This window comes from Trachypithecus francoisi, unplaced genomic scaffold, assembly GCF_009764315.1.
Source record: "Trachypithecus francoisi isolate TF-2019V2 unplaced genomic scaffold, Tfra_2.0 Lachesis_group0, whole genome shotgun sequence".
NCBI classification, from domain to species: domain Eukaryota; kingdom Metazoa; phylum Chordata; class Mammalia; order Primates; family Cercopithecidae; genus Trachypithecus; species Trachypithecus francoisi.
The window spans coordinates 142,301,094-142,511,469 of record NW_022681453.1 but is presented as its reverse complement, the minus strand read 5'-3'; the positions used below and the strand labels follow the sequence as shown (position 1 = coordinate 142,511,469).

At 46.5% G+C, this 210,376-nt stretch overlaps 4 protein-coding genes, 1 non-coding gene and 1 pseudogene across 16 annotated transcripts; 2 read left to right on the top strand and 4 right to left on the bottom strand.

Moving 5' to 3' along the window:
- Positions 1 to 30,687: 30,687 nt before the first annotated feature.
- CLEC3B (C-type lectin domain family 3 member B) lies at positions 30,688 to 40,847 on the bottom strand. Of its 2 annotated transcripts, none has more exons than XM_033212315.1 (3): positions 36,402 to 36,499; positions 35,713 to 35,811; positions 30,688 to 31,224 (listed from the first exon to the last, which is right to left on the bottom strand). In XM_033212315.1, exons 2-3 carry the CDS (start codon positions 35,792 to 35,794, stop codon positions 30,824 to 30,826), a joined length of 483 nt encoding a protein of 160 aa, XP_033068206.1. In that variant the 5' UTR covers positions 35,795 to 35,811; positions 36,402 to 36,499; the 3' UTR covers positions 30,688 to 30,823. The 2 variants fall into 2 exon arrangements, with proteins under 2 accessions (XP_033068206.1, XP_033068205.1); XM_033212314.1 differs by lacking the exon at positions 36,402 to 36,499 and adding an exon at positions 40,564 to 40,847 and having other exon boundaries at positions 30,691 to 31,224.
- LOC117084557 lies at positions 32,164 to 32,277 on the top strand. The gene has a single exon (XR_004437491.1). It is a non-coding gene; the product is annotated as a U5 spliceosomal RNA (small nuclear RNA).
- Positions 40,848 to 55,295: 14,448 nt separating the features above from the next.
- EXOSC7 (exosome component 7) lies at positions 55,296 to 91,791 on the bottom strand. 3 transcript variants are annotated; one of them, XM_033212312.1, is made up of 9 exons: positions 91,663 to 91,791; positions 79,014 to 79,115; positions 78,613 to 78,707; positions 71,030 to 71,195; positions 66,725 to 66,795; positions 62,234 to 62,357; positions 60,392 to 60,547; positions 56,992 to 57,059; positions 56,496 to 56,738 (listed from the first exon to the last, which is right to left on the bottom strand). In XM_033212312.1, exons 1-8 carry the CDS (start codon positions 91,717 to 91,719, stop codon positions 57,036 to 57,038), a joined length of 795 nt encoding a protein of 264 aa, XP_033068203.1. In that variant the 5' UTR covers positions 91,720 to 91,791; the 3' UTR covers positions 56,496 to 56,738; positions 56,992 to 57,035. The 3 variants fall into 3 exon arrangements, with proteins under 3 accessions (XP_033068204.1, XP_033068203.1, XP_033068202.1); XM_033212313.1 differs by lacking the exons at positions 56,496 to 56,738; positions 56,992 to 57,059 and adding an exon at positions 55,296 to 55,467; XM_033212311.1 differs by lacking the exon at positions 56,992 to 57,059.
- Positions 91,792 to 91,810: 19 nt separating this feature from the next.
- ZDHHC3 (zinc finger DHHC-type palmitoyltransferase 3) lies at positions 91,811 to 153,491 on the top strand. Of its 7 annotated transcripts, none has more exons than XM_033212305.1 (8): positions 91,811 to 92,054; positions 107,720 to 108,049; positions 122,205 to 122,329; positions 134,307 to 134,403; positions 135,098 to 135,179; positions 135,306 to 135,389; positions 138,795 to 138,925; positions 150,652 to 153,491. In XM_033212305.1, the coding sequence occupies exons 2-8, from the start codon at positions 107,744 to 107,746 to the stop codon at positions 150,898 to 150,900; spliced, it is 1,074 nt and encodes a 357-aa protein (XP_033068196.1). In that variant the 5' UTR covers positions 91,811 to 92,054; positions 107,720 to 107,743; the 3' UTR covers positions 150,901 to 153,491. The 7 variants fall into 7 exon arrangements, with proteins under 7 accessions (XP_033068196.1, XP_033068199.1, XP_033068197.1 ...); XM_033212308.1 differs by lacking the exon at positions 150,652 to 153,491 and adding an exon at positions 141,336 to 142,999; XM_033212306.1 differs by lacking the exons at positions 135,306 to 135,389; positions 150,652 to 153,491 and adding exons at positions 108,495 to 108,592; positions 141,336 to 142,999 and having other exon boundaries at positions 107,720 to 108,053.
- A 992-nt stretch (positions 153,492 to 154,483) lies between these two features.
- Positions 154,484 to 195,826, bottom strand: TGM4 (transglutaminase 4). Of its 2 annotated transcripts, none has more exons than XM_033212300.1 (14): positions 195,743 to 195,826; positions 184,937 to 185,110; positions 182,450 to 182,556; positions 179,499 to 179,628; positions 176,253 to 176,371; positions 173,207 to 173,314; positions 168,366 to 168,540; positions 168,133 to 168,271; positions 166,086 to 166,189; positions 162,882 to 163,133; positions 159,743 to 160,021; positions 158,984 to 159,153; positions 158,705 to 158,841; positions 154,484 to 155,501 (listed from the first exon to the last, which is right to left on the bottom strand). In XM_033212300.1, exons 1-14 carry the CDS (start codon positions 195,759 to 195,761, stop codon positions 155,360 to 155,362), a joined length of 2,055 nt encoding a protein of 684 aa, XP_033068191.1. In that variant the 5' UTR covers positions 195,762 to 195,826; the 3' UTR covers positions 154,484 to 155,359. The 2 variants fall into 2 exon arrangements, with proteins under 2 accessions (XP_033068191.1, XP_033068190.1); XM_033212299.1 differs by lacking the exon at positions 195,743 to 195,826 and adding an exon at positions 186,833 to 186,923.
- A 530-nt stretch (positions 195,827 to 196,356) lies between these two features.
- LOC117084006 lies at positions 196,357 to 197,797 on the bottom strand (annotated as a pseudogene). The gene has a single exon (XR_004437281.1). The product of XR_004437281.1 is annotated as a peptidyl-prolyl cis-trans isomerase A-like (transcript).
- Between the last annotated feature and the right edge of the window lie 12,579 nt (positions 197,798 to 210,376).

The window sequence follows — 210,376 nt, the reverse complement described above, 5'->3', positions numbered from 1 at the left end:
AAACAAACATAATTGCCTTCAATTTCCTGTCTGAAATCTCACTAACCAGTGAAGATTAATCACCAAAGAAGAAGCTAAAGGTCACCACCACACTTAACTGGACAGATTTCTTTTGGCTGTTCTGAGAGATGCTACCTGAGAGATTTTACAGTTGGCTTTCCATAGCCACAGGTTCCACATTCACAGATTCAACAACCATAGATCGAAAACCACAGATACAACAGGTCAGCTGTACATATTTTCCATCCATAGTTGGTTGAATCCGAGATGCAGAATCCACAGATACAGAGGGCCAACTGTACTACGCCATTTTATATCTGGGACTTGAGCATCCAGTGACTGTGGTATCTGCAGGGGGTCCTGGAGCCAATCCTCTGCAGATATGGAGGGCTGACTATATCTGCATAACAAGCCAACCTTTGCTCATGGTGCAGTTGCACCCTTTACCTTCTCATGACTTGTCACCACCTCCCCCAGAGCCCAGAGGAACTTTGTTCCAGTTCATTGTCTATCTTTCACGCCTATTAATCTCCCCTAAAAATCATTTACTCTTTGTCTAAAAGTGCCTACACCTTCCACTTCCCTCTTCTCTGTGAAGAGGGTATTTAAGATTCAACCCTCTGGCCCTCCTTTGGGTTTTATACTTTGTATGGTTCCTGTGCACTTGTATGTTAATAAATTTGTTTACTTTTCTCCTGTCAATCTATTGTCAGTTTGTTTTACAGACTCAAATTCTTTAACTTTCAATGGGTAGGAGGACAGTTCCTCTTGCCCCACCAGTATATGAAGGTCAGCCTGCCCTCATTTTTAGGAAACATAGGTCCCCAGACTAGAGAAGATGTCAGAATTGCTGAGGCGCAGCTGTAGTACTAGCTGTGTGATCACACAAGCAATCTAACTTTGCTGGGCCAAAAGTTCCTCAACTATGGAATGTGAATGCTAGCACCTACCTGAGAAGATCATTTCAAGGATGAGGAGAGGTGATTTTATACGTGACAATGTCTGCATTTAGTAGCTACTATTTATTAGTTAAGTCTGCACTGAGCAGGAAAAAACATCACCAACAGTCTGCTTTTGGGGGCTTGGTCTCTTCATCTTCAGCAAGTTGACTGTCTTTTCCTGTGAGGTGACAGTTCTCTAGATAGTTGTGTCAAACTCAAAGATGCTGTCCTCCTCATCATCTCTAAACTCACTTAGCTGTCCACTCCAGCAAGCTGGCATATAATCCTATGGCATTTGTGCAGCCCTAGATGCTCCTGGGAGAAGCAGTATCACAGTGTGAGCCGTGGGAATAGGAAAGTGCAGAGTAGCCCTGGGCATTTGTGCCTGCCTGGCCAGGGCAGCCAGACCAGAGATCACTTGGATCTGAGTATAGTGAAGGGGTGTAGTGTTCCCAGTATGGTGGCTGGAAGTAACCATAACAACTGTGCTTTTTGTCAGAGGCGTTTGAATCAGAGTGACTCCATCTTGAATAGGGACTGGGTAAAATAAGGCTGAGACCTACTGGGCTGCATTCCCAAAAGGTTAGACATTCTTAGTCACAGGATGAGATAGGAAGTTAGCACAAGAAACAGGTCACAAAGACCTTGTGATAAAACAGGATGTGGTAAAGAAGCCAGCCAAAACCAAGATGACAATGAAAGTGACTGCTGGTCATCCTCACTGCTCATTATACTCTAATTATAATGCATTAGCTGCTAAAAGACATTCTCACTGGCACCATGACAGTTTACAAACGCCATGGCAACATGAGGAAGTTACCCTATATGATCTAAAAAGGGGAGGAACTCTCAGTTCTGGGAATTGCCTGCCTCTTCCTGGAAAAGTCATGAATAATCCACGCCTTGTTTAGCATACGATGAAGAAATAACTATAAGTATACTCCGTCGAACAGCCCACGCTGCTGCTCTGCCTATGGAGTAACCATTCTTTATTCTTTTGATTTCTTAATAAACGTGCTTTCACTTTATTTCATGGACTCACCTCGAATTCTTTCTTGCACAAGGTCCAAGAACCCTCTCTTGGGGTTTGCGTTGGGACCCCTTCCCAGTAACATTTTCTCCCTGCTCCACCCCCACCTCCCCCAAGGACACCTTCCTCAGTGACCCCAGGCTGGACGAACAGCACCACTCCTTTAAAGGAACTCATCACTTCCTCTCCACTGTAGAGTTAAGTTGGAGCAAAGTCAGTATCTCCAAATAGCTTCTAAGAATTTGGGAAGGCTTTTATTTTTATTTTTATTTTTTAAGTTTGAAAAAAATCTTGTTAAATAGAAACTATGAATAGTGTGTGACTTCAAGGAAGAAGTCTGTGTGGCTGAAAAACTTTTCACAGTATACCCTTTTGCAACTTTTGAATTTGAACCTTGAGAATGTATCTCCAATTTTAAAATAAAATGAAAATTAAAACCTCATTTAAAAACATGTTAAAACTCAGCTGGGCACAGTGGCTCACGCCTGTAATCCCAGCACTTTGGGAGGCTGAGGTGGGTGGATCACGAGGTCAGAAATTCAAGACCAGCCTGGCCAAGATGGTGAAACCCCATCTCTACTAAAAATACAAAAAAAATTAGCCAGGCATAGTGGTGGGCCCCTATAATCCCACCTACTCGTGAGGCTGAGGCAGATAATTTCTTGAACCAGGAAACGGAGGTTGCAGTGAGCCAAGATCACACCACTGCACTCCAGCATGGGCGACAGAGCTAGACTCTGTCTGAAAAAAAAAAAAAAAAAAAAAAAAAACTTGTTAAAACTCAGCTGAGCATGGTGGCTCATACCTGTAACCCCAGCATTTGAGGAGGCCAAGGTAGGTGGATCGCTTGAGGCCAGGAGTTTGAGACCAGCCTAGGTAACATGGTAAAACCCTGTCTCTACTAAACATACAAAAAATTAGCCAGGCGTGGTGGTATGCACCTGCAGTCCCAGCTACTTGGGAGGCTGAGGTGTGAGGATCACCTGAGCTTGGGAAGTCAAGGCTGCAGCAAGCTGAGATTGCGCCACTGCACTCCAACCTGGGCAACAGAGTGAGAACCTGTCTCAAGAAAACAAAAAAACAAAACAAAAAAACCTTATTAAGACTCAAGATTCTGTGGTTAATAAATGTCCCCACAAAGTATTTCAGTCTTGCCAGCGTCTACCGAGTCCATTGTTTTCCGAGCCTCTCTAACAGGCTCATGGATAGAACAGATTGGAAGATGTGCTGTAGAAAGGGTAAACCAAGTGGCCCGCAGTGGCTCACGCCCGTAATCCCAGCACTTTGGGAGGCTGAGGTGGGCGGATCACCTGAGGTAAGGAGGTCAAGACCAGCCTGACCAACATGGAGAAACCCCGTCTCTACTAAAACTACAAAATTAGCCGGGCGTGGTGGTGCACACCTGTAATCCCAGTTACTCGGGAGGCTGAGTCAGGAGAATCACTTGAACCTGGGAGGCAGAGGTCACAGTGAGCCGAGATGGCACCACTGCACTCCAGCCTGGGCAAGAAGAGTGAAACTCCATCTCAAAAATAAATAAATAAATAAATAAAATAATTAATTAATTAAAAAAGAAAAGAAATTATAAACCAAAAAGTATCTGAGACAGGTCTGAATCAATATAGAAGTTTATTTTGCCGAGGTTAAGGATGGGTGCTCGGGAGGCAGGTCTCTGCCTTTCTCCGAAGATGACTTTGAGGGCTTTGATATTTAAAGGAAGAAAGCAGGCTGGAGGAGAAAAAGGGAGGATATGATCACATTACTGAATCCACATGTTGTGAGAGAAAGGGAGCAGGTAGGGGAATAGCCAATTATATATTCATCTTTTGCTCCGTAAATCTGCACATTACATAAGATAAGGTGAACTTAGAATACCTACCTGTGAAAAATTTTTAACATTTTATCTGTAGCTGTCTGCTTAGAAATGAAAGGCAGCTTCTTCCATGACTCAGCTTTCAGCTTAATTTTTTTTCCTTTGCCATAGTTGTTACCAGAAAGGGGTCCCAATCCAGACCCCAAGAGAGGGTTCTTGGATCTTGCTCAAGAAAGAATTCGGGGCAAGTTCATAAAGTGAAGGCAAGTTTATTAAGAAAGTAAAGGAGTAGGCCATGCACGATGGCTCACACCTGTAATCCCAGCACTTTGGGAACCCAAGGCAGGTGGATTACCTGAGGTCAGGAGTTCCAGACCAGCCTGGCCAACATGGTGAAACCCCATCTCTACTAAAAATACAAAAATTAGCAGGGTGTGGTGGCACACGCCTGTAGTCCCAGCTACTTGGGAGGCTGAGGCAGCAGAATCGCTTGGGAGTCAGAGGTTGCAGTGAGTCGAGATTGTGCACTCCAGCCTGGGCAATAGAGTGAGACTCTGTCTCAAAAAAAAAAAAGAGTAAGTAAGTAAAGCAATAAAGAATGGCTACTCCATAGGCAGAGCAGTGGTGTGGGCTGCTCAGCTGCTTATGCTTACTTATTTCTTGATCATATGCTAAACAAGGGATAGATTATTCATGACTTTCTGGGAAAGGGACCGGCAATTCCCAGAACTGAGGGTTCCTCCCGCTTTTATACTGTACAGGGTAACTTCCTGATATTGCCATGACATTTGTAAACTGTCATGGTTTTACAGGAAAGAGGTCCCATCCAGACCCCAAGAGAGGATTCTTGGATCTCACACAAGAAAGAATTTAGGGCAAGTTCATAGAGTAAAGTGAAAGCAAGTTTATTAAGAAAGTAAAGGAATATGGCCGGGCGCGGTGGCTCAAGCCTGTAATCCCAGCACTCTGGGAGGCTGAGGCAGGCAGATCATGAGGTCAGGAGATCGAGACCATCCTGGCTAACACGGTGAAACTCCGTCTCTACTAAAAAAAATACAGAAAATTAGCCGGGCATAGTGGTGGGTGCCTGTAGTCCCAGCTACTTGGGAGGCTGAGGCAGGCGTGAACCCGGGAGGCAGAGCTTGCAGTGAGCTGAGATCGTGCCACTGCACTCCAGCACTCCAGCCTGGGCAACAGAGCAAGACTCCATCTCAAAAAAAAAAAACAAAGAAAGTAAAGGAATAAAAGAATAGCTACTCCAGTCAGTCGTGGTGGCTCACACCTGTAATCCCAACACTTTGGGAGGCTGAGGAGGGTGGATCACTTGAGATCAGGAGTTTGAGACCAGCCTGGCCAACATGATGAAACCCCGTCTCTACTAAAAATACAAAAATTAGCCAGGCGTGGTGGCCCGTGCCTGTAATCCCAGCTACTCTGGAGACTGTGGCAGGAGAATTGCTTGAACCCAGGAAGCAGAGGTTGCAGTGAACCAAGATCGCACCACTACACTCCAGTCTAGGCAACAGAGCAAGACTCCATAGACAGAGTAGCCCCTAGGGCTGCTGATTGCCTGTTTTTTTGTGGTTATTTCTTGATGAAATTATAAGCAAGGGTTGGATTATATATGCCTCCCCGTTTTAGATTATATATGGTAACTCCCTGACATTGCCATGGTATTTGTAAAATGTCATGGCACTAGTGGGAACATAGCAGTGAGGATGACCAGAGGTCCCTCTTGTCACCATCTTGGTTTTGGTGGGTTTTAGCTGTCTCCTTTACTGCAACCGTTTTGTCAGCAAGATCTTTATGACCTGTATCATGTGCCAACCTCCTATGTCATTCTGTGACTTAGAATGCCTTAGCCATCTGGAAATGTAGCCCAGTAGGTCTCAGCCTCATTTTACCTAGACCCTATTCAAGCTGGAGTTGCTCTGGTTCAAATGCCTCTGATATAGTGAATTGGGGTACCAAGTTTTTATTTTCCTTTCACAAAATACTGCAAGCTCTGCTGGAAGCCTCTTCCACACCACCTCCGGGTGATTCTGGAGCTCCCACCCTCTACCCAACACTCAGAACTTGGTACCCCCAGGCCTTGACACCCCCATCCTCAGGGGCTAACAACCAGCCCTGGGAGAAGAAGTGCTGGGCTCCCTCTGTCTGGAAAGAGGAGTCCTGGCACCAGCTGGTGAAATGATTTCAGGCCCTTTCCCAGCCTCTTCACATTGCCCAGGAGTTTCCTATCTGACTCCTCCAGGATCCAGGCTGGAGATGCAAGAAACTACTCTGACTAGGGACTGGGGTCTAGAGACTGGGGTTGTGAGGGGTCCAGGTGCTCCTTGGCGTTCAGGGAAAGAAGCCCAGCATGTGAGAGGGACTACTCAGAAAATTCTTTTGTGGTTGCTATGTAAATTTCTCTGCAGGAGAAAGTAGAGAAGCACTCTGCCACAGACAAGGATTCAGTCTGCACTGTGGACCCCGGGCTGGCTCACTGGCTCTCAGAACACCAGCAGGGGCCAATTTGATTCTTGATTCCTTTCTTTTCACAAAACACTAATTAGTTGGCTGCCTGCCACCCACAGCGTTGCCTGAGCTTGTTTGCAGTCCTAGCAGTGGCAAGATTATTTTGTATTCCTGGGTTGAGTCTTTTCCCCCACCTTCCACCTGAGGGACTGTCCCCCTACCCTTCTATTAAGACTTCCACCCCCCTACCCCACCCCATGCCCACCCCTGGTCACTGCAGCCACCATGAGGCCAGCCTGCAGGCTTAGTTTCATGGGTCTTTGATCTCCATGGTATCAATAGTGTGATCGATTATACCTTCTCTTTTGATTCGCAAAGCACTTTCACAAGCACTCTTTTAGCCTGCTCGTCACTGTGCTGGGCACACTACAACTCAATAAATTCTGAATTGAATCAGTCCTTATTTATGGAGTGAGGCAAGTGCGGTAGAACTAATTATGTTCCTCCTCCTCTCTCTCTCTCACTTCCTCTCTCTCTCTCTTTCTCTTTTTCTTTCTTTCTTTTTTGATCCATTATAAGGAAATCCAAAGAACATGTGATTCTGACACTAAGGCCACACAGCAAGAAAATGGCAAACTGATAGGAGAGGTCCAGCCTCCTGCTGCCCAGTGTGAGGGAAGGGGGCCCTTCTGCTACACCCATGTGACTCCGAGGTGTATTCATGAAACTTCTGTGGCTGCTGATCTGTGTGTGTGTGTGTGTGTGTGTGTGTGTGTGTGTGTGAGAGAGAGAGAGAGAGAGAGAGACAGAGTCTCCCTCTGTCACTCAGGCTGGAGTGCAGTGGTGCGATCTCGGCTCACTGCAACCTTCACCTCCTGGGTTCAAGTTATTCTCCTACCTCAGCCTCCCAAGTAGCTGGGGTTACAGGCACCCACTGCCACGCCTGGCTAATTTTTGTATTTTTAATAGAGACAGGGTTTCGCCATGTTGACCAGGCTGGTCTCGAGCTCCTGAACTCAAGGGATCCACCCACTTGGCCTCCCAAAGTACTGGGATTACAGGTGTGAGCCACCACACCCGGCCTGATCTCTTGATCAGTATTTCAGTGCTCCTGGTGGCATAGGCCCTTCAGAGCTAGCACAGGTGCTCTCCCAGGCCTTTGGTGTAGGGATTGATGTGATCTACAATCCCATCTGTTTCCTTTCTTTTGCTCGGATGTCTTTCTGTAAGTAAAGTCGCTCATGGGTCAAAAAGCACAAATTAAAATTGCCAGAGGAAAACAAATCAGTCTTTTCACTCTGAGATCCCCTCTGGGAAAGCCAAGCATTCCTAATAAATGATTATTTCTATTCCAGAAAGACACCAAAAAGGGAACTGCAAAAACAACTCATTCTTCAAAATACTAGTTTGGCAGATAGTTCTGCGATATCACCAACACTCCCTCTCCAGGTTACTGAGAAATTTGGGGACAAAGAGAACTTACATAGCAGTGACGCCATCAGCTGCAACAGTTCAACTAGCCATGAAGGAGCCACTTGTCCCTTTGGTCTAAGCAGGTTTGGCTATTATTTTGCAGGAGTATGGTTAATCATATTAAGAAAAATTATCCAGAACTTCAAAGTTAGACAAAATGATGACTAAAAGTTCTCTCTGAGTCTCCTTGAGCACTGTCCTAACAATCATCTGAGCGCCAGTTAATGACCTGGGGAAATGAAACTTTTGGTTGACTTATAATTGATTGGGACTTAGACTCTAAGAGCATAGGTTCATTTGTAGACGATTTGATAAGTTGCTGTGATGATTAATTTTATGTGTTAACCTGACTAAGCCATAGGGTGCTCAGATATTTGACCAGACATTATTTCTCGCTGTGAGGGTGTTTCTAGGAGATTAATATTTGAATCCATAGACCGAGTATAAAGCAGATGGCCCTCCCAGTGTGGGTGGGCCTCATCCAATCCATTAAATGTCTGAGTAGATTAAAAGGCTAAGTAAGAAAGAATTCTGTCTCTGTCTGCCTGTCTTTGAGCTGGAACATTGGTGTTCTGCCTTCAGACTCAGATTCAGACTGGAAGTTATGCCATCAGCTCTTCTGGGTCTGGACTTCTCAGCCTTCATAATCAGGGGAGTCAATCTCTCTTTTTTTTTTTTTGTTTTGAGACAGAGTCTCGCTCTGTCACCCAGGCTGGAGTGCAGTGGCATGATATTGGCTCACTGCAACCTCTGCCTCCCGGGTTCAAGCGATTCTCCTGCCTCAGCCTCCCAAGTAGCTGGGACTACAGGCACGTGCCACCACGCCCAGCTAATCTTTGTATTTTTAGTAGAGATGGGGTTTTACCATGTTGGTCAGATGGTCTTGAACTCCTGACCTCGTGATCCACCTGCCTTGGCCTCCCAAAGTGCTGGGATTACAGGCATGAGCCATCATGCCTGGCCGAGTCAATCTCTTTTAATCAATCAATCTCTCTCTGTGTGTGTGTGTGTGTGTGTGTGTGTATACACATCCCGTTGCTGTTTCTCTGTTGAACCCTAATAAAATTGCAAATAAATTTTGTCACAGATGCCCATGACATCTGTCCAATAGAAGAAATTATGGTTTTATTGTCCTCTAGGACATGTGAAAGGAAAATGTCTTGGGCGCCTTCAAGCTGGGAACTGCTCAGGGCAAACCTGCCTCCCATTCTATTCAAAGTCATCCCTCTGCTCTCTGAGATAGATGCATATTCTGATTGCCTCCTTTGGACAGGCTTATCAGAAACTCAAAAAAATGCAACCATTTGTGTCTCACTTACCTGTGACCTGGAAACCCCCTTCCTGCTTCCAGTTGTCCCCGCCTTTCTGGACAGAACCAATGTACTTCTTACATATATTGATTGATGACTCATGTCTCCCTAAAATGTATAAAACCAAGCTGTGTCCCGACCACCTTGGGCACATGTCGTCAGGACTTCCTGAGGCTGTGTCATAGGTACGCATCATTGACTTTGGCAAATAAACTTCCTAAAATGATTGAGACTTGGCTCATCATTTTTCTCAATTGACAAACATCAACCAGTTTTGCATCTAATTTTGCCATCTTATTCTACCATTATTTTTCCCACTAAGTAAACATTTATTATGGCTCTCCGGAAAAATAAGTAAATAATTCTCTTTGATTTTGTTGTTGTTGTTGTTGTTGTTGTTTTGAGACAGGGTCTCTCTCTGTCACTCAGGCTAGAGTGCAGTGGTGGATCTCAGCTCACTGCAGCCTCAACCTCCCAAGCTCAAACAATCCTCCCACCTCAGCCTCCCAAGTAGCTGGGACCATCATGCTGGGCTAATTTTTGTATTTTTAGTAGAGACAGTTTTGCCATGTTGCTGAGGCTGGTCTTGAACTCCCGAGCTCAAACAATCCGCCTGTCTTGGCTTCTCAAAGTGCTGGGAATACAGACATGAGCCACTGTGCCAGGACATAAATAATTCTTGTGCACTGGATGTTCTTTCTAAAACAAACTACTGCTGTCTAGAGAAGGAGAACAAAGGAATCTGAAGCACTCAGCAACTCTATTCCTCACTGTCACTCACTTGGAGCTCCAGGGCTGGCACCCCACGCTGTAGCAGAAAAAAAACTGGAACAGAGGAAGACTCCCTTAACGCTGAACTACAGCCAGGCACAGCAGGAACTTCCTCACTGGCGGGAGAGTGATCTATTCTAAGGGAAGGATTAGAGACACAGGCTGTGGAGGCCTTAAAGAGACCCACGGGAAGGGATAAGGAGTTTGAGGGAAGTAGGAAGTCCCCATGTGGGATATCCTCTAAAGGTCCAAACAGAGTCTCGTTATCCAGTAGCGAAGATGAGTTAGCTAAAGTGGAACTTGAAGGAGCTAAAGGATTGCTTACACCCCCAGCACTAGCATGGAAGCCCATGACCACAGGGACCCTGGTCACCTCTGTATCTTTAGGAGAGGCAGTAAATGAGTAGCTAAAGGAAGGTGAATCTATACTGTAGAGCCAACCTGATGAGATGAACTACAAAAGGACATGAGGGAACTTTCTGGGTTGATAGAAATGCTCTGTACTTTGATGAGGGCTCTGGGGTGATGGAAATGTTCTGTATCTTGATGAAGGTAAACATTTGTCAAAACTCATCAACTGGGCCACGCGCAGTGGCTCATGCCTGTAATCTCAGCACTTTGGGAAGCCAAGGCAGGCAGATTGCTTGAGCCCAGGAGCTCCAGGCCAGCCTGGGCAATATGGTGAAACCCCATCTCTACAAAAAAATACAAAAGTGGCACATGCCTCTGGTCCCAGCTGCTCTGGAGGTTGAGACAGGAGGATCACCTGAGCCCAGGGAGGTTGAGGCTGCAGTGAGCTGTGTTCATGCCACTGCACTCCAGCCTGGGCAACAGAGTGAGACCCTGTCTCAAAACAACAACAACAAAAATCTGATCAGCTGTATACTTAAAATGGATACATTTTATTGTATGAAAATTATAATTCAATAAAACTGATTTAAGAAGAAAAAAACTACTTGATAAATTAGTTCCTAATTTCCTACATTTTTAAGATGGTGTGTGACTCATTCTGAGCAATTCCTGGCTTACAGAGGCCTGACTTCACTCTTACCACATTCAGAGGTAACATTTTCATTTCAAATGCAAAAGTTGACATAAGTGCAAATACTTTGGGAGACCCAGTGGAGGCAGAGTCTTTCCTTATGTGGGAGACCACAATTTGTCACCCCAAAATATGCCTCTTTGGCATAAGGATTGTTGAGCTGAAGATAAGACGAAGCAGATGCAGGAAAGCTCTTTGCCCTTCCTCTATTTGCCTAAAAGCTACACAAATTTACAAAGACAAATGGGATCCCACCCCCACCCACTTCTCCCAGGGAGCACAAAGGTCTCCCACTGATGACAACGTTAGACCCTCAATGACCTGAAGATGGCACCAGAGGAATCTACATGAACAAGCTTTACTCACCAGCCTTCATCTCACTTGCCTTTCCACAAGTTGCTGCCCCTAGAGATTCAAAATCCTCTTCCTGTGTCTTGTCACGTCTCTAAAAATCTACTGTTCTTTGTTGAAGATGCTATATAAGCTGGAATTCAAAGCCACCACTATGAGACTTACTCATGCCCTGGGTAGAGCCCGTGTGAATATGAAAGACACCTGTCAATAAACTTTGGTTTTTCTCATTAATCTGACTTTTGTTACAAGGGTCTCTTCCAACTAAGAATTCGTGAGGATTGAGGGAAAAGTTATGTTTCCTCTTCAACACTTATATAAAATAACCTTTAAAATTAAATAAAACTGAGATAAATGTACAATTTGACATTAGCTGACCAAGTGCTCTTCACTTCAGCTGGCAAAAAGCAAAGAACTGTGAAAAATTAGAATTAGAGGGAACGCTGGAGATCATCTAGCGGCCAACTCACTCACTGATGACTCATACAGGTGAGGTCACTGAGGCCCGGTTGAAGAAAGAATAACTGGGAAATACCTTCCTTTTCCTTCAGAATCACGTCTCTTAGAAATCTTCCTCACTTCCTCTTAAAAAGCAACACAGTGACATTTCTGCAAATAAGAGTCTGAGAAACACCTGCAACACAGGTCCGTCTGATAATGAAGATACAAATGCCTTATACTTTAAAAAAAAGTCTAGTGTCAAATCACTCCAATATATCCAGTATGAAGTTATATTTTTAACTATGTTTTCCTCAAGTAACATGGATAATAAGTCCTTTTGAGATAATAAAGCCTTTGTCTTCGGTGTTAAAAAAAAAATCCAATTTATTTTCTCCAAGTCGGGGACATTGATTTTTAAGATGAAAATCTGCAGTTTTGCTACAGCTGCTGCCGGCATAGACTTCTTGCACGAATACATCAAGATGTTTCTATTTGTCTTCAGATCCTTGCCAAGAGTTGAGCAATGGCTGAACACGGCATCACATCTGCTTTGGCCTGCATGAAGAATTTTCGTGTTGGTAGCAGTAACATGTGTGGTATTTACTTCACTGGACATCCATTTCAATTCACTCTGATTGAATACCTGCTATGTGCAAGACACTGTGCTACGTGCTGATGGAGAAGTTACCATGTAAAGTGCTAGGAGGGAGAGTTAGACACATAGTGGGAGGAGATAGAAACCTCAGGTAGTAGCATTCACTCATTCATTCAATGAACACGGCACCAAGCCAGGGCCCGATATCTCCATTCCAATAGTTGCTTTCTTGAGCTATTAAGACACCTCTAAACTGAAACCACCTTTGCAAAATTATGACTGAGACAGTGAAAGAGATCTAACCTAACTAACTCCATCTTGCTTCTAGACTCCAAGCTGTCCTTCTTCATTCCTGGGCGTAAGCTGAACTAACTTTGGAAGAAACTTATAGTTTATAGTTTAAATAAAGACAGCAACAGATCTTTCCCAAAGCAGACCTCCTTCTTGCCTGGGGACTAGATTGCCTTTGCGGGACTAACATTAGCCACAAGATTAGAAATTATGGTTTAGGAGTCATGCAGCTGGAGGTTACAAGATTCTGACCATCCCTAAACTGCTCCTAAGATCAGTGCTTGAGATATTTTGCAGACCCTGCACTTGATGGATTAGCTGGCACAACCCAGATCAATAAACTGGCTCATCAGATCTTGTGGCCCACACCCAGAAACTGACTCAGCACAAGAAGACAGCTCTGACTCTCTCTGATTTCATCTCTGACCAATCAGCACTCCTGGCTCACTGGCTTCCCCAACCCACCAAGTTATCCTTAAAAACTTTGCTCTGCAAATGCTGGGGGAGACTGCTTTGAGTAATAATAAAACTCCAGTCTCCCACACAGCCGGCTCTGCGTGAATTACTCTTTCTCTACTGCAATTCCCCTGTCCTGATGAATCAGTTCTGTCTAGGCAATGGGCAAGGTGAACCCCTTGGGTGGTTACAAAACTAGAAGAGAAATGAATATGGGGCTGTGGCTATCAGGGCAGTAATAAAAATATGATGCGAATCCTTTGCCAATCTTTATTCAGTTTACCTAACTGTGAGCTTTCGTTTCTGGCTCTGCTCCCAAGGCAACAGACCATATTACAAGTTACTTACATTAGCAAACAAACTACATTAATCTATAAACTAATTAAAATATACTGTAATGATTTCCCAGTGATATTTTTTAATAACGTTCATTTTGGATACTGAAAATGAAAATCATGCACTCCACCCAGCCCTTCGGGAACGCTGAAGGCCAGAGCAGCTCACAGGTTATAGATTTTGAATCTGTAGGAGACAGGCACACCTCAACATTCACCTTCAGCCCAAACCTCTGCATAGAGAACTCGCAGCCCTTTAGCAACAGCAGCCTAATATATTCTCACCTGAAAGAGAGAGAAAACCCATATTCAGGGCATCGGGGAACAAAGAGAACCAAATGGGTTCCGCTGGGGTTGGTGGCACTTTGGGGCTTTCTTGATCCATCCCATCATAGCCATGGTTTAGGATGGGGAGGAACAGGCTCGCATGTGCTGTTTTAGTCCCACTTTAAGTATCCAAAGTGACATTTTCCAGGTCTTCCCTCCCAAGTTATTTGAGGACCCCATGAGTCAAGAAGAGGGTTTTGAAGGTAACCGTTGTGCAAGGGATGGGCGTCTGCACAACAAACACTGTCTACTGCGCTTGAACCCCTCTGGAGAGCCACCCTGAGTTGGTAAGGATGTGATGAGGTGAGAAAGGGGTAGAGGAAGCAATGAGCAAGGGTTTGAGTTGGTCAAATCCTTCCAGCAAGTTCCCATGCAAGGGTTCTTGACACAGAGGCCCGTTACAGGCCTGCTGGTGCTCAGGGGACATTGCCTCCCAGACATCTCCAAGGGATACCCCAAACACCCTTAGCCAAAGATCCTGGCTCACCTCAGCCCCCAGTCTCTCTCAGATCTGGTTTCTAGTTTATAAGGTAAGGCTCTCATCCTGGGCTGTCAGGTAGGGCCCCCAAGAGAAGACTCACCTGGGCCCTTCCCTCCCCCTCATTTCCCAGGGAAGGATGGGGTATGGGGTATGTCTTGAAGCATATGTTGCTTCTGTTTCTGTTTTTTTTCTTGTTTTTTTGTTTTGAGACGTTGACTCACTCTGTCGCCAGGCTAGAGTGCAGTGTTGCAACCTCGGTTCACTGCAATCTCTGCCTCCTTGGTTCAAGAGATTCCCCTGACTCAGCCTCCCAAGTAGCTGGGACTACAGGAGTGCACCACCACACCAGGTTAATTTTTTGAATTTTTAGTAGAAACGGGGTTTCACCATGTTGGCCAGGATGGTCTCAATCTCCTGACGTCTTAATCCACCCACCTCAGCCTCCCAAAGTGCTGGGATTACAGGCGTGAGCCACCACGCCCAGCCTGAGGCATATTTTTTAATCAACTGTCACCTCTCTTCATCCTGCCTTCCACTTCCATGCCATGATTTTAAACTATAGACAACCGGGGGGAAAGATACCCAGGCCGAAGTGCGTACAAAATCCTCCAATAGTAAGTGACAAAGACCCTTGAGAAAGAAGAGCCTGGAGAAGGAGGAGGCCACAGAGGGTGATGCCTGGGATAGGGGTGAGGAAGAGAAGGGAGGGGAAGGGGAGAAGAGATGGGAAGGAGTCCCCAGGGACCGGGTGTGGTCATTGGACAGTGGGGATGGGGGTCCCGAGGTGTGGTTGGGTCCATGGTTAGTCTCAGGATGGCAGTTCAAGCTCAGCCCTGCAGGCACCAGCCCAGCCCCACACAGAGCCCAAGGGTGGGGCAGCTGGGCTGTAGGAGGCCGTGAGCTGAGGCCTTGCCTCCTCCCCCGGGGCCTTCTGCAGAGTCCTGGGGAGAGGCAAGGCACTCATCAGTGGGGAACTTGTGGTTCTAATTAGGGCCCAGAAACCCCTTATAACCAGGTTCAAGACCATCAGCCTGTGAGTGAGGAAGGGGCTAGAACCCCAACTGAGGACAAAGGGGAGTGGCCAATGAGCCCCGTTTACCCATGAGACTGTACTAAGGGCTTTGCCAAGTGAGTTGCTAAGTGAGACATTTTCACTAACGAGAGCAAAAATAGTTTGTGCCGACAGACACCCCTACATCCTAGTTTTGACCAGCTTTTTCTTTTGCAGCATACATTTCCCCACCTGGGACCCGACAGTCCTCCCACAGGTAAAGTACACAGCTAAAAATGTGAGCAGTGTGACGGGGTAGCATGGCTTAAAGGCCTAGAGCTAGGCTCGTTCTTCACTAAGTTGGCCCAGAAGTACCAAAAACCTTCCAAGAACCTTTCTGTTTTCTCCTCTTTGAGTTCACAGTTCCATTAGGTCTAGTCTTTCCTGGAAGCACTGGTTTTCCTAACTGGTACTCTCTATTTCCACCTGCTAGTTAGAAGTGGAGATGTTGACTTTGGTCTCCTGCATTTCTGGAAGGTGACCCTCGAGATTGTTCTACTCTCCTGAAAGACCTGTGTGTTTCTGACTTTGTGACTGTTCAGGAGACCCAAGGTTGAGTCTTGGGAAGAGCATCATGAAGGCCACTGGGAGGCTGGGACCTGGCCCCTGCTGTGGAGTCCTTACCTGGACAAAGGAAGGTAAGGGGAGCACTGTCCAGCTGTGGCTCCCTCTGAGCCTGCTCTCCAGGCTTGTGGACTTGTGGACCTCATTCCCAGGAATAGATGTCCCTCTCCTGTCTTTCTTGGCCTCTCTCTCAACACTCATCTGTCCAATGTTGCTCCTTATCCGCTACCACTATTTCTCTGCTGCAGTTCCCAGTGGCTCCCCAGATCTCTTTTCCCCTAGCAAGACGGTCGTAAGCTGAGGTACCCTTCAAGGGCAAGGAATTCCCAGTTAGGATAAAGCTGGTCACCACTTTCCTCTGTCTCTGTGTTAGTCCATTTGCAGTGCTATAAAGGAACACCTGAGGCTGGGTAGTTTATAAAGAAAAGAGGTTTATTTGGCTCATGGTTCTGCAAGCTGTACACAAAGCATGGTGCCAGCATCTGCGTCTAGTGAGGGCATCAGGAAGCTTCCTGTCACGGCAGAAGGTGAAGGGGAGGTAGCGTGCCACATGGCAAGAGAGGGAGCAAGAGAGAGCAGGAGGTGCCAGGCTCCTTTTAAACGACAAGTTCTTGGGTGAATTCATAAAGTGAGAACTCACTCATCACCAAGAGAATTAGGTGACAGTGCTAAGCCATTCATGAGGGGTCCACCCCCCATGATCCAACCACCTCCCACCAGGCCCCACCTCCAACACTGGAGATCACATTTCAACATGAGATTTGGAGGGAATGACCAAAACCATATCAGTGTCCGAAATTCCTATTTCCAGCTTTGTTTCCCCTTGATGTTCTTAGCTCTTCTCTCTTCCAAAATGACCAGATTTTCACTCTCTCTCTGTTCATCTCCTCCTCAGTTCTTAGGACCATCGGTCTTCTCCTCAACTCACCAGTGTCTCCCACCTGTGCAGCATGGGTTTTCCGTAGGCTGACCACTGTACACAGCTTGGTGTTGGTCTTGGTTGGTTTGGAGCTTATTTTACAGCCCTGTGAAGGCTAAGTATATTTCCACTTTACCAGTGAGGAAGAATTGGTATGAATTGTTCAAGGTCGCAGGGCAACTAAAGTTGGAGTGAGAACTCTGGTCAGAAGATTCATCCCCACCTGAGCTGTCTGTCCTGAAATCCTTTTCCTCCGCATTGTCTTGTACTCTTTAATTTCTTATCCTTTTCTTTCATAGGCAGAATCTAGCACCTTGGGAGCAGGAGTCATAGAACTGGCCAGGACCTAACCAACTACTGCCTGTGCCCTGTAGCCAGAGCTCCCCAGGAACAAAATTGACTTTTTTAAATTTGTTGCAATGGGGGAGTCTGTCTGTGATAAGGAACCATGGAGTGTCTCGGTAAGACGGTGTTAGAAGGGACTTCTAATATATATGGGCTCGTGTTAAGTGATTTGAGAAATGTCTTAAGGAAGCAGGGATTTGCTCTGGATTGAATGCTATCAGGAGCAATACTAGGAAAGGGCATGTTAATTTTTATGTTGAAGGTGGAATGCGTGCAGCAGGGCTAAAGCTATGATTGGTTAAAAAAAACAGCAAGCAGTCAGTTGTGTTAACTGGAGTGGGAGATGTTTGGTGATTCTTGTGATTCACACAGTGACCTTGTTTTTGTCTCTACTCAGACATGATTACAGAATGGTCTTGTTTTTGCCAGCCCCTGTCTGATGCTGGCAATCTGTGAGGTAGGCTGTGGTTCAGCAGGAAAACATTACAGCCCAGCCGTGAGCACCTGGCCTGTAAGGGCCAGCTGTCAGGGACTACTTTTCTCTCTCTGGCTACAAAGGCAAAGCCTCAGTCCTTAAGTTTCAGCCTGCTCTATATCCCAGACTCATATCTTCATGTTGGATAATGATCATCACATGTGAAGAGGAAGAGGAGGAGGGATGGACAAGAACAAGGAAGCAGGTTTTTTTGCGGGTGAGGGTGAAATGACATCTTAGCTTAGAGGATTCGTGTCTCTGTGAACTGAATGGATCCAGGGTTCCATTCCTCTATCTGGGTAGAAGGGAATCCAAAGCCATGTCAGGAAAAAAGGATTACGATACCATTGGTGTGCAGGCGTCTTCTATATTATTAGAGAAAGTTCCAGGTGGAGGGGTGGGGAAGGCAACTATGGAGTGACTGTTCCTTAGCACAGATAATTCTCTTAGGAATGCAATCCTTTCCTAAGAGAACATGTCTAAGGGAAGCAAAGCTAAGGTAATTGTACATGCTGATTTTCTGGTACATCTCTGATTTTAATAGTATAATTATTCCATTACCTTGTTATAGATTGTATAATTTTATTATACATATTATATTTTGCATAATTTTGTTTTAGTGAAGGGAATTCATTACTTGTCTGTCCTCTGAGAAGCAGACAGGATAGAAGTATAAGAGATGTTTTGGGAGCAACACCTGTGAAGGATCCAGGGTTCAAGGGAGCAGGAGTAGGCAGGGAGAGCCCTCCACAACACAGGTCCCACACCTGTGTAAAAGAGAGAGCAGGAAAGGCTGGGTAGGGAGAACCTCAGACTGCAGTACAGTTATGAGAACATCTTGGCCAGATTGCTGGGGGTTCCCAAGCTAAAATTCTCCATGAGAGGAGTCACCCTTGTTGGGCGGGAATGGATCAGCACAAATGCTCCTATGTATTCAGTCACTGCCCAGAGGCAGCCAGGGTAAGTCTAATCTAGTGTCCTTAGGGGTGGCAGCCAAGGCTGTCAGTCAACTCTGCTCCTTGTGGCAGGTTCTATTAAAGCGATCTGAGTGGTGCCCTCCACAGCCATATTGGCTTCAGCTGCCACTACCACTTTTTTTGAGTCTTTGGATCCATTTAAGTTCTCCTAGTAGCAGAGGCCAAGAAGGAAGTAAACATACAAGAGATTGATTAAGGAAAATACCTGTGAAGGATAAAGGGGGAAGAGAGCAGGAAAAAAAATCCCTATATAAATGTGACTTAAATTGTATAGTGGTGGTGAGTAAATACATTTGTACAAGAGTTTTTGTTTTTGTTTTTTTAAAAAAGCTTTTGTTGTGCATTCTGAATTTTGCTTTGGGAAATATGGTTTCCTTATGTGATGTTAAGCAACAGAATTGCAATTAGAAGCATCAAACAAAAAATAAATTCTACTTCAACTACTACATTTTGCATGGCATCTTTCTGTGAGGAACTTTGTAGCTACCGTCTACCTCCGTGGTTCTCAGCTTCTCAAATGGGGGTAATTTTGCCCCCCAGGGGACATTTGGACTTGTCTGCGGACATTTTTGGTTATCACAGCTGAAGCAGGGTATTGCTGGCGTCTAGCAGGCAGGGGTCAGGGATGCTGGAAAACATCCTACAGTGCACAGGACAGCCCCCACAACAAAGAATTATCCAGCCCCAAATGCCAATAGTGGCAAGGTTTTGAAACGCTGCCTGGCTGATCCTCTTAGTCCTCTTGCAAGGAAACCAGCAGCACAGGTGACTTAAGTGGGCACTGAGGGGCATTCTAGATAGGCTTAGTGGGGAGATTTCTGAGCCTGGGAGCTCCCATATGGAAAGGATTATCCCTGAACCAGCCCTAGAGCAATATGGCAACATACAGCCATCTCCTAATGGTAGACCATTCATGGAAATCAAGTGTTCTGCAGAATAGCACCCTCTTTCCGATTTAAATGATAAACTCTGGCTAAATGAGTGCCCCAAATCCCCAAGAGATTTCCAAATATGTAACTAAAACACACACACACACACACAAATCCCTTATATAAGTTACAGAAACTATCATGTCAGAAAGTAAAATACCATAAACCTCAATTCCAAGCACTACACTTCCTATACAGCAACATCTGAGAGAGGTGTACCCACACCTGCCCTGCCATTCTAACCATTGTCTTTGGGATATAATCTGAACCTTTCCCAGCCTATCTTGATTAAAATCTACTGAGTTTTGTGGACTGTCAATAGAAATTTTTCTTAAAACACTGGATGAAAAACACTGAGAGACACATTTTGTAGGGTCTGAGTATTAAAAATCCAGAAGCAACACAGCTTGCCAGGAATAAAAGAAAACAAATTCAGAGTTATATTTGACATGGAAAGTGTTCATTGGAAACATCTGAAGCATATGTTTGTATTTTAGAGCCCCAAAACACTTCTGGGGGGCCAGGAAGAAAGATTTTGTTGACTTTTTTCCCTCCCCATTCACCTCTAACTCTGTGTGTGTTGTCCTAGTCAAGCTGACAAGCAGCTCCAAGGGGATGCTGGAGCACCGGGGATGTTAGGAGCCCCACACTGAGAGCATGGAAACCTGGATTCCACCTCTGCTTACTTTGTCTTTATCAGTGGTACTCAGAGATGCAGATGGCTTTGTCCTCAACTGCAGGACATGGACATAAACATGAAGGTGTGGCCAGGCGCGGTGGCTCACTCCTGTAACCCCAGCCCTTTGGGAGGCAGGCGGATCACCTGAGGTCAGCAGTTCAAAACCAGCCTGGACAACATGGTGAAATGCTATCTCTACTAAAACTACAAAAATTAGCCAGGTGTGGTGGCTCACGCCTGTAATCTCAGCTACTTGGGAGGCTGAGGCAGAAGAACTGCTTGAACCCGGGAGGTGGAGGTTGCAGTGAGCCAAGATTGCGCCATTGCACTCCAGCCTGGGTGACAGAGTGAGATTGTCTAAAAAAAAAAAAAGTACAATGTTAAGTGTATGTAAGCCCGCAACTGGGCTCCATCCATCTCCACTCAGCTCTGTTCCCTGGGAGTCTGACCAGACTGCATTGCCTGGACCCACGGCTAGCTGGCTTCCAGCTGGGTTCCCCCAGTGGAAAGCACCTGCAAGAGTTAAGAGGTTGTACAGAGGCAGGTGCTGGACTGTTTCCTCCCAGCCTCCTCTGTGTGCTTTGCTGCATTTTCTGTTTATGGCTATGTCCTCCACTGAGAGATCTCTTATTGTGTGGACCGGCTATGGCTCCAGCAGCATTATTTGCTCCTGTGGCCTTCTTCCTGACAGGATACTTCCCGCTGTTGCTAGCTTCTGAATGCCTCAATATCCCTTGTCGTTTCACTGAATAGCACCCAGAGCTGTGTAAGTATGGGAAACCCTCACTTTGCACAGTGGTGTGGGACTGTAAAATGGCCATGCAAGCTGAAACCATGCAAAACAATCTTAATAATCAATGTGGAAGATGATGATTGTCCTCTGACCTTTCAAAAATGTTTGCCAAAACGTTGAACTTTCTTACTGTCAGTAAGAGAAAAAGTCACAAAAATTGACATTAAATACACTAATTGAAAACATGAGAACTATTGGAAATTAAAGTGTTTTCTTTGTAAAAATCTTACCGAGAACAGTTTGGACAGTGCTTGCCACTTCCTTCCCATCATATATAGATTTTGATTCAGTGAGTATCTTTTCTGTTCCCGGAAAATGGTCATCGTCCTTTCTCAAGCTTGGATTCGTTCTTACATTTTATCTTTTTTGCTTTCAATTCACAAAATATCTCTAAGAACTCCTTTAGATGGTTTTTTGTTGGCATCATTTCCTCCAGGACATCTTCATCCTTTTTACCACAGGCATTTTTCTCGTTTATGTAGATTAGCTCACAGTCACTACATTCCTCTGGTTGCATATCCAGAACTTCAAACAGCAGCAGCATCCACCTTCCCACAGTCAGCTTTTTCTTTTCTAACTCCGTTTATATTCTACACAAACCTCACTTCCATCATTCTCATTTTGCATTTCTTTGCTGCATTTTTATATTTATTAGTCAGTTCCCTCTTTCAATTATCCATTTTTGTAAACTGTCACATGAATTTCTCACCAGAAGGCAAAGTGCAACACAACTACACACTTTGGTGTCAATGGATGAACTGAATAACAGGTACATGGTGCCCAGTCACCAATACACTTTGAAAGAAGTGATGTGGTGGGTCACTGATCATGCAGCACATCTGTTAGTGATGTGTGGCCTGAAGAGTTAGCATTGAAATTATACTTTAGCAAGGGGCCAGGTGCAGTGGCTCACACCTGTAATCTCAGCACTTTGGGAGGCCAAGGGGGGTACATTACTGGAGGTTAGGAGATCGAGACCAGCCTGGCCAACATGGTGAAACCCCATCTCTACTAAAAATACAAAAATTAGCTAGATGTGGTGGCATGTGCCTGTAGTCCCAGCTATTCAGGAGGCTGGGGCTAGAGAATCTATTGAACCCAGGAGGCAGAGCTTGCAGTGAGCCAAGATCATGCCACTGCACTCCAGCCTGGGTGACACAGCAAGACTCCATCTCAATAAAAAATGAAATAAAATAAAATTATACTTTACCAGTATAACAACGTAGCTGAAATTTGAACTATCTGGTTGGGGCTTTGTTAAACTGTGGTCATTGATATTTAAGCATGTCAGAACTGTATAAATTGAGGACTGCCTGTAATCCCTTCAGTCTTTTTTTTTTTTTTTTTTTTTGAGACAGAGTCACACTCTGTCACCCACGCTGGAGTGCAGTGGTGTGATCTCGGCTCACTGCAACCTCTGTCTCCTGAGTCCAAGTGATTCTCCTGCCTCAGCCTCCTAAGTAGCTGGGATTACAGATACATGCCACCATGCCCAGCTAATTTTTGTATTTTTAGTAAAGACGGGGTTTCAGCATGTTGGCCAGGCTTGTCTCGAACTCCTGACCTCAGGTGATCTGCCCACTTTGGCCTCCCAAAGTGCTGGGATTACAGGCTTGAGCCACCATGCCTGGCCTCATTACAGTCTTATGAACTGAGTTGGATTCTGTCTCCTACTGGGACATGACTGGTAAAGGGTGCAACTAGCTCTCCAAGGGAGTGGGAGAATCAAAAGGCTGTGCAAAGTTTAGTCAAGCTCTGCCACAGAGTCACAGAGCCAGCCATCAATGATCCTACCATGCAGGAACAGGCAGGTAGGAAGGTACCTGGGGACATAGCACTCTCCTAGGTTCATGCTCTTCAAGAAGAGGCCTCTTGAAAGGGCTGATTCCAAAGCAAAGGCTGAGACAGCCATGCTTAGGAACTAGGAATTTGTGGAAAAGGAACTAGGATTTAACCCAGCCGCACAATTGAAAACATTCTTCCTCTACTGAAAGACTCATAGGAGCAAGCTTTTGGGAACCAGATGGATGAGTCATCATTTCGTCTTTAAGATCTTTTAATTCTCCTGTGCCCTGGTTTCCAGTTCCCTCCAACATTCAGGCTTTGGGTCTGCAATGGCTCCATGACACTAACTTCTAGTTGCTTCCCATTTGCCCTTTCCTTAAAAAGTTTAATTTAATTTGGGTGTCAAGGTAACTACCTAAAAGATTGCACTTCTCAGACTTCTCAGCCTTTCTTACAGCTACACACTGGAAAAAGTTCTGGCCTATGAGATAAATACAAGGAAAAGAGAAAGCTCCTTAAAGGAAGCTGACTGGAGGCCATGCATGGTGGCTCACGCCTGTAACCCCAGCACTTTGGGAGGCCGAACCAGGCAGATCACCTGAGGTTGGGGGTTCGAGACTAGCCTGACCAACATGGAGAAACCTCGTCTTTACTAAAAATACAAAATTAGCTGGGTATGGTGGCGCATGCCTGTAATCCCAGCTACTCAGGAGGCTGAGGCAGGAGAATCGCTTGAACCTGGGAGGCAGAGGTTGTGGTGAGCTGAGATCACGCCATTGCACTCCAGCCTGGGCAGCAAGAATGAAACTCCATCTCAAGAAAAAAAAAAAAGGAAGCTGACTAGACCTTTCTTACCCATTCTTCCTTTCTGAAGTGGGAATAATAATGGCTGGAGCTCCAGCAGCCATCATGGACCCTGAGGTGACCTCAAAGATGGAAGCTCCGTGCTAGGATGGTAGAGTGGAAAAACAGAAGGAACTTTGATCTCCAATGACCACGAAGAGGCCAGATCAGCACTGGACTACCTGGCTCAAGTTTTCTATCTTATTTAAGTCTCTGTTTTTATTTTTTAAAATATATTTTATTTTATTATTATTCTTTTTAAAGATGAGGGTCTTGCTATATTGCTTAGGCTGATCTCAAACTGCTGGGCTCAAGCAATCATCCTGCTTCAGCCGCCTGAGTAGCTGGGATTACAGGAGAGGGCCATCATACCTGGCCAAGTCCCTATTATTCTGGATTTTCAACCAAATCTAATCCTAGCTGATAAGCATGCCTACTTCCTACTGAAACTAACTGATTACACTAAGTTCTTCAACTCCAACCTCTGCTTCTTGTCAAAATCAATTTAAAACAACCAATCTGATTGTCACCAAACCTGGTTAGTGTGCATGGTACCATTGCTCAATAGCTAGAGTGGTGGGAATTTCTTGAGGAAGACCATGGGAAGAGATATTCTAGGGCTGATGAGTTCTTTCCAAAAGCCTAAATTAGGAGGCAGCTGGCTTCACGTAAGTCAGTGGTTTCCAACCACTATATCTTGGAATCACCTGGGGAGCTTTAAACACTACCAGTGCCTGATTCTGCTCCCCAGAGATTCTGATTTAACCAGTCTAGCGTGCAGCCTGGGTATTCGGTTTTCTAGAAACTACTTCAGGTGATTTTACTGTCTGGCATGGCCTGAGAACCACTGACTTAACTTTCAATTTGGCCAGATCCTTATTAGTTCAGAGCTAACTGCATTGCCTGACTATTTTCCCTAGAGAATTGTCTTTCTTGTATAATAAGGAACTAGGACACAGCTGAGCTCACTGTGGTTTTTTCCTACCCAGGTAAAGGTCATGCTTTTTGTTATATCTTATGTAGGGGAGTTTCATTTCTAAAGCTTTTCATCGGTACTATTGTTCCACGATCTTCATAATTGTGTGCCAAGCAGCAGGGCAGAGCCTTTACACAGGTGTAGTCCACAACAGAAGTGTGAGGGAGGGAATAAGCCCACTTGCCAGATGGGATAACCGCCTCAGAGAGAGTGATCCTAAGCCTGGGTCACTGTGCTTCCCAGTGGATGATCTGTTCTTCACCTCCCCGTGCACATCTCTCATCACAAAAAGCTGGCCTGGCTCGTGGAAGCAGGGTATGTGGTAGCTAAACAGATGTGGATTCCAGGTGCTTCTCTGCTGCCTTCACCAATGACCTTGGAGAGAATCATTCATAGGTAATATGAAGTGATACAGTAACCACAGATAAACCAGCCATGGCTGACTTGAGAGGCTAAGAAACTGGTCTTCAGCTTTTGTGTCTGTGAACTTGGCTCTGCTGCTCTTCCCATTTCAAATCATGCAGATGAAGAACCAACAGTTCAAACAGTGTGACTTCTCCAAGGCCACAAGACTAGAAGGTGGCAGAGCTGGAATCTAAATCTAGAGTTTCTTTCTGACCTAGTGTCACTGCCACTGACAACCTGGTTTAAGAAAACCCTAGAGGTTAGAGAAAGCCCTAGTTTCCTAACTTGCCTTGGCCCAGCTGTTTGGCTTGCCTGTCCTCATCCAAAAAACATTTTCCTATCATATTGTCCAATTTTCTCAACAGTGCAAACCAGGAGAGCTACTCTCAAAAGCAGCTCCATCCATTTGTTTTTGAGCTCTTTAAAATGCTGAGTGTCCTGTCAGGTGGTAAACAACTCAAGAGCAGGCTCCAGGCAGAGTGCTTGCTGCATAGTAGGCACTCAATACTTACCAGATGTTGATTTGGAGAAATGGTTTGCAAAAAGCCACTTAATACTAAAAAAGTGAGACTCCTGGGCTCATTCTCTAGCAAGGCATGTGACCATAGCTGGTCATTTAGCCTCCCTGTGCCTCAGTTTCTTCTTCTAAAGATTGCACTGGGCCAGACACGGTGGTTCATGCCTGTAATCCCAGCACTTTAGGAGGGCAAGGTGGGCGGATCACCTGAGGTCAGGAGTTCAAGAGCAGCCTGCCAACATGGTGAAACCCTGTCTCTACTGAAAATACAAAAATTAGCCAGGCATGGTGGAGCACACCTGTAATTCTCGCTACTATGAAGGCTGAAGCAGGAGAATCCCTTGAAGCCAGGAGGCGGAGGTTGCAGTGAGCTGAGATCGCATCACTGTACTCCAACCTGGGCGACAGAATGAGACTCCATCTCAAAAAACTAAATAAATAAAAATAAAAAAATAAAGATTGCGTTGATGTTTCTCCTCTGGCTGTGTTCTCACATTGCATGAAACAACAGTGCCTCCTAGTGGAGAAAAAGGTTAGTTGTTTTGTGGGTTGTGCCATGATTTTCAGCCTGAAAGAAAGATTCGTAAACCATGCTCACAAATGAGTCACCCATGAAAAACAGGTGAGGTAGAGCCTACCATTAGGCCTCAGAATAACCCTAGAAAATCTGAGTGGAAAATGTGTTTTTACAGGATGCTGTACCACCAATCGCAAATACACATCAATATACACCACTATCAACTCTTCTTTACAAATCTTTCACAATCGCATCAAGAAAATCTGAAAACTTTCTTCAAGATCCAGGAAGGACTTGATTTATATAGCAGATGGCATGTGGGCTTTGGAACCCAACAGACCTGTGCTGAAATTCCAGGCCCGTCACTAAATGTTCTCACAAAAGTTATCTTTATACTTCATTTTCCTCAATTATGAAATAAGTTTAGTAATACCTCCCACCTAGGTTTATGAATATTAAATATTGCCCAGCTCATGGCGAGGGGCTTTGGGGTCAGTGCAAACATTGTTAGCTTTGTTTTTATTAATATCTCCTTTTTATCTGTGCAAAGCCAAAATCAAAGGAAAAAGTGTCACCTGGGGGTCTAAGGCATTAGGGCCACACCAGCAGAGCAGTGTTTTCAGATGAGGCAAAGAAGTGCATGTTTGTGCATAGAAGAGAAGATCGTTTTCCATGGGCCAGCTCCAACCAAGGCCTGAAGCAGCCTTTCTCTCCCATACGACTAGTTGTTATGCAGCAAAGGTCATGGGTGGGAGAGACATGGGGGAGTTATGGAAACAGTAAGAATGTTATTTGCAATGGTTCAAGCAGGAGACTTGAGCCCCACAGCAATGGAATTGGAGGAGCGTGAACAGATCAGAGAGTTCCTTGGGAAGCAAAAATCACAGAGTCCTGGTAATTACTTGGATCTCAAGTGTCTCAAGACAGACAATGAGTCACCTATGATGTCCCACAGGTTTGGGGCTTGGGTGACTGGGTAGGTGAGGATCTTCACTGAGATGGTAAACTAAGGAACAGGGGCAGACTTGAGTGGAAGGACTCTGAGTTCCCTTTTGGACATGTTGACATAGGTGCCTAAGGGCTTCTAGGTAGTGATGTCTACCAGATGTCTGAATGTGTACACATTTGGGATTCAAGAGACAGCAATGGCCAATAGTCACTGCAGAAAATGAGATGGCCAGTGCAGGGGACGAGCCTTGCCTGGGCAGAGGAAACAGCCACCATTTCCATTCTACAAAATTGCTTTCTTATCTGGAAAGGATTCTACAAAACATTCCTGAGAACAGAGCATACAATCTTGAACTCAGGGGTCTTACAGATTATCTAATCCAAACCTCATTTTGTGGATGAAGAAACTGGGGGTCAAGATGTCCCACAGGCCTTCTCCAGGGTCCCACAGCCAGTACTGCCAGGACCAGCCCCAGGTCACCCATGCACCCCTTTCTCCACATGGAGGGTATTCATCTGTACTTCCTCCTTTCAGCTCTCCCTCCCCTTGGCTGGGATGGGCTAGGGTGAGGAAGGGTGAAGGAATGACCAGAAGGGAAAGGAGGAACAGGAACAGGCACGGCAGAGGTGGAGGGGCGAGGAGAAGAAAGCAAGACAGCCAGGTCTGTGCACACGGCTCCCACGCACTAGTGAAGACCAAGAGCTCATGGAAGGATCCTTCCCAGAAACCTCCTCCTGCTTGGCTGTCTTCACAGATGCCGAGGGTAGCACTGTTCTCCAAGAAAGGGCTTAGGCCCGTGCCCCTCCCACTTAGTTTTCTAGCATTCCCCTCACACAATTACCGTTAGCACAATTGATCAAAGTATCACAGGTCTAGGACAGATTTTTATAAACATAATTAAACAATACTCTTAATCGGATGAATAGAGTTCTTAAAAATTGGATCACATATCCAGCAGAATACAACAGGATTCAGCATCAATAAGATTCCTATTTTTCACTTTTAGAGTTGTTAATGTTGCAAAACTTTGTTCAAATAAGTAAGTTGGTAAGACTGAAAGGAGTTTTGTTATAGCGGTGTCACTTAGCACTTGAGCTTCCAAGGTAAAAGTCAAAAGTGTTCTGTCGGGAGGGAGAACATTAGGCCAAATACCTAATGCATGTGGGGCTTAAAACCTAGATGACGGGTTTATAGGTGCAGCAAACCACTGCGGCACATGTATACCTATGTAACAGACCTACACATTCTGCACATGTAACCCGGAACTTAAAGTAAAAATAAATAAATTGTTAAAAAGAAAAAAGTGTTCTGTCATTGGAAACTACTTTATATGGTCTATCAGCTGAGAACTTGATTAAGCTCATCTCAGAGGTTAAAGGCAAAGGATTGGAAACCACTAAGTTTGTAAAAGGATTTTTCACACGGCCTTTTACTTAACACCTAAACCAATATTTCAAGTTGTCTTTTGCTTGGCATCCCCAAGATTTTTTACACACCAGGGCACACCCCATGGTAAGAGCAGGAAGGGTGAAGAGCTGGCCTTTCTTTTGTAAAAGGGAAAAAGGCAATTGCAAAAAAGGAGGTGGGAAAGAAAGCCTGCTCCCTAGGCCTGCGCCAAGGTAGCTCAATTCTAGTAAGGAGTAATTGAAAGGAAAAGAATAATAGAAACTGAGTCACGTACAACGATCATTTTTTGTATAACCCCTGGGAAATGCCCCAAACTGTGTACCTCTGAGGCAGGGCAGGGACTAGTGAGATGAGTGAGGCATTCACCTGGGGCACAAAATTTAGGGGGGTACCAACACTCAGTAAGCAAGAGAAATAATATTTGAATGCAAGTTTTTTTAATCAAAATTAATGTCCAAAAATGGTGAACAACACATCAAGTTTTTAAATAAAGACAAGATTGGAGGACAGGTATACTCGATTTGAAGTACACAGGTCTCAGCAGCCCAGATGTAAGCACATGGGCGGGAGAAGAAAGATGGGTGATGATACTCTTGCCCATACTGCCACCTGCTGCTGGAAGTGGAAAATGCCGACTGTCCTCCCAAAGAGCATCACAGCAGTCCGCCAGGTTCCACACTCACATGCAGAGGCATGGGTGCCCTCTTGTGGGCAGCCATCCAGTTCCAGAACTTTAAAAAAAACCCTATTCAGCCGTGCCCGGTGATGGCTCACACCCGTAATCCCAGCACTTTGGGAGGCCGAGGCGGGCAGATCACAAGGTCAGGAGATCAAGTCCATCCTGGCTAACACGCTGAAACCCCGTCTCTACTAAAAAGACAAAAAATTAGCTGGGTGTGGTGGTGGGCACCTGTAGTCCCAGCTGCTTGGCAGGCTGAGCCAGGAGAATGGCGTGAACCCAGGAGGCAGAGCTTGCAGTGAGCCGAGATCGCGCCACTGCACTCCAGTCTGGGCAAGAGAGGGAGACTCCGTCTCAAAAAACAAAAAAACGAAAAAGAACAACAACAACAAAAACCCTGTTCACCTATATCCCACTAGAAAGCTGAGTGGGGGTTGAAAAGAATCCGAGACTCAGAGTTACAAGATGTAGATTTTAGTATAAGCGTTGCCTCTCACTTGCTGAGGGGTCTGGAGCACATACCACATCATTCTTCTGGACTTATGCCAATGGATCTCATCACCTCCTCCAACAACTGTTGAATTTCAAGAGGTGCTTTCTGTGACAATGAGGAAGAGGCTGCCTGGCATGAAGTATGTACATAGTTCTCTGTAAGCTGCCTCCCCCAACCACCCCATCCCAATCCATCAAATCAAACTATCATCCACTTATTATTACTGAAGACAAGACACACTAGGAGACAACCAGAGAGAAAAAGGTACTGCAGAAGCCCAGACAGTGGAGCACTGGCCATGGCTGAAGGATAAGGAAGACTCCCCCAGGGGGGGTCACTAGAGCTGGGCCCATGATGGGTGGGTGGGCTAGGTCAGGCCAAGAGCTGGCCAACAGCCTCTGAGGACCACTGGGCCACTTCTCTGATGTTTTATTTCAGGTATGTTCCGGCCACATGAAGCATGCATTGCAGGGGTCGTGGGAAGGCCAAGGTCTGGAAACAGCCCTGGGTTAAATCCTGGCCCTGCTACTTACTAGCTTCAGGACCAGTGAAAGTCACCAAACCTCCCGGAGGACTCACTTTGCTTATTTTAAATGGTGATAACAACACAGCTTGTCCTGAGTGGATCAGGTGAAATAAAACAACGTATTTAAAGTGCTTGCACCTGGACACCTGAGCCGCTTTCCGTGAAGAGTGGGAAGGAAAAGGTCGCATGGGTGGGACAGTGCTGGCCGTGGTATTTGGCTCCCCGGATGTGCTGAGGAAGAAGGGGAACGCCCATCTTCCCTGTGGGCAGGCCCTGCTCCCCACTCCCCGCGGACCCCATAGCAAGACTCAGCATGTCAGTGCCTCCCAGAAATAGATCTACAGCAGGAGGGGTCAGCGGTGGGGGCGTCCCCCTAGAAATGGGGCAGGGGGTGGGGGCGATGCTGGATTCCAGCAGAGGGAAATGATTCTACAAAAAGAAGCCTGCAGCTTTGAATAGGGCCGTAACGTAAATAAAATATCGTGTCAGTGTTCGTTTCCTGGCTTTGGTAACCGTGCTGTGCTTAGCAGCAGACCGGGGCGTTTTCATCTCCCTATTCTTTCCCGCCTTCCTCCCCTCAGTCCTCCGCTCATTCCCACCCTCCTGTGGCATGAAGTGCGTGTGGCTCCGCTCGCCCTCCTTCACCGCCTCCCTTCTCGCCTCCTTCACCACGGAGGGAATTTTCGGGCCGGCTCCTGGGGCCTCCTCCCCGCTCCACAGACCCAGCACAGACTGCAGCGCTTCTCCTCTCCGCGAAGCTGCACCAACTTTATTTGCAAAAAGAGGCTCCAAGCGAACGGAGGGGATGGGGGCTTCAAGGTCTCCACCCTCCTCCCGGCCTCCCGCGGCCCCCGCCCTCCTCCAGACCCTCCAAGGGTTACACGATCCCGAACTGGCAAATGTAGGGCAGTGGATCGCGGCAGCGCTTGTCGAACCACTTGCCGTTGGCCGCGCCTGACAGGACCGCGCAGTTCTCGGTCTTGCCACCGTCAGGCTGCGCGGTGATCTCGGTCTCCCAGTTCTTGTAGGCGATGCGGGCGCCTGTCATGTCCACCCAGATGCCCTCGGTCGCCATGTCGTTGAGGCCCAGCCAGATCTCGGCCTCGTTGCCCACGCTCTGGCGCAGGTACTCGTACAGGGCGTCATTCTCCGAGCCAGTCTGCGGAGTGCCCAGGGTGCCCCCGCGCGAGATGCAGTCCTCGCTGGCCTCGTGGAAGGTCTTCGCCTGGGTGAAGGCCAGAAAGCATTTCATGTGCACCTTGGTCCCCTTCAGGCAGACTGGGAGGGGGGAGAAACGGCTGTCACCAAAGGTCCCCCTGTTCCCCAGGCAAAGAGCCAACCGTCCAGACCAGGCCCACTATCCTCCATCCCATCCCGTTTATCCCATCAGTCCTGACAGCCCCTAGGCCCAGACAAAAGGGGTCCTGATGGTGCCTGCACTTTGAGGACCTGGCTGTGGTGGCCACTGAGGTATAGATCCAGATCCCTACTCAGGAGGTCTTGGTGCTCCCCAGGCGGCTGGGAGCAAAGGCAGCCCTTGTGCTACAGAAACACCCAGCCCTAGCTCATACCCCTTCCCAGGCCTCCACCTCAGTCATCTCTGGCCTTTACCCACCCCATCTCCTGGGGTCACAGAGGCTGGCCTTGTGCCTGCACTGCTGCTCAGCTCTCCCTCTGCCCACTTCCTCTTCCCCCCACCCCCCCACATGTGTGGCTCCCAGGGCTTGCCCTAACAAATTCACTCTGTCTCAGAGTCAGCTTCCCAAGGAGCCCAGCCACAGCCACCTGCTCTGGTTCTCCTTTCTCCATGCCCCTCCCTAAGATCAAGCAGCATGCAGGGCCAGGGCACCTGCCCACCTATAGCCCAGACCACACTTCAGGTACCCAGGGCCCCCAATCCCTATCCAAACAGCCCAAGCAAGCTTCCAGGGCTTGCCAAGTGCCTTTTGCAGGGTCAGTTCTCCTGAGGGCTGGTAGGGTGGGGCTGGGAGGATAGAGCTGAGACTGCAAGAGACAAGACAGGGAGGGCTGGACACAGGCTGTGGTCAGGGGCCAGAGATCAGGCAAGGGACTCTGAGGTGTCCACAAATTCTCAGTCTGAGCCTGGCCCCAAAGGTTGTGAGGAAAGCACCTATTTGGTCAAGTTAGGAGGATAGAATCTGTTTTTGTTTTGCAGTTTGCATTGTCAGCTTGATTTCTAGCTGAAATATCTAGACATACTGTGACTTCTCTTGAGGTTGTATAAATCGTTCACCTTTTACCAAAGATTTCTGTGGAGAGGAATACCTTGACAGACAAGTGTATGTCTGCATTTGTCCTCTTCTTGGTGACCCCACCACTTTTGGGGAGGTCTGCACTCCCCTCTACCCATTCCCATTCACTCAGTTACTTCCATTTCACTCAACAAATATTGATGGAACAGCATCCCAGTGTCCCCATGGGCATCTGACACCACACCTGACTTTAAACATGGCGCCTGAAGCATTACAGAGGTGTCTACCCACAGACTCTGCCCCAAGTCAGCTGCCCTACCTCGTGCTGTCCTGCAGCTTAGCCAAGTGGCCTTCATTGCCTTTCCTTCCTGCTAGGGACACAGATACGCTACCTAGACCTTTGTTGGGGATGAAGGACTCACTGCCCTGGCTGCCGGGAGTGCTGCAGGAAGACTCTGCAGCTCTCAGCCTCCTCCAGGGACTGCCTCAGCAGAAGACAGCCACCTCTTCCAAAGCCGTGCCCCTCCCTAGAGCAGCCGACACCCAAAACTGACCCATAAGCCCCCTTGCCCCAACTCAGGACAATGCTAAAGGGTCATCTTGTCATCAGGGCTCCCTGTAGTCAGCTGGGGCTTTCATGGCACCACAGTGCAGCTTGACTTCTCCCTCTGCCCACTCCTACTTCCTTCCATCCCTTCCCTAGCAGGGACTGATCCTGAGGGTGTCCCCTGATAAGCCTCCTGTGGGTTAAACTCCATCTCAGAGTTGCTTCCCAGGACCCTCGCCTGAGCCTCCCTCCAACACATAGGTAGTCCTCAGTCAATACTACTTCTCGTGATATTGTCATTGCTGCTAACATTTTGTTGTTCTGGTTTGGCTATTCATGATCCTGTTGATTTATGCTAGTCCTCCACACCTCTGCTCCTGCCCTGCCATCCTCTTGGAATCAACCCTCTTTATCTTCTCTAATTTCTATACATCTTTCAATGGCTCAAGTGATTCCATGAATATATTGAGGTTCCCAGGGAGCAGGGCCCTGGCTGGTTCACCTCTGCCTCCTTGTGCCTGGCAGAGATGTTCCTGGTGGGAACCTCCCATGTGTGTGCTGGTTGGAGGAGGGAAAGTTTGTCCCCTGATTCCTTGAACTCTTTGGTTAGGTCAACAGAGCTCTGGAATGCTTTGGGTGGGTTTATTGACAAGGTGATCTTTGAGTTGTGAGGACAATGAACAGGAGAAGGTCCCAAGGAGGCCAGGAGCTTCCTAGAAATCAGCAGACATGGGGGAGGTGCTTTGGGCCTCCATAGGTCATGAACTTTTTGCAGGGAGGTCCCCACTTCATCATCTCACCCAAGGTGGCAATTGATGCCTGAGTTACATTGACTTTGCACAGCACAGAGCTTAGACATGAGAGAGACCTTAGAGTTTACCCTGCCTACCTTACAGATGAGGAGACTGAGGCTCACAGTGGCACTGGGCTCATTCTAAACCTTCCCTCTATGCCAGGCACTGTTGCCTCCAAATCCCTTCTCTCTTGTCCACCTCCACTATAGAGGCTGGAAAAAGCTACATTCTTGCATTCTCAGATGCTCTTAAAGCTGCAGGTGGCCATACGATAGAGTTCTGGTCAATGAGATGGAAGTGGAAGACTTCTACTTTCCCAATAAATGAGACAGATGTGGTTGGGTTACTCTTCCTCCTTCTTGCCTTGAATGCACTCATGATGCCTGGAGTTGGGGCAGCCATCTTGAGACCATGAGGTGAAACTTCTGAACAAAAACTTGTAACTACCTACTTGCAAACTTACTTTTTATTTAAGCCACTGATAGGTTTTTTATTACATGAAATCAAAAACATCTCTAGAGATGCTCCCTTTCTCAAGCACTCTCCTCCTACCTGCCATGCCAAGCAAGCTGTCCAAAGTCCCGTGTTTGTCCTTCCTTCAACAGAGATTGACTGGGTGTTTCTATGTGGCAGGCACTGTGCTGGGCAGGGTAGTGGGAGAGACAAGGGCAATGAAAAGCAAACATGGCCCCTGTGTTCTCAGGGCTTAATATAGTCTAGTGGAGGGAGCAGACACAAATCAGCAAATAAGTATATCATTACAGACTGCAGTCAATGTAATAAAAGAAAGGACACTGTTCTGGGAGAGCTTATAACTGAGGAGCCTGACTGAGATGAGGGCTTAGTGACTCCTGAGAACATAATGCTGGAGGCATTTATTAGGTGGATCTTGGGGGAGCAATTCAGGTTGCCCAAACAGCACGTGCAAAGGCCCTGTGGTGGGAGTGCAGAAGGATGCAGTGTGAATGCTGAAGGAAAGCATGTGAGTGGGAGGGAGTGTGTAAAACTGCCCAGTGAGAAGGCTTTTGGGGGCTTCTGAGGAGGAAGGAGGGGAAGTGAGGGCCTTGCAGATGTATGGGCCTTGGTCACAAAAGCAACAGGTGAGAGAGTGGCTGTGGACACAGGGTGGTTTATAGATTTGCTGAGGAGTCAAGGTGATTCCCAACTGATAACTTGAGCGGCCGCGTAGCAGAGCTAAGTGAGGCTCTGCTCCTTTCGGCTGTCACAAGGTCCTCACTTCTCGGTGGAAAATGAGGGTGGGGAGGTAGTAACAGGAACACTGCATGGGTTTGCTGTGAATGAGTTAACGTGCATCAAGTACTCAAACAGTGCCAGAATGTAGTGGGCTCACATGTACATAGTCATCAGTATTGTGAGTCTGTGTTCTCCATGGAATGGAAGGTGAGGTCACATAAAGGTAGGTAAATCTGAAGTATGTGGAAAATGCAGACGATATGACAGGAACATGGGGAGTGAGAAACAATAGGCTGCCAGGTAGGCTGGCCAGAAGGCATGACCTTACCAGGCACCTGGGCCATGTTCTTGGTGATTCTGTGCATCCTCCCTCAGCTGGCTGGTGCAGAGCCAGGAACACCAAGGCCCAGCTTAGCACTGGGCAGGCTGCCACCACTCAAGTCTTGCTCTGCCACAAGTCAACTAACCAGCCAGGTGAGTATGAGCCAGGTTCAGGACCTGTCTATGCCTCAGTTGCTCCACCTTTAAAATGCAGCTGACAAATCCCACCTCAGCATAGTTAGGATTAAGAGAGACGGTGTTAGCAAAGCTGCTGACACACAGGAGTGTGGCGCTCCCTGGGGCTGCGGAGACCAGCTGAGTGAGGGGCTCCTGGGAGCTTTGTTAGGGTGGACCACTACCTCTGCCCCATCGAGCACTCCAGGGTCACTTCTGGTGGGCAGTAGTGGATTCTTGTTGGAGAACTTTTTGTCCTCTTGGGACATTCCCACTTCCACACCACCCAGCTGTGGCCAGAGATTTGGCCATGCACATCCGGGTGGGTTTTGCAGACACGTGTCAGGGGATTTCCCTGAGAGAAAGAGGTGGGGCTCCCTGAACCTGCTGCCCTCACCCATAGGCCTGGACTAATGGAGCCAGGACCCTGATCCTGACCAGAGGTGAGAAGCGCATTGCTGGCTGTTGGCCTGAGCCCTTCTCTCAGGCACTCCTGCCCCGAGAGGCCACTGCCTGCACTCACCCGTCTGCAAGGCCTGCTGCTCCTTCAGCAGGGCCACCTCCTGGGCCAGGGTGTCCAGACGGCTCTTGAGCTCCTCAAACATCTTTGTGCTCACAACATCTAGGATGAAGCAGGAGGAAATATGTGAGGGTGGGGCAGGGACTGAGCAGGAAGGATCCTACCTTAGCTGCAGAGGGATGAGAGGAAAAGACTCCCCTCAACCTTGATATCTTGGGAAACTTTCTCTCTCTCTCTATCCCTGCTGGTAGTAGTCTAACCACTTGTGACCTCTGCCAGGGGGGCCCATCCTTCACTTGCTCCTGTGCTGCATTTGTCTGGGATTGTTGCTGGGGATCCAATGGGACTGGGGTTAGCAGAGGCTGGGGTGAGGGTGTAGGCACAGGCTTCAGTGATCCCCCAGGACCCAGCTATCTTCTCAGCTCCAGGGAAGAACACAGCACAGGAAGCAGAGCAGGAGCCCTCGAGAGGCCCCCAGGTTCATTTCCCCAGGCTGGAGGAATGCGACACAGACCAGCAGGCAGGCACTCCAGCCCGGGGCACACATATGCAGGGCTTGGAGGCCCCACAGACACGGGTGGCCTGGGCAAGCTGCTCTCTGGATTTGGTTTCCTCGTGTGCGAAGTGGATGACAGCCCCACCTCCTAGGACTCTGGAGAAGACCAAGAGAAATGAGGCGCAGAGCTGCCCACCTCAGTGCTTGGCTGAGTATGTGCCCACCACAGCTACTAATAAGGTGAGGACAGAAGGAGCCCAGGATTTCCACTCTTACAGAGGCCAGGTTCCAGGCTAAGCTGTTCTACACGTCACCCCAGTGATGCTCACAATCAACCCTATGACACAGGTAACATGTCATTCTATACCACCACCATTTCACCACGAGGAAACTCAGGCTGCCCTGAACCAACTGGCCAAGGATGGCAGAGCCAACAGCTGGCAGGGCTGGCCTGGAACCCAGGTGCACATGGCTCCAAAGCCATGCTCTTCCCCACCTTCCCCATGGTACACAAACGGATTCCTAACAGGAGCTGTCCTGCTGGCAGCCAGTCATGTAAGAGTCAGCAGGGGCAGGCGGGGAAGCATATTTCTATGTGTGTGTAAGTTGAGGGTGCGGGGAAGCATATTTCTATGTGTGTGTAAGTTGAGGGTGCGGGGAAGCATATTTCTATGTGTGTGTAAGTTGAGGGTGCGGGGAAGCATATTTCTATGTGTGTGTAAGTGTAGAGCTCCTGGGGCGGACCCCGGCCTTTCTGAAACACCAGGGCTTCAGGACAGGCTGCACTCAGCTTGGGGAAGTGGGTGGGGAAACACTTTAATGGTCCGTTTGGCTGGGATTGTTGCATACATTCCACACTCATGAAGACTGAGATGAGAGCCTTCATCCACCCGTAAGATGCCTTTGCAGAAGAATCACAGGCAAGACACATGCTTGTGTATACAGAAATTAGGGATGTAACTTGCCAAACAGGAGGGAAAACGCCCTGTTGAGCAAGGCAGAAAAGGGAGAGTTTGGGGCTGGCCAACTAGCCTGAGGTCATGTGTGCCTCACACAGGGACTGCCTCAGCCAGTTACAGCAGCACTGCACCCCATCATGTGATATACCAGCACAGGGTGCCATGTGAGGCTGTGCAAGTGGGCACTGAAGAAGGGCATTTCACTGAGGGACACATGAAGGCCCATTTGTCTCCTAAGCCTTGCCCTGGCTAGACCGGGTCAGATCAGAAAAAGGGATGCCGGCCGGGCGCAGTGGCTCAAGCCTGTAATCCCAGCACTTCGGGAGGCCGAGACGGGCGGATCACGAGGTCAGGAGATCGAGACCATCCTGGCTAACACGGTGAAACCCCGTCTCTACTAAAAATACAAAAAAAACTAGCCGGACGACGTGGCGGCGCCTGTAGTCCCAGCTACCCGGGAGGCTGAGGCAGGAGAATGGCATGAACCCGGGAGGCGGAGCTTGCAGTGAGCTGAGATCCGGCCACAGCACTCCAGCCTGGGTGACAGAGCGAGACTCCGTCTCAAAAAAAAAAAAAAGAAAAAGAAAAAGGGATGCCTTTCTATAACTTGTCAGTTTAGAGGAGGTACCTTTTGTAATTTGCACCAAGGTACTCATATGTGCAAAGTTTCCTCCAGGGACTGTCCAAGGAACAGGAAGCTACTCTCATTAGGCTCCACCTGAGGAAGCTGTGGGAGTAGGTGTCTCTACAGCCCCTGGCAGAGTCAGGAGGCCTTTGTGCTGGCCCACTCTCTGAGCCTAAGGTTCCCTCTGCGTGGTGTTGGAATGGATGCCCTCCAGGTTCCCCCATTCCCTGTTCTAAAGGCCTGTGACTCCTAGGAGGCCATCCTTCCCTCCCGAGCTTCCCTGTCAGGTGTGACTATGTGGCCCCGCGAACAGATGAGCTCCCAGAAGTACTCTAGGCTCCCCCCTTCTCACCCACCCTGAGGGCCAGGACAAGGACTTAGCATATGCTGGAATTCCCTTCCTTTGCCAGTCCTGCCACTTGCTCTCTCCCTCTTGGCCCTGGCACCAACTGGTCTCCTCTGGCATGACCGTCCCTTCTTTGGACTTTCTCCCCTACTTTTGGGCACCAGTGCTGCAACTAGATTGCTCCTGGGGTTCTCATTCCTGGCTGCTCCTAGGAATCCCTGAAGACCTGTGGAAAAGGCAGATGCTAAATTCACCAAGACCCCTAAACCAGTATTTCCAGGGGTGGGGCCCAAGCACCTGAATTCTTAATTTTTATTTTATTTATTGATTTATTTTTGAGATGGAGCCTCACTTACTCTGTCACCTAGGCTGGAGTGCAGTGGTGCAATCTCGGCCCATTGCAACCTCGGCTTCCCAGGTTCAAGCAATTCTCCTGCCTCAGCCTCCCGAGTAGCTGGGACTACACGTGCGCGCCACTGCACTCAGCTAATTTTTGTATTTTTAGTAGAGATAGGGTTTCACCATGTTGGCCAGACTCGTCTTGAACTCCTGGCCTCGAGTGATCCTCCTGCCTTGGCCTCCTAAAGTGCTGGGATAACAGGCTTGAGCCACTGCGCCTGGCCAAGGCACCTGGATTCTAATGTATCTCCCAGATGATGTTGATGCCTGAGTGAGAACCACCATGGTTCATGTCTTAAGAGCAGGGACCATGTTTCTCTGCTGTGTGCCCAGCATATAGACTGGTCCCTACGTGGAGAAAGAGCTCCGTAAGTGCCTGCCATGTAGGTGGGTGGGAGACTGCCATGGGTTTCAGCGAGAGGCAGGGCCCGGGTGGCCTGGGTTCTGTTGGCCTGTAGCCTGGAACTCCAGGGGCCCCTTCTATGGAGACTGCATAGGGCCAGGGTTCAAGTGTGACAGCTGGAGAGAACCAAGGCATCACGTGCTCTGACCCTCTTTTTTTTTTTTTTTTAAACATGAGTAAATACAAGATTTACATAATTATGTTAATACTGAATCTTTAGTAAACTTGAGAAACTGGCAGTGGTTTTCCACATTCAAAAATTCTATGAGCTGCCTTTGGAATTGCTTCTTTTACAAAGGCTGTCCCTTTGTGGCGATTTTGGCTGATGCTCATAGACATAACCAAGCAGGATATTGTCTTCTCTTTTTTTTGTGGAAGGTAATACACACACATAATTTTTTAAAATCCAAACAGTTCAAAAAGCTGGTTTCTTTCCCAATTGAGACTACCCCCAGCCCCTGGTTTTTCTTCCCAGAGGTAATGACTGTTACTCACTCTTGTGGATCCTTCCAGAACGAACTTATGCATATACAAGTAAAAAATGTATTCTCATATAAATCCCTTTTTCAAAGCAAATGTCAGCATCACATCCATTCTCTTTTGAACGTTTCTTTGTTCACTTTGTAAACTGAATCTCAAAGATGATTTTTTATCAGCAGCCAGATTTGCCCCATTCTTTGTCACAGTGTTGTGGGGCCCCATGGCCCCGATGTCCCTTTGTGCACTGCACTAGTTCCTGGCCAGTGGGCAACTATCCATTTATGAAGAGCCCCGGGAGGGCCTGAGGGAGGCTCCCATAGCCCCTTCTTTCCTTTTCTGTGCCCTTGGTCCCAGCTGCTTGTTTCTCTGCCTCAGTCCCCACCCTCATCCCCCTTGGACTCTCTTCTAGCCTCTGCTCCCCATGGGGGTGACAGCTCGGTTCATTGCCATGGCATTCCGCCGATGTTGTCTCAACACAGCCTGGGGTGACCTCACTGCAGGCGGGGCTGCAAGGGCAGGTCTTGCTGTAGCCAAAGCAACCGAGGGACACCCCAATCCCCAGAGGCTACAGGGGAGAGCAAAGCTGCTTCTGGTGGACTAGTCTGAGTTACATTTTTATTTCCTGAAGGCTGTGATACGCTACTAAAATGATAATTCATTTCTTCCTTTTCTTTTCCCTGTGTATCAAGCAACAAGTGAGGTGCCTTTATGTATTTTGTATCATCAAATCTTCATGAGAAGTCTTTGAACAAATACCACTGTCCCCATTTTACAGTTGAGAAAACAGTTTGGAAGACTCCAAAGCCCAACCTGTGCAGCTCTCCCTGGTGAGGGCTGAGCACCACCAGACTCCCAGGCCAAAGGTTTGGTTTCTTTAAAATATTGGGGATGAGGGGAGAAGAGCAGAGCAAAGATCAGTTTGGATGATCTGGAAGGTTCTTCCCAACTCTAAGGGTCAGAGATTCTTATGATTCTGACAACCAGCTCTGTTATGAGAGAACTCCCCCAAGCCCCAAAGCCCACTTTACTCAAGTTCCCTAGATGACTCACAAAGGAGGAAAATGAAGGAAAGGAGCACGAGGACACACTAAGGAGAGGGGGACCTGCTCCCTGGAAGATGGCATAGGGCCCTGTCCCCCTCCTTACCTTTCTTGGCATTTACAACCTTCTTGGGCTTCTGGGTTGGTGGCTCGGTGGTGACCTGGGTCAGGAGGGAGAAGAGGCAGAGGAGGAGGTAGGCCCCCCAGAGCTCCATGCTGCTGTGCCGGCGGGGGCTGCTGCTGCCTGCAGTGGGTCTGGGTCCGAACGCAGTGACAGCCACGGCCCAGGCTGCACGTCTTAAGGCAGCAGCCAAAGGACCTCTGTCCAGGAAACCCTCCCCAACTTGGCTGCAGGCGTGCCAAAAAAATAAAACAAACACAAAAGCCTGCAGAAGGACGAAGGCCTGAGAGCCACAGAGCCTCACTGCCCAGGGAACACCCACGCAGCATCCTGGCCCTGCCTTCTAGAAAGGGGCCCTTATTTCCTAGGATTCTGAGAAACACATGGTGGTTGTCATCACATCTGTGGAGCAGCTCCCTTGGGTAGGGGCTGAGGCTGGCTGTTCACTGACATTAACTCACAGAAGCTTCACACCCAAACCATAAGGGAAGCACTGTCCTTTCCCCATTTTACCATTTAGGAAATTGAGGCTCAGTGATGTTAGGGAATTTGCCCAGGCTACCCAGCTCTCAAGGGGCAGCAGTGCCCCCTTATGGAGCGATCAGGGGCTGGCTGTCTGATTGGTTTAGAATATTTGTTATGATTATTTTGTGACTCTGTCTCCATGTACTTGATGCATTTTTTGATTAAAAAATCCAAGGGATTCCTTCCCTTCTTGTCTTCCCTTTCTCCTGAGTCCTGTCCTAAAGCCACAAAGTGGGGCATAGCAAAGGTGGGGGAAGGAGAAGCCATGGTGCCCCAGAGGTACCAGAGAGGATATGGGCAGAATGTGCCCTCATGGGGTGAACTGGTGTGGGCTGTGGGAGCCCAGCAGGGTTGGGGGAGCATCCCGGGAAAAGCAAATGCCCTGCCTGGAGTGCCGGAGTCCAAGTGAGGCAAGGAGGGGATCCATGTGGAAGAGAGACTGGTGGCAGAGAGGGGAGATTGGTTACACACAGGGATACTGATCAAATAAATCTACTGAAGACAGTGGGAGTTAGGTTTCCTATTGTCAGAGAAGGGAGTCATGTATATGGAGAGAAAACTAGAATGAATCCTGTGGTGTAGGATTAAAATCGGAATGATCAGTGTACCCTTGTGGCCTTGAATACAGAAAGATAAATCAATAAATATAAATGGAAATGTGTGTGTGTCTAGTCCCCATGGTCATTGGGGGGCCTGGAGCACTCCCAGCACCTGAATGCTGGCTTCTGAATACAACTTTCCACTAAAGGAACCAGAGCACCTTGGAGAAACGGTTGATTCTAGCACTGGGAAGTAGGAATGGGGTGCAGAAAATGAGCCCGGAACTTGTTGCTTTGCCAGAAAACAAGGAAGTGCTTAATGAATAATGGTAACACATCATTAGGACGCAGAGCCAGCTTGAAGGAGGCTTCAGTGGTCAGAATCAGGGACAATTTGAACACCAACATAGTGACAGCAACAGATGGGAAACCACCAGTGCACACAGACATAAGTAAGTAAGAGAATGCATTGAAAGTCTGATGTTCTTCAATGGGATGTTTACATAGTCTCAAAGTATCTGACCGCAAAATACTTATCCATTCCAGAGAGAAAAAGAGCAACTTCATGGTGGAGAAGGCTGGCAGACATCACCTCATCCGCGACCAAAGTAAACATCAACAACGGAGCCAATAAAAAGTTTGCAGCACCTGAGGGGCTGCAGTTGAGCATGTGGCATCGCTCCATAGGACTCCGGTCAGAGAGACATCAGACAACTCCAAACAGAGGCGTGTTCTGCAAAATGACTGCCAGTAATTTCCAAAGCTCCTGGCTGAGGAAGTGTTTCAGGTTGAAGGAGACTGAAGGCACAGAACAACTAAATGCAATATATGTGATTCTGGACTGGACCCTCCATTCTCAAGGATGCAACTGGGACAACCAGAGAAATCTGATGGCATCTGAGGAGCACACGGCAGTGATGTGTTGTCATATGCTGCATCATGACAGTTCAGTCGACAACAGGCCACATACACGATATGGTTCCATAAGATTATAATGGGGCAGAAAAATTCCTAACACCTAGTAATGTTGTAAGGGGTTGTAAAGTCCTAGTGCAACTCATTACTCCCAAGTTTGTGGTGATGCTGGCATAAACAAACTTACTGCGCTGCCAGTCGTATCAAAGTAGAGCATATACACAGTCAAACAATATCATTCTGCCCCACATGATTGTGCTTTGAAATGTGAGGACATGAGATTTGGGAGGGGCCAGGGGCGGAATGATATGGCTTGACTGTGTCCCCACCCAAAATCTCACCTTGAATTGTAATCCTCATAATCCCTATGTGTCAAGGGAGAGACCAGGTGGAGGTCATTGAACCATGGGGGCAAGTTTCCCCCATCCTGTTCTCGTGATAGTGAGTCTCACAAGATGATCTGATGGTTTTATAAGCATCTGGCGTTTCCCCTGCTTGTACTCACTCTGTCCTGCTGCCACGTGAAGAAGGTGTCTGCTTCTCCTTTGCCTTCCACCATGATTATAAGTTTCCCGAGACCTTCCCAGCCATGCAGAACTGTGAGTCAATTACACCTCTTTCCTTTCTAAATTACCCCTTCTTGGGCAGTTCTTTATAGCAGTGTGAGAACAAACTAATACAATGATAATAAATCACCATGTCACTGGTTTATGTATTTATTGTGTTATACTTTTAATCATTATTTTAGAGTGTACTCCTTCTACTTATTAAAAAAGAAAAAAAAAAAGTTAACTGTGAAACAGCTTCAGGTGGGTCCCTCAGGAGGTTTTTCCAGAAGAAGGCACTGTTATCGTAGGTTATGATAGTTCCATGTTTGTGACTGCTCCTGAAGACCTCCCACTGAGACAAAAGGTGGAGGTGGAAGACAGTGACACTGATAATCCTGACCCCATGTAGACATGGACTAATGTGCGTTTGTGTCTTAGTTTTTAACAAAAAGTTTAAAAAGTAAAAAATAATAACTAGAAAAAGCCTATAGAATAAGGATATAGAGAAAATATTTTTGTACAACTGTACAATGTATTTGTGTTTTAAGCTAAATGTTATAAAAGTCAAAAAGTTAAATGAGTTCAAAAGTTTACAAAGTAAAAAAAGTTATGATAAGCTCAAGTTAATTTATTATTAAAAAAGAAAACCTTTTTTAAAAAATGCAGCTTATGTGTACAGTGTTTTATAGAGTCTATAGCAGTGTACAGTAATGTCCACGTTCACTCTCCACTCACTGACTCACTCAGAGCAACTTCCAGTCCTGCAAGCTCCATTCATGGTAAGTGCCCTATACCAGTGTACCATTTTTTTAATCTTTTATACTAGGGATCCCCAACCTCCAGGCTATGGACTAGTACTGGTCTGCAGTACTGGTCTGTGGCCTGTTAGCAACTAGGCCCATCAGCAGGAGGTGAGTGGCAGGTGGGTGAACATTACCACCTGAACTCCGTCTCCTGTCAGGTCAGCAGCAGTATTACATTCTCATGGGAGCACAAGCCCTGTTGTGAACTGAGCATGAGAAGGTCTAGGTTGCACACTCCTTATGAGAATCTAATGCCCAATGATCTGAGGTAGAACAGTTTCATCATGAAACCATCACCCCAGCCCTGCATCCGTTGGAAAATTGTCTTCCATGAAACCAGTCCCTGGTGCCAAAAAGGTTGGGGACTATTATTTTATATCATATTTTTACTCCACTTTTTCTATGATGAGATAGACAAATACTTACCATTATGTTACAACGACCTACAGTATTCAGTGCAGTCACATGCTATACACATTTGTAACCTCAGAGCAACACACCATATCCTAATGCCATCTAGGTTTGTGTAAGTACTCTCTGTCATGGTAGCACAATGATGAAGTCGCCTGACGATGCATTTCTCAGAATGTATTCTCATTGTTTTTTTTTTTTTTTTTTTTTTTGAGACGGAGTCTCGCTCTGTCACCCAGGCTGGAGTGCTGTGGCCAGATCTCAGCTCACTGCAAGCTCCGCCTCCCGGGTTCACGCCATTCTCCTGCCTCAGCCTCCTGGGTAGCTGGGACTACTGGCGCCGCCACCTCGCCCGGCTAGTTTTTTGTAGTTTTAGTAGAGACGGGGTTTCACCGTGTTAGCCAGGATGGTCTCGATCTCCTGACCTCGTGATCCGCCCGTCTCGGCCTCCCAAAGTGCTGGGATTACAGGCTTGAGCCACCGCGCCCGGCTGTATTCTCATTGTTAAGCAACGCATGACGGTATCCCTGTTACAGTCCCTACTTGATGGTGTGCTGTGATTACATAGGGGAGTGTCCTTGTCTGTAGGAAACACACATACTGAAGTATTAGTGATATGGTACTGTGTTGACAACTTACATAGTTCAGGGGGAGAATGTTCTGTGTAGTGTCGTTGCAAATTTTCTGTGAGTTTGAGATTCTTCCAAAAGAAAATACAATACTATGTACTTTAGGCTTTTCCCTGACTTCCAGGGACCCCACCTTCCCCTATCTGACTTAGGGAGGGATCTGTTATGTATGCCAGGGAAGCAGGAGGCCAGCTGGGCTGGCCCAGTGCACAGTGGTCCTGCCAAGGGTGGGGGCCCTGGGCAGGGAGCAGAGCATTTGCAGGCCCCTCAGTGACACTGGGCTCCACCTCTCACATTCTCAGAGTGGGAAGAGTTTTATATTCACAGCTGGGCCCTCGGGAGACAATTTGGAGCCTGATGATTACATAACCTAAAAGGGGCCCTGTTCCAGGAACTCTGGGTGGGTAGCAGATGGTAAAGGAAAATTATTATTTTTGGTAACTGCTTTGCTTTCTTGGTTTTCTCACCTTGGCCCAACTCTATCTTGGTCCTTCAGTGGTAGGAAAATGAACGAAGTACGCTTTCTAAACATGAGGCAACCAGAGGCCCCATGTTTTCCAGGGCGGGTTGATGGTTGAAGACATGGGGACTGTGGTGGTGTCTCAAAGGGCACCGAACGCAGGTAGGGCAGGGAAGGAAGGCGGCCCCCAGGCTGAGGAAGGGACACAGAGGGTGTGGCCAGGTGAGGGGAGGAAGGAATGTGCACAGGGCTCCAGGTGGAAAATGCATGAGCAGATTCTTGGAGCCAAGCAAAAGCACCTTGCATTCTAGATCCCGAGCCAATGAGGACAGGGTGGGGAAGACATAAAGCTGGATATGTAGCTTAGTGGAGCCATCAAGCCATCTTAGAAGACTCTGGACATGAGCCTGGAGACCACAGGGGACCAATGGAGAACCATGCTGGGGAGGGCTGGGATCAGAGCACACTTTGGAGAGAGCACTTTGGCTGCTGAGTGTGGAATGCATTGGGGTGCCCAGTGAGATATTAAGCATGTGTTCAACATTAGCCCCCAAGCAAGTGGGGATATACCTTCACTGGGAGGAGTGTGACTCTCCTACTGGCCCAGCAAGTGAACTATTCACACTTCAGGAAAGAGACATGCTTAGGAGTTGCCATTAGGCAGTAAGCAATGTCTTTGATCGTTTCACCTGCAGGTTTTCGAGATGTGTGTGCATGCATGTGTGTAAGTGCGCATGCTACACAGAGCTCCTCTACAAGCACCTGGGAGTCTGCCTGTGCTGTTAAAATGACTTATGTAGAATCAGGACAGGGAGGAAGTCGCTTTTGCCTTGGAGCCTCTTCAGGTCTAGGTTTGGCTTGTCTCTTGAGAAGGATCTATACAGCCGAGAGACACACCGACAGTTCTGAGAGAAGGCAAGTTCATCTCACAACTTTAAACATACCCATATGTTCTCATCATTTAGCTCCCACTTATAAGTGAGAACACACACACAAAGGGGAACAACACACACTGGGGCCTTACGGCGGGTGGAGGGTGGAAGAAGGGAAAAGATCAGGAAAAATAATTCATGGGTTCTAGACTTACCTGGGTGGGAAAATAATCTGCACAACAAACCCCTATGACACAAGTTTACCTATGTAACAAACCTGCACATGTACCCCAGAACCTAAAATAAAATTAAAAAAGAAATACACACCAAAAAAACCAAAATCATGGAGACAGAAAGTAAGATGGTGGTTTCCAGGGGCTGGGAGTGAGGGGATGGGGAGTTAGTGTTTCTGGATACACAGCTGTAGATGGGAGAGATGAAAAAGTTCTGGAGATAGACAGTAGTGACGGCTGCAGAACAATTTGAATGTACTTAATGACACTGAGTTGTGTACACTTAGAAATGGTTAAAATACTAAATTTTTTTTTTTTTTTTGAGATGGAGTCTCGCTCTGTCTCCCAGGCTAGAGTGTAGTGGTGCAATCTCGGCTCACTGCAACCTCCGCCTCCCGGGTTCAAGCAATTCTCCTGCCTCAGCCTCCTGAGTAGCTGGGAGGGACTACAGGCACCCACCGCCATGCCCAAAATAGTAAATTTTATGTTGTGTATTACCACAAGAAAAAGTTGTAATAGTGCAAAAATAGAATCCCCCACGGCAATGAGTAAAATAAATAAATAGTAAATCCTGTCTTGTGAATAGAATATTGTCCTGTGTCATATCTGTGGGTGTGAAAAGTGCAATTTCATTAAATGTAAACATTTAAAGTATATCACTATTTTTTGTAACCTGGTTTGGGCATTTCATTTTTTTATTGCTTCAGTGGTCCTCAAAAAATGCAAATTGGCCAGAAGCAGTGGCTCATGCTTATAATCAAAATCCCAGCACTTTGAGAGGCTGAGGTGGGAGGATCAATTGAGGCTGGGCATTCGAGACCAGTCTGGGGAACATAGGGAGATCCCATCTCTACAAAAAAATTGAAAAAAAAAAAACAGATGTGGTGGCATGCACCTGTAGTCCCAGGTACTCTGGAGGCTGAGGTGGAAGGATCACTTGAGCCCAGCAGGTTGAGGCTGCCGTGAGCCATGATCACACCACTGCACTCCAGCCTGGATGACAGAGGGAGACCCTACTATTTAAAAAAAAAACAAAAACAAAAACAAAAACAAAACACAGGCAGTGGTCCAATATCTCTTGATCTCTGAGTTAAAAGCAGTTTAGAAGAGGCCATCTAGTCTAACCACCCCTCGGTGTGGGACGTCCCTTCCATTGACCCTGTCAGATGTCTCCATATGTCGCTTAAACACTTCCAGGCACGGGAAGCTTATTACCTGAACAGCAACTAGTTTCATCATTAGACACTTGGCTTGTCCTCAGGATCCCCCTGTGGTGGGGCAGGTTGGCCTCCGGGAAACCACCCCGTGGTTCCTAGTGCTGGCCTGTGGAGCAGTCACATGAGAGGCCAGCCACTGGTCAGCATGTCCTTATTCGACTGTCCCTTCTTCATGTTCCTTTTTTCCCCTCAACGGGTCCTCTACAATATGGTTCCTGGATGCTACCGATTTCAATATACTTCAATCTTCCAGAGAATCCTCATTGCATAAAATTGTGCTTGTTACGGTCTTCAGTGTGGTGCAGATCCCAGAACAAAACTTGCTTTCAAGGGCCTTTCTCTGGGCCAGGGCCTGTGCCTCCTGTGGGCAGACTAGACCCTCTGTTCAGGAAGCCACAGATTCATGGGCTCTTTGTAGCACCTAGGCCTCATTTGTTGCCACTGTTGAGTTTATGGCCATTAAATATCCAGGTCCTCTTGTCCACCCCCAACTCTCCCTGGCCAGGTGTGGACTGCCATTGCAGCCACCTCAATGGATTCACTGACAGCCCTGGTGGAGCCAATTTTACCTTCTACATATGGAGGATGATATCAGTTTCATCCTCCTTGCATTAAAGATCTGCCGACACTGTCCACGAGACCTCAACTGACCCACAGTGCGGCAAGTCGGGGTGGCTTCAGCCAAGAGAGTGATGCTGCATTAATGTTCACAAGCGACCCCCAACCCTCAAGGAAGTGTCTGTTCACTAACACACCATTCTCACAGCCCAGTCTTTTCATACCAATTTCCCTGTACAACGAATGATCTGAATAACAAAACAGAGAGGAAAAAAATCAGAGGAAGAGAGCTCTAAAAGCATATTTCAGCTTTCAAGGGTTTTTTTGGTCTGTGTGTGTGTGTTGTCATTTCTCTTCTTTTCTCAAAGCTGCTGGAAGTCTCAGTTATACAAAACAAGCTTTGGTCACTCCACCCATATTAGCCCAAATAACATGCAAGCTTCTGGCCCACCATGGAGCCATTCCAGCCACACACCCAGCCCCCACCACTGCCCGCGTCCCACAACCCTCACCCGGCACAGATGTTTCCTTTTAGTTCCACTGGCCCCATGTCAACAGAAATGTGGCCCAGCTATAACAGAGGCAGAGAACTTTCCACATGCCCTTCAAAGGTAAGAGCATATAGACAGCCTGGTGCAGTGGCTCACACCTGTAATCCCAACTCTTTGGCAGACGGAGCTGGGAGGACTGTTTGAGCCCAGGATTTGGAGGCTGCAGTGAACTATGATCATACTACTACACTCCAGCCTGGATAACAGAGCAAGACCCTGTCTCTAAAAAAAAAAAAAAAAACCTTTGTTGGCCTAGTACTCTGTCATTCACTGAAGTATTGGCTCTGCCCCTGTGTACCGGGCCCTGAGTTAGGTAGGTCCTGGCAGACAGCAATAAGCCACTCAGCCAAGTCTTAGCTCTCAAGGGGCTCACAGCCCTTGTTTTATCCTTAAAACTCTGTAGTGTGGCAGTGGAAAGAGAAGGGAATCTCGAGTTCCAAATCTGGCCGAGATACCTGGCACTTGTGTCTTTTTGGACCAATTATTTAAGACCAAACTCCTCTTCTGTAAAGTGGGGTAATAACCTCTACCCTGCTTGCACATGGGATTCTTTCAAGGAGCAAACTGAGGTCTTGCATGGGAGACGCTGAGCAACCTGCAAGGTTGTGGGAAGGAGGAGGGGTGGTCTGAGCCACCACGCTGTCCCAGTGTGTCAAAGAGCTCAATAGCCTCTTTCCACACCTCGATTCCTACCACTCCAAGGGACAGTAAGTTAATCCCCTGATTTGTAACTTTGGGAATAATAAACTGGGCATGTACTTACCTGATGCCCTCAGCTATAATAGCTCACACAAGAGGAGAAAAACAGATTAGCCCTATAGGGTGCTAGGGGAGATTTCAATCTTCTTTAATGAAACTCCCTGACTTTCCATCATGTCTGAGAATTTGGCGAATATAAACCCAGCTGTGTGTTTAGGGATCCGTGAGTTTCTAAATCATCACACTATCCCTACACAACTTTGCCGGAGGTTTTGCAGGTTTCCCTTTTCCCCCTATAGTTCCTCTATGTTCCCAAGCCTGATTCTTATTCCACGTCCAGAATCTGCAAATGTCCCCAGGGAAGGAAATGCCGGTGACAGGCTGCCCACTTCAGAAAGTCTGGAATTCCCCCTTCTCTGGAATTTTAGGCCATGCAATCCTCTTTGCTTCCAGAGCTTTCCAAAATCTTTAACGATGACACTTGAAATGCATTCAGCAATTTTTAGCTGCAGCAGCATGAATGGTGGTCTGCCATGACCTACATATCCCACCCAGAACTTAAGTCAAAACCTTGTTGAACACCTCCCTTGGAAAATGTCCTCTGATGGGCATTAACGATTCCCGACTAGCTGCACTTTTTTGGCCCATTCCCACAGGTCCATACAAATCCCTTTTCTCTGATTATCCCATCTTACTCCTTTCAGGCCCTTGTCCAACTAGCCCAGTTACTCCCTACTACCCAGGAATCCATGTGTATCCTTATCCCTTTGTCCAAACTGAACAACCAAGTGCATTGCTGCACTCAGTTCTCTCGCTGCTGTCCTGCAGGGCTGTAATGCAGCAACAGTCCCTTTGGGGCACACATCAATATAGAGAACTAACTAATCCACAAGCCAGACCTGGGGTTTTCCTCTTCCAGTATCTGGCTGCAGGAGTCCCCTCCCCCATGAGGCCATAAGTGTGGATGAGAGGCACCGGCGAACAGGGGTGACAGACGAATCTGGACTACCTGGTATATTCCTTGGTTGTGCCCACTGAACTGCTCAGGCCTAATCCTGAATGTACATTTTCATGTTGCATGGATTGTTGCTGCACCCACCCAACCTTATGACCTGGTGCGTCTGACAATAACCAGCATGATGGGTGGCTCAGGTCACCTGAGGTCCCAGGGTTGGGTATTCAGTCTCCAATCGGGCCCAGAGGCAAGCCAGAAACTTCTTTTCAAACTCACTCATTTGGAGGTGAATAGTTTTCCACCACATGGCCTTGCTCCAGAATCCTAGGGCCTGTGCTACAACTTCCTATTGGGCCTGTCAGAAACTACACAGCACCCTTATCTGCCCCAGATAGCACTAGCTCTGTTGGAATTTCTGGGTCACATGGAGCAGGAGGGATGCTTGTAATGCAGCTTAGACAGGCTTCAGAGTCCTGTCTTATTCTGGACTCCCATTCACAACTGGTAGGTTTGTGAATTACTCAGGAAATGCATTGAGACAGCATTCCCAAGCACGGCATTCTTGTCTCCAAAATCCAGAGGCCCAACAAGTGCTGTACTTCTCGGTGAGGGTAGTGGGGAGATGAGGGTGGGTGTAAGGTTCAAAATCTACCACCTTAGAGGGAGTCTCTCAGAATGCCCCACACCATTGGATACCTAAAAATATTATCAATGTCATGGTCTCCTTAATCTTCATGGGGTTTATTTCCCACCTTCTTTTGCATGTGTCTTTTACTAGGACTTTCAACGGCTTGCCACATCCTATGTACTAGATCTAATAAACATGATTATATCAATATAAATAGATCAGCACAATGGCCCTGAAGACATCACTGTGACAAAAAGATGATTAACATAGACCAGTGACAAGACACTGAACACATTTTGCAGTTCTTCCACATAAGAGATCTGCTTTTGACCCTTCTTGTTAATGGGGATTAAGGAAGAATTTGCCTAACTTATAGCTACATACAAAACACTGGAGGCTGTGTTGATTAATCTTCGTGAAGACACTTCATCCAACAAAGCAGCGGAAATTGGAGCTCTCTCATGTGTTTGGTCATCTACCATGATTCACCTGGCTTTCACAGGCACCACAGAGATAAGATAAATGGCAATGAGGTGGGGACAACCACCCTTGCGTCCTTAAAGTCTTTGATGTTCGTCCTAATCTCAGCAATTTCTCCCAAGATCCAATATTGTCTCTGATTTATGATCTTGGCCAGGGAAGGGAGGCAGTTTTCAACCTTGACCCTTACCATTGTGGTTTTCATTCCATCCCATTTATGACATCTCAACTGTACCATATCCATCCCACCCACACATTTGTGGACAGAAATGATCCCAGGACCTACTGACCATTGTGAGCCAGACTTACTTGTACCATCCATTTATTACCTAGCCTCCGTCCCTCATCCCCCTTGACTGGAGAGCCTTGGCGGCATTTCAGGTCTCCCAATACAGGCATCAAGTCAAAACCCAGATTCAAAAGCCTTCAAATCACCTTTCCTCAATGCTGTTATTCCAGATTGGGGAAGTATTATTTTAAGTACTGATGGTGATATCACAGGATTCTTAAAGACACCAACCTCCCTCCTGTCAATGGACTTTCATCTGTGAAACTGGCTTACAGAAACTGGGTGAAGGACTGGAATTTCCCATTATAGTGGTTGACATAAGCTTTTTATGCTCCAATTATTATTTTATTATTTTTAATTTTGACAAGTTGATTAAAATCCTGATTGGCTGCCCATCTGTCTTAACCCTCAGAACACATAATCTATTAGCTACAGCCAGACTGCCACCTGGGCTTTGCTGCACATCATGGAAATTATACTCATCTGGCCTCTGATGGCTACGTGCTGTCACCTGTCCCCTGCTCGTCTCAAATCTTAACTCAGTAACAGTAGAAATCCCAGATCTATGGTAGCATCTCCTGATGCCAACCCAACTTTCCGGACAAGTATTACTGACCTTCTCAAGGATGCCAGGACTCCTTCCCTAGCAACTTCTTTTTGCTTTAGTGAAGACAGTGCCCTCTAAGTTATCCTGGGGATCATAGATGGGTGGCATGTTCTCCAGGCTCACACGATAAATCCATTCTAAGACACTCACTTCTATAAACCCTCCAACCCTTTCCTCAATACACTACTCCAAGGCAATTCTGGCATCTCCTCCTCATTTACTTCTGGTGATCGCTGGGTCCACTTCAAAGGGGCTATCCCAGCAGTGAATTAGGAACTTCAGATCTCCTTACCAGGATAATTAAATATTAAGCCCTATTTCTAGCCATAGCCCTAGTCCAACACCCTCTAGACACTCCCACCTCAATTTCACATATTCCAAGATGAGTCTTGTAATTATTTTGATGAGTAATCTATTTCTTCCCACAGCAGGAACCGTATTTCCCTGTTCAGGCTGGGCTGTAATCTGACCCTAGTCATTGGTCTGGAAATAATCAGAAGTGGGACACAGGTTGACCTGTACCATTTCTGAGACATTTGCCTCAAGTATGGCCTTTGGTGGTCTCCAGGAAAGGGATAGCTGTGCTCCTTTAGCTGAGGAGTGGAGGCTTCTTCTGCCTGCCCTAAGGGTTCAGGAGAATGTGGGGGTACCCAAGGTCCTATCTTTAACTCAGGTTTGAGTCCCTTTCTTTCCTGATGAAAGTCTTGATTTCTGCAAAAGTAACCTCCTGAGGATGTACCTTGTCTCCTTTGCAACTCTGCCACTCTTGCACAAGGAAATCTTGGGTTTGAAATTCAGCACATTCTACTCAAGTTGTAAATTAGTCTCTTTAAACTGTGCTATGAAGGTCTTCTGGATTTGAGACAGGGTCTCACTTTGTTGCCCAGGCTGGAGTGCAGTGACATAATCTTGGCTCACTGCAGCCTTGACCTCCTGGACTCAAGCGATCCTCCCACCTCCGCCTCCTGAGTAGCTGGGACTACAGGTATGCACCACCATGCTGAGCTAATTCTTAAATTTTATGTAGAGATGGTGTGTCACTATGTAGCCTAGGCTGGTCTTGAACTCCTGGGGTTAAGCGATCCTCCTGCCTCAGTCTCCCAAAGTGCTGGGATTACAGGGATGAGCCATCGTCCCCAGCCACCTTCTGGTTTTTATATTAATAGCATGCCAAAAATTGATGGTTGGCTGACAAGCCTGCCATTTGTTGTTTTTTGTTTGTTTTTGAGACAGGGTTCTTGCTCTGTCGCCCGGACTGGAGAGCAGTGGTGCAATCATAGCTCACTGCAGCCTCCAACTCCCGGAGTTCAAGCAAACCTTCTGCCCCAGCCTCCTGAGTAGCTGGGGCTACAGGTACACACTACCACATCTGGCTAATTTTTTAAGTTTTTGTAGAGATGGGGGCCTCACTATGTTGACCACCCTGGTCTTGAAGTCCTGGTCTCCAAATGATTCTCTTACCTTGACTTCCCAAAGTTGGGATTACAAGTGTGAGCCACTGCACCCCACCAAGCCTACCATTTTTAAAAAGGCTCTCCATGGCTATTAATATACATCAGCTGGGTGGGGGGTGGTGGCTCAGGCCTGTTGTGCCAGCACTTTGGGAGGCCAAGGCAGGTGCATCACTTGAGCTCAGTAGTTCGAGACCAGCTTGAGAAACTTCGCAAAACCCTATCTCTACAAAAAATACAAATATTAGCCAGGCACAGTGGTACGTGCCTGTAGTCCCAGCTACTCGGGAGGCTGACGTGGGAGGATCACTTGAGCCCAGGAAGTCAAGGCTGCAAGGAGCCGAGATCCCACCACTGTACTCCAGCCTGGGTGACAGAGTGAGACCATACATCAAAAAACAAAAAATAATAATAATAAAAAGAAGTCAGCCCACTCAATGACTCTCATCAAAAAAAAAAATCTAAACTCATGTCACAGTGCAGTGGCTAATGCCTATAATTCCAGCACTTTGGGGGGCCAAGGCAGGAGGATTGCTTGAGGCCCAGAGTTTAAGACCAGCCTGGGCAACATAGTGAGACCCTCGTTTAAAAAAAAACAATTTGCTGGGCATAGTGGCACGCCTGCAGTCCCAGAAAGGTGGGAAGATCACTTGAGCCCAGGAGTTTGAGGCTGCAGTGAGCTATGATTGCACCACTGCATTCCAGCCTCGGTGACACAGTGAGACCTTATCTCTAAAAAAAAAAAAAAGAAAGAAAGAAAAAGAAAAAAAATTAACTCGTGATTTGGAAGACTAAGGAATCAGAGACAATTAAAAACCCAGTTATCACTTAACATTGCATTTCTTATACCTCGCCCTTACTTTGACCATCTTCAATGTTCTTCTACCTAATGTTTATTTAAAGACCACTAAAGACAGCTGTGGCTCTGCTGGATGAAACAGGTCTGTCCCAGGATAATATTTTTCCAAGTCTTTGCCAGTCTCTGTCTTCAGTTTTCTCTTCTCTCATTCTGAGAGCTGCAACAATCAGATCTTTCCAATAAACACCTCTCCTTGAGAGCCCCTGCTCATACGGCATTTTGTTTCATTTGCAATATATGTATGTTACATGTAGGGATGGCCTTCAGGGAAAGGTATGGGGTGGCTAGAGACAGATGCCACCATCTTTTTCTCTTTCTTCTTCATTTTTACTGGAAGCATTTAGCCAGCCATCCAAGTTGGGTAGCTGTTTGTCGTACCACTGGCATGCCAAAGCCTCATCTGTCTGAAGGGAAGTGAAGCAGAGTTGAGTTTGACATATATGACAATATCCATTCTAATTTATGTATCTCAAAATGATCCACTGGAATCAACCATCAAAAGCAAAAGCTTCTAAACTTTATTCACACTTGAGTTGCATCTCTGCACCACCACTGCCAATGTTTTGTCATGTCATGGGCAGTCAACGAGGAGCAGGGGAGGAGAGACCAGGCTGATTTCTGCCTTGTTGGGAACATCGTCATGGTGTCTGTAGATAGTCACTGGAGAAACATAAAAGATAAAAACCCAGGCTGTGCTCTCAACAAGGTAGAAGCTTCCCCACTAAGCCCAAGTCTAGGCAGCTGCTTCCCTCCACAGGGATGGACCTGGCCTTGCTGGGAGGAACGCCCACACCAGGACCTCTGGAAGCAGTCCCAAGGGCTTCAGCTCACATTATGTTCTTTCCATTTGGTGATAAATTCCTAACGCCTTACCCCATTTGTCTAACTGAATGCAGAGAGCAAATGCCACGGTTGAAATGCTCTCCTTCATGAATCAGCTCCTTCCCCAGGGCATTTTAAGATTTAGGAGTTTCAGTTCCCCTAGGAAAAAAAAAAAAAAAAAAGCTGCTCTACACATGAAGAGACTTAATTCTAACACACTGCACAGTGAAACTACAGGCTTATAGGAAGAGCCTTCTGGACCAGCAAGTATAGTCTTCCTTTCTATGCCAACAGCATGAAGGCAGCTGAATTATCAAATGACAACATCTTGAAAGCATCCTCCTTAAATGCTGACAAAACAAAATCTTAGGAAACACCAGGGAGTGGTTATAAAGCACAAAGCAATTTCAAAACAAGAGTGATAAGAAAGGATGGCTAAGAGCCAAAGCTACCACTAAGACCCTGAACTTAGGGAATTCCATTCAGATCTCTCGGAAGGCAGGAAGTCACAGCTGGACTTCCCCAGGATTTGGGACGACTCCCCAGCCAGGCAGACGCCCTGGGTCTGTACCTAGGGCAGAGTGCCTCCTCCTTTTTCCTCTCCCAGAACCACCCAAATACACAAGGTGAATGAACTTTTCTTTGTGATTCTTATTTTTAAAGTTCTTCAAGGGGAAAAAAAATTCACAAAATACGTATCATAAGCATTTCCTTTAAATCATTTTCTGCCAGGTCTTTACTCCAGCTTGTGGGGTCTCCCTTGGTGGCAGAGCTCTGGGTTTGTCTGCCACTCACTAGGTAAGGGCCAGACTCGGAGGGGTCACTGAATGGTGCCTTGACTTCAACTGAAGAACTCCAGACATACCAAACCAGACCAGAAAATAGCCTTTAATTTTACACGTACAAATGGTGATGTAAATTTGTAACAGCGAAGAAAACTATATACAAACCAGTTTAAAAGGAAAAGTAAAAAACAATCCACAGTTGAGCAGTTGATGTGCAAATCATCCCAGGAATCCAACTTTCTGTCTCTTGGGTCCCAGGCTTTCTTCCTTGTGCAAAACACTCTGCAAAGAGGCATGCAGCACTTTGCCTACACGCTTGCCAGTCTGTGGAGAAGGGACAGGAGAGAGCACACGCCCCGTTGTAAGGCACACACACTCTGACCAGAAAAGCTTCCCTTTCTGCCAGTTCGTCTTTCTGACATTGTACACATTCCATCTGCCTTAGAGGACTTTTATTTAATTAAAGCAAATTAAAACAAAAACAAACCCCAAACCCCAACAACATAATACATTTTGGAAAAATCGTATCAAAAGTAAATAAATAAATAAATAAGTGAATAAAGACACCAGCCCCCACCAGGCAGCAAACAGGGAGCAGCAAAGCCTGCCCTGGCCATTAGTTCATGCTTCACAATCCTGCTGCCACTGCAACAAGAAACAAAGGTGTCAACCAAATCTGAGCTTGGGTACAGCCAGGTTGACACTGTACTACAGTGAGAAGGAATAGGGAGACCACAGGAAACCCAGAGTGTGTCTGGAGAAGAAACAGATGATGCCAAGGACATTTGAGTAAGCAGCTCCTCATTCACCTCCTACACAGCCTCTAAGCAGGACTGCTCAGGTATGACCAAAGTCAGTACCTGGATGGGATCTTTGGTGTTACTGCCATGCTGAGATGCTAAAGGCAGTGAAATGTTGGAATCAAAACACATCAGGAGGGACAACCCACCAAATAATCAGTCCCTACACAGCAGACACGAGAGGTCCTAAAAAAAAAAAGCAAAACTCAGTATGACTGGGAGTGGTGACTCATGCTTGTAATCCCAGAACTTCTGGAGGCCAAGGCAAGAGGATTTTGCTTGAGGCCAGGAGATCAAGACCAGCCTGGGCAACAGAGTGAAACCTCATCTCTACAAAAAACTAAAAAATTAGCTGGGCATGGTGGCATGCGCCTGTAGTCCCAGTTACTCAGGGGGCTGAGATGGGAGGACTGCTTGAGCCCGGGAGGTCAGGGCTGCAGTGAGCTGTGACTGTGCCACTGTACTTCAGCCTAGATAACAGAGCAAGACCCTGTCTCAACAACAACAATCCCAATATAAAACAAAATTTTTTTCTTTATGAAACTGTTATTTTATCTGTCTCTGGGTCCAAGAATCATTCTAAGAATACGAAGAACCAACCACAAATCTCTACCTTATCAAGTCTTTCACATTCTCATAGCAGTTTGGATTCAACTCTGCCACTGGTTCCATTCTCAACAATGTTGAGATAAAGACATCCATGCCTAAATCCCTGCCTCAATCTTTTCAGTTACAGGTGTATTCTCCCCAGAGTAATGACCTGTGTGTCTTCTCCCCCAGCCCCAACTGTAACATGGGATGAGATCCCAAGTATGACTAAAACGCTTATGAAAAGATGATTTCAATCTAAAAGGCTGGGAAGTGATCACCTCTATGAAATGCAAAGTCAGGGTTAAAGGTCAAAACGGCCTTTGGGGGCCAGACACGGTGGCTCAAGCCTGTAATCCCAACACTTTGGGAGACTGAGGCAGGCAGATCACGAGGTCAGGAATTCAAGACCAGCTTGGCAAACATAGTGAAACCCCGTCTCTACTAAAAATACAAAAAAAATTAACTGGGAGTGGTGGCGGGCACCTGTAATCCCAGCTACTCGGGAGGCTGAGGCAGAATCACTTGAACCAGGGAGGCAGAAGCTGCAGTGAGCTGAGATCGCACCCCTGCACTCCAGCCTGGACGATAGATAGTGTGAGACTTCGTCTCAAAGAAAAAAGGGGGGGGCGGGCTTTGGAAAGATTTTCCCATAACATTAGAAAAAGAAAAAAAAGTCTGAGTCTGTCAAATAGGGGTACTGATTATTCATATACATGAGGGTGGAGAGGGAAGACAAGAGGAGATGAGATGGACAGGATGCCAGGACTTGAGAGGGACTTGATGCCTCTGAATCCAGATACAAGAAAGCAACTGCAGAGGTTGGGGGTGGCAGCCTGCACAACCACTCGCAAGGCTCTCAGCTCCACCACTGAGTCATTTCCAGATTGCTGCATCCCTGTGTGAGATAAACAGTAAGACAGGGTCACAGAGCTACAGTCCCCTGTCTAGAGTTAGTAGAACTCATCCCCCAAACCTGGGGGGAGGACAAAGCTCAGCTCACTGAACAGAGCTCCAGTTCTGCCATCCAGGACAGCCAGGGCAGATCTGGTTTATAAGGCTGACATTGCACAGGGGCTGGGAGCAGTGGCTCTGGATGCACAGTCTGGGTTTAAATCCTAGCTCCAGTATTTATGAGCAGGGAGGCCTATAGGCAAGCTGCTTATCCTCTGTGTGCCTCAGTTTCCTCATCTGTAGAAATAAGGACAATAGTTACCTCACAAGTTGTTGAGAACTAAATGATGTATTTAAAGCAGTGAAAACAGTATCTGGCACATAGTACGCACACAATAAACTTTAGCTATTTGTTTACTGTGCTTGTTGTTATTTAGAGAAATTCTCATAAACCCTCCTGGGAGGGGGAAGAGTACCTTCTAAAACAAGGTTTGACAGTCCCTTGTCTAGAGGCCTTTGGTAGACTTTATGCAGCATTAAGTCTGGAGAAATCTGAACTCAGGGTGCTTCACGGAGCAGAGAATAAAAGCCGCTGTTAGCTGAGAACTGATGATGTCATCAGACACTGTGACACGTGCTTCACCTCTACACCTCACATCACCCTAATAACCACCTCAGCAGGGTCTGAGGCAGATATTACTATTATCAGTCCCACTTTGCAGATGAGGGGGACTATGGCCCAGAACCAGGTTTGCAGCCAGGGCAGTACACCCTCATAGTCCATGGTTGGGAACTCCATGCTATATACAGTGCTCATTTTGGTCTTTTAAATTTTAAAGATGATGAAGAAAATAGATGTCATGTTCTTGGATTCTTCGGTAAGAAGTCATTGTTTCTAAACACAAAGGAAGAGTGCTTGCTATTAAGCAATGATCTCTGGGCATGTGTGGTGATATAGAGGTTACAAGAAAGTATGAATAATCAGATCCGGCTAACTCTGTTCCTGGAAGTTCAGTCAGTCAATCAGTCAGAAAGGTGAGGTGGATGTAGGGGAAGGAAGGTCTGGGAAACAGGTGAGCAGGACCCTGTCCCTTCCTGCGGGGCTTCCAGGCCAGTGAGGTGACAGACATGTGGGGCAAACAGTACAGAAAACTGTGGAAGTGCCCTGATGGCTCTGCCAGTGATGGGGGCAACCCACCCCCACTCCAGCGGGTCGGATTTCTCACCATCCCTGCTTGTCTCCATTTACACACTTCTAGAGCAGTAATGAATTTGGCAGACAGCCACACTTCAGCCCCTGCTTCCATCTTTACTCGCCCACTTCAAGGGACAGGAAGCAGTGAGCCAAGAATTCTATTCCCTCATCAAGTCACAAAGGCCTGCGATTTTGGAGTTACGAGTCACTCTTTACATTATCAAACAGTCTTATTTAGACACATAGAAATGAGATGGGGGGACTTACTGAGGATAAGAAATGGTTACTGGTAGGCTCCTTACCTCCCAGTCCAGAGTATCCACCCCCGCAACCCCCTTGATTAGGTCAGCAGACCCCTGGCTCAAACCAGCTGTTCTCCAACCTCCAGGTTTGGGGTCAAGGCTGTGAATGGGGAGAATCCCCATGGTGTGACCAAGGGAGCAGGAAGCAGCAGGCACCCAAGCCAGGTCCCCGCACCTTCCTCAGAACCAGGGCCTCACCTCCATCATCTCGAAGATGCTCTCTGGGTCCAGGCTGCCCTTCCCCACTTTCCTCATGCACGTCACAACTCCCTTGCTGGTCACCGACACCAGCAAGCTGGCCAGCGAGCAGGCCTCCTCCTGAAGAGTAGCATCCACCACATGCCGATAGCCAATCTGCAAAGGCAGGGCGCACAGCACACAGTGGGTCACGCAGGCCTCAGAGCCCCACCCTTCATGGCCTCGTGGTGGGAATCTCTACACCAGGGAAAGTACCCGCACTGGTCGTTTCAGGTCTTATTTTAGATTGTGCTCATGAGGAAAATAGTTCAAGGAATGTTCAACAATTCTCACAGGCCACTGTGTGGGTGGTACAATAAAAACATGACACGGAAAAACAGGGCAAGGGGGTGTAAAACTAGAATTCAGACACCATCCAAGGCAAAGGCCACCAGGGCTTTCCAACAGAGGGGCACAAGGGAGAAATTAATACACAAAGCCACATGGACGTTTCACTGATGGCAAGGGAACTCAAGAGGATCCATGCTAAGGGACACACTCAAGAACAAGCCAAAGGCTGGACGCAGTGGCTCATGCCTCCCAGCACTTTGGGAAGCTGAGGAAGATGGATTGCTTGAGCTCAGAAGTTTGAGACCAGCGTGGGTAACATGGGCAAGACCCCATCTCCACCGAAAATACAAAAAAATAGCCAGATGTGGTGGTGTGAGCCTGTGCTGCCAGCTACTTGGGAGGCTGAGGTGGGAGGGTTGCTTGAGCTTGAGCCTGGGCGGGTGGGGGAGTTGCAGCAGAGGTTGCAGTGAGCCTAGATTGTGCTACTGCACTCCAGCCTGGGCGACAGAGCAAGATCCTGTTTCAAAACAAATAAACAAGAAAGAACAAGCCAGCTAGGTGCGGTGGCTCATGCCTGTAATCCCGGCACTTTGGGAGGCTGAGGTGGGTGGATCACCCAAGGTCAGGAGTTTGACACTAGCCTGGTCAACATGGTGAAACACCGTCTCTACTAAAAATACAAAAATCAGCTGGGCATGATGGTGCGTGCCTGTAATGCTGGCACTTGGGAGACTGAGGCAGGAGAATTGCTTGAACCTGAGAGGCGGAGGTTGCAGTGAACCGAGATCACACCATTGCACTCCAGCCTGGGTGTTGCAGCAAAACTGTCTCAAAAAAAGAAACAAGCCAAGACCCAACATCCTGCTGTCTGAACACTTCACCACATTCTGTTTATGAAGTGATTTTGGTGGAATTAAACCTGACCTGTTTAGCTTTATTTTGAGATAATGAATCCTGAGTGGAATTAGTTACAATCCCAGCCAATAGCCAATACAGGCCTCTTTGCACAGCCTGGAGCAGCATTAGTTATATGTCACATCAGCCTGATGTTCAGCTCCACTGCCCTCTGTTCAGCTCCACAGCCCTCTATGTGAAAACCACTCCTGATACCCAAGACCTGCTCCAACCTCCCATTTCACAGGGGGGACAGTGTTCACCACCCTGCCACTACTCAACCACCCTAGACCCCATAGAGTTGAGGGAATTAAAGGACATAGTGCTTTAGTGAAGTGCATGGTATGCGGAAGGAGCTTAACAAACTCTGGCTACTATTACTACAAACACACTCATGGCTCCCAGGATCATGTTGTATCTTCCAATTAAAAAGAAAAGAAAGAGCTACTCATGGTAGTGGTTTCTAGTATAACCAAATTATTGGATTTGGGTAAAAGCTACTTCTATATGGTATGTGATATTACAACTTCTTAACCTATTAAGTAACCTCAGCAGGTTGGGACTGGAAGAGACCCATACCCACAGGGAAGACAAAAAACATAAAACACAAGCTTATACCTTGCACAGAGTGACAATGCAGGGGACATTCTCCACACTTAGTCGTATGCAGTCATAAGGGTCGTCAGACAATTCAATGTCCTTCGACCCCTCTTCATCCTCCAGAACTTGAACCCTTGGTATGCTGGAAGCAGAAGCACAATTAAAATTCCCACTTACTGGGAGGAGGAAAAGTAACTTCTTTTTTTTTTTTTTTTTTTTTTTTTTTTTGAGACGGAGTCTCGCTCTGCCGCCCAGGCTGGAGTGCAGTGGCCGGGTCTCAGCTCACTGCAAGCTCCGCCTCCTGGGTTTATGCCATTCTCCTGCCTCAGCCTCCCAAGCAGCTGGGACTACAGGCGCCCGCCATGTCGCCCGGCTAGTTTTTTGTATTTTTTAGTAGAGACGTGGTTTCACCATGTTAGCCAGGATGGTTTCGATCTCCTGACCTCGTGATCCGCCCATCTCGGCCTCCCAAAGTGCTGGGATTACAGGCTTGAGCCACCGCGCCCGGCCGTAACTTCTTTTTAAGATTGAGAATAGGAGTTGGAATCCCTGTGTCTCACAAGAGAAAGATACACTATGCCTATTCTTTATCATCCTCATCCCTGTCATCCCTGTCAAAAGCACACAGGAGGCACCACAGTGCAATGAGGAAAGGCATCTTTTAGAAAATGATGCTGGGTCAATCAGATATCCCAATGGAAAAAAAAGAATCTCAATCCCTACCTCACACCACACACACAAAGCCATATGAAATAGACTATAGATATAAAAATGAAAGACAATAAAACTTTTAGAAAAAAACATCTACATGACCTTGGAGTAGACAACTATTTCTTGAACAGCATTGAGAAAGGGAAAAAAGTTATATATTCAATTATATATGTGTATATATATTACATATATTTATATAATATATATCATTCATATTATATATCATGAACTTCTTTATATCAGAAGACATCATTTAAAAACTAAAAATATAATCTGGATGGAGAAAATACTATCTGACAGATTACATAAAGAATTCCTATTAAAAAAGACAGCCCAATAGAAAAATGGGCAAAAGACTCAAATGTAGAATATATTTGGATGTCTTCACAAAAGAGGCTGTCCAAGTAGCCAATAAACCAAGAAAAGGTGCTCAATTTAAATATCTATTAAAAATGCAAATTAAAACTACACTGTGATACCAAGGCACACTCACCAAAATAACTATTAAAAAAAAAAAAAAAAAAAAAAGGCTGGGCACAGTGGCTCATGCCTGTGCCCTTTGAGAGGCCAAGTCGGGAGTACTTTGAGAGGCCAAGTCGGGAGAATCACCTGAGGTCAGGAGTTCAAGACCAGCCTGGCCAAGATGGTGAAATCCCATCTCTACTAAAAATACAAAAATTAGCTGGGTATGGAGGCACACACCTGTAATCCCAGCTACTTGGGAGGCTGAGGTAAGAGAATCGCTTGAACCTGGGAGGGGGAGATTGCAGTGAGCTGAGATCATGCCACTGCAGTCCAGCCTGGGAGACAGAGTGAGACACCATCTCAAAAAAAAAAAAAAAGTAAGGGTTGACAAAGATGTGAAACAACCCAGAACTCTTATATACACTGCTGGTAGAAGTGTTAACTGGTAAAACACTTTGTGAAACTGGCAGCATCTACAGTAACTAAAGATAGCCATACCCTATAACCCAGAACACTCCTCCTTAACAGAAATAGAGAAATATGTGCACCAAAGACATGCACAAAAATGTTCATGATGCCCATCCCTATTTGTAATAGCCTCAAACTGGAAACGAACCAGATGGCCATCAACAGTAGACTGATAAACAACAGTAGACTGGACAGTAGACTGGATAAACAGCAGACTGGACAAAGTCACACAGTGGAACACCATACAGCAAAAAGCAAGCTATGACTAAGGCAGTGACACAGATCTCTCAAAGCACAATGCTCAGTGAATGAGGCAGACACAAAACAGAACATAGTATATGATACCATTTATATCAAGTACAAAAGTAATCTATTCTTTTAAGATGCTGGTTATCATCAGTGAGTGTAATTGCACAGGGGTACAGAAGGTGTAGGATGCTTCTGGGGTGCTGGCAACATTCTGTTTCTTTAGCTGGGTACTGAAAAACACATTTAACCTATAAAGTCAATTCACTCCAGGCTAGGGTGGAGGAGCCAGGAAGGAAGAGGTGGTCCATCCAGCTCCTGCAATGGAAACAGCATTGGTACTTTTCCCAGTTCCTCTAACAAAAGCCCCCCATGATTGAGCCAGGCTGGCCATCCATACACAAGGCAGCATCTATATCATATCAGGGGGGCTTCAGCCAGAGAATGTCCACAAGGGCCAAGGAGTTCTGTAAGGGTCTTCCCCAGTTGGAGCCTTCCCATCAGGGGAAGTTCTTAAATACTAAGTAATATCCTATTTGAACAAGTCGGTCAACCATTTACACACACACACACACACCACACACACACACACACACACACACACACACAGTATCTCCCAATTTCCCAACCCTTTGGCTACAACATGACTAGGCAGAAGGGCTAAAGAATACCCTCAGGTGGCCTTTACCCTTCTAAAGGACCCTGAATATGCCAACAGTCTCTCCACATACCAGGGGGACTCGATGCCTTAGAGTCCCCATTCCTTGCTGCCTGCAGGGCTGTTCTTGGTCTGAGGATGAGACTATGGCTGTGCCCATGACAGGTGTCCTCCCCCAGCTGAGCAGCTGGGTTAACCTTTCTGGTATACAGTTTGCCCAGTACCTCCCTCACAGCTAAACAGCCTTGTGTGATTCCCAATCTCTCTTTTTGCCTGGGTGCCTATAGTAACCAGCTGGCAGATGGGGAATCATTTCTGAGGCTCGAGATACATCAGATGACAACTTCCTTTCCTTTCCCCAACAGGGCCTGAGCACCAGCCACTGTTGTGGGATCTGGCATGCAAACTCCCACAGTGGCCAAGAGTGCCAGGCTCACATTTCAAATAGTCTCAACAAGGAGCCTAGTGGCACAACTGGGGTGGGGGACTCTACAGCTTTCATTTTCAACAAATACTCCAGCCTGCAATTTTTGTCTACTCTAAACTACACAGGGAGTCTAAACTCATCATAGAAAAGCTCTAAAAAACAGACAAATGTTAAGTTGGCCAAAAAATGAGCACTGAAAAATAATTACAATGACCACTTGGGGGAACATATTTATTTCCAGACATATTAAATATAAGAACTACCAAAGTAAAATAGAACAAACAAACAAAAACCAGGATGAGGGGATGGCATTTAGTGAGTGATTTTCCGTATTAATATGCCTTTAAATAGGCTGCTGTGTGGACTTCAATCCCCTACATTGTGAAACTCAGGTTGTTTCCAGTTTCTTACCATTATAAAGCAGCTGTGGCCGGGCGCGGTGGCTCAAGCCTGTAATCCCAGCACTTTGGGAGGCCGAGACGGGCAGATCACGAGGTCAGGAGATCGAGACCATCCTGGCTAACACGGTGAAACCCCGTCTCTACTAAAAATACAAAAACTAGCCGGGCGAGGTGGCGGGCGCCTGTAGTCCCAGCTACTTGGGAGGCTGAGGCAGGAGAATGGCGTAAACCTGGGAGGCAGAGCTTGCAGTGAGCTGAGATCTGGCCACTGCACTCCAGTCCAGGCGACAGAGCGAGACTCCGCCTCAAAAAAAAAAATAAAAATAAAAATAAAGCAGCTGTGATGAACATCCTAGAATAAACATCTTTGCTCATTTATTCAATTATATCCTTAGGTTATATCCCTAGAAGTTTCTAATCCTCATTTTTTAATAGGATCCTGTTACCTTAACGTAGGCTCTCTCATAGGATGAACGCCCTATCCCACGTATTTACTCATAAATGCTGCAAATTTTCCTCAAAGTACTTGGAGCATAGAAGGGGGAACAGTTAATAATCAGTCAGGATAAATGTCAACTCCAAAAAAGCGTAGCAACTTGTCCCTTCTACACAACCTGTTTGGAAAGATGAACCACGTGGAATAGCCATTTCCTCTTCTTAAGCCAAAGAGAAGGCTGTTACCCTGCTTTTAGAACATATATGTGTACAATCAAGCAATATGCAAGCACTCACTATGTTTCAGGCACTGTTCATTGTGCTAGGAATATAGGCAAGTACAAAACAGGAAAATCCTTGCCCCCATAGAGTTCACCCAGTAATAGTATTTGGATAGTGGGCCTGTAGGTGGCGTCTACTCTTTTTGGCTTCTCTGTAGTTTTCTAATATTTTTCTAAATGGTAGGTGTCTATAAAAATAACAATACAAAAAATAAATACAGAATATACGTATATAGGTAGTTTTCAGTTACGAAATCTATCTTTTCTGGAGTTTAACGTTAGATGTCACCATTTTCAATGTTAAAACCTGCTGTTATCTTCACATATGAGCTACAATAGAAATTTCCTCAGTGTTCCATTACAAGTGTCTGCCCTGGTTCTCCACAGGTTTGCAGAACTATTTCCAGGAAGACTTACCTTGTATTGAAGAGAGCAGCCTTTACAGCAATGGAAATGGCATCAAACAAATTCCCACCACATTCCAGCAGCTAAGGGAGACGGGAATTGAAAAAGGAAAAAAAACGAGCATCATTTATTACTTTAAGTATTGCCCCAGTTAAAGGACACTGCTTTTTTTTTTTCCGAGACAGAGTCTCACTCTGTCACCCAGGCTGGAGTACAGTGGTGCAATCTTGGCTAACTGCAACCTCTGCCTCCCAGGTTCAAGCAATTCTCCTGCCTCAGCCTCCCGAATAGCTGGGATTACAGGTGTGTGCCACCACTCCCAGTTAATTTTTGTATTTTTAGGGTTTCACCATGTTGGCCAGGCTGGTCTTGAACTCCTGACCTCAAGTGATCTGCCTGCCTCAGCCTCCCAAAGTGCTGGGGTGTAGGTATGAGCCACCACACCCGGCCAGGACACTGATTTTTTTTTCTTTCCCAAATCTATTCTGTGGTCAAGGACACTGATTTCTAAGAAATGCTGACTGTGTGTTTATAAAATAAAGATAACATGTGGCTGCTCTCCTGGCTAGCCATGCAATGACTGCAACTCACTGACACAGTCCTTCACCCTAATTACAAGCACTGCCTTGTAATGGCTGTGCTTATGTGGCCCATGCACACAAGGTCATAGTTGACCAGGGCTGTGGTACCAACACTCAGAGGCCATGGCTTGTGGTGGGCTCCTCTCATAGGCATTTCAGGCAGTTGGGGTTGCCCTGAAGGTGGGACTGATCACCTTTATTTTGCTCCAGATAGCTCCCAATTGTATTCCAAGTGTCACTCCAATATTTGCTAACGCATGCCTGGCCTCCAAACAAGGAGAAAACAGTGACTACTGATGTTGCAGCTGCTACTAGGTTCACATTCACTACTGTAATTACCTCTCGTACGTAATGATCAATGTATACCTGATGCTCAGACATGAAATACTATGTTTCACATTACTTATAATGAAGACTAAGGTCTCTCAGACAAGCTTCCACCCATGAGCGAAAGTGTTGAGTGCACTTACGTGTGCTCATCTAGCAGGGAAAATTAGAGCACATTTAACTGGAAGGTGGCATATCCTTCTGTCCTTATTTTAGAGAGGCCTTGGCCTGAGGTTATGGAATAAAGCCGACTGAGCTGCCCCAAATAAGAAAGGTGAGAAGTCACACATAGAAAGAAAGTCATGTATTTCTGTTTTTGTTTAGAGTCTATCTCCTCTTCAGTTGAACTGTGAACTCCTAAAGGCTGGGACTCTGTAGTTTTGTTCATCCTTTTATCCCCAGAGCCCAACAGAAGGGCTGTTATGAAGAATGTTGGTGATTATTTGTGAGAGAATCCATCAAAAGACAGCCTCGTGACCAATCACCCCACCAAAGGTCAGCTGTGTGTTGTTAGTGCAACAAAGTTCTAACAGTTACCACTCTTGGAGTAAAAACTGATGTCATCAGAGAACTACAAAGAGCAAAGCAAAGTGAAATTTCCGTGAAGTTAAATTTTCACTCTCATAAAATAACCAAACTCAGGAAAAAAACAATACTGGAAACAGGTGGGTTATCTGACTGTAACAGGTTTGAAGTTAAGTAAGTATAAAAACATGGCAGGGTGCCCAGCAAGTATCTGTTTGAACATGGGCTCTGTCTGAGGACTACCCAGACCAGTTGGCAAAAAGAAAATAGGAGATTTATTTTCCACTATCTTGCTTCAAGGATTGCTTCACAGATTTCCACCACCTCGCTTCAAACATGGACTCAATCTACTCAGTGTATCACCCGTCCACTGATGAAATTATGTGAATGCCAAAAATGGATCGGCCTCATTAACAATATCATTTTCAAAAATGCTTTTCTAATTCATTAAAAACTTTTCTGAAGATGACAACTTTTTTTTTTTAAAGATGGAGTCTCACTCTGTTGCCCAGGATGGAGCACAGTGGCACCATCTTGGCTCACTGCAACTTCCGCCTCCCAGGTTCAAGCAATTCTCTTGCCTCAGTCTCCCCAGTAGCTGGGATCACAGGTGTGCGCCACCACGCCCAGCTAATTTTTGTATTTTTAGTAGAGACAGGGTTTCACCCTGTTGTCCAGGCTGGTCTCGAACTCCTGACCTCAGGTGATCCATCTGCCTTGGCATCCCAAAGTGCTGGGAATACATGCGTAAGCCACTGCACCTGGTCAGAAAATGACAACATTTTCAAAGTTCATGTCTTCTTCCAAAACAAGCAAAACCCTTGAAAAAATATTTCAGAAGAAATCCAAATGCCAGAAGTCTTAAAAATAAAGGTCTACAGATGACAGGGACACAGTGCACATTCCCCTGGATACTCCTGTGCACCATGTATCCCCTGCTCACTGAAGAGGGCTCCTTCTGAGCTGAGATAATGTCCCAATATTCATCAGTTTTGTAAAAGCCTTCCCTAATAGAACAGGCTTTTGTTGCTTTGACTTTAACTGACTGAATCAAAAGCACATCAGTCGCCATCACTGGACCATCCTACAAAACTACAAGTGTGCATGAATACTGAGGATGAACACAGAAGGATTACAAAAGGACAAATGCAGTGCACCACAACACTTGTGTCTTAACTTTCTCTAGTGGAGAAGGGGAGGGGACATAATGTTCTTCAGACACAGGACGGAACCTGAGAGTTCATGCCATGGAGCTGCATCTCCCTGGGCAACTATGAAGCCTGCCTCTACCATCCTCAGTAAGGACTACAGGCTGCCAGTTCCCACCTCCTCAAAACCAAGACCTGAAAAATTGCCTGCTTAGTAGGAATCACACTACAAGGTGAATCACACTTATGAGAGACAGAAAAAGCAAATAGATTTGTAATTTCATTATTTTCACCTATTAGTGGTAGCACTGCAACAGTAACCTGCTAGATAATGGTTACCACTGCTACCTTTTGACTATGCTCCATCCAATATCAAATTAATTAAAAAATATCTAGAAAGCTCCACCCTGTTTCAGTACAGCCAACATGCAGAGCCAGGCTGTTTCTTTTCATGAAGTTCACTGTCAGTTCACAGATCTCTTTTATCTGCACATTCATTAAGGAATCTATTTGGCCAATAGCTTAGCTTTGTGTCCTTAATCTGAAGTGGAAGATGTAGTTGCTAATCTCAAGGTTCACGAAATTTAACAATAAGGAATAAAACAGACCCAACAAGATCCTGTATATAAAAAAGCAACCAACTGCTACAGGATTACACAAAAGCAAAATTAAGGCCAGGCACGGTGGCTCGCACCTGTAATCCCAGCACTTTGGGAGGCCGAGGCAGGTGGATCACTTGAGATCAGGAGTTCCAGGCAAGCCTGGCCAACAGGATGAAACCCCATCTCTACTAATAATACAAAAATGAGCCAGGCGTGGTGACATGTGCCTGTAGTCCCAGCTACTCAGGAGGCTGAGACATTAGAATCGATGGAACCTGGGAAGCAGAGGTTGCAGTGAGCTGAGATCACGCCACTGCACTCCAGCCTGGGTGACAGAGCGAGACTCCATCTCAAAAAAACCCAAAATTAATTAGAGCTACACAGAGAAGTTACTGTCGAGTGCCAAAACATGGGTAGAGGAGTATTTGGGAGGCAAAGTACAAGGGAGGAAATGGAGGGCTGGACTCAAAAGACTCCCAGGGGAGTAGACTCTGTGTGGGAGGAGGCAGGGCCTCTGGGGCCTGACCCAGGAAACTAGGGGCAGGCAGGCTCTGAGGTGTTTAAAAGAAACGATGGCACAGTAAAGTCACACCAGGTGTTCACATCATACAGACCTGGCTTTAAGACTCAACAGCATTACTCACAAGCTGAGACCTCTTGGACTAGTTACTTAACCTCTCTCTGTCTTAGTTTCCTCACTTATAAATGGGAAATATAACAGTGTCCATTTGCAACAGGTTTATAAGGTTTAAATGAAAATGCATGTAAAGAGCTTATCATCCTTTCACACAGAATGTACCATCTATTTAAATTCTGCCCATTAACTCTGTCTGGCACCATCCAGAGACCATCTCTTGTTTTATTCTTCCCAGACAACTTTTATGGGCAATTTTAGGTGCTACCATGATATGACTATAATTTTATTATAGAATGGCATTATATATATGCCGCTTACATCTATGTTGTATTTAATTTTTTAAAAAATTATTATGGGAGACCATCTTTTCCCAACAAATCTCACCCTGTAAGTTGAAAGCATCCACCTGAAGAGGAAAAAGGCACTGGAAGGAAACTAGGCCAACCAGTCTTTTCAAAAAAGGTAGAATGTGGCCAGTACAGCAGGGTGATACTCACTAGCACATCCACATAGAGAACCCAGCAGTGCTCCCGAGGACTAATGCAGAGGGTCTTCAAGTCGACACTGCTTTTATTGTTAAATATCCGATAGAGGGTGTTAGCGATCTCGGTGCCAAGGTCATCACCTCCTCTACCTTCAAATTCAGGGGTAGCATTGGCTGAACTATACAAAACAGAAACAAAAAAACTGGGTGAGTCTTTCCAAGTGCAAAAAGCAAGGAGACAAGGCTTTATTCCAGTTTCCCTGCAGAATGCTGGAAGAGCCAGCTGCTCAACAGAAAGTCACTGGGATGAGGAAAGGATGGCATCTGCTACTTTTCCTGACTCCAGACACATGTAATGAACCAGACCAGCACTGTGACCTGGATTTGTCAGCGTGTGTTATGGGATTTCCCAATAGCTTCTAACAGAAGCCATCTTTAGTCAAAGAGAAACAGGAGAGAGATGGTAATGTGAACCTCAGCCGATAATAATTAACTCTCTTATCTTCAGAGTATAATAAATACTCTTGTCTGGCAGGCCCAGGAAGCTGAGAGGCCTAGGGAATGAAGCAGTCGGGGTTACAGAGGGGTTTCGTCATATACACCACCTCTAGTTTCACAGCTTTAGAATACACTATGATACTCTCAATATAAAAACTACAATGTAAGTACAATAACCTTTCTGGAATGACTTAAAAGACATGCATGATAGTCAGAAACTTTAGGTATCACTGTACTGAAGAGAAGGAAAATGAAAGAAAGCAAGGGAAAGACTGTTGGCTCGTAAGTAGTAGGTTACCTCCTTCATTTGATATTTTTCAAGAGGAAAACTTGTTTTTCCCTTTTTGGCTTCTTGATATTTACGCCCAGTAACCTCAACAAAACTAACAGGATTCAACATTAGCCACTGTAAAAACACTGAAGTGTTTAACAGGACATTTCCGAGGGTTTTGGCTTAATACAAACAAACCCTTAATATGTATGTGAGGTAAGTAAACATTATAGTAATCATTTTACTGTAACAATAAAGGACTAGAAAGGTAAGAAGCCGGTGGTTTCAGCACAGACTCTGTAAAATCACGTATTAAAGCCTTCTGACCCCTCGCCCATCTGGAAGGTACCCAGCCCTGCACCAGCTACCAGAGACCTAGAGACCAAGTGAGGTGGACGCAGGCCCAAAGCCAGCGGTTCCAGTGAGGGAGGGCAGTTTCACGATAGGGAGCAAACAGTGAGGTGGAAGGGGGAGGGAGGCGCAAGAGTGTCAGTTAGCGTTCAGGTTTAAAGGAGACCTCAAACGTGGGATGAGCAGAGCTGGTCAGGCCAGAGAGGCAGGAAGATTACAGGCAAAGCAAAACCTGTGTGAAGGCCCATGACAGTGCCCACCCAATTTGTACAACACTAAAAGAAATCTCACTTAGTAATATAGGTGGAAGAATTAATCTTAAAATAATCAGACTACGTCGTTACATAAAATTTTGCCTCTCTAATTATATATTCTTCCTTTGCCACTGTGAGCCAGCAGAATCCCCTTTAAGTCCCCAAGAGAGACTTCATTACTGCCATAGCAACCTCGTTGTTCCCCGCCTTTGCTGGACTCTGGCATCGAGCCAAGAAAAGCAGCTTGTTTATGGTGAAATAATCAAGTCACTAGGGACCAAGTTTTTACTTTGCACAGCCAGCAAAATATAACCTGTTTCTAATTTAAACACTAAGCAATCAATATTAAGTCCCAGTTTTAAGTGCTTAAAAATAATCTACAGAGATTTCTGTGTACACAAATCCAGTCAGAGATGCTTACGCTCAAAATGTTTCTCTTTCCCTGAATGTAGTGGGCACATTCTCCTGGGTATGACTAATTTCTTTGGGATTAATGCACTAACTCTTCTACAGCCTTAGGGGACAATTTATAGAGCTTCCCAGGTCCAACTGTCTAAATTAATCTACCTATAAAACCATGCCCCTGGCCGGGCACGGTGGCTCACGCCTGTAATCCCAGCACTTTGGGAGGCCAAGGCGGGCAGATCACCTGAGGTCAGGGGTTTGAGACCAGCCAGACCAACATGGAGAAACCCTGTCTCTACTAATAATAGAAAAATTATCTGGGCGTGGTGGCACATGCCTGTAACCCCAGCTACTCGAGAGGCTAAGGCACAAGAATCACTTGAACCTGAGGCAGAGGTTGCGGTAAGCTGAGATGGTGCCATTGTGCTCCAGCCTGGTCAACAAGATAAAACTCTGTCTCAAAAAACAACAACAACAAACCCATGCCCCATTGGTTTTTTTGGACACTGGGTTAAAGTGGAAATTTTTACCTATTTTTAAATGGCTTAAAACACACACACACAGACACACCCATTCTTTCAGCGTAGCCAGCAGTCAGACAGAGAGGAAGGTTCAGAGACTCATGAGCCCATGGAACTCTCCTATGTCTGGATGGTGCCATAGCTGTGCAGTGACTCTGGGGAGGAGGCTGGGAAAACGGAAGGCAATTGTTCAAGGTGGGGGATGGGGTACAATGCTTTAGGAGACCCCATATTCTGCTGATGGGTGAAGACAAAGGCTGGAGTAGAGAAATGAGGATTCCACTTCATTACTGGGCACTCACAGCCCAAGGACTCTTTCTGACAGAAATGTAGACCTGGAACAGGCCTTAGAGACCATCTCCAGAGGATAAAAACCCAAATGCCTATAGGAGTCAGCAAGGTTACTACATATATCTGAACAAAGGGCCACTCTCTATAACTAATAAGAAAACCATTCTCTATAACTAATAGAGAACGACGGAGGCTGTGGCAAACTTTCCAGCCCTGACTTAAGGTCCACCTTAAAAAAAAAAATCCCTATGTGAAACAAAAATCTCACAGGTGGGATCTGACCTGTGGGATCACACTGTGAGATCCCAGATGGTCTAACTCTCTCATTTTACAAGAAGAGAAACCTTACCCTTTTTTTGAATGTTTAGTATGAGCTAGACATCACTCTTAGTACTTTAGGTGTATAAACTCATTTAGTGTTCACAACAACCCTAGGAGGTATTGACTCCATTCTAGAAATAAGAAAACCGAGTCACAGAGAGGTTATGTAATTTGTCCAAGGCCACAAGATGACTGTGCCTGGTAAGCTAAAATTCTAACCCAGGCAGCCTGGCCCTTATCTGCTATGCTTCCCTGAACTCTCCTTGAACCTGTAATTTGGCAAGCTTGGTTTATAGTCTAACATTAGTCAGATTCACTTTCCTTGGTTTTACCTTTTGCCTCAAGGAAATGAATGTGTGCTCTGGTCTTGGGACTTATCACTAGACCACAGATGTTGGAGTCAAGGAATGTTGACCAAGGAAGCCCCAAATAAAAAGCTGTTCTGCTCTGTTAGAGAGAGAGAGAGAAAGAAAACACAGGCTGGTAATTGTAGCCACCTGCTCATATGCCTCACAATCTACTCCTTCAGTGGGGGGTGTACACACTTGGTCTTTTGGGCATAAAACCAAATGCTTTCTGCATTTACCAAAACCAATTCTGACCCTTCATAAAGCATGACCAGCCCCTCTTCCAGAGTTGTGGGAAATTGTTTACTGAGCTGGATAAACTAATTAAGATCCCAGGAATGCTACCCCTCCCAGCCCTCCACCCCTTCTGACTCATCACCTCTACCCTCCTTCTTGGAACATCTCTGGTTTAACTGGGGTAGGTTGAGATCAAGGCCATGCCTACCTGGAAAGGGACTATAGACACTGGGCCCATTGTTGTTTGCCTGGCAATCAATCTGGCCTGCAAATCTATGAAGTCTTACAGCCAGGTCAGGCCAGGCCCATAGCAGAAAAAGTGATCTAGTGGGTATCTAGGCAGGGCTAACTCGGGCCTTACCCCTCCAGTAGTCATCTAGCCCCAGCACAGGCCCTAAGGCTGATTCCTCTGTGTGTACATGTGCTCACTTCTGAGCCTGCAGAAGCGTTCCTGTGAATGGGTACCAGACCAATAGTAAGTACATTCTGAGCTTTTTCATCACAAGCCTTTGTTTGAAGTTTCTGCGAGAGTTATCTCATCAGCTTGGGAGACTTTGATCACAATTAGCCTCAAAAGGCTTCTGCAGGTTGCCTCTCTGCTTTGTACCCACCCCCAGCCCTTCAGCCAGGAACAGTGTCCCCTTTAGCAGCACTAAGCAGGCAAGGAACCCAGATATAGTGGTTCTACCCACCAATGCAGGCTTGAAGATTCTGGTTCAATTTTAGTGAAAAATACAACTGATCACATTGAAAAATATTTAAGATCCCAAAGGGAAGTGACTAGTGCAGAATATCCTGAAACATTTATGAATGAAAAATGTTCTCCTAAACTCCCCTAGTTAAAAACCCAAGTCTCTCTGGGAGGCTAAACCGCAGTCCTAAACCCATCAACACAACGGTCGGAGAACTGAGAAGCAACTTGACGGCTCACCGCCTAGTGGCAGCACAGGGCGACACACCAGCTCATTAAAATCTCACCTTCCTCTTGGGCTTCAGAGAGAAACTACTTTTTCCTAAAGGTTCCAAGTTCTCATTTAAAATAGCCTACTCTCAGCTACAATCAGCAAACCAAAGACATGAGAAGGTCAGATTTTGCTCCCAGTTTAGTGACAGTGCTGCCAGGCATCTCTGGAGCTGGGCTCAGGGTCAGTGAAGCAGTCTTTCCAAAGGGCTGTGAGGGCTATAGCAAAGATTTTTCATCATTCCCAAGAAACAGGGTAAATTACGGAGGTGGCGACAATGTCTTTCTTGGCTCCATGTATTATCATTCCAAGTAGACAAAACCAAGTGAAATGAGTTAGCAGAAATTCAATTAGTTTTCTGAGACCTCTCTACCCCTGGGAATTTAATTAAAACTGGAAGTTGCTGACAAGAAGTTAAATCAAACTAGACTCAGAGCAGCAGAAGAAACCCTCATCATCATCACCGCCACTGCCGCCACCACCACCATCACCACCAATTTCTTTCCTTCCACTGGGTAGCAACTACGTTTCAGCCTGTGGATAGGCAAATGCCTTGAGCTCTCCAGCAGAGGCCCTATGCCTGGAGTCCAGGTGGGAGTGGGCGTGTGGCACCCTTATTGCTGGGCACATCCACGGGTGTCCAGAAGCCATTCCTATTCACTGATTCAGAATAAAAGGACATGCCTGTTTATGCAATTAAAATAATTATGCTCCTTGGAGACTCAAGTGAGGTTCTGATACAGGTGGCAGCCATCAGTGCTTGGTAACCTCTCCCATCTCTGTAGGAAATGGGGTTTTGTGACTCTCTCATGGTGATTCTACTTGCTGGGCTGATTACATTAGCTGAGCCACTTAAAGAAGCTAAAGTGTGCCACTTTGAGACTGTCCATCTTGGGAAATCAATTCAGGAGAACTACCTAGAAAATGGAGCTCTTGGGACTGTGGATTGAGACCCATGGAGGAGGAAAAGCGACCAGGAGGCAGCCACTCTAAGGCAGGAAAGACAGGCTACTTCTAGAAGCCAGATCTTGGGAAGAGGCAACTCAAAGGATCCTCTCACACTAGAGTCACTCTTCCTATACAGCTGGGACAAGAAAGGGATAAGAGCAGCAGGCTAACTTGGAGTCATATTTAGACAAAGAGTCACAATGAAATGTATCCCCTATACCAAGCATCTGAGGGCAACACCCTCTCTTTGGTGTGGCTGGGCTGAATGTCTTTGGTCTGCTTAAAATGAATGAGGTAGAAGGTAATGAAGGAGATGAACAAGAAAGCAAATTACAGTTCCTCACACATTGTCTGCTTGTCAGTGACTGCTTACTGCATTGAATTAGGCAGATCAAGGCTACCAGAGGCATTTTGCTTCCTCCAAGAACAAAGAAAAAGATAAACTGGGGGCTTGAACAAGGTCACCATCATCCACAGTAACTTAGAGGATGTCCCAATTCCATGGGACAACTCAAGCTGGTGAGAGAAGATGAGCAGAACCAGGAGAGATGACTTGGGGGACCAGAGCAGAGGACAGGAGTGGGCTGGAAAAAAACTGACCAGAAAAATGAACATGGATAGTTCTTGGACTCCCCAAGAGCAGCCCTCCAAAGCTGACTTCTATAGGCTGCATGAAGTAAAACGAGCAAAGATTCACAGGTTGGACAGACCTGAGCTGGCATTTTTAGCTTTGTAACCCTGGGAAAGTCACTTACCCTCTCTGAACTCATTTGTCATTTCTCTTATAGGAGTACTGTGAGAATCAGCTTCCGTGTACGGAAGTTCAGACTGGAAGGCTGTAACTACCCTACAGAAGTGGGTTAACATTTGTGCAGAAAAGGGCTGCCGTTGCGGTCCAAGGCTGCTATTTTCAGAAGGGTCTGTTTGCAGGGTTGGCCCTTGGCTGCCATCTGGGAATCTGGCTCTCAGACTATTCCCAGTCAATAGTAAACTGACGGGGGTAGTCCATTGTGCCTATATTGTGCAAATAATATCATTTATGCTGAACATTTGCTTTCCTTTAGAAAACTTCATTATGTATTAAGCAGCGAGTGTCTATGTGACCAGCCCCCAGTAAAAATACTGGGTGCTGAGTCTCTAATGGGCTTTCCTGGGCAGAAATGTCACAAATAAGTTACTGTATTTTCACTGCTATAATAAACCTTAGCTGTGAGTATCACTATATGGTAAGTCCAGCAAATCTCTGAATGTGGAGGAGGTGGTCTTGGGGATCTTGATACAGGGTCAACATTATACACCTACACCCAGCATGAGCCCACACAGAGATCCTTACCCACTTCAAGAAGGCCTGGCTTCCAGAAGCAAGGTAATTGATATAAGATGGGACCTGGCCAGCAACCCAATAAAAAGCCCCAACCCCTAGAACGTGGAGCTAATGATACTTATTGAACTTACTGACAAAATAAGGAAAAATAATACTTATTGAAAGCCCACTGGGAGTCTCAGTCACTGTGATAAGTACTCACTCTATTCATTTCCTCTTCATCACCACGGCATTATTTATTATCCTCATTTTTTAGATGAAGAAATTTGGCCACAGTGAGACTGAGTAACCAGCCTGAGATCACAAAGCTGGCCAGAAAAGGAAGTGACATTCTGGCCCAAGGCTGGCTGCAGACACTACAGAGCCCTCTCTCTTCTCAGCACCCATACTGCCTGCCTAGCTGCCACTTCCTCAGCCTGTCAGGCTGCTTGGCTGACCCTAGGCTTCATCTGTCAAACAAATCATGAACAGTTTTCTGCAGAACTAGAGTAGGAAGAGAAACAGTACATTTTAGACCAAATGATCCTTACTGTGTATGATGTTTTTCAAAGCACCATAACACAATCATTTCATTTGACCCTCATCACAATCATGCGCTAGGCTGCCTGGCAGATGTCCTCCTTTATTGGACAGGGAAAACAAGGCCAGCAATAGCCAGGTGGTTAAGACTAGGGCAGGACTCAAGCCAAGAGTCCTGACTATGCACCTGGCACATAGGAGGAGGTCAGCAAATGCCTGCTGGATGGCTGAATGATAAGTATAAAAGTGGGTTCAACAGGAAACTAGAGGTTCATTTTCTGAACCGTCATCTTTAAAATCATTTTTCGTTAGAATTTTTTCTTTAGAAATATCTGCATAATACTGACCAGTCAACAAAGAACTCCAAGTAGCCTTCATTTGGTTTCTCCAGCTTCGGCGTCCCCATTTCTGCTTTCACGCCCACCAAGATGTCTGTGTGACCCTGCAGACACATGCAAGAAGGGTCCTCACTCAGAGCAGGCAGCCAGGCGCTCCACCACCTCCCTCCTCTTCTGGACATACACCCCTGGGGGACTCTTTTAGGAGCAGTGCTAAGACTTGGAAAGTGGTCTTTGGAGGAGGTGAGCAGTCTTTCAGATATGGAGACACCCCCCTCCCTGAGTTTGGCTTGGATCTTTGATTTCCCCAAGAGCAATCTGCATTCCAAAAGCCAGATGGCGTCAGCAGCTCATTCCTTAGGGTCTACTCATTTCTCCACCTGGGCTTGAACCATGGTCACAGTACTCACCAGCTTGACCCTGGCGGACCCACTGGTGTTGGACACCACATCGGTTTCCACTTCAACACATCGGTAGTCCTCACAGCCACGGCCATCCACGCGGAGGTCTTCCTAGGTGTTAACAATCACAATCCTATGTCACCCCAGACCAATAATAGACTCCCAAACTAACTCACTCATTTTCCCCCTAGAGAAGATATATGCAGAATATCTTTTCCTCTTAGTGGATCATCTAAAATTCTGTCCTTGTAGCTAACAACAACATTACTATTTTACATATGAGGAAATGGAGACTCAGAGAAGTTGAGTGACTTGTCCAAGGTCCTACAGCTAGTGAAGACAAAGCTAGTTTTCCATGCCAGTTGTGTCTGACTGCAAAATCTACACTACATACCACTATACAGAATATGCACACAAAAACAAGATCTGAACAAGAGACAAAATAAGTCACCTCTCTCCAAATCTGCAATTCTTAAATTGCACCAAGAAGTATATGTGTCAGAGCTACAGGGTACAATCATCTCAACTGAAGCCCTCCTACCCCTAAAATTCAAAAAGATCTACTGTGTAAACAGGGAAAGACACCTAATCTTCTAACGAGGCAGTCTAGAACAGGGTCAACAAACTAAGGAACCTTGTTTTTGTAGTTTTACTGGAACACAGCCACGTTCACTTGTTTAGGTATTGTCTATGATTGCTTCTGCCCTACAAAAGCAGAGCTGAGTGGTTGGGCCAGAGATAGGATCCATAACGCCCCAAATCTTTACTATCCAATCCTTTACAGGAAGTTTGCTGACTCTTTTGGCAGAAGATGGTTTTCAGGGAGGTCTATGCGCTGCCTGTTCCTTCTGCCCATTTATTTACTCCTTCAATTACTTATATCAGTACAACTCATTGGTATCTTTTATGCTATGGTTATAATCCACTACTATCATTAGTTATCTTGCTGCTCAAAGTGTTCCAAATTTGGCCACTGGGGGCTTCTTTGGGTTAGTTTTTGTGCTCTTTCAACATGCCACCAACTTTTTGTGAGTAATTATATACTTTCTGCAACACAAGATTTCTATCCTCTTGTGTTTTCTCTGTCCAGCCCTAGGGATCAAGCCTTTCTCCAAGGAGCCCTGGTTGCTTTTATTGGGGAATAGTACCGAAAACCAGGATCTAGGCTCTAAGTTCATTGCTGTTGGAATATTATTTCTTTCAGAACTTCTTAGCAGACAGAGCTAGAAAATACAGGTATGTATACTAACCCCCCCACCCTCTCAAATCTATGTGTAATTCTGTATCTATCTACGTATCTATTAAAAAGCCATGAGTTCATACTGATAGCTAATTCCAATCTAACATCACATGGTTCATTCTAGCCTTCCATCCTTTTCTTATTTGTAACTTCTTTCTCAAAGAAGGAGAAACCTGGTTCTTATTATCTACCATGCATTTCTATATTTGTTCAATCTTAGCATACACATAGTTTCCAAACTTCTAATCCATACCCCTGTGAGAAACAAATTTACTAACGGTGCACAGCATTTGTATAAAGTTCTGTCTTTAGCCTCATGGTATTCAGTCAAAATACTGTTTTCCAGTTACTTGAGTTCTTTTCTTCCACGTGCCCTTCAGTGTGGTTACATTATTCACTTGTAACACAGACTCATTTGTAACTTGTAACTTTTTTTTCAGACTACGGCTCTGTCGCCCAGGCTGGAGTGCAGTATGGCAGGGTTCACTGCAACCTCCGCCACCTGCGTTCAAACGCTTCTCCTGCCTCAGCCTCTGAAGTACCTGGGATTACAGGCGCACCACCATGCCTGGCTATTTTTCATTTGCAAATTTTTGTATTCCATTTTGGGTTCCCCTACATTCTGGTTACTTTTACTTACTTACTTTCTGGGTTTGTGAGCTATCACTATAGTTCGAAGAGACAAAACTCAGAAAAGTATGCTCAGAGAAATGTCACTCTCCTCTTCTCTGTATTATGCTATTTTCATGCCTCTTTCTTTCCATTCACCCCAGGTTTCTCTTTAGTTTCTGGTTTATCTTTCTTGTATTTTCTCTGCACAAATAAGCAAATACATGAATTTTAAAATATCCCCTTGTTTCTTATATGAAAGGTGGAACACTATAGATACTCTTACTTATTTTTTAACACTTAACTATATATATACATGCAGGAAATCTTTCCACGTTGGCTCATGGAGCTCCTTCTCATTCTTTGTAAACATTTTTCAAAAGCAGTTTTTTTCAGAAAAAGAATCATTAGTTTAATCAGATTCTCCAAGGAGTTGATGCTTCCCAGAAACATAAAAAATAAAACAAAACACTGCTCTAAAGTATGTGGCTGACAGTTTATCTTTAAACAGTTTATCTTTAAACTGCCTGGCTAACTGCATATGTTACTGACTTTTTTGAGAAATTAAACAGAGAAAAGCAAAACACTACAGCACCACACGTACCAATGATCACCCTCTGCCATACTTGCTTCAGGTCTTTCACCCGTTTAACTTTTCAATGACAGAAAATAAACATCACAAATCAGGTGGAAAGTCCTGCGCAGCCCATCCTTTCCCAGCACCTTTCCTCCCTAGAAGAAATCACTATCTTGAGTCTGGAGATGGATTCAAAAAGCAACAGAATTTCAAGTCTAAGAGAGTGAGCCTTTGGAGTAGAACTCCAGAAGGTGATCCCTCTTCACCGGAGGACCCATAACTATGTAACTGTGTCTCTTCCCAACCTCACCCATAGAAACTGAAGCCTTTCTAGCTCAATCTCTCACACTCCACCCCTCTCCACCCCCATGTGCCCCACTCCCCAGCTAGGAAAGTGAAAACCCAGCCCAGAAACGTTATTGACAAGGAGCTCTTCGTGGGGTGTAGATACAGTATAACAGTGAACAATCATTAGGAACATGACTCATGGTTCCAGGCCAGCTCCTGGCACTAACTAGCCACTTGACTTAGGACGAGCCCCTTCCCCCTCTGGATTAGTTTCCTCATTTGTAAAAGATGGAGATTAAATTAGTCTCAAAGTGATTCTCTAATTCTACAGATCTATAAATTAAAATGGGCCGGGCGCGGTGGCTCAAGCCTGTAATCCCAGCACTTTGGGAGGCCGAGACGGGTGGATCACGAGGTCAGGAGATCGAGACCATCCTGGCTAACACGGTGAAACCCCGTCTCTACTAAAAAATACAAAAAAACTAGCCGGGAGAGGTGGCGGGCGCCTGTAGTCCCAGCTACTCGGGAGGCTGAGGCAGGAGAATGGCGTGAACCCAGGAGGCGGAGCTTGCAGTGAGCTGAGACCCGGCCACTGCACTCCAGCCTGGGCGACAGAGCGAAACTCCGTCTCAAATAAATAAATAAATAAATAAAAAATAAAAAATAAAATGGCTGCAAATATTTGCAATAAATAATAGCAGCTGCTATTTACTGTGCATTTACTATATACCAGATAATGTGCAAGGAATACTGCATAGTTAATGCATTTAATCTTTTCAAAAATCCTATAAGTGTTATTCATTCCATTTTACAAATGAGAAAACTGAGGTTAAAAGATGTCAAATGAATGGCCCAAGTTCACACAGCCAGTAAGTAGCATTTAAGCCTCAAGTCAGAGCTCTTAACCTCTGCTACACAGTAACCTATGCTACACAGTCCATTGCATTCTAAAGGATCTCTTCACTTTATAAAAGGACTCAGCACAGACCTCCTTCATAGGATGAACTGGCTGGCCACAAGGTCACGGGATTTACTACTGCTGCTTCTTCCCTTTTTTTTTGAGACAGGATCTCACTCTATCACCCGGGCTGTAGTGCAGTGGCGATCACTGCAGCCTCAAACTTCTAGGCTCAAGCAATCCTTCTACCTCAGCCCTCTGAGTAGCTAGGACTACAGGCACATGTTACCATGCCCAGCTAATTTTTAATTTTTTTAATTTTTTTTTTTTTTTTTGTAGAGATGGGGTCTTGCTATGTTGCCCAAGTTGGTCTCAAACTCCTGGCCTCAAGTGACCCACCTGCCTTAGCCTCCCAAAGTGCTGGGATTACAGGCATGCGCCACCACATCTGGTCCAACTACTGCTTCTAACATATCACTTGCTCTGCAGGATTAGTCTCACCTCTTTGTAGTGAAAATGTACTTGGTCCAGGACGGGGCTGGTGGGCTGTCAGAAAACTGAGCCTCATCAGACATTGCCTTTCCAGCCTTTAATTCACTCTCTGCCTCCTGGAGGAAGGCTCAGGTGATAAGTAAAAGATAAATGAAAAGCTACACATTTTCCTTTCCAAGTATGCATATTTTTTTTCCATAGAAAAAAAGAATAGAAGGAAAACAAACCAAAAACCAAACCAGTCCATGAATCACTGTACCCAGGACAACTTTTTTTTTAATCCAGTTTTCTTTATAAGAGGCTTAGGAAATTGTCCAAACCTGCCTGGCCTACCTCAGAGCCTGGTGCCCTACCACAGTTTTTATTTATCTGCAGCAGTAAGGAGCAAAGGAATTAATCCATGTGTGAACATTTAAATAGGAGTTACCCTGAGGTAAAAGCTCCATTTTAAAACTCAAGAGATGTCAACAGCATGGAGTGGTGTCCCCTCCTTCTCAGCAGAGGAGACTGATGTGCCTCTAGATCAAGGGCTTCTAGATGCCAGGAAAGCTCTTGGTGACTTTCATAGCTGTTACCCATGTGATCACAACAACCCTACCAGTAGGGTGTGGTGTGGTGGAAATAGTCACCTTCCAAATTATACTTAAATCTCTGCTGTCACATGCCAGTTTTGCGACCTTGACCTCAATAGCTCTAAGCCTGTTTCTTCACTAGAAAGTAGGGATAACCCCGACCTTACAGAGTTACAAGAGAACAGAAACGTCATAAAGCATTTAAGGGAGCCCTTCAGTATAACATACAGGAGTCTCCCCAAAGCAGTTCCCTTCCCCTGCTTCTGGGGGCATGCATTAACTCACTGCATCCTCAAAAACAACCCTGAGAGAGGTTACAGATAAGAATGGAGGCACCTAAGTTTCAATCTCCTGTTTGTGACAGAGTGGAAGGACATTTAAGCCCAGACCTGCTTTCCCTCACACCCAGGAAGCCCAGTCCTATTACTTCTTAATAGAAACTGACAAGTTGGCACTACCAATCTGACACACCTGGAAGGATTTTAGACTCAAAGTGGTCCTCTGAGGTTATGTTAACCCCTCATTACTTTGCTTTGACTTGTCTAATACTCCAGATTCCTAGAGGAAAAGTGAGACTAAATTCCTTCCCCTACTAGAAGGTGACCCCCCGCTTAGGAAAGGGACCACATTTGGTCTAGCTTTGCAGGCTTGGGCCCACGACACAGCAGGCAAAACTAGGTGTTGATCCTTGTTTGACTTTCCAACCCTGTTGAGTAGCCAGGCATTCCTCTGAAAGGATATGGCTCCATAAGGCTGTACCCTGCAGTGTCTGGGCATAAACCTTTCTGTGCCATGGGTCTGTAAACAGAAAGGGCAGAGAGCTAAAAATCAAGAGTCCTGGGGGCCGGCTCCAATTCTGTCATGCCCAGATTCAGCAACTGAATACTGACTGCTCTATCTCATAGTTGAAAACCAGGCTGAGGCCCTGATCTCCCTCTTCCATGCTATAACCCTAAACAATGCTTACAATGAAAGCAAGATCCACAGAAAAGAAATGGAAGCCATCAGCTGGGCTACAACTCCCTTCAACAGCCAAGAACATACAATAAAATGGCTTTCACAGGGTTCCAAGAGCCCTGTGGTAGGGTTAGTCAATTGCCATGGCCAGGTCCAAACCTATGAGGGCCAGTTTAATGTCCAGGTCATGGCCATAGCACTCAGTAGGCTGAATGTGGGAAAGCTTTATTGTGCCTACAGTCCTGTAAAGGCCACGTAACAGTCACCATCCATCCCCAACAGCCAGGACCAGGGTATGTGCCTGAACCAAAGGCATATAATCCAAACGGTGACCAGCTCTGTTTGGCATGAAATACTTGCAGACCAAACTGATTCTCTCATTGGAATCTGATCTCTGATCTGAGAAACACTTGAGAGAAGAAAGGAGTTAAAGAAGAGCTGACAGGTCATGATATGGAGGAGCCCAGATAGGCCACATAAAAGTAAAGGTATTGGGCAGAGGCAGATTCTACAAAGAAGGGAAGCTGGACAGCAAGTGCCTGCAGAGAAGGGATAAATCTTGGCAAAGAAAAGCAGAGGTGTCACTAGAGATAAAGACAGTCATACAGCCACACAGGTCATGAGATAATCCACGGAGCCCATGAGAGGTGGTACCTCAGAGCTGTCTGGGGACTTTCCAGCTCTTGCCACAGATCCCCCTTCTCTTTTTTCTTTCTCTCTCTTTTTTTTTAAGAGACAGAGTCTCCCTCTGTCACCCAGGCTGGAGTGACAGCTCCAACTCCTGGGCTCAAGCGATCCTCTGGCCTCAGCCTCCCAAGCAGCTAGGCCTACAGGCACACACCACTGCACACCTAATTTTTTTTTTTTTTTTTTTGAGATAGGGTGTTGCTATGCTGCCCAGACTGGCCGCCAACTCCTGGCCTCAGGTGATCCTCCCACCTCAGCTTCCCAAAGGGCTGGGATTACAGGTGTGAGTCACTGCACCCGGCCTATCCCTTTTCCTGCGATAATTGAAAAATCCCGATTCCTTCGAATCAAAAGAGGTTAATTCTCAAGAGCCACAGGCTGAATCTTTAATGAGGTCACTATGAAGGTTGGGAATCTAGTATGGATGGTTTAGGACAAAGTCACACTTTTGATGGAAAAACAAACTTGAAGGGGAGCCAACATTTTTTTTCTGTGTTGACCACAGCCCAAGTGCTTGACATCTCTTATCTCAACATTCCTCACAACCCCATTCTACCTCCAGGTGCCTAAGTCCCCATTTTACACAAGGGGAAGCAGGCTCAGTTATGCAGGTAAAATCACTTATTGTAAATGGTGAAGGTGCCTGCTCAGTCTGACTCCAAAGCCTCATTCAGAAAGAGGCAGGAAACCATACGACTTCAGCAGGAGAGAGCAGAGATTCCTACATCTCTGGTCAGTGGCTTGCCCATGGGCCAATGTCTGGTGGCTGCCCCGAAATTTCTGAACACTTTATGATAATGTCCATTCTCAGGCCCCAGCCCCAGAGAGTCTGATTCAGAATGTTGGGGTAAAGCCTCAGACTCTGTATTTTGTAGGTGAGTAAAATACACTTCAAGGCTTCAGAATTTCTGGGCTAAGAGGGAGGTTAGCAATGGCTTCTCATGGATGAAGAAAACACATATCTAGCCAGTTAAGCCAGAAAAGAGGATAAATCCTAGATTCTAAAAATTCTGAAGTCTGCTCCAAGTTCTGCATAGTATGGGCAGAGAAAATAATTTACAATACTAGTGAGACAAAAGCTATACAAAGAAATGCAATATAGGCTTCTAAAGGAACTTATAATCAATGTGGGAAAAATGCAACAAAAACAACAATACAGCAGTATATGCCATATACTATTTAAACTCTAGAAAAATTAAGGAGTGGGAGGTGTCAATTAGAACTTTCTCTTTCCCACATCACACACCAGGACCTATTGTGGGGAGGGGGGAGGGATAGCATTAGGAGATATACCTAATGTAAATGACGAGATAATGGGTGCAGCACACCAACATGGCACATGTATACATATGTAACAAACCTCCACATTGTGCACATGTACCCTAGAACTTAAAAAAAAAAAAAAAAAGAACTCTCTCTTTCCCTTCCTGTTTCCCCACAAACTTTCAGAGAAAAGGAGAAAGAAAAGGAGGTAGAGGAAGCAAAGATTCTCTCCCGCCTTGATGTCTGGATCCCTACTGAGGAAATGGAAGACAATGACTTTCACTGCAGCAGGAAGGTGGCCTCAGAGTCAAGTATGTGCTTTGCAATCAGACAGATCTGGATTTAAATCCCAGTGCCACCACTCAATTACTGTGTCACCTTGGACAAGTGACTCAACCCGCCCAAGCTCAGTTCCTCGTCTATAGAGATACTTTACCTTCAGAACTGTTGTAAATATTCAATGAAATAAAAATTATAGTATGTACCTAATAAGAATGGGATATAGCCTTCAAAGGCTGAAAGAGAACCTAACAGAAACCAATCAAATTATTTATCAAAACACTGATTTAATCAACCTTTTTGATTCTCTGCTCTCCCCTGGGAGTGCGGATCTGTTCACCTCAAATTGTATCACCTAGACTCCCTTTGCTGCCTTCTGGGTGGGTTTGTCCAATGGAAGATACCAGATCAGCGGGTGCCCCTCACCCCCAATCTAGGGGCCACATTTCTGATACTGCCTGCATCTATCCAAGACTATGACTTATGTTGGGCAGCCCTTCCTCCACAGTTTCAGCTATCACTGAAATGTGGTAATACTGTTTCCTCCCCTGGCCCCTTCAGACTAGGGGCAGTAGCCACTCCCAGCAGTTGTTTGTCTTGGGGCTCCTCAACATCTCTTATTGGTTCCCTGAAACCCATCCATACTGCTCTAGAATCCCATCATAAAAGTCTCCTGAACTATCTGAAGTGGGTCCCATTTTCTGCCAAAAACTAAAATGATCCACCCTCCTCACAAACTGACTTCTCCCAAGTATGACACATCCTCTAGTAGCCATGTTTGAGCCTAATTATTCTGTCCATCCTTTCCCTCAACCCCCAAAAAGAACTAGAGTTTCTTTCTCTTAGAAACATGAGTTCAGAACTGAACGAGAAGGAATGGTCTCTTTTACAGAGGAGCTGGGAAGGAACCACATTTTTTCTACCACTGGCCCAAGAAATAGAAAACTAATCTGCAGGGAGACAAAAACAAAGCAAAGAGGGGGGAAAAAAAAAAAAGCAGCAGAGATTAGCAAGGGAGAGCCTTGCTCATCCAAGTGCCCTTGAATTCCTGGAGAAACACTTGCAGCCTTGTAATCCATACTATTTTTCTTGAGCCAGTGTGTTGGTTACCATTACTAGCAACTGAATCCTCAACACAACATCATGAGGTTAATTTCAACTGCTTCTAACTATCACCAAAACAAGATGAAACATTCCCTAAAATAGCAAAAGAACCAAAGGCTGAAGGGAAAGTGACATCCAAAGGTGAAAAGTAAAACACAAAATGACTAGGACTATACAAGCAACAGGAGTCCAGGCAGGCACTGCTTAAGGTGCACTGCTGGCACTCTATAACCAAGGCAAGAAAAGTGTAGGAGATTTCAGAACTGAATCAGTGGAGATTCATGGTAGGCTCATTCACCTGCATCCTGCCTTTATTTGAATGGTGTAAATTGTGTTTTGCTCCTCTATAAATACGGCATATTTTTAGCCAACATTAATAAGCCCTTATGAAGACGTTGATTTGAAGCCCATTACTCTGCATGGCTCTGTGATACACAGAGTTGAGCATTTACCAACAACTGTGGCCAAATATGTCCATGGTACTGGTGAGAGGGAGGCTTGATTTAAAAAACAAAAACACCATCCAACTAATTCCTCCTTTAAAGCTTACCTTACTCATTCAATGCTACTAAGAACCTACCAAGTGCCAGACATTGGCTATGCCTTAAGGGTCCCCCATACAGAGAAGTCAACAGGCTATTCCTTCCAAGATCCATGATGAGGGAATGACTGAGCCTCTAAGACCTCTAGGATTGCGCTCCTGGCCACCTGTGCAAGCTGATCTTCCACCATTTCCCCCAGCCCACCCACTGGGCTCCACATGAGGATTTACATCTGAGGATTTACAGACTCACCATCCCTTCCTTCTGGAACACTCACGCCTACTTAATTCTCAGTCATGCTGAGAGCTCAGTTCAAATGCTATTTCCTTAGGGAAGCCTCCTCTGACCTCCCAGTCCTAGATCGTGTCCCTGTTTTTTCCTTCATAGCACTAGTGCAATTTTATATATAAACACTGAAGTACATTTATAATTTCTTTTTTTTTTTTTTGGAGACAGAGTCTCCCTCTGTTGCCCAGGCTGGAGTGCAGTGGCTGGATCTCAGCTCACTGCAAGCTCCGCCTCCGGGTTCACGCCATTCTCCTGCCTCAGCCTCCCCAGTAGCTGGGACTACAGGCGCCCGCCACCTCACCTGGCTAGTTTTTTTTTTTTTGTATTTTTTAGTAGAGACGGGGTTTCACCGTGTTAGCCAGGATGGTCTCGATCTCTTGACCTCGTGATCCGCCCGTCTCGGCCTCCCAAAGTGCTGGGATTACAGGCTTGAGCCACTGCACCCAGCCACATTTATAATTTCTGCATCTTCCTTCTCGTATGAGAGCTATATAACAATAGGTTCCTTCTTAGCCCGAGTCTAGCTCAGTTCTGTGTTGAATGAATGAACACTGAGTCCTGAAGATACAGAGGAGGAATCCCTGACATGGATTTAGGGGAACAATTCCACCTACTTAGGGAAGCCTTCAGAGCATTACAAGTCCCTGGAATTCTTTTTATTTATTAAAAAATATATTTTTCTTTAGAGATGGGCTCTCACTGTGTTGCCCAAGCTAGTCTCAAACTCCTAGGCTCAAGCGATCCTCCCATCCCAGCCTTCCAAAGTGCTGGGATTAGAGGCCTGAGCCACCATGCCGGGCCCCTGGTTTACTTTAACTTCTTCAACCTCCACTAACTATACCACTTCCTTGGCATAGATCTTATTACCTTTGTCTTTATTTTATTCACTTTTACTCTCTGTTTGTCTCCCTCCTATCTTTCATTTATTTCACAACCATGTTTTAGCATCCCTACTGCTTCCCACATAACATGCCAGGGGCTAGATATATGTTGGTAAATAAAATTAACTAACTTTGCCCAAATTAGATCCTAGGCATCTCAAGGATCAGAACTGAGGCTTATAGTCTTTTCTTCCCCCACAGCACCCAGCAAATAACAGGTGTGTTATAAATATAAATTATTTTATTACTCATTATAAAGTAATAAAGGATTTATGACTATGGTGGGACTCTGCTGCCGGATAGCTAATGAACTGCCATGGGAATTAAGGATGCTGGGGAGAAATCTCTAACCTTGAAGTTACAGATATGTCCATGCCTCAGTGCCACTTTCAGAGATGAAATGTGAGAGAAAATATGACACATGACAGAGTCAGTACATCACGCTAAGCTGCGGTAACAAAGAAAGAAAACCAAAGGTTTTTAAATTTAGAGGAAAATGGTTATCTTTAATGTGTGCCTAAAAATCATACTTTGAGGATAAAAATCACCCGAACAAAGTGTATACAAAAACATAGCAGGGAAAGACATATCTAATTGCTTTTGGGCATTTTTATGCCCCCTCACACACAAATAACACGTTACCGAGTAATACACACATATGTCCCACTATTGCTAATCCTGAATTATAACTAAAATATTCAACTGTGAGTTCTGACTTCATTATCCAGGCTTAATAAGCTAAATACTGGCATTTCTTCATATATAAAGGGCCCGGAAGATAACAGTAGGTCACGATTTTTAAATGGAAATGTCCTTAACTCACGTTGTGGAACTTTAATGATAGCTGGCTGCTTCAATCTGATGGCTACGTCACGGGACCACTGACTTTGCAGTTGGTACTGACAGAAGAAAGGCATGAAGAAAAGAGGTAGGGGCTGTCACCAGAACTCTGCCAAGGATGGGATGAAGAACTGATAGGAGGACCACACCGTGGGTTAACAAGTGGAGACAGAGCCAGAGGAGGATATGGGATAGCTCGTTTCCAGGTCCAACATGTTTCAACCCTCATTCTGGAGGGGTCAAAACCAGGGGTTTACTATAGAACACAGAGGACATTAAGTTACAGCTGCCTAGAGATCTTAGTTCTCCATTGGCAAAATGGAAACAGCACTTATGCTATCGGCTGCCTAGCCGCTTTTTAAAATTTATTTATTATTATTATTTTTTGAGACGGAGTCTTACTCTGTCGCCCAGGCTGGAGTGCAGTGGCGCGATCTCACTGCAACCTCCGCCTCCCGGGTTCAAGCGATTCTCCTGCCTCAGCCTCCGAAGTAGCTGGGACTACAGGAGCGCGCCACCACGCCCAGCTAATTTTTTTTTTTTTTTTTTTTTTTGTATTTTTAGCAGAGACGGGGTTTCACCATGTTGGCCAGGACGGTCTCTTGACCTCGTGATCCGCCCGCCTCGGCCTCCCAAAGTGCTGGGATTACAGGCGTCCTAGCCGCTTTTTAAAAACTCTTCCCCCTTTATTTGTACCGCAATTTGTATTTTCAAAGTGCGTTCACCTAGCATGCGCCTCCTAACCACGAGGTGAGGAAAAGCAGGCCAGAAGCCCACCTCCAAACTCCCATTTCCTCGAAGATAAAACTGAGGCTCGGACCAGTTATGTGAGCGAATGCCGAATGGATGGCCCTGGGGGCGATGCTCTCTCACTAAGAAAAGGCCTCCGGGACTGCCCAACGCTTCCTGCCTGGGTTCGGAATCTTATAGACCAGCAAAACTGCAAATGCGCTAACAGTCCTAAAAACGTCCGCGTTGCCAGCTCTGAACTGCAAATGCCGGCAGCAGAGCCGTTTAATCACAAGGTAAACGGAGAGTCGCCGCAGCTCGGCTGCCTCCTCCCTGGCAAACCCAGGGCAGGCCGCGACCCGCAGGGCCAGGCTGAACCCGGCGGCCGACCCAACGCCGCTGCTGTCGCTACCTGGACGCCGTGCACGATGTACACCTTCTCCGCCTCGCTCAGCGCCACGGACGCCATGCTGCCGAACAGCCCCGCGAGCCGCACGTCATCTGCGCGCGTCGCCTCCTCTGGACCGCGCCCCCACGTCCCACCCACCGCGTCAGCGCGTCATCAACCTGTGCGGCGGCCGCTCCTGCAGCCGCGGCCGCCGCCACTGCCGGGAGCTCGATGGGCTTCTCCTGCGCGCCGCCCGGTGTCTGGCCGAGTCCAGAGAGCCGCGGCGCCTCGTTCCAAGGAGCCATCGCCGCAGCCCGAGGCCGGGTCTCGGGTTGGGGACTGCAGGGGAAGGCAGCGGCGGCCGCGGCGGGAGCCCCACCGGGGTCTGGGACTGGGGAACTGCCTCCGGCTTCACGGTCAGTTGGGAAGGGAAACCGGGGTTGGGGTGAAGAAGCTGGGGTGAGGCGAGCCACACTGGACGGGGGACTCCCAGTGGGAGAGGCGTGCGGCGTAGTTACTCAGAGCTGGAGTTGACTTAGGAGCTCGTGTGTGTGTGTGTGTGTGTGTGTGTGAAAGAGAGAGAGAGAGAGAGAGAGAGACCCCGACTAAGGAGGGGCGGACGTCGTGATTGGCCCGGGGGTGCTGTTTCCCCGCTCTTCTCTCCTCCATTTCTCTAGTCCCTAGGATGACTGAAGAGGAGAGGAGAGGCGATGCAGCCCTCTGTAGGTAGTTCTCGGTGGGAAGGGTCCAGGAGTGGGGGACACTAGTCCTAAGGCATCCCCACCCCTCCACCCAGGAATATCTCTCGCTGACTCGCTCACTCTCTATGACCAAACGCTGTCCCAGTACCTTGCTGGGACGGTCCTCTTGCCTGGGGTGCTTACCAGAGCGTTGTCCCACAGACAGGGGGGAGGAGGCGCTTGGTAACCGGCGCTGCCGAGGTGCGCAGTGCCCGGACGTCCCCGACGCTTCCTAGCGGGAACTGGAAACCCCAGCTTGATGGCAGTGATCACTGGGAGAGCAAGTTGCCGGAAAAAAAGCCAACCCCAACCCCTTGCAATGGCCGAGTGGGAGTATAGGTATTGGATACCTGGAGAGGATATCTGCAAGGTGAAGCTGGGGTCACCAAAGGAACTCATTAAGGCGGGGCGGACAAGTATGGTGCAAGTTTTAAAGGCGCCGTGTGGATAAATGGGAGAAAGTTAACCCAAATTAGTTGAAGCAAGGAGGGCAGGTTAAAGCAAGTCTGATGACTTTCCTGATGTTCCATTTTTGAGGACTCACCCTGTTCTCAAAAGTGAAAGTAACCCTAATCAGCTTGATGAACCAAAAAAAAAAAAAAAGGTTGGTATTATCAGATAATGGCTTCAAATACAGTTTCAGATAACTATTGGGAGCCTACTATAGACAGGCTTTGTGCTACCTCTAGAACACAAGACAAGTAAAACACACTATGCCGGGAGAAGTTCCCTGGGCAGATGAAGGCTCCAGGGCCAACATAACCACAGATCATGGTGATTAGAGCTATGGTGGTGGCATCAGTGAGCACAGTGGGATTGGGAGGTCGTCTGATAAGGTTATAGAGAGGAAGTGCTTGCTCACATTCTTAAGCATTAAACTGCTGAGCTCCAAAATTGATGATCAGTTCTTCATAGACTGGACATTAGATGTTTCTTATGTCTGTACATAATTCTCTACAGGGGCACCTAAAAGGAAGACAGCTTGCAGGATTGGACTTTGCCTTCCAGGGAAACTGAAAGAGGTGAAGCCAGAAGGATTTCCTCCCTAATGGAGGCACAGGTGCCCCACCTGTTGTGGCACATAAGTGTGTTTGTGTGTGGTTGGACAGCTGGGTTCTATGTGAGGAGCTGTGTGTGATAACATGAGATCGCTAATGTTATAAATGATATTTTCTAGATGTGCTAGAGATTGCTCAGAAAGGAGAGATGCTGGAAGTGGGATTTTAGAAACTAGGATATCTGAGGAGACTAAGGATTTAAGAGGTGACAGCAAATGGACAGATCAGAAAGACACAGGAAGAAAAGCCTGAGTTCAGATACCATGGAGTCATCTTTATATAAAGATTTTCACATAGAACATGTATTTGAACTGTCATCCCTTCACAATTGTCGGGAATTCCATACTGAACAAGGGTCTGCAGTATTTGCTAAATAATGTTATGAATGATGTCATATATGAGTCTAAGTAGGTAAGGGAGATGTAAACAGTAGAATGTTCCTTTTTAAATTGTCTACTAAAACAATGACAGTCTTCACTAATCATCTGCTTAAATGCTACCACAACATTTTTATCACCTTTGCTGTAACAGTGCATTGGACATCTTTAAAATCAATAAATTCAGAGTTATTTTTTAGTGTATTGAAGTAATTCAAAGAACATACGATAACCAAAAAAAATCAAGAAGTCAAGGATGGCACAAAAACCATCTTGTTTTTCCATCACTATTAGATTCATTTATTGAATGAATAAATGAATTGGGGCATACTATTCTGTAGGTTTTGTGTATCCTAAAACCTTATACCCTAATTTTCAACACTAATTTACATAGTACTTATTGTAGGCCAAGCATTGTTCTAAGCACTTTATAAAGATTAACCAGGCTATGCGCAGGTGGCTCACACCTGTAATCCCAGCATTTTGGGAGGCCGAGGTGGGTAGATCACCTGAGGTTGGAAGTTTGAGACCAGCTTGACCAACATGGAGAAACCTCATCTCTACTAAAAATACAAAATTAGCTGGGCATGGTGGTGCCTGCCTGTAATCCCAGCTACTCGGGAGCCTGAGGCAGAATCGCTTGAACGCAGGAGGCAGAAGTTTTCATGAGCTGAGATCACGCTATTGCACTCCAGTCTGGGCAACAAGAGCAAAACCCCGTCTCAAAAAAAAATTATTCAGTCCTTGCAACATCCTTATGATACAAGTATTTTTATCCCTATTTTACAGATTGGGAAATGAGGCACAGAGAGGTTAAATGCCTTAACTAGGGTCACAGGTTACATCATTGGTAAATGGCAGAACCAGGACTTGAGACCAGGCAGTCTAGCTCTCCTGCCCACACTCCTAACCATCACCTTACACAACCTCCCCCCAAGTTTTATTACATTCACCAGAGTATTTGGTGAAGGAAGTCCCAATTTTGTTATGGCATTGGTAACTGTCCCATGAACTATATAGTTAATCTTAATTCCAAAAGCAAGAAGTCTGTTCAAGCATAAACTCATATCTCTTGAATCATTTTTCTAGAGGAACATGGAATGTGGTGCTGATGGGACTTTGCTGTGTTTGTTGCAGCCCAATATTTTAAACAAGGCAAAAGGTTATATATGAGCCGAATAGAGCTTAACTCCAGATAGCTAAGGAGAGAGCCCTCAATGGCAAAGAAGGCTGATAGATCTGATGCTAGGGTTGAGTAGCATGCATGGAGACCCAGATTCCAACTGTATGCCATACTCAGGATATCTAGAAACTCTTCAGTCAGTCAGTGTTTGCATGCCTGTGAGTCCCTAGTGTTCTTATGGGCATAAAGAGATAAGAAACTCAAAACATAGCACCTGCCTAAAAATAATTTAGAATTTATTACAGTGGGGGAGCCCAGGACCTTGAACTACTGCATGAACAAGACAATAAAATAAAGTGCTCAATTGAGACATGTGGCAATTAGAAGAGAGACCAGCCTATAATAAGGTACTAATTGTGCAGGCCAGGTATCAGATACAAAAGGTAAGAGCTGCTGCTAGCCACAAGCCGGCAGCAATAACATTACAGAGGTAGAGTAAATCTGTCCCACCCAGCCTTGGTTAATTAAACCAATAAAAGCCAGTTACAAAAGAGCTTCAGGGCAGTGCTGAGTCTGTGGTGCTGACATTGCAGAGAGCTTTTTTGGAGACAGAGTCTTGCTCTGTTGTCTAGGCTGGAGTGCGGTGGCACGATCTCTACTCACTGCAACCTCCGCCTCCTGGTTTTAAGCGATTCTTGGGCCTCAGCCTCCGAAGTAGCTGGGATTACAAGTGACTGCCACCACTCCCAGCTAATTTTTGTATTTTTGGTAGAGACTGGGTTTGGCCATGTTGGTCAGGCTGGTCTCAAACTCCTGGCCTTAAAAGATCTGCCTGCCTCGGCCTCCCAAAGTGCTGGGATTACAGGCATGAGCCACCGTGCTCAGCTGCAGAGAGCTCTTAAAAGCCCAGTAGGGGCCGGGCACGGTGGCTCAAGCCTGTAATCCCAGCACTTTGGGAGGCCGAGATGGGCGGATCACGAGGTCAGGAGATCGAGACCATCCTGGCTAACACGGTGAAACCCCGTCTCTACTAAAAATACAAAAACTAGCCGGGCGAGGTGGCGGGCGCCTGTAGTCCCAGCTACTCGGGAGGCGGAGGCAGGAGAATGGCGTAAACCCGGGAGGCGGAGCTTGCAGTGAGCTGAGATCTGGCCACTGCACTCCAGTCCGGGGGACAGAGCGAGACTCCGCCTCAAAAAAAAAAAAAAAAAAAAAAAGCCCAGTAGGAAACCTTCTATCCCCAGTCCTAAGCCGACATGGCCACATTTTAGGCCTTTTGCTTTGCATTTTCACCATTAGCCCAGCACCCTCGAAATGTACAAAGTGAGTTACTGTTTTCCCTGTAGATCTGTTTCCTTTAAACACTTTACTTTTGTCCTGCCTGTACCTTGTCTTAAAAGAATGAGGTGGGAGGATCCCTTGAGCCCCAGAGTTTGAGTCCAGCCTGGGCAACATAGACCCCATCGCTAAAAAATAATAAAATAATAATAAGTAATAAAATAATGATAGAAATGAAGAATATCTGTAAAGAATACTATCATAGTCTGGCCAGCAGGTTTTCATCTGTCTTCTAGACATTATAACTTGGGATTACAGTGATAGGAAAATTGCTAGTAATACATGGGTAAAGCTTACTCTTAATTAGAGGAAAGGTTATACAGTCTTCATGTGTGTTTCATTTTGGGAGAGTGACAGCGTGTTTCCTATGTCTCATTAGGGCATATTTGAGAAAAGGGGGTCACAGATCCTAATTCCCAAATGTGGAATTATTTAAACACACACGCCCTAATAGCCATGGAAAGTAACAAAGTCTCAAGTAGAAGTGGAGGGGTGATGTCTCCATATTGACCTGCTAGGGGAAAAAATGAGGCTCATGCCATGCTGCCTTTAGTTCCTTCCTGTTTTGCATTTTAAAAAATCATTTGCTTTCCTCCTCGGAAGCAGATTTCCAGAGACAAATGGCCAGTTCATTCATGGCTATCAACTGTGAAGGTGAGAAGGCTCCAGGTGCATGTCCCACTTAATTCAGTCATACATCCTAATACATTTGGAATGCATGGGAAATGTCATCATTTCATAGTCTCCTCCAAACCATAGCCTTCCTAGTATATATTGACTTGATGCTTGAACTGTTGGCAAGACATGAATGTGTATTTCCTATTCAAGGTCAGTGGAGATGGAATGCCTTTGGGTGAGATCACTTTCTTACCTTAGCAAGGTGAGCCTAATGGGACAAGTATAGTTCTGGCCACAGTCCTGTTGCAGTAAAGTCTTCAATATGTGAAGACTTTAAGAAATAGACCAAGAAATAGTAGCAGAGAATCTAGAAAGACAGGTTGGTTAGGAAGATAACAATCTATGGTGGAAAGACTTCCCGGCATCTTATTTCAAAGATTTGGGCTTTGCTATTAACTTGCTTTATGACTTTGAACAAGTCAGTTTACCTAAGTCTTATTTTGCCCTCAAGTGAGAATCTTGCCAGGTTTTAAAACTCAGAATGGATCCTGGATAGGCACATATTTGAATATTGAAAAATGGCCATGTTTAACTTGGAGTTTTTAAGACTTCTTTCATTTACCACTTTGTTATACTTGATATATTTTGCTAGTGCTTTTTTCACTCTGGAAAAGAATTAAATGAACAAAAGGAAGTCGTAATTGTATGCTGTACTTGATTGAAAAAACTAAACATGCTCAGGAAATTGCTAAGAGAGATAGTTACTAGTGGGCTTCTTTTTGAATATTAGCAAATCAGGAAAAGAGGTTAAGGAAAGCTTTTGGTAAAAAAAAAAAAAAAAAAAAAAAAAAAAAGTAAAATCCAAGATATTAACAAAGAAAATGTTGAATTTGCTCCTGAGAACGGAGGACTCATAGAATCTCAGCCCTGCAAGGGGCCTTAGCAATCAGCGTGATCTTCTCCTTTGTTTTATCAAATGAAGAAACTGAGGCCCAGAATGGTAACTGTCTTGCCTGAGATCGAGATGGTGAGGTTAGCAAGTGGCAGGATTGGGAGTAAACTCTGGCCTCTTGATTCCAAGCCCCGTCTTCATTCCCTTTAGCACTAGCCTCCTATCTATTTCCAAAGCCCTCTGGTGAATGTCTGGAGAGCCCCTCACCAGGTAAGCAGGGGCTGTGTTCTCTCTCTCTCAGAGCCCATTACAGCCTTCTTTCTGTGGTCCCAGGTTCTCCCAGGGCTCTGCTCTTGCATTTGCCACTTACAGTGCCTGGAATAAGTGATATCCGCAGATTCCTGAAAGTCAAATGGCTCCCCTTTTTGATCCCTAGTACCTCGTACAGTTGCAATAACTGGTTCTCTCCCTTCCTAGCTAGTCTTTCGGATTTCTTTAAGCACTTTTGCTTTTAGTCCCTAAAAACACCCAAGCTGTGGCCTAAGTGATGTCACAGTGGCTGTGTGGCTGCACATGACACAATGTGGACCCAGGTGCCATTCTCAACATCCTCAGGTAGGAACCTTTTCCGATTGGTCTCTGCCTAGCATGGGGTGGGGGGGGCCGCTTTTTTCTCACAAAAAACAGCATTCTGTTACTTGGCACCATAGGAAGTATTTCCCAGCCAAAGCAGATTTTAGGGATTCAATCCTAGGGTGACTCTTCTGGCTGAGGCTTCATGGCCTTCCTGCCTCCTAGGTTAGGACAGGACTAGTATCCTAAATGTTGGCTGGTATTCAGCCAGGGCCCCACCTTAGAACCCAAAATGCTTATGTTCAGGCCTGTGGCCTGTGAGCACCACCTGATAATGCCACCTCTTCATAACCATGTGTGGGCAAGATAGCCAAACCATAAGTAACCCAAGGTCACTGATAGAAACCCTGCATACAGCCCACCTGATAATGCCACCTCTGCATAACAATTGTGTGGACAAGATAGCTAAACTGTAAGTAACCCAAGGTCACTGATGGAAACATCAATACTCCTCCCCTTTTTATTTGCTAGTTATTAGACAAAATTTAATTGTTGTAGTAAGTAGTGAAAGCAGGATCTGGGGCAAGAGCAGACTTTGGAAGTATATCCTGTCTCCACCACTTCCTAGAGGTATGAATGTAGGCATGCTTCAGTTTTCTCATTTCTAAAAGCAGGATGGGGAAGTGGGCATTTATACCTGCAAAATAGAGTAGATGTGAGAATCAAACAGGGAGGGGCATGTGTAGCAAGCAGCCCCGTGTCCAGATGGAGGCAGGGGTGACACCTTCAGTGAGGGTCAGGAAAGAATCAGGACCCCACCCTACATTCAGCATATCCCACTCTGTAGCAACAATCAAGCAAAACTGGAGCCTACCCTCACAGAGGCCAGAAGGCAGTTCATTGTCAAATAAGATCATGCACTGGATTACAAAGGAGTTCACAAACTATGAGAGTATCACTGTCATCGACAAGTGTTTCTTGGGTAGCTGGAATAGTCATTTATTGTTGCCTTTATGAAGATGCTCCTGCTGGCTTACAAACTGCATGTTTTGCCTAAAACATAAGTTTCCGACAAAATGTCAAAAGGACTTAAATTTTCACATTTGTGAAACAGGAAAATTTGACTAAAATCTACCACGTGGTCTTTAATATTTCTCCCAGCTCTAAAATTCTGATTTTTTTTAACCAGTTACTCTTACAAGTGGTCTTGTTTTAAAGTTGTCTCAATTTTTCTTTTCATTGCAATGTATAAATGACAGCCATGAAAAGGGAAAGTAGAACGTGTTACCCAAATGAGTGGTGTCTTCTATAGATCTCTAGTGTTTGTGACATTTATTATGCCACACTATATATGGGTGTGTCTTTTTTTTCCCAATTAAAAAAAAAAATTACAGAAACAGGGTCTCACTATGTTGGCCAGGCTGGTCTCTAACTCCTAGGCTCCAGTGATCCTCTTGCCTCAGCCTCCCAAAGGGTTGGGATTGCAGATGTGAACCACTGCACCTGGTTCAGGTGCATATTGTTTTTTAGTAGATCAGTAAAGCCAGGAGTTGGCAAAATAGCCAATTGTAATAAAATAATTATAGTAAGTAGAAGAACTGTCAGCCTCCATGAGCTATCCAAATCCCAGACTGTTTTCTGAAATGAAGGACATTGGTAGGAGTCTGAGTGTGTGCATGAATGGGTTTTGTAAGAAGGTGGTCAGTTATGAGGCAAGAAGGAAATTTCAGTTTACTGATCACTTCCTGGTTTCCTCAGTGAACTGTAATATGTGTAAGGTTTGGCTTGGAGGTAAAGTATTTTACTTTTTTTTTTCCCGTTTGTTTTTTGTTGAAGGCTGAGTATGACAGAGACAAAAGGCAGGCAGAGGGAGACAGCCCCTGCTGTAGAGAGAAAAACAGTGTAGACTTGTTGGTAGTAAAGATCTTATAAAACAGGCCAGCTCGCTCTGCCTGTCTGGACACTTTCCTTGGCTAGCAGGGTGTGCTGCAGAAGATAAGGCACCTTTCTTCTGTTAGGCTTCATACCACACCCTTACCTTTTTGAAAAAGTTTAGTGACTCATCCTATTTTTTAATGAAATATTTCAAACAGTGATTCATGGTTCATTCTTTGTTTTTCTGAGACTCATCTAAAAAGTGGGCATAAAATTTACAATCCTTTTGGATCCTTACACAAATTAAGGTAATTGTAGTGCAGGTGAATTAATTTTCTACTTGACCAGTTTTGTTTCTAAAGCTTCTAAAGTAAAGATCATTTATTTGATCTTTGAGGTTGCAGGACTTGCTTGTGAATACTTGAAGACTATGACTCTAAAATGTGAGAAGTTCTAAAAGAAACAAACACCATGTTTTTAAGACTGTACGATTTAAACCATAGAAGGTTAATGTTATATTGATTAGGGTGGATTTCAGCTGAGAGTTACAGACATATCAGAAAAAAATGCTACCTTCTTTCAGTGGACATTTTAAGTGATTGTTTAAGGGTAGACTGAACTATAACTGTGGTAAGAATTAGTTTAGGTGAGAATTCAGTGTTTAGGACAAGTTCAAGAGGATATCAGACCAGCCCTCAACAGCAGTCTAGCATAATACTAGATTTATTAAATTGTCACATATTCACTTGAAACAAATTTTGGCTTAAGCCAGAAGCATCCTATTTTAGAGTTTCTACTATTTTGCTGACGTTCTTAGCTGATGACATCTGCTAAGAAGCTGATGAAATTGAGTTTCAATTTTATAGTTCCTACTTGTGGGGACCCAGAAAGTTTAATCCCTCAATTTTTGTGTTAAGTGTTTAGATAATTCTTATCTCTAAGCCAAGGGGAGATCATTGCACCTGATTTTGAGTTTGTTAAACCAGTCTGTATACAGCTATTTCATACAGGCTCCAATGGTTGAGTTAATTGCCCTTTGTTGATGCTACTTTATACCATCTCAAGATGTATGCTGTTCACAAGTGCATGAATGTTCGGGTGGATGTGAGAATGTGGGTGGATGTGGTGTTTTTGAAAAGTAATCCTCACAAAGTACTTTGAGGTGCTTCCAAAGATTTGGTTTTAGATCTGGCAGAACTGCTCCATGACTTTAGCGTAGGATCTTGTCTTATGAAAGCAGGTGAATAGGACTTTTTGGCAATCTGAGAGGATGAGGGTCCTTGGGACACTTGCTGGACTGAGAACAGTGGCATTAATACATTCAGCAGAGAACTTCTATGTTTGATGTGACAGTCATGCTTTGACTAAAGCATAAAGCATGGACTGTAGGTCAGGGTTTTGTTTTGGGTTTTTTGCCACATGATAAATATTTGTAGGGATTTTCCCTTCACTCAGCAAATGTTGTAGCTGGATTCTGCCCATCACTAGCAGTCAACAGTTGGCCAGGCCAGTTCATCCTGGCCAACCCGATGAAGTGCCACAGTGGGATGGGGCCTGAGAGCTTGGCATTAGCACCACCATGTTCAAATCCTTTGAGCTGCCTACCATGGAGAGAGAGCATGGGGATTGAGGCATAAGTGGTGTACTTCAAGGCTGACCCAGCAACCCAGTCCCTGGGGCTCATGGAGCCCCAGACTCCACTTCACTGAATATATTTGTGTCTGTCAGTGTGGGTTAGTGGAAGAGCACACTTGTGATCAGGTGTAATGAAGCACGTTTGTCATATGGATCTGGAGGCAATTCTCTGGACCAGAAGCAGTTCTTGTTGTTGCTTTTAGAATAGCACTAATTTCAGGCATTTCTTGGTTTCGATTTCTAGAATTCTATGAAGGAATACTAGCTGATTTCCTTCGACTTCCCATACACTGCCCACCACAGAGCTCAGATAATCATTTTGATGCCACATCTTATCAGGATTGCTGGCACTAGGTCACTCCAGAACACCTCTGGGCCTGTGGATCCGTTTCTTCTGTGACTTCCTTACCCTTGCCCTTCCCCAGGCTTAGTTCCTTTGCCTTTCCGGGCTTCAGTGAACTCTTCTATCAGATGAAAAGAGTAATTACTTTGAACATGGAATACTAATATATAGGGGCGTTAACTCTTTTTCATGCTATAAAACCCTTAGCCAAAAAACTTCAATATAAATTACTATAATTCAAATTACAAAATGATCATTGTTCTAGATCTTCCTTGGAAAACTATTAGCCACTTAGAGGAACAGAAAACCTAATACCACCAAAATGAGACTCAGGCCTGTTGCCCTTGTGCCTCCCTGGACTTGTCGGCCTCTGGACTCAGACCTCTCATCTGTCTTGCCTGTCACTTCCAGAGTGGCCTAACCACAGCACAAGTACTGTTCCCGCACAACTTTCCTCAGAAACTTTATGGCTCACCAGTACCTTTCAGGATGAAATCCCATCTCATGATGAAATTTAAAAACTTTCTAAAACACAACTTTCTCCTACCTATAAAGCCTCATCTCCAATCACCTCCTCTCTTCCCTACAAAGCTTGCATGTGTCCACAGACACACACACAGAGCCCTGGACATCCTGCCCCTCCCGTTCCCCACTACTACCACCAATTTTCCTGCCAGGCCCACCCGGCCCCCCTTGCCATTTTGTAAGCAGTATGCTTCACCTGGCTCCAGGCGCTGCTCAGAGCCAACCCCTTCAGAAGTCCTTGGCATGAAAAAGTCTATTTATTTCACTTATGATTGTTGGGGTTTTTGTTGCTTGTGGTGTTCGGGTTTTTCTGGTACTCTTTGCCCCTTTTTTGTACTATTCATTAGACACCTTTGTGTTAGCATTATTGTGGGTGTGTCTGTTTGATATATGTGACCAGTCACTCAGGAACCATTGATTTGAGCACATATACCAAACACTAGGCTACAGAGCTAAATAAAATGGGACTTGCAGGTTAGTAGGAAAAAAGCAAATAAGACTAATGTTATTAGGTTGGGAGCTGGGGAAGGGAACTGGCAGGGCCTGAGCAGGGCAGCACACACAGATTATTGTCCGCATCATCCCTCTTGTGTGAGCCCCCTGCACAGCTCCTTGCATTTAGTGACTGCTCCATGAGTGTCTTTGAGTTGAACTGAATAAAGAGAGAAGAGCAAACAGGGCAAGGGGCCGGGGTGAAGGAGACAGGGAGGGGACCTAGAGGAGGCTGCCCCTCTGAGAGCATGTGCTGACAGGGTGGTTTGGGGGTTAGGGCCCATCTTCGGGGCCCTGTCCCAGAGCTCCTTGGAAGTAAGGACACTTGTAGGGAGGTGGGTCCTTGGCAAAGGTCTACTGCTCAACCCTAAGGATTGGAGTTTCTCTAATTCAAAATAGAAAAGGAAAAGGGGTCTATGTTTGCCTTTTTTGTTTTTGTTAGGGGCAGGATAAAGGGAACATATACGGTTTGTTTCATGGTTGGTTTTTTTTTGTTTTTTTTTTTTTTGCCATATTTCTCAGATTTTCAGTTGGCTAATTTAAGGAACAAGTCCTTATTTGAAAGCTACTTTTGTTGCTTTTGGGAGATCTGGGGGTTAAGCAACCTTTTTGTAGCAGTATGCCTTTCTTGGTTTTGATAGGGATATTTTGAAATTCTAAGTGTGGAATGTGCCCTTCAGGTCAGGACTTGGTGTCTGGCCCTGCCAGGTACACCTTTGGCTTGGTCCTTTCCTAGATCACAGGTTCTCACTCACCAGTGAGGATCATGGGAAAACAGAGCTCCTCTGTACACTCTTTGGTCCCACGTTGTTTGAGGAGAGAACATTCTGGTTACTTGAGTAAGAGTCAGTCCACTTACCTCTTGGTCCTACTTGACACTCTCTCCACCATCCAGAATATGGTCACAGTCCTGAAAGTAAGCAGACAATGCCTCTAAGAGTCTGGGATCGCAAAGCTCATGCATTCATTTAATCAACCCATGTATTAAGTGGCTATTCTGTGCCAGTCACTGGGCTAATAAGGGAGGGCCTCCTCCCCTCAAGGACTATGTGGTGAAGAGCTTAGCAGTTGTTCCCTGAAGGCCTGTTACCCAAAATGACTACCCTTTTGCAAATAAATCTAACAAGACTTAGTTTATTCGCTTTTCTAGCCCACAGCCAATTAGCAGTAGTAAATAGAGGATGTGTGGGGATGATTGGTGACCATAGACACACAAATGAGTAGGCAGGAATGGAGGAGGAAGACAAAGGATCATATACAGAGATGCCAGAATGGCAGTTATAACAGTCTGAGCAAGCCAGTTGATGTGAAGCTGAGGCCCAGTGAATTTCAGTAGCCCTGAGGACATCGTTACCTAACACACTCCTGTAGGTGATGTTCCTGGTAATAACTCTAAATAAATCTAAATAAGAAATGATTGATTATTGTGCTTAAGGCACAAACAGTTATAATACCCCTCCCTCCCTACCTTCCTCCTTCCCTCCCTCCCTTTCTTCCTTCTCTCTCTCTCTCCCTTTCTGTTTTAAGATTTGCATCTTAACCATCCAAATGGTTAAAGTGTGTTTCTGCTTGGAAACAAGTCACATTTATCTAGAAAGTTACTTGTGTGGAAGGGCTTATTCCTCAACAAAACCATGCACATGAAACATAACTCTTGTTTAATCAAATCATTGTCATAAATACAATCAAGAATGAGGAGTTGTCAAAGGATAGAATGCAACCGCTCTGAATATTCTGTGAATATAATGTAATCTAAGGAGAATTGCTCTAAAATTTATTTTCAGTGATTATCCATTTATGAAAACCATACCGTTTATGATAACAGTTTGATAGAGTGTACAGGTTATGGGGAAGTGGCCCGCAGGCTGCAGATGACAAGAGGTTTTGCCGTCACAGATGTGGGTGGGACAGTGAGTTGTAACTGACTATCTGCATCACACCAGGCTGTTCTGCCAGGGAAGCAGGATCTCTTATTTATTTGATAGCCAACAACTGCTTGGAACCAGGTGTCAGCAAACTTTTCTTTAAAGAGCTGGAGAGTAAATATCTAGGGCATGTGTGTTACAGCTACTCAACTCTTGCCATTGTAGTACAAAAGCAGCTAGAGACAATTTATAATCAAATGATGTGGCTGTGGTCCAACAAAACATTATTGGTTTTGGGCTTAAATAGTAATTGTGAGAACACAGGTGATATAAATATAAATCTGTATGGCAGTAGGAAAAACCAAAAGAACGCTTGCAACTGGAGGTTGTCAAAATGTAGAGCTTCAGTCAGCTTTTGAATCATTGTGTGATATCAGCTTTTCTTTTGTTTGGTTTTCCTTGAACAGAGTTTGTAATTTTAGAATTCGCTGGGCACAGGTCAGGTCCCAGACATCCCTGATCTCTGATCTTCTACTGCCCTGTTTGGTGCTTCAGAAGAGGGGCCTGCATCTTTTAATGCATTTAGGTTGTCTCTGGCAGGACTACATTGTCACTGTCCTCTAGAGAGCACAAGATTGCTGTTAGAAAATATTAGTTGATGGACCACCAGGAACCAAGACTTTTACTATACTTAAGATGGTTATTTATTTATTTTTTTTTTTAAGACAGGGTCCCGCACTGTCACCCAGGCTGGAGTACAGTGGCGTGATCTCAGCTCACTGCAAGCTCCGCCTCCCGGGTTCACTCCATTCTCCTGCCTCAGCCTCCCAAGTAGCTAGGACTACAGGCGCCCGCCACCACGCCCGGCTAATTTTTTGTATTTTTAGTAGAGACAGGGTTTCACCGTGTTAGCCAGGATGGTCTCGATCTCCTGACCTAATGATCCACCCGCCTCGGCCTCCCAAAGTGCTGGGATTACAGGCGTGAGCCACCGCGCCCGACCAAGATGGTTATTCTATCTCTATGTGTCATGACTTCTTGTCACTGTGATAGTAACTGTATTTGTTGAGTCAATGTTCCTTTGGGCAAATATGTAATAGCATATTTAACTGCCTTTCAGCCATTAATTCTCTGCCACCTTGGGAGGAGTGGCCCTGTCCTTATTCTTCATTATTAGTCTGTGCAACTTGCGACTCTAGAATGTCTGTCATTTTGAATAGTAGTTACTGGTCTGCCCTCCTAACTTTTTGGACATGTCCTTACTATTCATAACAATACTGAAAGCCTGCCTTTGCCCTTCAGAGCCATAGTCTTAGGAAGCATACATGGCCAGTGCTGCTTTTGAATGATTTCTTCTGCTGTGTAGTTACTTGAGTTCTCAAGACAGAGATATTCCCTGCCTGTGTTGTAGCCTGTGCTGTGGGTGGCTTTTCCATGGCACCTACATCTGGTGGGGCGCTTGAGCCATCGCAGTTTCTAACTGAGAAACCTGGTTGGTGGTGAAACAGGCCAGAGAGGGTAAGATAAAGAAGAAGAGAAGGGAAATCTATGCTTTCTGTGTCTTGCAGCACATGCTGTGGATAGACATTAGTCATTGATTCTTAGTTATTTCATTGCTGTCTCCAGAGACTTGAATTGCAGCTTCTAGAGAGAAAGGGTGCTTTGCTCAGCACTTGTTTCTGAAGGAATGGATGTGTTTCCTAGAGAAAATACATGTGCATAGCCTGTGAGGTGTACAGAGTGTTGTGATCTATATCGTTCATCACAAGCTCTTCCACCAGTTCCCTCAACCCTCATACCAGCAATCTTGGGAGGAGGTGGCCAGGGCTGGAATGTAGGTGTTTTCACAGGTGAGGAAACAAAGGCACATGAAGCACCCCACAGCCAGGTGGTAGGAAAACATCTTTGAGCTCACTCCCCTTCTGTCTGGCTCTCCTTTTAAGTCAAAATTTGAACATATCTACTGAGGCACTGTCCACCCAGTAGATCTCTAATAACCAAGGAGACCTAGGTTCTAGTGCTACCTCTAAATTGCCAGGCTGGGCCAGGTGCCATGGCTCATGCCTGTAATCCCAGCACTTTGGGAGGCCGAGGTGGGCGGATAACTTGAGCTCAGGAGTTTGAGATCAGCCTGGGCAACATGGCGAAACCCCATCTCTACAAACAAAAACTAAAAATTAGCCAGGTTTGGTGGTGCATTCCTGTAGTTCCAGGTACTTGGGAGATTGAGGCGGGAGGTCGAGGCAGAATTGACCTAAGATGGGCCACTGCACTCCAGCCTGAGTGACAGAGTGAGACCCCACCTAGTCTCAAAAAAAAAAAAAAAAAAAAAAACATAAATTGGCTGTGTCTGCTGCTTCTGCTCTGGCTGACCTTGGGCAAGGCATTTACCCTTTAGAGGCTTCCTTTTTATTATCTGTCATGTGAGGGTCCTGTTTCAAGAAGGCTGAATTGACTCTCAGAAGCAGGGAAGAGGACTCATGTTTTAAATGAACAAGGTGATTAGGTGGCTTTGCACATAGGGGTTTGCAGATAGGTAATCACAGCTCACTTTGGGAGTAATTTTGTCAGACCTCCTTAATGACAAGACACCACCAAGTTTCTGGATTCTTTCCTCTCTCTTTCAGATGCCAGTATGGACAGAATAGCTTATGATGCTTATCCCCACCCACCACTTCCGAGACATTGAGCGGAAACCAGAATACCTCCAGCCGGAGAAGTGTGTCCCACCCCCTTACCCTGGTCCTGTGGGAACCATGTGGTTTATCCGTGACGGCTGTGGCATCGCCTGTGCCATCGTTACGTGGTTTCTGGTCCTCTATGCAGAGTTTGTGGTCCTCTTTGTCATGCTGATTCCATCTCGAGACTACGTGTATAGCATCATCAACGGAATTGTGTTCAACCTGCTGGCCTTCTTGGCCCTGGCCTCCCACTGCCGGGCCATGCTGACGGACCCCGTGAGTATGTCTGGGCTTGTTTTGACCAGCCCACACTCTCCTCCTCTGGCCCTGGCATGGCCATAACCTGCATGCTCCCCCTGGACCTTGGGAATTTGGAGAATAGGAGCTCCAGGGAAGGATGAGGAAGTAGACCTCTGCCTTGTTCAGAGTTCTGTGGAATTCTGACTAGGGAAGAGGGGTCAACACCTGTACCACAGCCCATCTGTCTTGGTTAAATGATACTATAAGTACATGGATATATACATTCATTGGGCCTGCTGTGGGAGGGGTTTGGTCTAGGGGAAACCTGGCCTCTGGTTTAAAAGACACAGATAACCTTAAAGACTGGGACCAGATGATCAGAGCAGAAAGCATGCTGGAGGGTTGGGTCAGGATGGGGCTTCCCAGTGAAGACAGTGCTGGAGCTAGGTGGACTTCAAATTAAAGCCACATCCAATTCCAGGAACCTGCACGGAAATGGCCTTCACTTTGCTTGGGCGAGGTGCGTCTTTTCCTGAAAAGCTGGACAAGCCTGTTTCAGGCCGCAGCAAGTGCCTCTTGGTGAATATCTGTGGGTAAAGCAGTAGTGTTCTGCTCAATGACTTAGCTGAATATACCAAGCTGCGCACGTGGCTATTGAATGTTTGTGCACCCTGGTATTAAACCCTCTGTTCTGTTCCTTTTCTTGTACGGGCAAAGCAAGAGAATACATTATTTGATAAAGACCTTCTGTGGCTTGTTTCAGTACGTGGGACGTGTGTGTTTAAATTAAGAGAGGGAAAGCACTGCTACTAGACATTGACCATACAGATTTTGTTTCTGTGAGCCCCAGGGACAGTGCGGTAGTGATGATAATGATGGGCCTGAGCTAGTTCTTGTCTCAAAGGGCTCCATTTCCTGCCGGTTCAGGTGGTGGATTATTATTATTCATCCATCCCAAAGGAAAGCAGCTTTCCCAACTCAATTACATGTCAGCCACTAGTCCAGACAGCATCTCTGTTCATGCGCATGCCTCAGGGAGACCAAACACACCGGCAGGCAGAGGCCTGTTGGCCTAGTATTTGGTACTGCATGCAGGACAGCCATCACCTGAGGGAAACCATGTATATGGGTATAATCCTAAGTGTCCCCAAACACAAGGATATGAAAGAGTTTTCCCAGCAGCATCTATATGGTCATGCTGAAAATAAGTTAAGGATTTATTCAGAAATGTTTATGATACCATTGCTATTGGGGATGCAGAAGTAAAAGACATTGCTTCTCTCAGTTCATAGTTTACTGTCTACCAAGCCCCAGATACTGTTCTAACCCTCAAGATGCCCTCTGTCTAGAAAAGACAGGTGACGATAAACCTGTGTGATGAAGGTTGTGGCAGAAAGAAACATGGATTGCTGTGGGAGAACAAGGGTGGGGAGATTAATCAATCTATAGAGGTGACTGCTTGGAGGAAGCAATGCCAAACCAGCTCTTGTCCAAGCAGTGGACATTGAGGACAGGAAGGCAGGCAGAGGGAGCTGCTTGCAGAGACATAGGAATGCATGAACGTGGCTCCTCTAAGGCACCAGGAGTGGTGGGAACTTAGGAAGAGAATGAATTTAGGTTGGTGACATGAGTGAGGTGCCTAAGGAGGAGGATAGGAGTTAGATGATGAGGGGCTGTTTAGGGCCCCTAAGGATTTTCAGCACATTTTAAACAAAACTGTCATTTTACAAGTCTCACTCTGGCAGTAGTGAGGAGGAGTGGCAGTGGTGTGGGAATAAAATGAATGGCCATGTTTCCTGAGTGCCCGTTCTGTGAGAGATTGCTTTCTGAGCAATGGCTACAGTTATGAGCAAGACAGATGCAAATTCCTGCCCTTATGAAGCTCATTTTGTAGTGATGGGATCAGGTAGTAAGGACATGATTGAACAGGGTATTTTGGAAAGTGATAAGTGCTTTAAAGACAATAAGGCAAAGTGACCAGGATGATGTGCTGTTGACTCTCTGGGGCAAAGGGGGACTCCTTTAGATCAAGGTGGTCTAAGGCACCATCTCTGAGGTGGTGCCTTTTGAGCTAACCTGAATGACACAGGGCTACAGGCCAGGCAAACGAAGATCCAAGGGTAGAGAAAAGAGTAGATTCAAAGGCCCAGAGACAGAAACATGCTCAGCACATCTGAGAAATAGGACTAGGACTAGGGTGATCAAAACATGGTAGCTGGGGGTAAGAGTGATTAGAAGGGTGAAGAGGGCCTCAGAGGCCAGATTGTACAGGGCCTGGTAGGCCTCATGAGAACTTTGGATTTTATTCTAAGTGCAGTCAGCAGCCTTCAGAGAGACAGGGTGTGATCTGATTTGCATTGTGCTTGCAATGGAGGTTCAAGGTGTTACAAGTAGAAGCAGGGGGACTAGAGGTATTGCAGTGGTCCGGGCAAGACATGGTGGTGGCTCGGACCAAAGTAAGAGCAGTGAAACCAGAGAGAAGCTGTTGGATTTGGAGTGTTTTAAGCTACTAGTTTTCAAGCCTGCCTGTACCATCTCTTGGAGAGCTGTTTAAACGTACTGATGGCTGGGCCCCACCCCCATGACTACTATAATTGGTCTGAGGGCAGGGCCCTGGGTATTCAAATGCTTTAGAGCTACCACCTTTCCCTCACATTTCCCTCTCAGGCCAGGCCTGAGAATGCGGTTCAGAACTGACAGAATGGAGAGAGATTGGAGGGTGTAACTTCCATAGTCTTAGCTAGAGCATCTTGGGGAGCACTGGTGCCCGTTATTGATTTTGGAGGAGAAATCAAGACTTATGTTCTAGTCAGACTGCCACTATGTTATGTGCAAGTGTAGATGCTAGATGGGCAATAGATGGTCTGGAGCTGATGGAGAATCAGGGTTGGAGAGAGTGTGTGTGGAGGTCATTGGTTTCTGGAAGGCATGTGAAAACAGGGAACTGGATGTTAGGCAGTGAGAGGGGAGGCTTCTGCCCTGGCATTCCTGCTGCCCTCACATACATGGGTTCTTTACCCACCGCATTGAAGTGTGCAGCCTCTCCAGGGACCTTGGCCAGCTGGCCCTTGCAGTGGATGCAGGAGAGCATGATTCTCACTGTGGTGTGTTGCCAGCTTCCAATCCCAAAGCAGTGAGAGGCACAGACTGTATCCTAAACAACAGTTAACTTCCCAGAGGTGTATTTTGCTGGTAGCCCCAAAGAAAACTGGCCCCCAAAATGAAGAATTTGTCAAATATCTACCATTAGTAAGGGAAGCAACTGAAAGCATGTTCTACAGATGTGCCTTGTTTTAGGGTCTTCATGCTACCATCTGCCTCTCGCCATCCCCAGCACATGATATCTCATGTGCTCATATCTCATCTAAAACTCAGTATGCAAAACAGAGAAGTGGGGCTGCAGAAGTGGGAGCTCCTAAGGCGCTGTTGGGATACCCTGGGATTCCAAGGAGCAGAGTTGGAAGCCCAGGTCATAAGCAGATAAGTTAGGCGTTCCTTATTAATATTGCAAAGGAGTCTTTTTTTAGAAAGTGGTCACTGCAGAGTTCTAAGGAGTTCCCTAATGGGATTATAATGTTTTATATCTCAAGAATTCATGTTGCACATACTTTTTCAGAACAGTTTATATCCAAAGGTTATAAGCAATGTATACATTGTGTATCACTTTGGTTTGTTATCATTACTAGTTTAAAATATATATATAATATATATATAATTTTATATATATATATTTAAAAAACACCGTATGTTCTCCCTCAAGCAGTAACTTTACTGCTTTCAGCTTTGAAATAATTATTCCAAGTGTAACATCTGAACAATTGCAACCACCACAGCCTTCTGGACCATTTATCAGTGATTTACTCCAATGTAGCAGTAGATAGGTCCACATAGAGCTTGAAAAGAAAAGGGAAGTGGGAAATGACTCACAAATGTGTAAACAGCCCCCTTGGAAGTGAGGTAGCCATTTGAGAAATAGGGCAAAAGGGACAGGTCTTTAAACAGAGGGAAGAGGACAAATAGAGGAGCACGGCAGGCGCCTCACTTCTCCAGGCGGGCAGACTGGCCTGGAGGCGGCATGGGTGTGGGCAGGAGCACAAGTCAGGCTGACGTTTGGTCTCCTGACAACTTCTCCTTGCCCACTCTGAGGTTGCGTAATGTCATCATAGGAGCTTTCTGTGTTCCGGAAACACTTCAGACGTTTAGAAGTCTAGAATGGCTCCACGTGCCCTGTGGAGGCAGCCTCTTGAAGACAAACTGGACTCAGAAACCCTTATCTTAGTACCCCTCTCTCTCTTTTCCTCATTTCTCAGTTTTACCACCTTTTCTTTTCCAAATTCCTCATTCTGTGAGCTCCCTTAGGAATCCTAAGGGGCTTCCTTATCTCTGAGGCAATGTCTGTCTCCCAGAAGATGCTTAAACCTGACAGATGGAGATTGTTTCTTTTTGTCCCGGCTGCCAGGAAGCTCAAAGCCAAGTGTTACACAATCACAGTGACTGTATAAACCCTTATGATCAGCATATTTTTGCCCCTCCTTTTTTGGATCTTATCGTTTATTAACTTCATAAATTATTTCAAATCTGAGATTTGAGAAAAGGAGGAATATACAGTCATGCGTCACTTAATGATGGGGATAAGTTCTGAGAAATGCATTGTTAGGCAATTTGACCATTGTGCAAATATCATAGACTGTACTTACACAAACCTAGATGGTACAGCCTGCTGCACACCTACGCTGTATCGAATAGCCTCTTGTTCCTAGGCTACAAACCCATGCAACGTGTTACTGTACTGAATACTGACTGTGGGCAACTGTAACACAATAATATTTGTGTATCTAAACATAGAAATGGTACAGTAAAAACATGGTATTATAATCTTGAGGGACTTGTTGTTGACTGAAACATCATGATGTACATGACTGGATTTATAGTCAGTTTAACCACATTATTAAGGAAAAGAAAATTCGTCTGTCTGCCTGCTCCCCTACCCCAACCCCTCTTGAATCCTACTCTGTGAACACCTTGCTATAAACAGACCTCCATGACTATCTCAGACCACTACTGGCCACTGATTTTCATTTCAGCTGCCAAAAGTCATTGAGTGGAAATATTGGGGCTCACTTCAAACGTGCAATTGGTATTCCCTTCTGGAGTCTTTTTTGGCAGCCTTACAGAGCATGTGCTGTATTCAGAGCCCAGGTGGCAAGTATTTCCTGGAAGGGTAGCATGGCAGCGTGATGTATGTGGGAACATAGAGGAGGAATAGCAGGCCAGGTGCTCGGTGCAGCCAGAGAAGGGCCTTGCCCATCTTGCCCAGAGGTATTGGCACATTCACTGCATCAGGTTAGGGGACTTGCCTGAGGGTCCATTGGAGTATCGTGCTGCATTCTCCCTCATGCCAGGCAACTTCTCACCCCTGTCCCTGAGCAACTTATAAATCCCAACAGGAAAAGCTTTCTGGCTCCAGAGAGAGGAAGGCAGCCCATTTGGGGACCAACTAGCTACCTTTTACTTTTCTGTGGAGGAGACACATGGCCAGTGATGCGGGCCTGGGTTGGTTACCATGCTCCTGGGAGAGCTGTTAGAGGGAGTTTTTACCCAGACTGGTGGGTGTGCACAGGCTTTGATCCCATGGCCCTGAAACAATTTAAGCAGGTTTTCATTCTTGTAGCTTGAAATGGATGGAATGTTGAGTCCTTGAAATTATTGGCATTTCTTTAGAACCTGTCTCCACTACTTTCCATTGTTTCTTTTTATATTATCATATTATCCTAGATACTTATTGAAACAGCCTTAGTATCCTAGGCCTGTTTCAATCTTAATACTAGTGTGCTGAGGTAGTTGTTGGTGGTAGAGTGATATTGTGACATCAGGCAATTAAAAAAAAGTCTTTTCCAAGTCACTTAACAGATATACCTGGTAATGATATGTTTGTCTTCTGATAGTGACATAGGTTCTAGACTTGGATTGCCTGGGTCAGAACCCTACTTCTCCCACTTACTAGCTATGTTACCTTGGGAAGATGCTTGACTTCCCTGCCTTAGTTACCTCATGTATAAAATGGGGAATACCATAGTCTCTACCTCAAAGGTTTATTGTCAGAAGTAACTAACAAAATACAGTTTTGTCACAAAGCATTTGTAACTATGCCTGGCCTATAAGTGCTCGATAAATGTATCATCATTCAGCTTGAGTTTATTGAATACATTCTTCGTGCCAGGCCCTAAGCAGTTTGCTGAGCTACAAGTTGACAGACGTCTTGTCCTCCAGGAGTGTCCTGTCATGTCGGAGAGAGGGTGTGTAATTAAATGATGTGTGCCATACTATACATACAAGCTGTGGTAGCACAAAGGCTAAGTAATGGGTTCTGCCTTGGGTGTGGCTTGGGGCCATGAGGAAGTAGCAAAGAAGGCGATCCCTGGGTGCATTTTAATTTGGGTGCTAGAAGCAAGGAGGTGCCTGGCAAGTTGGAGCAGGTGATGGTTGGGTTGGGGCTAAAATGGAGCCCCTGAGGGTAGAAAGGAAAACTTAGAGAGAATGTTGCCTTTGGGAAACTCCAAATAGACCACAGGGAGGGATGGTCTACGGAGACAGGTGGCACTGGATTGGTAGTCCAGGGCTGAGATATGGTGGCCTCATGAGCCCTGCCCAGGAGCTCGCACTCTGGTCCATGGTACCTAGGGAGCCAGTGAAGGTTTTAGGCCAGGGGAATAATGTGATCACATTTCCATTTAAGAAAGTTTACTCTGGAAATTAGTGGGGAGAAAGGATAGAAGTGGGCTGCAGGATTTGAGGGAGAGACTAGAGTCAGGAAGACCTGGGAGATGCTCTAATAGTCTGGGGCAGGTGATGATGGGCTGAACTAAGGCATGACGGTGGCATGGAGGGGAGAGCATGGGATTCAAGGCACAGTCTGAGGCAGAATTAACCTGGTGGAGTGAATGGGATGTGGGGAAGAGGATTAGAGGAACTGGTGGTGACTACTGGATTTCTACCCCAGGTGACAAGGTACATGGATATGCCATGGGCCAGGAAAGGGAGACTTGAGGGAACAGTTTGGGAAGGAAGCAGCAGGTTCCATTTTAGCTGTACATAGTGCCTTTGGGACAGCCAAATAGAGAGATCCACAGATTCAAGAGGTCTGAGTTGGAACTTTTGATTGGAGCATCATCACTGAGTGATGATGGAAATAGAGTTTTAAAGATTGTTCAGGAGAGAGTGCAGAATGGGCCGGGCGCGGTGGCTCAAGCCTGTGATCCCAGCACTTTGGGAGGCCGAGACGGGTGGATCACGAGGTCAGGAGATCGAGACCATCCTGGCTAACACGGTGAAACCCCGTCTCTACTAAAAATACAAAAAAAAAACTAGCCGGGCGAGGTGGCGGCGCCTGTAGTCCCAGCTACTCGGGAGGCTGAGGCAGGAGAATGGCGTGAACCCGGGAGGCGGAGCTCCAGCCTGGGTGACAGAGCGAGACTCCGTCTCAAAAAAAAAAAAAAAAAGAGAGAGTGCAGAACGAGCAGGGAAGGAAGGAGTCTTGGGTTGAAACCCTGAACCCTGAGGAACACCAGTAGCCTGGATGGGCAGGATTCCAAGACGAGGGGAGAGGCACAGCCCCACAGACAGGGAGGAGGACAGTGAGGAGAACCCAAGGAAGACAAGGGCTAAGAATTGACTTTTGGATTTGGCCACAGTGAGTTGCTCAGTGACCTGGTGGGAACAGTTCCCTGGTATGGAGGGGACAGGTACACTGAAGAGTAAGGGAGAGGTCAGCAGAGACATCACATGCACAAGGCTTCAAGCAGCTTAGCTATGAAGGGGCAGGGAGAGCTCAGAGCCTGCTAAGAACACAAGGAGAAAGCTTGGAGGTAATGATATGGGGTCCCTGAGGGCCAGGATTGACTTGAGCCTCATCTTCCAAGACAGTGGGTACCCATGAATCCAGGGACAGTGAGGCAGTGAGATGATGAATATGAGAAGGATTTAACCCTAGCAGCCTCAATTTTCTCCAAAATAGAAAAGGAAGTGGGCAGGGGTCAAGGAAGGTACTAGAAGTTTGGGCTACCTACTAAGGGGAATGGCTGATGGAGGCACATCACACCCTACCCCACCCCTAAATACACACAGGTGCACATACAAGTACCATTATGTTCCTTCTGCACTGAAAACTCAGAGGTCTGTGCAGAGAATGTGGAAGGAGTTCTGCCATGACTAGAACAGAAAAGCTTTAACAGCTTCTACACACTTATTTTAAACCAGATTTAAATTGGTTCCACTGTGGGGCCAAATATATATTTTGGAAGCTATATGATCTGCTTTTTATGGGCCTATAGATTTGTAAAAGTGTTTTTACCTTAGTATGAAGAGAAAAGACTTTAAGAATATGTTTCAGAATGTTGGTAGTGCTTGTCTTGGGTGATCAAATCAGAGTGAAGTTTTCCTTTTCCATTTTTTTCATCTGTATTTTCTTTCTTAAAACTATGAACAAATATTACTTTGGAAATGAGGGAGATAAAGTCAGTGCATTTTGACCTGCTAGGCTTGCAGCAACGTGGAAACTTCAAGACATCCCTGTGGAGTGTGTAAGAATGTGGGGTGGGGGATAAGCATTTCTCAGTAATGCAAGCATGACAGCAGTGACAAAAATATCTCAGGCCTTCCAACCCCCTGCCTTCTGTCCAGGATTGTAAAGAACAAAGTTCCTTACAATGAACTAATTGTTATTAGTTCTGAAATTTGTGGAGATGAGCCCAAAAGAGCTTGATACGCATTTTAAAAAAGAATGAAACAAAAAGTTGCCTGAGGCAGACTGGAAAGTGTATGCATCAGACTCCTCAGTCTCGGGGCCGGCCCAGCTGCTCTCTGGCTCTGAGAGATGGGCTCAGGTGATTGGATGGGTGGGGCCCTCCTGGATGGAGATAGGCCTTTTGTGAGATTTATGCAAATAGAGTCACATTGTGGGGCACATGTTTGGAAAGGCTGAGCTGCTGAATGATGTCTGTACTCATGGTCTGGAATTACAGGCTATAATGAGAATACCAAACGAGAGCTCTGATTGCCTTTTATGGGTTAGAGGTTTCCTCTTGCAGTCTTTTATACAGGGTCCCCTGGGGCTTACAGTACATTCCAGTGGCTGGGACCTTCTTAAAAAGTGGGACTAAACAAAAAAACCACCTGGGCCATAATTTAGGAAAACTCAAGCCTCCTTGCTTCATCTCCTTGGGGGAAAGCATGTCCCTTTGCACCTTTTCTCTTATACACATGACAATAATAACTTCTAGTTGTGGTTTTCTGGTTTTAGTATCCACAAAAAGTCACACAGTTGCCCAAACTCAGTTACATTTTACATGAAAGAGAACACAGCTGGGGGCAATGGCTCACACCCCTGTAATCCCAACACTTCAGAAGGCCAAGGCAGGAGCATCGCTTGAGTCCAGGAGTTCAAGACTAGCCTGGGCAACATAGTGAGACCCTGTCTCTAAAAAAAATTTTTTTAATTAGCTGGACATAGTAGCTCATGCCAGTATTTCCAGCTACTTGGGAGGCTGAGGTGGGAGGATCACCTGAGCCTGGAAGGTCAGAGATGCAGTGAGCCGAGATCATGCCACTGCACTCCAGCCTGGGCAACAGAGCAAGACCCTGTTTAAAAAAAAAAAAAAAGAAAAAGAAAAGAGAGAGAATGAAAAATAAGGCCTTTTGGGCTTGAGACCCTGTCCTCTGCCTGGACCAGTGCCCTTCCCAGGCCCTCTTGGAAATCCACTCATGCCATGTGGTCCGGGCTCTGCCTCACCTTCATGAAACCTTCCAGAGCCTGGCGCCTCACCAGTGCCTCACTGGTGGCCCGTTGGATGTTTCAAGGTGAGTCAATAATGACATTTTGGTTACAAGCCTCAGGAAAGTTGATCATATTCCTACTTTGGATGGCTCCTCCTTAAGGTTGTTGTTTTTTTTTTGTTTTGTTTTTTGTTTTTTTGCTTGTTTTTAATGGATTGTTTCCTTTTTGCAAAAGCCACATGTTTCTAATAGAACATTTAATAAATATAGTCAAGAAAATTAAAAGTACGCTGTGATCCTTCTACATAGGGTCTCACTATGTTGCCTAGGCTGTTCTCAAACTCTTGGCCTCAAGTTATCCTCCCACCTTGGCCTCCCAAGTAGCTAGGATTACAAACATGTACCACCACACATTTTTTTTCTTTTTTCTCATTCATATGTATGTGTGTATATATATAATCTGTTATAAATGTTTCCTGTGTCAATAGTTTTGTATTTTTATGGCATATTTAATGTCCAAAACTATACCGTGTGGTCCTTGCCCACCAAAATGTGTTTGCTTTTAAACTTTGTCATAGGCTTTTCTGACATCTGACTACATTTTGCAGACCAGATTTTTTTTCTACTTTTTTAAACTTAAAGTAATGAAACACTTTAGAGAGTTGAAAGAAAATAAAGGACCTCATCTCCACCCCACTCTCAGTCTGAGCCTACAGCACTGAGGTGCGCTTGCATGTGGACAAGTGGTCCTTTGGACTTTCATCACCTCCTTGTCTCCTGCTCCTTGTGAGCCTTTGGCTCCTCATCCTCAGTGGGGAAGCGTGTCATTGCTCTGAATGACAGGTCAGCCAAGTGCTGCCCATCTCAGGAGTGAATAGGTCCTCATGAGGCAGGAGAAGCAGAGGCCTAGCAGGGGAAGGGCTGGGACCCAGGGAAGAGCCACGTGAAGAGCAGAGATGACAGGAGATCTGTAGGCCCACCTCTGGGTCTGTGCTTGAACTGATTTTCCTCACAGGTACCTGTCTCCTGCTTAGTATCCACCAGGATCCTCCTGGCCTTCCTAGGATCCCCACTCTCAGTCCTGCCTCCCCTTAGCTCCTGATGCATTGGTGGCCATGCCTTTCACTAGGTGCTCAGCCTCAGCAGCCTCACTGTGTCTGCACCTGTCTACCCACCAGCTGCTTGAGGCCTGGGCTCCCATCACTTCTTTGTACTTCCCACAGTGTTCGGCGTGGTGTAGACCTTCAGGAGAGAGTTGTTGGTTGATTTATCCCTGCAGTTTTCTTAGCTGGAATCTTAATCCACTGTGAGTCATTTTCTTAGTAAAAGACAGAACCACAGCTCCCTTCCATTTCCAGCACTTAAAGATTTTTCCATTTCTTCAGTGGCTCTTCCCTTCCCAGAATTCTTTTATAGGAGAGGTTCTGACACCCAGTCTTGATCACTTCTGCCCTGGGAACCCCTCACTTGGCCTGTTATAATCCATCAGTCCCACTCTGGGGAAACCAGGGGTGCTCTATCTGAAACTCCAGTTTGCCCACCCTGATAAACCATACTCTCACTCTGGGCCCATGCAGGATGTGGGGACCGTCTTAGTTTCTGTTCTTCTGCTGTTGCACTGACTTCCCTGATTGTGGTGTCTCATGGGTGCCCGCTGAGGAGTGGAGCTTCCTCTGAAGTAGACCTGGCACAGGGGCCATGGCAGGAAGAGTGAGGGCCCAGGCCAGTGCCATAGCTGTGGCTTGACCTTGTGTCAGGTGTGGTTCTTGTTCGGGAGCTCGGCCAAGCAGGCAGAGTTCCCAGGATGGCACATCCTTGGCTCCCTGCTGTCACTAATTCTTTCACCCCTTTGCTGGCTGCTGGATCTTTTACCTTTCACTTTGTGTTCATACTGTGTACCAGCCCACGGCATCTGGTGCTGATCAAGGTAGACCCAAGCGTGGAGTTGCTAGTCTAGCACAGTAGCTCTCAACCCTGGCCATAGAGTAGAAGACTCTGCTGGGGAGTGTAAAAATTGCAGATGTCTGGGCCATACCCCCTGGTCATTTACTTTTATCGTAGTGCTGCATTAGAGTCTAGGCATCTGTATTTTTTTAAAGCTGCAGCATTGGTGCCGACACCAGACCCAGAAAACAGACCACCATATACTAAGCACTTTATCTGTGGCAGTATCATCTGAGCCCTTTCTGCAAGTTGTCCATGTCTAGTTTAACCTTCTCAGTACTGCTGGGAATTAGATGAGTCCTGCCTCACTGATTAGGAAACTAAGGCATAGACAGGCCCACCTGTCAGTGGGCACACCACTCACAAATGTAGAGCTCAGATTTAAAGCAAAGCCAGGGGACTTCCAAGCCAGCTCTAACCCCTTGTGCTATGCCACTGGCTGATCTTCTCTCTTACTTCTTGGACCGATATTCCCAGCCACCTTCCTGGGTGTCCCTCAGGCACTTCAGACTCAGCATACCCTAACTGAACTGGTCAGCTCTTCTCAGAACTTCCTTCTTAATGGCGTTAGCTCTCTTAATGGCTTTAGCATGCCACCACTTACCAGCTGCTAAAAATGGAAACCTTACTGGGGCTCATCTCCTCCCTTTTCTTTACCCTCTCCACCACCCAATAACAAGTTGGTTCCCTACCATCATTTGTAGATTCAGATCTCAGAATTTCCTCTCCACTTCTCCCCCTCCATCCTCGTAATTCAGTTTTTTCTTACTGGACCATCAACAGTAACCTCCTATGTGGTGTCTGGAATTTTTATCTCTCCCTCTTTTTATCTGATCCACATAACACAGGCAACTGAGGTCTCTTCCTGAAGCACCAGTGTTACCTGATGGCTCTAGGCTACCTATAAAGAAAAATCCCATCCCAACCTGGCATTCAGCGCGCCACATGGGCTGGCCCTGGCCCATCAGTCCAGCCTCCCTGCTGACGCTGCATACACATGGCTCGGCACACTGATATTCTCCCTGTCTCCCAGATATGCCATGCTCACCCTCACCTCTTTGCCTTTACTCATGCCCTTCTCTGCTGGAATCCCTTTTCTCCCACAGGTCTACCTAGCAAATAGCAAGCCTCTGTACATTCCTTGAGACAACACTTGAACATCACTACTTAAAACTCCTCTGATTCCCCTGGTTAATTGGCTGCTGGCTCCTCTGTGCTCCCTCAACACAAATATCTTCCACAGCATGTAATCCCTTTTACTAGAATCATTTGTCAGCCTCCAAAACACTATAAGCCTCGGAAGCAGGGACCTCATTTGATTCCTGAGTCCATAACAGTGAGCGTGAGAGCACAGGGCTCAGCACCAAGCAGGCTCTTGGTGAAGGTTGGTTATTAAGACCCTACTTAGGCCTGTGCACTGCCTGCTTTCCTTCTGTTTGGATGGGTGCACAGCCAGAGCAGAATCTTATGGCATTTTGGCTCTGCCATTGGCTCTAAAGAGCACTAAGTATTCACAAGCATACTCCATAGATGGAAGAGCAAATCAGAGAGCAGCTCTGGCCAGACAGCAAGTCAAATACCTGAGGGCAGCGGCTCCCAGTTGCTTGTGAATTCACTAAGAACCAAATATAGATTACCAATTATTCATAACAATACCACTGGTAAAAATAAAATAAAACTTAATCCCAGCAAACAACCCATTAACATGTGGAGCTGCAAGTTTTGATCTGGGAAAACTGTTAGACATGATGCCCACCAGTGAAACTTAGAAAGGGAGAAGCTGTTATCAGGAAATTTAATATAGACCAAAAAATAGTCAGTGAGCCAAATCCTCACTGTTATATAGGAGAGAATGGATTCAATGAAAATAATTTCAGTAAAATGAAAATGTAAAGTAATCAGGAACAATGTCACTGTTTAGTGTAGAAAATTAGTCAAAGAGTTGGCCAGGTGCGGTGGCTTGTGCCTATAATCCCAGCACTTTGGGAGGCCGAGGCAGGCAGATCACAGGGTCAGGAGATTGAGACCATCCTGGCCAACGTGGTGAAACCCCATCTCTACTAAAAATACAAAGAATTAGCTGGGTGTGGTGGCTGCGCCTGTAATCCCAGCTACTCGAGAGGCTGAGGCAGGAGAATCGCTTGAACCTGGGAGGCGGAGGTTGCAGTGAACCGAGTGACACTGCACTCCAGCCTGGGTGACAGAGCAAGACTCTGTCTCAAAAAAAAAAAAAAAGAAAAAGAAAAAGAAAGGAAGAAAAGAAATCAAAGAATCATTTCCTCAGAAAAATTTTTGGTCAATAAATATTCCTTAATGTTGGCATAATTCTGAACACAGAGTCCACATGTTGTTGGTATCAAAGTGTCCTGTCCGTGTGTGTGTGTGGTTGCTGCTTTCAAATAATTATCCCCACTGTAGAATGTTAGAGCTGATAGAACCCCCAGCCCAACCCTGATACCTTTCATCTTTCCTACAGGGGGCAGTGCCCAAAGGAAATGCCACTAAAGAATTCATCGAGAGTTTACAGTTGAAGCCTGGGCAGGTGGTGTACAAGTGTCCCAAATGCTGCAGCATCAAGCCCGACCGAGCCCACCACTGCAGGTACACTCACTGGGGCTCACCTCCTCTCTTCTCCCGCTGTCCTGCCTCCCTCCGTCCCCGCCAATGTGTGCCTCCTGGAGTAGCACACACTTCCCCAACAGGGGCCAAGTCAGCATCAGGATTCCAAATGTCCCCTGCTCTGGGCAGAGAGTGATCATTGTGAGTCTCCTTCCTGGTCCCTGTGAGCCCTCTAGATTGCAAAGAGCATTTGGTTTGAGCTCAGGACACCTGTCCCGGGACTTGGCTCTGCCACACCTGACATAGGACCTGGGCAGGGCCTTTGTTTTTATATACATAAAATGTACGTAAAATGGAGGGGATTCCTGCTTTTCCTACCTCACAGCTTTATTACAAGGGTACCATGAGAAAAAGCTTTAGAAAAGCATTCTGTGAATGTCTGGGACTTAAAATGAAGGGGTTGTCCTTAAATGAAGGCTTTCTTTTAAAACTTCTGAAGGTTATGATAGTTGCAGAATTCAAGTGAAAAAGAAAGCCGTTTCCCCATCTTATATGTGGTCAGTTTTCTCTTTTTGTTTTCAGGTTTCTTTATTAAGTTTTTCTGATGAGAAGACATCTAGCCAGAAGTTGTACTTTATTGACTGGGCACAGTGACTCGCACCTGTAATCCCAGCACTTTGGGAGGCCAAGGCAAGAGGATCACTGGAGCCTAGGAGTTCAAGACCAGCCTGAGCAACAAAGCGAGACTCTGTCTCTACAAAAAAAATTAAAAATTAGGCCAGGTGCAGTGACTCACACCTGTAATCTCAGCACTTTAGGAGGCTGAGGCGGGCGGATCACCTGAGGTCAGGAGTTCGAGACCAGCCTGACCAACATGGAGAAACCCCGTCTCTACTAAAAATACAAAATTAGCTGGGGGTGGTGGCGCATGCCTATAATCCCAGCTACTCAGGAGGCTGAGGCAGGAGAATCGCTTGAACCTGGGAGTCGGAGGTTGCGGTGAACTGAGATTGTGCCACTGCACTCCAGCCTGGGCAACAAGAGTGAAACTCCATCTCAAAAAAAAAAAATTTTTATTTTAAATTAGCTGGGTGTGGTGGCACATGCAGCTGGGTGTGGTGGCACATGCCTGCAGTCCCAGCTACTCAGGAGGCTGAGAGCAGAAGATCCCTTGAGTCCAGGAGCCCAAGGCTGCAGTGAGCCAAGGTTGCACCACTGCACTCCAGCCTGTGCGAGAAAGTAAGACCCTGTCTCAAAAAATTTTTATTTATTTATTTATTTTGAGACTGGGTCTCACTCTATCATGCAGGCTTATAGCTCACTGCAGCCTCAGACTCCTGAGCTCAAGCAATCCTCCCGCCTCAGCCTCCAGAGCAGCTGGGACTACAGGCATGCACCACCACACCCAGCTAATTTTTTTTATTTCTTGTAGAGACACAGTCTCACTTTGTTGCCCAGGCTGGTCTCAAACTCCTGGGCTCAAGTGATCCTCCCAATTCAGCCTCCCAAAGTGTTGGGATTACAGGTGTGAGCCACCTCGACTGGCATACAAGGAAACTTTAAATGCTAAATTACAGAAATACAAAAATATCACTTGGTCCCCTTTTCAGAGAGTATGTGTTTGGGTGGAGAGGGGTTATAGAGGAATGAATCTACTCTAGGTGTTGGATGTCATCCTTGTCAGGCTGAGCCTGTGGAGACATCTGGGTGTGTGAGAGATTTGAAGAGCGATTTCTGCCTGGCCTTGCTGCCTGTCTTTCAGACGAGAGTGGCCAGTCTCCAGCATTCAGATTCCAAAGTCAGCTCCCCAGTGCCTGTGTGCTGTGCCCGCGGCACCTCAGCCTGCCCTGCTGCAGTGTCAGTCATCTATTTTCACCTTCCTAGTCACCCCTGGAAATTGGGATTGCTGCAGGGATGGCCTCCCTAGATAAAGAAATTAAGGTTCAAAGGGGTTAAGTGAGTGCTCCAAGGTCACACAGCAGTGAGCACTAGAGACAGGTGTGGGTCCCGGCAGTTCTGGCTGCAAGTCCAGGCAGGGCTCTTTCCATAGGAACTCCAGTCTGGGGATGACACATGTAACTTTACGTAGTTGTACATATGTTTTTCTGTCTGAAAGAGAGAGATCCGCAAACCTCCTCAACTGGTTTTCACCTGCTTGAGGGCAAGGGCTGAGGAGCCTGGGCAGGGGCCTGTGGTGCTTGCTAGCTCCTCCGGGGTTTCTGTCTGTGGGTCAGCTTGCTTCTGAGATCTAATTCAAGGCTTGCCTCCTGTGCCTGAGATAGAGGCTTCAGTTTGGTCTTTTCTTGCCACTCTTGGGCTCAGGAGCCAGCTGTTTTCTAACCATCACTCAGATTTTTTTTTAAAAAGAGAAAAGCTCAGCTTGCTTATGTGGTTTCTCGGGATAGCCCAGTGTGGTGGAGCAGACTCCTTGGCCTTGAAGTTGGAGTGGTTGGTGTTGGAAGTTCAGCTGTGTCACTTGCTACAGTGTGGACCTTTAGCCAGGCGCTACAGCTTTCTGAGCCTTCGCTTTCTCCTCCGTAAAAAGGGTTGTTTCTTTGTAGTTTGTTGTGGGGATTAAGTATGAGTAACTGTGTGAGTCACCTACCTCAACAAATGTAAGCTATTGCTAATAGAAGAATGTGTATGGAGTTAGGGATGTGCTGGGTTTATAAAGGCTGGACCAGAATGCGGAGGTGTTAACTTTGTATTATAGAAAAGAACTTTTGGGTGACCACAGTGATTCTTTTCTCTCCTCTCCCTGAGCCCTCAGCTGCCACCACCACCTGGCATTTTCCTCACCGCCTCCTCCTTGCCTCTCCCCAGGATGATCCAAGGGAGGTATTCTTGTGTGCTAGTAAACAAATCAGCTTGGGCAAAGCAAGAGCTGCTGATTCAGATGAACTAAAGTGAGGATGCCTGTAGAGTTGCCTGTTCCTACCTCAGAAATGCGTGCTGACAACTGCTCCTTTGTGATGGTGCGTGGTGGCCCAGGCCATCTGGGACCCACAATGTTGGATAAGCAGAATCCCCAGCACACCAGACAGACTGGGTTTGTTTACAGTCCTTGAGCCCAGAGGCTGCCTGCCTGGTTAGAGAAAGTTGATGTCGACCTTGCCCACTCAGGCGAAGGTGCAGCATGTGTGCACACATGTTTGCCCCCAGCATTTTAGAATTTAAGACTGTCTCCATTCCCTTGTCTCTGGTGGACACCACAGATACACCCAGACCTTGCGCCTGTAGGTATTCCTTCCAGCCCTGTGGTATGTGGGTGGGTCTTTCCCTCCTGGGGGAAGCACTCTGAAACCCCATGCTCTTTCATCCTGGTGTCAAATCTCCTGTTCATAGGGACCATGGAAGCATGTGGAAACTCTGTGGGAGGAGCCATTTATGCTAATGTGGATGGCCATGGCATTTGGCTTATGCTTTCAAGCTTGTCCAACCCATGGTCTGTGTGCCACTTGCAGCCCAGGCTGGCTTTGAATGTGGCCCAACACAAATTTGTAGACTTTCTTTTTTTTTTTTTTTTTTTTTGAGATGGAGTCTCGCTCTGCCGCCCAGGCTGGAGTGCTGTGGCCAGATCTCAGCTCACTGCAGGCTCCGCCACCCGGGTTCACGCCATTCTCCTGCCTCAGCCTCCCGAGTAGCTGGGACTACAGGTGCCCGCCACCTCGCCCGGCTAATTTTTTTGTATTTTTTAGTAGAGACGGGGTTTCACCGTGTTCGAGCCAGGATGGTCTCGATCTCCCGACCTCGTGATCCGCCCGTCTCGGCCTCCCAAAGTGCTGGGATTACAGGCTTGAGCCACCGCGCCCGGCCACAAATTTGTAGACTTTCTTAAACATTAGGAGGCGTATGCACAGACTTTTTTCTAGCTCATCAGCTATTGTTAGTGTTAGTGTCTTATGTGTGGCCCAGGGAAGACAAAAGATTTGACACCCCTGCTAGGTTCTTCTGCATGAGGAGGGACAGACCTCTGACTTTGCCAGCCCCCCACCTCCACACCCCAGACACCCACCCTGAGGCTGAGAGAGTCCTGGGCTGCTTGGAGCCCCTGACAGATTCTTGTTGTTTTGTCTTTCTCATGGTTATGATTACTGAGAAAATTTATATAGCACTAGTATTGTTTTTACAGCATTTTGCATACATTTTTGGTGCTCACAATGACCCTGAGAGATCAGAGTAATTCTGCTGAGGCTGATTGGAGAACCTAAGTTTCTTTGACCAGAGCTCAAAGTGAGGACCTGCTTTCAAATCCCCTGTTCTTTCCACTCCACTGCACTGTCTTTCCCAAAATCGTTTCTGAGCTGGAGCCAGGATGTGGTGTAGATGTCTTTTTTGCTTATAATTTTAGTCATAGCCAATGAGGGGTAAAATGAAAACCTGTGTGTGATGCCATGGCTCACTTAGTACCTTCTTGCTGTTTTCTTTTTGTTTTCCCTACGTGAGCATCCCAGTCTGATGTAGTTGAACTCATTTCCCAGGCCTGCTCTTTCCTGTCTGTGGTGTCAGAGACTTCATTCAGCTGACCCTTGCTAAAGGGGGCCCTGGGCTTGGCTCTGAGCTTATAGAGGTGGATTAGAGCTGGCCCTGGGTCTAGGAGCCTCCCACCCAAGCAGGGCAGGCACACTTCTCCACCATGATACAGTTTGGTAAGTGCTGGTCTAGGGAGACACAGAATCCCCATGGGATGTGGCTATGTTTCCGTGTTGAACCGTCACCCAGGATGAGCAAGAGAGCCTCAGCCAGCTCCTTTGGGGATGAGTGCCAAGTAAGGGCCCTCATACCTCCCTGGAGAGGAAACACATAAGCCCTAGAGAAACTGAGTGCCTATGAACCAGTGAGCTTGGTGGCTTCTAGCAAGGTTTGGGGCCTGAAAAAATGGTAGGAAACCTGGAGGAAGGGGAGAAGGGAAGCATCTGCCTTCTTCTACAGTGACGACATAGAAACATAGAAGGAGCCTGGGAAACCTGGAAGGCCAGGGCGCAAATACCTCCAATTAGGGTATTTGGTCTTTTCTGTGATTGTTATTGCACACTTGGTCCCTGTGCCATGGGAGCTCACAAGTTTACAGCATCTCATCCACAAGACTCTGGAATTAGTGCCAGAAAGGAATGCCAGGAGAGGACTGTGAACAAGAAGGACCCTTAGAGGATAAGGTAGATTTTGCCAAGTGGAAAGAATGAAGAAAGGGCTTCAGGCATTGAGGCCATCCACAGCCAAAACGGGGAAGATGGCTGAGCGAGTGTGTGGAAGAGGCTCTCAGTCTGTGAACTATGAGCTTTCCTTGGCCTTGTGTTTGGGCTGCCCTGCTATGCCTAGGAAGAGAACACTGCTGAGCCCCCTGCCCATGTGCATGCAGTGGGGGCCGGGAAAACAGCTGGCTCTGAGGTGATTGATTCCCTGTGGGGAGTCAGGAGTTGTGGGGGGAGGCCCACATTTTTTCTTCTTCCTCATGACAGATGGTGCCTGAGGTGAAGCAGGGTAGGGTGTGGTATGCCCTTCACTGTCCTTCAGCATCTGCCTCTGGTCCCTGTCCGTGGCTGCTCCAGGCTCCAGCCCCAGCACCCTTCAGGCCTCTGTGAGCAGCTCAGCCTCTGAGCAGTGCCTCCAGCCACCGTGGGATGGGCCTCACCCCACCCAGTCTACACACCACCTGGCCCAAGAAGGGTAGTGTGGGTTTGGCATTTCATATCTTTGAAAACAGAAAACTCAGGGACCGGCCTTTTAGACCAACACTTGTGGCCCTCGGCAGGCTGTACTCACTCTCCCTGTTCCCTGAGGTGTGTATCTTTCTAATTTGGAAGCCCAGTGAGACTCAGCCCATTGAGAAACCCAGCTTCCTGGTATTCACGCCTTGTCTCCAGAGAGGCTGGGAGGAGAGGGAAGAATAGCTTTGCTGTAAGAGCTTGTTTAAACTCTTCGGCAGCCTTCAGAGGATGTGCAGCCACTTGGCACCTCTCTGCCACTGAGCCAACACTGTCTCAAGAGCACCCACTTGAAAACCCTTTTAAAAATAAGTGCAGATGGGCCGGGCGCGGTGGCTCAAGCCTGTAATCCCAGCACTTTGGGAGGCCGAGACGGGCGGATCAAGAGGTCAGGAGATCGAGACTATCCTGGCTAACACGGTGAAACCCCGTCTCTACTAAAAAATACAAAAAACTAGCCGGGCGAGGTGGCGGGCGCCTGTAGTCCCAGCTACTTGGGAGGCTGAGGCAGGAGAAGGGCGTAAACCCGGGAGGCAGAGCATGCAGTGAGCTGAGATCTGGCCACTGCACTCCAGCCTGGGTGACAGAGCAAGACTCCGTCTCAAAAAAAAAAAAAAATAAGTGCAGATGAAAGAGAAACTGCTCAGGAGCCAGGAGCAGAGAGGTGGTTACTCTCAGGAGTTTGTTCCCCAGATGGGGAGGGGATTAAGAAACCCAGAGGTAATCGCTTCTCGGCCTTTTGGCTAAGATCAAGTGTAGAAACCCAGAGGTACTGGTCTCTGGAGGAACATGCCAGAAACAGGGTCTATAGAGGGAGCATGGCACCTGGTGCCTGAGGCCTAGGATGCAGGGAGTACTCACTCGGCACTGTTTACTTATCTGCACTTTTAAAATTGTGTACTGGGAACAGGCGTTACCAATTTAAAAAAATATATTATATATATATATACTTACATATATATTCATATGTATTTTTTAAATTGGTAACAGAGAGAGAGAGAGAAACAGAGTGGCTAGTGGACTTGCTGGTACTTAGCTTGCTCTTTGTTACCTCCATGTCCCTTTTGTGTCTCCTTTTCTTATCTTGCCCTCCTGGTCCCCAGGGAAATTCTGGAACCAGGCCGGCATCTCTGAAATATGCCCATTCCCAACATGCCTGTGTTAGTGAGGCCCTTTGAAGTTGTGGAAAAGAGCAAGGGTGGAGACCAGTATGAATCCACACATCGTCTAAGCCAGGCACGTTATCTGTCTCATGTATTCCTTATAATAAACTTATTTTGTACAGAAGGGAAACTGGAGGCTCCAAGTTAGCCAGTTTGACCAGGGTAGCTCAGCGGACTCAGGTCTGCATTGCCACCAAAGTTCATGCAAGGCTTTGAAACACACACATCTTCTCCTTGGGCTGCGAGTGAGCACTGTGGTGGAGGACTCCTCCGGAGTAGTCTTTGCTTCCAGGTTCTGGAATCCAGGGGACAGCACATCTCCAGCCCAGCGGAGCTTCTCCTGTGCTTTCCCTGTCCTTCCAACTGGTCAGCAAGAGCTTAGCCAGCACTGTGGTGTGAGTGTGATCCAGCAAGGCCCCAATGCCCAGCCCTTCCTCCAGCGTCCACCTGCCATTGCCCACTCTGCACTTTTTCAAGAACGCAAAGTAAAATTTGTTATGGAAGCTAGTGAAGAGGAAAGCTGGTGTGAACTCAGGAACTTTTTAAATTTTTATTAATTTTTATTTCTAGTTGTCAAATATCTTTTATTGAAATGTCTTCCTTTGTGCTTCTAAGTAGCTGGGCACTCCACCGCACCACTGTTAATGTCATCTGCGATGTCATGAGGGTGGTGGCCATCAACTTGGCAGCCCACAGACTGGGCAGTCCCCAGAATCCCTTTAATGGTTCCAGAGAGTTGTCTGGCTAAAGGTCAGTGCCGCATCTGTAGAGCAATGTTGACAATCTCATCAAAGGTGGTATTTCCGGCCGGGCACGGTGGCTCACGCCTATGAGCCCGCCCAGCACTTTGGGGGGGTGAGGCGGGTGGATCACTTGAGGTGAGGAGTTAAAGACTAGTCTGGCCAACATGGTGAAATCCTGTCTCTACTGAAAATATGAAAATTAGCCTGGCTTGGTGGCACATGCCTGTAGTCCCATCTACTTGGGAAGCTGAGGCAGGAGAATCACTTGAACCTGGGAGTTGGAGCTTGCAGTGAGCCGAGATCACACCATTGCACTCCAGCCTGGGCAACAGAGCGAGACTCTTGTCTCCAAAAAAGAAAAGTGGTGTTTCCGCTGTGTTTAACGTTTTTCTGTTTCTGTCTCGCAGCGGTTCCTTGAGGGCTTTAATGATCAGGGCAGAGGCAGAAGGTACCATGTCTATCTGGGCCTATCTGTTCTGAATGATCAGTTTCACTGTAAGCCTCTGACCCTTCCAGTCACTAGTTGCTTTGGCAATGTCATCACCAACCTTTTTTGGGGACAGACTTGGTGGGGGGGGCGGGCCGCGATCTTGGGGGCCCACATAGGATGGCACTGACTTCACTCCTGGTGTACCTCAGCTATACAACTTTGATCTCATTGAGGTCGAACTTCAGCGGCATGGTAGAGGCAGCTGGTGTTGGATGAACCCAGATTTGGGACAACCGAAGAAGGTTGCACCTTAGCTGCCTCTGAGCTGAAAGCCAAGAGCTTTAAAAAAAAAAAAAAAAACTTATTTTTAGACACAGGGTCTCACTGTGTTGCCCAGGCTGGTCTCAAACTCCTGAGCTCAAGCAATCCTCCCACCTTGGCCTCCCTAAGTGCTGGGATTATAGGCATGAGCCACCATGCCCAGCAGAACTAAGGAATTTTTTTTTTTTTTTTTTTTTGGAGACAAGGTCTTGCTCTGTCACCCAGGCTGGGGCGCAATGGCATAATCACAGCTCACTGCAACCTTCTCTCCCCACCCCAGGCTCAAGCGATTCTCCCACCTCAGCCTCCCGAGTAGCTGGGACCACAGGTGCACACTACCACACCCGGCTAATGTTTTGTATTTTTGTTAGAGACTGGGTCTCGCCATGTTACCCAGGCTGTCTTGAACTCCTGAGCTCAAGTAATCTGCCTGCCTCGGCCTCCCAGAGTGCTAGGATTACAGGCGTGAGTCACCACACCTGGCCTTGAACTAAGGACCTTTTAGAAAGGAAATACAATTGTATTATTTCAAAGCTTTGTTTATAGCATTTCAACCTGTTTTGAATAAATAATGTCCCCAAGATAATAAAAAGGAGACTAGAATTCATTAAAATAATGAATTGAAAAAAAATTGTCAATGAACACATCTTTTGGCTGGTGACCTAAAGAAAGAAACAGGCAAAATTAATCGAGAGAGTTTATTTGGGCCAACATTGAGGACTGCAGCCTGAAACATACTTTCAAGTTGCCTTTGTTCAAGCAGGTTTTTGGGAGGTTTTTTAACTTTTATTTTAGGTTTGGGGGTACATGTGAACGTTTGTTATGTGGATAAACTCGTGTGATGGGTGTTTGTTGTACATATTATTTCATCACTCAGGTATTAAGCCCAGTACCCAATAGTTATCTTTTCTGGCCCTCTCTCTCCTACCCTCCACCTTCAGGTAGACCCTGGTGTCTGTTGTTCCCTTCTTTGTGGCCGCATAGTATTCCATGGTGTATATGTACCCCATCTCTAGCCACTCTGTCATCATTTAGGTTGATGGGCATTTAGGTTGATTCCGTGTCTTTGCTATTGTGAATAGTGCTGCAGTGAACGTTTGCATGCATGTGTCTTTATGGTAGAAGGATTTCTATTCCGCTGGATATGTATCTAGTCATGGGATTGCTGGGTTGAATGGTAGTTCTGCTTTTAGCTCTTTGAGGAATTGCCACACTGCTTTCCACAGTGGTTGAATGAGTTTACACTCCCACTAACAGTGTGTCAGTGTTCCCTTGGATCCGCACCCTCGCCAGCATCTGTTGTTTTTTGACTTTTTAATAGTGCCATTCTGACTGGTGTGAGATGGTATCTCATTGTGATTTTGATTTGCACTTCTCTGATGATCAGTGATACTGAGCTTTTTCTTCATATGCTTGTTGGCCACATGTACGTCTTCTTTTGAAAAGTGTCTGTTCGTGTCCTTTGCCTACTTTTTAGTGGGATTGGTTTTCTCTTGTAAATTTGTTTAATTTCCTTATGGTTGCTAGATAATTGGACCTTTGTCAGATGCATAGTTTGCAAGTATTTCCTCCCATTCTGTAGGTTGTCTGTTTACTCTGTTGATAGTTTCTGTTGCTGTGCAGAAGCTTCTTAGTTTAATTAGATCCCATTTGTCAATTTTTGCTTTTGGTGTCTTTGTCATGAAATCTTAGCCCATTCCTGTGTCCAGGATGATATTGCCTACATTGTCTTCCAGGGTTTTTATAGTGTTGGATTTTACATTTACGTCTTTAGTCCATTTTGGGTTGATTTTTGTGTATGGTGTAAGGAAGGGGTCCAGCTTCAACCTTCTGCATATGACTAGCCAGTTATCCCCAGTACCATTTATTGAATAGGGAGTCTTTTCCCCATTTACAAGCAGGTTTTTAAAGGGAAAGGGGAAAAAGGGGCTGATACAAAGCTGTTTGACAGGAACTGTCATTGGCTTACAGAAATAACATTGATTAGTGATTGGCTATACATTGTTGAACTATAGAGTGTGTGTCATTCCATGGCTACTTGGCATCAGTCTAGAGCCCACATAGCTAGTAGCTTCAAGAGGTCATTATTTGCTGGGCACAATGGCTCATGCCTGTCATCCCAGCACTTTGGGAGGCCAAGGCAGGCGGATTGCTTGAGCTCAGGAGTTTGAGACCCACCTGGGCAACCCCATCTCTATCAAGAATACAAAAAAATTAGCTGGGTGTGGTGGCGTGCGCTGTGGTCCCAGCTATTTGGAAGGCTGAGGTGGAAGGATTGCTGGAACTTGGGAAGTTACAGTGAGTCATGATCGCACCACTGCACTCTAGTCTGGGTGACAGAGGGAGATCCTATCTAACAAAAAAAAAAAAGGTAATTATTTATCTCAAAGGTGGGGTGTGAGATGTGACTGCTGTCACAGGCTGTCATATTTCAGTGCTTCTCTAGGCCTAGTAATTAAACAGGCTCACATTCCTCAGATAAAAAGTTTTTTTTTTCTTTCTCATGGCAAATGAGTCTTTCTAAACTTGAGCTTTGGGAAGCAGTTGCTTTCAAGCCCCCAGTAGTCCTGGACACTTGTTTCATATTATTACTTTGTATTGTCCAAAGGAGGAGTGGGTTTGTGCTTGCTATCAAATAAGCTTGAAACAGGCTCAGCCCAAGAATTATCCCAATAATGTTAGAAATGTGCAAATTAATGAAATGATCTGGTCGACAGTTAAGCTCAAATGACTTTTTTTGGGGGGGGTGGGGAGAGACAGAGTTTTGCTCTTGTTATCCAGGCTAGGGTGTGGTGCAATGACACGATCTTAGCTCACTGCAACCTCTGCCTTCCGGGTTCAAGTGATTCTCCTGCCTCAACCTCCCAAGTAGCTGGGATTACAGGCGTGCACCACCACGCCCGGCTAATTTTTGTATTTTTGGTAGAGATAGGGTTTCACCATGTTGGTCAGGCTGGTCTTAAACTTCTGACCTCAGATGATCTGCCCGCCTCAGCTTCCCAAAGTGCTGGGATTACAGGCAGGAGCCCCTGTGCCTGGACTCAAATGACTTTTCCGCTTTTTTTTTTTTTTTTGGCTCAATGGATGTCATCTTAGAGCCAAAAAGTTTTTGGAGCTGGGCTTCCTGCTGTCCTTGATCTTGCTCTGAAATAGCCCTCTCTTCTGTCCTTTGTCCTTCCTTGGTGGAGGTACCTGGCCCTCCCTGGTAGCACCTCGTAGTGTTTCTAGAACTTCCACCCAGCCCTTGGTGGTCTGGTCTTTTGGGGAAATAAGTAGCAGCCATTCTCCAAATCTTAGCCCACTTGGTCAAGTTTTTGAAACTACTTCATTCTTTTTCCCTCAGGAAACCAAATTGTAAGCCCCATTACCTCAGGAGAGCAGCCTCTTTCTTAGCCATGTCAGTTCTGTCCTATTTATGTGCTAAGCAAGCTAAGAGGCTTTGGAGAATGACTCTGTACCCCTGTCTGGAATGACTGCCACCCCGGGGTCCTGACCCTGTCTCCCAAGCCCCATGTGACACACACCCAGGAAAATCCCTGGCAGTACCCAAGGAAGCCATTTCAGAGGAGTGGAGCAGGTGCCATGGGTTCTGTGTTCCCCAGGGCCCTCCCAACACCATGGGGACACCCTAAAGGTCTGACCTGTGGGCTGTTTCAGTGTTTGTAAGCGGTGCATTCGGAAGATGGACCACCACTGTCCGTGGGTCAACAACTGTGTCGGCGAGAACAACCAGAAGTACTTCGTCCTGTTTACAGTAAGTCAGCTTCCAAATTCTGCCCCGCCCCCCAAGAAGCAATGGAGCACTTTGTTCCTTTGAAAATTCTCAGCATTCACGATGTTCTTTGCTACTGTTTAGAATACTGCCTGGCCCTGTAGATCTCCACCTTCCTGCCAAAGATCTCTCTGGCTCAACAAGTGCCTGTTCCTAAGCCCTTCCCTTGAGCGTTTAGAAAATTGATTCAAGTTGATTAGCTATGAGCAAGGGCTGTATTCTGGGCTCCCATGCCAAGTGTTGGACCTAAGTAGCTCAAGAAGGCAGTTTGGGTGATGACCTCAAATCCTGAGCTGCAGGTAGGTGGAGTCTACTTAGTGCAAGAACTAGAAGGGCCCTCAGCAGTCAGTACCCTGACTTTTCAAGGGAGGAGATACAGCAGACTTGAACCCCTGTCCCAGGCAGCTGAGACTGCCTGGAGCCCAGGTCATGCCTGGGAGACGGGCTTGTTTCTGTTCTGGTTCCACATACTCCCGCAGATGGCTGCTCACTTGACCCAGGGCTGGGGGTAGGAGGATCTGTAGGGAATCACTAGCTGGCCCCCTGGTCCCTCCTGGTCAGGCCTCGGCCTAGCTAAGTGTTCCCGAGTGGCAAGTTCTGAGTGCCCCTGTCCCGGGAGCCCATGAGGTCAGAGGATTCTTACAACAATGGTATCTGCACTGCTTTCCTGTTTCAGATGTACATAGCTCTCATTTCCTTGCACGCCCTCATCATGGTGGGATTCCACTTCCTGCATTGCTTTGAAGAAGATTGGACAAGTGAGTATGTGCCGAGGCTTTCCTCCCTGCTCCAGGGTGGGTGTGTGACCTGAGTGGGGGCAGGGAGGCTCTTTGTTTCCTTCATGGTACCCGGGGCCAACCTCATTTTATTAAATCTCCTGAAAGCCTATGGACTGAACAGGGAAGAAATGGCAGAGGCTGGAATCTCTCTTCATGAAAAAATGCAGCCCCTTAATGTCAGTTCGACAGGTAAAGTCGTGAGTTGGACAGACAGACCCTCTGGACTGAGCGTGCCCAGGGAAAATGCAGGCCCCAAGCAAGCACAGAGGCCGGTTCCAGTGCGTGGGAGCCGTGCTGGGAGAGAAGTTTTGTTTTCTGTCTTTCCATGAGGCACTTAATTCAAAGGTCATTTTATTCCAGTCTTGCAGAGATTCATTTTTTACTTTCTGGCTAGGACATGGAGTTTCTTTATTTGTTTGGTTTTTGTGATGGTTGTTTTTTAACTGCTTACACTGATAATCGTGAATTTACATTAAGATTGTAGATAATTCTTCCTGCTTTAGAGGCATCCCACTGAAATGTGCAAATACTGAGGAAGAAACTCCAGCCAGAAGATTGCACAGATCCTGAAGGAAAACAATAGATGCTGGAGGAAAAGAAATGAGAGGCCACCTACTGGGCTGGCTCTTTCACACTCACAGTCTGTGAGGCAAACGTCTTGAGCAAGGAACATTGTATTTCCTCTGCTTTTCCCTCCATGGACCTCCTTTTTTTATTTCACTGTCTTTAGAACTTTTGCTCTTCCTATTCATGCTGACTTCTTCCCACAATTCTGGCATAAGTCAGATGGCAGAGGTCAAGCTAGCAGACAATAGAGAGAGGAGAGGAAGGAGGGTAGGGGTGAGTGGGTATGTGCAGAACTTGCCATTCTGCCTATCTAGGTGAGTCGCCAGCAAGTTCCTGATCACTTGGTGAGCATTCTGAAGTACATGCCTTCTGCTAGGCCTGGGGAACCAGATCTACTCCAGATGTGGCCTTGGTGACTTGACAGGAGAGTCCAATTAGGATATTTTATCATCCCAAACACCTCCCACCTCTCATCAAGTTAACAGACGTGGGCAGGTGATGGGGTAGCGCAGGCTGTCAGTGAGGCAAAATGTCCCTGTCATGGAATGGTGCTGGAAGGGACCATTTCATTAATGCCTACTGGGAGCCAGGAATGGCCCAAAGGGCTTTTTGAGCGGTGCATTGTTTTGCCTTTACAACCAGCCTGCAAGGTAGGAGGGATGCTTCCCACTTTGCAGATGACAAAAGCTGCGGCCCACAGAGGATGAACAAGTTCCCAAGATCACTCAGCTAAGAAGAGGGCCTATAGTTCAAGCCTAGGTCTGGGGCAAGGTTTTTAGCCCTGTCAGTTGACTCCAATGGTCAGGGTCCTCCCAGCCATGCTCTTGATTAACTGTGGTCAAGATTCCTGATGGAGTGGGCTTCAGGCACCCAGCTTCTATGGCAACTAGGCTGGGAAGGCACAGGTCAGTCCCCAAAGTTGAGGCCTGAGAGTTGACTGTATATGACTGTTACTGCCCTCACTACTCAGCCCTGGTGAAGCTGTTGGGCCATAGGAGCTGGTGTGAGTGGGGGGCAGAGGGCTGTCCCCCGGGATTAGGGCACTTTGAGTTGATATTTAAGGAAGGATAAGGAGGTGGTTCCACACTCCCTGATCTGATTCCTACCTCCCCAAACTCCATTGGTAATTCCTGAGGCCCAGCCCACAGAGGAATGATGCTTGCTGATTTGCAAGAAGGGAGAACAGGCCATGGCCCTGGGCTCTGCCATCAGCTCCAGGGCAGCAGAAGCAGATAAGAAGGAGGTGCTTTGTCCAGCAGGCACCCCCATGTGCTCCTGCCAGGCCAAGGCCAAACTGTGCAGATGTTCTTTCATGAATTCTTAAGCATCCCCCGGTACAGCAAGGAAAACACAATCTCAGAAAGCCCAAACCTCTTGCCCGGATCCTTTTGTTGTCAGGCGCTGTCCCAAGGCTGGTTGTACGGCAGCGAGCAAAACAAAGTCCCTCTCCTCCTGGAGTTTGAAGTGTAGTGGGAGAGGCGGCTATCAAACAAGTACAGACAGAAACAGGTAACTCCACAGTGCAAAGGACAGGAAAGACACAGGGCCTGGAACAGAGTATTAGTGTGGGCCTTGTCGTTAGAGTTCATGATCAGGAATTGGTGCCAGGATTTGCACCTCATGGTGTCTGCCACATGTCAGAGCCTTTCATTCTCCCCAACACCCTGCCCAACGCAAGGCCATCATACTTGTAGCTACCCACGGCCAGCCCATCAGGCTGGTGGCCACCCCAACCAAGCCCTGCCCCACAAGGAGCCAAGAAGAGAAATCATTCAGAGGCATCAATAAGTTCCCAGGGAAACCTGAGGAGATACGCATTGTAGATGAGATGCTTCTTACCTGTCACCCACATGGTGTTTGGTATCTTTCCAAGCTCATTCCCACATTTGACCTCCCTTGCCCCTCCTGACATTCCCCTGGGGGAGCCAGCAGGACGGCTTGAATGGAGTGCTTACTCCCTTAATTCCCAGAATCAGTGAAGCCCGACTCTGCCCTCCAGGATCTGATCTTTCCAGCCAGGGTAACAGACACAAGTATGGAAGCAACGAGAAACGAACCATAGCCCAGGCTCAGCCAGCATGGGCAACTGCACTGAGGCACAGAAGTTCTTAGGTGAAGAGTGCCGACCAAGGGGCCTAGCCTGTCTGCCAGTACCATCTCCCAGGCCACCTTCCAGGCCCCTCCCTGCTCACCCCCACTATCTCCACAGCACCTTCGCTTTTCTCTTCCATGCGCTGGGTTTCTGACTTAGACTTCGTTCAGACAAAAGACTGCTGCTTAAAAGCAAACCATACGTCTCGTCAAATCTCACTGCCTTACAGTGGAGTGGGCGGAGGCCTGAAGATGGCGGGACTGGCCTCAGGTCCCCGGGGCTGGAGGCCAGGACAGTGAAAGCCCCTACTCTGGGCCCATGCCTCTTTGGTCAACTCCCTGGCCTTTGGCACTGATGGCCTCGGTGCTACAGATGTCCCTGGGAGCAGGGGCAGTGCATTACCTCACACTGTAGTCAAGGCTGAGCCCCGGCATCAACTGCCCCTGCCAAGCTTAAAATCCCAAAGCCACCAAGTGATCCTCCACAGCTGCCTGTGAGCTGATGGGGTCTAGAGGGGCAGCATGTCATACGGGAATGCCCAGAAAACCTATGGCCATAGCAGGACTGGACAGGCATCTCCACCTGGGTACCTGCATTGTGCTCTCTGAGGAGAGGAGGGTCCACTGTGGTGTCGTCAGGCCTTCCTGCCTCACTTCAGAGGCCTTCCTGGGCCCTTCCAGGTGTCAGGCACTGTGCTTGGCACTGGAGGCAGTGAACGAATGATTTGTGTTAGGGAAGGGAAGCCCCGACTGGGGCCTGGCCTGTTGAGTCGGCCAGGATGATTCTTACCGTAGCCTGGAGGCCAGAGACCTGTGGCACCCAGGAGGAATGAAGGCCTGCAGGCGGGAGGGAGAGTGGGAGCCCAGTGGGGCGGTGAGCCTGGGCAGCGGGCAGTGGGTGGCAGCACCAAGCCCCATGTACTTCTTCTCTTTCAGAGTGCAGCTCCTTCTCTCCACCCACGACAGTGATTCTCCTCATCCTGCTGTGCTTTGAGGGCCTACTCTTCCTCATTTTCACATCCGTGATGTTTGGGACCCAGGTGCACTCCATCTGCACAGATGAGACGGTAAGCAGGCGCTCTGCCCGCCATTTCCGCACCTGGGGATGGGGAGGACCCAGGGTCAGTGTTGCTGGGAGAGCTGCTCACAGTCAGACCGGAGCCCAGTGGTCAGGCCCCTGGTGTGCAGGGCACAGTTCCTTTGTTTGCAGTTACATTTGGGTCGTCTTCATCCACACACAAGTCCTCCAGCCTTGGGGCAGCCACAGCAGATCACACCAGGAGTGCGGCCCAGCAACCGTGGCTGAAAGGCTGCCTTTACCACATTTCCTTCCATCCCCCCATGACAGGTCTTCCTTTATGCTGTACTGCATTAGACACTCCACTAGGCACTGAGGGCACCCTTCCCATCTGGGGGCCACAGGCTTGAAATAGAGTGGTTGACAGGGTGCCCTAACCCAGCTGGGACAGGCAGGTCAGCTTGCCAGCCATGCCTGGGTCCTGAGGGCAGAGTCAGGAGACAGGTCTGCCTTGAGCCCCCAGGGCAGCAGGCTTTTACCTGGCCTCTGGGTCATCTCTGTCCGGCCCAGCCCTGGTCCTCGTCCACTGCCTTCTCACCCCCACCCCCACCTCCCATCTGCTCACAGCACCTTCGCTGGAAGCTTTGAGGCTGCTGGCTGTGCCAGACTGGGGCCTATTCCCTTGGTGCCCCTGTTGCTATCTCCTGACCTTCCTAAAGTGTCTGAAAACCTCAAGGTGGTCAATGCCTGGCTGTGATATGGGCATTTCTCTGGGGATTTACATAGGAAGAAGGGGCGGCACTTAGCTCTGGGTGTGAGGAGCAAGCAGAGCCATGAGGCTGAGAGCCATCCCTGTACGACTCCTGATGTCCTGAGGCCCTCTCAGGGTCAGCTCTCACCAGTGGTCTAGGGCTCTGGGTGAAGGTTTGGGCCTATGGGTAGTCAGCGTTACGAGTGTGCTCATAGGACGACAACATCCTCCCACTGCTGCTGGGCGCCTTCCCCTGTGGGCTAAGAGGAGCATGTGCAGAGCAAAGAAGGGCCAGTGCTGCCCACTGCCAGAGCACCATTGTTCGTGTCTTTTGGCAATTTTTAGAAGGTTGCGGGGCTTTTGGCAACATTTTTTCTTTTATAAAAACTGATGTCATTTCAAAGGAGTTTCTGTAAAACTAGTAGCCAGTGGTTTAGATCCAGCCCTGTATCCAAGCGGTAACCGTGACCAACTTTTCTGCATAAGATCTACAGGGAACCCGATGGGGATTCTTTCAGGACCCGCCTGCCATTGGGATACTGCCAGGTCACGGTCTGGGGGAACCAGAAGGCAAGCTCTCACGGCCCCAGTCCTAGCCGTTCTTCCCTGAGAAGACTATTCCTAAAGAGAATTATGTTGGAAGGAAAGGAGAAAGCTGGAGGGCCGTGCCCCACCTGGGAAAGTGTGTCTTCCCTTTGCCCTGTGTCCTTCCCACGTCCCTGGGTTGTGAAGACAGACACAAATTCGGCTGTCCTCCCAGCACCTCTTTACTAGAGACCACAGCAGACAGACCCCTGGCCAGGCTTCTGCCAGGCTGCTTCTCTCCTGTCCCTCTGGGCAGGGGCCCTGTTCTCACGCTCTGCCCTTTGACCAGCTCCATCGAAGGGAGAGGGGGAGGAAGCAGCTCTTCCCCCAGCCCCAGTTTTTTCCTGAGACTTAGCAGGGGAAGCGGCACCGGCTCTGTGACAGCTGCTGCGTAGGTCTCCACCACGCTTCTCCCCACAGGAGCCACTAGGAAGACCTTTGCCATGCCAGGCTGGCTGGCCTGGCCATGCCACCCTCTAACCTGTACTAATCCCTCCTCCTTCCTCCTCTATGGTGACTTCCTCCCTCATTCGTGGTCTGTCACTCCTATTCAACCTTCTCAGTCTGTGCTGCTTAATCCCCCAGGCTAGTGAGATGCACAGCGCCAGAGCAGTCATTTGATTTGTTACTTTTTTTTGTCTGCAAAGTGGTCATGGTAGCTTCAAACTTCCTAGAAACCTCTCCCAGATTAACGGCCATCATTGGTTATGATGATTGCGAGCTCCCAACAGCTCTGAGGCCTCTAGTGACAAACCCTTCATAGCACTCCATCCACAGCCCAGCATAGAGTTTCTGAAGAGTGCCTCTGCAGAGCTCAGCGAGGGGCCAGAGCTGGAGAGACGCGACACACCCTGGCCTGGCATACTTAGACGCAGCGGCGTCTGCGCTGCTGATAATGCTGCTTTTTCCCTCCCTTCTTGGAGGGACTTGTGAATGAGTGCCCACCAAGAAAAGGAGAAATTTTTTTAGTAACACATTTTATGAGAAAGATGTATTATGTAGATAGCTTTGTTGCTTTAAAAAGAAAATATTTACTCCATTCACCTCTCACTGTGGACATCCCCCCCCAAAAAACCACAGCAATGCAGGGCTTGACTGAAAGTATGATTGTTCTTGTTTTCAGGGAATAGAACAATTGAAAAAGGAAGAGAGAAGATGGGCTAAAAAAACAAAATGGATGAACATGAAAGCCGTTTTTGGCCACCCCTTCTCTCTAGGCTGGGCCAGCCCTTTTGCCACGCCAGACCAAGGGAAGGCAGACCCGTACCAGTATGTGGTCTGAAGGACCCCAACCAGCATGGCCACTCAGACACAAGCCCACACCACAGCACTACCGTCCCATCTGTTCTCATGAATGTTTCAATCGAAAAAGCAAAACAACTACTCTTAAAACTTTTTTTATGTCTCAAGTAAAATGGCTGAGCATTGCAGAGAAAAAAAAAAAGTCCCCACATTTTATTTTTTAAAAACCATCCTTTCGATTTCTTTTGGTGACCGAAGCTCCTCTCTTTTCCTTTTAAAATCACTTCTCTGGCCTCTGGTTTCTCTCTGCTGTCTGTCTGGCATGACTAATACAGAGGGTGCTGTCTCGGGCTGTGCCCATTCTACTAACTGAGTGGATGTGACGCTGTGCATGGATGGAATAGTTCGGACACCTGGCAGGGGATGCATGGGCAAGCCAGGAGGGCCCTGACCTCCCACTGCCCAGGAGGCAGTGACGGGCTCCCCAATGGGACTTAAAACCTCACTGAAGACGGATGCACCCCTTGAGGCCTGAGAAGGGCAGAATCAGGGCTGGAGCCTTCGGAAGGGACCTTGGCACAGCGACCTCATCCCCCAGCTGGACACAGTTTGCCTCCTAACTCGCAAAGCAATGACCTGCCTTGTACTTTTTGGGCTTGGGGTGTGTAGAATGATTTTGCGGCGGAGTGGGGAGAGAGATGAAAGAGGTCTTATTTGTATTCTAAATCAGCACTTATATTCCCTGTGATTATTTGGAAGAGTGTGAAGGAAAGACATTTTTCCAGTTCAAAATGCCTTATACAATCAAGAGGGGAAAAAATTACACAATTTCAGGCGAGCTACCTTTTCCTTTGTTACATCTGCTTCCTCTCTCACCACCCCCTCTCCCTTTCTTCCCCAGCAAGATGTCACTTAAGCAGTGTGGATTCTGACTGCAATAGGCACCAGTGCCCGACACATACAGCCCTGCCATCATCCCCTTCTCATTTTATAAACTTCAAAGTGGATTCACTTTCTGATATTTAACCCCCATAAATGTGCACGTACCTGTGTCTTATCTATATTTTAACCTGGGAGACTGTTGTCCTGGCATGGAGATGACCATGATGCTGGGGTTACCTCACAGTCCCCACCTTTTCAAAGTTGACATATGGCCATACCATTGGCTGGAATCCACAGCCACACCTATGCCTGTGGCACTGGGACGGAATAGATTTTCCATTTGAGAGGCACTTCCTGTGTCAGTCTTGTTTGGAGGAGGTAGAGAGTGCCCTCCAAGTACAAGGATGACAAATATGATTATTGACCATCTGGGAATTCTCACACATTGATTTGTTTTTTAAGCAATTGCCAGAAACCCCCTTTTTTAGCTTTTGCTTGGGGTGGGGGTAGCAGATAAGGTTTATTCAGTCCTGTCCTGGGTAGGGCGAAAGTGAATCTAGCCATGTGATTTTTCAGAAAAGTAAGTGGTACATGCTGCCTCTTTTCAATCTGTCCGTGCTTCCACATGGAAACAAAAGGCAATAAAATTTTTCCAAAACCTCTTCTGATGTAGCTATCTCTCTTGAGGTGTTACTGTCAGCGGGAGGCCAACTGTCCACAATCTACTTGAGTTTTCTCCGATTGGGTGTTTCATTGCTCCGTCTCTTGAATGAGGATACTTTATTTTTTTGGTTTTAAAATACATATATGGTCCTCTCTTGAACCAGCTTGCCCCACCAGGCCTCTTTCCTTGGCTTTCTGCAGCCTGAATCAATTCCTGTGTGTTGATGGGCTTTCCTAAGAGCTTTCCTGAGTCAGTTAACTTTGACTCGCCCCTACGGTGCTATTCATGCGATACGGGCAAGGCTGAGATGCTACGGTTTTTTTAAAAGAATGCTGTTTTAGATCAAGTTGATAGCATTTGTTCTCCATATGCTTTTAAAAAATTTTTTTCTTAATATACAGTTCACTTAGGTATATGAAAGAAGTGTGATTGTATTAAATGACTAGAGCGGGGCTGCAGCTCTGGGCCTCCCCTAGGGGAGAGAGATTGGTAATACTCCATCCTCTAGGGCATTTTTTAAAGTGAGACAGGTTAGTTCTTTTTCCCCTGGCATTTCTAAGGAATGCAGCAGACAGTGCTGAAGATGCACTGACTTTTTTTTAGTCCTAAAAATAGAAACTCATCCTTTGAAATTGTGCATACTATGTTTATCTTTCCAACACAGTGGGGTTCCTTCAGATATCCTATAAGATTCTGCCTCTGGGTTTGTATAGGCCTTGGCTAGAAAGAGTCAATGTTTCTGAGCTCTCAAACCAGTTGCACTCAGAAGATAGGAATACTCCAAGGTTCCTGGCATTTTTGTTTCATTTTTATTCAGACTGATAACAGTTTGCCGAGAGCACAATGACTGAGGAATGTGGCCATCATTTGCAGGATAGTGATTGGTTCCCGGCCTGGCTTCCACATAGGAAGAAAAAGCATCCCTGAGCTCTCCTCAGCATTTCCAGATACAATGAAAGAGGACATCTTTCTACACAAAGTCGCCCCAACTTTTGGCTTGGACACAGGAGTTCTAATAGTACTGTTCGGTGAACTCATGGGAAAATGAACCAGTAGTAGCCACTGTCTTTCAGAGCATGGGCTCTGGGGAGTGGAAGTGAAAAATAAAGATGTGGCTCGTTGGGTTAGGTGTCAGGTTTGTGTTCATGGCAACCAGACTGAATATGCAAAAGGCTTAGATCCAAGCAAATCTGTGATCTATGCATATTTGCTTGGGCTTGGTAATACTTCCTCTTTTTTGTTAGAGACAAGGTCTTGCTCTCACCCAGGCTGGAGTGCAGTGGCACAATTAGAGCTCACTGCAGCCTTGAACTCCTGGGCTCAAGTGATTCTTGTGCCTTGGCCTCCTGAGTATCTAGGGCTACAGGCATGTACTACCATGCCTGGCTAATTTTGTTGTTTTTTAATAGAGTCAGGGTCTCGCTGTGTTGCCCCAGCCAGTCTCAAATGCCTGGCCTCAAGCAATTGTCCTGCCTTAGCCTCCCAAAGTCTTGGGATTACAGGCATGAGCCACTGGGCCCAGCCCCGTACTTCTTGTTGAAAGAGCCCCAAGTATTAGCTTTTGCTCATCTGGCTAGGCCACTCAAATAGTTAAAATCCACCGTCCCCCGGCCGGGCGCGGTGGCTCACGCCTGTAATCCCAGCACTTTGGGAGGCCGAGACGGGCGGATCACGAGGTCAGGAGATCGAGACCATCCTGGCTAACATGGTGAAACCCCGTCTCTACTAAAAACAAATACAAAAAACTAGCCGAGCGAGGTGGCGGGCGCCTGTAGTCCCAGCTACTCGGGAGGCTGAGGCAGGAGAATGGCGTAAACCCGGGAGGCGGAGCTTGCAGTGAGCCGAGATCCGGCCACTGCACTCCAGCCCGGGCTACAGAGCAAGACTCCTTCTCAAAAAAAAAAAAAAAAAAAAAAATCCACCGTCCCCTAATGCAGAAACCGTTCAGGTGAGGTAAATTAACAAACATTTTAAACACATATGTGAGGTTGGCATTACACAGAAGCTCCTCTCCGGGGGGGCTGAGCTGGGCTTTCTCAGCCAGACTAATGGGTTTTAAATTTCTCTCTCTTCAAGACTTGCAGTACATCAGTTTAGAGGGTGAGCCAGCCAGTAAAGGGAAGGGGCCCCACCTAGAAGGTGCCCTTCAATATCAAAGAAATGTGAAGAGAGAAAGATTTTGCTAGAATCCTCCTCAAAGGTGTTCTTGAGGTTGCCAGACCAGCAACACCAACATCAGCATCCCCTGAGAACTCGTTAGAAATGCACATGCTCCGTCCCCACCCCAGGCTACCGAACCAGAAACAGTGGGGCCCAGCGGTCTGTGTCTTCACAGCCCTCCAAAGTGATTCTGACTATCAAGTTTGAGAATCCACTTGGGGCTTGCAGGGGTCCCTCCTCAGGTGGTCCCTGATGCCTGCTGGTGATATGGGTCCTGTGTGCTGCCGGGCTCAGCATAGTGCAGTCGGGGTGTGCTGATGGTGAGACAGGCACGTGTTCCCTCCACTGAGAAGCCACTGAGACCGCCTTGCCTCATAACCTGCGGCCTCCCCAACAAACAACTGCCAAGACATCAAAGAAAGTCTGTATGAGGCGGATCCAAAGTATTAGCCTGCCCACCACTCCTTGTGCATCTCATCAGTGGAACCCATCTCTAGACCAAGGGCCCTTTGGGTGAAGAACCAGCCCGGAAGGGAAAGAGAAAAGCATAGAACCAAGGGACCTCCAGATGGGAGTGGTGGCCGGTGAGCAGTCTAGAGCCAAGAGCATTGTAGCAGCCCAGATACGTGACCTGTACATGTCCTGACCTTTGCTTTCCACATACGGGTTTAAACACCCGTGTGACTTTTTCTTATATTCTTTAAATACATATCTGACTTAGGATCACCTCACAGAAGAGACAGAATTCACGGTGAAGCAGAAACAAGCCTCTGACCAGTGTGCTCCCAACCTGAACCTTCTTTTTCTCACCCTCTCCCTCAAGAAAACATCTTGCTGACTTGAGCAGCGTGATTGCCGTAGCAGAGTGGTCCCCAGGGATCCCGCTCTGTTGTGGCACACAGGAGGAGCCGATGATGCTGATCCAAGGAGTGATGACAGGCGCTGCAGAGGGAAGTTTGCCAAAAGCCTTCAGGGGGCCGCATGTGCTCTAACACCGACATAAGGATGCCCTGAATTTCTGCAGCTGAGGCCATATCGTCTGGTGACCAATATTTGGGTCCTGGCTTCAGTCTTTGGTTCAAATCTCTGCTTGGCTACTTATTACCATACCTACTACCAAAATATGACCTTGAGCAGTAACTTCTTTAAGTCTCAGTTTTTTCATCTGTAAAACGGGAATGATAATCTAAATCACAAAGTTAATGGAAGCATTACATGAGGGTGATGAATGGGAATGTATAGTGTCTGGCCCTGGTATGGCTCTATAAGTGTTAGCTGTGTTAGAGCTGTGCTTTTCAAACCATCAGTCACAACTGTTCATGGTTTGCAACCAGCATGTTTTTCAAGAAAAATGTTTAATGCATTACATATTGCAGGGTAAGTATTGTTTTATGAAGCTTAGAGGATTGTGTGTATATGTGTTCTGGAATGAAACAGAAAAATGTTTCCTCTTGTGGATTACAATATAGAGGTATGAAATCTCTGGCCGTGCGCAGTGGCTCAAGCCTGTAATCCCAGCACTTTGGGAGGCCGAGACGGGCGGATCACGGGGTCAGGAGATCGAGACCATCTAGCTAACCCGGTGAACCCCCGTCTCTACTAAAAAATACAAAAAAAACTAGCCGGGCAAGGTGGCGGGCCCCTGTAGTCCCAGTTACTCGGGAGGCTGAGGCAGGAGAATGGTGTAAACCTGGGAGGCGGAGCTTGCAGTGAGCTGAGATCCGGCCACTGCACTCTAGCCTGGGCGACAGAGCGAGACTCCGTCTCAAAAAAAAAAAAAAAAAAAAGAAATCTCTGATGAAGAGAGACAGTGCTATCTGCCCAGCTATGAAGAGACACATTTGCATAGACTGCTCCCTGAGGCTCTGGCTTTCTACATCTGATGATACAGGGAGCAGGGAACAGCCTGTTCTCGCTCTGTGGGGCTCAGCTGAGTCTGCACAGACTCTTCCTTCCTCGGAAGCCTTAGTCCTAATACATTCATTTTGGAGTGTTGGTGAGTTTGTTCACAGATCACAGCTCATGTATCACCCAGGCTGACCTGAGCCAAAAGGCCCCTCACACACCCTTTGCAAGAGCTGCTGGTGTCGACTATGACCCCCTTACCAGGCATCAACAATTTTTGTTTGTTCTCTTGAGCCTGAAGTTAGTATTACTGCTCCTCTGCAAACCTCAAGTTTAAGAACTTTGCCTGCAAGATTCCTTTAAATCCACATAAAACTCAAAATTGAGTCCTACCAGGAAAAAGCAGCCCTCAGCCCATTTTTATACATCAGATTTGTTTGCAATATTTTCTTTCCGGACTCAAAAGTCAACACTCCCTGAACGTTTGTCCACTTTACTGCTGAAGACCTCTGGTAGACAGGCCAGGCTCTGTCTGGAATACTTTTATGAGCTTGGTGAGGAGGTTGAGTATAATCCAAGAGTGCCTATCTGAGAGCATGCCACAAGAATGGCAAATAATCATCCTGTGGGCTCTTGGCTTCATTCCCCTTCTCACTGAGCTCAGCCTCGGCACAGTGGTGATTTGCAGTAGAGCTGGAAACATATTGGGCAGAAAAAAACGACACTACTTCTGCTCCCAGTTCTGATACATAACAAGCTAGATGAGCCTTGGCCACTGTCATGGCCTCTTGGAACTTCTGTTTCTTCCCCATCTGCCAATCATCAATACTCATACCCACCTCCTCACAAGGAGGCTATAAAAACCTGTGGTCATGGCTTTGAGTCCAAGTCAGTATGGATGCAGCCAATCTGTCATTTCTGGGTGTCTCCTCTGTAGCTGGATCTGCCATATGGTGATGTCCCAGCTCTTGTGCTATCAAGTTAAAGCCTCTTTCTCGACAGGCTGCAGACAATCACCCAGGAAGGGAATGCAGAATGCCCAGAGCAAATCATCTCAGCTGGTCACTGCTTCTGTGCCAAGAAGGGAGGCCTGGCGAGGGGCCAGTCAGGAAGCAGCATGGCATCCCGTGTTCATGACCCACATGAAGGTCCCTCTAGACTTGTGTCAACAAGATCCATGTTCTGAAACAGCTGTTTTTGTTCTGATTATAAAAGTAACATTGGCTCATTGGTAAAACTTGGACTATGTGAGAAGTCTACAGAAATAAATACAAATCATCTAGAATTCCATCCCCAACAGTAACCACACAAATGTTCTAATGTCATGTAAAACGATATTAAACCATCTTTTCGGCCGGGCACGGTGGCTCAAGCCTGTAATCCCAGCACTTTGGGAGGCCGAGACGGGCGGATCACGAGGTCAGGAGATCGAGACCATCCTGGCTAATACGGTGAAACCCCGTCTCTACTAAAAATACAAAAACTAGCCGGGCGAGGTGGCGGGCGCCTGTAGTCCCAGCTACTCGGGAGGCTGAGGCAGGAGAATGGCGGAAACCCGGGAGGCGGAGCTTGCAGTGAGCTGAGATCCGGCCACTGCACTCCAGTCCGGGCGACAGAGCGAGACTCCGCCTCAAAAAAAAAATAAAAAATAAAAAATAAAAAAAAAAATAAACCATCTTTTCCAGCTGCATAGTGTTACAGAATCATTTGCTTAACCATCGTTATTGGGCATTTCTCGTTTCCAACTTTGCATTATTATAATTCAGTGTTCAAGTTTGTATTGCATAAATCTTTGTCTGATTATTGATTATTTTTAAACTTTTTGTGAAATAACTTCAGACTTAGAAAAATGTGACAAAAACAGTACAAAGAGTTCCCATGTACCCTTCAATCAGTCTCACCAAAGGTAAATATTTTATACAACCATAACACAAATATAAAACCCTGGACATTGGCAACACCATACCCTTAACTAATGTACGTACCTTATTCACATTTCTCCTGTTGTCCCATTAACACCCTTTTCTGTTCCAGGATCCCACACTGCATCATTTGCGATGTCTCCTTAGTCTCCTCCAGTTTGTGACAGTGCCTCAGTCTTCCTTTGTCTTTCATGACCTTGACCCTTTTTAAAAATTGAGGTGAAATTCCTGTAACATAAAATTAGCCATTTTACAGTGTACATTTAATGCATTCACAATGTTTTGTACCACCAGGTCTATCTGGTTCCAAAATCTTTTCATCAAAAGGGTCTTTGACCCTTTTGAAGATGTAGGGCAGGTATTCTTTAGGCTGTCCTTCAGATTGTGTTTTTGATGTTTTTCTCATGATTAGATTGAGGTTAGGCATTTGGGACAGGAGCACTGCTGAAGCAATGTGTCCTCGTTGCACCGTATCAGGAGGCACATGGTGTTGATACGTTTCATTATTATTGTGATGTTAACTTTGATCATTGGGTGAAGGTGGTACCCGCATTGTTTCTTCCCTACTATTAAGGTACTGTTTTTCCCTTTGTAATTGATAAGTATCTTATGAGGATATACTTTTGTGATCCGATTTTTTTAACTTAGAATTGATTCCAAAGTCAAGAGTCATAAATCTCTGAGATGGTGTGGGAAGAAAAAGTGCTGGAGAAGAATTGGCGTAGGGTACCATCAGATCCCAGACTGTGTGTGTGCCTCAGTTTCTCTTTCTGCATAACAAAGGATTGTGCCAGTTGTGTAACGATCTTGTGTGGAAGAGAAAACCTAGAGCTAGATACACAGAGATCTTTCTTGAGTCATGTGAATGAGCAGTGCCCAAGCCCGGCAAACCCACAGCAAATTCCCTTGGCTTCCAGAAGAGATGGAGAAAGCAGTGCCCCCACTGGAGGGTCAAAAGCCTCTGTGCAGAGTGTTGTGGGCCTGGAGAGCTGGCCTGGCCATGTCTTTACCTCCTCTGGGCATCTCCCCACCCCAACACCCTTTCTGTGGCCTGGTGGCTGAGTTGCAGCTGACACCCAGAGGCAGGTGAGTTGACAGCTTGGAAGAGGCTGCAGGGTGGATCTGCTGCATGAGCAGGCCTGAGCACAGCCTTACCTCCCCACAGTGGTCCTGGGTGCCCTCCGGCTGCCTACTGCATGTTGGCACTAGCTGTATGAGCACCCGCTTCTTCACCTCGCATGCTATTTGTGTCCTGCACTCTCTCCTTAACCCCATCGTCCTTCTGCTGTGTTTGCAGCCCCTATCTACCCTGGTGGGAGTGGCCAAAAATATTTAGGAGGGGGTCACCAGTTTGTAGCGGCCTCAGAGGATGCGTGGTTCCCCTTATGCCTCAGCCACTCATCAGCCTGGCCCCTGCCCATCATCTGGCGTTGCATTTGTGTAAGGAAAGAAGGGGAGGGCTGGGTGGTGGGTGGAGAACACGTGAGTCCGCCAGGCAGGCCCTGCTTGCTGTGTTCCTCCACGCTGCTGTCTACCCACGCCCCAGAAGTCCTCCGAGGCACCTCCCGGGGCTGAGCTGGGCCACAACAGGCTGCCCTCTCAGACCCCATCTTACCCACGCCCTGGACCCCGCCACTGCTGGGCCATAGCTGGGGGTGTGTACGTGAGCTGCGCAGCCCAGCACCACGCTGACGCTGATGCTCTTCATCCCCTTCTCCCTCCAGGGCATCGAACGCCTCAAACGAAAGAACCAGCCCAGGGAGTGCACGGGGAGCTGGCAGTCAGTAAAGGAGACCTTTGGTGGGGACTTCTCCCTGAACTGGTTCAACCCCTTCTCCAGACCGTGTCAGCCAGAGATCCCCAGTGACAAAGACATGGTGCGGCAGGTGACATCGCTGTCAGACACCGAAACAACGGAGGATCCATCAGAGGAGACAAAGGATGAGGACTCTGTGGAGGTGACAGATGAATAGATGCTGCTGTGGGGAGAGAAGCAAACACTAAAAAGTGCTGTCAACCTTTGTCCTGGGGTTTGGGGTAACGGGGTTCATGGGCATGGTGCGCTCCCAGCACCCCCAGCGCTTCCCTGAGCCGCTCACTTGGCCTTGCCATTCCCTGTAACCCCTCCTTCATCTCTCCATGTTGGGCCAGGTCTGGGGGTCGGGAATAGGCTGGGGACATCAGAGGAGGATGGTGGCTTTCTCAGAATTCATCTAAGAAGAGTCTGCACTGAGAGGGCTCGTCAAGAACCATTCTCCAAGACTGGGCGGCTTTTACGTTCTCCGCCCAGCAAAGGGAGCTTTGGAACAGGGCAGCCCAGGGGCAGAAAAGAGCTTGCCTTTGGCTTTCCCTGGGATTTCTGTCTTCTCTTGGGAAGGCTGGGGCCTTGGCTCCTGGCTTTGAGAGTTAAGATTGTGACAGAAGGACCGGGCAGGGCTGGCCTTGGGGACCTGGGTTGGGACACTGACATCAGGGGAGACAAGCCTGGAAAGACTGCAGAGCTGCCAGCCACTCCCTGGAAAGGGCTTCCCCCTGCTGCCTGCTGAAATTAGGAGGTAGAGGTGGCTGCCGCATGGTTCGAAGAGGACCCCGCATTAAGCTCTACACACACATGTGCAGGACATGGCCAGCATGGACAGAGCCAGAGTTACGACAGTAGCGCCGAAAATGAGCCACCATTCCACAGACACTGGAGTCTTCACTGAGCGGGACAGCTGGGAGCTGTCCTGCCTGTGGCTACATATCTAGCCATTCACAGGTGTGGGTACGGGAAGGACGTCTTTAGAGCTACTGGGGACTCTCTAACCACTCCCATGAGAACTTAATTGAACGTTACCTCTTAGAGGAAGTCTAATAACACACGTAGGTAGAACTAACCATAAACCCTGCCTGTGTGTTGGAGGCCAGTTCTCCCAAATTGGTGTCCATCTTGTCTCTGAAAAGATGGGTGATGGCCAGGGCCTGCTGACTGATGAATCAGATGAATCAGGAAGACAGACACACACACCCTACCAGGATGAGTCTGCCCTCTATTCACCCCATTTGAAGCCTGGGGTGTCTGTGACCACTTCTGAAGGTCTGAGCAGCATTCTGGTGCTCTGAAACCCCATTCCAGTGGTTGCTGAAGGAGCATCTTCTGCACAAAGCCCAACGGAAGAGTTCTTATCCCCGTTTGGTATAAGAAGTGGATTCACCACCCACTCCCTCCACGGGCCTTTGTTCCTCTCTTTGGGCCATTTCCCCAGCATCTACTGGCGTCAGGATTGGCAGGGGCATAGGCACTCAGCAGAGCATGCCCCTGCAAGGCCTCAGTGTCAGGGCCCCCCTTCCAGCTCCAGGCAAAAGGGCATGAGTCCTGGCCCCAAGTGGCCTGTGGCTCCAGTTCAGAGGAGAAGAAGGTCAGTGTTTGGAGGTGCAGTCTCAGGACACTGAGAAAGGAAACTAGCAACCATGAGAAAGAAAAGAGCCAAGCAGCATCCTGGTTCTTGGACAGCATCCTTGGACACTCTGTGAAGGGTGACGATCCTGCCAGAGACCGTCTCTCTACAACTGATGACCCACAAGGGCCTGGGGTTAATTGCTCAAAGGGCCCAATGTTCACAAAGCCACCTCTGCCCTAATCCTTGCTCAGAGCTCTCCAAGTATGACCCACAAGAGGGGTGATGGGGGATTCTAACATTAACAGAGCAACCAGAAAGACATTGGGCCTCCCACAGTCAGGCTGCAGGCCCACTTTCTTGGTCCTTATCAGCTTTAATATTTATTAATAATGACATAGGAGCTTGAGTCAGCTGTAAAGGCCGTTCACTTGCAATCTGGACAGGAAGTTGGCGCTCACCACTTTGGGTAAGAGCTGCTCTGACTATAGGGCCCCCCTATTTGTTATCCTAACTCAGAAGCATCTCTGGGCTGCCAGGGTGGCGGATGAAATACCAAAGAGTTCACACCAAGGAGGAAGCAATGCCTGCGCCCAGAGTCTCCTAGGGGACAGCAGTTCGAATAAGCAAAGAGGATTTGCTGGTCACTGTGTGCTGACATGGGTCTTTATGGTGAGTTCAGGCCTGAGGACAGGGGTGTCTGCAAAACCACATGGCCCTTGAGAAATGTCCTTGCACATTGGGCTTCAAACTCCTCTCCCAGGGATCCAGCTTGGCCTGAAAGCAGAGGTACACACCAGCCCCAAAGCCCATTGTGTTTTCAGTTTGGTTGCTCTGGAAAGGAAGGCTGGGGCATTTTATCTGCACAGAGGCAGACCCTGCCTCCCCTCATCACTGACCCCATCTCCAAGGTAGACCTCAGCCATGTCAGTCCCTGTTCTGGAAGGTGCTGGGCTGGGCCACAGCCAGGGTTAGGTAGGTAATTAACCTGTCCAACCCTGAGCCTCACCTCCCTATACCAGCGACACAGTGGTCTGTCTGTGGTGACCGTTCACAGCATAACATTCTGCTTAGCCTCAAACTGAAAGCATTGCAACTGATGTCAAAACCCGATGAGATCTTACAGGGAGAGAGAGTGGGTGCAATTTGCCTCTTTCTTTGAATAAAAAGCTCTTTGCTCACCCTCAGTGACTGGAGTCTCCTGTTTTAATTAAGAGATCCCAGCCCAAACCCTTGGGCAGTGTCCTTCCTCATGGGTCACCCTAAAGGCACCTCTAGGAAAGCTACTTTTCTTCCATTCCCAGTGTGGGAGACAAGTGTCATACGGCACCACACAGTGGCCATGCCAGGCTTTATCACCTCTTGGGATCGGACACTGTGCTGTGGAGTGACTGACCAAACCCTTCTGTTTGTGTCACCATCCTTGTGGTATTTCCAGCAGAAGGAACAATCACCTTTCCTTCAATAAACATTTATTGAACACCTACTGTATGCCAGGGAGGTGGGCAACTGGGGCAAGGGTGACCAGGATTGAGGTTTTTTCACTTGGGCAGCTGGAAAGGCAGAGGATGACAGGTATCCCACCCCTGACTGTCCTGTGAATTAGACATAAAATAACCCTCATTCAAGCTCCACATGTGCCTCTGCCAGGGTGTGTATCCAGTTGGGGTGACAGCCTTTGAGAGAGGGGTTGGATGTACTGAACAGACAATAAAGAAGCCAACTCCGGCTGGGCGTGGTGGCTCACGCCTGTAATCCCAGCACTTTGGGAGGCCGAGGCGGGCGGATCACGAGGTCAGGAGATCAAGACCATCCTGGCTAACACGGTGAAACCCCGTCTCTACTAAAAAAAAAATACAAAAAATTATCTGGGGGTGGCGGCAGGCACCTGTAGTCCCAGCTACTTGGGAGGCTGAGGCAGGAAAATGGCATGAACCCGGGAGGCGGAGCTTGCAGTGAGCTGAGATCCGGCCACTGCACTCCAGCCTGGGCGACAGAGCAAGACTCCGTCTCAAAAAAAAAAAAAGAAGAAGAAGAAGCCAATTCCTCGGAGCACCTTTGCCTGGGGAGGCCAAAGGATTCCGCGGCTCCCCAAGTGACCACATAAAATAAACCCCCAGCACAGGATACTTTAAGAAGCTTATTGGCGTAAAGAAAAAAGGACTCAGGGACCACAGAGTTTTCTTGAAGTAGAGTTTAATTTAAAGCATAGTGATCATTTGAGCAAATCTCTGGAGGGCAGAACAAGAAGGAGCAAGCTTCAGTTAACAGAAGCAGCCTTGAGTTGCCAGGGTGGTGGATGGAATACCAAAGAGTTCACACCAGGGAGGAAGCAATGCCTGCCCCCTGGAGTCTCCTAAAGGGCAGCAGTTAGAATAAGGGAAGAGGATTTGCTGGTCACTGTTTGCTGACATGGGTTTTTATAGTGAGTTCAGGCCTGAGGACAGAGGTGTCTGTAAAACCACGTGGCCCTTGAGAAATGTCCTTCCAGATTGGGCTTCAAACTGCTTGGAGCACCAGGAGAGGGACTTCCTGGATTTCAGGGATAGAGAGAGGACAATGGAGGCAATAGGAGGAGAATGCACTTCTAGCAGGCCCACCCCAGTGCTGAGAGAGCACGCCAGTTGACAGGTGCCTTCAGGGCCTGCAAACACATGGCCTGAAGATATGGCAGCTTCTCACGGGGCGCCAGTGGCTGGCAGCTACTGGGGACTCTCTAACCACTCCCATGCCCATAGACTGCTGCTCCAGGGAGAGAATCTGTGGCTCTGAAGTCTATGCATTTGAATTGAGACAATGGTGGCCCTGATTTTTGAGGCCATGACTCAGGAAAGGGATTGGATTCTGTGGCCTAGGCTGGTGTTTATAGCTGTGTGATAGCACAAGACCTGGCCTTGTGGGTCTGGCTGCTTATGGTTGTGTTGGCCTTTCTGACCTCCTGCTCTTGAATCTGCCCTCATAAAAGTCATCAAATTTAATCATCCATAATCTGAAAGCTAAGCACAAAGTAGGAAATGCTGAAATCTCAACTAAGGCTCCACAGCATCAGACAAGGCTACTTGGTGATGAGAACAATCTTCTGAGCGTTAATCTCTTTCACTTGTTTGGAACTTAACTTGACGATAAATTTCTTGGGTCCAGTTTTTATTGGGGTGCATTTTATTTGGGATTGGATGGTCTCACCAGGCTGCACCGTCCTGGAAAATTCAAAGACATATGGACATACAATCAGCCAAGGATGTTACGGGAAGAGGAAGAAGATGAGTTGGGTGAGAAACCAGAAAGCCGGGCCTTAGCTCAGCCTCTTTGAAAAGCCCTGGCCATTCCAGGGCATGGCACATTCCTAGATGGTAAGACACAATATTGTCATTTGGCACAATTCTCCCCCAAATAAATAGGTACATTCAATGCAGTATCAAGTTAAATCCCAACTGTTTTTAAACTATATGACAAGATGATTCTAAAAGTTCTATAGCAGAACCTACACCCTGGGTGCTGCTATCAGTTTTCTCAGATGTAAAGCAAGGTGGTTGAACCAGCTGGTTTCCAGAAGCTCTTCCAACTCTGACATTTCACAAACCTTCCCTGGAGTCTTGCCTGACTTTACTACAGATGTTCTTGTTTCACGGGTGTTAGCAACAGTTAATCTATTACATGAAATCTAAGAGGAACATGTATCTTATTGTTGAATCCACGTGAAAGGAATTGTCTAGCCCCTCACTACTCAAAGTCTGTTCTGGGGCTCAGCAATACTAGCATCACCCGGGAGCTTGTAGGAAACACAGAATCTGAGGCTCCACCCTAAACCTACTGAATCAGAATCTACGCTGTAACAATACTCCCCAGGTAATTTGTGTGCACATTAAAATGTGATAAATCCTGATCTAAGGAAAATAGGAGTCTACTGATTTTTACTTGGAAGATTCAGACATCCTGTAAGAAAGAGACCATCAGAAACCTCTCAGAAACAAAATATTAGAGTTCAGTAAAGGTTTTTGCTGGATATATCAGCATGCCAAAAATCAATTTCCATATAGTCCAGCAAACGATTAGAAAATATAATGAAAAATATTCCATTCATAAAAGCTATAATACTGATGCATCTTGGAATTAACCCAACTAAGAACGTGCACGTGGGTATATAAAGAAAACAACATTGCTTTTCTAAAGGTGATAAAAAAGACTTGAAAAAAATGGGAAAATCTCATATTCCTAGATGGTAAGACACAATATTGTCATTTGGCACAATTCTCCCCCAAATAAATAGGTACATTCAATGCAGTATCAAGTTAAATCCCAACTGTTTTTAAACTATATGACAAGATGATTCTAAAAGTTCTATAGCAGAACCTACACCCTGGGTGCTGCTATCAGTTTTCTCAGATGTAAAGCAAGGTGGTTGAACCAGCTGGTTTCCAGAAGCTCTTCCAACTCTGACATTTCACAAACCTTCCCTGGAGTCTTGCCTGACTTTACTACAGATGTTCTTGTTTCACGGGTGTTAGCAACAGTTAATCTATTACATGAAATCTAAGAGGAACATGTATCTTATTGTTGAATCCACGTGAAAGGAATTGTCTAGCCCCTCACTACTCAAAGTCTGTTCTGGGGCTCAGCAATACTAGCATCACCCGGGAGCTTGTAGGAAACACAGAATCTGAGGCTCCACCCTAAACCTACTGAATCAGAATCTACGCTGTAACAATACTCCCCAGGTAATTTGTGTGCACATTAAAATGTGATAAATCCTGATCTAAGGAAAATAGGAGTCTACTGATTTTTACTTGGAAGATTCAGACATCCTGTAAGAAAGAGACCATCAGAAACCTCTCAGAAACAAAATATTAGAGTTCAGTAAAGGTTTTTGCTGGATATATCAGCATGCCAAAAATCAATTTCCATATAGTCCAGCAAACGATTAGAAAATATAATGAAAAATATTCCATTCATAAAAGCTATAATACTGATGCATCTTGGAATTAACCCAACTAAGAACGTGCACGTGGGTATATAAAGAAAACAACATTGCTTTTCTAAAGGTGATAAAAAAGACTTGAAAAAAATGGGAAAATCTCATATTCCTAGATGGTAAGACACAATATTGTCATTTGGCACAATTCTCCCCCAAATAAATAGGTACATTCAATGCAGTATCAACTTAAATCCCAACTGTTTTTAAACTATATGACAAGATGATTCTAAAAGTTCTATAGACAAAAATGTGGGGGGTGGGGATTTGGCTAATACATATCAATATGTAGATATGATAATCATATAAAATTATTCTAGAACTATAATCATTTAAGCGGTATGATGTTATAGTAGAAGAAGACAAATGAAATAGCAAATTAAAGAGTTCAGAGACCCAGATATATATGGGAATTTACAGCCTAATAAAGGCAGTGCTACAAAGTACTAGGAAAACCATACACAAAGTTGGAGCTCCACATCACACCACACCCCAAAAAAATTCCAGATAAATACCTACTTGTGTAAATAAAGCTGGAAATTCTAGAAAAAGCATAAGAGAATATTTCTGTGCACCTAGGATAACATGAAATTCAGTATCCGTAAGGGAAAAGATTGAAAAATTTGACTACATTAAAATTTAAAAGTTCTAATGGTGAAAGACATCTTAGTGTTTAAAAAAATACAAACTGTTTGGCCGGGCATGATGGCCCATGCCTGTAATCCCAGCACTTTGGGAGGCCAAGGCGGGCAGATCACCTGAGGTCAGGAGTTCAAGACCAGGCTGGCCAATATGGGAAAACCCCATCTCTACTAAAAATACAAAAATTAGCCAGGTGTGGTGGCGCATGCCTGTAATCCCAGCTACTCAGGAGGCCAAGGCAGGAGAATCACTTGAACCTGGGGACGGATGGAGGTTGCAGTGAGCTGAGATCCTGTAACTGCACTCCAGCCTGGGCGACAAAGTGAGACTCTGTCTCAAAATAAATAAATTAAAAATTAAATTTAAAAATTTAAATACAAACTGCTATAAACAATTCACAGCACATAACACTCTTTACTGTGTAAAGACTCCATACTAATATGAAAAAATAAATGACTCAGTAGAAAAATGGACAAAAGTTAGGAACAGGCAATTCACAGGAGAGAGTCAATTAATGTAAGAAATATTCAGCCTCACAAATAATCAGAGATGCAAAGTAAAGCAATGAGATTACTTAACTGCTAGATTGGCAAGAATCAAAAAGATCTGTTGATAGAGCATAAATTGATGCAATCTTTTCTGAAAGTAATTTGGCACTAGCAAAATGTATCTACGTTTTGACCCTATGACCCCATACTGGGAATTCACATCTCAAGAATATGCACACATGTGCAAGATATATGTCCAGAAGTGTATTTCTGTTTGTAAGAATACCTCAGGCGGACTCACCCATGGTCAGAGGTCTGCAGTGAGGAGATGCCCAGGCTTTCCAAAGAGAACTTAACGTCAGTCAAAGGGATGGCCAGAGTATTCCTGAAGATACAATTGCAGACAAGTAGCTGGCCAACTCTGCCTGTGCTAGGCAACTGTAGTAGGGTGGGGAGGAGAGATGAGGAGAGAAGATATGCATGAGCCAACCAAGGACCCTCAGGGTTCTTAAGGGCCTCGTCACACTCCGTGGCCAACTTGCAGGCAGGAGGAGCCCTTTATGGTCTGCAGGAATCTCACCTCTATAGAGAACTCAGGGTACTGGAAAGACATGAATACTTCAGAGGCCATGATTTCTTTAGACTCCACAATTTCCGCAATGATGAAACCTCTGATAACTGGCTCATCATCTAATATGGCCAGGCTGTTGATGTAGGTCTTGGAGTCCAAGGTCAGAGTCACTTCTGATACTGCCAAAGAGTCAGGGTGGAGGGGAGAGGTCATTCATCATAGGCCCCATGAGTTTTCCTCATCAAGCACAGAATTAGATTAACTTTGTATGAATTGAACTGGATAACCTTGGACATGTCCCATACTCTCTTTAGAAAACAAGACGTTGGGCTCAAGATGGAATAATAATTGGCCAATTTCTCCAAGCTTCCATCCTGAGTGCATGACAGACATTACCCATTGTCATCAGGACATCCCACTTGTTCCCAACACTGTGCCCTGGGCACGCATAATCATTGATTTGATTGGGCATCTGAGATTAAAATTTCTGCCACCATAGAAGACTTCTCATGACACTTTCAGCACCCCTAATTTATAGCTCTACGATAGACCCAGGCTCCTAGTCCAGTGGTCTATTGGCCCACTTTTCCTCTGTGCCTGGCTTTCTTCTGACTACCAAGGGGTAGGTTTTCAATAAATGTTTGTTTGTGTTAACTCACACACAAAAATTTGTTAATGTATGGAAGTTGTCCACAGAGGAGAAGAAGGATTTCAGATTGTGGGGACCCTGAGCTCACTTGAGGCCTCTCCTCCCCCTGGTTCTGGTACCTTGACCTTGGATCTGCGAGGTCTTATTGAGGTCACACAGTTTTGCCACCTTCTTGCCAGTGTACAACTGTAGTTCAAAGGAGCCCGAGATGTTGACATTCTGTAGGGCAGCAGTCTTCCTTTTGAGAATCACGGTGAAATTAACAGGGTTTCCCAGCAGCACATCATCTGACTGTACCGACATGTGAAGAAAGTTCTCTTTTACAGGTCGTCTGTGCTCCCTCTCAGAACTGAGAAGGAGGAAGGCATGATCCATGACCTGCCTCTCCTCGGAGGAGCCTGAAAGAGACACAAAGACAAGTTCCTTCAGGTGCTCCTTCAAGGGCCAAATGTCCCAACCACCGCCGTGGCAGAAGGAGCCCATCTGCATGGCCAGGACTCCAGAGACATCCCTGGAGCCCATGAGCTATAGATTCACAGAGAGGAGCATTCAAATCCCCATTCCTAAGCAATAGCACATTCTGACATCAGTGGGAATGGCAGAATAAAGACCTCCAAAAATCTGCTTCTCCATAAAAGCAATGAGAACATTGGCAAAAATTATCAAAACAATTTTTTCAGAACTCTTGACATTAACTAAAGGCTTATAATAATCTAAGGAGCATTTATTCAAGTAAAACAGCACAATCTCAGTAAGAATCGTTTTGTGGCATTCTGATTCCCATCTCCCCTTCTCTCCAGCTCCACAGTAGACTCAAAAACCAACAGCACCAAATCACAGTGAAAACCAGCAGCCTAGCCACCTCCGGAGGGGACAGAATGGTTTTGGAGTTCCCTAAAAGCTCCACTACCACAGAATTGTTGTTAATTCACCTAAGGGCGATTCCCCGGAAACCCTCATTCACAGAGTTTGTCTTCATTGACCTGACTCAGAGCTCCCTAGTTACCAACAGCCTTTTCCCTGGAGCATTTGTTAAGACAAACAACCAACCTACAGCAATTGTTTACAAGTGCAGTTTCCTAAGGCAACAAGGAAAAGAAGGGAGTTGAGGGGAAAAGAAGCCGATCAAAAATCTTAAAAGGAAAAACTGAGGAACAGAATGTCCACAGGGGCTTTGGAAAGCTCAGACAGAATCCTGGAAATCTAGAACGTCTGAGAAAGCTCTGATAAGGCTCTAAGCTCTCACCTCTAACTGACCTTGAGGCTCTGCCCAAGCAAGAAGTGAAGGCAGAATTATAAATTGCCTGCCAGGGCAATGAAATGTACCCCAACTTGTACACAGAGCCCCTTGCCAAAGGCTAGGAGCCTTAATGATTCAAGAAATTTAAAGCAATACCCATCCAAGCATTAGCTGACCATTCAGCAAACTGTGCAGAGAATTCAGTGGTCATGGACAAGAAAGATTACAGACTTTCTGGAATTATATCAGGGAAGTCATTAAACAAACAGCAACAACAAAAGCAACCCTGGGACGGGGTACAGGATCTGATTTCTAGAGTTACCATATTATGTTTTTTAAAATGTCCAATTTTTAGCAAAAAATTACAAGACATACAAAGTATAGGCCATACATGGCGGTACAGGGGTTGGAGGGGAGGAACATGGAAACAGTCAATAAAAACTGTCCCTAAGGAAGCCCTGACATTGAACCTACTAGACAAAGACTTTAAATTAGTTATTTTAAATATATTCAAAGAACTAAAAAAAGGCATGAGAACAAATGGCTTGCCAAATACAGAATATTGAGAGAGATTAAAAGTATTTTTAAAAAAGAACCAAATATAAATTCTGGAGTTGAAAAGTACAATAATAGCAGATTAGAGCTTGCAGGAAAATCAGCAAACTTGAAGACAGGTCATAAGATTATCTAGTCTGAGAGACAGAAAGGAAAAACAATGAGGAAAAGAGAACAGAGCCTCAGAGATCTGAGGGACACGATCAAAAGTGTAGCAGTTGACAGATACCACTGGTCTCCCTCTCTATCATATCCCTCCCTCTCTGATACTTCTGTCACACTGCCAAAAAAAGAAAAAAAACTCCTGACCTAATTGCTTTTAATCAAGTTTGCTCATTTTCAACACAGCCCTGAGGATAAGATTTTATTTCAGAGAGAGCAGCTGTAAGACAGGAATTTCTGAGCTTGGTTACAAAGCTCTCCATCCACGTCCACTCTGAACACAAAGAGACATCAAAGTGGAGATCTCCAGTTTGTCCTGAGCTGCCTTGGTAGCCATCACTTGCCCCATTTATATGGAAGAAATATTTCCTGCAGGCCTACCTTGTGCAAGGTTTTATGCAAGCTCACAATCAACCCAGGGGTCCAAACTGACCTGCTTGTAACTGTACTGCAGTGGAGGGTGGGAAAACCCCAGCTGCATGGGTACCATCTGCCATCCCATAGCACAGCACATTGCTCCCTCATCTATGAGTCTACGATTTCCTGCCTTCCTGTTAATCACATCCCATCTTCAGTTTGCCCCTGTCTGGACTCTTGCACCCTTTGAGGATGCTGTATGGAGTTGTCTTCCTTTCCTTACTACGTGGTACAGGAACCACAGCCAATGGGCCACAGGGGAAATACAAATCTGTAAGATTGAGGCACATCAAGAACAGAGGCAGCGTATGAGCCTGTGGATAGTAGAGATTGCAAAGGAGACAGTTCAGGTGGGGAAAGCATAAGCAGAGGTTTGGCCAGGGGTGAAAGTAGCCAGCCTTTTCAGGGAACAGCAGGCAGCATGGCTAGGGGATGAACTTGAGCTCAGGAAAGGAGCCAGAGGCCAGCTCTGCAGGGGCCAGAAAGCCAGGCTGAGAAGATGTCTAATCTCCTGGGCACTGGGGAGCACGGACAGTCTTAGCAAGGTGAATGAGCAATGCAAAGGCCTCAATTAGGATTTGTGTTTTTTTGTTGTTTGTTTGTTTGAGACAGGGTCTTGTTCTGTCACCCAGGCTGGAGTGCAGTGGCATAGTCATTGCTCACTGCAACCTCAACCTCCCTGACTCAAGCAGTCCTCCCACCTTAGCCTCCTGAGTAGCTGGGACCAAAGGCACATGCCACCATACCCGGCTAATTTTCTTTTTTTTTTTTTTGGTAGGGACCGGGTTTCACCATGTTGCCCAGGCCCACCCCCAATCTTGAGTCTTTTCATGGTCTGAGTGACTCAGGGGCTGAGTTAGAAGGAGCCCTGTGATGCTGGCCACCTTCTGGATACTTGTACTCGTAGGTGATATCTCTCCTCCTGTCTTGGCCCACTGCCTTGGTGCTGATGTTTTTCCCGATGCTTGTGGTCTCCATTGAAATTATGTGTAACTCCTCCTGCCCATTCACCATCTTCACCAACCAGATGAGCCTGTCACCATTCACTTCTGAGAAGACGAATCTGGTGTCATAGACAATAAAGATGTCACCTTTGCGGATGGCAGTCAGTGGCGACGGCCCACAGCAGAAGACACCTGAGGGGAAGCCAGAGGTGGTCACTCTCAGTAAGATTCCCCAGCCCACCCAGCCTGGACCCAGTGGCAGCAATGATTCCCAAAGTCAAACAGGACTGGCAAGCAAACTTTGCCCAAGAAGCATCTGGGTGCTCATTTCCTAGGCTGTCCTAACTATTCTGAAAAGAGGGGCACATCTCAGCTTTGACTTGAAGAGTATCAGAAATCCTCCGACCCAGTAACAGGAAGTCACACTGCCTATTAAACTCATCCCAGCACATCAGTCCCCAATCACAGAGATACACAATCTGGGTCTGATTCCTGGCATCACGCCTTGGAGCTATGTGATCTTGTGCAAGTCATTTCAGCTCTCTGTGGCTCCATTTCCTAGAAAACTAAGAATAAAAACTGCACTTACTTCCTAAGGCTATTGCGAAGATTAAATTAAATAATACAGGCAAAGTACTTAGCCCTGTGCCTAAAACAAATGCAAGCTGTTGCTTATGGATCTCGGCTAATAAGAAAATTTCCATTCTAAGAGCTTTTTATTTCATTTTTTATTTTTTTAAGAGCTGTCTTTTTATTTCTAGCATGGGGATAGAGAGTTACCCTTATTAGTCATTGACAACTTAGTGAGAATTAGTCTCTTGTTTGATAGTTCCTCAGTAGTAGCTTTGGTTTTTACATACCCTTGTATTCTGGGCATTGGGTTTCTGCTTCCATTATTTTATTTAATCCTCAACACACAGGCTCCTCTCCCTTGCCTCTTTAAGGCAGCCAAACCTGTGAAGTCAGTGTATTGGAGCACTAGGACTCAGGATAACTGGTCTCCTAATCTAATACTGGTTCTTCTCCTAACTTGTTGACTAACCTTGGGCATCCCCACCCTCCCTCTCTGGCCTTATCTATAAAGTGAGCAGGTTAGGTGGACTTTTAAGGCCTCTTTTCTGGCCAGGGAACAGGGCTTCCTCTGCCTCTCAGGCAGATAGTGGCACTGGGGTACTCACTGCCTGGTTGCCATGGCTACTGTCCCACCTCAGCAAATGCTACTCAGACTCCCTGGATGGAAAGAGCCCTCAACATTGCCCTGCTGAGAATCTTCCTGCAGAGTATAGGGGGATATGGGCATATCACCTGCTCCTTCCACCTCTGGGGGCCACCTCCCACCACGCTCACCCCCTATTATAAGGGCAATGCCTTTTCTTTGGAGAAACATGGAGGCTGTTTTCACTTTTAACAGCACTTTTTGCCTTCAGGGCCATGTGGGCTCACACTGCAGCTGGAGGAATCAGGAGTCCCACACTGAGGGGTGTGGGGCCCGCAAAGTGTGTTTAAATGTTAACCTGAATGCCTTTGGGGATCTGCATGCTCATGTCTCTAGGTCCCCATCTTCCCAAGCAGGCAGCCCTGCTCACTCTGTGGCTCTGTGGGCAGATGAATTTGCTATCCTTGGGATGAGGGTCACAGCCAAACGATGACTTATTCCTAGAAGAACCTTGGGAGACATCTACTTCAGGGGCTGCAGGAGTGAGGCAGAGGTGTCAGGGAGGGGCTGGCTTGTCCCTGAGCACACTTCAGCTGGAGCAGCTCTGCTTTACATTACGAGGTGGCACACAAAGTTTCCTTCTGAGCAGTCGGACTGCTTTTTTCAAAAAAAAAAAAAAAAAGTTTGAGGCTGGCTGAGGTGGTTCACACCTGTAATCCCAGCACTTTGGGAAGCCAAGGCAGGCAGATCACCTGAGGTCAGGAGGTTGAGACAAGCCTGGCCAACATGGTGAAACCCCATCTCTACTCAAAATACAAAAAATGAGTCAGGCATGGTGGCAGATACCTGTAATCCCAGCTACTCAGGAGGCTGCAGCAGGAGAATCACTTGAACCCGGGAGGCAGAGGTTGCAGTGAGCCAAGATTGCACCATTGCACTCCAGCCTGGGCAACAAGAGTGAAACTCCATCTCTAAATAAATAAATAAGTAAAGGCCAGGCACAGTGGCTCACACCTGTAATCCCAACACTTTGGGAGGCCAAGGCAGGTGGAACACCTGAGGTCAGGAGTTCGAGACCAGCCTGACCAATATGGTAAAGCCCTGTCTCTACTAAAAATAAAAAAATTAGCCAGGCATGGTGGCGTGCACCTGTAGTCCCAGCTACTCAGGAAACTGAGACAGGAAAATTGCTTGAACCTGGGAGGTAGAGGTTGCAGTGAACTGAGATTGCACCACTGCACTCCAGCCTGGGCAACAGAGTGAGATTCTGTCTCAAAATAAATAAACAAATAATTTTTAAAAATTTGAGAACTATTGAGCTAATCTATTTTCCCTTTACTGGGCTGACTTTGTCTTTAGTACGAGGACTCACAATTTAAAATAAAGATAACTTGATTCCACAGATTTTCCAAGTAACTTCAGACCAACCCCGTGCCTCTGTTTTCCCAGCTGTACAAAGACACCCTCCCTCCCCTGGCAAGGTCCTTCCAGCTACAAGGGGCCACTGTCTTACCCAGGAGTTGGTAACCCACAACCAACTGAGATAAGTATCCCCATTATGTCTGACTTGGGCTGAATCCTGGTCCAGCCTCGTGGATCTGTGTGACCTCAGGCAACTCACTTCACTTCCCTGAGCCTCAGTTTCCTCATTTGTAAAATGAGGATAATGACAACCTACTTTGAAAGGTTAGTTGTGAGTAAAATGGATCATGTTGGTACTGAGCACGGCACGCAGTAGGGAACCCTTAAGTGCTACCATCCCATTGCTCTTAACAGTATTGTCATTGGCATTACTTCATAAAAATAGCCAGCAAACTGAAGCCCCTGCTCAGTGGGAATAGCAGGAAGGACTGAGCATGCTTTTTGTGTTGGGAAATTTTTATTAAAACTTTCCCCACCTGCTTGGCTGCATACCCAAGACCCACAGAACCCGGAGCCATGTAAGGAGAGCATCACGGATGCCCAGCGCCTTCCTGCCACCCACTTACCCTGGCTGCGCTCCTGTGGTGTTGCGTCCACAGCCTGCCAGCCATCATAGCCCTTGGGCAGATCCAGTCGCTTCATCCAGGCATCCGTCCACACGTGGAAATTCCTGCCACAAATTGGGAACAGGCTCCACCCCAGACCACCCACAAACCTAGTTAGAGATAAACACGCCAAAATTGCCAGGGACATCTTCATCACCAGGGAACCACTGAAGTTGTTCTCAGGGGTTTGGGAACCTTTGTCAACACTGGCAAGGAAGGGGCCACCGCTGAGTCCCACCTGCCTCTCAGAAAGCCTCCCAGGGCACAGAGCTGTGTGCAGTGGGCAGAGCTGGAGGAACCCCATGAGACCCTCACCGTGCCTATGGATCTCAAAGAGCCTGGGAGTCTTCACCACTAGAGGTGGTGAACTCAAGGCAGAACTAAATCTTACCTGTCTTGACATCTGCAGTGTTTGAAGCATAACAGACACCTAATAAATTTTTCCTGAATGAATGGGTGAAATGCACTAGGTTGTGCAGTCACAGCCTAGTAAAAGATTACAACTGTTATTTCATTCATTCAATGAATGTATTCAATTCGCTGGGATTCTGATTTGGTGGATCAGCAACTTTGTAACTGGCCAGTCTCTGAATTCTCATATTAAATCTTGCTATTTTTAAGTTGGTGCTCTTGGTTTTCTAACTAGAAAATGAACAGTCATTCCTCACTATCCACAGGGGATTGGTTCCAGGACCCCTGAGTATACCCAAATCCATGCACACTCAAGTCCTGCAGTTGGCCCTGTGGAACGTGTATATAGGAAAAGTCAGATCTCAGTATAGGCAGGTTTCACTTCCCACAAATACACCTATACTCAGTTGAAAAAATCTGCCTATGAGTGAACCTGCACAGTTCAAACCCATGCTGTTCAAGGGTCAACTGTATATCATCTACAAATAATACTGGTTAGTGCCTCCTTTCCAAAAGTTCCAAGTCTTCCTGTTTTTTCTTGTCTTGGTACATGAACTAGAACGTCTCAGCAGTATTTAAATAAAAGCTGTAAGGCTCCAACTTCAACTGAAATGCCTCGGGAATTTGTAATCATGCCCTGACCTTCCCACCTCGTCTACTCCCTCTGCAACTTCTCATTTTCCCTTTTCTATCTTGTGGTCACTTTTAGCTCGCAAGGGGCCCATGTGCTCTGGATCAGAGAACAAAGGACATAAGCTTCATGCTGACCAGTGGGTACCGGTTACATCAAAACTTCTCAAACAGTGGTATAGATCAGATCTCCTGGGCCAAGTGCTAACATGAACTTCAGATTCCTGGCCCTTCCCCTGTAGAGGCAAAAGCTCCAGTACAGGAATCTGCATTTGTTGTTGTTGTTGTTGTTGTTATTGTTGGGGGGGAGTCTAGCTCTGTCACCAGGCTGGAGTGCAATGGCGTGATCTCGGCTCACTGCCACCTCTACCTCCCAGGTTCAAGTGATTCTCCTGCCTCAGCCTACTGAGTAGTTGGGATTACAGGCACGCGCCACCAGGCCCAGATAATTTTTGTATTTTTAGTACAGAGAGGGTTTCACCATATTGGCCAGGATGGTCTCGATCTCCTGACCTCATGATCCACCCACTTCGGCCTCCCAAAGTGCTGGGATTACAGGCATGCACCACCATGCCCGGCCAGGAATCTGCATTTTTAAACAATCACCCCCAGGTGATTCCAGCACAGATTGTCCAAGGCCAAATGTTGAAAAACATTGAGTTTCAGGAGCAGTGAGCATTGGCCTACAACTTGAATCAGTCTCTGAGGGAGGCTGAAGGGGTCCCACAGCTCAGCAGAATCTCTGGGCTGGGAGGGCCTGGAGACTGGGCTTGGGCTAGAAAATTCCTGGGATGCCAGGCATGGTGGCTTGCACTTGGAATCACAGCTACCTGGGAGGCTAAGGCAGGAGGACTGCTTGACACCAGTTCAAGACCAGAAGGGGCAACCTAGCAAGAGACCCTGTTTCTAAAAAGAAAAAAGGAAGTTCCTGGGAGGAGACAGGGCAGGTTGAGAAGGAGGAACCTACCAGACAGAGTCACGGCTCATATTGGTGATTTTCTCACCATTCTCATTCACATAGGTGTCCACCGTGAGGTTCTTTTCTGTGTCATGAGCTGAATCGAAGGCTGTCACACTGCGTGCTGGGATGCCCAGCGCTCGCAGCACTGAAATGATCCAGGGTGGGGTGGTTGGCAACTGTGGGGGCTGGGAGTCCCTCCCATGGTACCTCTCCTCTCAGCCCCTGCATCTCCCACTTACCTGTAGTCAGGATCCCAGCGAATACCCAGCACTGGCCGAAGCGCACTGCCTGCTTCGTGCTGTAGTACTGCTGCAGGATTGGGGCGCTGCCTGTCCACTTGTATGGGGCTGTGCCACCTTGGTAGTCCCCAGTCCAGTTCCCAATGAGCACGCCTTGGCCCTTCTCAAAGCTCATCTGCCACACACATAGGGGTGGGGTCAGTGTCCACCCCTCAGAAGAACAAGGTGCTGCCAGCCCAGCTTGGCCACCCAGCCCCCAAAGTGGACACCTCACAATGTCTCAGAGCACTTGGAGGACACGGGCTATCCAGAACAGGCAGGGTGCCTAGAAGGGCCAACGAGCATGCCAGTTGTGTGAGTGACCAGGGAGGATGCTCACTGCTCTGTGCCTCAGTTTCCTCCCTTGTAAAATGATGATCATTACAACACCTACATTTAGGCTGGTTTTGTTTGTGTTTTGAGAGAGGATCTTGCTCTGTAGCCCAGGCTGGAGTACAGTGGTGTGAGCTCGGCTCACTGCAGCCTCAACTTCCTGGGCTCAGGTGATCCTCCCGCCTCAGCCACCCAGGTAACTGGGCCTACAGGCACACGCCACCACACTTGGCTAATTTTTGTAACTTTTCGTAGAGACGGGGTTTCATTTTGGCCAGGTTGGTCTCAAACTCCTGAGCTCAAGCAATCCAACTGTCTCGGCCTCCCAAAGTGCTGGGATTACAGGCGTGAGTCACTATGCCCGGTCCCTTTAGGTTGTTTTGAGGATGACCTGGGTTAAGCCTGTGCCTGTTTTGGCATCTTCCATTTTTAAATTGTCAGTGGCCTGCACCTCTCTTAACCCCTGAGGAGCCCTGGCTGGATGATCCTTTCCACCTTATTAAAACCAGAGAGAGGACAAAACTTGTGAGTTCACCTTTGAAAGCACTTAATGGAATCTCTAAAGAAGGTTGTAGAGGCAGGTTCAGAGGAGCCCTCCGAAAACATGAAAGGTGACACAGTCACAAATCTTTGATCTGGTGGTGGCCTGACTTTGACCACATCTACCCATCCCCTCCTGACCTGCACGTTAACATCCTTTGCAAACCCCATTATGCCTTGTGAAAAGCACAATTATAGTGCCTCATGTTTTCCAGCATGTCAAAGATGTCCGTTTGTTAAACTAAAACCCTTATAGTATGCCACAATGTCTGAATCCTGTTTGGGGGTTTGTTCAGTTTTAATTGACAAGAAGTCTCAAACAACGGTGTGGCCTGGACCTCCCATGACCTCTCAGGTCCTGTGGCTGGACAAGCCTCTTCATTCAGCAAAATCAGAGAGAGAGCAGAGGCCACCCTCAGACTCAAGAGTGGTCAGACGGAATGAAAACAGATGAAAGAGAGACAGGCAAGGGTCCTAGGCAAAGCAGGAAACACACCTCCTATCTTAACTGTCACCCAGCCACTGATCCGGTCCAGCTGCTGCGTCCTTCTGCGAAATTGAGCGGCCCCAGCCTGTCAGCGCCTGCTAGACCCAAGGCGTCTATAGAGCAATGTAAGGGAGGGAGGAGATAGGGAAAGAAGGGGAGTGACGCTGAGCCCAAAGGACATCAGTACTTTCTTTTTTTTTTTTTTGAGACGGAGTCTCGCTCTGCCGCCCAGGCTGGAGTGCAGTGGCCGGGTCTCAGCTCACTGCAAGCTCCGCCTCCTGGGTTTACGCCATTCTCCTGCCTCAGCCTCCCAAGCAGCTGGGACTACAGGCGCCCGCCATGTCGCCCAGCTAGTTTTTTGTATTTTTTAGTAGAGACGGGGTTTCACCATGTTAGCCAGGATGGTCTCGATCTCCTGACCTCGTGATCCGCCCGTCTCGGCCTCCCAAAGTGCTGGCATTACAGGCTTGAGCCACCGCGCCCGGCCAGGACATCAGTACTTTCAAAACTCCTGATGCATGAAGCTCTGTCCCCCTGCGGAACACAGCACATTCCTATGCCCAGGTGTGGTAGGCAGTCACCGAGATGGCCCCCAGTAATCCCCTTTCCTAGACCCAGCGACTCACTTCTGACCAACAGAATGCAGCAAAAGTGATGGCTGTCACTTCTGAAATGAGGTGACAAAGGCTGTGGCTTCCAGCCTGGGTGCCCCCTCTCTTACTTGCTCACTCTGATGGAAGCTGGCTGCTGTGCTATGAGCTGCCCCGAGCTGAGGCTGCTCACAGCCGGGTGAGTGAGCCTGGAAGTAGGTCCTCCCCCAGAGATCTTGAGCCAGAACATTCAGCTACACCACACCTGGATTCCTGACCCACAGACATGGGAGATAATGGATGTTTGTTGTTTCAGCCACAGTGTCTTGGGGTAACTTGTTACTTAGCAGTGGATCATGAATGCACTCACTGCCCTGCCGAGGTTCCCTGCCTGGTGTGGGAGTCGTCTTTTAGGCGGCCCTGCCAGAAGCTCTGCCTGCTAGTCAGAAATTCACAGATCCAGGAGGCCCATGGATAGCCACGAACTTCTAAGAGTTAAGGGGCAACCTTTATAGGGAACCTGGAATGGGGAAGGCCTCTGAAGCGGGCTGGGGTTCTCAGACTCCTGAGCATGGAAGCTAATCTGCAGTAACCTAATTTGGAAGTGACTCCTGGAATACCTTGGAGTTCTGAATTGCCCATGCTTGCCTCACAGCCTGAGGAGGTGGCTGGGAGGGCATTAGGAAGGAGCACTGCACCAGGAGTCAGCAGAGCTGGCTCAACCACCACTTCACTGTGCAGTCTTTGGCCAACTGCCCCTTCTCCCCTGGCTGGTTTCCTCATCATTGAAACAAGGAGTGGCTTAGCCCATTGCTTCCCAAACCCCAACACTCGTAAGAATGACCTGGGAATAGGCTATTCATGGGCCCAAAGTGTGTCAGACCTTGGGCTGGGCACTGTTGTGTGTTATTGAGACCTCATAATAACCCAAAAGATGAGATAACAGAAGCCCAGAGAGGTTTAGAATCTTGTCCAGAGTCACAGAGCTTGAAAGGAGAAGCAGCCAGGTTCGTGCAAGTCCACCTGCACCACTGAGAACTAGAGCCCCTCATGGCAAGTTCTGCCTGCTAATGACTTGGTCTCCTTTACTTGTTCTCTCTCAGTGTCCAGCCTGGCCACCTGCTGGGCCCTGGGCTAGAGAATGAACATACCAGCATGGGGGTGAGGGGGAAAGAGCAGGCATGGTGGACTCCTGTGCCCAAGAGGGTCAGTGTGAGGGACCCCGGTAATCCTACCAGCCCCTAAGGTGCAGGGGAACAGGAGCCCCAGCATTTATGAGGCAAACCACGTGCAACAGGCACAGGCTCACAGCCATTCTGCAAGGAGGGCATTTCAAGAGCCCCTACTTAAGATCCGTCTGTCATAGCAGTTCAGCTCACAGACTCTCCTGGAGATGAACATACATCTGCCTGCCTCCCACAGATGGCAAGAGCAGCCACTTGACTGAACTCAGTGGACCTTTGGAGAGAGGTCCTCGTTGGCACTGGGAGATCCCTGGGAGTTCCAAAGTCTGTGATCAAAACTATTTGCATAATAATCCCAAGGTAATATTTGCCTTCATCACTCTCATTCTCTCTTAAGTGTACAAAGGATGAAAAATTGTGGTTTCAGATTCCACATTGCAACCAACTTTAAGAAACTGCCACTTATGGAGCTTCGAGAATATTCCTGCCCCGGCCCCGCTTTTTTTTTTTTTTTTGTGAGATGGAGTCTTGCTCTGTCTCCCAGGCTGGAGTACAGTGGCATGATCTTGGCTCACTGCAACCTCTGCCTCCTGGGTTCAAGTGATTCTTCTGCCTCAGCCTCCCCAGTAGCTGGGACTACAGGTGTGTGCCACCACACCGGGCTAATTTTTTGTATTTTTAGTAGAGATAGGGTTTCATCGTATTAGCCAGGATGGTCTCAATCTCCTGACCTTGTGATCTGCCTGCCTCGGCCTCCCAAAGTGCTGGGATTACAGGCATAAGCCACTACGCCCAGCTGGCCTCTGCCTTTTTAAATCTACATATCTGTGTGAGGCCAGATGTTCATATATTCCAACTGAAACAACGAACGCAGAAGCAGATACGAAATTCCAGCGGACTTCTAGCAAGCCAGACATTAAAGAGATTTGCAAAAGTGGAAAATGACGCCACTCTTCTCACTACATATTTTATGCTTTGAAAAACATAGGTTTTTATAAGTAAAAATAAATTATTAATGTTAACTTGTAATGGAATTATTCTTTTAGAATAAATAGTTTAAACTTTTCAGTTTTAATTTCTAATAAAGTAAATATTGGTAAATATAAAGCATATAAACACAACTTATTTGGAGTCCTCAATAATTTTCAAAAGTGCAAAGGGGTCTTGAGACCAAAATATTTGAGAACTGCGACTCTGAACAAACTGACTTCCAAGAGGCCAGGCGGAATAGAGTGACCAACCATCCTGCTTGCCCGGGCCTGAGAGGTTTCCTGGAACACAGTATTCTCAGTGCTAAAGCCAGAAAAGTCCCAAATGAACTGGACCAGTTTGCTCACCCAACTGGAGCCCAGCTTGCAGGTAGAAAGAGAAACTTCTGTATTAATATCATTTTGCAGATGGGGAAACTGAGGCTCAGACAGGTGAAGCCATTTACACCTAAGATCGGCCCATAAGTGGCAGGGCTGGGGTTCAGACTCAGGTCTGACTTGAAAACCTGCACTCAGAACAGATTTCAGCAATGTCTATTTCTTAATAGTTTTGAACAGTTGATTGGCCATAGGACTGTGGTGTACTTCAAAGAGCTTCCAGTCTAGCCCAGGAAAAACAGAAAACGGCTGAGCAATTGGCAAGTACAGGACAGCATCAGCCCAGGCTTTCCACACCTACCATAGCAGACATGGCCCTGCACACCAGCACAGGATCCCTCCTATCTGTGGGCTTGAGGGAGCTCTCAGTCAGCAGGGAAATGCAGCAGTCCAGGACATTTTTCTCAAACTATTTTGGGAAATGAAAAAAGAGGCAGTTAAGACTTTGCCCTGTGTCAGAAACTTAACACATACCACCTAATTTGCACGTCACAGCCACCCTGTAGCGTAACCCATCTCCCCTGCCTACAGTCTCATAAAAAAGTCCACCACAGCATTGAAAATTAGAAACCATTTAAATGTCCTGCCACAGGGCAATAGTTAAGTAAGTTTATAGAGCTATAGCATGCAGCCACTAAAAGGAAGTACAAGTTTTTAATACCATGGGGAAATTCCTTTGTAATCAAGTTAAATAAATGAAACAGGCCGGGCATGGTGGCTCACGCCTGTAATCCCAACACTTTGGGAGGCTGATGCAGGTGGATCACCTGAGGTCGGGAGCTCAAGACCAGCCTGACCAACATGGAGAAATTCTGTCTCTACTAAAACTACAAAATTAGCCGGGCATGGTGGTGCATGCCTGTAATCCCAGTTACTCGGGAAGCTGAGGCAGGAGAATCGCTTGAACCCATGAGGCGGAGGTTGCAGTGAGCCAAGATAGCGCCATTGCACTCCAGCCTGGGCAACAAGAGCAAAACTCTGTCTCAAAAAACTAATAATAATAAAAATAAATAAATAATGAAACAGGCTACGAAGTTGTGCACAAATAGCATTACAACTATGTAAACCTTAGTAATAGATAAAAGAATAAAATACACTAAAACGTTAAGTCACTATCACTGAGGGAGGAGGTTATGAATAATTTTATTTTCTTTCCACATTTCTGTATTTCCTAAGTCTTTTGTGATAAGCACATTACTTTTGAAATTCTATTTACTGTAAGCCACTTTATCAAGATATCATTTATATCCCATAAAATCTACCATCTAAACTGGATGATTCAATATCTGTGATTATCTGTAAATATCTGTATATTTACAGAGTTGAAGTACATATGTTACTTTTGTAACCTGAGGGGGAAAACTACCAAAATAAAAGGAATAGACCATAATGTTTATGTTCCAGAAGGAGTCTGGGGGAGTTTTGTGGTTACAATTCTCTGAGGTTCTATTTTTATTTTATTTTTTATTTTTTTGAGAGAGGGTCTTGCTCTGTTGCCCACGCTACAGTACAGTGGCACAATCACCACTCACTGAAGACTTAGCCTTCTGGACTCAAGTGATCCACCCACCTCCCTCTCCAACCGCAGTCCCCTCCCCGCAGCTCTGCCTGGGACTATAGGCATGCAGCACCATGCCCAGCTACTTTTTTACTTTTTGTAGAGACCAGGTATCCCTATGTTGCCCATGCTGGCCTAGAACTCCTGGCCTCAAGCCAGCCTCCCACCTTGGCCTCCCAAAGTGCTGAGATTACAGATGCGAGTCTCCATACCCAGTCACTCTTCGGGCTTCTTAAAATCACCCCTTGATTTTCTATTTTTCTTTTTTGTTTGCTTGTTTGAGATGGAGTCTCACTCTGTCACCCAGGCTGGAGTGCAATGGTGTGATCTCGGCTCTCTGCAACCTCCGTCTCCTGGGTTCAAGTGATTCTCCTGCCTCAGCCTCTCAAGTAGCTGGGATTACAGGTACATGCCACGACGCCAGGCTAATTTTTTGTATTTTTAGCAGAGATGGGGTTTCACCGTGTTAACCAGGATGGTCTCGATCTCTGGACCTCGTGATCTGCCTGCTTTGGCCTCCCAAAGTGCAGGGATTATAGGTGAGAGCCACCACGCCCCGCCCACCCCTTGATTTTCTAAGAGTGAAAACCCCCTATCCCTCCTGCGGTTCGTTTGTTTCCTTGCCAGCTACTCCCTCCCATTTCATTTCCCTCTGGTCCTCATGTGTAAGGATAGGATGTTGAGGGCCTTCTAGGAATGAGTGAGGGTGGAGAGGGCACGCAGGGCGCACCTTGCACAGAGCACACAGCATGAGCCTCGCCAGCCCTCCTGTCCTAGGTGTCCAGACCCAGGGGAAGAGGGGAAACTCAGGCAGCTGTGAAATGCCTGGAATTTCCCAGGAGCTTGTTGTTGCCAAATCTGGGGGGAGGGGAGGTGGGAAGTATCTGGTGTCTGACGTCCTCACACCCCAGCTTCTCCTGCCTCGTGGCTGCACGAAGGCATTGGCCCTCCACTCAGCAGAGGCCTCCACATAAGTCTCTGAAAAACTCTTCCTCGCGTTTAGAAGCTCTTTGTCAACACCAACATTCTAATTGTAATAGGGCTTCCTTGTAACAGTGCTTGGTTCTTTGGTAAATACACTGGGAGGCAGGGGGTGGGAGAGAGCCGTGTGGCAGGGGTGGTGTGTGGGAGAGAGCCGTGGGGGGGGGGAGAGAGAGCCGTGGGGGGGGGGGGGGGAGAGAGCCGTGGGGGGTGGGAGAGAGCCGTGGGGGGTGGGAGAGAGCCGTGGGGGGTGGGAGAGAGCCGTGGGGGGTGGGAGAGAGCCGTGGGGGTTGGGAGAGAGCCGTGGGGGGGTAGGAGAGAGCGGGGGGGGGTGGGAGAGAGCCGTGGGGGTTGGGCGAGAGCCGTGGGGGTTGGGCGAGAGCCGTGGGGGTTGGGCGAGAGCCGTGGGGGTTGGGCGAGAGCCGTGGGGGGGGGTGGGAGAGAGCCGTGGGGGGTGGGAGAGAGCCGTGGGGGGTGGGAGAGAGCCGTGGGGGGGTGGGAGAGAGCCGTGGGGGGGTGGGAGAGAGCCGTGGGGGGTTGGGAGAGAGCTGTAGGGGGTGGGAGAGAGCCGTGGGGTGGGTGAGAAAGGCCATGGGTGGTCCTCGTGGGAGGGCTTCTGCCCAAGACTCCACCCCATCTGTGCAGCCTAGGCAGGTCACCCCTCTCTGGCCAAGTTTCACACGTATGAGGCTGGCGTTTGACCTGAGGTTCACAACCCTTTCTCCAGAACCTTTACTGGCTACTACCCAACTAAAAGGGTGGTCTAAGAGATGGGGCCTGGTCCAGTCACAGGATGACAAATCATTACCTGACCAAAGTTCCAGGGTTTGTATTTGATACTTCTGGCAACCCCCACGTAATGGCAGCCTGTGTCGTTGAGGATGTATTCTTTGCGCTCGTCCTCGTCAGGCATGAAAACCGTGTCCTCTGAAGCAAGACCACACATCCACAGAGGTGACAGTCCGCCCTGGGACAGGGGCAGGCTTGCCACTGGGGACTGTCTGTGCTGAGGGAGCTTTAAGGTCTTTGTGAGGAGCTTGGAACACCCAATGTTGGGGGAGGGAGGTGAGCAGGAGGGAAAGTATCCAAAAGAACTTCCTGAGCCAGCTGTAGGGGGCTTCCCCTGGGAAAATCTGGAGCAATGTAAGCATGAGTTAAGAAAAGGATGAATCATAAACCACTGAAAAGTAAGAGAGAGTCCATGAGTCCATACAGATGGTAGAGAGAGAGAGGTAGATGGGGGTGAAGGGAGGGCTCTGCCTACAGCAAATGCCAGGGGCTAGCAGGTAAACATGGTAGAGAGCTGGCCTTGGAAAATCACTGTGCAACCATCACAGTGAAGAATGGTTGAAGCAAGAGCCATCAGTGGATGCTAAATCTAGGGGTGGAGAATTTTGATAAGGATCAGGATGTTTGGACGGTCTTAAATGTGTCCACATAGACTACTCATTACAAAGAAAAAGATAGTAATTATATAGCAGAAAAACTGGACAACACCTTGACCAAATGATCACATTTAACATTCCCAATGAGGGGCAGGCAGACATTGTGTGCCTCCAGATAAGATTTTCCAAGAAGGACATGTTGTTTACATAATATCCAGCAAGGACTGCGTAACCTGAATCTAAAGATGATGAATCATCAGACCCAAATGACGAATGATCTGTTAAAAAGGGGGACTTCTAGTCCTCAAAAATATGTCAAAAAAGACAAAGAAAGACGAAGAAATTGTTCCAGATTAAAGGAGGTAAAGAAACTTAACTGTATGTAAAATGTGACTCTAGACTGGATCTTGTACTGGAGAGAAAACAATGTTACAAAGAACGTGATAAAATCAAGTGACTGGCTGGGCATGGTGCCTCATGCCTATAGTCCCAGCACTTTGGGAGGCCAAGGCGGGTGGATCACCTGAGGTCAGGAGTTCAAGACCAGCCTGGCCAACATGGCGAAACCCTGGCTCTACTAAAAATACAAAAATTAGCTGGGTGTGATGACGTGTGCCTGTAATCCCAGCTACTTGGGAGGCTGAGGCAGAAGAATTGCTTGAACCCAGTGGGCAGAGGCTGCAGCGAGCCAAGATCGTGCCATTGCACTCCAGCCTGGGCGACAAGAGCGAAATTCTGTCTCAAAAAAAGAAATTTTTTTTTTTTAAAGTGACCAAACTGTTATATAGATAGTGGATGAAAGTGTTATGCTAATGCTTATTTTTTTTGAAATAATTAATTTATTTATTTGAGACAGAGTCTTGCTCTGTCTCCCAGGCTGGAGTGTAATGGCGCGATCTCAGCTCACTATAACCTCCACCTCCTGGGTTCAAGTGATTCTCCTGCCTCAGCCTCCCAAGCAGCAGGGATTACAGGCATGCGCCACCTCGCCCAGCTAATTTTTTGTGTTTTTAGTAGAAACGGTTTCACCATGTTAGCCAGGATGGTCTTGATCTCCTGACCCTGTGATCTGCCCACCTTGGCCTCCCAAAGTGCTGGGATTACAGGCGTGAGCCACCGCGCCCAGCCTTTTTTTTTTTCCTTTTATGAGAGAGAGTCTCGCTCTGTCACCCAGGCTGGAGTGCAGTGGCACAATCTCGGTTCACTGCAAGTTCTGCCTCCCGGGTTCACGCCATTCTCCTGCCTCAGCCTCCTGAGTAGCTGAGAATACAGGTGCCTGCCACCACGCCCAGCTAATTTTTTTTTGTATTTTTAGTAGAGACGGGGTTTCACCGTGTTAGCCAGGATGGTCTCGATCTCCCGACCTCATGATCGGCCCACCTTAGCCTCCCAAAGTGCTGGGATTACAGGCGTGAGCCACCGCGCCAGCCTTTTTTTTTTTTCCTTTTATGAGAGAGAGTCTCGCTCTGTCACCCAGGCTGGAGTGCAGTGGCACAATCTCGGTTCACTGCAAGTTCTGCCTCCCGGGTTCACGCCATTCTCCTGCCTCAGCCTCCTGAGTAGCTGAGAATACAGGTGCCTGCCACCACGCCCAGCTAATTTTTTTTTGTATTTTTAGTAGAGACGGGGTTTCACCGTGTTAGCCAGGATGGTCTCGATCTCCCGACCTCATGATCGGCCCACCTTAGCCTCCCAAAGTGCTGAGATTACAGGCATGAGCCACCACGCCTGGTTGCTAACACTTAATTTACTGAAGTTGATAACTGTACTGTGGTTATATGAGAGAACATCCCTGTTCTTAGGGAATGCACATTAAAGGGTTTAGGGGTTATAAAGAACCAACTTATATGTAACTTACTCTCAAATGGTTCAAAAATAAAAAGCATGTGTGTGTGTGTAGAGGAGCAGGGAGGGAAAATGATTAAGCAAATGGAGAAAAATGTTAACAACAGGTGCCCCTGGATAAAGGGTATAGGTTTTTCATTACATCATTTTTGCCACTTTTCTGTGAGCTCAAAATCATTTCCAAATACAAAGGTTAAAAAAAGAGCTCCTTGGCTTCTAGCATGGGCGCCTGATGGCTTTTGATTTCAAAAAGGCCCCAGGAGGGAGGGCAGGTGTGGAAAGGGTTGACATAGAATGTGCCACATTTGAGGCTGCAAGAAGATGTCCAGCACCCTCTGGAGAGAAGCCGGTGCTGGCAATGGCAGAAGTAGCCTCGAGTGCCATTTACATAAAGGCTCCAGTGTAGCCACAGGAAAAAATGAGCTGGGTACATAAGGGAGTGGAGAGAAGAGAACAGAACTAAGGGAGCAGAAGGGAGGAACCAACCACAGTTCAGGTCCTGACCTGGAGTTGGCAAGAAAGAAGTCCTTGGTGGCCCCTCCCTAGCCCCACCAAGGCAGCCTCTGTACAGTGGTGAAGGCAGAAGCCAGCTGGGGCAGGGCAAGGCATTGGGGAGAAGTGGAAACGGGGAATAAGGACCTCCATTCTAAGGGGCCTGGTCACAAAGAAAACGCTCCAATGGTGTCCGCGATCTGTTCCTGGGTCACATCCCTTAGTTTGCAAGAACCTTGAGAGCAAACAGAAGCTCATAGACTATGCATTGCACATAGCAGGTTTTGCCAGGGGCACCTGCCACGCCCCAGCAGACCTGAGATTCACAGTACCTTTACACCATGGGTTGAAGAGAAGGTATAGGATGTTTTCTTCAGACTTAAGGATGTGTTTTCCAGTTTTCACATGTAGTTGGTACTTGCCCAGGATGGCATTGGGGGTGCTGGTGACAGCCACTGTGACCTGAGCAAACCACAAGATAAGGTGGACATCACCCCCTCTGGCCAGATCCCAAATCCTACAAATGCTTCCCAGAAGAATCCATCAGTCCTAACAACTCATCCCATCTGGAACCAGCCCGGAGACAAGGAATGGTCAGGACTCTGGACAGCCAGGAGCGTCCCTGCAAGGGCAGGATGCATGAGACAGAAAAGCAGCCTCATACAGCATGAAGTTTTGGCACATCTTGCAAGAGCCCTAGACAGACTGGGCATTTTCACCTCCCTGAGATTCACTCCCTTCACCACTCCCTTCACCACAGCCTGGAGGTGATACCATCTCCAGGTTGTTGGGAAGATGCTGTGGATAAAACGCACTTAAGGTGCTGACATGGTTGGCTCTGGGTCCCCACTCGAATCTCGTCTTGAATTGTAATCCCCATAATCCCCACATGTTGAGTGAGGGACCTGGTGGGAGGTGATTGAATCACGGGGGCAGTTTCCCCTCTGCTGTTCTCGTGATAGTCAGTGAGTTCTCGTGAGATCTGATGGTTTTATAAGGCAGTTTCCCCTGCTCTTTCTCGCTCTCTCTCACCTGCTACCACGTAAAATGTGCCTGCTTCCCCTTCTGCCATGATTGTAAGTTTCCTGAGGCCTCCCCAGCCATGTGGAACTGTGAGTCAATTAAACTTCTTTCCTTTATAAATTACCCAGTCTCAGGTATTCTTTAGAGTAGTAGAGTAGGACAAGAATGGACTAATACACATGCCTAGCCCAGTGCCTGGAACTCCAGGGGAAAGGTTAAATGTCAACTGTCTTTTGCAGCAGAAAAAAAAAAAAAAAACAAAAAAAAAAAACCCACACACATTTCTCTTGGAATACAGGCAGCCAGAGTCCCAGAGGGCCATTGGTCCAAGGGCATCCAGGCTTCTATCCAGTCTTTTAGGATAAATAATAGCTGGAGAGATAATTAGTATACATCAATATTGCTGTAGCCACAATGGTACCAAGAATAATAATTCTCATCCTTGTCACAAAACACTTGCATTTGTGGTCCAAGATCCTCCCATGAGATATTTATTATTATAACTCATAGGAGCAATAGGCTCTCAGTTGAAATCCCAGCTCTACTCTCCCCCATTTTTTTGGGAGACAGAGTCTTTCTCTGTCACCCAGGCTGGAGTGCAATTGGCTTCTAGCATGGGCACCTGATGGCTTTTGATTTCAGGAAGGCCCCAGGAGAAAGGGCAGGTGTGGAAAAGGGTTGACATAGAATGTGCCACATTTGAGGCTGCAAGAAGATGTCCAGCACCCTCTGGAGAGAAGCCGGTGCTGGTGATGGCAGAAGTAGCCTTGAGTGCCATTGCAGCATTGAACTCCTGGGGCCAAGTGATTCTCCCACCTCAGCCTCCCAACTAGCTGGAACTACAGGTGCCTGCCACCACTCCTGGCTAATTTTTTTTTTTTTTTTAGTAGAGATGGGGTAGCCCTATGTTGCCCAGGCTGGCCAGCTCTACCTCTTACTGGCTGTATGACCTTGGCTGGTTACTTAACCTCTCCTGTGCCTCAGTTTTCTTGTTTAAACATTTGGAATGATAACAGGCCCCCTTCTTTGTGGGAGCATTGTGAAAATTAAATGAGCTAATATATACAAATGTTTAATTGTCATTATTTTGCTGGTGGGGAAACTGAGGTTCACAGAGGTTGCCCAAGAGGTGGAGCTGGGATCAAACTCAGTGTGCTACAACTTCAGAATCCACGAGGCTAACTCCCCACACCCGTGTTGTGGCAAGGGGGAAGAAGTTGTGCCCTCACTGTTCATTACAATGGAACCCAGGAGAACCAGCCTTCCAGGGTGCAGGAAATGGCCTCCACCTTGATCTGGCTGGTGGTCCCACAGCTGTATTCATATGTAAAAATTCACTGTGCAAACCATTAAGATTTGTGTCCTTTATGTGTGTTATATGTCAATTTAAAAAACAAAACTTTAAAAATAACACTTTTTGAGTAAAGAAATGCAGCCTACACCCCATGCCCACCTTGGGAGAGATTTTCATGATACCCTGAAAAACACTCAAATGCAAAATTGGGGTTGAGAGTCTGGGATCTGGATGGGAGGGAGAAGAAGGAAGAGCCCGGGGCACTAGGGAGGATTCCAGCAGCAACTGGCCCATTCATCTCATTTCCACCAGCAGATTCTGCTTCTACAAAAACCCAATGTAATTGCCATTTTAAAATCATGGCATTAGCCTAGCATTAAACTTCTAGGGATTTAGCCTAAGGAAATATCCATAAGCTAGTTCAAAGATCTGCCTGAGAGATGGTTCTTTACAACACTGGAAGACTGGAGACAACTGTGAACACCCAGTGCTCCCCAAAAGGGTGGAAAACCAGCCACCGTAAGCCACACACTCGTGCAGGAGCCACTGTGGAAAACATCCATTAGGTCTTGTCAAATGAGTGAAGCATGAGATGGACTTCCGCTGTGTATTTGACCATGACATAGAAAAAGCCTGGAAGGAAGGATGGGTAATTTAATTGGTGGAACCATAGGTTATTTTTGCGTACTTCTCTCCGCTCGTGTCCTCCAGTGAATATTGTTCCCTTTGAAATGAAAAGGGGAAGGGTGACATGTAGGAGGTTTGGCCACAGAGGTACTGTGTGCTTGGAGGAGGCTGAGTGGCGAAAGAGATGTTTGGAGCCATGGCCCCTCTATCATGCTCTGCTGTGGATGGCTTTAAACCACATTGCCAGCTGACAGGTGAGGAAGGGGATAGGAGCTGCTCACATTAGGAGGAATCCGCCAGAAGCCAGCCAGCCCGCCCGCCAGCCCGGTGGGTGCTCACCTCTTTGCCAGACTCATTTTGAAGGGTTGCCTGCCAGTTGTGGCGGTCTGAGGGCGTCCTCGGGTCGAGCACCACCAGGGTGTGTTTGGCGATGCTAGGATTTGGCCCTGGAGACACCCAAAGGTAAAAAAAAATTAGCCCAGCCATGGGTCACAATCTCCCCTAGTTCCCCAAGACAATCTCCCCTAGTTCGGGCGCACCTACTGCCCACTCATGGAGCCCCCACCCCTCCTTTCCAGGCTCATTTGTCCCCTGGCTCCAGTCCCTCTAATTCTGCAGGGGCCTCCCTCTGCCCCACATGTCCAGTTTTAGTTTTCTGCTCAATTTAGATGAGCTTCCTGCCTCCTCTCCACGTCCTCCCTTTTTACCCATCAGATCCAGGTCTCCCTAGAGCTCCTGCCTCTGTCACGTGCTCATTCCAGTTACCATTTGTTTAACCCTGCCAGCTCATGCCACAGACCCACACGCTTGTCCACTCCGCGTAACGCAGGGGAACTGCTTAACCTTCACTCTTCTCGTCTGGAGGAGGCAGATACCACCCCTACCCTGCATACTGTTGCAGGATCTTCTTTGAAAGGTCGATCAGGTTATGTCATGAGCTCCAGGGACTACTAGAATCAAATCCAACCTCTTTCCATAGCCCACAGGTGGCCCTCAGTGATGCTTCTCCCCAACTCCCCACTTTCCTCCCTGTCATGACTGGGTTTGTGGTCCCCAAAGAGTTAGCTCATGACAAAGAGCACATGACACAAGTGTTGCCTCCTTGGGGCCCTGGCACTTGCTGTGCTCATGGCTGGGAACACCCTGCTCTCCACTCCTCACATGGTGGGACGTGGGTCTCAGCAGGCTCACTTCCCAGGGAAGCCCTTCCAACCCCGACAGTCATCCCCGCCCTGACCCGCCGCTTTCTGTCTTGCTGGAGGAGCCTCTTGTTTTTGGTTTCTTCATCATATTTGGCCCTGTCTGAAATTATCTTGCAGTTTTGTTTACTGCTCTCTCTGCTAGTATGGTCAAGTCTAGGAGGCAGGGACTGCTTTACCTCTGGGTTGCCTGGCACCAAGTAGGTACTCAACAAAAACCTGTTGAGTGAGTAAGTCTCACTACACCACACATGGAGAGTGCTCAGTGCAACACCTGGCATGTGGCAAGTGCTCAGGAAATTTTGGGTGAGGGAATGCACGTGGACCCAGGGATACTATAAAGTCACAAAGTCAGTGACAGCACGGTCCCAGTCCACACGTTGAGCAGGTAGCTCATGGCACGGCACACAGTAGATGCTTATTTCATCTTGGATGAAGGGAATGGCGGCTGTTCTGACTGATCTCCACCAGCATGTTGGAGGAGCCCCTAAGCCTGTTGTTCACTCTGAGAAGGAACAAAAGGAGTGCTCTCCCGGGAAGTGCTATTGTATGCCCTCTTGTAAAGTACATCTACTTGATCTAATTTTTTTTTGAGACGGAGTTTCACTCTTGTCGCCAGGATGAAGTGCAATGACACTATCTCACCTCTCTGCAACCTCCGTCTCCCAGGTTCAAGCAATTCTCCTACCTCAGCCTCCTGAATAGCTGGGATTACAGGCACCTGCCACTATGCCCAGCTAATTTTTGTATTTTTAGCAGAGACGGGGTTTCATCATGTTGGCCAGGCTGGTCTCAAACTCCTGATCTCAGGTGATCTGCCCACCTCGGCCTCCCAAAATACTGGGATTACAGGCATTAGCTGCCATGCCTGTCTTACTTGATCTATTTTTATAACTTAAAAACATTAGGTAAATGATGAGTTAATGGGTGCAGCACACCATCATGGCACATGTATACATATGTAACAAACCTGCACATTGTGCACATGTACCCTAGAACCTAAAGTATAACAAAAACAAAAACAAAAACAAACAAAAAAAAACAAGTAAAGACTGAGCTACTGAGCTATTCAAAAAAAAAAAAAAAACTTAAAAACAACATTAAAGAAGACTTCCCCTCCATTATCCCACCACCTGTCACAAAATCTAATACATTTTCTCTGTTCCTCTAATTGTACTTAGGCACATATATTTACTAACTATAACAAATGCGTGAGCCATTTCCGGTTATCTTTGCAGCCAAAATGTGATATTTTAATCATTATTACTGGCTTACCTCCAGCTCACCCAGTTATGGCATCAGCACACCTCAGTCCTATGATTCATCTCTACAAAACGTTCCAGACCCCACTGCGGCAGATGCCCGCTGAGTCACCTCCTCTCTCTGCTCTGGCCCCCTCCCCTGCTTAGCTAAGGAATCAGAGACTTAACCAGTGCCAGGTCCTGACTGAGCTTCCCATTCTATTCTCATCACACCTGCTATTATTCCCACTTTACAGATGGAGAAACTGGGGATCAGAGAGGGGAAGGCACTCCTGGCTCAGACTGACCAGACAGGGCCACTCCAGCATCCAGGGACCCTCGTGGTCCCTCCCCCAAGCCCCGTGAGCAGGGCCCCGAGGCTTCACCTGTGCTGAATTCCAGTTTCAGTTCATGGTAGGATTGTAGGGGCTGGTTCAGCACCAGCCGCAGGTGAAACACCTGCCCTCGCCGGAACACAGGACTGCTCGTTTGGAACTCCCACGTGTGGTGAGAAACGGCGTTCTCCTGCTTCAAGAAGTCAACGAGGAGAACTTGCAGCTCTGTCAGCACACAGCATGTGGGGAAAGAGAGCACAGAGGATGTTTATTCCTTGATCACCTCTTTCTCGGTTCAAAATCTGACAGTGCATTGAGGTAGAGCTGGGCTTTAGAGTTGGGCATCCCTGCTCCACCTCTGGCTGGCTATGAATCTGTCTGAGACTCAGTTTCCTCACCTATAAGATGGGTGTGCATGTACCTACCTTGTGGGATTACATGGGGCTGAGCCGAGAGCAGTGGACTAAAGTGCTCAGTCATGTAACCTTGCAAAATAGGTAGGTGCACGCCCATCTTACAAGTGAGGAAACTGAGACTCAGGGTGAATCTGTGAGTGGCTGTTAGGCAAGGGTCCCACCCCAACTCCCCCTCTCTGTAGACATGGCCTCAGGAACAAAGCTGGTGCCAGGGTGTTCTCCATTAATCAACGCAAAAGCTGAAGGGAAAGAGGGGAGCAGGCAAACTGAGGAGGGAACAGATGAGCCCTGGGCTTGCTCCCCTTCCTGTTCAGCCCAAACTCCCGTCAGCTTCCAGTCAGACACCATCCCGAGGTGAGAGTTCACCCTGAAGAGAAGGGTGGGGTGCAAAGTGGCTGGGGTGAAGCCTTTTTATCCAAATCGAGGAAGAAGCACCAAGGACCTCCCATGATCTGAGGCCAAGACTACTTGCATTATAAATGGGATTTGTAAGGCCGGGCGCAGTGGCTCATGCCTGTAATCCCAGCACTTTGGGAGGCTGAGGGGGCGCATCACCTGAGATCAGGAGCCAAGATCGAACCACTGCACTCCAGACTGGGTGACAGAGTGAGACTTCATCCCCCTGCCCCCTCCAAAAAAAAAAAAAAAAAAACGGAATTTTCTTCTTCAATGCTCAAGTGAAAAGTACACTCAGTAAAAGAAATAATCTCCACATACACTCTTTTCTGTAACACATGTATTTCTTACCATGTGTCTGTTATAATGACATTTGTATTACCTCAGCTTGGGACCCAAACCCCTCCTCTTTATCTAAAATACAAACTATTCCCAGGCTCATGAGTCATGAAGGGAAATGTGTTTTGGCTGCACCCTGAAACCACCTGGGGGTTGTAAAACTACTTATGTTCTCCCCCAGTGATTCTAATAAAATTGATCTGAGTGGGGCTGAGCCTCTGTGTTTTCAAAGCTTTCCAGGCAATTCCAGTGTGCAGAGGGCATGGTAAAACACCGACTGCCGGGCCCACCCTGAGTTTCTGATTCAGCACATCTGGGGTGTGGCGGAGAATCTGCCACTTCACTCCAGCAGCTTCCTTGATGACGCTAATGCTGCTGGCCCAGGGAGGCACATAGTGAGAACCCCTAGATTAGGAAGCCCCACTGTGGCCTGTGAGGTAAAGTGAGGTGAGATGCAGGGACCTTCCCCTGCTCCCGAGGGCTCACCCACAGAGGAAACCCATCCTATGCAGAGATCATGGAGGCCAGCCACGGAAACGTGGACTTTCGTGACTACGAAATAGGTGGAGTGGTCACGCCCACATCAGAGGGCGACCTTGGGGATGTGGCCAGTGATGTGTTTGTAGACAGCACAGCTCATTCTTGCTGGAGTGGCTTTGGGATAGGGGCCTGGACAAGTGTTCTCCAGGAAGGCAAGCCCCCAGCAAGTGGCCTTCCCTCTGCACTGCTGCACTGTTCCCAGGGCGTGGGAACCTGCTCCCTCCAGCAGGGAGGCCCACCTGGCAGACAGACCTACCTTCCCAGGTGCCTCCCCTTCTTGGGCTGAAACCTTGGGGTGGGCCCATGGCTAGCTGGAGCATCTTAGCTCATTTGTGCTGCTGTGATGGAATACCTGAGACTGGGTCATTTAGAAAGAATAGAAATTTATTTCTCATAGTTCTGGAGGCTGAGAAGTCCAAGATCAAGGCACCAGCATCTGGTGAGGGCCTCTTGCTGCATTGTAACATAGCAGAAGGCAGAGGGCAAGAGAGGACCAACTCCCTCCTTCAGGTCCCTTTATAGGGGCACCTCATCTTATTCACAGGGAAGGAGCCCTCATCACCTAATCACCTCTTAAAGGCCCCACCTCTTAGAACCACCACATTAGTAACCCCTGAATTTTTTCTGGAGACATATTCAAACCCCAGCATGCTGTCGGGAGCTGCAGTCCTGAAAGGCTTCTTCATTTCCCTGGCCAGCAGAGCTCCTGCTGTGGGACCCAGAGCCAACCGCAAAGCAATCACAGCTGGAAAAGGGCTTTAACAGTCCCTCCCGTGTTCTGATTTATTCCTGCTCCCCCATGGACTGGGCAGGTGGGTGACCTGGGTTCCCAAGGGGTAAAGGTATAGGTTTTGGTACCAGGAAGCAGGAAAGAGCAGTTAAGAAATCCAAATCCTAAATGCAGTCATCTCTGTGGAAGCTTCTTAAGACCTTATCTCCCTAGAATGGTAAACACACACCCTCCCTCGGTGGCTAATGTGCACATTGAGTGCCTGGCACACAGTAGGCACTTAATAAAATGCAGGCCATCATTAATGTTAGGCAGATGGGCATATAGTGGCTTGATATCTCCACCTGGAGCCTGTGAATGTGACCTCATAGAAATAGGGGACTTTCAGATGTGATTAAGGATCTTGTGATTATATTATCCCGGATTATCCAGGTAGGCCCTAAATCCAATAACAAGTGTCCTTATAAGAGACACGGAGAGGCAAGGGGAGGGTCATGTGAAGATGGAGGCAGAGACTGGAGTTACACAGCTGCAAGCCACAGAACACCTGGAGCCACCAGAAACCAGGAAAGACAAGGAAAGATTCTCCACTGGAGGCTTCTGCAGGAGCAGGACCCTGCTGACATTTTGATTTTGGATGTCTATCTTCCAGAACTAGAGAATAATAAATTGCTGTTGTTTTAAGCAACCCCATCTGTGGTCATGTGTTATGAATGCCCTAAGAAGCCAACATACAGCACATAATAGATGTGCAGGACTGGAGCCTCCTCCCTCATCCTCTCCTGGGCACTGCTCTGTGACCTGACCACTGCTTAAAGGTAGATCTGGGAGGCTGGAGGCATCCTGGAACTACAGGAAGCCACATTGGGGCTGTCTTAAAAAAAATGCCTTTGGAGTCACATACCTGTAATCCCAGTTACTTGGGAGACTGAGGTGGCAGAATCACTTGAGCCCAGGAGTTCGAGGCTGCAGTGAGCTATGACTGCAGCTGTGAATAGCCACAACACTCCAGCCTGGGCAATAAAGTGAGACCCCAATTCTAAAAAATAAAAAAAAAAAAAAAGCCTTTGTATTTTTATTTTGTAGTTACTGCACTTGGATGGATGGTGAAAACTGATATAGCAGTTTAATGCTTTCAGTGTCATAAATGCAAGATGACCAGAGAAACCTGCAAAGAGAAAGTGTCAGTGGAATACAAGGTCCCTGTTTTTTGCCACCAGTGTGCGGGTTGGAATTTAAATTCTTTGAGTATTAAAAAACAAAAGTCTCTGCAATGGATAATTTTTGCTATAACTTTTGCCATGAAGCCTCTGGAAAAAAAGGAGACAACATAAAAGACAGGCAATCTCCAGATGGAGATATACTTTTGGAGTTTTAAAAAGCAAAGTTGCTTTTAAACTAAAATTAGCATTAGTTGCTAATGAGCTCTTGTGAAACTGTCAGCCTTAGAAGCTTATGATTTTCCAGCCTGTATGTATATTTTTGAGTGGGTCAAGTGGGACTCTTAAAATGACAAGAAAAAACGCACTTAAGAGGACCTTGGTGACTTTAGAAGAAGAGGAAGAGATACCTGAGCTATCACGCTCAGCTCCTCACCATGTGATGCCCGGCACCACCTTGGGACTCCACAGGAAGTCCAAGATAGCAAGAAGGCCCTCACCAGATGCAGTTCCTCGACCTTGGAGTCTCCGCCTCTGTAACTGGAATAAATGAATTTCTTTTCTTTATAAATTACCTGAGTTTCAGGTATTCTTTTATAAGCAACAGAAAATAAACTAATACAATTTCCTTCTCCTTCCTCCTGGTAAGGCAGTTTGATTATTAAATGCAGCTTTCCCCAGAAAGGAACTGACCTTTTCTAGGCTGCTCAATGAATGAATGATCAGGACAAAAAGTAGAGATTCTTTAAGCTTACTTTGAATTTTCTTTTTTTTTTTTTTTTTTGAGACAGGGCCTTGCTCTGTCACCCAGGCTGGAGTGCAGTAGTGTGAACATGGCTCACTGCAGCTACGACCTCCTGAGCTCAAGGGATCCTCCCACTTCAGCCTCCAGAGTAGCTGGGACTACAGGTGTGCACCACCACACCTGGCTTTTTTATTTTTTGTGCTGATAAAGTCTTATTGTGTTGCCCAGGCTGGTCTCAAACTCCTGAATTCAAGTGATCCTCCTGCCTCAGCCTCCAAAAATGTTGGAATTACAGACATGAGCCACCACACCCGACCTACCATTTTGAAAATTTTCAAAAATTCAGGATTTTGTCCTGACCAGCTCCAGAATATGATGTGTTATTCTGGTTACATTGTATTTAAATATTTTTCTGTAAAAAATGCTTTTGTCCCTCTTGCAAACAAGCATTCCAGATGAAAGGTCTGGGTAAGAATAAGAGATTACTAAAAACAAAAAAAATAAATAAAGTTATGATTGTTGAATGAGACACACAGAGAAAAAACATGTCACAACTAATTGCTAAAGGAATTAAACACATCCTGTGTGACTCCACTGGAGAGGACTCTTGGAAGCACCTGCCTAGTTCCCCCAGAACCTCACCCCAGCAGCCTTTTCCCTTTGCTGATTTTTCTTTGTACCTTTTGCCACAATAAATCACATCCCCCACCACCCCCACCCCGGTGTCCACATTGCTGCCTGAGGCTACTGCCACCTGTCAGCAGGTACTCTTGGAGAGTCTCCCAGACTGCTTGTGGGAGCACAGCCCCTGCAGAATGCATACCAGTGATGAAAAATTTCAAACATCACCTCTTTCTGTAGAGGTCTGGGATTCCCCCAAACTGAGAAAGTAAAATAAACAGTTGTCCTTGGCTCATAGGCACAAACTGGCTCCTAGTCACAGTTGTCACTGGTTTAGGGGATAAATGCCAATCTTTGGAGTGATCCATTCTCCATCAAAGTTTTATGGAATTCCCACAAAGTCACACTCAAGATGAGCTTACAGCCCCAAATTTTAAAACAGAAAATACACTATTTCAGCAGAAACCACACAAGTATTCGTCCAAGAAATCAGATAATATACAGACTATAAAATAATGTATATAGACTATGGACCAGGCACAGTGGCTCATGCCTATGATCCCAGCACTTTGGGAAGCTGAGGCAGGAGGATCCCTTGAGCCCAGGAGTTCAAGATCAGCCTGGGCAACATAGAGAAACCCTGTCTTTAACAAAAAAATTTTAATTAACCAAGAATTGTGATGTGCACATGCAGTCTCAGCTACTTGGGAAGCTGACGCAAGAGTATCACTTGAGCCTGAGAAGTCAAGGCTGCAGTAAGCCATGTTCACAACACTACACTACAGCCTGGGTGACAGAGTGAGACTTTATTTCAAAAAATAATAAATAAAATATTAAAAAAACATAGGGCCAGGCACAGTGGCTCATGCCTGTAATCCCAGCACTTTGGGAGGCCGAGGTGGGCAGATCACCTGAGGTCAGGAATTTGAGGCCAGCCTGACCAACACGGTGAAATCCTGTCTCTACTAAAAATACAAAATAAAAATTAGCCGGGCGTGGTGGCGGGCGCCTGTAGTCCCAGCTACTTGGGAGGCTGAGGCAGGAGAATGGCGTGAACCTAGGAGGCAGAGCTTGCAGTGAGCCGAGACTGCACCACTGCACTCCACCCTGGGCAGCAGAGCGAAACTCCGTCTCAAAAAAAAAAAAAAAAAATAGCCAGACTTGGTGGTGCACACCTGTAATCCCAGCTACTCGAGAGGCTGAGGCAGGAGAATTGCTTGAACCCAGGAGGCAGAGGTTGCAGTGAGCTAAGATCACACCATTGCACTCCAGCCTGGGCAACAAGAGTGAAACTCCATCTCAAAAAAAAATTTTTTATATATATATATGGAAAGAGAGAGAGAGAGAAAGAGACCATAAAATAGCCAAGTCAAAAATGGCTAGGGACATAAGAGAAGAAGTCAAAATGATGAGAAAGGAATAAGCCACTATTAAGAATGACCAGATAAATTTTTTAAAACATAACTTCTAAAAATGAAAATATGGTTCTCGAAATGAAAAAAACTCACAGGTTAAATAGCAAGTAGACATAACTGAAAGAGAATCAGTGAACTAGAAAATAGACTGGAAACAAATACCTATAATACAACCTAGAGAAATATTAATAGAAGTAAATATGAAAAGCAGTTTAGAGATGTGGAGTCTTGGATGGAAAGGTCTAAACTATATACTATAGTTGTTCTGAAAGGAGAGAATCAAGAATGGGGAGCAGCAGCGAAGCGGTGACGATTGAGAACTTTCCAAAATGGATGAGAGACATGAATCCTCTTATTTAGGAATCATAAAGAATCACAAATAGGATAAAGAGGAGGCCAGGCACAGTGACTCACGCCTGTAATCCCAGCATTTTGGGAGGCCAAGGCAGATGGATCACTTGAGGCCAGTTCATGACCAGCCTAGCCAACATAGTGAAACCCCATCTCTATTAAAAATAAAAAATTAACTGAGTAATGTGGCGCATGCCTGTAATCCTAGCTACTCAGGAGGCTGAGGTAGGAGAATAGCGTGAACCTGGAACCGGAGGCTGCGGTGAGCCAAGATTGTGTCACTGGGCTCCAGCCTGGGCAACAGAGTGAGACCTTGTCTCAAAAATAATAATGATAATCATAATAATAAAATAAAAATAAATAAAAGTAATAAATGCCCATGACAAAAATTGTTTCTCTCCTATCCCAGACTCCCAGTTCTTTTCTTCAGAGAAAATCACTATAAAGTATCTAAGTATCTTTCCAGTTTTCTCTGCCATAAACCAATACTTTAGTTACAGAAACAGGAGCTTTCTCAATATACTATTCTGCACATTTCTTCTGTCTCTCTCTGTGTTTCTCCCCCCACTTCTCTCTCTCACACATATCTTGAAATTCATCTCCTAACCACCCAATTAGATCTTGTTACTATTTTCTTTTAATTTTTTTTTTTTTTTTGAGACAGAATCTCATTCTGTTGCCCAGGCTGAAGTGCAATGGTGTGATCACAGCTCACTGCAGCCTCCACCTCCCGGGCTGAAGCCATCCTCTCACCTCAGCCTCCTGAGTAGCTGGCACTACAGGCATGCATCACCATGCCCAGCTAAGTTTTTCATTTTTTTGTGAAGATGGGGTCTCCCTGTGTTGCCCAAGCTGGTCTCAACCTTGTTTTTTTTTTTTTTTTTAGCAGCTATTATCCCTCTGGATGGACATGTAGATCATTTAAAATCTTATATGCTACAATGTACTTCCTTGTACATGTATCTTTGCACTCATGTGTGACAATATTTGTAAGAGAAATCTTCCAAAGCAGAATTGCTGTGTCACAGGATACGGGCATCTTTAATTTCAGTAAATGTTGCCAGAGAGCCTTCTAGTGACTGCACCAGTGACACTCCTACAAAAAGATGGGACGATGCCTTTTTAAAGCTATTTTCTATTAAACTTTTAATCTTGGCGAATCCGATAAATGAAAAAATGAAATCTCATTGCTGTTTTGCTTTTATACAACTTTTTCTTTCTTTCTTTCTTTTTTCTTTTTTAAGAGACAGAGTCTTGGCCTGTCACCCAGGCTGAAGTGCAGTGGTGCAATCATGGCTCACTGTAGCCTTGAACCTGAGTAGCTGGAACTACCCATGTGCACCACATGCCTGGCTAATTTTTATTTTTATTAATTTATTCATTTTTGAGACAAAGTCTCCCTCTATTGCCCAGACTGGAGTGCAGTCTCAGCTCACTGCAGCCTCTGCCTCCCAGATTCAAGCGATTCTCATGCCTCAGTCTCCCAAGTAGCTGGGATTACCAGTGTGTGCCACCATGCCTGGCTTATTTTTGTATTTTTTAGTAGAGACGGGGTTTCACCGTGATGGCCAGGCTTGTCCCTTACTTCTGATCTCAAGTGATCTGCCCGGCTTGGCCTCCCAAAGTGTTGGGATTACAGGCATGAGCCACCGTGCCCAGCTACGGCTAATTTTTAAATTGTTTTGTGGAGACAGGGTCTCACTATGTTTCCCAGGCTGGTATTGAACTCCTGCACTCAAGCAATCCTCCCATCTCAGCCTCCCAAATTGGGGATTATAGGAATGAACCACTGCACCTGGCCTGCTGTTTCAGTTTTGTTTCATGACCACCCTCGTTACAAGTAAGGTTGAGCATGTTTTCATATATTACAATTTATATTTCCTTTTCTTTGAACTACCTAATATTGCTCTTTGTCCACGTATATTTTGGGATGTTGGTCATTTTCTTATAGAGCTGAGAGCTCTTTTTATACTACAGAATAGCATTTGCTTCTCATATGTGTTGAAAGTACCCTTCACAGTTCCATTACCTTCTGACTCTGGAGGTTTTGTCTCACATGTATTTTTAATTTTTCTGCAGTCAGTTTTACCTTTCTTTTCCTTTATGTTTCTAGGTTTTCTATTTTCCTTTGTAACACCTTCTCCAGTCCGAGATTATTTTTCATATTGCCTTCATTTTCTTCTAATGCCTTTACAGTTTCGTCTTTGACATTTCTGGGATTTGTTGTAGTATAAGCCATGAGATAGAGATCTGGCTTTGTTTTTCTCTAAATACTAACCAGTTGTCCTAATACCACAAATTGTACAATTTATCATTTCCTCCACTTATATGAAATCCTATCTTTATCCCACACATACCACCATTTTCCAGGTCCCTATTTGGATGTCCTGACCTCCCGGAGTGGTTGGAAGAAAAAATGAAATAATATTCATGAAAACACTGTGAAATCATCACAACTCGCTAATGTTGTAAGGTAGCATGTGATGGTTACTTGCACAAGCCCATCAGAAAGGACACCTCAGGAAGCGTCAGCTTCCCCCACCAACACCCCAACACTGGTGGCCATGAGATGAGTCTTTGGTGATTCAGATCTTGAGAGTAAAGTCAAATTGTGCCCAGCAGGGAGGCAGAGTCATGCAGCATGAAATGAACACACACCGGGTTTGCGTCCCAGCTCTGCCACCCATGGCTGGGACCTCAGGCAAGTCGTCAAACCTCCCCAGGGAGCAGGTCACCTCTCTTGAGAATGACAGCATGGGTCAGGCGATACTAGTACCTTTCCTTCAGGTGGTCCTCAGTAATTTACATAGTACTTTCCCAGGATTGATGTGACTTGTCCAAAGCCACAGGGCTATTTAGTGCATGAATCATCTCTCCTATCAGGAGGTGCTTCCCATCACACCACACCACCCTTTCTCAGTCCCAAGGACTCTTTACCCTTCAAGGCTGAGTCTAGCTGAGGCGTCAGCCGTCTAAGGAGGAACTCAAAACTCTGCGGCCTTGGGACTAAAAAGAAGAGTCTGATTTCTTTAGAAATGTCAACCTACAAAAAAGGAGAAGCTGGAAACTAGGAGGGTCTGGCTTAGTTCCTTTGCAGAGTTTCAAAGCAGCCATTCCTTGGCTATCAAGCAGCTTTTCAAGCAACAGAGGAGGCTGCTGAGCAGACCCTGCTGGGAGGTCACGGAGGGCTTGGGGACTGGGGAGTCGGCAGAGGGGTTCAAACCCAGCCATGTTGTTCCCTAGCAGCACCCGGACTCCCTGAAGTAAAAGTGAGGGCTCTGGTGTCTGCTCTTGGTGGTGGTAGGCGGCTGCATCCTCATGGCACACAGAGCTTGGCACATGACCCCCCTCTGCTATTCCCCACTCTGAGAAGCAGTGACACTGCTGACAGCAGCAGACAGACCCTCTGCAGTAAGGAAATCCATCAGGTGACCTTGAGAAAGGACAGGACGCATTGAGAGACACTCTACAAAATAACTGGTCTGTACTCCTCAAAAGTGTTGAAGTCACAAAATTCCAAGAATGACAGATGAACTGTTCCAGACAAAGGAGACCGAAGAGGCACCACAACAGAATGCAAAGCCTGACTTAGGATTTTCTTCTGCTATAAATGACATTATTGGGACAATTGGTGAAATCTGCATAAAATCTGTGGGTTGGATAACAGTATTGAAATGGTGTTCGTGTCCTGGTCTTCATAATTGTGTTGCTTACATAAGAGAATGTCCTTGTTTTTAGGAAATACACACCAAAGTATTTAATAATGTAATATCTGCAACTTACTGTCAAGAGTTCAAAAATATATATTTGTCTATCTATCTGTCTGTCTATATCATCTATCTGTCCATTGATTGAGAAGGATAAAGCAAATGCGGTAATCATTTAGGGAATCTGGATAAAGAATGTATGGATATTCTTTTTATTTTTGCAATCTTTTTGTAAATGTGAAATTATGCCTAAATGAAAAGTTTGTTTTTTTGTTTTGTTTTTTTAAAAAGGGATGAGACAGACAGCAAGCAGCACAAGGGCCACAAGTTAGGGTGAGAGGGCAATGGCCCCAAGCACCCGGCAGAGGCAAGAGAGCGGTTTAGGGCCAGCTGGCTGCAGGGGCATGTGGGGCTCCATGGAGATTTCACCCACTCACCTTTTGATGCGTCCATCATCCCTTCAGATTTTCTCCTGCAATGCCAGGGAGGACTATCTCTGATGCCTGGTGCTTCCACACAGTTGGTCCTCAGGGGAGGAAACAGCCCTTTTTATGTGATCCTGGGCTAGATGTGACTCTGCTGTGGCTGCCGAGGGGCGGGGTTTGGGAAGGGGATGTTGATTAGAAATAATAAAATCCCGGAACCTTCCATATCAGACCTAGGAAATCAGGAAACAAGATGAGCTGATGTAAAAGGGACAGACAATGGAGAATGGCACCTCCTTGTCTGTTATATGAGCCTAACAATGGGTAACCAAAAGCCAGGACCCTATGACCTACACTACATGTGGCCTGACATTCTGGTTACTATCAAGATCAAGTCTAGGAACCCAGGCTAATCTTCACTGACTTTATGTCTTTCTTCTTCTTCTCTTTTCCTCAAGTTGAAAAAGTAAGAGATGCTTGTGAGTTTTTGTTTTACATTTTGAATATATAATGCATCCACATGGTTCAAAATAGAAAAAATGCCCCCTGCCCACCCTGATGCATCCTACTACCAGTTTCTTTAAGATCTTTCCAGAGATGTTGTATGCACTGAGAAGCAAATAATGTACTATTATTATTATTTTGTTATTTAGTTTTTATTTCATAATCATAAACTTAACTCTGCAATCCAGCTAGGCATGGAAGGGAACAAGGAAAACATGGAACCCAAAGGGAACTGCAGCGAGAGCACAAAGATTTGAGGATTCTGCGAGCAAATGGGGTGGAGGGTGCTCTCCTGAGCTATAGAAGGAACGGTCTGGTGATTAAGATAAAACACAGGTCAAACTTATTAGAGCTGTCCACAGTCAGCAATGGTGATCTTCTGGCCGGTCTTATCACTCCTGGACCCAAAGCGTTCCATGGCCTCCACAATATTCATGCCTTCACCATGCCAAAGACCACAAGCTTGCCATCCAACCACCCAATCTTGGCAGTGCAGATTAAAAACTGGGAACCATTTGTGTTGGGTCCGGCATTTGCTATGGACAACGCGCCAGGACCTGTATGCTTTAGGATGAAGTTCTCATCATCAAATTTCTCCCCGTAGATGAACTTGCCACCAGTGCCATTATGGCGTGTGAAGTCACCACCCTGACACATAAACCCTGGAATAATTCTGTGAAAGCAGGAACTGTTATAACCAAATCCTTTCTCTCCAGTGCTCAGAGCACAAAAGTTTTCTGCTGTCTTTGGAATCTTGTCTGCAAACAGCTCGAAGGAGACATGGCCTAAGGGCTCGTCGTCGATGGCGATGTTGAAGAACACGGTGGGGTTGACCATGGCTGATATTACAGGGCTCCTGGCGGCGACGGCGTCATCCGCAAAGCAAATAATGTATTATTTTATTTACACAAATGAGAGCATATCACTGCGTCGCTCAGGCTGGTCTGGAACACCTAGGCTCAAGGGATCCGCCCACCTTCACCTCCCAAAGTACAGGTGTAAGCCACCATACCTGGCAAGATGGGACTGTTCCTATCGCACATGGAATGGTGGCCCAGTCTTTTCACAGCTGCACATATTCTGTTTGTGTGGATGGTCCCTAATTTATGTAACTTACCTCCCATCCATAGGCATCTGGTTTGCTTCCAATATTTCCCTATTACAATCCATGTTGCAAAGAATAAGATTGGACAGAGATCATTTTACTGTCCCGTGAGTGTATCTATAGGAAGAATTGAATGCCTTGAAGTAGATATGTTAGGCCAAAGAGCATAAGCTTTTCTAATTTTAATGGCTATCTCCTCTGCTCTCCACAGGGGCACTTGTGGTATTTTTTAATGATGCTATGTCTACTGAAAGGAGCCAGCCTGGCATAGTAGCAGAAATGCCAGAGGAAGAGAGGGGACTCCTGACATTGAAACCCCAACACCACAGTAACTTGCTGTGTGTCAATGGGAATGTTGTCTTCATTAGCTCCTTACCTGAAGAGTGAGGGGACTGAATAATGATGCCAATGGTCTCTTCCAGACCAAAAGCCCAGGAGATGGGCAATTGCCTTTGCTGGCTTTAAGGCAAGCCAGAGAGCAACGACCCTGGTTACTTTGAATAACAATAATGAAGTCAGAGGTTTTTGCTGTTCTGCAGGCAAGCATCTCAGCGCCACATCCCTAGATATAATAGAATAAACCAAGCCCTGAAGTGCATATGGCATTTACGAAAAGCCTTGGCTGGTCTCTGTCTGCAGAGAAGCCCTAGGCCCCATGATTATAGGCACAGGAGTGGGAGAAGGATGCTTGCTTTCTCTGTATTTCCTTTTGCATCATCAGAATTTAGCACCATGTGCATGAATTACCTATTTAACAATAAATTCACTGCTTAAAGGGAAAAAGCCTCTAAATAAAAGTCCTGGCCTAGGGGTGAGAGGGTCCGGGTTTTAGTTGCTTCACCTCTCTGGGCTTCCTTCACCATCTTTGACAAATGAGGGGCTTGTGCAAGATGAGCTTTCTCCAGGCCAGAGAATCCAGGGTACCAGAGTGAGTATAAAAGTATCTAAAAGGAATAGACTTTGGGTCAGACAGAACTGGGCCTACATCCTGGGTCCTCTACAGATCCGCTGTGTGACCTTGGGAAGTCACTTCTCCGTACCTCTGTCTCTTCATCTGGGAGGTGGGAAATAGTAACACCCACACCACAGGTCAAGTGTCTGAAACTGGATGCGATGAGGAGGCAAAGGCATTCAAGAGTCTCTGCAAGAGATGAGCTACACTGGTGACCTTACAAAGGACCCCCCCATCCCAACACCCTCATTTCACAGATAGAAAAAGTGCAGCTTAGAGAGAGGCAGCCACCTGGGCATCAGCAGAGAATCCATGAGCCTCCCTTCCCTCTCCCTGCAACAGAACTTCCAGGCCTCAGCAGAGTCGGCCCGTATTTAGTTCCGTGTGCATGTGTCATTTTATCTGTCAGCTGGTCCCAAAGGATCATCTATTCTCATGTTTCCTGTCTGGGGCCACAGCTGACACCATGGTCTAGTCACAGGCCACTTGGGCCGTCGCCGCCCCCGCCCCCCCCTCCGCTCTCCCCCACCTCAGGCTGAACTGCAGCCACCATACTGCACTAGCACCTGGTGGCCAACCCCTGGCATATTGGGATCAGAGGCAGCCCACTCAAGACCCTCTGCTCTCTGCTCTCCAAGGGGACTAGGTGCAGGCCCCACCATGGGAGAGGAGGCTCCGAATGTGCTGTCCCAGTAAAGTTGGCATGGTCTAAACTTCACATTAATCCACAGATGATGGAGCTGGGGAGGAGGGGTAAGAGGAAAAGGCAGGCAAGAAGAGCCTGAAAACCACCAGGTAAGGTGGGGAACAGAAGACACGTCTCAAGATGAAGTTCACAGAGGACCTTAGCCAGGAATGGAATCTTCTCATTTTGTGTCCCTAACCCATAGCATGGCACAGAGTGCTCAGCAGATGAGGGAATGCATGAATAAATGAACAAGTAAGCAAACAGGACAGGGTGCTCAGGTGGAAGCCTGGGAGCAGCTCCATGCCTGTGCCTGGGGGGCAGGTGCCTCCTGCAGAGGTCAGGGGAGGCTGTGTCCTCTTCTCCCAATGCATGCTGGGAGTCCCTTTTGGAAGGAAAGTCCAATACACACTGGTTTTGGGGATTCAAGCCCAATCCCCGACCCATATCTGCACCCACCTGCCAATTCTGAGGATGAAAGAATAACTGAGGCCCTGTCAGACTCTAGGCGCCACAGGTGCTGTTCATGGTGCTAAGTTTGGTGCTAAATCATAAAGATAACCATCCTGATGCATCCCCGCCCTCTTTTTTTGTGTGGAGACAGGGAGGAGTTAGTAAATATGCATCCACAGATTTATGGGAGAAAAATCTTTTCTTCTTGTATCTGAAGCTATAAATTCATCTCTAATCTGACTCTTATTATATATGTAAACAACTTTATAGTAGAAAGTAAAAGAATCCAATAAACCCTGAAGTCACCTCTCATTAAGCTACTCCTAGCGCTTGCCATAGTACACAAATGTGTTTACATGGCATGGAGCAAACCTGGCACTTCAGGCCATGCCTGGCAGGCTGCCCTTGTGGACACTGTCTAGGATCTGCCTATTTCAAATGCTCACCCCTGTTCGTGGGCACATGATATTCTATCATATTTGCCTAACCATTCCTTGACTATCAGGCAACTAACTGCTACTAGCAGTAATGCAGCTAGGAACCCTGTTGCCTAAATTGTGTATTTTTTTTCCTTTTGAATTTTCCCCCAGTGTAGCATTAGGTCTAACTGCATAGGGGACTGACTTTTAAACTCTGGTGAGGGGCTGCCCCATGATGGACCTCCCTGGTGACAGTCAGGACTCACTGCTGCAGGCCTCTGGGCAAGAAGAACTTTGGGGACCCTACTGAAGACCAGCAAGGGAACACGGAAGTAGTACAGACAAGACAGGCTCTCAGTCAGGCTATCTGGGGTCCCATCTCAGTTCAATATATGACAAGTTGAGTAGATTTGGGGGAAATCTGAGCCCTCCAAGCCCTTGTTTCCCAAAGGAACTGGATGGCTCTGGAATTTGGAGTAATAATTCTCTGGCCAGTCCAGCCCTGGAGCCAATTCCACTGGGATCAACATGGTCTGCCTCACCTCCCACCCTAACCTGTCTGATTCACCACACCTCCAGACTCTGGGCTGGGCCCTGCCATTCCTCACCCAGGCCCAAAGAGCCCAGAGCACACATTGGCTAGCAAAGACGATCTTGGGGTTTTCTTGCTAAACAACAGCAGTAATATTTGTGTGTCTAATGATTTTTTTTTTTTTTTTTTTTGAGACGGAGTCTCGCTCTGTCACCCAGGCTGGAGTGCTGTGGCCGGATCTCAGCTCACTGCAAGCTCCGCCTCCCGGGTTCACGCCATTCTCCTGCCTCAGCCTCCCGGGTAGCTGGGACTACAGGCGCCGCCACGTCGCCCGGCTAGTTTTTTGTAGTTTTTAGTAGAGACGGGGTTTCACCGTGTTAGCCAGGATGGTCTCGATCTCCTGACCTCGTGATCCGCCCGTCTCGGCCTCCCAAAGTGCTGGGATTACAGGCTTGAGCCACCGCGCCCGGCCAAAATTTTCTTTTTTCTTTTTTTGTTTGAGATGGAGTCTCGCTCTGTCGCCCGGCTGGAGTGCAGTGGCCGGATCCCAGCTCACTGCAAGCTCTGCCTCCCGGGTTTACGCCATTCTCCTGCCTCAGCCTCCCGAGTAGCTGGGACTACAGGCGCCCGCCACCTCGCCCGGCTAGTTTTTTGTATCTTTTAGTAGAGACGGGGTTTCACCGTGTTAGCCAGGATAGTCTCGATCTCCTGACCTCGTGATCCGCCCGTCTCGGCCTCCCAAAGTGCTGGGATTACAGGCTTGAGCCACCGTGCCAGGCCTCTAATGATTGTTAAATATGATCATTCCCATTTATCAGTGAAGTTTTGTCTAAAAACATTTATAAAACCTTACAAAAATTCCAAAACAAATAATGAAAACTTACATCTCCCTCATCAAGTTCAAGAAATAAAACTTTATGGCTATAACTGAAGCTCTCAGCCCCTTATATATCCTTTCCCAACCCCAACTTCCTTTCCTCCCTGCCCAAAAGTAACCACCACTCTGAGTTTGGTATTTAAGTTTCCTTGCATATTTACAAATACTTACTACACATGTGGATATCTAAAATAATAGGTAGTATTGTTTGGAAGGTTTTTAATTTTTTTGTAAAGTTATACTTAACGTGCCCTTCTACTTTTTTTCACTCTACATTATTATTTTGAGATTTTTCCATGTAATTCATGCTTGTCACCACTGTATAGTATTCAATACACTGTATGCTATAACTTCTCTATTCTCCCATTGATATTAGATTGTTTCACATTTTCCTCAGTTATAAACACTGCTGCAACGTGTGTGCATGTCTCCTTGTGCACAAGTGAGAGTTTCAGGACTGGAACTGCTGGCTCAAACAGTATGCACATCTTCTGTTTTGTCAGATGACAGTAAAATGTTTCCAGAGAGTTATACTAATTTATACTCCCAACAGTAGCACATGGGAATTCACAGTGCTCCACAACATTGGCCTTGCTTGTTGTTCAACTTTGTAACTTTTGCCAATCTTATATGAAATGGCATCAGTGGCATCTTACTGAGTTACCCCTGGTTTTATTGAGGTACAATTTATATCCAATAAAATTCACCCACTTTAAGTGTAGAATGTTAGTTTTTTTTTTTTTTTTGTGAGACGGAGTCTGGCTCTGTCGCCCAGGCTGGAGTGCAGTGGCCGGTTCTCAGCTCACTGCAAGCTCCACCTCCCGCGTTTACGCCATTCTCCTGCCTCAGCCTCCCGAGTAGCTGAGACTACATTAGCTGGGACTACAGGCGCCCGCCACCTCGCCCGGCTAGTTTTTTGTATTTTTTAGTAGAGACGGGGTTTCACCGTGTTAGCCAGGATGGTCTTGATCTCCTGACCTCGTGATCCACCCGTCTCAGCCTCCCAAAGTGCTGGGATTACAGGCTTGAGCCACCGCGCCCGGCCGAATGTTAGTTTTATACAGCTGTGTAATGACCACTATGATTAAGATGTAGGCCGGGCGCGGTGGCTCAAGCCTGTAATCCCAGCACTTTGGGAGGCCGAGACGGGCGGATCACGAGGTCAGGAGATCGAGACCATCCTGGCTAACATGGTGAAACCCCGTCTCTACTAAAAATACAAAAAACTAGCCGGGCGACGTGGCGGGCGCCTGTAGTCCCAGCTACTCGGGAGGCTGAGGCAGGAGAATGGCGTGAACCCGGGAGGCGGAGCTTGCAGTGAGCTGAGATCCGGCCACTGCACTCCAGCCTGGGCGGCAGAGCGAGACTCCGCCTCAAAAAAAAAAAAAAAAAAAAAAAAAAAAAAAAAAAAAGATGTAGAAAAGAGCCATTACCCTAAAAATTTCCTTCTTGCCCTGATTCCCAGTCCTAAGCAACCACTGATCTGTGGTCTGTCACTTGAGTTTTGCCTTTTTTTCTTTCCAATTACATATAAACGGAACTATATGGTATATATTCTTTTTGGGTCTGGCTTCTTTTACTTAGCATAATTATTTTATGATTCTCCTTGTGACAGCTTGTATCAGTACTCTCTTCCTTTTTATTGAAGAGTAGTATTCCACAGAACGAATATGGATGGCCATTTGGGTTGTATCAGTCAGCCCATGCTGCCATAACAAACACCACAGACTGCATGACTTAAACAACATATATTTACTTACTCACAGTTCTGCAGGCTGGGAAGTCCATGATCAATGTGCTGGCAAATTCAGTTCCTGATGAGGGCCCTTTTCCTGGCTTGCCTTTTCCCCTTCTTGCTATGTCCTCAAATGACCTCTCCTCTGTACATGTGCAGACAGAGTCCTTCTTGTAAGGACTCCTGTCCTATCAGATTAGAGTTCCATCCTTATGACCTCAGTTAACTTTATCTTCATAAGGCCCAATCTTCAAATACAGGTATACTGGAGTTTGGGGGTTGAACATCAATCTCGGGGTGGGGGGACATAATTCAGTCTGTAACAGGGTTATTATGGATAATACTGCTATGAACATTCTTTTACAAGTGTTTATGTGGACAAATGTTTTCATTTCTCTGTGATAAACACCTAGGACGGGCAAGTATATGTTTAACTTTATAAAATACTGTTAAACTGTTTTACAAAATGGTTGTACCATGTTGCTCCACAATGAGTAGTTCCAGTTGCCTACATCTTCACCAGTACTTGTTAATTTCACTCATTTAAATTTTAGCCATCCTAGTAAGTGTGCAGTAGTATCTCATTGTGGTTTTAAATTTCATTTCCTTAATGACTAATGATATTGTGTCTATTTTCAAATGCGTATCTATTACCTATGTATCTGTTAAAACTTTTTGCTCTTGTATTATTGGGTTGTCCTCTTAAATTGCAAGAACTCTACATATTCTGGATACAAGTCCTTCATCAGATATGTTTTGCAAGTATTTTCTCCCAGTCTGTGGCATGCCTTTTCCTTTTCCTCTGCGGTTTTAATTTGCATTTTCTTTATTACTAGTGAGGAAGAGCCTTTTCATATGTTTATTGGTTGTTCAAGTTTCTTCTATGAATTATCAACCTACATACTTTCTTTTGAGGTATTTTGTCTTTTTCTTAATAAGATCTGAGCAGCTTTGAGAAAATAATTCCTAAGAGCCCCCTCCAACTACCTACCTGAATCTTTCTGTTCCTGCCCTCACTGGGGGTGAGATGTCTGTGCTCCTCGCTAAGGGGCCAAACTGTTCACTTGTGCATCAGATCCTATCTCACCTGCTCTGGCTCAGCACTCAATGCTCTCATCATCCTCTTCTTCCTGAATTTCTCAGTCTTCCCATGGATATGGGATCAATGCCATTAACATATATAAATATGCTGCTGTTTTCCTATCTGAACCAAAAATAAAACAAAAAAAGAGCCCCTCTCTTGTTCCCATCTTCTCTGTCAGCCACTGCCCGAGTTCTGCTCCTTTTGTAGAAAAACTCCTTGAGTCATCACCACTTGTTGTCTCCAATTCCTCTTCTCACCATTCTTTTTCTATTTAAAAAAAACTGTGGTAAAATACACATAAAATTTATCATCTTTTGTTATTTTTGAGTGTACAATTCAGTGACATTAAGCACATTCATAATGTTGTGCAGCCATCATCATTATCCATTTCAGAACAGTTTCATCGTTTCAAACTAAAACACCATACCCTTTAAACAATAACTGCTCACCCTCAGCCTGGGGTAACCATTGTTTTGCTTTCTGTCGCTATGAATTTGCCTATTCTAGGTATCTCATATAAGTAGAATTATACATGTCCTTGTGTCAAGCTTATTTCACTCAGCAAAATGTTTTCAAAGTTCATCCATATTGTAACGTGTTGGAATTTCACTCCTTTTTATGGTTGAATATTATTCCATTGTAAGTATATATCATATGTTTATTCATTCATCTGTTGATGGACATTTGGGTCATTTCCATCTTTTGGCTATTGTAAACAATGCTGCTATGAACATTGGTGTACAAGTATCTGTATGAGTCCCTGTTTTCAATTATTTAGGGTATATAAATACCTAGAAGTGGAATTGCTGGGTCATGTAATAGTTCTATGTTTAACTTTTATGGAACCATCATACTGTTTTCCACAATGGCTGAACCATTTTACATGCCCACCAGCAATACACAAGGGTTCCAATTTCTCCACACTCATCAACATTTGTTATTTTGTTTTTGTTTGTAATTAACACTATCCTAATGGGTGTGAAGTGGTACCTCATTATGGTTTTGATTTGCATTTCCCTAGTGACTAGTGATATTGAGCAACTTTCATGTGTTTATTGGCCATTTGTATTTCTTCCTTGGAGATTTGTCTATTCAAGTCCTTTTCCTGTTTCTAAATTAGGTTTTGGGTTGACATTGAATTGTAGAAGTTCTTTATATATTCTGGATATTAATCCCTTATCAGATACATGATTTGCAAATATCTCCCATTCTGTTTGAGTTGTCTGGTCACTCTCTTGATGGTGTCCTTTGATGCACAAAAGTTAATTGCTATAAGGCCCAATTTATTTTCTCTTTTGTTGCTTATATTTTCAGTATCACAATCAATAAATCATTGTCAAATCTAATTCTTGAAGACATTCTCCTATTTTCTTCTAAGAGTGTTATTGTTTTAGCTTTTACGTTTAGGTCTTTTATCCATTTTTAGTTAACTTTTGTATATCATGTAAGGTAAGGGTCCAACTTCCATTATTTTGCATATGGATATACAATTTTCTCATTACCATTTGTCAAAAGGACTGTTTTCTCCCTTCTAAATTGCCTTGGCACCCTGTCAAAGCATTTTTTTGTGGGCTCTCTATATATCCCTTTGGTCCTTATGTATTTCTTTATGCCAGTGCCACATTTTAAAAATACATAGCTTTGTAACAATTTTGAAGTCAGAAAGTATGAGTCCTCCAACTTTGTTCTTTTTTCTCAAGATTCTTTTGACTATTTGGGATCCCTTGAGAGTCCATAAGAATTTTAGAATAGGTCTATTTCAGCAAAAAACATCATTGGGGTTTTGATAGGGATTGCGTTGACTCTGTAGATCGCTTTGGGTGGTACTGTCATCTTAACGATCTTAAGTCTTCCAATCCACAAACACAAAAACTCTACTTATGACTTCCTTAATTTCTTGAAGCAAAGTTTTGTGGTTTTTGGTGCACAACTCTTTCACCTCCTTGGTTAAATTTCTTTCTAAGTATTTTGTTCTTTTTGATGCACTCTAAATGGAATTGTTTTCTTAATTTCCTTTCCAGATTGTTGTTAGTGTACAGAAATGCAATCAGTTTTTGTGTGTTGATTTTGTATCCTGCAACTTTGCTGTGTTTATTAACTCCTAGCAGTTTTTTGGAATCTTTAGGGTTTTCTACATATAAGATCATATAATTTGTGAACAGTGGTAATTTTACTTCTTCCTTTCCAATCTGAATATCCTTTCTTTCTTTCTCTTGCCTAACTGCTCTGGCTAGGACTTCTAGTATCATCTTGAATAGAAGTCGTGAAAATAGGCATCCTTGTCTTGTTCCTAATCTTGGGGGGAAAGCTTTCAGTCTTTTGCCATTGACTATAATGTTAGGTGTGGGTTTTTCATATATGGCCTTTATCATGTTAAGGAAATTTCCTTCTAGTCCTAGTTAATGATCATTTTTCTCATGAAAGGAAGTTACATTTTGTCAAATGCTTTTACTGCATAGAGATGATCACTATTCCTTCTTGAATCTAATCCAGTAAGGCTCTTGCCCTGTCACTGCTCAAAGTTGCTCTTATCAATGTTATCTCTTTGCTAATCCAAAGCCATTTCTCAATCTTCAATTTACTTGACTCTTCAGCAGCTTTAGCCTGGGTGATCACTGCCTTTTTCTGGAGATGATTCCAGGACACCACACTTGCAAATGACCTCACTGGCTATTTCCTCTTACCTACCTTGCTGGTTCTTTCACATCTCCCAGACTTCTAAACATTGGAGTGCCCAGTTCAGTCCTTGGACATCTTCTCTCTAGAAGATGTCATCTAGTCTCATGGCTTCAAATACCATCTCTATGTTGATGACTCCCAGACATCTCCTTGAGCTTCTGAGCCCTATGTCCTACTGGTTACTGCCTACTCAACACTTTCACCTGGATATATTATTAGAGGGATCATAATTAACAGGTTCAAAACTGAGCTCTTGATATTCCTGCTCAATCAGGCTCCTCTTCCAGTCTTCTTCACTCCATTATTGACATCTTTATTCTTCAAGCTGCTCAGGCCAAAACTATGGATTCATTATTGACCTCTCTTTCTCTCACACCCACATACAAGGCATCAGCAAATCCTGTTGGCTCTGCCTTTAAAATGCATTATTTAGTCCATTACTTCTTGTCACCTTCACTGCTACCAGAGCCTCCCTCTCCTCTCATTTGGATGGCTGCAGTGGCCCCTTAAAAGGTCTTCCTGCTTCTGCTCTAGCCTTCCACAGTGTGTTCTCAGTACAAGAGTGATCCCTTCAGAGTATCAGTCAGATTAGCTCTCTTCTGCACCCTCAGAGTAAAAGTCCTTTCAATGGTCTGCAACAGACCCTGCATTATCTGGCCCCTGTCACATTCTGATCTGGTAATGGATTTTTTGATATGCATCAAATGAAAAACCAAACAAACAGAAAGGAAAAATAGACAAATTGAATTTCATCAAAATAAAAAAATTGTGCCCTTCAAGAGACACCACTGAGAAAATAAAAAGACAACCCATAGAATGGGAGAAAATATTTGCAAATCATATACCTGAAAAGTAACTTCTATCCAGAATATCAAAAGAACCTTTATAACTCATTAACAAAAATATAATCTAGTTTCAAAATGGGTAAATGCTTTAAATAGAATTTCTCCAAAGAAATTCCATTTAAGAATATACAAATGACCAACAAGCACAGAAAAGATGCTTGACACCATTAGTCATTTTGAAATGGAAATCAAAACCATGAGATACCACTAGACTGGCAGGACAATAACAGTGTTGGCAAGGATGTGAAGAAACTGGAACACTCATACTCTGATGGTTACAATGTAAAATGGTGCAACTGCCCTGGAAACAGTCTGGAAGTTCCTAAAAAAATTAAATATAGTTATCATATCATGTCATAGTTATGTCAGCAATTCCATTCCTAGGTACATACCCAATAGAATTAAAAACATGTTCACACAAAAACATGTACACAATTGTTCAAAGCAGCATTATTCTAATAGCCAGAAAAGGGAAACAATCCAAATGTCTATCAAACAATGAATGGATAATGTGGTAGATACACACAATGGAGTATTATTGTCATAAAAAGGAATGAATAACTGATTCATGCTACAACATGAATGAGCCTTGAAAACACTATGCTAAGTGAAAAAAGACCCAAAAGGCCATATATTGATGTTGTATAATCCATTTATATGAACTGTGCAGAATAGGCAAATCTATAGACTGAAAGTGGATCCTTGATTCCCATGGGCCTGGGGGAGGGTGGAATAGAAAATGGGTATGAGAATTTCTTTTGGAGTGATAAACAGGTTCTGGAATTAGCTAGCGGTAATGGTCGAAAACCTTGTGATTCTACTAAAATACTACTGAATTGCACACTTTTAAAAAGAGTAAGCTAAAAAATAAACAAAAGGAATGTCCTATGAGGCCTTTGAACCTGGATGTCAAATTGCCAGCTCCAAGCAAAGTTCAATCCATCATCCAAGATGCACACCAAAAAGACAAATAATGATATAGTATTGATATAGTTTATTCTTATCGAGAATAAACCTCTAAAATGAGGAAAATAAATATAGTGAACATTTCCTCAACTTTTTAGATGACTAGAGAGGTGTATCTTTCTGCTTTTTGAAGAATGACTGATCTTCCTTTTAGAAAAACATCTTACATCTTGTACAAATGTACATCTACAAATACATCTTGTACATCTTGTACAAATACAGGCATATTTGTTGAACTGAGTGATAGGGTTCCATGTCAACACCAACCATCTCTATGCATTCAGCAAGTGTCTGGATGGCAGGCCAGGTCCTCTCAGGACAATGCTTGCTCCAAGATGGACTTCTTTCTGCCCTTTTCACTAACTGCCCAGCGAGGCCGATCACCAGCTGTCAGCAGTCTTCAGGTCTGGCCTTGGCTTGCGTGTCTGACCACATGGTGAACACACCCTGGAGAGCCTTGAATATCCTTCAGCTTCTTCACTGGTAGAAAGATGGGGTCAGACTAGATCAGGGACATCAACACTAGGGCCCCTAAGAAAAGGTAGGTGGCTGGTGACCAAAGAGTTCTGAGGTTTGGGCATGTTGAGTCACAGTACGGAACAGGCCCCTTACTGCAGGGCTTTTCTGGGCTTTAAGGTGTTGGTGTGGGAAGCAGGACAGATGTAGGGAATGAGCTGAGCCCTGACAGATTGGGCTGACATTGTGGTTCTGGCACTCCTCAACTGTGTGATGTCAGGCAAATTATTCCACTTTCCCAAGCGTTAGTTTCCTCACCTCTAATACAGGAACAAGAGTAGCTCCATCACGGGATGGCTGGGAGGGAATGTGTCAAAGTGGAGATAAATGATTAACATTCTGTGAATTACAACTTTGCCCTAGCCCCCATGGGAGCTCAAGGGTTTTGAAGGGTAGGAGTTTGCCAGCAAGAGGTGAAGGTGAAAGGAACCCAAGGCAAGGGAAAGAGCAAGTACAAAACATGCAGGCAGGACTGGACACGGTGGATTTGAGAATGGCTGACATGTAGATGTCTGGGGGGACTCAGCATGGTGGGGATAGCATGAGGGAGACGGGTACTAAGGAGTCATCGAGGAAGAGAACTCTTGTTGGAGTGGTGGGCTAGGACCAGATCCACATCACAAGGGGCCATGGAATGGTTTTAGTAAGCTCATTCTGTCAATTGTGCTGACCACAGTAAAGGAAGACGGCAATGAAGGTGCTACACCACCGAGGAGGGTCTGGACAAGACCCTTTGCTCTCCTAGCCTCCTGGCCATCAGGTCCCTCTCAACTGCAGGAAATGTACGAAGACTTGGGGCCAGAGATCAGACTCAGGAGAGCTGAGAGGGCCCTCAGACACCCCAGGGGAGAAGTGAAGCAGGTAAGTGCCGGCCTTGAAGCTCTGTGCTGGGAAAGTGTGCAGGCAGCCCATAGCCCACTTTGAACTAGGAATTACATTCATACGGTCTAAGATACAAAAAGAACAAGGAGGCTGGGTGCAGTGGCTCACGCCTGTAATCCCAGCACTTTGGGAGGTCGAGGCAGGCAGATCACGAGGTCAGGAGACCAAGAGCAGCCTGGCTAACACGGTGAAATCCTGTCTCTACTAAAAATACAAAAAATTAGCTGGGTGTAGTGGTGGGTGCCTGTAGTCCCAGCTACTCAGGAGGCTGAGGCAGGAGAATGGCACAAACCCAGGAGGCGGAGCTTGCAGTAAGCCGAGATTGCACCACTGCCCTCCAGCCTGGGTGACAGAGAGAGACTCCGTCTCAAAAAAAAAAAAAAAAAAAAGAACAAGGGGATCTGAGAAAAAA

Bases quoted from the DNA above. Each gene is read 5' to 3' on its own strand.
- CLEC3B (XM_033212314.1), bottom strand. From the start codon at position 40,672: ATGGAGCTCTGGGGGGCCTACCTCCTCCTCTGCCTCTTCTCCCTCCTG. The intron at 35,812-40,563 runs GTAAGGAGGGGG...GCTTCATCCTAG, and splicing joins GGTTGTAAATGCCAAGAAAG to ATGTTGTGAGCACAAAGATG. The intron at 31,225-35,712 runs GTGAGTGCAGGC...CCCCCCTCCCAG, and splicing joins GCAGCAGGCCTTGCAGACGG to TCTGCCTGAAGGGGACCAAG.
- EXOSC7 (XM_033212311.1), bottom strand. From the start codon at position 91,719: ATGGCGTCCGTGGCGCTGAGCGAGGCGGAGAAGGTGTACATCGTGCAC. The intron at 71,196-78,612 runs GTCAGTATTATG...TGTTTTGTATAG, and splicing joins TTGGAGTTCTTTGTTGACTG to TTCAGCCAATGCTACCCCTG. The intron at 66,796-71,029 runs GTGAGTATCACC...CGTCTCCCTTAG, and splicing joins TTCTCTATGTGGATGTGCTA to CTGCTGGAATGTGGTGGGAA.
- ZDHHC3 (XM_033212305.1), top strand. From the start codon at position 107,744: ATGATGCTTATCCCCACCCACCACTTCCGAGACATTGAGCGGAAACCA. The intron at 135,180-135,305 runs GTGAGTATGTGC...ATCTCCTGAAAG, and splicing joins CTTTGAAGAAGATTGGACAA to CCTATGGACTGAACAGGGAA. The intron at 135,390-138,794 runs GTAAAGTCGTGA...CTTCTCTTTCAG, and splicing joins CCTTAATGTCAGTTCGACAG to AGTGCAGCTCCTTCTCTCCA.
- TGM4 (XM_033212299.1), bottom strand. From the start codon at position 186,896: ATGCTCCAGCTAGCCATGGGCCCACCCCAAGGTTTCAGCCCAAGAAGG. The intron at 168,272-168,365 runs GTAAGTGGGAGA...GGATCATTTCAG, and splicing joins CGCTGGGATCCTGACTACAG to TGCTGCGAGCGCTGGGCATC. The intron at 159,154-159,742 runs GTACCAGAACCA...ACTCTTTGGCAG, and splicing joins CTCGCAGATCCAAGGTCAAG to TATCAGAAGTGACTCTGACC.